Genomic DNA, 287,575 nt, shown 5'->3' on the forward strand with positions numbered 1-287,575 from the left:
CTTATCTCACTGCACCTTTTAAATCAGGATATATATCTACAATTTCTGCAAACATCTACAGCTTTCTGCTCAGTGTGACCTGTCCTACAAGACTAATCAGTGTGTGCATCCACAGTTCTGCAGAGTGAGAGAGTTAGTCATATTCTCTATGTGGATCTTTTCCCATTCAGAAGCAATACATAAAACTTGAACTCATTTTGCAGTCAATTTATTGAAAACTGTCCCTCAAGTCCCTGTTTTTACCCCTTCAAGAGATTCCAAGTCAGGTGTATTACAGCATACCGCAAAGGGATATTTTTATTCCATTTTATAGCTTGGAAGATGGTACAGGAACCAGCCAGCAGGTCCAAGAACTGCCAGTGAAAATGCAGAGAATCCAATGACCGTCTCCTAAATGAAAGGAAATATGGTTAAATAGAGCTAAATAAACCACAGTGCTTCCAGGATAAGCAGTCTATTGCCAACAAATTATGTGACATTATTGAACTTCTGCAGCTATATTTCCAGAGATGTGAAGATTCCTACAGAAAAATAATCCACAGAGGATTACTTCAAGTTTTGGACTAGAAGCATAGCAATCTGCATCAGCTAAAAAGAAATTGTTTTAGTCCACACCATGCACAAGCACACATAAATACAGCACATTTAAAAGCATTCAGAAGAGGTGGCAAATTTCTCATTTTCCTACAGAGTTAGTAGATCTTGTGCCTACTTATTAGTTTTTTTTATGTGCACTTTGCTTGGTAATTCCAGTAGCACATCTTTGTAACAGTCATAGATGAAAACTCCGAGCACCTACTAACACTAGGAGATCATACAGCAGGGCAGAGTTGCTGGTGAAGATTTAGTGATAAATTAAATGCCTTCTATAGTCTTAGAGTAGTTTTGCTGGGGAGTATAATCATGGCTTATAGAGAGAATCATAGAGTTTTAGTTGGAAAGTACCCTTAAAGGTCATCTAGTCCAACTCCTCTGCAATGAGCAGGAACATCTACAGCTAGAGAGCTGTAAATGAGCTCTCCACAGAGACAAGAGTTTTGTCACACGCCTCTGTAGGATGCTGTGAGAGCATCTCAGTTCTCCTAGGATGGAATTTGCTGTCCAGGAGGTGGTGAGAGAAGATATTCTGGGAGTGCAGAGAAGATTCTGGGAAGCTCCTGGTCTACTAGTAAGGATGTGGGGCAGGTCTAAAGAAAACACACATTGTCTACACAGAAAAGAGCAACAAGTGGAAACTTCAGAGAAGACTGAGCTTTAGCTCAAGCTAGGGGTGAGGAAAGAACTGGGGGCACAAGGAACTTACCACTGGTCCCACTTTCCCCTCTGGTGGGGAGCTGTGGATGCTGCAGCTGTTCCAGCGGGCAGGCCTGAGGCGGCAGAGCCGGGATGTGTGGTGCATTGCCCAGGCCATTGCTTTATCCCAGGGAGCAGAGAGAAGCGTGGGGAATCCTGAGCAGGAAGCAACTACTGCTGTGAGATGCTTTGCAGTCCTTTCCTGTTTTCTACTGCTCAAAGCCTGTAGGATGCTGAGTAGTGTTCGGTCCCACTTGAAAGTCAAGACTTTTTATTTTTAAGTTGAATGCATCAAGCACCAACTTAAGCAAGACTACAGTAGGTAGCAGCTACCTTGGGGTCAGGTCAGCAGCAGTGTGTGTGTGCTGCTAGGTGGGAGAGAAGCTCTACAGATCACGCAGGCACCTCCCAGTGCTCAGTTGATGGGGAGGTGCCTGCCTGCTGCAGCACAAAACAGGGAGAAATGTTGGTCTTCACATCCATGGGGAACTTAACATTCTCCCTTTCCCCATTATCACCCAAGCTATTCACACAGCAAACCACATGCTCCAAAATTCCCATGTGCCCACACTTGTCATTCATTTACCACCTTCATGGACAAAACAATTTGACCAAAGACCACTCCCAATCCCCTCTGCAGAGCACCTCACCTTCTTCCAAATCCTACCCAGAATGCTACTGATCCAGGTGCACTGAGCGGCTGTAGAACAGCCCGCTGGGCTTCCATGCTTTCACAGCAGGGAAAGGATCACCTACCTGCATGCAGCCACCTGCCCAGACCCAGTACCAGGGTAGTGTGCAAGACAGAGTAAGAAGCAGGAGAGGAACGATGCCATCAGCATGACACACAGGGGGACTTGCAGGGGACTGTTCGAGAAGATGCTGTGCAGGGACACATGCCCACTCTGCAATCAGAACAATGCTGGTGGTCCAAGCTGAGGAGCTGTTAGTTAGCCTGGGATTAGTTCTGTGCTAATTTGTCAACTCAGCTTGCAGCTAGGGCTGATGAATAAGTGGTCACCAGCAGCAATCAAATCACATCTGTGTAAAATGTGTTTCTTTTACACTCAGAGGTAGAGAGGCAGATAAGGAAATAACTCACCTCTCTGCTACAGCATACCATTTCCATTCAAAATATTTATTATAGATGAAATCCATCTCCTACATGCAGATATGAAAATGTTCACTCAGTTTAATGAGCATGCATTAGATTCTTTATTTATCTGACTAAACACATCTTATTTCTTCTGTGCTTTCTCTTGCCTTCAGTTACCAAAGCTTGCAGCTGACAAATATGTAATCCTTCTCCAGGTTTTCACCAAAATATGTAGTCTGAGCTGACCTCCAAGGCAGCCATCAGGAAAGGTGGTGGTGGGGAGTACCTCAGCTTGAGTTTTCGACCACACGCAGAATATGTTAGCAAGGTGTGAAGAACAAATTGATGGCAGTCCACACAAACAAACAATACTGGATCCCTGACTGAGCAGACAACTGGTGTGAATATTACCAGTTCCAGGGTTTTGTTATCTCAGTAAATTTACTCAGTTTTATGGAGGAAGGGACAAAAAGGATTTACTACAGTAAATCCTATTCATTCACTAAGCATCCTATCTGAGCATAACAAGTAGAGAAATTGTCCATAAATAAATATCTCAGAGGCATGCACAAAGTAATTAGGAAGCAAAAGACCAAAACCAAATTGCACTCAAGAGCTGTACTGATACCACATAAACATGCAATAAATAACCCAAATCAACCAAAACTCCTGAGCCATATCCTCTAAAATGCATAGGTTGTAGCGGGCATATAGTCTTGACACTTTTAGAACAGCAGTTGTCAGGTTCTTCTACTTGTTTACAGGTATTTATCTTTGGGGGTTCACACTTCCTACATGAACCTCACTTTTGTCTGTAGCTATGTTGATCAGAGGCTATATAAACTGAGATTGTCCTTCCATCTTCCAGCTATCTACCTGCACAAACTTCACCAGAAGTACTTGAACTTAGCAAGCTTGGCAATTGTTTTCCAGATCTCTACAGGTCCACTAGAAAATGAGACAATCATATTCCTCTAGCTAACCTTCAGACTACTCAATGAATCTTACCATTACTAAAGACCTCTGTTCACCATAGCACTGCGCCCTAGCAGCTAGGGACAGCCTGTGTGTTTTTACATAGGAGTGAATAGCATTTATCAGGCTTTCCCTAAAAAAGACTCAGCTGTTCTTGACTCAGCACTTTCTCTTTGCCTTCTCAATTGGTCTAGGTCTCATTGCCTGTGTAGTACTCCAGCCTCACCTGTAATCCTGCTTGCATTGTCCGAGCTCCGTATAGCACATACACATAGCTCCTGAACACTATTTTTGTCATATTATACTTAGGTTTAAAACATTTTTTGCCATTCCCAAGTTTGTAACTTCTACCTTCAGGACCAGGAGGACTCCTAGGCTATTCTGACTGGCACAGATTATCTAGCAGCCTTCTTCCCTACTACCTTAAAACTATAACTCTATTTTTTTGGTCCCATAGAACAGCTCCTCATTCCTTTCCTATTTATTTATTTGCTCTTTAGGCTGCGGCCATTGGAATCATTCAACTCTGATATACTGAGGTTCCTTATACATTCATTAAATAGGGCCATTTCTTGCCATGTAGCTGAGAGGTCAGATCACAGGTGGTACAATCCCCAACAGTGCACCAGCAAAGTGTTTTCACGAGACACCTGCAGTGCAGCACTAACCCTCTAGTGCTGTAGTTCATTTTCTCTCTTCTCTGCTCCCAAGGAAAGCTACAGATAACTGCATAAAGCTGTTTGAACAGTTTTACGTCAGCATGAAGCACAGTGTTTATTTTATTAAAAAAAACTGAAGCAGGTGTGCAGGAAGTTAATGCTCATCTGTATTTTCCACTGTACTCAGCTTCAGAATATCACTTGAGTGAAGAAAACCTGCTGCACAGAGAATCTTCAATTACCCTGGACATTGAAATCTATATTTTAAAAGAGAATTAAGATTTATTATTGCTTACAGGAAAGCAATATACACAGAAGAATCAACTAGATTCCCCAACCTTGGAGGAGAACCCTATGAGAGAGCCAGAAAATAGATCATCCTGAGTTAAACTCTGCACCAATGCCTTTCAGACTGTCCCTGCTGCTACTTTTATGGGCAATCACATCACTGTAACATGCAATCACTACATGTTTCTAGCCCTTTCAATAGGTGAAGTGATTTACTAGACCATGCAGAATTACAACTTTTGTTGATATTTAACTGAGAAAGTAGTCTTCAGGACTTCTTATCACCAATCTGCAGACCTGCGAGTTTTTCAGACCTTGCAGAATATAATGAGCAATGTCCTCATTGGAGAGGGATTTCTTAATTTTCTTTTAAATATTTTTTTCTGGTTTATCTATCTTTAGTAAGAGTCTCGCAAATAAAATCCTTCCTGCTGTATTTGAAAGTCTATTTCTGTCTTTGCTATTTCACAGATGAAAACACTGCAATTGCACTGAACTAGTTCCTGAACTATTGCTATGATAAAATATTAAAGATGCTTCAAAAAAATAGAGGAATCCAAAATAGTTGTTTTACAGCAATGTACATTTAGAACAGTTATATTGATGATGAGTGGTATTTAATCAGTAAAACTGATTAAACAATTTAAACACCCAGTCTTAAACTTCTGGATACCTATCTGTGCAACCTGGTCTAGGGAGCTGTTTTGGCCGGGGGGTTGGACTAGGTGATCTCTAGAGGTCCCATTCAACCCCTACAATTCTGTGATTCTGTCATTCTGTGATTCTGTGAAATAGAGAAATTGTAATTATGTTGGTGGGATTTTTTGGTGCTTTTTATTTGCTTGCTTTATTTTGTTTTTAAATACAGAGGAGTTGGTGTTGATTTTCTTCTTAGTTACCTCTTCAAATACAGAAAAAACACACGCTCCAATTTGCAAATAGAATCTATTCTGAAGTCTTTTTAGGCAAGATTTGGTCTAGATACATTTTAACATAATGTCATGATCTCTTCATTCTGAGATTTATTTGAAAGTCTTGTTAACTCTCAGAGGCTCTCAGAAGCAATTCTGGGAAAAATGCTGGAAGTGTTTTTATGAATGCAGCAATGTGACTTAGCCACACTGACTCCCAACCTACCTAAGCATAGAATCATAGGCTTACCAAGGTTGGAAAAAACCTCTAAGCTCATCCAGAGCAACTGTTTGCTTACCGACAATATTTCCCACTAAATCATGTCCCTCAGTACAACAGCTAAGTGTTTCTTGAATACCTCCAGGGATGGTGACTCCACCACCTCCCTGGGCAGCCCATTCCAGTGCCCGGCCACTCACTCAGAGAAGTATTTCTTAACATCCAACCTGAATCCCCCCGGCACAACTTGAGGCCACAGCTCCGCTACACATGGATCACTTGGATCTCTTCGAGCCACAACCTGGACTTTTCAGTGCCTATACTGCCACCTAGGGTCTGTAGAACTGAAGCCTATTCCAGTTTTTAACTAGAAGAGCTCATTAAATATGGTTCCTGAATTACAGGGACGTATGAAAGAAAGGAACCAGGTGCTGGAATCAGATGCTGAATAATACAAAATAGACTCATCAAGAGCATTTCCAAACTGAATTAAGTAATACTCAATCCATCATTACATTTGGAATTAAAAAAAAAAGTAAATCTATACATATCTATACACAGTGAGAAAATATGCCTTTGATTTTGTCATTGTATTATTGTGAAATGATGCAGGAATCACTGACATAAAGAAACAATGGCTCCAGTCACAGAGAGTTTTAAATGCTGGGGAGGAATGGAGATGAGGAGAGCTGTAAGGAAGGCAGGGAGAAACCTTGACATCAGAGCCCACTGCTTCCTATTCTCAAATGCATTTTATTTGAGGAATACAATTAATGGCATATGGAGAAGTCATTCTATGTCAGTGTCTCACAGAGACCACTGTCAAGAGTTTTCCCTTGGGTATTCAGGCACTACAGAAATTGTAAAGCTGCGCTTGCTATGATTCAGTCTGACCACCAAAATCTGTGTTTAGGATGACTTCACATCCAATTGCCAGAAATTAATTCTACATCCCAAATTGTACTCATGACATACAAAGGCTGAGGAGCAACTAGGAGCAACCCTCTCATTGTCAACCTATACAAAGGGAGAAAGAAGAAGTGAATGACTCAGTTCGTCATACAGAGAATAACTGCTTTCACAGAGCACAGTAGAGAAAAGGTAGTGGAGAGGAAATCAGCTTTGAGAGAACCTCCCTGATGGATATCCTAAGGGGAATAAAACGTCATACACTTTGATCAAAAGCAAAACATTTTAAAATGGGCAACATACTTTTGAGTTTTGAGTGAATGCACTAACAAGGAAAACTCCACAAATCTACCAGTGGCCTAGTTGTCTCTTCCTGGAGTCTAGGTAACCCCTAGTGATGATACCACAGAGCCAAAGAAAATTGTGTTGTTGCCTATACTTTATTTTAAAAGTGTACTTATTTCTGCTGGGAGAGTGCTGATTCTGTTCAAAATCACTGTGATAGTGCTCTGTTCTTGATTTTTGACAAAAGCAGAGTGGATGATATATCAATATTTCAGCTGTTGATGAGCAGAGTTCACACAGGATCAAGGCCTATAGTCTCATCTCTAAATAATGTCTCTTGGTGCTACATCCACACATCCCTTGAATACCTCCAGGGATGGCAACTCTACCACTTCCCTGGGCAGCCTGCTCCAGCGCAGGATCATCATCTAATTTTTCATCCTGCCTTTGTTTAGTCTTCCTAAGGTATTTCATTGCTTATACAGCTTTGTTTTCCCTGTAACTTAAATCTCTGATAGTTTCTGGTCTTCAAGACCCATTTTCCACTGTAGATGGCACTACATCATTGCACAACAAAAAGCAGACTCACCTAAATCTGAGTATGTAGCGACTTTGCTCTGTTATTCTCCCAAAGGATAAGAATTTTTTCCACCCTACTAAGTAGCTTGAAAAGCAACATAAACCTTCTTGCAACCAGTGATAAAAATATTCTTCACTACACTTTTTCCTGACACAATATACAACATTTTTTGTTCTGAGAGGTGAAATCATACAGTCCATCTGGAGGAAAAGCTGGAATACTGAGATTGCTTGATGTCTAGTAATCCTTCCACTGCCTTGACACACATGAATGCCAAAGTCACGATTCAAAGTCTTATTCTAGGAATGCTCTGGTGCTGTAAGACCTGGTCTCAAAGGCACTGAGCAGCTGGCAGGCAGTCTCACAGGTAGGACTGCAAATGTGGCTGCTGGGTCAGTGCAGAGGTAATTACAGCTGATGCTGCTCTCTGTTTGACTGTAGCTGTTTCAGTAAAAAGAAACTACTTCTGAGGAAGGCTGCATTTGGTAAGCTATTCTGGCAGATATTTCTGTATATACTAAGGACCCAAACTATCGTAAAGAGAAGTAGGAGGCCACAAAGTTAATCAATATATTGCTAAAACTGGTAGCAGCAATGAAATTCTTCAAAAGCACTGTAATATCACTGGGGAAGAAAAAAAGACTTTTAATAACAGACCTTTATTTCTATCTGGGCATTCATCCTATATCCACCAATCAGTGACAATGTTCCATTTGCTTTAGTGGAACAAAACCAATAAGGTTCTCATCATGAAAATGTCAAGATTTTATACATAATGTATTTGATTTTCATCTCCTATTTAAGTGAAGATGAGACTCCTCCACTTTCCTGTAGGGAGCTGTAAGTGAGCTAAATACTACTTATATTTTTCCCTTGGAATCTGATGAATAAGCAGATGATGGTCTGGAGCTTCGGCTGGTATGAGCTGACATTGTACAACTGAAGACAGTGGCACTGGGCCAACCCAGACAGAGGGAGGAGACAACCCATGGTATGATTGTTCAACAAATTGTATTTTGGACAAGAAAAACACTGATCCCTATGGCTGGTAGTCATTAGTCAGAGGCATTCTTGCAAAAGCAAGCAAAGCTTAATACTGTTATTTGCCCAATTTGGATAAAAGTGCTGTCCCTACTTTTAAAATCACTGCACATACTGTTTCTTTTTTCCAACAGATTCCCCACAACACGTAACTTTTTGGCTTATTCTTCTGTTGCAAATAGGCATCACAAAGTAATTGCCATGTTCAGTTCTGGAGACTGATGTTATTCTAAGGCCTAGTACAGAGCCAGGTCATTAGTTTCTCTAGGTGATATTTAACATTTTTTTCTTCTCCCTGTAATGCTTATTTTAATGTCCAAAATTTGGTCAAAGAATTACAGACTGAATTTTGCCCATAGGAATGTAAGGGCATGCCTCCTTTGTGCAGCAAAGAAATGTTGTGCCTAACCCTAGAGTAATCTCCCCAGAGAACAGGTTTAATTCATCAGGGCTTGAACTACCAATACATGTTATGTCACAGCACTACATGTTATCTATACAAACCAGTACATGAGCTACACTATAGTGTAAAGGAGTCAACTAAAGTAACTCTTTAGGAAAAAAAGAGAAAATAAGACAACAAAGGGGAAAACTATCAGAAGTTGACATTTCCTTTCTCTTCTCCAATAATTGGTGGAATCATTGTCCCAAGAAAGTCTGAGAGGCCTATATACATATCCTGAAACACCACTTGCAATAGCAGTTTCAAGAGAAAGACCAGCTCCAAGCAAAGCCAGTCTCATCAAGGTACTCACCTTTTGGCACGTCAGGATTTTTTTTTAATGGAAAGGTTGAGTCAAAAGTAAATGTACATGTTACTGGAAAACTGAGAAGGAACAAGGAAACTGTCACATGCAGTACAGCAAGCAGTAACAATGTACCATTGCTAAGATTCATAACAAAAGTTAATTTTAAGGAGGGATTTGAAAGATGTCTTTTACACAGATCTCCTCCCATGTACATGGGATTGCTCAGGGCAGAGGATGAAAGTGCTTGAGAGAAAAAGATCAGCATGCACTCAATGTTAACTTCAAATGCAAAAGTGAGGTGGAGCCAAAAGCTTGAAAAATAAGCAGAACCAGATTTTCAAGAAATTATTAACCTAAACTACTGTGAGGTTCTATCTATTTAAGTTTGATTCATTCAGGGTTGACTTCATCTGTTAGATCTGTACCATATATCCAAAAGCTCTTGAATTGTCAGTCAATAACAAACTACATCTGACACAATACTATTTAAAAGGGGCTTCCAAGGCAACAACCTCATTTAAGTAATTGCTGTAACTCCTGCCAACCTGAATGCTTTGCATAGGACATACGCATACTGTATATTCTATGTACACAAGCACATTAGTAACACAAATTCTAATCCATGATTCTGGCAATTTGGTGATACAGTCTATTATAGACAAGAATCACCCCATGAAGAAAATAGGACCCCACTGTATCATACAAAAGTTCATGTGACCTTCTCAGACCTCATCTTTATATTTAAAAGCTGCAACAAAATCAAGTATAAATTTGTGTAGTATTCTACTTTTTCTCCTTTTCTCTCCTAAGAGAAAACTTCGCTCCCACTTTTGATGTTATCTTAGATCCCACAGTAGGAGTCATCGGTTTTCATGAGCTGTTTATTAATAAAAAACTTAACATTGTTTATTCTTGAATTGTCTTGTTGCTCAGTGTGGAATTATACATCACCCTGGTAACATCAGCATCACTGTTGTCCTGAAACAAAACATCAGTCAGTACCAGTTGTGGGACAGTCACAGTTTGAGGTCCTCAGAAGCAAAAATCCTCAACCAATGTCTTCTTCCTTTCTTGCACAGTTTTGGAATACCTCAGGACATGAATTCCTAATTAATTTTTCTACTTCAGTTCTCCTTCTAAAATACAGCATACTGAGGAAAGCTGGCCAGTTGCAGTAGTCTGCAGAAACACCATCAGCTGGGGTGAATTAGCTGCTCTCCTAAGATGCCAGATGCTTTCTAGGTCAGAGAGCTAGGCCCTAGGGAGCAAGCAGGGATTTAGCACTGACAGTGAAGGAAGGAAAGCCACGTTCCTCAAAAGATGACAAAAATGACAACCAGAGAGGAAACAAAAAATTGCAGTGACTTCTCCTCCACTGGGCAGACTCACTGTCCTGTTCTGTCCTGCTCTCCTATGAGAAGTGCTTTCAAACTCCTGGAAAAAGAAGGCAGATTCTTGCCAGTTCACTGATTATTTTCTCATGTTCTTAAACCACATGAGTACCAAGAATAGTGCTATGAGACAATCTGAACAGATAGATGCAATTGCAAAGTGCAAAGAGAAGGATGAGGCAGTACGGGATTCAGCTTGTAGTCTTTTTTTCCAGTTATGAATTCAGGTCAAGGAAGTGAGATACACAGATATGTATTCACATGCATAAATTGCAGCTGCAGAAGGACCTTGGTTCTGAGAACTGGAACAATTTTCTACAAATTATTGGATAGGTGTTCTGTTGATCTTGGACAGATCTTGGGAAGCAGTGCCTTTGCTTTGGTTAAAGGATCAGAAGAAGGATGGTCCAAGTCAGTCAGTTCCCTGAACACCCTGAATATTCATACATTAACACAAGAAGCACAGGAAATAAATACAGTAACCCAGTTATAGCTCAATTAGCACAACTGAGAGTTACTGCGTTATCAGAATGCTAACATACAGGCAATGATCAAGGAGGAAAAATGCACAAGAGTGGTGTCACAGGAACACTAAGCAGGGAAGATCATGCAGACAAAGCTTTTTGAGAGCAACTAACAGAATCAGCCAATGCCCCACATTTGGAAATAACAGACTGCCATCTGCACACACAGACAAAAAAAGATACCAGATTGTCCAGCTAACTCTTGGAATGCATTAGTGATGTGTTTATTAAGAACACAGCTAAAAGGGAGCTCATTCTTCCATTTAATTCCAGGCAACAGGAAGCAATTAGCTGAGAAGGAAGCTCATTCTTCTATTTGATTCCAAGCAACGGGAAGGAACCAGTTGAGAATGTAGAGGGGAAAGGTGGGTGAGACTATGAAGTAAGTGCTCCTGTTTTTCATGAAGGAAAGGAAGAACAGTAAAATAAAGTCAATTAACTCTGCTTTCCTAAAGTTCTATCAACTCAGGGATCCTACAGAAAACATGCCTGAGAGCAGAAGGAATCTCAGGCAATTGACACCTTTTTAGAGAAGAAGTATGAATGACACAGTAGCAAAATAGAGCAAGACAGGGAGATACATATAACAAGAAGGTAACTTGCCTCAGTCACAATTCAGCATAAACAAGAAGTTCAGTCAAATAACAAGAGACAGAATATTCAGGATATTCCAATAGCTCAAAACACAAGATAAAGATTTGTATTTTGTAGAAGACAATGAGAGACGCACAAGAAACTAGTGATGGTCAACATTATGCTGCTGTAGAAAAAGGTATTTGGATATAAACACAAACACCATCTGTAAAGTACTCGAAGGAACCACCTCCAGTACATGGTACTGGTAACACCTGTGATACAGTGTGGCTTTCAGACTGGGACTCTACTTCAATAAAGGTATGAACTAATCAGAAAGACAACAAAATATGTGAGGGAAATGATCAAGAACTACAGAATATAGCTACAGTGAATGAATCCACCATCAGCACTGAAGAAATCAGGACTGTTTCATCTAAAAAAAGAACTGAGGCAAGTGACTGTCTTCTAAGACTTGTTCCATGAAAGCAGGTGCAAAGTCTGAGGAAAAAATCTGACTCCTGTGCCCACTGTTGACAGAACAAAGAACAGTAAATCTAAATTAGAGCAAGAGAGATTTAGATGTGGCATTAGAAAATTTCTGCTGATTGTGAGCAATCCTGCAGAGTGCTCAGCTCACGACTGCTCCTTTCAGGGCTGTCTCTCCTTCTGAGTACTAACTACTTTGCCTGTTGCTCTCTACTTGGTACACCAAGGCCTTTCAGCATCTGAAGGTGTTGTTAGCATTGCTCTTTCACTGACAACGACAGATTATCTCAATGGGTTTCTAACACTATATTTTTCAGAAACCAGACTTACTATGTCTTGTCCAAACAAAATACAGCTTGACACTACCTTCATGATCCAGGTTTTGTTGCTAAGACAGTAGAGAAAGCAGTAATAACTTTGCAACACTGGTCCATCATGATCAAATAACATCTCAGGAGGGCTATAATTGCATCAACTTCAGTCCAATGAACAGACTTTACATACATGTCATCATTCCTTCCATACTGTATCACATATTCTCACTGCTCAACAACTATCACCTTTCTAGCATGAATTTGTCAGTTAGTTTATCCATACATTAAGCACAAATTCCAGCCTGTGCTAAGTATTCAGCTGATGCTGCATAACTTCAAAAGCTGTACCCGGATTCCCATTAATATTTATTTTTAACATAGGTAACTGCACTATATGGCACCCAGATCTAACTGGGTCATAGCATGGTCTAACCAGACAGGTGGCTTAGAGGAGACATCTGTTCTGGGTATAAATCAGGTCTGTACATAAGAAAAAAATGTTGTCCACATGTTGACCTTTGCTCAGCATACTGCAAAACTTGGCAGGTGCAGGTGGCACAAGGCAAGAAGTCACAGGAGTAGAAAGAACTATCTCATAGCTAAGTACAGGTCTGGGAATCCAAACTTGCCTCTGCCAAAGGATTATATCAAAATAATGAAGTGATCACTTACACTTTCCATAAGTTGTGGTTAGCTGTTTGCTTCTCATGTTCAGAGTGCTTAATTTGAAATTTTGCTGCCAAATTTGGAGAAGGACAGACTTCACAGCTGCAAGTGAACTGAATGGGAAAAATTAACTGAACATAGCAAGTGCAACAATACTGGTAAGTACCTGTGAATCTTAGCCAGACCTTAACAATTTGCAGGTTCTCCACCTAAATAATTCTATGCCTCACCTTCCAGCCTACAGGGTGTACTCAATGAACTGTTTTTGGAAAATGCACTGGTGTATGTAAAGCATTTAGATTTCACAGAGAATAAGTTAGTAACTGAATTCAAAGCAGGGGTTGAAGAGTGTACAGTAAAGTTGGAATAGTCCCACACACTGAACATAGAGATCGATACGTTGAGTGACTGCTCAGTCAGTGTTCCTCTCACGTTGTGTGTACTGCTCACAAAAACGAGTCCTATTAAAAAGAAATGCCATCATTTGATAAAGTACAAAGTGACAGAAAAAGACCAGCCGTGCAGACATCTGCAGCCAAAGCAAGCAATTGAGTCCAGCAGCAGCAGTTTGGGTTTGGCATCTTTCTCTCCACTGACAAATTGCAAAGAGCATTACCAAGGAATGCAGCCACAGAGCAGCTGATTATACCCTCATCAAAAAGTCTGTGTCACAGTACCATTTGTTGTCACAGATGGTAAACATATTAAAAACATTTAAGGACCTAACTAAAAGTCAATTCAAATGGCACTTGAGTTACAAGAGAATAGTTCTCTAGGACATGCCTTTGTGATCAAAGAGTTGGAGATTTTCCCTGTGCATGGGCACAAGTTAGCTGCACAAAGGTCACAAAGACAAAACAGTTATTTTTGTGTGCTTTGAGATCTCAATTGTAGCTTCCAATATCAGTTTGTGTTTCATGCAGTGTAGCACAGCTCTTGTTGTGCATCCCTGACTGTAGAAATCCAGTTACTGTATGCTGCACATCAGCTCCAACCTTTCCTGTGAGGTGCTGTAGGATATCTCATGAGCAACATGTGTGAGTATGGTGAATACTCTTCTAGGAAATTTTGAAGTACATACTGATAAATGCTCAGATAGTAAGAAGGAAAACAGACAAAGAATAAAAAGTGTTGCTTACAGCAAAACAAAATTGTGTTCTCTAAGTAACACAGCTGGCAATATTTCTGTTAGGCAGCCAGCTATAACTTCTGCAATGTGGGGTGTGCCCCCAGCTCTCCCTGAAAACTATGCACATCCAGTTCTCCCAGTGGTTTGCAAGAGCATTTCTGTACACTGTATAATCATACTTTCCAGTTCATTTACAAATTCTCTAGAGCAAATTCTCTAGAGCATGTACTGGAATCTGAGTTTGGCCTGCCATCCAGTATTGTGAGACCCCAGGTTTGATTAGGGCATCCACACAACACAGCAATACAAATACATCATTAATAGTGATAATCACTAGACATGTACATTTGGAATGAAAAGAGAATGAAGCATACAGTGTCTATGAAATGAACCATGGGCAGAAAAATGAATCAGTGGAAATGAAGCATTCTTTTTTTGCCAACTGTTTCCTCTTCAATAAAATCTGACTAATATCCAGGGGGTATTTCAAAGCTTGAGCCTCCTAGTGCAAATGAAGAGTAAATGAACCACAACAGACATTTGGGTTGGTTTTATTTTTAACAAGTGGTGGCACATAATCAATTTTTCCAACTAGCATTCTTGATTTTGGAGATAAAATGTAATGTGTGCATACAGTATTTCACAGAAGACTTTGCAAAAAAATGAATAAAGTGTTACATCATCCTACACAAGCAGAGGGACTGAGAATTGTTGTGCAGTTCAGGCAGTATCTATATCTGTTTTGTTTGTTTAAAGAGAAAATGTCATTTTACAGCATTTAAGGCATACATGAGATTTGGCTTATTAGGACATCAAGAAGTTATATTAAATCAGTCAACATGAACATATCTCACTCATGCTGAAAATTAAAGATCAATTTATTTCTGAGCACTGAGTGAAGATTATAATTATGAGATCATAGAGGTGATGTGGGTGCAATATGCACATGCTCTGGAGGTGTTTGTCAGATGGTGCAAAACTCTTATGCTCTCATCTCAGAAAACATATTTACCTGAAAATAAAACCAACTATCTTCCATTTCCTACTCCTCCACAGCAAGATTTGAATCTCAGTGTTTTACAGAGAGATCTAGTCAGCTTACTTTTGGCCTGCTTCATAGCTGCCTACTGCAGGAGACCACACAGTCTTCCAGAGACAAAGACACTGCACTGCAGGCAAGGGGTAACCTCAGTGCTCTAAACAGTCTGAAGCAAAAGCAGAAGGTGGCCTTCCTCACTTTCAACCTGCCAGATGTCTCCCTAACTTGTTAATCAACACACCGTTTGTCACTGAGACATAAGCAAGGAGGCTTACTTAAGCAAGGATAACCACTGCAGAGCAAGATCTTGGCACTCCAGTCTAACAGCCATTTTGACTACACTCTCTTTTATTATATTAGAATAATAAAAATAAGCCAACAAAACAAGCATTCAGCCTGCAAGCCTTCATTTCTTTCCCTTCCCATTTTCATTAGTTGGGAGATTATAAGCCAGGCTTGCTATAGGGAAAAATAGATTTCCTTAATCTATTTCTACATTGTTGGCAACAAATCCTAACTAGTTCACATCACCTGAAAAACAAGCTGGCATACTGCATCCCCTCAGTCTAAAAGACTTGTGACCTGTTTTTTACTAACTTCAATTAGTTTTTTATTTCTGTGCTGATCTCAGTAAAGCAATATGAAAAATGTAACAGATATTATAGACAATGAATAATCTTCAGAAGCATTGTCTCACAGACACATTTAAGTTAGCAATTCCACATGCACTAAAACTACCACAGATTAGTTCCCTATAGATCTGTGTCTCTCAGTTGCTTGACTTCGATGGTTAAAACAAATAAAGCCTTTTTTGTAGCTACAATGTTTATAAGGACCCAAATAAGAAACTGATCAACAAGTACAAAAATTTATATGTACAAAAAGCCTATGATCACGTGCCACATTTCTAAAGGAATCCAACCAGTGCAGAACAGAAGCAAGCACAGCATAACACAGTATTCAGTGCTGTGGTACCTAACAGCAGGATATGGGAAAGTAGGTACAGGGTAAATAATACCCAAAGATGGTACTCAAAAACAGTACAAAAGATAGCACATTTCAGTAGATCTATATAGGTGGTACACAGATAGCAAACAAAAGAGGATAGCTCACCTTTAGGATGATAAAGGCTCACTGTGGACTCCACGCAGGAGGGAGCTCCAAGAAGAGATCCTTCCCTGGTGGTGGTCAGCCCTTAAATGGGGTTTGGGAGAGGTGCAGCCAGGCTCCACCCCTTCCAATCACACAGGTATATCACCTTCACCTGTGCCCCTGTGGCTGACTCGGTGCTCTCCTCAGGTGACCAATCAGTGGTTCAGGCTGTGATTCAGCAGTTCCCATACAGTGGGTTAGGGCAGGCTTAAGAAAAGGAGTCAGAAATTGAAGAGGAGAAGGCTTTAGGAGGTGATAGCTGGAAGAAACTGAGCCCTAGCTGCCAGTCAGTTTGATTAGCTCTTCAGACAATGATGGCAGTCACAGACACGCTGTACAGGATATATTCTCCTCTGAACATATACAAACATAACCTTGAGAGTGTGAGTTTTATCTAATTGGCAATACAAAAAATTCCCAACTCCCTTTGGTACTGTGAGGATAGAGAAGTCAAAATCCTTGTTTCTCAGTTACTAGTGTATTGGGCTACATATAATTAACTAAGATGATTAAACAAGCAAGGAAAGCAAGATAATATCCACCGACCCAACTAACTGTTTCTCCTCCACTTTTTGAACATAATTCAGTCCAAGAACAGTCTACAGCATAGCCAAATGTATCAGAAGGTGTATTTTTATTTAGCTTCTTGGTAAGCTGATTGGCAGTCTGGAATGTTATACAAAGTGGTAGTTAGGGAGGTCTGCTGATTACAGAGTGGTTGGAGGCCAGAGTGATGCCAAGTGAGAGGAAGGTTCCACTCCAGAATTGGAACGCCAGCAATGGCAGCGGGGCATGTAGTCAGAGCTTGCCCTTATCAAACAAGAACGATCACAGATGTGGCTTCCAGCTCGCTTAATATTGTCAGCCATGAGAATTAAGCAGATTTTTGACCTGTATGTGAAACTGTAATCTCAGACCCTCTCATATACAAACGTACAAAGTTACTTTAGAGAGCAAAAGTGGTTTGATTTACTTAAGTGGTTTCTTACTGTAATAAATCTTTGGCAAGTATCGGTAGTGACTCAGAAAACAGTGGTCTTACAGGCTGAGTGGTTGATATATGAGAGTGGCTGATATATTTCGAGCACCTTTATTTCAAGGAAAAGTAGGAGTGGAACCAGGTGTGCTGGAGGAAAGCTACAGACCCTTTCACTACTGACACTTACTTTCACTCAGGTGTGTGAAATACTAATTCACAACGCCAAGAGGGAGAAGGAAAGCAGTGCACGTTTATTTCCAGGTTATTATACACTTAAGCATGAACAACAGAACTGGAATCCGTGGCCTGTCCATAATGAGCTCACCGCAGTTGGGAAGCACAAGGAGCGAAGCTCACGCTCGATGACAAGCAGCTTAAGGAAATCTCGAGGATAAAGAACGTGAGCTGATAAACCACCTCCACTGGTGCACCTGGGTACAACCAACGCACGAAACCCATCACCCAGCCCAAGCTACCTCTGCACAGGCGGGTAAGGGCTGCCGCGGGAGACCAAAGGCGCCGCCCCACGTGGGGCTGCGCGCCCCCCCACCCCCAACCCCGCCCCTCCAGCGTTCCACGTGACCCCGGCTCCGCAGCACTGCCGCGCATGCGCCGTGCCCGCTCCCCCTGCCCGGCCGAGGCTGTGAATCAAAATGGCGGCGGCCGGAGCGGGGCCGGGAGGGAGCGGGCGGCGTTGAGCGGGGAGGATGGCGGTGGCGGACGGCTGCCGGAGGTGAGGCGGCACGGGGAGCCGCGCGGGGAGGGCTGGAGGGGCGGGGAGGTGAGCTCGGTGTCCGCGGGGCTCCGCTTGCAACAGGCCGCTCTTTCGTAGCGCTGTCGCCGCCGTGCGGGTTCGGGCTCGGGCTCCGCAGAGTGGGGGTGAGTTCCGGCAGCGCGGACGGGCGCTGATGTAGGATACAGCGGGAAGGCCGCGGAGTGCTTGTTGAGGCCGTGGTTTGCGCGTTCACTTTGTGTGAGAACGCAGCCCCGGGAACGCGACGTTGCTTGAGGTGTTGCTCCGAGCCGGTGTAATGTAATACGCGAAGCGTTTGGCAGATGCACCGCTGAGATGCGCTCAGCTCAGGTTCTGCCACATATTGCGTGCTCTGTTTTCTTTTGGAACTGAGGAAAATAAGAATAGAACCTAACGTGCGAAAATTTCAGTGTTTGTAACTTTGTTTTGAGGCTCTGAGCAGCTCAGGGACTTAAAGCTTCACTGGCATTGTCTGAAAGATGCTAAAGAGGAGTATTATTTTTCTGATTTTATTTATTGCTTCAGGTGTAGACCTCAAACCACCTTCTCCATTTCTCTGTTAGTATGCTGTTTTGTGTGTGTGTGTAGGGGGGAGGTGATCCCGTTTAGATCCCTCTCTACTTGAGCCTTTTGATTTAAGGAAGTGAGACAGACACTTCTTTTTTCTGCCCTCCTCTTGGCTAATAGTCCTGTGCCAACGTAACAAAATTAATTCTACAGAGACTCTTTCTGAGGATGTGGAACAAGTGTGTCTTATTTTGCAGACCCTGTTGACTGTATGGTTTAAAATGAAGAGTGTGTACTGTAAAGGCATGGCTTGTGTTGTGTTCCCTGTTCACAGAATAACTTAATGCTAAGTTGTCTCAGTTCATCTACTGCAATGTAAGTGATCCATGTAAGAACTTGCCACTTTGCTGCACCAAGTAACTTTTTATAAATGTTTGCATCAATTCATGCTTACATGTGAATCTCTGCCTTGGTGAATAAGGCTTGTGTCTTCAGTCTGTTTTTGTTCAGATTGATTAGACTTCTACAGCTGAACACAGTTCAGCTGATCTCAGAAATACAGGTAAATATTTCACATAGAATGTGCAGCCAGTATTTTTTTCTTTTTTTTTGCTTTTCTTCTTTAGAGACAAGGGGGAAGAAAAAGAAAGTATTGAATCCTTCTTGTTTTGGCTCATCTGTACTACCCATTGTTTTTCTTGCTTTCAGTCTTAGCCAGTATGTGAATGGGCTTGATTCTCTGATCTAATTTTGTGTGTTTAAGCGTACAAAGAGCACAGGCACAAGTCATCTTGGTTACCTGTTTGTGGCATTATTGTAACTGGTGGTTTCTTAAAATCCTTTTCTCCTAATAATGTGAGGGAATTTACCTCATATTTCCAGTTTCCCTTGCTGAGTCATAGATACAGTAGTGTTGTAATGCTTATAGTTGGCATTGACTTACTTGCGAAGAGTCATACATGAAACAATTATTTTTATAATTGTTCCTGGAGGACCTGCGTGGACATGTCATTGAGTTATTTATTTATTTTCCTGTTTTTTTAAGCTTGTCTGGGATGCTCAGAACTTTTCATTATGGAGGCATGTTGCTCATTCTTTAAATGTAGTAGAATATGCTGTCTTTGCAGCCAGCTGTTTGAATCTAATTCAGTGGAACTGTCAGAGCTTGATGAATAGAATAACAAAATAGGGAGCTTGGCTTTGAAAGAGCCTTTTCAAGTTGCTGCGTACATGGTATCAGGTTTACACTTGTCACTGATGGTAACTAAGCCAGAGGTTTGGACAACCATCTTCCTCTGTCCTCCTTTTCAGGTTGTATTGGTCCTGTGGTAGCTTGTATGTGGTCCTTAGTGTGGCTGTACCAGGACGATTGATGCTGGCTAACCCTGCTGACCTACTAGTCCTGATGTATTGGACCACATATAAAAAAAGCACGTGCTCTGATGCCCCCACAGTGATGACAGAGGTAGTTGTGGCTGCCTTCTAGAATCTAAAAAACGCAACGTCCTGTGGGCATCTCCTGTGGACTGCATGTAGTTCACGTTATTCTGTCTTCCAAAGAAATAAGTGCTCTTTTTACTAATAAAAATCTGACTGCTCTTGTGGCAGATCCTGATATAAAACTACTAGGTTCAGTCTTAATTTTTTCTTTTTGCATTTCTGAACACATTTACATTAATTTTTATATCTCTTACTAGATCGCTGACTTGTACCACTTTGTCAAACAGCAGGACTGGAAAACCTGTTGTGCAGTCTGGGAGTCCCTGCTCAGATCTAAGTTTCTAGTGACTCATATAATTACTATATTTCTGTTCATTACCCAAGCTCTTTCAAGAATGAGGCTTATCTGTATCTTTGAGTAGAAGTGACTATGGCTTTTTGGAGCATTATCTCTGTTGTTGCTTACCAATGTGCCTGAACTGTAGTATGCAGGTACTGTAGATGCAAAGTTTGCTCGTCTTAGTTTTTGTGTTTATTCAGTCTGCCCTGCACATATCCCAAGCAGGATGCCAATTGTAATGGTGCCTTCTGCATAATGAATAGGTGCTAGGAGGTCTGAAGCATGCCTTGAGTAGATGATGTTAACTCTGTCATGGTGAAAGTGGAAATGGGCAAGAAGAAAAAATTGATGGTAAAGAGCTGAATGCCAGTGGTGGTATGTGGAAGACATTTCATAGCTTACTGCCTCCAGTTCGGTGTAGCTTAAGAACGTGTTGAAAACGATGCTGACTTTCTGTCTTTTGGTTTGATTGTTGTTTCTTTTTCTTGTTTGTTTCCAGTGTTCTGGCATGAGGAGATCACATCAAAGATTTTTACCTGTGGCCAAGGTGATCTGAATGCTCTCGATTTCTTGTCCTTGGGACTAGAACTCAACATTCTCTTGCTTTATTGGGATGTATGTGAGGTTCTAGATGGAGTTTTAGCACAAACACTTGTCTGCAGACACATTTCCTGCTTCCTGCAGTCTCTTCAGCTGCATTGGTAAAGGTGTTTACATGGCTTCAATCTGGAACTGATGTTTGGAAACTGATGTCTGAAGGATAAGTGACTAAAACACAAAACAGCTTTAGATAAGGCCCTAGATCTGGAGCATCATATTTCTGTGGAAAGCTTGCTTACTTCCATGGTATAGAGGCAAGGCCAGATAGGTAATGTGGGAGTGTGCCTAAAGTGTGTTGGGTTGAAGTACGCATGTAATTAGATAATCAGTTAAATTTCAATCCGATTTGATTACTTCATTGTGTGCAAATGCTGTAGGAAGTTAAACCAAGAAGTACCAACTGTGTACTTTAACAACTTGTTGAACTTGTGAGCTTTTGGATGACTTTTCAGCCTGCTAGGGTTTTTCTGATGTCTGTAGATTTAAATTATTCCTCTAAATGGAAAATAAAAATTACAATGTTTTACCAGAGTGGTATAACATCCAAAATATTTTAACAGCAGTCAAACCTGATTAGGAAGAGAGAGTCTTTAGTATGAGGAGTGTGGATGGGGGAAATTGGATGGGTAACAGTTACAGGTAATGTTTTTCTAGATAGATTCCTTAAGTTTCAGAAGTATCTTCAGGGCATCTTGTTTTGTTTTTCAAGCTTGATATTGGAACACTAGCTGTTATCTGTGTGTCTGATGGGTTAAGTCCTGTTTGATCTTTGTGCACAAATACTGTCTTGGGTTCTCACTTTGTGTTCTGAATAGTGTTCAAACTTCACTGTTCAGTTGTTCCTGTATATAAAGGACGTGATATTTTATCTGTTCTTTGGTTTATTTGTTTATTTTTTATACCTGTAGTGGACTGACAACATGGAGTGAATTTATTTTTTAAAATCCCTTTCTATGTAGTGCTGCTGTTAGTACCAGACTTTAACTGCCCTCTTTGATATGGGATTATTTTAGAATACTGTCTTGGGACTTTTAAGGTGAATCTCCCCTTTCCGACGTTCTTTATTGTTTCATATCTTGACTGTCTTCCACTGGGGAGTGCTTTGGGCACAGATCAAGCTACTTCAGAGAGTTTGTGATCCCACTAACTTGCAAACCTCATCCAAAGTCTGTTAGAACTGTTGCACTGTGAAGCAGTTTCATTCTTCTACTGATGGGAACTATGGTGACACTGTAAAGGTTTGCTTGAAACAGTATGACAACTATTGCCTGATCTTTTTATTAGGTGTTTAGTGACTGTACTTGGAGCAGCTCTGTGTGATCAGTGGAGCTGCAGAATGTCTGTGTGCTTTTGAGTTGGTTTTATAACATTTATTCATAGAACTTAGTTTAAATCAGAGAAGACTCTTTTCTTACAGTCCGGTGCTGAGATATGAATTAAGGTTTGGAATACAGGGAGCAACAGTACTGATGTCTAGTGAAAGCATCATACTGTAGTAAAGTTGCACCTCTTCACATACAGGTCAGTGTTTTATGAATGAGTGCTTTGCAGCAGGGAGAAATTGGAATGCTGCTTTGCTTATCATGTGCTACCTAGAATGTCTGTACTGTAGTGAAATATGTAAAACACTTCAGTGATAGGTAGGCTATTCTAATTGCTTTTACAGTTATCAACATAATTAATTGAAGTTCCTTTTCATAACTTTTCCTGATGCTAAAATTGGAAATGCTGTTTTGGAGCTGAAGAAGAAACCATATAAAATAATAAACCAGCTAGATGCTGTTTTCTGGGCTTGGGCTACCTCATTCTTCATACTCTTTTGATTCTCTTCTGTTTTCTGTTTTTCATGGTGATTTCTGATGTGTATAGGTGAAAAAACTGGTTCCTTGACTGTTGGAACTAAAGAAGTAGGTTTGCTGTCTGTTTCATGCTCTTTGACTTTGTCAAAGAAGATGTAAACCCTCTTTGAAGCCTTCCTGCTGCTATGACTGTAGCACTCATCAGTGTAGATGCTGTAGTGTTTAACAGGAGTCTGTGCTGAAGTGCTTTGTACGATTGGAGGCATTTAGAGGATTTCTCATCTACCTAGATGTTTGCTTTCTTAAGTTATCTTGAAGGCTAACTACTTCAGAAGCTGCTTTTGATATTTGGCTGAATAACCAGTGCATTTTTGTCTTGGAGAAGGGAGGGATATAGACATAAACAAAGTGAAATTTTCTACTCTACATTAAAAAAAAATTCAGCCCAAGTGTACTAACCATCTCTCTCTTCTGTAGTTTATTTTCCTTGCATGATTTGGGTATTTAGCTTTTCTAAATCTTGGATAGGAATGTGTTTACTGCCTTAGCTGAGTTGGGATCTGAAATTCTAACTTCTATTTTAATCAAGGTGATATTTAATATGACAATTTTCTCTCTTTTAAAAATGTAATATGGTTTGGATCAGACAGTGTACCTGCTGCTTCTTGATTGTTAAATCTCTGTAGGTTTTAATTCTTTATTGAATGCTTTTGGAAGCACAGTGCATTTGGACTTGAAATACCAAAGTAACTTTTTAGTATACTAAGGCTGTTACACAGTACGAGATTATCCCTATTGTAATGGTGCTTTGTAGCTTAAGATGCAAAACTGAAGACTTGATATCTCTTGGTGAAGTGACTCATATATATATTACCACACTGGATCAAAACAGCTGCTTCTTTAAGTAATTGAATTTAAACTTAAAAACTAAATTAGATTTTGCTGTAGCCTGGACTCTTACTAAGTTGCTTTTCAGGCTTAAACTACAAGGTTTTCGAAAACAGTAATACTCAGAAGTGCAGTCCTAAATCAAATTTTCCAAAAGGCCTGTCCCTACTGCTTAGGGCTTTTCCATTTGAAGGAAAATGCTGTTTGTTTGGCCTCACTGCATATTTCTCAATATACTCTAGTTTCTTTGAGGATATCTAAAGTAATTATGTTACTGTGTAGTTACTCATTTCATTATTGGTTCAAAAATTACCAGTGTGGAGTAACATGCTTGTGGTGATGTACTTCTCTGTTGCCCTTAGGGATCTTTCCATTTCTGCTCTGCTTTCCTCCTCCTGTCATTCTGACTTTTCAGCTCCCAACTTTATTTTTCTGAAGAACTAATTTAGAAAATGGCACCTTATGACTAGGCTTTGCCTTCATCAAGGCTGAAGTGTATTAAGCCCTTGGTGATTCTCAACAGTCTCAAGAATGTTTATATAAACATCTTGTGTATGAGTTTCATCCAAATTTATTGGATGGAAATATAATGTATGTTTTCCTCTCTATATAGGTGTATCTGTGTGTGTATAAGATGCATGTACAGACAGCTAATTAGATAGAATGGTCATTTGATACAGATGGAAGACTGTTTTTTTTAATCCCCAGTAGCAGTATTGAATTTTCATACACTGAAGTCTTCAAATATGAGAAGAACTGGAGAAGTTTTGATAAGTGCAGCATGCACTGGCAAAGGCTCTTCTTGTATGTCTTAGTTTGAATGTGCAGGAATTGTAGTATCAAGGAAAGATGAGTGAATTTTGGCAAAAAAAAAAAATGAAGAGTAAAAGGTTGTTTTAATGAAATACTTCCTCTACTGAGTACAAGCTATCAGTTTTATTTTTACTCTTTAATTTTTAATTCATTTATTAGGAGAATCTTTTGTGATGTTCTAGAGCAGCTGAACTGTTTAGTCTTATGAAAGGAGAGAGAAGAGTTAAGGCGTATCTTCAGTCTGCTCAAAGGGCAGGTTTGCTTTAACAGATAGTTAAACAAAAAGCACACAACGAGCTCTTGTAACTGCCATCTTAATGTCTGTACGTGAGGTATATGAAACTATTGCTGAATTCGGTCAATAAAACTGAACGAATGGTGCATCAAGATATGCATCACTCCTTTGACTCTTCTGAAAAGCTGCACGTTCATGTCACAAAATAAAAAAAATGAATACTTTAGAGTTGCAGAGAGAGTCTGTGGGAAATCTGGATGACTTTACTTCCCCTTTTTGCCAAGAGGAAAATGTAAAGAAAGATCCAGCTTAATTGCCAGCTAACTACTAGACTGCTTTTCTGACCAAGCCTTTCCTTCTTCAGTTGATGGCTTTTATTGTAGTGCAAGTCTTTTCTGTTTTATTTGAAACAGATTTTTTTTCAATTTTTTTTAACATCTGGGGAGAACAAATGTTGAATTTTGAAGCATGTAGTTCTGGCTGTGGTGGTGTGGAATCGTGTAGGTACTAAAGGGGTGGGGTAACATTTTTTCTTGAGGATTTTGATACTTTGTGGATGTATCTGATGCTTCCGAGGAGAGACACTAGTGCTACTGTCTTACTGCCTGTGCTCTTATGTGTGTGTGCTACAATGTTTTCAGACAGCTGAAAACTTTGAAGTGTATGGCGTAGGAAAAATTCTTGGCATCAGATGTTATAATATAAATGTTAAAGTTAGCGTGGCTTTTAAAATTCTCCCTTGATAGAAAAGTCCAAAATCTTCTAAGCATGAAATCTTTTTAATAACTGTTTAAAATCTTCTATTCAGCAATAACTATATGTACAAACAGGTGTGAGATCGCCATGGAAGTTGTATTTTGGTACTTCAAATGTATCTAGGGAGAGGAAGGAGAAAAAGAAAGGAAAATAGCCTGTGTTTTTTGACCTGGAATATCAGACTTTCTCAAGGCATCGTTGATCTGTAAGCAGCTGTCAAACTCTCAGATGATCGCAGTATTTATGCAGTAATTGACTCATCTTTATATTGCTGTGTCCTCCAGTGTGTAGACCAGACCTGGAAGAGGCTGCCATGGGCTGTTAAGAAATGGGAGAAGAGGCAGCTTGCTAACACCAAAACCCGAGCCTTGGAAACAGCACAGGAGTGTTCAGACCCTGCAGCGGGGCCAGGCAAGTCACTTGTAGAGGCTGAGCCTGAGGTCAGAGAATTAAATCAATGACTGAGGACAAAGCGTTGCGTTGCTGTGAGGCAGCATAATAGCAATTGTCTGCTCCCTCTGTACTCTGGTTTCTGTTACATTTGTGGTTGACTATCAGACCTGCACTACTCTTTTTTCTGAGTTACCTGACACACCCCATGAGGTACTTGTGTGATGGATCACTTGTCTGAAATGGCTTGTTCTGGGATCTGTGTGTAGGGAAGCACAGTACTGGGGCAGAAGAATGAGGGAGGGTGTGGCACCTTCTTTGCTTGACTTTGGTGGTAGTGCTGGATCATCTGGGTATCAGGATCTGATGGGCAGGGGACCCTGCATATTGGCTTAGCTTTTCCCCAGCAGCAGAAGAATTTGCTGGATTGAGGAGAACATGAAAGTTTGTATTTGTATTCTTCATATGTGGCTAATACACAGGTGCATGTGTTCTGTTCAGATGTTAAATCTTCCAAGCCTTGAAAATAGCTGCCCTGGCTCCCTCAATAGGACATCTTCATCAATGGTAGCTACCTAACGACTATTAACCACAGTCTAGCTGAGAAGAACAAATTGTATGGGTACAGAGCAAGAGAAATACAAGCCAGTTCAGTTTTTGAAGGTTGCATCAATGGAATATTAGTCAAATCGGATGTTGTTTGGCTATGGGGAGCAGGAAGCCTTCTGATTACTTCTTGCTCTCCTTACCTCCTGTGACACACCTGTGATCGTTCAGAAAACTGACACAGGGAACTAGCCGTGCTGGGGAGGAAAACCCTGTGGAAGAGATTCTCCTTATTTGGTTGCTGACAAGACGGAGGAGCTTTATAAAGACGACATTAGTAGCTGAGATGAGTGCTGCTGAGGAAATGTGTATGGGACCACAACATCAGTGAACCAACTTTTTTTCTGTAGATCATCTTGTGTGTTTTGAATCAAGAATGGGACTGTTTTGGCTGGAGCAGGTACTTGTTGTGGCTTGTGACTGTTACTGTAGAAACTCTACTTAAGTTGCAGTTGAAATGGCTGCTTTACAACTGTGCATTAATCCTTTCCCAAACAAGGAAAAAAATCAATGTTATTTTTAATAAAATACCTGATGCATGCCATCAAATGGACTAGACTCAATTACTTCTTGAGTTGTTCATAGGATTTGTGTTCTACCTTTCAGCTTTTATAAGTAGGTGAATCCATTAGTCCCTAAAAGCATAAGAAGTGGTGTGTTAGCAATTAGTGCTACAAACCTCTTATATCAAAAAGCAAAGACCATGCAGGGAAAGCATGCTGCTGTGTAAGAACAAAAAGATATGCGGAAGGGATGGTTTTCAAAACAACATAATGAGAGTATATTAAGAACTGTGTAGATGAAATTGTTTTGAATGCGCTGCAGTACTGTCAGTAGCTTTTTTGGCCTCAGGAAGAAGACTTCCGTGGAAGTACTTGAGATCCATATTCTGTCACCAAGCATCTCATAGAGGCATGTGCAGGAAGGAATATGGTTATGCAGAAACACTGTTTATGGTTCTAAGCTGCAGAAATAGCACAGGATGAAATTGTAACTGGTTCGGTGGCACTGGCCGGTAGGATCATGTGCTGACTGCAGCCAAAATAAGGCTGTAGAGAGAACTTGTGAACTGGCTTAGGAATGGAGTCTACTCTCATAGGAAGGCTGACTGATATGTGGATCCTAGATTTTCTGTATGCTTTGATATTGTGATGCTGAAGTTATTGTTTGGCAAACCCCTGGTAGTGTCATCACCAGAGGCTTCTGTTCCTGTTAAGGATGTGGGATTTAGTGAGGGAACATAGACTGTAATCAAAAGAGTGCTGTTTTTGAAGGCAAAATGAAAATGACAAATTGTAAAAGACAGGTGCTGCTTGCTTGTTATATCAACGCAGGTAGGCACAGAACACATAGTGTTTCAGATGGCCTTATTAGTAACCTCATCGTACTCTCAGAGTTGTACTGAATGTGAACTGTGAGTTGGATTTATAGGCACTGTTGTGTACAGGAAGATCCCAGATGCTCATTCAGAGTGAATGACTGTTAAATAACTGGGCTTGGAATAGAGGGAAAACATCTCCAATAGGATGAGACTATAGGGTATATCCCACTGAGATGGTACTTGATGTGAGAGGCAGTAGTGCTAAAATCTGGAGACGGATCTTCCATATGGCTGGGGCTTGAGCCAAGATTTCCCTGTCTTAGTAGACTTGCTAATTTAAAACAGCATCTTGTGTTCTAAGTGGGTCACAGCTCGAGCAAGAGGAGGAATTCCTTTTCTGAATGAAGCAAGGGTCTTTATGTGGAAGTCTCAAAGAACAATAGAATAGAGCCACATAAATTGTGAGAACTGTACAGGTTACCTGCTGTTCCTCACGAAGAGCACCAATCCCAGTGACAGATGGGCTACTTGAATAAAAACACTTTGAAATAGAACAAGTAAGGATTTTTACCTTTGTTCCACTGCTGTCTTTTCTCTGGAGGAAGAAGTCTCTCCCAGAGTAGATGACTGAGGATACCTTTCACTGCTGCTGTACAGGATGGGCAGCTGGAAATTGCTGCCTGGCAAGATAGTTGAATGCCTTCCAGTACTTGGATAAATGTGATAAAGCTTCATCTGTTTACTTCCTTCTCCTGGAAAAAAAAAATTGTTCACAGTATGTATTTTGAAAATCTTTTTGATTCCTCAAAGTGTAACGTGATGTTATGTCAAAGTAACATGCAATTATTCTAGATGGGCTAAAATGTATTCTTCTAATTTTCTCTGTAAATAGGTGTGTTTATATCTAATTGCTCCATTCGGTTATGTTGATAAAAATCTGGATGAGATTTCTTTTTTTAACTTTATTCTGGTCTGAATCATGCTGATGTTCCTTTCAAGCAAATTTCTAAAAGTTGAAAGTCTGTTAAGAATACAAGCAATTATTTTACTTCAAGAGACTGAGTTCTTGCTGATCTTGCTAAAAGAAGTATTTGGAATTGAACTTACGGGACGTTAGGGAAGTCTGTGATGTGAGTATCATCAATTCATTAAATCATCAATTGTCAATGATTTAAGGCTACCTGCCTTTATACTTCGTTTGAATATAATTCTTCTAACTTGTGCTCCCATTCCCCAGAAGACATGCTGAAAAGTAGTGCGGGTTATATTATCATTTTTGAAGCTCAGTGCTGTGAGTCTGAATAGGTCTAGGAAAAAAAAGGCTAGGACTACTTCTCTTTACTGAGCATGCACAGTACTTTAAAGCACTTGATTTTTCATGAAATTTGTGGTCAACTTTATTAAAGGACTCTCATGGTAGCTGGAATGAGTGATTTGACAAAAAGGAGATGCAATGCAGTTGCTTTTGCAATCTGGTTGTATCTGTTTTTTCTTGTCCTTTAGTATTAACTGCTGATGTGACTTAAGTTCTGTTGTTTTGCTTACTGGATTTTTTTGTCATATCCACTAAAAAATATTTTCCTAGTCTCTAGTAATGAAGAACACTATCTGTTTCTTGCTTTTGTACAGTACTAAACCACGTTAGAATCTTTCAGATGTATTATTTACATCTTGCTATCATCTGTATGTTGGGTTTTTCTGTAACAATAAAGGTTGTTTGCTTGACTAGTTTGGGAAGAAATATCAAACAGGATTCTGTATGGGTTTGCATATGTGTCAGTCTGTGGTTAATTAGTCCTTCAAAATTTCCATTGCATTCAGCAGGTAAGGAGATTAAAGGCAGGAGTGGGACTAAGCTATGGAGCCGTAGGGCACAATATGCTTCTGAACTAGGAATTGTTCAAGATACAAAATGCTCTAGGGAAGTCTTCCAGTATCTGGGTGTCTGTGTATCAAACAGTGTATCAAACTGCTCTATTTCTTGGTTGTGTTCTTTACCCATCTTCTGAGGCATCCTTCTTGCCAGTGGAAGAAGTTTGAAGTTAATATCTTGCATCTTGAGACTTATTTGCATATATTATGTTTGGCAGTAAAAACAAACAAAAAACTTATTTCCTTTTTTATTTTCGACTCCTGGTGTCTTTACCATGTCAGGAGAAGTGTTAGTAGATATCTGATGGGCAAGTTATCACGTTGCAGATGGACACTGAAGTGGGAAGTAGAATGGCAGTGGCATTATTCCAGGATTCTGTCCAAATGAACCAAGTCCAGTTTTAGCTGAGAAAGGGGAAGCTGTTGGGCTATCTACCCAAGATACTGGCCCTTATTTGTAAGACTGTTGGAACTGGAACTGAAAGACTGATCCTATCTCCACAGCTTTTGCTAAATGCAACTAATTTCATATAGAAGTGGGTGTGAATTCTACACAGCAAAATCTGTGTGGGTATACAAATCAGGAAAGTTGTTGCTTAGATGAAGTCTATTTTCTGTGTGATTTTTTTTAAATCTTTGGAAATTTTCTTGTGTGGAGGTTGCATCCATATGAGTGTCATTATTCTAGAATAACAAGCTTATTTTTATACATAGGTGTGAGGGGAGAAAAGTACTGAATAAGACTGAACTGATCCAACAGCTTGTTTGCTGAGATTTGCTGATGTTGTTGCCCATTTTGTGTGTGTTCTGGTTCCAGTTTTATACTGATTAGTCTTACTATGCCAGCAGAAAGGCATTTTATTTTTCTTGACCCATGGCAAACTGAGTCTGCTTTGAGACAAGGCCAAGAGAAGAACCAGGTAATAAGCAATTGACACCTGACTGGATACAGGAGCTCCCACTTTTTGCTTTGGTGAGCCTGTGGCTGGGCTGCAGTTGTCAATGTGCAGTGCTGGTAGAACTGCTGTATTGTTGGAATTGTCTTCTGCCTTTGTGGAATTTGGATAGCAATAATGGGCTTTGTGAGGCAGACTTGGATTGTAAGCCTTTTCACAGTAGGGATTCTGTCCATGTGTCATGTCTAGTGTGCGGCATTGTGGTTCTGTCCTGAAAATACTTGCTGACCACAGAAATACCTCACAGCCTGCTCCTGGGAACTTTGTTCTTAGACAGCAGATGGAAATAATGCACCTTGTTGTAGTTGATAATACATCAGTCCTATGTTGATATCTCATCCAAACTCTTCTTCCTCATGTAAACAGCCCTCAACTCCCATGATGCTTGTTTTGACCTCACCCCGTGCTTACAGCAATCTACAGCTTCTTCTGGCCTCTCACTTTCTGTTCCTCACAGTCTTTTCTGCATACTGCATTTGTCTGAGATGCCAGGTGTGCCTCTAATTAGCATCATATCTCACTTCTCCAGCAGAACAAAAACTCCCACTTATGAGCTCATGCCAGAAGCAAATGAATTATTAAGGCAGGGAGAAGAGCACTGTGCTGTAACTTCCTTGAAACACTGCTCTTGCATGGAGTGTAGCTGTGTGGTTTGGCAAACTGGATAGTGTGCACATGTTCAAATGATTGAAAAGGTGCTCTACAGTTATAGTTTTCACTTCTATAGCATCAGTGTTTTACCACAGTAAATATGAGAAATTAGGAAGTGCTTGTTCGTATATGTGACACAAGTCCTTGTTCAAGTTACTTCAGCGTTGTCTTCCTACAATGTTTTCTAGTGCCTAATAGAAGAATAGTTAAAATTTAGGTAACGAGTAAATGGTTACTTTTTTTTTACTTCTATAAACTTACTTCTAGGCACAAGTTTTGACTTGAAAAGTAGGACTGAAAGAGAGATACGTGGCCAGTGTGAAATCTAAGTCCACCTGAATGCAGTACTGATGTTATGACTTTCTACAGATAGACGTGTTCCTCTTTTCCGGTCAGAAGACTTGAGCATTTTTTTATAGCAATGTATAAATGCTTCAGCATGCACAAAAAGCCTTTCTTGGTATAGTTAAAGGAGTAAATTCAGTCTAGACCATCTCCTGCTTTGAAGTCTTGTTAGCTAACAATCCTGTTGTTTGTTGTATTTTATCATGCTGAATTGTCAGTCATTTGGAAATTACAGAATTCAGAAGAAATGTATTTTTGAATTTAGCTTTTTTTAGGAAGGATTAAATAACATTTAAAATAAATCCTCATGTTTGTGTGCTGGAGTCTGAGTTTGTTTCATCTAGAATGTGTAATATTAAAACAAAGGAACTTCTTAATTTTGTTTTTCAGAAATGGAGGAAGAAAATGCTGGATCTGGGACTGAAGATTTATAAGGGATTATGGGCTTATACACTGAAGAGCCAGCAGGCGGAATGCCTGAGTGACTGAAGAAAATGGGTGCTAATGCATCTAACTACCCTCATTCATGTTCCCCAAGGGTAGGGGGAAATTCACAGGCACAACAGACATTCATAGGTAACTCTTCTTAGTTATTCTGTTGCTCGTGTGAATGGCTTGCTGGATTGTATGTGTACTGTATCTGAATTTCTTGTAGTGATACCATGCAGTTTTAATTATTTTAGGTCATCAGCTTGTATCTGCTCAAGCTCAGTAGTGCATGAAATTTGGTACTGTCCAATATCTGTTTGCCCTACGCAGGCAATAAGTTGATCTGCCAGTTGCTAGTAAACAGATGTCAGATTATTTATAAATCGGTGCTTTTTGATAATTCTGTCGTAAAGGGAAGACTAACATGTTCAGGGAACAGTTGCTGTCTGTTAGTACCTGCCATTTTGCATTCTTCCTCAGATTTTCTATGTAATATTCTCTGAGCACAGAACACTCCTGATCTTCAGTGTTTACTGTCAAGATGTGTAGTAGGAGAAGGGATTATTTATTGCCAGATAGGTTCCTCTTGTAATAAACCTGTTAAAGTAACTGGCAATCTTGAAGACAGCTTTTTTTTTTTGGCCCTTCTCCTGTTTCTGGAAGTTGGGTTGAAGAGAGGTGGTTTACTTAATTGTCCAAACTGCTTTGCTTACAGGGGAGGTTTTTGCTTAACTAGAAACTTCATGAAGTGTGCTCTTAAGAAATTATTTTCTCATCCCAGTCATAAGTGGGGCAGATACTAACTTTATATGCTGCTCAGTCTAGCGCAAAAAGACTTTGGTGTAGATCTAAGTACTGTCATGATATAAATAATAAATAGTTAAGTGATGAATCAAAACGAAGGCACTGTTTCAGAAGACATAATCTCTTTAAAAACAAAAACAAAAACTCACCCTGACAGCCTAAAGAATGATCTTTGCTGTAAATAACATAAATACTTTATAAACACTTTTCTCCTTTATGCCTTGCCTTGCGACTGTGAATCAGTTCTTAAAAATATGCAGTGATTCTTCTTAATCACCACTGAAAGATCAGTGACATCCTTAGCAGAAAGAAGTTTACTTGCTTTGTAATTTTTTTTCTCAGCTTTTGTGTTTTTTCTTTTCTAGAGATCTGAGTAGAGGACAGCACACAAGCTATTTTATATTTATTTTATATGAAGAGTGCTGCTCTGGGCAAAAAACTGCGTATGTGTGCTTGTGCTGTATCATGGAAAAACTTAAGGTTTTATGTATCTTCCGTGTATCTTAACCAAGAGTAGTAAAATATTTGTCCTGATTTGTACATGCATTCTTTCTAAAATCACAGCCAAGACTTTCACTGAAGTTCTGGTCTGCCTTTATACTGAAGAGAAAGCTCCTGCAGATCTGCAGGTCCAAACAACTCTTAAGAGGGTGGAGTTCCAAAGGCTTTATTAAATTCCATGGGAAATTTGTCCTTTTGTACATGGAAGCTTTTGGTAATTCTCCTCAGCGTTAAACCCCAAATAGAAACCTGTTATTTAGTACTTCTCAAATCTGTAGGTCTCATTACTGACTGAAAAACTGAAGTAGAGTCTTTTTTGATAAAGGTCTAAGAGCATGTATTTGTTTCCTCTTAGGCAGTGAAGTATTCTGATTTATTTAAAAATAAAAATTAATTCTTCATGGAAATCTTCTGACGCTATGGTGGCACTTCTGCAAGTGCACTAGTAGAGAAACTGTTCTTTATATAACATTGGCAGGTATCCCATTGTCCTGCTTTGTGGTCATTGGCTCTTTCTTGGCTCTTGTTTGAAAAGCTGGCTTGTTGTAGCTCTCAGTATGAAATAGTTTTGGACTAAAATTGATGGCTGAGATTTTAATCACTTGTCAGAAAACCATGCTTTTTCTCTATATGAGCTTTTTCAGATTATTCTACATGTAAAAGGCACTAGACCTGCTTACTGCCCAAAAGAAGAACTGGAAATATGAGGACTATTGTTGAAAGAGCTCCATAATGTGTATTAACTAGTTGCCTTAGTATCATAGAATCATACATTCACTAAGGTTGGAAAAGACCTCTAAGTTCATCCAGTCCAAACATCCACCTATCACCAATATTTCCCACTAAGCTGTGTCCCTCAGTACAGCATCTGAATGTTTCTTGAACACTTCCAGGGATGGTGGCACCACCATCTCCCTGGGCAGCCTGTTCCAGCACCTGACCGCTCTCTTGGACAAGTATTTCCTAACGTCCAACCTTAATCTCCCCTGGTGCAACTTAAGGCCATAATTATTTCTGGGAACTCTACTCTGGCCTGTGGGTTTGTTTGTTTTAGGTGTGCTGCTTTACCATTAAAGTTGCACTGTGCTGTAATATAAATGTAGGATGAACACTGAAAGCAGAGAAGTGATCTGACAGCATGGTGTTTTTATAAGATGACTTCCTAGGTTTGTTAAATGAATGCTAAATTTGCTTGCAGATTATGAAGAGGAGATGAATAAAAATAATGGAGCGCTCACAGTAAAAAGAAATACTTTTGTTTTAGCAAAAGCTTACTAGTTAATCTCTTGCTGTTTGTGTACAGCGTTCAGATCTCATACTATTTTCTAGGGCAGTACATCTGTTCAAGATGTTAAAAACTAATTATAGAGTTGAATTTAAAAATAAACGTGATGGCATGCGAAGGACTAGACCAATCTTGTTATTCATCAAATGCCCAAGGAGTTTCTCTTGGTAGTCATCTGTTTCTTGTAAGTATTAACTGTTCAAAACTAGGTATGATGTAGGGTGTTTTTTAATAACATTTAATAGATTGCTGCATTTTATTGTAGTAACAGGGAGTAAGTTTTTACTTCCTAATTCTAATGCTTCTGCCTTCTGAAGGAATACAGGTAGGCCAAAAAGGTTCAAAGCTTTCTTTGAGAGAGACCTAATCAGCAGCTATTGGAAAGCAGGAGAGACTGTGCTGATCTGATGCACCTCCTCTTCTGCTTCTGGCAAAATGCAGCTGTGTGACAGCTATATTAGCAGCAGTACTTTATCTAATTGTAGGAGTTAATAGTGCTGTTTGCAGTAACTCTGAAGTCAAATCCCGAGTGTATCCTGGCATATGCATAGGTTTGAATGGTATTCTAGCATCTTGTGGTGATTCAAGCACAAGTAATACTTGATGGCAGCCTTCAGGGAGGAGAAATTGAGACTTCTGGTGTCCTAGTTCTTGTTCTTCAGAACATAAGGGAATACTGTACATATTCAGGTTCACCGTTGGAATCCAGAATACTTAATAACGAGCTGCTTCTCAGAACAGAATCATTATAGAGTGTTCAAAGTGTAGTTACACTTCTATTGTGAAATGTAATCCAAACTTTAAGAGGAGCAGAAATTCTAGGCTCATTTCAACCAGAAACTGATACTACTCATTTCTATTGTAATATCTAATAAATCACATGGATAGAATGTTTATGGTGGATTTTGCAGTATGATTTCTTTGTCAAAGTAGTTCCAAGTTACTAGTATATTTATTTAGATTGATTTGAATGTCTTGAAATTTCCATATTTGTTGACATGTTGTTTGAGCAAAACTTAACATAACATGACTAAAATGGTCTTTCCTCAAAGTCATAAAGGCTTATTCCCCAAACATTCACTAATAAGTGAATTGTAAATCTATTACATTGGATGATCTGAGGGAATTTTACTTAAACTGATTTAAAAGCCAGTGTATAGCTTACTTAAAAATTATTGAGGCTTAAGAAAGAAGACAATCTACTGAAATCTTAAATTGCTAGATTTGCTATGTTCTCACATACAACTTTGAATTACTCTTAATTTTTTGAAGCTGGAATAAAACATCTGAAATAATGTGGTAACTAAGAGCACCATGTATACTTTAATAGATTGACCCATAGCATCACTGTCAAAGTAGCATCACATAGGTATGCCTGAAACAAATGGACCAGAGAGAAGTAGCTGAAACAAGATACAGAAGATCACACAAACTGTGTGGTGGTGAGACATGCTTTAATCTTAAAAACTTGAAAAAGAGAACAAATAGTAAAACTGTTCCAGTTTATTAGAGGAAAAAAAACCCCACAAAACTGTTAACTGTTCCCAATGGAAAATTCAGCAAATATATTTCAGATCAAAAGCAATTAGTGTTGTTTATACCATTTGCTAATGTCTTATTTTCTTACATTGTCTGGAAGTTGTTGGCTTGTATGTTTTTTTCCCTGACAAGTCTGAGTCTTCCACCATCTGGTTCAAGTGAAAATTCTGTAAATTAGACAAGAAAATAGCCCTTTAATATGAGTCATACTTCTATTTAAACTGCTGGGTTTTTTTACTACTTTAACAAAAAATCACGTATAACACATTTGTTATTAAAACTGTAGCTAGCATTGGAGAATCAGCAAAGGTTCTTCCAGCAGAACAGGTCAGATGTGCAAAGAAGATAATGTTGGGGGGATCTATTTTTCTTTTCTTGACATGTTTAGATTACAACATAACTTACACATATATGAACTGAGGAAGAGTAATTTATGTGCATTGTTTTAATTGCATAATGCTCCATTTAAAGCAAATCTTTGATAACAGTGAAGTTACAGAAACTGGCATCTGCTCTGTGAAAAGAAGCCTATTTTATATTTAATTTTCAGCATTAGTTGATAATAATACACAGGATTTCTATTTCCCTGTTAAAATTTGGACTGACATTTGGTTAATTGTATTTACTGTTCCTGACTGTTTTAGTGTTGTATTCTCTTGTTTGTTTTGTACTATTTTTTTCTTGTCACTGTGTTAAGTATCTGATGCCAAGCATGCTTTTCTTATTAAAATTATTCTTAATGCTAGAAGAACTGAATTTGGAAATTACTTTGAAAGATGGGGTGCTACTATTTCCTTAAGTTCATATAGGCTTTCAAGAAAGCTGTATTTTTTTTGCTTCTCCTGCAGCTAGTACAGTAAAACTTGTAATATTATGACCAGTTCTCTCTTCCTCCTTTGGTAAGTGTGTGTGTGCTATAGAACTACATCATTTGGTGCTGCCTGGCTCTTCTAATTTAGAACATGATAGTATAAGCTTTATATAATAGCTTACTTAGTAACTTTAATAATGAACATCAACTTTATTATAATAAATATAAACTCAGGAAAAACTGCATAACTTGCAGAGACCCTGATGTTCGGGTATGACAGTTTCATTTAGATTTAAGGAATAATATGTTTTCCTTACTTTGCTTTCAGGAACATCATCCTATTCTCATCAAGGTTATGGCTGTGAATCAAAGCTCTATAGCCTTGACCATGGCCATGAGAAACCTCAAGACAAGAAAAAGAAAACCTCTGGCCTTGCCACCCTCAAAAAGAAATTTATTAAGCGTCGGAAATCTAGCCGATCTGCTGATCATGCCAAGCAGATGAGAGAGCTCCTCTCGGGCTGGGATGTCAGAGATGTTAATGCATTAGTAGAAGAATATGAAGGGACATCAGCCTTAAAGGAACTTTACCTACAAGCTAATTTGGCAAGACCTGAAGCCAGGACGCTACAGAAAGACATGGCTGAACTTTATCAGTACAAATATTGTACTGACGTGGACTTAATATTTCAAGAAACTTGTTTTCCTGTGCACCGTGCGATATTAGCAGCTAGGTGTCCATTTTTCAAGACGCTGCTTTCTTCCTCACCAGAATATGGGGCAGAAATAATAATGGACATTAACACAGCTGGCATAGATATGCCTATGTTTTCAGCTTTGTTACACTACCTTTATACAGGAGAGTTTGGCATGGAGGATTCAAGATTCCAGAACGTTGATATTCTTGTGCAGCTTAGTGAAGAATTTGGGACACCAAATTCTTTGGATGTTGACATGCGTGCGCTGTTTGATTACATGTGCTATTATGATGTGGTTCTTAGCTTTTCCTCCAACTCCGACTTAGTTGAAACTTTTGGTGGAAGTCAGAACTGCCTAGAAGAGGAGCTCAGAGCTCATAAAGCTATTATTTCGTCACGATCGCCGTTTTTTCGTCACTTGCTGCAGAGGAGGATACGGACTGGTGAAGAAATAACAGACCGAACTCTACGAACTCCAACTAGAATTATATTGGATGAATCTATCATACCAAAAAAATATGCTAAGGTCATCTTGAACTGTATGTACACAGATGTGGTGGACCTCTCAGTTTTGCACTCAAGCCCTTCAGTGGGCAGCTTAAGTGAAGTTCAGGCTCTTGTTGCAGGAAAACTAAACATGACTAGGGCTGAAGAAGCTATGGAGCTTTACCACATAGCACTGTTCTTGGAGTTTAACATGCTTGCACAAGGTAGGTAGCACTGTTCTTTCTGTAGAATAAATGATCTTATTAGAACATTTTTTTTTGTCCTACAATTCACAGAATCATAGAGTGGTCTGGATCGGAAGGGACCTTAAAAATTGTCTTGTTCCAGTCTACTTGCTAAGGGCAAGGATGCCTTCCTCTAGAGTGGTTAATCATGATTAGCTTAAATGTTTAACTTCTTCAGTACTAAATTGCATCTTATTTTCTTTTAACATTGACAGCTTCCATGGTAGTCCAAACAGTAGCTTAAATAAGAAAGAAAGGGAAGAGTTGTTTTGTTGTTTTTTTTTGCCTCCTCTTGATCAAGTCGGTTTTTTCACTAGCCTTACCTACATAGCAGCCAGTAAACTGTCAGTGGCTAGTCTTTAGTCTTTTTCTTCATTTGCCTTCCAGTAATTCTGTCCCTATTTTAGGGGTAGAGGCAAGATGTGCTGTGGGTATTTCGCCTGTATACCTCCTGGCTTCAGAATGGGAAGGAAGTGAGAAGCACTTGCTTCGATCTCTGCACTGTTCCCATAGTTGGATAAAATAACCTTCTGCAATGGAACTTGGAGTTCTATTCACTCACATTTCTAGTGCCTCTTTTCAAAATGTAAATGTGTGATAGCTGTAGTCCTCTTTAATTAACATTTAAATACGGAAGTATAGATAGAAGCATTCTGTGGGATCCAGGGTTGTTTCTGACCTGAGTGCGAACGCACCTCTGTTAATGCGTTGCTTCCATACTGGAATTCCAGGTTAGCTAGCTTTATTGTGGAATGTGGAGAGGAAGCGTGCTGTTGCTGCAGGGTGGGAAGAGTTTAATTTATTTGAGCTTCTCCATTAACAGAATTAGATGTTTTCATTGAGTGGTTCTAATACTCTTCCTACAGTAGCTCACCCTGTAGCCTGATCAGCAGATGTATTTGTGTCATTTGTGATGTTTGTCTTCACAAAGAATTGAGAAGGCTTGAGCATGATTTGTAAGGTTTTGAAAAATGTTAGCTACTTAATCTGCAGCTTTTCAGTCTTTCATAGTGTGTATTCCTTTCTGAAAATAAGACCCTTTACTATATTCACGGTTTAAAAAAAATATAGAATCATCAGTTTTCTTTTTGAAAGCCATTAGTTTAAGTCTTTCATTCCAACTACTTTGCACTGTAAGTGTGCATAATGAGTCTCACTGTCAGTGGTTGGCAACATACTTGAAGAAAAGACATTTTTCCCATCTGTAAGTTGGAGATAATACATCTGTTTTTCAGGGATAGAAGAAATGCCACATGAGCGCTTTTACTGTATTGAGTGTCATTATTGAAACATGGTGTTTTTCAAATATATCTAACAAGTCTTGGTATTTCTGATCTTTATCAGCTTTTATTTACAGTTCCTTATCTGGGGCTGTGATGTGTGGGGCAGAGGATACAAGGGTCCTTGTTGAGAAAAGGAATTACTTAGTGTTGATGCCAGGTGATCTTGTATGTTGGCAAGCTACAAACTTGAGTTATTACTTCTGTAGTCTGTGTCAAAGGAGGCACACCAGACCTGCAGTCTTGCTGATTGAGGGTGATGTTATAACTGTACGAATAGTGTGGGACTCTCAGCTCTTGGTAAGTTGATTCCAGCACATAAGGGCTGGCAAGTTGCAGAGGCTGGAGAGCAGTGGCTGCTGAGCAAATGCCTCCTGTGGTTGCAGGAGCTTTACTCTTTCACCTGCTGGTGTTTAAGCAACTTAGTGGCTAAACTAAATGTAATGGGTTGTTGCATTTGCTTCTGACCTTGACCTTGGTGGTGAGGAATGGTAATTATACTTTTGAGGTGATAAACTGAGAATGCAATTCACTAAATCAACAGTGGGATTTGCTTAAGTTAGTTTTACACAAAAAAAAAAAACTTCTTACAGTATATCTGTACATCTGTAACTTCTGGCTATCAAATGGAATATTGTAAGCTATCAAACAGCCTTCAGTAAAAGAAAAAGCTTAAGGAGATGAACAGAAAAAAGCAGATATCAGCACTACAGAAAAAGATACGATTCTCTTACTTCAGCCTGTTAGTGGATTTTCTTAAGAGCTGTGTGAAACTGTGAGTGATAGAAGATATGGGGAAACTAATTGGTAACTGTTTATATTCCCTAGAGGCTGGTGTTAAGAAACTAATTTTCACATGGTGCTGAAAGTTGAAATAATCCTGCTGAAACAAAACTGTCATGAGGCAGGAGATTTGTTCTGAGGTACGCTGCCACAGGAATGAGAATGAGGTGTTCTTAAACTTGTTTTTGTTGTTGTTTGCCTAGAAGCTTAATGTTTAAGTTGAGTGCAGAAGTGTCAAAAAGTTTTACTGTAGTGGAAAGTGTTAGATTCATTCCTGTACAGCATATTAGTTCACACTACTTGAGAGCAGGATAATTCATAGATCAACTGAAAGCAAGAAAGGAAAATGAGTTGAAATGGAATGTGATGTAAATGTACAGTTTGTCAGCATCTGATTATTTTGGTGCATACACTCATACAAGTGCTAAAAGGATTAGTGTGCACAGAGAATACTTATGAGGGAATTAAACTGTGAATGAAACCTGCACTAAGATGCTGAATAGTTATGTACCGTTTCATAAATGAATAGGGTGTCATTTTTTTCCCCTTAGACTGGAAATCTAAACTGGAACAACTGAGGAATTTGAAGGTGCTCTGAAGAAGCAGTGTAATGTCTCTCAAAACGGATCAGTGTGTACTAAGTTAGCACTCTTCAGTATTGCAGAATAGGTCGGTGCTGCCTTAAAATATATAGTATGAGTCAGTGCTAACAAGGTGTTAACTTTTTTTAGTTGAAGGGTTTTTCCTTACTCTAGGGGATGTTAGTGCAGCTGCATTAGCACCCAGGTGGCTGGAACTTGGTAAATGTGTGACAGTAAGGGATGGGAGTGGAGAAGCACAGTAAAACTGGGGAAGGATCGAAATTTATTATGCAGCCTCAGTTTACATTTGCTACTGTTGCTTTCCCTACCTGTCCACCCCTACAGTCACTGAAATTCCTTTTATTTACTTGAACTAATTAGAATGTTACAGGTGAGTGCTGTGTTAGCTAGGTATGGGGAAAAAACAGTGAGCAGTTTTAGGAAATCTGTATGTGGCAGTGAAGTCAGTATCCAGTATTTTCATACTTAAATTGTTAAGTTCATGCTTAGATCACTGGTATTCTGCTGACAATAAAGAACTGCTATAATAGTCCTATAATTGGAATTAAAAGGAAGCTTATTTGATCAGAAAAACTGTATGGCTGCACTTGGCAAACAAATCACTGCTGATAGCAATTTTAAGCACTCCCTCCTTTCTTGTTTCAGTACATACTCTAGCACCTTGTCCTCCTCTAAGAGTAGTAATTCCTTAATGTGAGGTAGGTGAATCCTCATCTCAGTAGCATCCCTTTCATTTTCCCAGTTTCATAGCTAGCATACTTTGTGCTAGAAGCATGCAACTTCTAGACACTGCAAAGGATGATGCTAGAAGAGGCAAAACTGTGTTGTTAGTTGTTAAAGTCCATTGAGCAGGCAGTCCTCATGAAATCTTAGCTTGGTCCTCTGATAGTGCTTTTCTACTCTGAGCTGCAGGCACCCAGTTTGACCCCAGCTCTGTCACCAGTCTCACTGGTTGGCTTTTCCAGTAGCTAATTTAATAAGAAGTCTTAGTTTCTTCTTTAGATTTCTACATGCTCCCTTGCTCAGATTTTTTTATTTGACTCACTCGAGCTGGCCAATTCCAAGTGTGCTAAAGCTTGTCTCCCTGGTTTCATGGAAAATATTTGGGTCTTGATATATGCAAGTCTGGATGCTCTTTACAACTCATTTTACTTTTGGCTGGGTATTTGTAGTTGAGCATTAAGTGAAGTTGATGTATTTTTAAAAAAATAGTTGATCAGAAGTTTATTTTTTTTATTCTAAGTGATTTTAGTTTGATTTGTGTACAAAGCCCTTTGTAAGCATCCAGATGTTGGTTTTCATCAGTTTTAGCATATGGTTCAGCTTTGACTCTTTCTGTGAAATCTTCTTGCTCCAACACAGTGATAAAGCTGTGTTTTAATAGTTTCCTTGTGATTGTCAGTGATGATTTGGGTATGTGAGAGAATCTTTACTGTCCAAGTAAAGCAAGGCTGTTTAAAATTTACTTTGGCTTCAACTTGACTTAATGGTCAGCTTAAACAGATCATTTATCTTCTGAAAGAAACTGAACTGGCTTTTTGAATTAACTGATGTGATAAATGAACTAATCAGCAAGTATATTTCATCTATAGATCTGATCTTAGCAAAGCCCATTTGTACCTAATAATCCAGAAACTGTTATTAAAGGTTCTGTAGTATTTAACCATCAAGAAGTAAAGCTCCTTACTGCCTTTACAGAGGCTGTGAGCATTAGAGCCTTTTCCAGAATGCTCAGTCACATCCCTCAGGAGAATGTTGCTGCTCTGCCTGTTTTCTCTTTTCTTGCTACCTTGCTGCTCTCTAAGACTGTACTGGTGATTATTTCAATGTACTGGCTCATGAAATCAGGTGTAAAATCACTTATCCTTTCCTCTTAATAGCACTGTTATTAAAACCAGATCTGCTCCCTAATTCTGTTTGCTGTGCATGGTGAAAAAAATCTTCCCTTCTGGCTTTACTGTGCTGCCACATCCACTGCAGTTTCAGAGAAGTTTGACTCCAGTATCTTAATTGTTAGTTACCTTTACTGAATGTATACATTTTGGCCCTGTTGCTTACTATCATGAGTAGTCATGTTGAGGTGGTGGCACAGTGTCTCTTCTGTTGCAGGTTTTTGCCAACAGTCTTCTTGCCTGGGAATCAGGAGGTAGAATAAAATTCCAGAAAGTTTTCTAAATAAATACAAGGAAAAAAAGTAACAGGAATTCAGGCTTTCAACTGTGCATTTCCTTACTCTTCTTTTTAGGTATTTACTTTATCTTTGACAAGAGTGAGAATAAACTTTTAAAATAAAGTCATATATTTAGTAGCACAGTCTTTGATCTAGAGACAGATATCATCTGACATCAAAAGTACCCTTGATCTCAGCAGGACTGAAATGCTGGAGCACCAGGAAGCCCACAGTAACAGTATTAAATACACACAAATGTATTGTGGGAAGGTTAGAGCAAGTATGTCAGTTATCACAATGCAGTATGAATTCTCAAAGGATGTAGTCTAGCACTTCTAACTATAAAATAAATCGGGTATAATTAAGTAAATGTTAACATAAACCTGACCTGTTAAGGAAGTAACATAATTCACTTGTACTCAAGTCTGAAATTACTACTTAGGTTTTATGTTATGAAAATGAAGGTGGGAGAGATCAGGAAGTAGAAACAGTCTTTCTTATGGTATTGTTACGTGCTATGGCTATATGTAAAGATGAGGAATTCTACCAAGTTGTGCGATCAGAGTTGCAATTGGGCATGTAATTGTGATATTGCAAACAAAGTTTTGCAGAGAAACAGGTTTGATCACATGTTTTCTAGGAAGTATGCAGCTGAGATTCTGACTGTTGATGGCTGGTAGCAGCCCTGTTGAGTATCAGCTCTTTCTCCCTCTCCGTTCATTGTTCCCATGTTAAGTTCCTCCCTCTGTTTTATTGTGGCTAAGTTGGCAGCTCTTGCTTCTGACCCACGATTGTTTCCTGCTTAAGCTGGACCAGCTAAGCTGCCTGCTGCTGAATGTGCTGCTTAGGAATGCTGACGCTCAGTCGAGGGCCGTTATCAACTGCTGACTGTCAAAATGTAAATGCAGATTTCGGGTTCTTAAATCCATAGATTGTGCTTATGGTAGGAGCAGGAAAGTGTATTTATTTGTGTTGTTTGAGAGAGGAAACATTAGAAAACATTTTGCCACAAAATTTGAATGCCTTAAACGTGCAGCAGTTGTCTTAAATTTCTTGCTAATCTTGTAACTTCAAAAATCCTTTTGTTAATGTCTCAGTTTTGTTAATGTCTCAGATGACTTAACAGCTATATAGTTTAACAGCAATGTTATAAAATATTTTTAAATTACACAAGTCACATTGTTTTCATCTGCTCTTGCGTTTATTATTTTAAACAGCCAGATAATATGCTGTGTCAGAATCTACGTAATTTATTGTATTTTCTCAATGTAAAGATGGTTACTATGACACAAAATGCTGCCTAACCTTCTGTTCATGCTTTGTTACTGCTTTAATGATCTGAAGTGCTTTAAAGTCCTGCCGACTCCATATTTGGACTCAGCAAATAATGCTGTACGCATTAACAGATCTATAATGGGTGTACTTTGAATTCACCTTCTCAAAGATGGAAAACATGAATGTTTTAAATTCTTTTTTGTTTAGAAAAATCATTGGAAGGATTAAAGTAGCTTGGAAAATGTACTGCATAGACTTCAGAATTGACTGCTCGTGTCCTTAGACACCTTGATGTCCAGTGCTACTTCAGTTTTATCTTCTGCACAATGATTGTGGGGTTTTTTTTGCCTTTGAGAAGCTAAAACTTGTTTGTGTCTGAAAGTGTGAAGGGATAAAATGCACCTGTAAGGCATGGCATTGGTTAATATTCCCTCCTGGCAGCACTGGATTCTTTTGAAGGAATGCTAGAGGTTTCTTGCTACTTCAGATTTTAGTGCTCTGCTTCAAACTGAAAATTGTACGATGAGATGAAAGTAATCAACTGGTGAAGTCAACCTGTTGAAACGATCTTGTTTTGTAACTACTGGACTAAACAATGGGTCCACAATGCAATTGTGGTAAAGTACAGGTTGTTACGCTGCCTATGTGAAGCAATAGTACGGACAGGATACTACAAGTTTTTAGCCTAACTCTTCTGCTTTGCTCTTACTATTTCTGTAGGTGGTACTTGTATTGCTGTGTCTTGAGTTTTGAAGTTACTGAGATCTGAAACAGATGCAAACCCTTTTTGGCTGCCAAAAGGGTTTCTACTACTATGCTACACTCTTTGATCTCCTTGTTCCAGTTTTCTATGCTGGTAGTGGATCCCTGATTGCACAAACCCTAATGTGGAATCATATTAGACAGAAAGGAGTTGAGTAGTACACTGTGTGGCCACCTGAGTACTGCCATGACACAAGAGCAGGGGGTTTGAAGAGGAGAACAATCTTATCTAGTTCAGCTGTACAAGGAGGTTAACTTTTGTGACTATTTAAGCATCCTACAAATGTGAGCTTCCTTCTGAAGGCTTTTCTAAAAGTACAGGCCATATTTGCATCCTTGGGTTTGTAAGACACGTAAAGGAGGATAAACAAGTCTTTCTCCTTTTTCCCTTCTCTTTGCACTTGGGACTTGGTTAGAACAGTAAGGACACCTATGGATGAGAAATGCTTCTCTGCAGCTTTTAATTACATGGTATTCCAGACTCGCTGTAAATCATGACTTCAGACTGTTTTCTGTGTGCCAGCAGATTAAAAAACATGGATCCCTGATGCCAGCATAGTCTCTTCTAATGTGACAAAATTTAGAAGCTATTTAATAGCCTGTAGACTTTATTTCCTTGTCAAGATGAATTCTTAGTTCTATTTTTTATGGTGTGGTGGTATGCATGAGTTTAAGGGGAAAGATCTCCACCACAATACGACTTAAAATAAAGCTAACAGTTTTGTAGTCAAGATTTTGCTTTATCCTGCTTTTGAAACTGTTGAGGGCACTTTTTTTTTTTTTAAGTAGGTTTGTCAACTGCCTTGACACAATCCAGGCTGCTGGTTAGTATGGTGGATGTGGGCTCAAGCTGTTTCTGCTTGCAAGGGGTGTGGAACATTTGAGAGGGAACTGGAGAAACAGGATTTGTTTGTAGGTAGGACCTAAGGCCAATGGCATCCAGCATAAAGAGGACATGAAATAGATTCGTCTAAAATGAGATAAAGTGATCTTTAATTTCTCCAGACTCCAGGCAGGATCTTTGAAATATATTGATGGTCTCAGAAGTTTGTGGTAGAGCACTTGGGGATATTGCTAATAGATCTTGCAAGGGCAGTTGTTGCCTGAATATTATGAAACAGTACTCGTAGGAAAAAAAAACAGTCTATTCCACTGTAGGGAACAATGCTGGGGCTATTAGATGGCTTTTTTTTTTAACAAGTGACTGATTCTTAAAGCAAGAAAGCCTTTGGCTAAGGAAAAAGAAAGATTGTATTCCTTCCACAGCCAAAATAGAGTTGTCCTAATTTAATTAGATGTTCAGAAAAACACTTCTCTATTACCTCATACTTGCTTCAGAAGAAATACTTATAATGCCCACTGTTCTGACACATTGATAGAAGTACTTGGGAAAAGGATTGTTTCATTAACTAGCTATCCTAAATGAGCTTTTCATCTGATGTCATTCTGCTGGTAGTTGTACAATAAGACTTCTCAGAAGAACTGAGGCCAGACTGATACTCTGGTTCTATATATCAGTAGAAATATCAGTAGAACTTAGATATTCAGAACTGTATTTCCATGGATGTGTAGCTTTCTCTCTTTGCAACAGGAACAGCTATTCTAAAATAAATACTGAATAAAGAAATAGCATGAAAGACCTTGGGATAAGGCTATTTGTGCTTACAGTTTTTCTCATGTCTGACTTCAGTGAATGAATCTGCATATTGCCTTTGAAATGAAACGATCCTTAGATGTAATCATCAGAATTCAGGGGATGTAATCAGCTGCTGAAACCAGGTTGTATGCAAGCAGAATAATGAGAACGTACAGGAAGATAAGCTTTTAGCAGGTTGAGACACAAGTGGCCTTTCAAACAGCTGTATGCTTCTCATTTAGGAAGGTTGCTCCTATTTGCAGTGTACCTTAACTGGGCATCCCAGTGAACGTTGTTGGCCTTGGCAAGTTTGTTGTGAACTTAATGTTTTCCAATTTTTAGAGCCCCCAAAGGTTAGATAAGAGGGTTGGCTGTGGGGGAGGTGGAGACACAGTGCAATTCAGTGCAATGTCAGTCATTAATGGTGCAAGTAAGAATGCAAGTAGAAATGGATTCTGAAGTGGAAAGCTTCCAGACTTGATTTGCTCATATTTTTGAAGTGCTGAAGAATTTTGAGCTTATTTTCAAGGTAACTTTTTTGAACTCTAGTTTGCATTCTTCAACAGAATTTTTGAAGAATTCAGAATACAGTTAGCTCTCTAGGCTTCTAAAAGATTCCTACATTTGAGGAAGGCTGCTTCTCTGACTCGTACCAAAAAATGAGAAATGTATTTTGGAGGATTGTTCTGATCCCCTGTTCCCATCCAGGATGCTGCTGATTAGACTGATGCTCCAAGTTCCTTTAAACAGGTTGGGCTGCAAGTTCGCAGCTCACTGGAGGCTGGTTTTTGCTGTGCAGGTTAGAGGTCACTGCCTATAGTGAGGAATCTGCCCTCTTTTTCCTCATTCAAATGGTTATAAAATGGTTTTGGTTATAAACGTGGCTTAATTATTTTACTTTTGGGGGACAGCATTCCCATAAATTGACTTGGAAAATAAATAAAAACTCTTTGAAACTGTGTTTGTTCAGACATTCATGGGATTTGTTGTAAACATTCTCTGAGTATTGTTTACATGTACTGTAGTCACTGTATGTTTTGTACTTTTGTAATCACCATGCTGGCTGTTATAGTATGAAGTAGAATTGCACATACTTAATAGTACAGGCAAGTTTATGATCTTTTTGTTTCAACTGGTGCTTTCTGTTACCTTCTTTCCTTTACTACTTAAGCTTTCCATTTCAGTGACTGCTCTTTTCTGTGTCAGTTTTCCACAGCATGTTCACTCATTACTCCAGAATGACATCTCATTAGTGCTGTTGGTTGCAAGAGATACAGAGTTGACACTTAGTATGCTGACCTGTGTAGAGAAAGACATTCTTTTTACGCTATTAGTTGCTGGGTTTTTGTATGTATAACCAGTTAAAAATCTGTAGCATGAGGAGAGTCTTTGTGTTGACAAATGTTAATATTGCTACACTAAATGCTTTCTTCATCCAAGAGCTTGGCAAAGAAATACAGCTCTGTAAATAAGTCAGCTTTTTTTCTTGTCTGCTACAAGGATATTAAAAGTGATGCTGTATAAGAAGTAAAATAACTGCAGTGTAAGCATGCTGCTGTCAGCCATGCAGGGACCTCTCGTGGGCATGAGTACAGCTATAATTTTGTCTGTAGTGGCTTGAGACTGGAATGTATAATTGTACAGTAGAATTTCTCAAATTGCTATCTTTATAGTGCAAATAGAAGTCATTGTGTGAGTATGTAAGCCAGATGTAGAAATGAAATCAGCACTGTGGTGCAGTCTGTGAGCAGGGTAATCCCAGCCCTCTGGCACTGTCTCATCTCAGTCCTTCTGAGTCTAGCCCACCTCCTTTCACGATGGGAAAGTACCCTGTCTTTCTCCTCAGAAGACATACTTTGAAAAAGAGTAAAATCTAATGCAGCAGAAGCACAGAGAAGCTGTAGCAGACTTGGCTTGAGGCAGAGCGCCTGTTCCTCACACGCTTTCTCTCTTCTTCCATGTCAGAAAAGGTGCTCTCTGTTCTGGCACCCCTCTGGTCTTGCAGACTGGGATGATGGCCTAGAGCAGCTGCTCACTGCTTCCTTACTTTGCTGCCAGTCAGAAAACTATGCTTTGCTGCCCTCGTGCTGTGCTGAGGAGCTGAGGATCAACAGTACCTCACAGCTCTCATTTCTGATCCTCTACACAATCTGTCTCAGAGTCCACATGAAAACTGACACCAGCAAAAATCCCACCTGTGCTATGGCTTTTGTGCCTTTTCTGAATCTGCTGTAACTAGCAATTGCTGACATTGAAACCTGCAATTTTAAAATGAATTAAACACGTTATCTCTCTGTGTTAATCAAAGGGCGTTCTAGTGTGGCTGAAATAGCTTTCAATTGTTCACCTTGGCATGCCAGTAGAAATAACGTTTCATGTGGCTATAATAGGTGAATGACTTGAACAGTTAGAATCCTAACCTGTTTAAGTTTTGACTGAATTTTTACTTTGTTTGCAGATCTTAGTCTGTAGGACATTTCTGGTTTTATTCTCACTTTAACTGTGCTGGGAGTTGTATAATCCTTTATATTACGTGTTTTGACACTTCAGGGTCTATGTGCCTCTATAACTACTATATTGATTTGTTTTGTTTTGCTTTTGTTTCCCAGGCTGTGAAGATATTATTGCTGAGAGCATCTCTCTAGACACCTTAATTGCCATTTTGAAGTGGAGTTCTCAGCCATACGGTTCAAAGTGGGTTCACCGTCAAGCACTGCATTTCCTCTGTGAGGAGTTTACCCAGGTCATGACTTCAGATGTTTTCTATGAACTAAGCAAGGACCACCTGCTTACAGCTATTCAGTCTGACTATTTACAGGTAACCTGTAAATACTTTCAGAATATGGTGATACATCAGTAGCACTCCTTATAATATTTGGAGCAAGCACTACTAGCAGGCAAAATAACACTTATTTTGCTACGGTTGTTTCTTTTTAGCTATGAAAGGTGTGTATGTGTGTTGCTTAAACTAATCATATATGGATTGCTGACTCTCTCTTTCACTAGGCAAGTGAACAAGATATTCTTAAATATCTAATTAAATGGGGAGAGCACCAGTTGATGAAGAGAATAGCAGACCGAGGTGAGGATACTTCTACACACATGCTGTTAAACCAGATAAACCATAATGTTTCTTTGGCTTTTTTTCTGTGAAATCTGTAGTCTAAGAACTTTGAATCTAAGAAATCTCTGCTGCTCATAGTGTGGTCAAAACTAGATGAGCACTAGAATGTTTTGAAGAAGAAAAATGTTGTCTAGAGGGGAAAAAAGAAAACACTGACATTCTCAAAGAGCTGAGGTTGTTCAGCCTCAAGAAGAAAGGGCTTAGAGGGAATCTTAGCAATGTCTGAAATGTCTTATGACAGTAATGACACCATGGCATTAATTTCAGCTTTTTGGGTTTTGGTTTTACTATGAAATAGAGTCAGACAATGCAGCAGGTCCCCCAGGGAAGTTATGAGGTCTCCATCCTTGGAGATAATAAGAATGTGACTGACTACGAGCATTCTGTCCCACCATACCTGAGAAGGAGTGGGGAATAAGATGGTCATGACTTACCATGTTTTTGAAATCTTCCGTTACTGCTTGCAGTACAACTGTTTTGTCATGGATGTGTTGGAAGAATTGCAACAACAGTAAAAAAAAAAAAAAAAACAGTTAAAAGGTGTAATTTTTTTTAGTGACCTAGGTACCAGACTTCTGTTTTATGTTTGATTTATATGTGTTGGAACGTAATGGAGTCAGTTAAGCTCTAACAGAGCTGAAATGGTGGAGAAGCTGTTCATTTGGAGTAATAGTGCAGCTTTCTGATCTGTGGTGATCATCAAGTAAATAGCTCATTCTGTTTCCTGGGATCATTGGATAATGTGATGCACAAAAGCAGAAATAAAAGCTCTGCCAAGTTCTGTCAGACAGGGCCAAAATTTAGTCCCATAGTTTTGTCTAAATGTTAGATACTTGCAACAGTGATTATGTGGTGGTATCGGTCAGCTATTGGAAAGCAAAAAATGTGGCCTGGACTTGAGCTACCTGGACTGAATGGGGGATGTCTGACAAGTTTCCTCATAGGCTGAAGTTAGTCAAGTTCAGGTTGGGCACAGTAATTAAAATACAGGTGAAAGTAGGTAGTTACCTGGGAAAGGAAGATCCCAGAATGTCATATGGTGTAATTATATAGTCTTCAGGAAGATATTCCACTCCTGGCATAAATTGATGGCTAATGAACTCGAGAGCTATTTGAGTGGCTGTGACACAGCAGTTCCTAGAGTGTTTTTTCCTTTGAGGCTAGAGTAATTACACAGTCTCTTCAGGCCTTAATTTGTAGAAAATTGGTTTCTGAAAGCTGGTGGGGGAGAGAAAAGGAACTGCAGAAGAGAGTCACTAGGGGAGCTGCAAGGCACAAACATTTCTATATCATAGCTCTAGGTAAAGCTTTATGAATGTGGAACACAAACACTACTCTCGTGCATTTCTTCCTGGCTTACACTTTGAACATGACAGCTGTACAAATGGCCAGTGGTCATATAACCTGGTCCTGAGTCTGCTGATGTTTTGCATCAAATTGTAACATGTAAACTATTTTTGTGGAACAATACTGATAAACGCCACTTTTTCTAAATCTTCTGTAACTTCCTATGAGCCACATAACTTATGATTTCTTATCTGAACGTTTTTCTTGTATAAAATTACTATTTTTTTGCTCTTTTCTACAGAGCCTAATTTACTGAGTGGTACTGCTCACAGTGTGAACAAAAGAGGTGTGAAGAGGAGAGATCTTGACATTGAGGAGCTGAGAGAGATCCTCTCTCCACTTCTACCCTTTGTCCGCATAGAGCACATCTTACCCATGAGTAGTGAAGTACTGAGTGATGCAGTAAGTAGTTATCTCATACAAGCATTATCTCTGGTTTTGTATTTTGTATTCTACAGGAATCTATACGAGGTCACGTGGCTTTCTGCATTTTTTCTTTTTTACTTCAAATCTGTCAGGAAACTAAAAAGAAAACAAGTGGTGTAGGGATTCAGTGTAAGAAATACACTTCTTTCAAGTTCTTCTTGTATACTTATTTAGTAAAATGTTAAATTTTGTCTTCATTCTTCAAGATGAAGAGAGGCCTGATTAGTACTCCTCCTTCAGACATGCTACCAACATCAGAAGGTGGAAAGTCAAATGCCTGGCTGCGACAAAAAAATGCTGGAATATATGTGAGGCCGAGACTGTTCTCACCCTATGTGGAGGAGGCTAAGGTAATGGTCATTAACATTTGACTGTTGTTACGCTGAAGTCATATAGGGGGTTTCTGTAAACAGGGAAAAGTGTTGGTATGTTTTGTCTCTCTTTGCATGTACTGGCCTAAAATACTAACATTTTCAATTTAACAAGACTTACAAGTTTGATCATCAGGCTCAAGTCTCTAGAACTGATCAGAAAAATTTCAACAAAATTTTTTTTTGTCGAAATTGAAATGTTTGCGAGACAGATCTTGATGAAATTCCACCGGAAACAAAGCAGCGTTCTGAGGGAAACCTCCCTGGTTTCCAGCCAGTTTGCCGGCCCAGCTCCTCGGCAGCCCACCTGGCAGGCGGATGGCAAGGTGAGAGCCTGAGAGTCCCAGTCTGCAGCTATTCAGCAACCGTGGTGCCAGGTCTTTCAGGCTCCCCAGCTCACACTAGAGCTGGGTGGAGAACCTCTATTCCACTGGGCAGAGGACTCCGATAATTTATATTCTTGTTAGAATCCAAACCAGAATTCTTTCAGTCCTCTGCAGAGTGGAATAAATATCTTGTGTCCAACTTGACTACAGTCCTTCGTGTCCCATTCATACAGTAGTTTCCTTATTCAGTATCTTGTATGAGGACTTTAAAACTGAAGACCCCGTGCCATATACTGTTTGACAGAATGGGACCCTTATGGATGGCTAACTAATGACTTGAGGCAGTTCTGTCTTCGGCCATGGGTTTGTGAGTCCCAGCTGTGCAGGTGACTGGCAAGCAATAGGATAAGGTGAAGCTGTGCATATTCATATAGCCTGAAAACTCTGACTGCTTTCAGATTCAGATCTTTCACTCTGTACTTAAGACAGAAAATATTTTCTAAAGTCTGAGTGGTGACATCCTTTGTGAGGAGAGGGGAGAAAGAAAACTATTTTGCATTTTGAGCACAGATGAGAGCACCAGGTGGCACTAAAGGAACAAAGGAAAACTAGCCAGTTAAAAACTTAGCTTTGTACCTTGCACTGTTGAAACTAACAAAAACGTGTTAAGTGTATAATAAAAACGTTGACACTCAGTTTTCAAGTGTGTGTTATGGGAATGCTTTAGCAGTAATCTTAAAGTTCGTTCTACATGTTGTTTTTTGTCAGGAGTCCAATTTGTTTCTGTTAGTGTCATGTTTTGCTGTTATTAGAAGAAATGTCATTAGTTGTTTAACCTTAGGGGAGTTATTCTTGTTCAGTATCTGGTAACTATTACTTCAGATAAGTGACTTCTAATTTATTTCCCTCAGCCTTATTTTTGAAAAATAAGGGAGTTAGAATCTTAATCAAAGGTGTACATAAATCCCTTTGTCTTTTTTAAAAAGATCTGAGGGAAACACATCTCATTTTGAAGGTACTATCTTCTACTCAGTGGTACAGAGAGCTGAGAACCATAGGTTAAAGCTATTGTCTGAGGGAGCGTCTAGATTTGCCTTGAGAAGAATACTTTCAGTGTGACATATATGAAGTAAAACAAAGCAATTTTCCCAAACGTTATTCTTTGACTACTGCTGGCTTTCAAAGGCCAATGCTAATAATGTCTGGAAACTAGAGTAGAAGATGGTGTGGACGTGTCAAATGCTATTTGGGACCTGCTGTAGACTCTGTTAGAATTGCGGCCTTGGAGCTGTGCTTGCAGCAGCTCGTGGTGGCCTTGGGGCAGTGCTTACAGCAGGTCCTGGTGGATGTGTGCAGTGTCTTCATGAGGGCTCTAATGGCTGTCGTTGCAGTCAGTACTGGATGAGATGATGGTGGAACAAACCGATCTCGTTCGTTTGCGGATGGTCCGAATGTCCAATGTGCCAGATACCCTTTACATGGTAAACAACGCGGTGCCACAGTGCTGTCACATGATTACCCACCAGCAAGTTAGTACTAACCAGTCCAGTCCTCCTTCAGTCATAGCCAATGAAATTCCAGGTAAGGCAGCTAGATCAATGGTAACACTGCTTGTTGTCCTGTGAGTGACTGGGGGCTTTGGAGCAGGGGAAATGAATGTGTCACTGAATACTATGCTCTCCTCAGAGAGGAGTACTTTGTCGTTTGTTTCTTCCCATCCAGCAGTAGCATTTTCTGCTTTTATCTACTCTGTGATTATTTATTATGCCTTCCATATACAGTTATTAAGAAGGTGAGCTACTGGAAGGAGTAGTACTTCAGCCTGCTTTGGCTGAGCAATTTGAAAAACCTTGGACTTGTTAAACTTACTGTAGAATATTTGCTGGACCCTGTCTCTCTGTTCTCAGAAACAGTTGTTAATCAGATTTGTACCAGTCCTCCAAGACAGATAAGATCCAGAAGAGTGGAAAATGCAAACTGTCTTCTAAATATCTTCTAAAATCAAAAAGGCAGATGGAACATAACTTGTAGACAGTCAACTTGACTCAGTTTTCCTGAAAAAAATATTGAAGTAGGCACTCAGAACACATTTTCAATCTGTTTACCAAATCTATTTGAGCTTCGAAGTCAAACTAAGACAATTCCTTGCATAACAGAGTAAATTTTCTTAGGTGGAAGTAGGTACTTAAGTGCTGACACTCGTAGGGCAGCCGGAGAAATAGTCATTGTGATACATTGTCATTTACATATTTGGTCTTTCAGTGTCAAACTAAAAGAGAGTATCAAGTGGGATTGCGGAAGTATCTTTGTGTGTGTGGTTAGTAACTCAAAAAATATTTTCATCTGTGAGTTGCCAGTTGAACTGTGAGATGTGATTTGGACAACTTTTTTGCCAGATCTTGGTTTCTGGAGGAGTTGACAAAGGAAATGGATTCTCAAGGTCTCCAGCATTTTGCAGAGTTTCTCATAGTCGGAAAAAAAAGTCTGACTTTTGGGGCAGTGAGGCATTTTGGCCAATTGGAAATTCCACTGCAACTTGATTCTATACAATGTAATATTTAGGAATTATTGTCCACCCTTTGATTTGAGCGTTGATGTGAGCTGTGATCCCAGCCAGTAGCTGGAGCACAGGTACTGCACACATAACTGCCTGCTTTGCTTTGTTCTGTAGTTATGTGAAATATTGATTGTTTTGCCAGTTCCCTGAGGTAGGAAGGATAGATGAGAGCCAGTTTGAGGAGATTCAGGCAGTACCAGACCCTTATCTTATACAGGAGTCTGTCCTTGAAGCCCAGATGCTGCACAGGAGCTCCTGTAAGGAGAACCAGGCATTGTCAGCTGTGTGCCTCTTGGTCTGGGCCCTGGGACAGGAGCTTCTTTGTAGTTTAGGTATGCTCCACCTGTTGCTTGCATCTTGCTTGTACTGTTTCCAACTGACTTTATTTACATAAAGGACATTGACGGTGTCTTGGTACTCCTGTTGCAATTCTACTCTGAATTCAGCATCTGCTGAAAGTTCTGCATTTTCAGCATTTGTAAAGTGCTGAGTGTAACTGACATCTGATTGTCAAGCCAGGATTAAGAACAGTTGAAGTGTATGGAGCATAGAGTAAAAGACTTATTTCTGAGCCTTGAAGACTGGATAGGATAACATTTTTTTCCTAGTGCAGGAACTCAATTTGGAAGGGAAAAAGAAAATTTGCACTACTTAAGTTTATTACAGGCACCAATGCAAATAAATTTTGTGGAATTGGGAACAGTTGTAGTTTCACAGTGTTGGGTTTTTTCCTTCTATGTATTGCAAATGTCTTTTCACGCTGTTCTTGCTGCCTGATCTGCTTTGTTTTTGAGCTTTCACTATGGACATGTGGTCGTGGTACTATATAGCCCTTGTAAAGCTGGTAACAGATCAGATGCCAGGACTTGTATATTCAGAGATCTGGACTTGTATCCTCCCTCAATGGGCACATATTTTTCTGAGAACAGCAAGACCGCAAAGGAATATAATTCATCATCAAACGTCAGTGAAGAGTGGCATGTGAAAGCTTTGCAACAGCATAAATACCCCCCAAATTATATATAATTTCCTTTTGGGAAGGTTTTGTTTAATGCTTTCAATATGGCTGCATAAAACAACATCATTTAACGGGTTTATGTTGGCATAGTTTGTGTAATTTTTTTTGAACACTCTTTCTGTAGTTACATGCTGGTATTATGGTCTTCTGATTACAGAATTCCACTAGAAGTATAAGGTGTATGCCAAAAAACTCAGTGAGTTCTTGGCCTGCATTATTCATGAGGAAATGGCCAGTTGTTATTTAAGATATTCTGCCCCCACCTCAAATCATAAAATTCCTGCATTATAAAGGTTAAAAAAAAAAAAAGCTGTTTGTGGTTCACCCTAGCAGAAGCTGGAAAAAATGGAGTACAGCTTGTATGATGCATGTATATCCCATAATGAGGTTCCAAGGAACATGTGCATGTTGAACTGTGCCTTGCAGAATGTTTCTTTCTTTAAAAAGGAAAAAAAAAAAGACAATCATCCTAGCATTAGGTTTCCCATCACAATTAAATCTAAACACTGTCATTGAATTTGATGTCTCAAGTAATCTGTTATCCTTAATTCTGGTGTCTGCTGTCCCACCAGTTCCCAATCTGCTTGTTGTAAAAGAGATGATCAAACGGCTGCAGGAGCTTCGTCATACTGAGCAGGTGCAAAGAGCATATGCTCTTAATTGTGGAGAGGGTGCCACAGTCAGTTATGAGATTCAGATTCGTGTGCTGCGGGAATTTGGACTTTCTGATGCTGCTGCTGAACTTCTGCAGGTATGGAAAGTTGCTGTAATAAGATCAGAAATCATTTCATTCATGTTCTGTTCTGATTATGAGTTGACTTGAATGTGTAATCTGCAATGAGGGAGCTACTTTGTGCATGTGGACAACTTCTCTCAAATGACCTCATAACTGTGGAACCATCCAGATGCACATTACAGTGAGGCTGTTGCATTCATTGATGTGACTTCATAAATGTATAGGTGAACTGAATAAATATTTTTCCCAAATGTTGTCATTCAGGTTGTTTCTACTGCCACAGAGTTTGGAAACAAGGTCAAATTTCATATTTAAAGTAGACTGAGATTAAGGGGTTATTTTTCAGCAGTACAAAGCAGTATTAATATATGCTGCCTTGTTCTTCAATGAAGCACCAGGAGTACTTGGCTTTATTTCTTTCTTTTTAACTGAAGGCCCTGAAAAGCTATTTTCTAGGGAAGACTGACTTGACATTCTTCTCCTTGTTTGAAGCTAGGTGATGAAATGTTACAAAACATTAGTTTATTGCTCTGCTTCTAGGAACTTGGCAAATAGTTCCTGTATGTTAGGTTTAGCATGCAAGTGATGATGTTTGCATGCGAGTGACTCGCTGCTGCTTCCTTCTTGAAGTTCTGTATTTGTCACTGGTCTTTTGTGTTTGTAAACTTGAATCATTAATGTGTGGAAGAAATAAATTAAAAAAAATAAAAGGTATGGTTTAGCTGACTGTAAATGGTGCATAATCAGAGTGAACAATATGAACAGCTTAAATTCTTGCTAATCAAGAGGCAGTTCTTGAGACTAGTCAAAGCATGACTAGAAGACTGAATTGATCTCTCCTGGAATCAGGAGAAAACAGCTTAAGCAATTTGGTAGATCTGCACAGAACGTATCAGGACTGGGAAAATGCAAGTGCCACTTCTGTTTGTTGTTATTCAGCAAATTGCATTTGTTGGTCATCTTTTTTAATGTATTGAATCTGATGCCACTTGCCTTATTTAAAAGTAATAAATAATGCACTGAAGCTGTAATTGCCTTGAGCTTTGAGGTTTCCTATGGCAAAACTGCTTGGTACAGCACTAGTAGATTGAGTTCCTATGTATGTCAGTTCCAGATTTTTTTCTGGATGACTTCCTACTTTGTTTTATGGGTTATTTTTTTCCTTTGCAGAATCCTCACAAATTCTTTCCTGATGAGCGATTTGGGGATGAAAGCCCTCTCCTGACTATGAGGCAGTCTGGACGATGTCGTGTTAACAGTACTCCCACTGCAGAAACCCTGTTTACAGAACTGGATTCTTTTGTGGCCTTCCATCCACCATTGCCCCCTCCCCCACCTCCTTACCATCCACCAGCAACTCCTATTCACAATCAGTTCAAAGTGGGCTGGAAACAAAGGGTGCCAAGCCAGCATCCCTCCCGGTCCTTCTCTTACCCATGTAACCATTCACTATTCCACTCCCGAACAGCTCCTAAAGCTGCACCTCCTGTCTACTTGTCCAGTGTGAAAGCAGCCCCCCCCGATTGCACTAACACTACAGGTCTGGGGAGACAAACTGTGGCTGCAGCAGCGGCGGTGATGGCAGCTGAGAAGCAAGTAGTAAGTATTATATTTTTAACTCCCTATCTCTGCCAGTTCAAAGTAGCTTGTGGAGAGAGTTTGCACGATGTTGTCACTTGGCTTAGTCAAAACAGCAGCATCACTGCTGGTGAGGAGACTGTCAAAACCAGTCAAAGTCTTCTGTATCTGAAGGGCATAGTGTCATCTGTGGAAGACTGGATGCACCAAGGGCAGGAGTGATTCTGGAGGGGCAAGCAGGACTTGTGAAGCTTCTGAAATAACATAGTTTGCTCCATGTGAACTTCTTTGGTGTACTGTGTGCTGTAATTCAGAGGTAGAATTAGTAAGAGTATTTTGACTATTCACAGATAAGCAGCCTCAAACTAAACAGGTGTGCATAAAGGGAATCTGTGGAAACTGGGAAGGATTTAAGCAGAGAGGATTTTAAAATGAGTAGGCAAGCAGAAATTGGTAACTGCAGATGTGTGGGAGTTTGTTAGAACATAATTGCTAAACTGTAATACTGTGCAATAATAATACAGTGAAAACAGTTAACTATCTCAGATACTGAACTGAGAGCTTCGAAGTTGTAGGAGAAACTAAAAGGAATTTGTGAATTAGTTTCTTCAGTGAAAAAACAATTTCAGTGCACTGTTCTGTCATACCGAAAGCTTGTTCTCAGAATCCAGATTGGATGAGATGCTCTGAATAGAAGTGTGAATTTATTCTTTATAGTGATTGTGTTGAATATATTGCACCTCTGTATTTTAAGTTAAAATATTTTAACTTCAGCTTAGATTTGTTTGTCTGTTCAGGGGTTTGATTTGTTGTATAGGCATCTTTTTTTTTTCAGGGGGGCGGGGGGAGCGGAATACAGACTTAAAGGACGAAGCCATATAGTGATGTTGCTGTGAGAGCTGATTTAAGTTTGAGTATATTCATTGGTAGCTTAGAGGAGGAGGGAGTAAAAGAGGTTATCTTAAACTAGCAGAAGGGTGGAGTTTGGAAAACACATGTTCTTCAAACCTGCAGACTGATCAGTCTAGGCAGAGGTAGACCAAGGAAATGTAACTTTGAATTACAGGAACTGTCCCAACTAGTTTGTTTGGCTTTTGCTTCTTTGTTTTTGTGGACTGTTTTCTTTTTCTTTTCCAGTGCACTCAGCCCTTGCTGAACGAACTGATGCCAGATATTGCAATGGGGGTGTCAGCTATGTCTTTAAAAGACAGACGACTGCCAGAGCTTACTGTCGATACAGAGCTAAGCCAGACGGTTACAGAGGTGGGGCCTGGTCCACCCCAGCACATTTCATGTATTCAGAGCAGACACATGCCTACTTCTCGAAAGAAACATGCAATAGAGCAAAAAATAGATGCTCGAGAAAATCAGCAGGAATATCCTGACTTCTATGACTTCTCTAATGCTGCATGCAGACCTTCCACTCCAGCACTGAGCAGGCACAGTCCTTTGCCTTCGCAAAGCATATATTATGGCCCAGATTTGTATAGCCACAATAAGGCATCACCGAGTGGCTTAAAGCCAGCTTATCTACCTTCCCAGATATCTCCTAAGAAGCAAGAGGATTCTAGGAGGGAATACCTGATCTCCCAGGATGGGCATCAACACAGACAAAAGAATGAGCCAATACACCTCGATGTCTTAGAACAACCTCCCCAGCGACTGGACTTGGCATTGGCTACCCAGGAAATTGCTGGCAATGGCCCAGTTCACATCAGGGGAAGAACAAAAATGGAAACTGACTTAACCTATGGGCTAACCTCCAACAGACCTTCTCACTCTGCATACACCTCTGAAATGCAAGAAGAGAGACCTGGTAGGAGAGTGGCGGATGATGAGCCGTTGGAACATGGAGCACAGAGAAGTGCAGATTTGGAAAGGGAAGATGCAGTAAGCAGAGGAAGGAGGTCTCCAAACAAACCAGACTTCCTGTATAAAAAATCTGCCCTATGAAAGCAACCTCCACTGTTTCTCTGTGCCTAAGAGTTGTAAACTTCCCGTTCTTTGCAACTTTTGGCCTGACTTCTGTCAGACAAATTCATTCATGCCAGCAGATAAATTTAGCTTCATCCTTCTGTTTTGTACATACACTGCTTTGTTAGAGATAGCATGCTATCAGATTTTAATGCTGCTTCTGGTTTTATTTTGTGGAAAACCATCTTTTTTCTTAGCAAATTTAATTAAGCCTTTAAAAAAAAACAAACTACAAACTGGTACCTTTTTCTACAACCTGGTAGCCTTTTGCACCTGTACATCTATTTTAGTGTATTAGTTTTGTACTAATCTGTTAAACTTTATTGTCACATTTAAAGGACTGTATTTTCATACTTTTTGCATTTTCCTTTTCACCTGCCACTTCCCTATGTGCATTGGGTTGCACATTATGAAATGTATTTTCTTATGAGATAGCAACAACGTGTTTATTTTTTAATTATAGGAATTCCAAAGAACAGCACATCAAAACACTACATTTTTTAGTTCGATTTTTTTGTTTAGATCTGAAATCTTCCTGATTTTATGACTACAGCAAGAATCCAGTCTAATGTTTTGTTTGAAAGGTTCTGGCAGCTGGTCTTACTTACCTTATAACGAGCTCACCCCAAGAACTACATGAGATTTCAAGTATCCAAGGGGATATTTAGGAGTCCAAAGTCCAGTTAAATTTACCAGGATCTGTCTGATTCTGTTTGCTTTGTGCTTAACTGCAGGGAATTTGATGGTCACCCAAAAGCACTTATTAGCCAGACTAGAGTTGTTCATTTGACCATGCAGAAATGAATCTAGAAATACTGTAAGAAGGACTTGTACTTCCAGCTGCCCATACTGGGGGTGAGTGAAGAGAGGAGTTGAGGATTCACACTGCATCCTGGCGTGTCAGTAAGACAAGGCATTGTATCCTGTGCTGTTTCCTGAATGGTGACTCTCTAGTTGAGAGGGTTCTCTCTCCAGCAGAGGTGCTGAAGTGTCTGCTCATTGCCTTGCTTTCTCCCGCCTATGATTTTAAAAAAGGGCTTCACTCTTAGCAACGTTGTTCAGTGTTCCTTTATCTGATCTGAGAACACAATCAAAGTGAAGAGTAACTGCTCCAGCTTAAGTGTGTGAAGCTTTGGCACTTTTAAATTACATTTTTCATCCCCTTACCTTGCTTTTTTAAAGAATAGAAATGAGATTCATCTCATACTGTCATATAAAGAAGGAAGGATTTGGGGCTGGCTCTGTACTGCTGGGTTGAGATTCACTGATGCAGCTGTGTATCAGCTGTAATTGAGTGCATTCTCCTTAGTACTTGCTGTTTAGTTCTTACCACAGCTTCACTACATGTGGGGTGAGTGGTGCCACTGCAGTGTAGTGATTACTGGTGATCACCTGGTTGGTGTGGGCTTTTTTATTTTTTAATGCATCTTCTTTCATGAAGAATTTCCCATTAGCTGGAAGCATTAATCCTGGGTATGACCTAAGAACTGCATTAAGGTTAATCAAGGTTAGGCTGTTTCCTGCCTAACCAGCTCAAAATGTTTAATACTGCAGCAAGATTTCTCTGAATAGATCTGCTTTTAACTGATGGCAGTTTTCCTTACACATCTTGTTTTATTATAGCTTGAAAGGCTTGCCAGCCACAAAACAATTTCTCTGAAATATATTGAATACTGCATTCCAGAATTAACAGGTAGCTTCTAGAGAAGTGAAGATTTGGGGTTTTGAGCCAGTAAATCCTTATGTCTCCTCCTTACGTACGCCTTCTGCTGCTAGGAAGGCTCTGCAGATGCTCCTTCTGAGGTACAGCCCTGAAAGGCACAGTGGAGGGTTGGGAGAGAAACGTTGCTGAACTGTGCAGGTCATGTAAGTGTTTTGTGGGTGAGGAGAGATGTTTTTTTTTTCCTCCATTAGCCTCTTTAAAACCATTTTATTTTACCACAGTTGAAATGAGACCTGACCTTGTCACTGGTGCATGTTACTTCTGTGGGGCTGCAGTGTAGAATGCTGTCAGATGTGAGAAGGTGCTGGGGGGAGCAGTGCTCTCGTGGTTAAGGACTGAGGCTCCTTGGAGTTATGCTGAAGACTGAGCACGGTGCTGTCTTACCTTGTAGCTCTAACCACACACTCCAGTGTTGTACTCGTGAGCACTAGAAGCATTAACTTGCATCAGATGTAACTGAACCTGAAACTCACTGCATGTGCTTCATATATATGTTGGTAGCTTAACTGCTGAAGCATCGGAGTGGGTTTCTGAGGACAGCTGTCCTGAATGACATGTTTTATTTTTTTACCCAGAATTCATAAATACACTTTTGAAAGAAACTAATCTGTATTAGTTTGTGGCACTGTGTGCCTGGACTGAGATGGGGCTGAAATCTAACTCCTGAGCTTGAAACCTATGGGTGTGTGGCTGATACAGAGAAGTTTTGAGGTTATGATGTGAGGGAAGTAACAGGATAGTTTGGCTTTGGAATCAGCTGTGAGAAATGCCTTTCTGGAGTGGGAGACAGGTCTGCATTTTAGAATACAAAATTGTTTCTGAAGTCTCAGAAGCTGAGCAGTATTAAGGAGAGAATAGAGTATTGAAAAGTAGGTGCAGAATAAAAGCTGAGTCCTTTTGAGGCCACAAAGACAATCAGGCCATTCAGACAATCTGTTTTCACTTGTATATTTTGAGTTAGGAAGAAAATAGCAGCTAATGGTGGCTGTTCTTAAGTTGAAAAGAAGGCTTTATCCAATTAGTGGAATTGTGTTTCTGTAGTCTGGGGTGGGATTTCCTACTTAGTCGGTTGGGGGAGGGAGGAGAGCGAGACCATCTTTATTCTTCTTCATGGAAGCACCAATCAGAAGCTCATTTTGCTGCATTTTGCTTGCAGAACACACGTACCTATGCTACCTGCTACTTGCTGTTCTCTTTCTACTGAAACTTTGGTGCAAAAGCTCCTTGTTTACATGAAGCACTTTCTGATTAGGCTGGAAAGTAACATGTTTTCCTCCTACAGTCTGGTGGAGATATTGGATTAGTGACTACGTGTTGCTTTAGGATAGAGGTATGAACATTGAGCTTTCTTGGATGAGGATGATTCGTGCTCCTTATTCTCCTAAACGGAGAGCTCAGACTTTGATGTGGTGAGCAACATGCAAAAACTTTTTTTCCCCTTTCCCTGACCCCTTCCTCTTTTCCTTAAAGTATGGATGAATAACTTAATTCCTGAAACAGATTCTTCCTTTGAAATGTTTGATTGTTACTGTAGTTGCGTGTTAATAACTGCTGTGTTGATTAGCAGTTTCTTGTTATATTTTTCAGTTCCAGAAGCTAAGGCTGTGGCCACCCTTACTTGTAAGCCTTGGTTTTGGGTCCCAGAATGTTCCAGATGTTTGTCTTCATGGGTTTCTTTGGTTTGGGGTTTTCTGAAAGCATACGTGTGCTGTTTGAGGCACTGTTATTTCTTCTAATAATTATATGCTTCTATGGTAGAGGTGGTGCTGAGCTCTGCTAAAAGCAGGGAGCAGCTGAGATTCAACTGTAAAACCGTACGTGGGTTTTCTGTGATGGTGTGTATCCCAGGGGGCAGCCGTTGCCTTCCGCAGCGTCACCGTTCTGTTTCTCGTCCTCGTGTTGTTACTGGTATAAAGTCAAGTGCCTTCAATGCTAAAGGCTCAGAAAAACTTTCTTAAACTGACTTCGTGTCCTATGCAAGTGTTTTTTTCTACAACCTGCATAACCAGTACTTTGTAAAACTTGTTTACGCTTCAATTGTACATAGTGTTTTTTAAGGAAAAAAAAATAGTATTTTTATTTAGGTACCTCCAAACTTGAATTCTAGTCCTGTGTGATACATTGTAAAACAATACATTTCTCTTTTGAGTACCATTACAGTTGTAAAAAGGTTTTCACTGGTTCTATTTTTCTACTGTTGCTGAGAAGCATGTAACACTGACTTTATCCTACGTATAGTTGGCATTTCAAATAAATGGCTTGTATAGAATGTGCTCGTGTGGCTCCTTCATGCCAGGCATGCTGTGGCAGCAGGTGAGGCTGTGTGTTCTGTGGTTCTGGGCTCACACACTGCTCAGGTACGAGCCAGAAGGTGCCCTGCCACAGGAAAGGCTCTTAGGAAAAACAAGGTCTGGCAGTTCTTCTGGAAGAAAGTTGCCATTGAACAAGGATATAAACCACTGTAAAAATAGGAATTGAAAATGAGTGGCATCTTTCAATAGATGAAGAAAAGCACTTCACTGAGATTTCAGTGAGTTCTTGTGGCTTGACTGTGACTATTCTCTGTCCATGGTAATGGGGACTATTCAAAGGCAAGGCAGCGAGGCTGAGCCCTGGTTTTAGAAGGTATTTTCTCAGAGCCAAGGACTAATTAAATACTCAGCACTCACATTCTTCTCTTGAATTTTAGTTGTTCCTTGCCAGCTGGATCTTCCTTAAATCTGTTTCACAGGAACAACTGTTCTGCTCCTTCAAAGAGATGAAGTGTTTTAGAAGGGTGTCATCCAGCAGGTGGAAACGACTGCACTCCCACTCTGTACAACAGCAATGTACTGTGGGTTAAGTCCTGGCTGAAGAGGAGCAGGGGGACATGATGGAGGCAGGGAGGAAAGGTATGTGTGATCTCAAATACTAATTGACATCTTTCTCCCACTCTCCCCAGCTACAAAAATATGACTTTTAAGAGTAATGTTCTGAACCAGTATTGAATTGTTGCAGGCTTTGCTACAACAGCAGCTGAACTTCATGGAAGACCTTCGGGGCAGCCTTTGGGAAGAGCACACACCTGGATTTAAAGTCTGAAAGGGAAACTGTCTGCTTCTGCTGCATCCAGGTAGTTGATGATCACTTCAGGTAATCTACGCTCGCTTACCTTAGTGTAGGCTGCTGCCAAAAACAGGCAATTCATTGTGTGAAACTAGGGCTGTGCTACCTCATTGTTCTGGAACTTGCAAGTTCACAAGCTTTAACTGCACCATAGCTTTAATTTCTTGAGCGCAGTGAGTGCTGGGACTGGGTCTTGCTGCAGTATTACCTGTGCTGTGGCAGCTGTTGTTGTGTTTTGCTTTGAAATATATATGCTAGAGGGAGAATAGCAAATGGTTCAAAACGCATTCAAAATGTATTCTGGGTGATCTGAACTCAGAGATGGAACTGAGGACAGCACTTGCTTCTGTTCCCACTCCTGTTTAACGAGTTACATGTTGTAAGAGGTGAAGTTAACAAAATGCCAAATGGTATTGTTAGGTGATATATTTTATAGATGGTGTAATTAGCAAAACTATCGGGATGGAAAAGAGACGATCAGTATAAAGAGAAATGCTCATTTATCTCTGAGGATTGTGGTTCACAGGGGAAAACTCCACAGGGGAGGGATCTCCCACAAGAGATCCTTCCCCAGTGGTGGTCAGCCCTTAAATGGGGTCTGGGAGAGGTGGAGCCAGGCTCCAGCCCTTCCAGTCACACAGGTGATTGCCTTCACCTGTGCTCCTGCAGCTGACTCAGTGCTCACCTCAGGTGATCAATCAGTGGTTCAGGCTGTGATTCAACAGTTCCCATACACATGTAAAAAAACAGAGGATACAGATTTCACTGCTCTTTTCTCCTGCTTGAAAATGTACATCCCTGCGTGGCAAACTGGGTTGGACCTGGGAGCAAAGCTCTGAGAACATCAGGTTTGGCTCAGCCCAACCTGAATCAGCCTCCCATATGGTTGATATAACTACTGTAGTGGTGTTCCATGTTCATCTGTAACCCAACCAAACATTATAACTGCATTTCAAAAAACAAGACCCTGCAGACAGAACAGTTACTTAATTTTTACGTACTTTAATTAGATATGCAGTTAAAGTCCTGTAACAGTTGCTACAAAAAAGCACATACAATACTGAGTTAAATTTAAAAGCAACTATCGTCTTGCGTGGAACAAACTCATAAACTGAGCCTTTGTTAGAACTAGCTTATGTAAATGAAACGGTCAAAAAAAATAGGGAAAATGATAAATGCCTGATATTCTTCTAAAAAGCCTCATTAATGAGGAAGCAGAATAGTACCCCAAACAAGTCCTCCAACTACAGAAAGCAAGAGTTAAAAATTCCTAAAGCAGGATTTGGGTTTTGTGAGTATGGAAAATAAAACAAAAAAGCCCTACGTTAGGCTCAAAATAACTTAGGAAAAATCAAAACATAATTGCAGTTAAGTGTGGATTCTTGAAAAGTCAGTGAAACCTCCTGTTCCTTGATTATCACAGTGATTACAAAAAGATCATCCCCTTATACTGTACAAAACACCAGGATGCAGCAGTGTCTCCAGGAACAATTTGAAGTAGCAGTTTTTTAAAAAGCAAGCTTGTTAGAAGTGTTCTAACAACACCCCCCCTGCTCGTTTTGTCACTTAGTACCTCTTCCTCAATAGTTTAGCGAGTAGATAAAATCCACGTGACAAATTGCTGCGTGTAAAACATCACAGTACAATATTAGAAACAAGTTATTGAGTTTATAAAAATCTGCTGCATCAAGACTAACCCATGATTTCTCACTTTTCCCCTGCTTAGGGAGCACTCCCACAGCAGTTAGCGTGCAGTACAGCACTACCTAGTTTACATGACATGAACCAAGTTCTAGAATGCAGTTTCACCAACCGTGATTAAAACCAACAGACACTGTAATGTGCCTGCTTGACTGGACGAGGAGCCACTCCTCCCTGTGTGCAGGAAACACAAGCTTATTTTGCACAGGGAGCACCTGCAAGAATCACCACAACCAGAAGAGATGATACAGAACCAGAGCAGGAAAGCAACACACTCCAGTATTGAAGAACAGATTGCGTATGACACCCATGTTTTAGGATGCTGCAGAGCTATGGGCACTGAAAGTAAAATAGGTGAAAGGAGAAAGGGAATAAACTGCGGTACAATGTTCTTCCAACAAGCAATCTTCCTCCTCGAGGTGAGGCCAGCTTTCAAAGAACATCAGTGATGGTGGAGGCAGTTTCTTGAATAATTGGATTTTGATGAGAAGCTGAGTACTAAAACGGTCTCTTCTGTGACGAATACTGTTTTCCCAGTTGTCCTTTCAGCCTCTAACTACAGTAGTACTGCATCCTGTTGGTCCGTCGTCTTTTCCTTGACTGAAATTCTTCAAAGAAGTGCTGAATGTCTTCTCTTTTAACGACCTTGGGGAAACAACAGGAAACCCTGAGTTGTGGTACAGTATTTCACTTCAGCTGTCCTACTTCTTATGCCCGTTCCGTAGGTAGTGCACAAAGCATTTAGAAATAGTTTGAAATCTGATACAACTACAGCAAAGCAGCTTTCCTGTCTTACCAAAGGGAATGGTTAATGGCCAGATTTTACTGCAAGAGAATACAAAGAGGGAAATTAGTTTCCCAAACGTAAAACAAGCACAGGGAGCAAAGCTCTTCATGTTCTTAATGGTTTGCCTACTTGCTTTTATGATTAAAATAATTAACACAAAGCAAAAATTGACAAGCTCACTTCAGACACGCCGTAACTAAGTGGTGGTTTAACAAATCTGTGCCTTCATATGAGTTTTAAAATGCTTTTGTTAATAATGGCATACAACTTCCTCAAGGAAAACAACCTACAAGGTTTACTGTATCGTTATTGTCAGCAGTGTTACAGAAACAGGATTCTTGAATTCCAGTTGAATCGGGAACATCCAGGCTCTACTGCAGTAATGGCAATTCCATGAAACAGAAGTAAACCACTACAGTATAGCACAGCACTCTCTAAAACCCTTCAGCGATACTTTAAACCATTTCTAGCATCTAGGTTCTTCAAATCCTGCACGCTGCAGCTTACCGTTCCCTCGTCTGCAAATCTCCTGAGATAGTCAGTCAGTTCTGTCTTTAGGTCATTGTATTCTGGATGGAGAAGTGAAGGAAAGAAACGAAGAAGAAAACAAAACAGACTTAGTACACAACTTGGTTCAATAAGACAACCTGTTGCACTTCCTCTGTCCATTAGCTTTACTTGAGAAATCTAGACTTGAACTGGGTTTTAAGTTAAAGAAAAAACCAAGAATGAAACAAGTCTGGGTAAACAAGCGCTGCCTGATACTGATCTGCCTGGCCACGGAGGATCTGCTCAGGGGGCCTTCAGAGAAATGGGCTGTAATTCAGTGTGCTGTGCACAGCAGGTCCCAAAGACCAGCCTTCACCACAGCTTCACCACAATGGGCACCGCCCTGACACCGAGACACGGCCAAAACAGCAGAATGAGCAAGGGAAAAGAAGCCAGAAAACAGAACTGTAAACTAATGCTTAAATACTCATAGTGGAAGATGTTACCATCACTACCATGCTTGAGCTGGTTAACAGCAGAGTTTCCATGCCATCTAGTTTGTTAATGTAAGTTCTAACAACCAGCCCGAGAGGACAAACTTTTCCACAGTTACACTGACTGAGGTTTGCAGTCTGTCATAGTCTTCTACATGTTGATTTCACACTCATTTTGAAGTGCAAGATCTGGTACTGACCAGATTGTAAAAAATGAATGCTTTTATATTTACCACAGATGAGTTCTACTTGCTGGACTCTGTTCATGCTGTTAAGGGTGTCCATTAAAGGGTCTCTCCTGTCTGTTTCCTGATCGTTGGTGCCTTTGTTTTCGTAAGCCAAGACAGTGTCACATTCATCTGTCAGGAACTGGACTTCGAGCTCTGCATACATTTTCTGGAGAATAATGTAAAATTTACTTCAGCATTACAAAACTTCTCAGACATTAGCTGCTCTCCCCTACACCTTTTTGCGTTCACAAATTAAAATTTCTGTATTGTGTGTTTTGGGCACTTCCCCATGCTGACTTCCAAAACAAGACTGGCTTGGAGCTGCAAAGGAAATGCAGATGTTTAGGAGCTTGTCCGAGCTGCATTAGTTCCACAGGGTCTGGTGTGTTTATGTCACGTGGAGGGACTTTATGTGTTTATAATGCAGCATAAGGACATTCTCACAGTCTCCTATGTGTAAGTTTCTCTTCAGAGCTTCTTTGGGAGCCCCTTCCTGCCTCTCCCAACTTCAGTGACTACAGTGAAAGCAGAATACATACCAAGCAATCTTCACAAGTGCATAATTTGCTTCTCCAGTTTGATGGCCAAAAGGTGGCAGTATCTTTCTTTAAAACCTGCTTGCTTTGGAGCTCTTTCAGCTTGCAGCCTGATTCTTCACTCCTAACACCCACCTGAATTGAAAAAGATCACTCAGAGCTCTGCAATTCCAAACAACGCTGTTCCTTCCAGCACACCATTTTCCTTACACAAAATTTCTCTGACCCAGTTTTGTTCACATAAGGGTTCTGGTGTGGGTTAGAGATTTCCCCTGGAAGTACAACTGTTCTTTAGAAACTTACAGCACAACCCATAAATGTTAAAGAAATCTGAGCAGGCGTGTTGTGGAAATGCAGTTACAATGCATAGCAGCACTGTACCGTAACAAAGTCAGAGTTGCCTTGTGGTGAAGGCAGAAGGGCTGACCAGCTGGGATGCACCTGCTCTACACACAAACACATCTTGCACCATTATCTCCCCTGCTTTTACAGGCAAGTTCTGTAGCCTGGGCTGTGACCCACTGAGACCACGGCTGTAGTGTCAGCAACTGAAGAGGAACGTGGAAATTAGAAAGCATTCACCTACTCAGTGAACCTGAGAAGAGGTGAGTTTTGCTTCTTGCACCATGAGTACAAAGATGTACAAGACAGAAAGGGCAGCACAGTTTACCTCCGGACAAGCAGACCCAGAGCTGGTGGATGGTTCATTAATCTGTTCTGTTTGCTTTTCCTCCTTTATTTCTTGGTGTTCTGGTCTACTTTCCTTTTTTATTTCTTTCTTCTGCTCTTCGCTTTCCTCAACATTCAGGACAATCCCTTCATCTTCAAGAGAGTTTGCTTTGGTCAAAGCAGGAACTGGAAGACAAACAAGCACAGAAGTAAAAATAATACCATGCCAGAAAGTCACAATAGTTCTGTACTGAAATGCTTGTCCTTCTTAGCACTCCTGGCATGTTATCACAGGTTCAGTAGCTGTCACATACCTTTTGCTGACTTTGTGGTGGAGTCTCCCAGTTATTCTAGACAGAATTAAAAACAAAAAACCCACAACGAAAATGCATAACCTTTCTGAAGCATTCACAGACGTCTTTCAGCTCTATATATAGTTTTATAAGGTGTCTGTCTGAAGCTGGGGGATGAAAGGATTGAGTGCAGCCCTGCAGAAGGAGACCTGGGGGCACTGAGAGAGCTAGGGCTGTTCAGCCTGGAGGGGAGAAGGCTGTGAGGTGACCTGACAGCAGCCTTTCAGTATCTTAAGTGGGAAAGAAGGGGACAGACTCTTCAGCAGGGTTTGTTGCGACAGGACAAGGAGAAATGCTTACAGAGGGCAGATTTGGGTTAGATATATGGAAGTCTCCTACAGCGAGGGTGGTGATGCACTGGAACAGATTGCCCAGAGATGTGGTGGATGCCTGGAGACTTCCAAGGCGAGGCTGGATCAGGCTCCGGGCAACCTGCTCTAGCTGTGGATGTCTCTGTTCATTGTGGGTGAGTTGGGCTAGATGGCCTTTAAAGGTCCCTTCCAACTCTAATGATTCTATGACTCTATCTGACATAAACAGAACTCCGTGACAGATCAACTACCTTAACCACTTCCTTACATAAAACACGTTTATGTTTTGACGTCAGTTTGTGTTCTCAGTGACACAGCTCGTTACAAGAAGAAAACCCAAACATACAAAAAAACCAAACAAACTAACATACTGCACTGTGTTCCCATTCAAGCAAGCAGAAACTCAGGTAAGCCTGCCAGGAGTCCCTAAAAATTTCCACTGAAATTCCTGGCACATGACAGTTGCCATGAGCAACGCTGAGGAAACAAGGCTACATGAAGCCAGCTTTTTCCATTGGACTCAGCTCATCTCCCCTTCTGATCCCACAGGGAGCACATACCAGAGAGATGCCTGCTGTGACCAGAAGGAACACACGACCTGAGCAGAGCCCCGACTATTGGGATCAGCGTTTTACACGTTCCTATCGGGACACTTTTTCTGCTCAGAGCCTCTCAGACTCAGCTGTTTTCCCTTACAATGCCTCTTCAGATCCTGGATTCAGGTTAGTCCCTCAATACCAGTACTAAATATACATCCATATGTATGCTAGCAGTTCTGTGAGGAAATAAATAAAACAGTGAACTCTCTGAAATTAAGATTTAAAAGTGAAAACAGCTACCCCAACCCTGCACGTTCCACTGCCCAATACAAGTAGCATTTCTCCCACCACTTCAAGAGTATAATGTCATTAATCAACAAAGCAGGAGAAAGACATACTAATTCAGCACTGTCTCAATGCTATTAGTTTTGTTCACCTGCAAACTGCGAAGCATATGCCCACAGGAAATGGCAGTGTTTCATGCAGGCTTGGCACACCATTTCGTGGAAGTCTCCGCTGTCAGGGGGTACTGCACCAAGATGCTGTTGAAAAGAAACAGGCATGCAGCAGTTGAACGTTCACTGCAAATTAATAGGTTCAGCTCTAGCTTCAGATGAAGAAAACATCAACTGCCAACATATTTTCCACACGAGCATACTTTCCCGATAACTCTGTGACAAATATCAGTGTAACGAAGACTGGAAATAGTTTATATAATGTCAACATGTTTATATCTATATAAACAATTCTATCTTTGCTTAGTTTACAGTCCTCTGTGCCTTCTACTTACCCAGAAAGCTGAGTTCTGTCTCATTCCTAAACACTTTTTCTAAACGCTGCCCTAAACGTGGATTAATAAGATACCTACCACACACTTCAGGCACCTGAATAACTTTTTATGATTGCTTATGTGTGTGTACTCTAAGCCCTCCTATCATTTAAACACCGGAATTGAGAAGAACTACATCCCAAGCCTCTCTGTAAACCACCAAGAAATAGTGAAGCAATTAAAAGCACCACCTGCTTTCTTCTGCAAAACATTCATACAAAGCTCAGTGTGCAGCACAGTGTTCTTAACAGGCACATTTACAAAAAAATGCCATAGTCCAACATCTCCATGAACTATAACTGAAGCCAATCGTCCTTTTTTCTTCCTTGATCCTTCAACTTCAAACGTTTTACTTTCTAACTGCCCACTGTGGAACTTCCCTCGTTCCCCTGAAGGGAGAAGAGGCTGAAGCCCTAAGTGCTTGGCTGCTTCTGACAGATCTTCCTGAAGTTTCTAATCAGGAACCAACAGTGCCATTAGTTCCTTGCTACTTAAGGTAACTACGGTTTAAAAGCATTCTTCTGAATGAGCTACTGGGGGAGGTGATGGTGTGCCTCAGCAAGAATCTTCTTATCACCAATTCTAAGGATTAGATTTTCTAATTAAGGAGCCTGATACAGAAGTCATTGCTTTATTCTGCAGAAGGAACCTTGCAGTTGGTAGTGCTCATGCTAATGTTTTTGGACTGGAGGGAAGGACAGTGCAAGATTTAATATTCCCTTACATTAAACAAAAAGAAACACCCCAGAACGTACAGCAGAGCTTCCCGAGTACTAATTAACACATGGACTTACCTGATGCTAATTTATTTCTATGCCAATGGCAATTCTGCTACTTATAGTTTCCTTACCCTTCCGTGGAACCAGTCTTCACACACTATGCACTGGATCATTTCATCTGGGATCTGGAGGGACGGTCACATGATTAGCATTAGCCTTCAGGATCTTCCCCAAGCCTCACACTGCAGCCCTGTGCAGAGTGAACTGCACTTCCATCCCCACCCACCCCCCACCCACAGGAGCTGCCATTAATGAGCAGTTACAGTCAGCTCGCTTCCCTGAAGTTACACAGCATGTGCAATCTGTCATACTGACAAGCCCATGGAATTGCCAGTTACTGTCACAAAACTTGTTTCCCCAGTAGAGCAAGGCATTCTCACACACAGGAGTGGTTAACACAGTGTTGGTATCTTTCTTCCAGTGAGCAGAGAGGCACGAGCAGGCAGCTGAGCAAAAGATGCTGACAGGTGATGCAGCAACGCCACAGTCCTGACTTAGCCATCCGTGATACAGTGTAACTCAAACCACTTTGGTAAAGAACAGTTAATCCTGATTTCTTTAAAGGCACTTCATGGAGATGAGTTTAGATTATCCTTTTTCCTACTGAAGGAGACATACGCCTTCCTTACTGCTTAACTTCTCTGAGTGTCAACACAAGCGTGTGTATGCAAACCCAGTACTGTTTACACACCACACAGAGGAAGAGCTGTGGGTGCCACCAACACTGCTGCTATGGGACAGACTCCTCAGAGCAGAGCCCTGTCATAGCACTGCTGCAGGCAGGAGGGAGCAGATTCTGCTCTCCCTTAACATATCTGTTTGTTCCACACTTACAGTGGACAATGAAAAACGCATCCTCTAAGAGAGCTATGCAACTTTGTAAGGAGGAAGTAGAGACAGTTGAAGCAGCATTCCCTCCCAGTGCTGGTTTGCCTTCCTCGTCTGCCTTTAAGGCATAAACACGTTCTATCACTCATAATTCTGTCCTCATGGTTTTCTTTATACCACACATCACAACCAAAACTGATACGAACAGAAGGTTCTCAAAGTGGGGTCATCCTCAAAGTGCATCTCACGGGCCACCCCGTGCACATCCTGCATTACCAGCAGCTCTGCAGGGTCACTGCTGGGCTCTGTATTTCATACCTCATCTTCAGGATCCGGGTAAGGTCTTTTGCAAGTACAGTACAAGCCGTAGAAATTGTCATTGTACTTATTTCCTGAATTCACCTTGCCCTTTTCCTGCAAGGAAAGGAAAAAATGTTTCAGTATACAATGAGGTGAAAAATGGGACAGAACAGCTGCGGAGCGTGGAATAACACTGCACCTCTCTCCTGCTGCCTGCCAGAAAGGTCACAACTGCTGGACTACCTGCGGCCACCGCTGTGGAAGCACAGGGGAGCTCTTCACAGCCAGCCTAGGTTCAGTCACGATGGCTCACGTTTCTAGCTGCAGCCATGGGCGGAGGAGGGCAGGGAGATGTCCCCGCTGCTCTCTGCACAACGTTCAGCCCCAGGTTTCTGAGCAGCTCTCCCACTCAGCCAACGTGCTACCGCGGCCGGGGAGCACTGACCTCTGGGGGCCGCCGCTCCGTCCCTGCAAAACCAAACCTCCACACTCACCGGGAGCAACTTGCACTGCAGGTTTTTGAACTTGCTGTTTCCACAGTCACAGCGGAAGTTCCTGGAAAGAAAACAAAAGAAAAACAACCATAGAATCGTAGAAGGTTTGGGGTGGAAGGGACAGCAAAGCCCACCCGGTGCCGTGAGCTGGCTGCCCCCAGCAGAGCAGGGCCCAGCGCTGCGAGCTCCCCCAGGGATGGGGCAGCTCCGTGGGCAGCAGTGCCGGCAATGAGCGAAGAGCTCCCAGCTCACGCCCTACCTGCAGCTCCCCTTTTTAGTTTAAAACCACTCCCCTTTGTCCTATCACTACCAGACCGTGCAAAAAGTCGCTCCCCCTCCCCGCCTATCGGCTCCCCTCGGGTCCTGGAAGGGAAAAAAGAAACACACACACACGCACACGCTCGGCACAAACCCCGTGCCCGCCGGGCGCCGCCGCCCGCCCCGCCCATGCCCGGTACCTCTTGGTGTAGAGCTCGAGGAGGCGGTGCGAGCCGTGGCACTCGTAGCTGCACGCCAGGCAGATGCCGGCGGGCTCCGCGCCGGGCGGCGTGCAGGTGCTGCAGGCGTACAGCGCCTGGCGCTTCACCGCGCCCTGCGGGGACACAGCGCGGTAACGGACGGCCGCCGCCGGGACCCGGGGGGGAGGGGTGGGGGGGGGGTTGAGGAGGGGGTCCCGCTCCCGGCCCCGCCCGCACCTGGGAGTAGCTGCACCGCTCGTGGTCGCTGCCGCCCAGCACGGCCCGCGCCTCCTTCTCCAGCTCCTCGTTCTCCGCCAGCACCTCCGCCAGGGACACCACGGGCTCCTCCGCCGCCGCCGCCATGGCCGCGGACGGACGCGGAGGCGGGAAGCGCGCAGCCCGGGCGCCGGGCGGCGCCACAGCGGAAGCGGAACCGGGCGGCGGGAGCGCGCGTCACGGGCCTCAGGCGCGCGCCCGGCCGCCATGGAGCTGGTGGCGGAGCTGCGCGCGGGCGGCGGGCGGGCGCGGGAGGCGCGCGTGCGGTGCGAGGCGGAGGCGGGCGGGGAACTGCGAGCGCTGCAGCGCGGGCTGAGCGAGATGCAGGAGCGCGTGGCCGAGCTGTTGGCGCCCCTCGTGCTGGAGCAGCGGCGGCGCGGAGCGCACGGCGGCGGTGAGCGAGCGGCGCGGGCGGCGGCGCGGGGCCGCGGCGGCGCGGGGTGATGCTGAGCGCCGTGTGCCGGCAGGTGGAGGCCTGAACGAGGACGGGGAGGACGAGGAGGACGAGGAGGAGGAGGAGGAGGAGGAGGAGGAAGACGAGAAGGAGAACGGCGCGGGCGCGGCGCGGGCTGAGCTCCCCCCCGCGAAGCGGACGAAGGTGCAGCCGCCGTGCCACGAAGCGTCTGAATAAAACGAAGCACAACGCTGCCTGCAGTTATTTCAAATAGCGCGGAGGGTTGGAAAAGGGGTCCGGTGGACGTGCGCTGTACTTATATATTTATACGCAGCGTTGGAAGCGGTTTATCAGAACGGCAAAGGCAGCAGTGTGCTGGGCCTAGAGCAGGCACAGGGGTTTTGCCTTTAACAGTCATTTGCAGTCCTTATTGCAGCCACACAACTCTTGAGGAATGAAAAGGGCACGGGGGCTCCAGCAGCGCTAAGCTGTGAGCTCCTGACAGTGTAGCTCGTGTAACTGCTGGGCGCGGACCCACTGCTCAGAGCTGCTCCAATACACAAAGCCTGGCTGAGGTTTGTTTTCGTGTCAGTCTCCTCCACACTGCGATTCTGGAGCATGACACAGTCTGCTGTTACAGCTCTGAAGAACTGAATTTGTTGATTCAGACAGCTTTGAGACTAAATTCACTGCAGAGTGCGAGTGTTACGGGTTTAAAAAACAGTTTGAAAATACATGTGCTATTTATTGGGCACTCGTGTGGTTTTGTGAGGGAACAAAATAAAGCTCAGCTCTACTGTGCTGCCAGGAGAAACGTTCTCTGTAAAAAACAGACTTTATTGGAGCTCACTTGGAGGGCTGCAGCCATACCTCACTGCATCTGCTGTCCCCCTGGAAGAGGTGAAGTGGCTCAGCAGTAGTTACAGAATGCAGCAGAGGTTTTCCTGTGATGGGAAATTACTGTCAGGAGGCAAGGCAGTTAATGACACTGCCAGCCAGGCTGCCCGGGAGCAATGCTCGAGCAATCTGAAAAAGCTTGATCTTGTGACACAGTGGGAAAAAAAAAAAAAGCAGAACGAGTGGCACAGAGATAAATATTAAACCCTACAGCCACTCGCTTCCTCAGCAGGAAAAAATAAAAGCTCGGAGTAACTGCTAGGCCAACAGAGGTTAATTATGTTTCCTCACGACTCATTACTGCCTCTGTTTTCACAGCTCCTGCTTGAGAAAGCTGTTCAAAAGAGAAAGAAGTCTGAGCTAAATCTTTTTTAGTTAAGAAGAGCTTTCCCACCTCTAACTGAAGTTGCAGCAATTATTCTCCATCCACTTGGAACAAAGGTTGGTATGAAGAAAGGTTCTAGTATAGGCAAGTCACATCTTTTGGTAACATTAGCATTAACACTATCTAAAAAGCCTCACTGTAATCTGCTTTAATTTCACAGTCTCTTTCACAAGTAAAAGCAGTCTAATCGTTGCTGTCATTGTTTCTGCATGCTCTCTTAGGGAGACCTCACCTGTTTATGTTCCGCTGGTGCCAGAAATGCTGGAAGCACCAGTAGAGCTGACTGCCTTCTCCCAGCCCTCTCACCTGCTATTCCTATGCACTATCATAGTGTATACTGTTAATAGTTAATTTCTATTGCTGCTTCCCACCTCAAGCTGAGATCTTTACAGATGTAGCACTGGTTCACTCTGCAGTCACTCTGCAGTTAGCTGTAAAACCCATGCTTTCACACAGCTTTAATAAAAGCTTAGTGGAAAATTCTATTAACATGAACCACCCTCTGTAAGTCACGGCCGCAGACAGCACGTGCTCCTCGTCCAGGCCGCATGGTTCCCACTATCATTTTCCAGTTTTGGTGCTTCCTCTTATGCTCCTTCCTAAATAACTCATTGCAGCAACGACTCACTTAAAAAACAGCATCCAAATAAAATCCAGCCAGACATCTCTGGGTTATGCAGAAGCAGAGAAACTGCAAAGGAATCAGATTCCTCCAACCCAGCTGCAGCCAAAGGAGTCAGGACACAGAGAATAAAAAGACAGCACAAACAATCAACCACATCTGCACACAGAGGAGTGGAAAGGATAGCAATGAGCCACAGCTGCTGACTGCCAGCACTGCCAACTAAAAGCAAAGGGACACAATGAAACACCATTGATGTATCTCTGCATTAACAGACTTCTGTTTATAAACATTGAAAAGTTTTTATTTTATAGATAAATAAGATGGTGATTTTTAGAGTTAAGAAATAACAACTTAAAAGCTCTGACTCCAAAAGATAGGAGCAGTTAGAGATCATTCTTACTCCAGCATATTATGATGGCAGCTTCCTCCTTTTCATATTGCACTTTGAACATAAAACCTTCTTGTAAAGGCTACGTCGTGTTTTGAGGTCCTGGCACCCCTGCTGGGATCTGAAACCACAGTCCAGAAGTATCTCCAAATGCAAACAAAGCTGAAGGTGTTGTAACTACCACCCTTTATCACAGCAACACATTCTTTCCGAAGCAGGAAAATGATACAGTCCAAGGTTCCCTAAGAGTTGTCAGAAGTGGATTAGCATTTGTGATGATTTGGTACTGACAATTACATACAATCAAATAAAAAATGATAACTGAGAAGAAGTTCATCTCATAATTGTTTTGGGCCTACTGCCTCTGAGGTCCATACTTTGCAAAGTTTTCACATTCAGAAGGTTACTGCCACCATGGCTCAAAAAAAATTTTTTTTTCTTAAAGATTAACTAAAAATAAAAAAACAGGACAAAACAAGAGATTTGGCATCACTGAAAACACACAATCCAGTAGTTAGGAATAAATGCTATACCAAAATAGCACTGAAAACCAGAGGATGAAATTATGGCAAGAAATTTCAGCATGACTGAAGAAAACTGCATTTCTTTCAAGAACGGGAAGAATGGGACTTACTCCCATCTCTGGAAGAAACAGCACCCCCAGCTTGGTAAGAGCTACACAAATGTAACATCTTAACACATCAGTACTCACAGAACACGTTTTTATATCTCTGGAGCAAGGTTAAAATAGAAGAAAATTCCCATTTGTAATTTTACCAAAGGAGATTTCTAAAGGAAGAAGAGAACACACAGTTCTGTGCCTGCAATATCCCATCACCAGCACTAGCTGCTTTTGATATTGCAAGGAAGAAATTTAAAGCACCTCCAGGCCTGTGCCACTGCTCCCTGCTACGGCGTGGTATTCTACTGCATGGAGAAAATAAAAGTATGATACCTCAGAGAAGAAAAAAATCTTTCACTTTCCCTTCAACGATTTGCACATTCTTTATTCTTTGCTTCCTGCATTTCCTAAATCTGTATTTAAAAACTCATTAGAAACCAGCACTGATGTAGGTATGAATTAAAAAAAAAAAACTGTTCGAAGTGCAACTTTTATAATCAACTTCTGATCTTTTCCCTTTTACATTTATCACAGAATTATCCTTTCATTGATTTTACTCCAAAGAAAAACAAACCAACTCACTTTTTTGTGTGTTTGTTGTTTTTTGGGGTTTTTTTTGCACAGAGGAGTAAAGTCACAGACCAGAAACTTATTTCCCCAAAGAACATTTCAGATGGAGTGTAGCAGTTTTGCATCATTAAGGCAAAATAGGAATACTTCCATCACGTGTCACAGAGAACTCCCCCACTCACGTCATTTTGATAGACTGATACTTTAAAAACTTTTGGAATTATTATTTTTTTAATAGAAAACAGTCACTGTTCATTGCTTAACAGCTTGAAAGGAAAGGCTCTTTCCAGCCCTCACTCAGAACTTCAGTCTTGTGATTAGATCAGGCATATGCAGTTGCTTCAGCACAGCTACGGAAACTAGAAATCGAGTTAAGTGTCAATCAGCTGTAATCTACTGATCTGATTAGAGGCCTTCACAAATGTTTGGTGACGATTGCAAATAACAGCCAAGCAGATAGGAATGATGCAATAGCCAACAGTTTTGGGGTCAGCTCTTGTACAGGAATAGAGGAACAAGAACATCTGTAAATATGGTATTAAAAAGATTATAGTCCACAGCCAAAAAGGCAACGATAGCAGTCGTACTTTTAAGGAGTGTGTCCATGTGGTTCCTTCCTGTGGCTCCTTGGGGTGCTGCTGAACGTGCTCCAGTGCTAGTTTGTTGTAAGTCTCGTTGATTTCAAAGACATAATAAAAGGCTGCAGCACTCGCTAGCAAGTACAGCCCCACACCAATCCATCCCATCCTCTGGCGGAAGTTCATCATTCTCCATGCTCTGCACCTGTAACACGAGAAGTACAAATTCAGTACAGTTTGGAGAAAGGGGGCACAGCCGACGCTTGGTTTTCACAAACTAACATCTCATAACTTCCCGTGACACATGAGGAAAAGCAGTGCACACACCTATTTCTAAAAATCCAAGTTCCCTCTACAGCAGAGGAAAGCTGTATTCCTGTGACTCTGTAAACAGCACCGTCACAAGTTCTGAGCAGCTTAGGGCCAGCTACGAGGCTGAAGTCAAGCAGCGGGTTAACAAAACCGATGTCGTGGTTTGGGGAAGTCACTCACCCCATCTACCATCGGTGCCTCAGCCACAGGCTGAGACAATCCAATTCCCACAAGTTCGGAGACATCAGAGCACTTCTGAAAATTCTAAGAGCAATACACATGCAGCCAGCCAGCCCCACGAGCAGCATGGCTTGTCTGCAGCACACCAACACCCTGTTTTATCAAACTTTACCTACGTCTCCATCTAGGGATCACACTGAAAAAAAGATGTTTTCAGTTGATGCGTGGGAAGATGCACATTATGTGTGTGCTAGCATCTGTGAGCCTGCATGCCACGTGTAACTGAACTACACAAAAGTTTAACACAACTGACACCAAAATCATTACACCTTTTGAGATCCCCCTTCCCAAGACCGAACCACTGCATCTGGGCACTGATTATAGAAGAGTTTATGGTTTTTCATTCCTGATGGATATCCTCAACCCTGACCAGGGCAGCACTGGAGAAGTGTTCTGTCCTTGACACTGCTAAATGTAAGGTGGCCAATGCAGCCACGCACACAGGGGAAAACCAGAGAAAGCTGCTAGTTATGCCTGTGACTTTTGGTGTTTAAATTGTAACTTCTACACATCTTAGCAGTACGCTCCCGTTAAATACATTAAGTTAATACTTTTACCAAGACAGCATGGAAATATTTAAGAAACTGTTTGGGTAAGAATCTATCAGACAAACCTTAAGCATCAAAGTCCACACTTACCCCATAGTTGTTTGGGTTTTTTTGTTTGTTTGTTTGTTTTCCAAATCTGGACATATTAGAGAGTGCTAACAGTACTCAGAAACAAAGCCTTCAAAGGGAAGGCGCGCAGTAAACGCACAGGCACCGTTATAACAGCAGCTGAGCAGGAGCCGATTCCCTCCGCTCTTGCAACGCAGAAAGGCCTGACCCAGGCTGAAAGAGGCGCAGCCAACGCTCGGTTTCTCCCTCGTTTTCCCTGCCGTGCCCGCCTCCCCCCGCCCCCTCCCCCGCGATGCGGCCCGGACACATGAACCCTCACATGAAAAGACGGGGCGACAGCCCCCTCAGCACGCCGCTCGCTGTCCTTCCCCGCCCAGTCCCGGAGCCAACGCAACCCCTAACCTTCCTCCAGCGGAGAAGGAGGGAGCGGGAGGACGGCGGCAGGCGGCCCGCTCCCCTCAGCCCGCGCCCCGGCACCGGGAGGCGGAGAGACCCGCGCGCCCGCGCCGCCGCTGCCCGCCCGCTGCCATCGCCACCCCGGAACGGCGCCACTTCCGGCATCAGGGAGCCTCTTCCGGGTCTCAGCCGACTGCTTCCGGAACGCGGCGGGGTATGGCCATAATGGTGCGGTTGGCTGGCGGCCATCTTGGTGCGGGCCTACCCCCTTTGCGCTCTGACCTCGCCCGAAATGGCGGTGGAGGTTCGTGGTGGGGGCCCGCCTTTCTCTGTCGGCCCTCAGCTACCGCCCCGACGCCGAGGTTCACGTCTGTGGCGTTAGCCAGGTGCGGTGCGCTGAGGGGAGTGCCGAGTCGACTGCGAGTGGATTTCAGACCTGTCTGTTTTGTCACAGCTGTGACTGTTAGGCACAGTTCGTGTTGGGCATGGCTGACCCATGTCCACATGGCATATGCAGTTTGTCCTCGCATTAGTGATCCAAGTCATTCAGTGCAAAGGAAATAAGGAGATCTGAGAAATGTTAAAAAGGAGAGTTGTGGAGGAGCATAATGGCCACGGTTCATATGCACCCAGCTATAACTAGGAATACAACTACAGTATTTTAAGAGGGATATCAAGTGCAAGTAGCTAAAGCAATGTCTTTTTTCAGGAGTGTAAATTTATACACATAGGATTAGGGGGCAGAGTTAAGTGCTGGTGAGGCTGTATATAAAGCTACTGCAAAATTAAATTTAGTTTTTCACAGAATCACAGAATTGTAGGGGTGGGAAGGGACCTCTAGAAATCGAATCCAGCCCCCCTGCCAAAGCAGCTCCCTAGCCCAGGTTGCACAGGTAGGCATCCAGGTGGGTCTTGAATGTCTCCAGAGAAGGAGACTCCACCACCTCTCAGTGCAGCTGTGCCAGTGCTCCATCATTTGCACGGTGAAGAAGTTCCCATGCACGTTTGCACAGAACTCCCTATGCATCAGTTTGTGGCCACTTCCCCTCATCCTATCACCACACACTGCTGAGAAGAGTCCATGCTATTCTTGGTGTTTAAATGAAAAGTGCAAGAAACTAGCGTAGTGGATTATATGCAGCCCAGCTAATGACTAAAAGCACGGTGTTCAGTTGTCACTGAGAGAAAGAAAAAGACACCTGAGAACCCACAATAGTCAGAAAAGGTCTCAGGCGTGGAGCACTTGACTTCACGCGTTGTCCTCCGCTGTTCATTCAACGAAGCTCGCGGTCCATTTGTAGGGTCACTCTGAGGGCCACCAGGAGGCGCAGTACACCGCAGACAAAAGAGCCTTTCACTCCCGTGCTGACTCGCAATTCTGAAGAGTTTTTGTACTTAGGTTTATCTGAATGAGGATTTTCAACATCTTTAATGAAGTTTACAGTTATATACTATTAGTTTAGTTCTGATTAGTAATGTTGTAGGCATGAGTAACTACACACCATTGGGATGCTGTTTTTCATTAAATGCCATTCTTAACTTTCTTACAGGTAGTGATATCCCAGCTGATCCAGGATTAAACCTTCTGTTTATGCATTGATTTCTTCCTGCTACCTTACAGGTAACAACAGGAAATTGAATAGCTATGGCATAGAGCCTCTTTCCTTAAAAGTGCTGTTGATGAGGAGAACAATTCATATTCTCCATTTTAAAATGGGGACACATTCATATTGAGACTGACATGTTTAATATTCAGGCTGTAAACAAGAGAAGATAGAGGCCTGCTGAATCAAAAGGAATTAACTTTTAATGGTCAACTCCAGAATTTGAAAGTTTATTTATTTATTTATTTATTTATTTTTAAAGAGGATCTCAGTTTTTACAGTCTTGTCAATAGCTCTCATGCCAAAACAGGTATAGGAAAACTAAGTTTACTTTGAAAGTAAATAAAAAAGCATTGAGGGCTGGCCAGTTAATAAAAGTTGGAAGCCAGATATGATAACAAAGCCAATACATCAGGACCTCACTGCCAGCACACCTCAGCAAAGCAAGCAGAGCAGGTTAGCTTCAGCCAAGGGTCTGGGTCACCCAGCAAGCAATGAAGTGGGTCTGAGGTTAATCTGGGAAGGCGACCACTTGTTAGCCTCAGGTCAGCTGAGGATAACTGCAGTGGAACAGTAATTACCAGGCACATCCCTACTAATAAGAAAAAACAGAAGTTAAGTTTGAAAGTTAGGCTGTATGTCAAGGTCCTGATGAAGAGGGCCCCTGTCTAGGCACAGCCAGGCTAGCACAGAGACTAGTACTCCTCCAGCATGTCTCAGATATAAAGGCCCAGGGCTCAGCTTAAATGGGGCTCCCTGAGCTCATGGGTGGGGCAGGTGAGGCTTGTTGGGGTCTCTTAAGGCCTATTAGTTCACTCAGGACCCCCACAAATTATTGAGGACTGACAGAAAGAAAACTGAAGAGTTGGTTGTAATATTTGTATCAAAACAAGGTTTTCATACTTACAGTTAAATTAAGGTCTTCACTGGGTGTTCATAAGTAGGATAACATTTTTGAAAAGCAATCAAAAAGTGAGATGTTAATTACAGAAATGCTTTTTTTCTTAAGAAGTCATCTACTTTTTACTTTGTAGGACACTGACTTTTGATTTGTCAAGAACAGAGTCTAAACCAAATTTTTCATTAGAGATCTGTGATCTCTGTGGAATCTGGATATGTTGGGCACCCAAAGAGAAAAGTGGTATGAGCCTATGTGCTAGTCCTTTGGAGATGCTGCATAACCTCAGCCAAGAAGGTTAGGCTAGTTTTAGAGTAGGTCTAAGCTTCTGAGAAGTGAGGAATGAAGCACAGAGCTCCTTCCAAATGCATCCTTTTATGTTACAAAAAGACTTAGTACTGTGTTCATAAATACAGAACATAAAGGGCATTTTTTTAGTGATTTTTGAGTAATGTGTACACATAAAAATAAGGCTGTATTTTGGTGAAAGAGAAGGCTTTCAGTTGTGTTCTTTTTAATTCTCAAAACAGCGTTTCTTGTACTCACAAGAAGTTCTGTCAGTGGGTGAAGGAATGCCAAGTGTTTTTGCAGCTTGTAGAGTATTTGTTGTCTGTCCCATGTAGTTGTATTGAATTTCATAGTATCCTGTTGTGTTGCAATAAATTGTTTTGATCAGTTACACTATCATTTGTTGGGAGACAGAAATCGATTTATTTCAGCTTCAGTACCATGTGGTTTATTTCATGTTTTATGAACCTCTATTTTCTTAGTTTATAGCTTTTATATCTTTTGAAAGCATGACAGCCTTCTGATTCCTTTTATTATTATTATTAAGTCGTTATTTTGCCTTTCCTGTCGCCTTTCTTTGTACTTCTCTGTTGGAAACACATTTTCATATTGGGTGTATTGCATTCAGTATTTTGGAGGCATGGATGACTCTTGTGGATAATCTGGCAATTTTGTATTTTATTCTCATTTTGATTTCGAATATTAGATTTACTTGTTTTGGCTACATTGATTGTATGAAGCAGCGATCTTTAGTGAGCTATATATAATCCATGGTGATCCTTCCCTGCTCTCAGTTTCTTCCTCTACTTTGAAATGCTAGGACCTTCAATTACCTTGATTCTGTGTTCTGAAATTCTTTGTTTCCTTGCAGCAGACACATCTAAGTGAAGCTTCAAGCAAACCTGTTGTCCAGGTTTTCTGGAATACCAGACATACTTTGTTCTTGGTTTTTCTAACACTATTTAGAAATACTTACCTACAAACTCTGAAGTTTTGATATTTGCAAGTAGAATACCAGTATCATTTTCCTAATCATCCACAATAAACGTTAACCAAAGGTGGCACTAGAGACCATTATCCCTTGTCAGAATGTCTCCAAAGAATTGTGCCTTTTGGGAAGAAGTGCCTTTGCCTTTTAGATCTTTCAGAACTTTCAGACTTGATTATAGTGATAATCTCTGATATAATGTTTTCTTTTAACTTATATTTATAGCAGTACTGAAGTGTCTTCAAAGTTTAGCAAGAACTGACAAAACATAGGAAAACAATACCATCAGAGGTGGCTGGTGACTGAGTATTTATGGCAGTTACTCAAGCAGAGGACAAATACAGTTTATGCAGAAGCAACACAGGTGTAGGGAAGTAGGTCTCACATCTGCATCAGTATGATCTGGCCATGTAGTGATTAGTAGGAAAGAGAGCTAGCCTGAACAACTTTGAACAGTTCTCAGTTAGAAACTGCATTTCACCAAAACCATTACTCATTACAGCTTATTGATGTTAATTAAATCTCCACAAATATTACTCAGCAAAAAATCACTTCCAAGACTGCTATTAAACTGCTGAGAAATCAGAATCAGCCCTTCCATGGTTTCAGCTGGGATCCGTTCATGCTGCCAGAAAGGAACAGTTATTGAATTTCCATGCTGAGCTTGCTGCTGCCAACAGGTTTGTTCATGTAAACAAGTTAACTGAAATATCACTCAGGTTAGGAAGAAAAACATATTTAAAACCAGGAGTCTGGCAGACCAAAGCTGCCAGCCTCTGCCATTTGGCCTAAAAGAGTAACTTCTCAAATGTAATTGGAAAAAAAGTAGAAAAAATAATCATTTCCTCTAATGGTCACCCAGTAGAAGTATGCACTGTCCTTCCTCCTTTCTTCCATATACACATTCAAAGGTAAACATCTGACCACTTGAGGGAGTGACAGCTCTACACTTGTTAAAAGAGGTTGTGATTACACACTTTTTTCTTTTTTTTTTTCTTTTGTGCACATTTCTAATAATTATCCTTTTTTGTTTGTTTGTTTTTGTGCAGGGCGCCAATAATATAGCATGAGTATGAAGAGATTTAAGTTTTCTCTTCTGAGATTCCCAGTTCCCAGGCTGTGCTTGTCTTGCATAGACTGAACCATGTGCAGCATGTATCGAAATGTGGATTCTTGTGAAGCATAACTTTGGTTACTAAACTAACATCTCACAGGTCAGATTAGTCCTTTCCCACAATCAAATTCTGTTCGCAAGAATCCCAGCTGTTTTGCATAGATCAAGATATAAGTTTGGGGTGATAGAGAGGATATTCTTGCTGAATCTAAGCTTTCGTTTAAGAAAAAAATGTTTGTGTTTTGTGTGTTTGTGTTCTCTTAAAGAACTATTTCTATTTTCTAGAATCACCTGGCATCTAGCTACTTCATAACATTTTATTACAAGATTTTGTATATTGTTTTGTTTCTCAACAATTATTTTTATGGTTTATTTTTAAAATTGCTTTACATATTATTTGCTTATTCCTTAAGCCCAAACTTCAGGGCTTTTTGGGTATAAATAATGGAAATGATTGTATTGAGCACTTGAGAGTGACTGGTGCCTCAAAATGTTACAGTCTCATTTATTAATGCTGCTCTTTTAGTCTAACCCAAACTGATAGCTCTTCTAGTAACAAACTCTATGTGTCAGCTGCCTGATGAGCTCTTCCTGGTACAGCAGATGTCCTTTACAGTTCCTCTGTGATTTGGTCTCTTCAGTATTTGTTCATAGTCCTGGCAGAAAGAAAATCCTTATGTAGATCCTCATGCAAGACAGTTTTTAAGTTCTTACCTAGGCACTTAACTGGATTTGTCTTATAGTGAAGCATGTGTAGGAGGCCTGTACCAGAGATCCTGAGTCAGGCACAGAATGCCAGGTGAATGGAGGCATCAGCAACAGTTGGTGGTTACTCTCAAAGGGAGAATTTCGTTAATGTATTTGTTAGCAAATGTTTTTATTTCATTAAAAAAAAACATTCAGTGGTATTTGAAGATCTCTAAAGCAGAAAGGTATGATATATTTCTTCCTATTTTCCTTATTTGCAGAGTCTGTAAGCTGCCATTCCTATGCCTATTTGAAATTAGATTTCAGACTGCAATGTCTGCATCAGCTTCATTGTAAAGCTGCAGGTGAAATATTTAAATACGTTTGCACACATATTACAACATTTATGGGCATTCTTACAGAGGTAATGCATCTGTTTTTCCACACGAATGTGTGTTCTGTTTGCCTTATATCAAAGGAATGTAAACATAAGGGGTACAATATGAAGGTAATTACAAAGTTAAGAAATATGCTTGACGGAGACATTAGTATGTCTAACTGCAACCAAAGCAAGGCCTTCTCCACATTAAGAAGTATTTAGCTTCAGTTAATTATCTCACTGTATGTGTGCTTCTTCACTGCTTTGTGTAACAGAGTGCACAATACCTTCCTTGGAAAAGATGCCTCTACATAGCACAGAGCTTGTTTGTGTTATGTTCATAGTGCTCTGAGTAGCTGTTCCCAGCCAGAGGGTTTCACCAGTTCAGTAATGCAGCGCAGTGCAGTAATGATATTGTTTCAGTGCACTGTGATACAAACTGAAACCTATTCTAAATTGTATGTTGAAACAGAGTGCTTACAATCTTGATTTTTTTTCTCATTCTTTCTCTTGTCTCTTTTTCACTACCCAGTCAGCATGATGTTCAAGTTGTTCTGCTTTCACACACATTTTCAGAGTGCTCCTAATAATATTTCTGGAAAAGCAGTCTCACAAACAGTGGAAAATCTTCGGCCTGATAACCACCATGATAACATGTAGAGATGGAGGATGAGAGTAAAATCAAGCAGCCTGCTAATTTCAGTGGTTTCATATGGTGAACCTTGGTCAAGAAACACTGTGCTAGTGGGAGAGAACAGCCATGCTAACCTGGCTAATGAGAAAGGACAGCAGAGCATAGGTTATTGATGACATTTATCTGGAAATCTGCACAAATGTGACTCTGAGACACACACATTAGCCAAATACATGAGAGCTTTGTCACTGTAGAAATATCTGGTACCTGGAAGCTTTTCGTTCTGCAGCTATGTGATGAAAAATCAGTCCTTTGAGACTGTTGTCACCGAAGCAGTGATTAATAACAAACAAGATCTCAGCTTTGAATTCTTGTGAAATTGAGTATTCAGGATCCATTGACAGGGTCTGAACGCTTAGCTATCTCATTCTCTTTTACTTCATCCACATGTTGGCTTCATCATCTACAGAAGAGGTTGTGGGTGTAGAAATCATTGTCAGTCTGTCTGGCAGCTTCACAAACATTTTTGCAGAGTAGGCAAAAATTAACGTGAAACCACTACCAGTTTTACTCTGAAGAGATCTAAGTTAACTTTGTTTTCCTAAATTATGAAATTGTTTTTTAGAGAGAACTCTTTAGCCCACGTAGCTGTAAAATGACTCTAGCATATGTGTTCATGAAATTGTGAAAATATGGGAAGGCATTTTAGTGAAGGCTGAGGAAGAGGGCCAGGAAAGACTTTCAGGTTGTTTGGATTCTTTTTTTGACAAGACAAGATGCCTGCCTCTATGAAAATTTCCTGTTCACCAGGGATCCAGAATTGCAGAGCAGGACTGTGAGACAGGAAGCTACTTACTCACTCAGTGTACAATTATTTAAGTAATGCCTATGACATAAAGGGAGTACACATCTATGAATTTACACTATTATGCTTATGCTTTTAGGAAGAATTGTAGGCAACTCTTTAATAGAAAGTTTCCTCAGTCTTTGGAGGCCTAAGGATGAGGTTTAAGTGCAAGTGATGGTGTGGCTCTGCAGGCAACATCAGGCTTTATCTTTCCTGTATTCTCAGTTGTCGCAGTTTAGAAGGTTCGACCATATCCAGAAACAACTCAGGGAAGTGGAGGATCACTGAAATGAGAATATGTATTTTAGATCATCTGAACCAATGTGTTCTTAACTCAAGAAAGGGACAGATGCTTATGGAATAATAGTGGTAGGACATGTATGTTGTGGTCCCTCTATACCTATGAGTTCTATATCCATCCCGGTCTTATTTAAAAATTATTTATATTGTTCTAAAAAATAAAAACATTTCAGCAACATACATTATATGATTGATTGTTCTGCTGGAAAGACAAGACAAAGACCTCTAACTCTGGCAGAGAAAGCCTCAGTATAGCCCAAACCCTATCTGTGCCACTTCTAAGTCTAATGCACTGTCAAGATACCCAAATTCTTCAGAGATCAGTCTCAGGGATTAATTACACACATCGTTTGAATGATTTTGACTATCAGTTGAGTAAATCTCTCCATGTATTTGTAGCTGAAGAGTGAAAGAGTTTGCATAAGAATTATTTCCATGTAACTCTCTCCCATGTTAAAAGGCAAAAGGGCTTCAGCAGTGTGTGACAGCACAGTCAGTACCTACACTTGGGATTTGACTAACAAACATAAGTCAGTTCAAGAAGTCTACTCCAACTGATATAGTTGCAGTGGTACAGGACTTCTTCATCTTTTGCATCTTGGCTGCATGTTTTGTGGTTCCACATTCTTTTTTCACTGATGGTATGCTTTCCATAACTTATGATATCAAATACAAAGCCTGCATGCAAAGTGTTACAAGGGCAGTGACCAGGCTTTTGGCAGCCAGACCTTTTCTGTCTTCCCTTCAGAGCTCAAAATAGCCAAACTGTTGAGCTGTACATAAAGCAAGAGATATTGCTTGTAATGGGGGCTTTGTTGCAGTTTCAAAACAAGAATAACACCCCAACCCAAACACCACTGGTTCTTTTATCCTTATTGGAACATGAGAGCTTGCTGAGCTGCACTGTAACACTGTACAACCTCAGTAAGCAGCTTTCTGCTGAGCCTGCTTGGGAGTCACTGAGTGGCATTGCATTGGCCCAGTAGGACGGACAGGTCAACTCCCAGGCAACCTTTAATACTCTCTTTTATAATGTTTCTGAGCCCTTATTGCTGAACTCCCCCTTCTGTTGTTTCTACAAGATGCTAGAAATACTTAAGGATCTCAGACAGTTATCCTTTTTTTTTTTTTTTTTTTTTTTTTTGGGAAATGGAAGTACTGCAGTATAAACTGCATAGGTTGCATGGGGAGTGAGGGAGTAGTCATGTGGCTTTCACCATCCTCTTCTGCTATGGTAAGATGGGACTGCCACCAGGCAAGGCAACTGTGTGCTTCCTCTTCCTGGCCTCCTCCTTCCAGCCTCTTCACGCCTTTTACCAGCATAAGCGAGTAAGAAGCAGTTCAGTGAACTAGATGGGGGATCAGTTTTGCTTTGGGTTAACATCAAAATATTTTTTGCCTACTTTCTGAGTTTGTTCTAAACTAATCAGTTCCCAGCTCCCCACACCTCTGTTGTAAAGGAGGGAGCAGTAGAAGGTGAGAACAAGTGGCTCTTTCTGGAGGGACTGATTCTCTCAACAGCAACACCTGGTTTAGCTGGCTGTAAATTATAGTTAGATTTTCAGCAAGCCCAGCTCAACCTGAGCTGTTACTACACACAATGGGGCATTCAGAGAGGGCTGAAGCAGCCACTAGAGGGGCCTCCCTCCTCTGGCCAGCTGTAAAGGAACTCTGCAGAGACCGTCTGCAGTTTGTGTTGCTGGGAGTTAACTTGTGCGGTTTGAATACAAAAGTCAGAAGTGAGCCTTTATCCCTCAGTACTGACTTCATCTGGTTTGTCTTTTAAAAGCTGCTGGTCCAGAATTCTTTGGGAGTTTCCAGACAACAGCTGAGGTTCTCTAGTATTTTCCCCCAAGCTAGGCAAAAGAAAACCAGAAACTGGAGCAGCTCTACTTTCCTCTACTGAATCACTGCAATAAGAAGTCATACCTGGCCCTTTTGTGAATCTTGCAGTAATGAATCAGTGATACACATGACACAGACCTGAGGAAATGGTACCCCACCATGTTTCTAATTAATTTCTCTCCATCTCTGGTGGTGAGCAGTCCCGATGCTGAGCAGCACCAGGGCTCTCCTTTCAGCCTCTCAAAACCAGAGAAGCTGCAGCACGATGTGTGTGGGGGATTTTCGTGCTCCCCCCTCCCTACAGCCACATTCCAACGGTGCTGTGTTAGCACATGACCTGATCCAGCAGTGAAGACTGCAGAAAATGAAGGCCTGTCCTGGTAGGCTCAGTCCTTCCTCCTGACTGCACGCAGCAGTTGCATCTGTCCCGAGGAATAGAATGGCTTTTAAAAGATATATACATATATATATATATATAAACAACAGGCAGTTAAAATTATCTCCTTTCTACTTTTTGTGAAAAATCTTATCGTGACTTTTACCAGGTGAGGAGAAAATTACTCATAGTCATTCATTGAGGAAAATATATTTCAGTAGCTAATGTAATGAATGGAGATGCCTCATCTTATTACAAAACAAACTCCCATGAAATTTCAATATCTTATACTATGTGGCAACTGCATCTGGGTCCCTGTACTTGTTGGAAATAATAGGAGACAAGATGTGAGAGGCTCCACCTCGACAAGGTTAACAAACCTGCTTTGACCTGCAGCAGGAGTTGAGATGAAGAGGAAGATAGTTCTGACTGCTGGAGGGCTTAAGATCTCAATCAGCCCTCACCCCTTTAATTAGCACGAAGCAGCTCAGGAGTTGCAGCTTACAGCACTGGGCCATAGAAAATCACAGGAATAATCAGCCTGCAACTGATCAGGAATTGGGTAAACACTACCCTGGGGCTTCGTGTGGTCACAGATTTGGCACTGCCTAAACTGGCTCTGCAGTGTAAGCAGAAAAATGTAGTATTTGGCAACATCATGTGCAGCAAGATACAGTACAGTGGCTCACTAAGCTGAAATGTATTTCTCATATATGAGATTGTTAAAGGGTTAAGTTGAAAAACCATGTCTCAAAAGATGGGAATTTACAGTTCAATTTCCTAGGATTGAATCTTGTCTCCAATATATGTCATTCAGTTTTGCCTAAACTGGAGAAAAAAACATGCCTCCTTTGTAGCAAGTGTGTTTCATTGCTATAGGAGCCAGGAATGGCTCACACCTCTGGGAACCTTTTCCCCATACCTGGGCAGAAGTTCATAAATTCTTCTGTCTCTGCAGACTGTGCCTTCAGTTAGTCTGAAACGAGGACATTTATTAGAGAAAAAAGAAAAAAAAATCTGAAAGAAATCATTCCAGAAGAAGGCTTTGGTTGTGTCATGTGACAATATAACCACCATGATATAAATAAGTCCATAAATAAATCCAGTGAATTGATAGCTGAAGTAAAACATTGATATAAACAACATTAACAATCCAGATAAACCACTGCCAACAAAACAAAGCAACAAGAGAGTCAAGTTGTTGGGATTTTACTAGATTTTGATGGAGTTGGATTAACCCTTGTGTTTGGGCCTTTTTGTGTTACAAGTTCTCCTGAAGTTACCATGCTTCCTTGAGAAGGATAAATGTCAGAGAAACATTGTGCAGCAGAAACCATATACATTGATTTATTCTAATTACATTAGTTTATGAACTGTGAAAATGTGTGATTATAATTTGGATTTAAAAAAAATGTTCTGAAAAATAAAGGTGATAACGTATTAGTGGCAAATAATTTAAGAAATAGAAACTATTTAAGGAAAACAAACATATGTATTCCTGAAAGCCGCCACAAATGGACAAAAAGGACATTTCCAAAAACACAGCGATGGGCTGTTGCTGCCTGATTCCCCGTCCTGTATGCTTGCCAGGATATCTGGGGCTTGGGGTGACCTCACTGTTAATGTATGTAAGTCACTCTGAATGTAATGCTTCGTATTTATTTCCAAGGAAACTACAGCGGATACAAAGAGCACAGTAACACTATTTGACAGAGCAAATTCTCAGCTACAGTGCGCTATTTTTTGGCATAGTCAGCACCACGAGCTGTGCATTTCCACCAGCGATGAACAAGAGCCTGCATGCTGCGTTATAACAGTCTGCACCAGCAGAGCTGACCCACTGTCACTGTCACCACTGCAGAACCGCACCACCCACCGCCTCACAGTGCTCGCATCCACCGCTTGGTCTCCACGAACGTTCGGCAAGCATCAGCGGTGTCAGTGGGTGCCATTTTTTCCACATGGAAGAATGAATGGACACACCTTTGCTTCATCTGCCCTTCCATGGCAGACACCGTGCTGTCACGCTGCCCCTCTGCTGCCATCTGTCTCAGGGCAGCCAAATGGAACGGAATACTGGTGGGAAGGAATACTGGAGGCTCAGCCTCCACTGCCGTACCGCCAACATCCACGTCGTGGGCAAACGTAGTAACATGGGAGGCGTTACTTTCGGAGCAGCCATTGTAAACACCGAAAGGAAAGCAAAGCGTTCTCTGTACCCACTCCCTGGGTCAGTGACCCCTTCCTATTTCCTAAGGCTTCCTCGGCTTCCCCTTTCTCGGCCCCGAACAGATCCCCGTGCCGCCCTCCTGCCTCTTCTTTGGGGTTACGGAGCCGCCCCGTGAGTCAGCACAGCGCGGCTCAGCTCCGGGCGCATCACCCAAAGCGCTGCCCCTGAGCCGTGCCGCTCCGACGGGGTCAGCGCTACCGCAGTCAGAGAGAGGGGGAAGCGACAGAGCGAGGAGAGGACGCTGGGGCTGTGTGTTTTATACCCGAGTGGGAAACAAAGATGAGAAAGCGGTACCCGGGCGGTGAGACCCTCAGTAGTGCAGACGGGAGGTGTTCACCCGAGCCCAAGCCGAGGAGCCGCAACACCCGAAAAGGGAACGGGCGCTGCTGCTGCCGGCTGCTCCCTTCGGCGATAAAAAAAAGGAAGAGCTGCTGTCGAAACTTAGGTGCAAGTCCTTACAGACACTCGGAAGGAGCAAGACGCTTCGTTTCGGAGTGAAAACTTCCCGTTACTGGAGCACTTTTTTTTTTCTGCGAGAGATGCCCACCCACCTTTATCCCGACCAACCATTGCACGAGCTTTAACAGAACCGGCTTCCCCGGAACCCGCACCCCGCAGCTGCCGGAGCTCCCCGCACACTCCTGGCCCGAACCGACCCGAACTGAACCGCCGCGGGCCGGGGAAGAGGCGGTGCGGGAGGAGGAGGCAGTGCTGCGGGCGGGGCGGCCGCCGCGGGTGTGTCCTGTGCCGTGGGCCGGGCGGGCGGGGAGGAGGGGACGGGCCGGAGGAGGAGGAGGAGGAGGAAGCGGAGGCGGCCGCGGGTAGCGGGCAAATGGGGAGCTGAGCGGCTGCAGCAGTAGCGCGCAGCAGCAGCAGCAGCAGCAGCAGCAGCAGCAGGAGCAGCAGCAGCCGGCGACGGGTCCGTGCTGGCGGGGGCGCGGCGGGAGCTCGGCGGGAGCTCGGCGGGGGCCGGGCTGGGGCTGCGGGCTGGGCTGCGGCTGCGGGCAGCAGCTTCCCCGGCAGCACCGCGCTGCGCCCCGTGAGGCCGGGCCTGCCGGGCTGCGGCCGGCTCGGTGCGGCGGGGATCGCCGTCTCATTTCTTCTTTTATTTTTCGTTTCTAAAGCCGTCGCTCCGCGGACGCCGAGCGCGTACAGCAACCGAGCTGCCCCGGGCCGATCCGCCCCGCGAGCGGGCGCCCGCCGCCTCCCCGGAGCGGCACCATGCAGACCTTCCTCAAGGGGAAGCGGGTGGGCTACTGGCTGAGCGAGAAGAAGATCAGGAAGCTCAATTTCCAGGCCTTCGCCGAGCTGTGCCGGTAAGGAGGCGGCCGTGGCCTGCGCCCGCCCCGGCGCCGTGAGCTCCGCGCGGGGTTCCCGCAGCCCGGCGGGGCGGGGCCGCCGTCCGGGACCGATGCCCACGCGGGGCTCTCCCGGCCGTGCTGTGGGCGCACCTGGGCGGCGGGCGGGGTGGGTGTCTCGGTTGGGCGCCTGCTGAGGCTCGAGGCTGAGCGGGAGTAACTTGCCTTCGTGTCGTGCTGAATTACGTAAAGCAGCGCATCTGAACCCGGGAGGGGAGCCCGGGCTCCGAGGAGATGATGGAGACGCTTTCTGTGTTCTTTGCTCCCGGAGAGGTTTGATAGGCTGCCATTAGGTGTTATCTGGATAGTTCGGATTGTAAATGTGGTCTATTGCACGCTCAACTTTATTGCTTAATTGTAAACTTTATACAATGACACGTATGAGGCTGAGTAACAGCTCCCTATTTCTTGCTGTTAGTGCAGTAATACCTAGAATGTAAGAAACTTTGATAATGCTTGAACTTTGAAAGTATTGTAAATAATCATTGTTTCTGTGCAGCGTGTTCAGGCCTTACAGGACACATTTTATGAAACTTTAGATATGCTTTATTAAGTATGTCATACTGAAACCAACAGTGCCAGTGTACTGACGTCCCTGTTGGCAGCACTGAGAAAGGAGGCAGAAGAAGCAGAAAACTATTTGGATAAAGCAGCAGGGGATTTTACATCAGCTGGCATTCTTGACATTCTCTATCTGCTCTGTCAAGCTTCAGCAGAACTGCCAGTATCTTTTAAAGTATAGAAATGGCCCCAAGCTCTGGCTTAATTTCTTCTAAAATTTCATGTTGTTCTCAAGCAAAATACTTCAGGATGAATAATGCTAAGTTCTGAGTCTGCATAAGAGATTTTTATTTATTTATTTATTTATTGTGTGCATGTTGCCCAAAACGTAGGCTTTAATAACTGTAAGACTGATGTCATTTTTCAGGGCCCTGATATCTGATATAGTTTGGTTTTCATGAGCAGAATCTCAGGAGAATCATAGAAAATACATAACGAGTTTCTCCTTGTGATTTGTTTTTCATTTCTGGTATTGTATGCTGCACTTTACATTTAAGGATCTCCAAAGGTGACTTTATGCCCTCCACTGTTCTCACTTGTCTTCTGACTGTCTTATTAGCCTCATTTTCACTACTTCAGAGATGCCTTACACTTGTGTTTCACAACATCAATACACAATTTCTTTGTGTACTGTATATATTTATTAACAGTTCTAAATCCTGGTAGTGCTATGAAAATGGGCCCTGAAGTTTCTCTCTTGCTGTGTTTCCCTAATTGTCTAATGAAGAGTAGGCTGCCCGTCTCCCTCTGTACAAGTGAAGTTCACTTTGTATCCAACCTCTGCAAATGCTACTCATACATGTGTTCAGCCAGGCCTCAATTATTTTCTTTAAAAAGCATCTCATGTTAGCCTATTTGTAGAAGGGAGGTTTAAGCATCAGTGCAGCTCTGAAGTCTCGGACGCTCTGTTTCCCATCCCGGTAACTTCTGTTGATACTGATGGTAGGCTACATTTGTTTAGGCAAAGACTTCAAGTATTTAATGCATAATATCTACTAGATTGAGTTCATACTTCTATGATTTTGTTGCTGCAGGGAAAGTAGTGCCTAGCTCAACATACATCTTACCAGGAATATTGTGCACAGTAAGAAACAATGTGAGCGTACTCATTCCTGCACAGTGATTCATGTGTTAGAGTGGACTATGCGTCTGTCTGTCTACTGCATGCATTTTATGGTGGCTGTTACTTGGAATTTATTTGCCTGTTGCCTAGGGATATACTTTCTGGATGACTAAAAAGTTCAGTTTTGTTTGTATGGCTTTGCAGCAAAGCCATTATGTAACCCAGGAAAGTAACAGAAGACGCCTAGTGAACTCCTGAAGCGTGCTGGTTTTAGACCAAGAGTACTGCTTGGATAAGAAAAATCTTAAATTCTTTGCAGCTTGCCAGTGCAGCCAGTACCAGTGTAAGGCACCAGTGCCATAGAGGGATCAGGGACAGGCATTTCAGTTTGAACCATCCTTTGGGAGATAGATGGTCTGAGTGCTGAACTGCTTTCTTCAGAGTGGCTTCAGGCTTTGTCTCCAGCAGCATTCCAGAGCTGAGATGTCATCATTGTGCTGCTTGAAGTGAGATGAGAGAGTGAGTGGGACAGCAGTCAGGTACTGCTCTGGGGCACAGCAGTCCTGTCTTCAGGCCTGTGCAAGGCAGGTCCTATAAATACCATTCTTGTGTTTGTATCCAGTATTGGGGTGCAACTTAGGCTGAGTTTCAGTAGGTTTCCCTGTTAAATTTTGCCATCTGAATTGTTCCAAGCAGTTTTGTGGCTGTAGAAAGGATAGACACCTTTCTTTTTGTTTGAAAATTTTTGCTTGGTGTTATAAAGTTCTGGTAATTCGTGTGTCTGAATCAACTCCTGTCCTTCCTGAACAGAATTTGGGGCTTTTGCCTAAGTCTTGCATTCATGAGACCTTGTATCAAAGGCCTTCGAGCTCCCTTGTGTTGTGGTCCTCACTGTGGCACAGTGCAGTCCTGCCCTGAGGGATACAGCAGCTGCTCAGCTGTAGTCCAAGGAGGTGAGAGCACTGGCAGTGTGGTATCTACCTCCACATTCACAGCCCTAACAGTGATTCCTGAATTAAGTTATGTCCAACTGCAATGCAACTCTAAGGTGTGCACAGCCCCAGGGCTGTGCTCAGGGAGTGGCTGAGTGGAGGACAGAGTCCTTGCCTGCTGGGGGGCCTGGTGGGGTCCTTCCTTGGATTCTGGTTTCTGCTTCAGTGCATGTCCATGCAGAAAGGATCCTGTGTTCCTTGGCGCATGCCAGGAGGGAGGTTTCAGGAGGGAGCAGTATGCCCCTGTTGGTCTTGCTGATATGAAGATATTCCCCTGAGAGCTGCAGTATGGGACTAAGCTCCTATGTGTGGAGAGGGGCACTTGGATTAGGCTTCTTGTCCTCTTTCAGTTTGTTACTCGGGAGGTTTCTGAAGAAGCTGCTGCCACTGCCGAACTGACCTACGCTTTTGTGTGAGAGCTGTTGGGTCACCATGCCACATCTGGAGCTCAGTATCAACTGTGTGCTACTGCATATACTGTGGCTCTGTGACCAGAGCCTGCTCTGGGTATGCAGTGTGTGCTTTCCTTGGGGTTGTGGTGTTCAGCTCCTCCAAGGTGTGGCTTTAGGTAACTGCCATTGGTAAAGTGGTCTGCTGAATATCTGTGATCTTGCTAAAAAAAAGCCAGACAAGGTTTCTAGAGACTCCTTACTGTTAAGTGAATAACCCTATTTTCTCTCTGTAAAATATCCATAGATGTACTGCCAGGTCTCTTTGGGTGTTGGGAGCAAAGAGTTGTTTCTTCATGCAGTATGCTGAAGGACAGTGGTGGTGGTACAGAAAAATGCATCTATCATCTTAAAAAATGAGTTGCGTGTGTTAGGCACCATCTCAGATTAGCGAGGTGTGGCTGTTTACAAGTGGCTGTTGTCCCTCTAAAAGCCTCAATTTCCTTGATGATAGTTCTGGATGTCATCAGTTAATATTGCCTCTTCAGGAGCCACAAAGATGTGAGGCAGTAAGGTTATGGCTGAGCAAGTAAGTTGCAGTGATGAAAGGTGAAATACCCAAGAGGGAATAATTCAAAGTCATCCCATTATTCATAATCTACTTCTCAGTTGTATTGGGTAAAAAATCATTCACGTGTGCAACTGGTAAGTTTATGTGGTAGAGTGTTAGCTGTTCTGTGTAACTGTTTAGATACTGTGTCAGTTTATCCTTTTTATAGCATGCAGAAAATGTTGAGCAAAGGAATTGAAAAGTTGCCCGAGGTTGTAATTTGTCAAAATACATTCTGCAGTTTGACAGACAGCAAAACTGTGCTTGTTCATCTTAATGTCCACATTATTTATGGTCAGATTTTATTGCACTGTGTTTTTTCCACAAGAGATTGAAAGCCTGAGAGGAACAATTTCTCAGGGAAACCTAGAAATTCTGAGAAGCAAATTCTGCCCACCAGAGGAAGAAATGAAGGCAAAGTGATACAGAATGCCTTACAGTGAAGATTTGCTGCCTTGGTCTTTAGTGAACAAGCCCTGTTGTCATCCTTCCTTGAGAAACTGTCCGTGATAAACTTATTGCATTAACGCACATGAAAGTAAGGCTGCTTGGTCTGGTTTGGGTTCCTAGGTGATACCCATTGCTGAAATCTGCTCTGGAACTTGAGCGCAAATTCTTGAGCCACTGTCTGCATTAGTGCAGTGGTTCTTGTTTTTATGCAAAGAAATATACTTTCCTTTGTATATGTAACTCCTGTTAGAGCACGTGTTGTCTGTGCTGAAGACTGTGTGGGTATGTCTGGTCGCTATGGTTTTTCTGGTTTTTATTTTGCTGTTATGTTGAAATGACTTTGCAGCTACCTGATCATTCTGCTGAACCAATGAATTTTCAAGCCAATGTATTTTTCATGTCATAACATTAGTATGTGTAGTTTAAGTTTTTGTATGACTTGCACTTGTTTAGTTAATCAGTGCCATAAATGGGTAAATGCTTTGATCAGTACTGTAAGTCTCTGTGGTTCACTTTTTCTCCTCTAGACTCTGTAGTGTAGACCTTTGTATGCTGGGGTCTGTTCACGAGAACCTAAACACGAGTTTTAAGATAGTGCTAGTCTGAGGACTTTAAAGTTAAACCTGTTTCTTTATTGGAAGCCATGAATTATGTCTGGATATACATATATATATATTTTCTTCTCCCTGCCCCAGAATAACATAAGGGATTTTCTTTAATTCCAGTTTGCCACAACTACATGAATATGACTTCTGTTGAGTATCTGGCTTGTGCCAGTTAACTTTTACTTTTTATTTTATGACTTTTAAGTCTGTGTGTGCAGTGATCAATAGCTCTCATTGTTGGTTGTGTTAGTCTGAAATACTGTATCATGAGAAGTAACTGGGGCAGAGTGGATAAGAAAGTTCCTTTGACATCAGCTCTAACAAAAATCTGCAACAAATGAAATGGTACGAATGATAATAAGCCATGAAAGTGTGTTGAAGTCAGTAGCAAAAATATAAATATTTCTTGGAGAAAAAGTTAATGTTTTTCTGAGTTGCTGCTCCTTCATCCGATGCCCTTTAGGTGTGCATACTGCACATCCCAGGAGCGGATGCGTGTGTATTTGCTTGATCTCAGGAGCAATGACCATCAGGCATCCTTCTCACGAAACTGTACTGCACTGTGTGTGGGACCATTCCTTGGGAGCACGGAGCCCAGCCATGAGGCAGCTAAAGCAACTTGAACAATAATTTCACGGTGACTCTGTTCTGTGATCTGACAATCATTTACCTTGCGTTCAGGAAGTCTGTGTCCTCCCTGCAGAACATCCCTGTAGCACAGCCTGTTTGAGCTGATAGGCAGCAATGAACAATAGTAACCTTGGTCAAGTGGCAGCTCTTTAGGGAAAGATCTGGATTCTGCTGCCCATCACAGACTGAATGCGAACTGACGGTGTTGCCAAAAAATAAAAAGTGAGTGTCATGTTGGGTACATAAGCTGTAACATGGTCTGCCAGGCACATGGCCTATCCACTCTGTGCAGTGCAGATAAGGCTGCTGCTCACCCTGCTTTTGGTCTGGAGCACTGCATTTCAAGGGAAAGGCAGGTCAGCTGGTAAGTGACCGAAGGAAAGCAGTGGGAAGCAGCGGAGGTCTTGTAAATACAGTGTTATTGAACGCGAAGAACTGGATAAATCTTTGAGTAGTTTAGAAAGCTGTTTGGGGGAAAAAATTAGTAGATCTGTGATTGTCTAGGTAGCCAGTGGATTTTATTGCTCAAAACTTCTAAGAACAGCTAGACGGACATCCCAGGAATGACACATGCCTGTGGTCCCATTTCAAGGCTGAGTTGCTGTCCTCTCCTGATATCAGTGTTGCTTTGTTCAATCTAATAATTCAGAAGATGTCCAGGAAAGTTCTTTCTGTACATAAAAGTCTGAAGTCCCTTTAATGCTTCAGGAGTCCTGTCCTGGGAAGCCTAGACATAGTCTAAACATTTAGCTTTTTCAGATATGGGGACTCAACCTGAAGGGGTTTCAGAGCTGCCTTGTTTTGCTCTGCCTTTAGTGTACTGCATTTGCAAAGCATCAATTGACGGTGTCTCATGATATTGTCCAGATAATGCACTAATTATCTCAGCATTTGACACCTTTTCATGCAGTGACATTCCTGAGTGTGTTCCAAGGAAACAGGGCACGTGAAAGACACTAAAATAATAGATAAATATATAATAATAATAGATAAATATAGGTAATAGATAAAATAAGTACCTTTGTTGGGCACATCTCTGCTGTAGTGCTGTGGAAGAAACACTCTCCTGTATAGTTATCTTTTTTTTTCATTTTTGAATTCAGTGTCCAGTCCTTGAAACAATGACTTGTTTTGTACTGATGGAATTTAGCTCTCTTCAGAAGGAGTTGTGCCCTTTATGTGATCAAGAAGGAAACTGCTGAAGTTTCCATGCTGTTCCAACACTGCACAAATACTAGCTAGCATTCTGTTCCCTCTGCAGACAGAAATCACCACTGAAGGACAGCTGCATATTTTAAGAATGCCTTTCAAAATGATTGACTTCCATTTAAGGCAGTCCTTTAGTTCCAAGTAAAACTTATTTAGTTGTCTTTCTCTTCTCTCCTCTCTAGAATGCTTGGGCTGGCTATCTTACCTGAGGTAAATGGTCAGAGGGCTCCTAGGAAGCCTGTTCTTTCCTGTAGTCAGGTTGTGGTAGATGGCTTTGAGCTTACTGAGGTCACTGGAGGCTCCCAGGGGCCTACTCTGTTTGGAGGGAGAAGTTCATGTTTCTAGATCTAACTGCTTTTAGGAAAGCAATTAGCAGAGTCAGGCACCGGACTTGGAAGCAAATTCAGTTCACGTTGAGCTGTTTAATCTCATGCTCTTGGATGCTGGTTGGCAAAGGTTTATAATGTTATAATGCATCTTGTTTTGTTGTGTCACTGCTGAGTCATGCTTGCTTACTTGGAAGAGCTCGAAGCCTGTCCTTCCTCAAAAAACAAACAAAAACCCCCCCCAAAACTGGAATATATTTTTTTCTCTTCATCACACTCCTAGCAGGCTTTTTTTTTGCCCTGCCAACAAGCCATTTTCAGCCTTTTTCACTCTGTAATGTCTCAGTTCTGTGTATTCAGTTTGGGTCTCTGGGCATTGCCTCATGAAACTGGATTCTTCTAGGTGCAGCAGACAAAATACTTGAAGGAGACGTGTCTGTAGCAGGAGACGAAATGAAAAATCTTGAACTTTGAAGCTGGGATGCTCCTGGCAGTTTTTCTGAAGACCCATTTTTGCCTTGTACTACATTTCTGCAAGTACTTTGTGAGAATCTTTTCTGAAAACTGGTACTTGGAGTGGCCTGGCTCTCACTCAGTGTTTTAGCTGTGAGCAACATTGTTCTCCCTTTCTTCAACTTCCTGTAATTCCCCCCTCTGATGTCAGGTATGGATAGTACGTGTGCGGAAGGAAATAGTTCAGAGGGTTCTGCAACCGTAACCCTCTCTATAAGCACCACACCATGCACTGTTGTGTCCCACAGTGTATGGTGTGGTGCTTATAGAGACTTTCACTGCCTAGCCTTGATAAAGTTATCTGTGTATTGGGGTAACTGGTTAATAGCTGATAGAACAAATGATGTCTGGGGTGATTAATGGTGCTGGAAGGAGGTGATATCATACAGGTCCATTTGCGATGTGCCACTCCTTCCCCATCTGTGCTGGCGTGGCCCTCCTTTCTCCCCACCACTCCTAAATTACTTTTGTGGTTACAAGAACTGAGGTAATGACTAGGCATATTTTTATCTTGTCAGCTAAGTTTCATTACAAGGGCGGAAAGTGTCATCATTTCATAGAATGGCTTGGATTAGAGGGGACCTTAAAGTCCACCCACTTACAGCTCCCTGCTGTGTGCTGGCTGCCACCCACCAGACCAGGCTGCCCAGCACCCCATCCAACCTGGTCCTGAACACCCCTAGGGATGGGGTGTCCACTGCTTCTCTGGGCAGCCTGTGCCAGCGCCTTACTACCCTCTGAGTAAAAAACTTCTTCATATCTAATCTAAATTTACACTGTCAGTGTAAAGCTGTTATCCCTTGTCCTGTCATTACATAACTTAACAAAAAGTGCCTCTCTGGCTTTCTTCTAGGCCCCTTTTGTGTTCTGGAAGGGTACACTGAAGTATCCCTGGAGCTTTCTCTTCTCCAATCTGATCAAGGCCAGCTCTCTCAGCTGGTCTTCTCAGGCAAGGTGCTCCAGCACTCTGATCATCTTTGTGCCTTCTTCTGAACCTTGTCCAACAGCTCCACATTCTTCTTGTGTTGGGGGACCTGGGCTCCGACAGAGAACTCCATGTGGGGTGTGGGGCCTCGTGAGGGTAGAGCTGAGGGGGATAATCCCCTCCATGTCCCTGTGGCCAACTCCCCCCCTCCCCCTCCCCCAATTAATGCAAGCCAGGATGCAGTTGGTGTTGTGCGATGCAAGCACACACTGCTGGCTCATGTTGATGTTCTTGGTACCCAGCACCCCAAAGTCCTCCTCCGGGCTGCTCTCAGTCCACTCATTACTCAGCCTATATTTATGCTAGGGATGTCCCTGACTGGGTACAGGTCCTTGCACTTGTTGAACTTCATGAGGCATAGGAGGGCTGTGAAACATTGTCTCTTTTAGCAGTATACTGTGTTCTAATGAGTCAAGTTGTGAACACTTAAATCCAATGTATGTTAACTATTACACCTGTGTTGCAGTGAAAATCTTGTTACTTCCTCCTAGTTTAAAAAAACAAACATAGGGCAGAATACCACCAAAATTAAATACGGCTGAGCATTGGCCTCTTGCTCCATCTGCATGCTGTACAGCTGCACATAGATACTGCATTCTGGGCTGACCTCAGTCATTCCATCGTGTGACAAAACCCCCCTCAGAGTAGAGAGCCCTGTCCCTCTGCCTGCCTTTGCAGTGCCTGGCACAGCAGCCTGAAGCACTGGGGTTAGCAGAGGGCAATAGTGTGGCAGCTCTGGTGTGGGCTGGTCCCTGTGTCTGGTTGCACAGCAGACAGACCCACTGCGGAGGAAGAGCTAGAAGCTGGGCACAGCCTAGAGGCCAGCTTTTATCTTCATGTAGTGCATACTGTGACTTACAGCTGATGGCATAGGGTTTGGTGGAACCTGACAACCCCTTGCAGTTTGAAAAGTGTCTGTGTGTGCTGCTTGACCAGGTTGCAGTTAGCTTTCATGGGAGCACCCTCTGAAAGCGGGTGTGTTCTCTGGAGGAAGCAGCCCCACTTGCATGCTAATAATGTGCCATCTTGTGATGTTTCCATTGCTGTGGCTTTGCCACTAGTGACCTGTGTGAGATGCTTGGGGTGAGCCACGTCATCGGGGACTCTGATATGACAGAGCTGTGTGGAACCTGGCATATAGATGTGCTTGCTAGTTGGTGAGTGGGAAGAGTAGGACAGAGGGAGCTTGTTCTGAGGCTGCTTGTGGTGCTGCTCTTACATTGCCAACAAAGAGGGAGCTTAATTCACAGGAGTTGTCAACCTGGTAGTTTTCAAGCAATGAAAGAAAACTCCTTTAAAAGTGTACATAAGTGCATGGGAGGGAGGAAAGCAAAAAAGAAACTAAGAAAGTCTACTATTTTAATGAAAGGATGGTGACCAAAACAACAAAAAATAAAACAGTAGTACTTGTAGTTGTTGACCTGCACTGTATCTGTCAGGAGAGGGGAGAAGTATTATTGCCAGCACACAGGGTTGGAGCATCATGTGCTGTGCAAAGAGTATGTGGTGAAAAAGTATAAGATAAAACAGCACCCTTTGTCACTCACAGAGTTTTCCTTATACAAAACTTCTGTTACCATGTGCGACCTGGTGTAGGAAACCTGCTTTGGTAGGGGGGTTGGACTCGATGATCTCTTGAGGTCCCTTCCAACCCCTGTGATTCTATGGTTCTATGATTTAAAGTTGGTGGAGGGATACCTTTAGCTGGTCACGTGGCCTGCAAGAAGGATCTGAGGCTTCTGGAGGAAAAGAGGCCGTTTGCAGGTGCATAGGTACTGGGTGGGTTGTATTCTGATGTTAGGGTTTGACATCTTGCCGTTACTTTTCCTTCTATTCTAAGGCATAGATCAAAGTCTACGTTGGAGTGAATTTTAAAGAGATTAGGGTTTTTTTTTTTTTTATATTTTTCTTGGCCTCTGTAGGGCTAAAAGTCTAACATGCTTTGAGGGAGAGAAAGTACAGAGTTGTTGATAGAAGGCTCTGTTTTCTTTTTCTTTCTGGGACTGTTTTAGGCCCTCAGTTTTCAGAAGGTGAGATCACTTGTTCTTTAAATTTTGTTTTATTTTCAGTTGAGTAGAGAGAATTTTTGGTCACAGTCTTATCACCAAGCTTGAATTAGTTTTGTCTATGGCTAACTGTATTTCAAGAGCTCCAGCTTGTTCACCTTCTGATTCCTTTGGTAATGCAGCATGATCATAGCTCTGCTCTTCAGGTGCGCTCTGAGGCAGCGATGTTCCACACTTTGTTGCTTCTAAGCAGTGGACTGCTTGTTTGCAAACTGCACTTCACCTCAAGATAGAGGTGAATCAGAATTTGCCTTTGTGCATTGGTAACACTAAATGTTACTGTTGTCTGGTCAGCTGCTGCACTTTAATTGTGGGAGTTTTTGAAATACTGGTGGGATGTAAGTGCTTTTATGAGTCAGCTAAGAGTCTGCTCTTTGAAGTCCAAACTGATGCTGAAAGGAGCCAGAAGTGGTGAATGGAAGAACATAAGGCTATTTGGGGAGTTTGTCTTTTCCCTGAACTAAAATATCTTGGGTGCGTAGTACGGAATTTTTGTGTGCAGCTATTGCTTCCATGTGTACTGTGCAAACCACCAGGTTTTCTATAGTGAAACCTTTTTTCTCATTTTTGCACCGTTGTGTTACTGTGTTGGGCTGTTTCCTGACCAGCACAGTACTTCATCTTCGTTCACAGTAGGTATTATTAGGAGGCTGACACGGTGTGTTTGTACTGTGATACGATCTCTTTGAGTAATCTGTTAATATGTAACACTTAATCCCATTCCTTTTTGTCAGCTTTTTCCTCAAGAATTGTTACAACGGTAATAGAGCTGTAGCTCTAATTGCAAGAGATGTCTGAAGAAAGCCAATCTTTCGGGATGTTTCTTTTTCATCTCTGGCTATAAAGCACAGAATCTCTGGCCACATTGCAGGCAGGAGCCTGATCAGGTTGGACATCGCGTTAATAGAGCTTCCATGATTCTCCCTTGCTCCTTGAGTTTCTCTTCTTTTCCTTGTGATAGAAGAAGCCCGTAGAACCAAACAGCAAAGCTTTCTTCTAAAAATAATAATAAAAATTGTTTCAAAAACCACTGAACGTGTGTAGAGCATTTGCTTTACTTAACATTTGTAATCATTTTTAAAATGATTTTCCTTTCTTTGTCTGTCAGCTTTTGTACCAGTGGACTGGGAAAGTGTTCTTCATCCCTGCCCCCTTCTCCAAGTTACAGGAACTGCCATCAGCAGGCTTAATTAAAACGCTTGTTTAGGCTGATATGCCCAAAAAGTTCCTACTCCAGTTCTCCTAATTGCAGTGAGAGCTGAAGGTGTTTGCAGATCTTGGCGTAATCCAGCATCCCCTGGAAGCTGTTGGAAATCTCAGTAGTTGAATTCCCTGGGGACCGGATATACTTGATGTTTCGTTTATTTTCTTTGAAATGGAAAAAGTGGAGAGTTGGGGACTGAAATTGAAGTTCTTCACAGTGGCACAAGTTCAGAGTGAAACCTGCAATTAGCAGCATGTGGTCTTCTGCTGGTTTGTTGTTCCTTTGCAGAAGAAATACTGAGAGCTGGTGCTTAAGGAGTGTAATGACTTGAGAACAGTGATTGATGGCCAATAATCAAAAGTGTGGTAGGTAGCAATTAAAACATACTACTGTAGTGCCATTGGAAATGTGTTGAATACCTCCTTGATTCAGAAAGAACCTAGTAGAGTAATTTGAAATGTTTTTGGAGGACCTTTTCTTGCAGTGACTGATAAGTGAGTGTGAAAACTCCCTCTAAGAATAGATATTTAGCACGCTTGCTGCTGATGATACAGTGAAAGCTTAACACAAAATGTCTGTGGAAAATGCTTGAAGTCCTTATAAAATATCCTCGTTCCTTCTCATCTGCCCCTAAATCAAAGTAGATTGCCAATTTCTGGGAACTCATTCAAGCAAGATGGAGCAGACTAGCAGCACTGTGAAGGAAGGTTTGGGCTGGAGAATGTTTTTGGTATTATTTACTCTTTTAAGTGATAATGTTTGCATTGGAGTGTTTTCAGCAGTCACTTTGGCTTCAAGGAGATAACTATTGGAGCTGTCTAAAAATAAAAAAGGGGGGGTGAGAGTACCTCTTTAGTTAGACATGACCTGCTTTTGAAGAAATAAAAACCATTAAAGGGTTAACACCTCCACCACTGTCTTATACATGTTTTCAAATGCAAGATTTTTTTCCCTGGCTTTTTTCATTTCTTCCAATAACTTCAGGAAATCAAATAGTTTATTCAAATGTCTGATGTCTGTGTTAAATGGCTACCTTAGCTCAGGAGCTCGGACACATTCCTGTGAGGCAAATCCCAAAAACCTGAGTGGTAGCTCTTTTCCTGCTGTACTGTAAATTCATGGTTTGACTGCCAGAGGGTTTTGAAACATGCTGCCCAGGCAGCTTTGAAATATGAATGAAGTCTGACTTGTACATAGATGAGCTGCAAGTGAATTAAATATGTTTACATATTTGCTGCTGTCTTCCATGCATTCATTGGGACCTAGAATTGGAATGTGGGGGGGGTATTAAGGAAGTTTCCAAATCACAGAATTCTCTCTGATTCAACAGAGAGGAGAGTCTCTTGAACTGAGCATTGGTCTGGCAGTCACAGTAGGGTTTGTCTCTGAACTAGGCTCCATTTATAACTCAAACTAGTCAGTGAATTTCCCAATATCTTACTTTTCTACCTGTCAAATGCAGTTATAGTAAAAACTCATCACAATGTTGATGTCTATGAACTGGTAACAATTTGCTCTAGGATTGTTGGATCTCAAAGGGGATCTCAAAGGAAATCTGAAGTGTTTGTTTTGTCTTGATATTTACTAGCAGTTCTTCATTTGTTCCTATCTACTCCAAAGCACCCTTTAAAATAGTCTGAGGCATTAACATTTGACTGTTCCTCGTGTATGGTTTCTATAGGAGCAGCCTTGAGGACAGTTACTGGGGACTCCGTCATGGTTTAAAAATTTTAGCTCTTAATTGTTCTTATGTCTCAGACCTATTTAACTAGTAAGTACTTGTTCACCATTTACAGGTGAAGCGATTACTCAGCTTTTGCAAAGTCAAGATTTAGTCTTCTTGCACTGACTTTCCTAATCCAGTCATATGGTGAAAGTGTAGCACCATATACTTTGAAAAGCAGAGAGGAGTCCTGAGGCCATGTAGCAATCAATCCTCTTCCCAGACAATAGTGGTGCTGAGGGCTGTTTTCTTGCTGGACTTCTGTCTGGAGAAGAGAAGGTTCTGGGGGGGGACCTCATTACAGCTTTCCAGTACTTGAGGGCAGCTTAGAAAGAGGATGGGAAATGTGCAGTCACTGTCAGACCGTGGCAAAAGTTAAAGGGGAATAGTTTTAAACTAAAGGAAGAAGCAGCACGTGGCTGCTGTTTTCCAAGGATGTACAGAACCTCATGAAACAGGAAAAAATGAGAACTCTGAAAGTGAATGTGTGCCCAATACTAAATCTGCTCCAGCTAATAGGAGTTAATTTTCATGACAAAATGATTACCAAACACAGGAAGTTTGGAAAAAAAAATGCTTTTATGAAGTATGAGTCTTTAATAGCACCTTATCTTAAAAAGGTGCTATGTAACTTATTAATCTTGCTGGAAACTAAAAAAAAAAATAGCTTCTTGGAAGTGATTCATTTTCTTTCACATCTTCAGGGTTGTTTTCTGTGGCTAATTCTTCAAGAAGTTTTTTTCTTTGTTTCAAGTAAAACTGTATATAATAAACACAAACATCTGAAAGACTGGAATGATTGTCTGGCTGAAGCTTGTATTGGATGTGGGTAGCACCCTGGTTTTGTGCTTATTCAAAGATGAAAAGATGAGGTGCTTGGCAGCCTTTTTCTAGAGGAACTACCGTTCAGCATTGTACTGAGGAACTATTTTTTCCCCTCTAAATGAAGTGCAGAATCTCCTAGGAGATTTTAAGACTGCATATTTATTGTTTCAGAAATAGAATAGTTTGCTACATCTTTAAAAGTGATGCTTGAGCAGTAAGATAGTGTCTTTGGGAAGGGACTGGCAGGCAGCACTAGGAATAGCTGAGGCTGTGCAGGAGCAAGTGGCTCGCAGGGACCTATGGGAGTCCCAGCTGGATGCTCTCAGGTGAAAGCAAAGGAAGCTGTGTGTTTGCTTTAGGTGTAGCTTAGTATTTTAAGGTGGACTCAGCTTACGTGGGTCATCTCATCTACAGGGCTGAAAACAGTTTCCATAGGGACAGAGAGGGCTCTGCAGCTTCTGTTGTTTGGTGGTGGCAAAATTTTCTTGGAAAATCTGTTAAGCTAGTTATTCAAAAATACCTCAGAAAACCTCTCTGTGGCATCATTCCTGGGAAGTACCTGTCATCTGTGGCATGTTTACGTAAGGTGGTGTGTGGCAAGTGGAAGAGTCGATAGATATAATACCACTGCTAATAAGATCCTAATATGTGTGTGGGAGGAGCGGTTTCCTAGCAGGCTCTTTTCCAGGCAACTCTGGTTAATCTCTCTGTACAGGTATTACGTGATTTGCAGTTATTTTGCTTTCATTGTCATGGAATCAACAACAGAGAAGGATTGCCCTTATCCCGAAGTAAAGCAGCACTGCACTGGAATGGCTCTGCCTGACTGGCTGTTCTGATAAGGAACTGCAGTGAGAGATGGCAAAAATCAGAGGATTTAACATTTAATTCTTCCTCGTGGAAGTTGTTTGATTCCCATGGAATCAAAGCCTGCAGTGTTAATCCTAAAGCTGCCTAGTACATCTGCAGACTTGCGCCATGCATCTCAGGATAGCACCTTAAGGAAGAGCTTACACAGCAACTCTGCAAAACCCAAAACCAGAGCGAGACACACTGCGTGAAGTGTCTGTAAAATGTCCACAGCTTCTGTTGCCCATACTCTCCTAGCGTGTTCACCAGCAGTGCAGGGGTCTGGTGCTTGGCAGTGTGAGCATCCCATACCTGCTGCTAGAGAAGTGCCAGGTGAGTTTGGCTTAGTGCTGTTAATGCACAGCACAATGAATGTATTGCTGCAGGTGACTAAAGACACCAGATAATGCTTTGGGGAAATCTTTGTGCCCAGGCAGTAGAGGGGAAAAAGAAAAAAAAAAGAGGAAGAAGTGAGAAGAAATTTGATCTCTAATATTGTGTTCTCTGCGTAGTTCTTTCTCTTGTGCAAAGGTAGAGCTTAATGGCATGCTGAGCACACAGGTTGTCTTCAGAAGCACCCATACATGGTTTGTTGGAGCAGGATGCAAGGCTGTGTGAGTCACAGCCTTAGTTACAGTGAAATACTCTTCAGGCAAATGCTTGGAAAAAAAAAAGTTTCTGTTTTTAACAGTGTCAAAGCCTTAGTTGTTGGGTTTTTTTAATTTGTTTTACAAAAGGTTTCATTCTCAGTCATAGCCTTAAATAGCCAAAAAATGCAGTTTTAGATTTTCATTTCATTTCCTAATTGTTTGTGCACAGACTTTTTTTTTAGTTTATTTTTTTTTCCTTGGGGGAGAGAGAAGTAATTACTCACCGGAAAAAGTCTTCCTGAAAAATTCTGGTCATGGCCTTCCTTCCTAGCAGTTTTCAAAGGAGAACATCGCAGTGAGAAAACAGTGGTAGAAAATCACAAAGAAATTGTCAGTTGTCTTTCCAGCATTGGCTCTGACTGAACATTCCAAGTAAGAAAGAAGGTGATGTAAATGTGTAAATGCAGCTGAACTGCACCTCTGCAAGCAGGGTCTGTGGTTTTAAAGTGCTCAGGGGCAAAGAGCTTCTGTTGTAAACACCCTGAAACTGGTAATGGGAAGGGTTGCTGTTATGCCTCACCTAAAAGGCAGGCTGTGCTTACGAAGTTGGCCTTAGACTTACAGTGTGTAAACAAAATTTTTGTTGGTTCCAGAAGTTTGCACTTGAATGGTGCAGGAGAGGGTTCTGCTGCAGAGCAGAGGCTGGGGCCGTGCTGCTGGCGGGCTGCTGGTGAGCTGTGCCTTGAGGCTGCGGGTCTGGGGTCTGCAGCCCTGCAGATCTGAGAGCTGCCTGGGGACCCTTGGGGCCTGGGGTATGGGCACATGCAGGCTAGTGGAGAGGACATCCTTTGCACAGCGTGCTTGGTAATGTCAGCTAGGATTCAGGGGAGGAAAAGTATTGGTGACCAAATTATTCTTGGAAAGGAAAAAGCTACTGTGCTAGCAAATTTTTTGAGCTCTTCAGTAACTTAGTAGAGAAAATAATCAGGTGTGTAGTCCAAAGTTAACACCTGTTTATGGTCTCTTTGAGATAGTGCAACTTTCTCAAGATTTTTAGTTATCTTTTTTAACTGCCATGACTTTGTTTTTTGAGGACTGTGAAGGTTTTTAAGAGGAACATTCTATTGAAAGAGAATAGTTTCTGCTTTTCAGAAGGTGCCTGTGCACCTTGCAGCTTTCTGTGGCATCTTAGCCATGTGGTGGCCGAATGCAAAGCCCTGCAGGTCCAAGGGGCAGAGAGCATCAGCCCCACACCCATGTGCTGTCAGCAGGTGAACTGAGTGCATGAAGTCTGTACACGATGCTGGGTGTGGAGTGACTTGGTTCCTGGTGAAACACAGATGACTGGAAGGATAGCATGACTCCCTGTATATTAGTGTGCTGGAAGGGAAAGGCTTCCTGGAGCAAAGCATCCTGCTGCTTCAGGTGGATGTGCTGGTGAGGTCTAAGAACAGACACTTGAATAGGGATTTCCTTTTGCTTTCACAAATGGGAATTCTTGAAAACATTCTGACCAAATGATGTTTTTATTTGTTAAGAGACTGAGAGTCACATGTGCATTTTTCTCGGCAGAGAAGTCCTAATCTTATTATGTGGCTCAGTCATCCTCCTTACCTGTTACTTGATATGTCTTAAGTGAGAGCAAATGGGATGAATGAAAATCACTTTTCGCAGTAGATGTAGTCCTTCAAGGACCTATCTACGATTTTCAACATTGCCTGAAGATACCGCGTAACATGAACTTCATTTTTCTAAATTATATTTCTTCAAGTCCTTGTATACATCTCAGAATTACAGCAGTTTGAAAACTATAACCTTTCTACCAGTTCCTTTTATCTGCACTGACCGTGTCTCCCGTTAACCTATGAAGTACTTTGGCTGTACTTCTGTCTCTGAACTGGATCCTGTTGTCAAATGTCCAAGCCCTAGGAAGAGAAACCAGGCAGTTAGCTGTGCATACATGGTGGTGACATGTAGAAACTAACCAGCAGGAGGATGGGAATCATTGCTTTCTCCTTGCCTTGTGTCATACAGTCACCTCTTGTCTTGAAATCCCACTGTGTGGTATAGCATCATCTCTGGAGAGCCTTATCTTTCATGTCTACATGCTAAGGAAGTGAGCAATAGAAAATGAATAGACTTGTCCAAGGGAAATCTGTTCTGTGATCCTATTTAATCAAACATTTAATCAACAACTTGCATTTTTTCTTCTAATTAGTTGCTGCCAGTTATTGGGATTGAAGAGTGAGTTTCAGGGCGGAGCTGGACAGAAATAACCCAGAGGAAAATGACAGGCTGTTCTTCACCTTTGTCTGCCTGTGCAGCTCCTGCTCAGAGACTGCATCAGCTGTTAAGTGTCCACCTCCTTAGCAATGATAAGGACAATAGTAATTTGGTGGATTAGAATAGAAATTGAAAAAAGATATATAAATAAATATAAATATATCTATATTTATACATGTTTATGTATATATAAAGAGATTTTGATTCTTAAACTTATTGGCATCTTGTAATGGCACCTGCAATGGCAGATACTGGGGAGCCCAGATAACTCCATAAAGGGAAAAAATGTGAAAGATGCCACTGAACTGCTGGCCTCAGGCTGTCCTTCTGAAAGGGAGAATGATAGTGCAAGTAGCAGAGCTCCTGAAGTGTTTTGCTTGTTGAGGCAACTTCTGGAAGACCTGGGGAGGGCCAAGGCTTGTCTTATTCTCAGCTATGCAGGGCTTCCAGCGGAGTCAGGTCTGGGCTGCAGTGAAGTCCAGTTGGGACAGGTAATAGCATTATGGGGGTTGCATAGCAGTTCCTGTGTGCCCTGGCCAAACATGGGAAAGTTGCAGTCTTGGAACACTTAAGCTGATGAAAACAGTGGATTTGACAGCTGCTGTCTGGTTACAAAAACAAACAAACAAAAAAAACAAGGGCAGGATTAATTAGTGAGCTGTATCCGTGTGTTGTGTGGGGAGGGATCAGCAGCAAGAAGTGACATGGAAAGTGAAGTGCGGGGATGTGTGCTATGAGCAGTGTGCCTGAGCCCAAGGAAGGGTGCTGAAGGTGACCAGCTGGTAGAAGGGCTGAAGCTGGTTGGGAGGAATGGCTTGGTTCAGCTGGAGCAGTACTCTAAATTTCTTGTAAGCAAGCAGGATTTATGTTGGAGAACTCCCTTACTCCATAATTCTTCTTTTTTTTTTTGCATTATGGGTTAATATGTGTTGTCTAACAGCTTGGATCACAAGCGAGTAGTAGCTGTTTAAAGTGACTTATGGAAGTAGTAGTTTCCTCTTATTGCTCTGTAACCATTCCACTGAAGCAAATTAGAAAATGGGTGCTCTGGCAGAGCTGTGCTTACACTGCTGCTCAAAGTAAGAAGCCTATGGGCTGGAAGAAACAGGGAGAACTTTCATCTTAGTGTAGCAACAAAGTTCAGTGTAATGTAAAGCAGATAAAATGTCTGGCAAAATAGCTGCATATGCAGTGTGCCCACAGATGTGCATTTCTGAAGTGGTCTAGACACCACAATGGATTTTCTCCGGCTAGGGTGGAGATTTCTTGGAGATCCTGTTTTGTCTTTTTCAGGTGCAGGAACTATCTTGGGTGATAGAGACTTTGTCTTACTGTCTCATCTCTGCTCCAGCCTCAAATATGCTCTTTCTGACTTCAGCTGTTCTGTACAGAAGGAGCCTATATCCCTCACTGCACAAAGCTTTTGGTAGATTTCCATGAATCCTCTTGATCTAGAGGGCCTTGATATGAAAAGGTTGAGGGCAGTATGTTGTTCCATATGTTGGATTTCTTACTCCTGTCTAGAAAGACTAGCAGAAAACTATTTTTCCCTCCTAATGGGGAAGAAGCTATTTATTCCCACTTCAGCCATTAGTAGTTTTCTATATGTAATGCAGTTAAAATAATTCCTTAACTAGCCATCTCTCAGTTTAGATCCTTTTTCCCTGTGAGAAGAATCATGCTCAATTACTGCATGTTGCCCGCATTTTGATTTCCAGAATCATGTGTAATTTGTGTAGAGCGCTAAGATAATTTTCTGCAGTGCTGTCAAATGCTCCGTCCTATTTCTTCTCAGGGAATTTGGCTGCATGTCAATAAACAGAATGTTTTGAACAGCGTGGTCATCGCTTGTTGGTAGCCAAACTTTCGTTTTACTGCAAACCTTCCTAATGAAGCTTCCAAATAAAGTAAAATCATTTCTTTCATCTACGTAGATGTAAACTCAAGCGGAGGAGTAAGTTTCAAGGGAAGGAAATTCCATTTATTGGTACTGGCATTTGAGTATGTTGAAGTGGAAAAAAGCAATTCAGTTCACTTTTAACATGTACCGTGCTCTTTCTGCTGAGTACCTTTTTCTTCTCATAAAGGGAACTAGACAGCAGGGTTGCACTTTCTGCATTCCAGTTGGATTTCTGTGTGCTGCTGACATGGTTCCTACAGTATTTGGAGGGTACAGGATTGGGGGATGGTGCACAACAAAATAGGGGTGAACCCCAGTTTTGTATAATACTGAACTGGTGGAACTGCTTTTTAGCCAGTTAATAATTTTGAGCTAAAACAGTTCTCTTTAAAATAGTAGCTGTTTTCAGAAATACTCAAACAGAAGGCTCAGGCATGAAATGCATGTCAAAGGCAGCAAGCAAACCAGGAACTGAGTGGATGAGTTATGTGAGTCTGAACAGGTGCTGAGCTAAGGGTGGAAAGATTTCTAGGAGCATCTTTTGCATTAATTATTTTCTGTAAGCCCTCTCCCTTGATATGTTTCCAACCTGATGAACATCAAGATGATGGAAGTTCAGGTCAGTAGCAATGACAATAACTTCTGGGCATAGACTCCTCTTGTCAGCTATGGCCGAGTCAATGACATTGGTTCTATACACAAAGAATAAAATTTGTTTCTTATGTATATAAACAGAGATCACTTGGTAAATGTAGGAGATGAGAAATCACAAGTATTCTCAGAGCTAATGGCACTTGAGGAAGATGTGAGGTCTGAGTTGTTCTGTGCTAAAACATTGGGGCCATCCTTTATGCAAAAACAAAAAGTTGCAATCAGGTTTCTGTGCTGAGTAGACATGCTAACTGTCTTGTCTGTATATTGAAGTTTTGCATGCAGGAAAAAGCTCCAGGCATCTATATGTCTTACTTGAAGCCTTGCTGGAAATGAATATTTTTGCATGGCAAGTTGCAGAGTTTAAATTAGTCTGTAATTTCTGCCAAAAATACCCAGTCTCTTTCAGAGATCCAAGTGGAAAAAAAGCTTGCATTACACATTTCTCATGCATGTCTCACTGCATGTCTGGTCTCTGTAAAACTCCAAAAGGTTTATCCAGGGCCGTTTGCCAATGTCTTGGGAAGCTTCAGTGGAAGTTCAGAGTTGGGTTTCAGGGTTAATGGAATAAAAGCCGTTTCAGTATGAAAGCTTGCCTGGCAGAGACATACTCATCGCTCAGTGCCCCATGCCTGTATCAGGATGGGGACGCATTTGTTCTCCCTCACAGTATGTGGGGCCAGCAGGGCCTGGTCTTGCTGGCCACGCTTGGCTGACACTGTGTGGAGAGCATGGGAAGCTGCTTGGAATGCAAGCTCCAGCCCCAAGCTTCTGGAAGGCTAACAGGCTGCTTTTGTTCAGGTTGGAGTTAGAAATCCAGATAAGACTTGAGAAAGCTGGGAAGCAGTAGCATGCTAGAGAGAGGCGGAGAGCAGACGAGAAGGCTGTGTGGAAGCAGCCCCTTCTGGCTGAGGTACCAGTCTGCTCAAAGTACCTTCTTTTTTACCTTGATTTTAAGAAACTCATCAGTTCTGTGCCTTGATTAGTGTGTGAGAATTTAGCAGGCGTTCCTGTATGTTTTTTGTTTGTTTGTTTGTTTTTCCATGTAATACATGCCTTGTAGATAGGTGTTGTTAAGAGGATTTCCATACCTCACACCTGGATACTCTTAATTCAGAGGATTATGACAAAATTTCATCTTCAACTGCTGCACTATTAGAAAAGGTGACACCAATTGATGTTAATAGGCTGAGCATCAACTCTGTGGGAGAGCCATAAGCTCTCTGCAGACCTTTCAGGGCCTTGAGTGAGATACTGTGGTTGTGAATGGGCTTTTCTGGTGGGGCGGATTGGTGTAACAGTAGTAGCTCTCTGGGTTGATGGAGTTAGATGCTTTGCAAATGCACTGCCCAGAGGGATTCTGGTCTGTGTAGGACAAACTGTGGATAATGGTTCTAATAAATAAGTGTTCCTAATGCAGTTTTCCTCAATGAATTTGCCAGCTAGCTGTGTGCAGGCAAGCTTGTTAAAGATGACTGCGGCAGATGCCTAGAACTGAGAGTAGCCCTGAAAGGGTCAGACTGTCTCAGAGGACAATTACCAGATGCTTTCAGAATAGTCTGCTTACTGTAGGAAAAGACAGATGAGGCAGTCAAAATTGATATGTGACCTTGGAAAACCAAGCCAGTTCACCTTTTGTCTTTCTTTCTCTTCTGTTCTCTTTCTCCTTCTGAGGAAAAAAGAAAATAGACAACTGGTGTCTGTGGCAATGCCCCTTTTAGGTGAGCTTATCAGATGTGTTTCTTCAGTTTGATTTCCTTACCCAAATACAACAGGCAGTCAATTGGAAGATTTGTATGTAGGGCACAACATCAGTATATTTAATCTAAAGCTTTCTTTCTGCAGATAGGTTTAGTGAGATACATAGATAGTTGGGTGTATAGATAGACACAGATATATTTGCACTAAGAACTGTAATGCATATCAGTACAGATTTTAGCCTTACCCGATAGCTGGTAACAGTATGATATTTCTATTAAGGGTGAACCAATGATTCATGATTTGGGTAGCTATCTGCAACTATAGGGAATAATTGTGTTTGATGCCTAAATCTGATTGATGGTGCTTAAGTCTAAAACTGTTAATGAAACAACTTTGTGGGTGTCTTAATGTACATTATGACTGTGTATTGTCTAAATGCAAGGAAGTATGCATGCTGTCTCCATTTAAACCTCATCTTGCCTTATAAAAGCCCCAGAAGTGTTGAGTGTATTTGTTAACCAAAACATGGAAGACAGTTGTTTTAATAAGGAGACATTGACAGCTGTTAGAATTCTCAGAGAAAGCTGCTTATAAAATATGTATGTGGGTTTTACCAGCCTTGGTGTACATAAGTTAAAAATTAAAAACTATATTGAAAATAATTTTACATTGTGTCATACTGAACAGTGAGGCTGAAGCCTTAAGGAAGCCTCTGAATTAAAAACAAAAGAAGAAGCTTGCTTACATCTGCCTTAAATCTTTTTTTTTTTCTTAGAGCTGCTCTCCGCCTAGATGAAAATCGGTAAAAGCATCATAATTTTGTTAGCCTCCTAGAGAACAGGCCTTTCTACAGATGCCAAGGGAAGTTTTTTCCCCCATTCATTTTGACAGCCTTACCTATGCTGGAACAGAACTATGTATTCTTCTCTGCCCTTCTCATCTTATTTTACATTTCCAGTCAAAATGGACCTACAGTCCAGCCTAGCTTTTTCTGTAGTATAAGAAGAAATGTGTGAGGTAGTTTTCAAGTACGGGAAACTTCAGCAGTGAGAGATGGAGTACAAACTACATCCTCAGGTGAGCATTGTGGACTGCTGGAGTAAGATTGCCTGTAGCGATTGAACTATGGAGTTTAAGTAAAGGTAGGCAAGGCTTTGGTTTCTAGGTAGGTAGGCTGGAGTGCAGGTGCATGCCTTGATTCAACTTTATCTGCATTTCTCCAGCACTTGCTAACTCTTTATTCCTGTTGCAAAAGATGAGCTCTTTGAAAGGAGGCAGGCAGGAGGCTTGGTATCTTGCCTGATGCAGTTCAAAGATTTAGTGATAAAGCTGTGTTGGTGGTGCTCAGAAGCAGCTCAGGGGCCCATGTAAGTGCAGGTAGAGTTTGGAGGAGTCAGCTTGAGCTGACCGGATTTGATGGTATCAGACTGAGAGAACAGGCATTTGACACAATGCTTTTTGCCCGTTTTGTTTGAAAGGTGCCTGAGCATTAAGTTAGAAAGACCCATTCAAAGACAGGAATTTTACCTATCACTGGGGGCAAAGCATACTGAAGGGCATCACCATGCAGCTGGCATGCTGCATAAATGGAAAGCTATAGCCATCTGTCACTGTGGGATTTGTGAGCTGCTAGTTCTCCTGGCTGTGGCAAGGAAATTCCCAGAGTGGTGATGCTTTGTAAGGGGGAAACCTGCAGCCCAAATAGAGCCTGCAAGTCTGCACTTTCAAGCTCTTTTGTAGCTGAATGCACTGTTTGCATGTGTGTTCTCCTGGGGGAATTTTGCAGGAGAAATCTGCTTGCTGTAGGCACAGGAGCTTCACGGTGCTTCCTGAAAGCAAATATCTCTAGCTATAACTGCCAGCAGGGTTGCCAACTCTTTCTTTAAATTCAGCACTCTTTGTTTTGTTTTACAGTTTGTGACTGACCATCCTAACTTGTTCACATTCTTAAAGCAGAATTGTTCTGTCAACTCTTTTAAATCTCATTTTGCACAGTGGCTTAGCAGTACATTGTCCTTTTCCAGCACATAATGTGCGCTTTAACTTGCAATGAAAAATGTGATGGAATGGGTTTCTCAGAGTGGCCAGTGAAGGAGCAGTTTAATAATCTGTGTTGTCTGGGATGTGGAGCCATTGCTTTGAGTGGTGTGGCCTTGGTGAAGTTAATTATGGAAGGTCAACTCCTGTCACTTGGAAAACTGAAAAATTACTTGCTTATTGGATCCTCACCTGCTGCAAATGAGAAGTGGCAGGACCATTTACACTAGCCTTCAGTCTAGAGCACTGTTCAATCTAGTTCTAGCAGTGTTACCCAAACATGACGCTGATGAAGTCTTTGTCAACGTGAGTTTTCCTTTTGGCTTTACTGTAGGTGCCTTTTTCTGGCAAGCCTTTCAGAACGGTTTTAGTTTCTTACATTGCAATTTAGTACTAGGGAAGTTGAGGAGACACTAATGCCTGTCTTCCTATTCCAGTATAATAGCTGATAAGAAGTTTGAAATAGTTTTTCCTGCATTTTGACAGTGTCTGGAAATTCGGGTGTAAACAAACTGCCATTCAGCTAACCAATATGCCTTCTCAGTAGTTAGGGAATTGCCCTTGTTCTCTCAAGTTACATGACAAATCTCAGGTTATGTAGAGAAAATACACATATGTGATTTCAACAGCTCTAACGTCAGTGGAAAATGGAGTTTTTGGGATTCTTCTTGCTGCCTAATGACTTCCTGATACAAGAGAATAAGAAGCTATTAATTTTTAAATACTGACTTAACATCAGAGGAGAGTAGCTGAGAACGATAGAAAATGTAAATTTTTAGAAGCTTGAGAATGAAATAAGTCTTAAAGTGCTTTATAATTACAGTACCAAGCAGTTTTATCACGCACGTAGAAAACTTCTGCCTCAATGTATGCTGTATTAAGCTTGGCTCGTTGTGTTACAGATGTAACACTTAATTGTACCATATCATGGTGCTGCGGAGGAAATGTGCAATACCAAGTGTTTTTCAAAGCATAAACCTTTTGGTGTGAGGTCATTGCTCATTTCGTTTATAAAATGTGGATAGGTCTGTGTGTGTCTGGAAGCCTGTTACAGCTTCTGCACTGAGTTTATAATATATATCAAAGATAAATAGTGTGTCCGTACTCAGTAGCGATGCTGTCTTCTGCCTTGGGATTCTGTCTACTCTTTTCAAGTCTCTTTCAGTCATCACAGGTGCCTTGTGACCTTAGAAAGACTATTGAAAGGGATGGGTCAAGTGTTTGCTTTTTGCAGAGGGTCACATTAACACTAGGGTGACTGGGATCATGGAGAAACAAAGGGAGCCTGGCACAGGGAGGGCCTACGTGCTCTTTGCAGCGCTGAAGGAGTCAGGCAGTTTATTGAAGCCAAAGGGTGGTGCTGGAACAACTTAGTGTGCAAATGTGAAGGACTGTGACCTTTGGGAAATTATGTCTTGTAATGGAAGATACAATGCCAAGGCAGCTCGGTTTGAAGATGATTTTAATAAGTTTATAGAGAGAGCTTGTGGTGTGGCTGTTTGCCATAGGTGGAAACTGGATCTGATAAGGTCTGAAGGTCTTACTGGTGTTTGCGTGCCTATGGTTGAAAGCTAAACCCTGCATAATTGCTCATAATTGCCACCAGGTACTAAATATGCCTTTGAATGTCTGGTAGGATGAATAGTTCATTGTCTGAAATCATTTTTCTGTGCAGCTGTTAATCGTTCCTTCTTCCCATGATTGCACCTTTTTTTTTATTTTATTTATTTATTTTCCTCACTACTGTGGTTTTGTATCACTTCTGAGAAAACAGAGCATGGACTCTCAGAACCTGAGGTCACTTAAGTTCCAAGAACATCATGCTGAATAAGCACCACTGATGTGTCTTAAATGTCTACTTTAAAAAGAAAATAGAAGAAAACAGATGCTTTCAAGTTTGTATTACCGAAATGTAGGTTTAATATTTAGTGTCCTAAGGTACTTTATTCCCTGTGGTTACTGTTCAGAGTGTCTGGTTTTTCTTTTGTGGCTTTATCCTCCTTGCAGCTTCAACCACTGAAGTTTTGATATTGGATGCTTCAGTTTGTTGTTGGTCTGGAAGTGAGAGGGATTAGCTGGCTCTTTTCTGGAAGGTGTCAGGTTATATCTGCCTGTGTTGTGGTGGGAATTGGATGTGTGTGGAAGTATTGTGGTGCCTCAGGTAAATGCTAGTGATGCTGCTGCCTGCTCTGCCAAAAAGCTCTCCTATTTTCTAATCCATTTCCTGGCACCTTGTTCTAATACAGTTCTTGAAGGAGCAGTTTTATAGCTGTAGATGGGATGATATAATGCTTTGAAGATGTGGAGAAGATCAGATGGCTCTCCCAAATGTCACGTGGGATGGCTGCATGAAAACTGCTTGCCATGTTGTAGCATCAAATCTATGGAGTCTCCTATAGATAGGACTGTTCCCCATTTTAAAAAGAATGATGAAAAGCACGTATGTAGCTATCCTCCATGATTTTTTTTGTCTGTTTAAAAGGTCCTCAGTGGCAGTCAGAAGTCTGATTTTTTTCAGCATGTCTAAAGAACACTTATAACATTGCAGCATTATCTTTGCTACCTGTCTATGATGGTAGACTTGATGGCCCTTCTCCTTTGGATCTATGATGCTTTACAGAGATATAGAAAACCAAGGATTTCACCCGTCCCAAATACCAACTTCTGATTAATTTCAGTCATAAATCTTTCAAAAATACTGATGGAGGAAGAGGAAAACCTTCCTAAAAGGAACCAATAGCTGGATTTATATTAGCAAGATTACCTCTGATTAATTCCCTGCTTAATAGATTTGGGTGCAAAGCCAAAACAAACCACAAAAACAAAGTTCCTATGTTGCTTCCAAGTCTTGTAGATTTTCAGGTGCTTTCAGCTAACTTCAGTGTGAGTCTGCAGCTCCCAGCAGCATGCACTTCTGCGCTGGGGCTGCTGTCTGGGTGCTTCTCTGGTGGGCAATAAGGGATGTCTGTCAATGAGGAAAGGTAATAAAAGCACGGATCCTCAGAATATTCCCTGACAGAAATGCAGGGTGCCTTGCTGATGGAAAAACTTGTGCAAATTAGCTGAGCTGGTCTTTGTGCCTGGGGGATCAAAACAGGATGTCTGTGAGGCTGTGGATGGCTGGTGTTTGCTGATTTTTGCACTTTGCTTGGGTATTTTTTGCAGGGTGCTGTCCTCAGTGCCTGATAATTTCAGGTGGAAAATCTTACTGGCTGCTGTTTTTGCTCTGGTTCATTAATATTTATGCAACTCCCTTTAAAAACGAAAAATGTTTTTGTTTTATGTCAAAACAATATGTTATTATTTGCTGCTATTCTAAGTGGGACCTTCCAAAAGTGAAACATTCTCATGTCTGAGAAAATGAACTTTGCTGCATGCATTAATAACTGCTTAGGCTATTAAAGCAAATATCATAATTGCTTTTTAGTTCTCAGATTGTAAATTGATTGCCATTTTTCAATCTGTCACTCAGACCAGACAGCAAAAATACGCTACTTAATTTAACCCTGGCTGTAATATATGACATTATAGTAATTTTTTTTTTCTTTTTAACTGTCATTCAGTACAATATTTGAGTCGTGGAAGATGCATGGAATTGGTCTGAACTGTTTACTTTGTATGTTAAACCAAGCAAACAGCCAAAACAATTCCACCTAGTTTGAGGCTGTGGTAGAAGGTCAGTTCTAAAACTCCAGTTTATGGGATCATATTAACTTGGTACTAAACTCTTTCCTGAATCCATAGATAACTTCATAACTTCATAAAGTCAAGTAGCATGTTAACAACTTTAATCACTGCTGCACATGGTTGTAGAGTTGTCCATATGCTTCAGGTATAGGACTGAGTCATAATGGGCTTATAGGTTTTATTCAGTATGGGAGATAACTTCAACTTTTTTTTTTCTTGAAGTGTTGTAGTGTCTGATTAAATGATACCTCTGTGCTGAAGGAAGGAAGGATGTGCTAAAGCGCCAGTCAGAGATTTGTGATGCCAGTGGATAGGTTTCCATAGCTTTTGACAGACAGGACCAGTTGAAGACATTGAAGCTTTGGTGTAAATTAGGTGTTTAGGTTTACCACTTTCAACCACTTTTTTCCTTCTCTTTTTCCTCAGAGAATTTCTAGCATTTGCTACTGCTTTTTTTTCCAGGCTTATGAGTTGCAGTATAAGGTCTCAGTCTGGATATTCTTTAGTATGATACTTGCTTTAAAAATAGTGGCCTTTAGGAACGCTGTTTCAGAGTAACCATTTTTCAAGCCTTTGCTCAAGGAAGGCAGGCAGGCAGTCTTTATTTGATGTGTCACATCTTGGGAAGGAGAAGGGAAATAGAACTAATGAGGGTCATTCTCTCCTCAGAAGAAAAGGGTTGTCTTGCATAGCTTGATTTGGATCCCATGTAGGTACTTCCAGGAGGTGTCTAGACAAGCTAGGAGAAGCATCCTTCCTCAGGCAGGATGTGACTTGGATTCAGGCCACATGCTCACTCTGTCAAGCACGCTGATTTTGCAGCTACTCCACCCCACCTGCACACCCCTCATGGGCAGCCCCTTGCTGCTGAATTACTCATTGCCTGTAGTCTTCTTTGTTCTGCTTGTTGATCTTTTTTATTGGGGGGGTTGCTCCTAGACTTTCTCATGTGGGGGACCATCTTGCTTTCCATTCCTAAGCCCTTTCCCATGTTATGTGGAACAGCTGGTGAGGTGACATGGTGCTTTGTGCTTGGCTTTGGAGCACCCATCTTGGTTCCCTGTGCTCGTGGCTTGGTGGCACAGCCAGATGGTGATCTAACAGAGAGATGAGGCTGCTTGATCTCCTGGTTACCTATGGTTCTTTAAATTACTTAATTTCAGGGGAAAAAATAAAAAAAACTATTTTGGTAGAGGGTTTATTCCAAATTACCTATTCCACAAAACATGCATGCTTCTATGGTTTCTTGTCTCCTGAGGTTAAGTGTAAGTAGTTCTAATATTTCAGATAACCAAAGGGGAAATCCTACAATAGAGAAAGAGGAAGACCCAGTGCTGCAGGCCAACCTCGCTAATCGCTTCCTCCTTCTTGTAGCCACTGAGTATGTGACAGCATCTTCAGCACCAGGCACTTCTAGCTGTTTGTGTGCTAGCATAAACAAAAGTCGTAGGCTGGGTTCTACCTTCTGCTGGTGCAGTATAATCGGTTTCAGTAAATCCCAGTAATTTTGCAAAGTCCATTTTGGGGTGATTATAGAAAGCCTGTAGGCCAAGTTCTTTCTCAGGTAGCTTCAGCAACCAGCTTTCAAGTATTTTTCTTCTTTAAAGTAGGTCAAAACTTATTCAGTGTGTGTGTAGGCATGACAAAAAATGCAGCCTTTTCCATCAGATCTGTCCTTCAAGAAGCTCTGGAGTAGCCCTTGCTGAAGCCTGGTGTATTTTTATGGCAGTTTTGAGTTGTTCTGTTTATTCCAGGGCAGACACTGCAAAAATGTAGCTGGTTTGGTTATTTTAAGTCTTAGCTTACAGTACTTGGAATGCCTCCTGAGTGGGCTGCTGCACTCATTTACAAAAAAAAAAAAAAAAAAAAAAAACACTTCCTACCTAATATTTCTTGTTTATCTCGCTTAGCTGTGTGAAAGTTATTGTTTCAGCAATTTGGCTATTAACTCTTTCTCTACAAGAGTCTTTTTCTTCCCAGAGCATAATTGGAATGAATCTGGCTAGCCTAGCCTCAGGTGCTGTTCTGCAGCAATGCTTCCCACACTCGAATGGCAATACATCAATCACCCACCATTTACAGGCCGCTGTTATTTGCAAGAGGGCTTTGAAATTCTCTGTAAGAGGTGCTTAGTTTCATTTTCTTTTTAATTTCCTTGCTGAGCAACGATGAGCTCTGTTGTGGCTGTGCAGTGCATGCATGCTGCTTTTCAGCCAGAGAAATTCCGGGCTTGTGAAGTGCAAGAAGGGAGAAATTTATGTCATAGATGCTGACGGATTGCCTGTCCCTTTGGGCATCTTTGTAATGGCCTTCCAAAAGAAAGACGTACTGTATTTGGAAGAAAACTGGAGGAGCCATTGTGCATTCAGCAGCGTGCAACAGTTGTGACTGTGGACAGCAACACAGGCACTCATAGATAGAAGGGTGCTGGGGACAGTTGGGCAGCACTTCTCTGTGACCTCTCCAGCAAGGATCTTTGATTTTCACATTTGAGGTTAGTGGGAATGAGAAAAAGTGATTCCAGTCATGTCCTTGCTGAGGCTTTTGATTCTTAAATTATATTCCTTATGTCTTCAAAGTGAGTAGAAGTTCATAATGTATTTAAATAGCCCACATGTAGTGGGAAAGTGGCATGGAATAGGAATGACTGGGCTTTGTGCCAGATACTTAGTTCTGCTCTTCAGACTAAAGCAGAAATGGTTTGTTTTCCTTGATAACCTGTCAAATACAGTGACTGAACATTGCTGGGCTGCTTGTACCTGAATCTCAGTTCTCATGCTAGCAGAGTAGATTGGGCTGAACTGGCTCTACCAACTTCAGCTCTCAGTGTTTTGATATATGATGAGAATTGAGATGCACTCCCCCTCACATCACCCACTTCCCTCCTCTGCCCACTGGGCAGCTGCACTGGTCCTAGCAGGGCAGCTGCTCAATGCATGTCCTGTGTCCCTGCTGAGGCCACAGTGCAGAAACTGCCAAGTTGCTTCATAGGCAGAATAGAACTGAACAAATGCTTTCCTGAATTTGAATCAATGAGTGCAGATTGTGTTTTACTTTCTCATATGAAACAGTTTTTACTGTTAATGTTTGTTGTGCATTTTTCCTACATTACCAACAATAACCTTTTTTTTTTTTTCTTTTTCCAGGAAAAGAGGAGTAGAAGTAGTACAGGTGAGTAAAAACTACTCAATTATTTTTCTTTCTTTTCTATTCACTTCTCTGCTATCAGTACTGTTTTGGGGAAAAGAAATGGGTCCCCTTTTGTATGTATCAAGTATGTATCAAGACCAGCTAGTACAGGTATCTAACTGAAAGCAGAGATTAAGTTGGCTTTTCTTGTATCTGTTAATTAATAAAATTTGACAGTTGATAAGGTGATACTAGTCTGTGCTTATTTTATTTAAGAATAGTCAGACTTAGCAGAAGCTGGAAGTAGCCTTTCAACCTGAGCTGTGGTAGTAGTGTTTTTGCAACCTAGAGAGCAGAAAAGTGATACTGGAGTGCTCTGAGGTTTTAACTACAGTTAAGTATAAATGTTAGATATGTTTGCTTGTATCCCAAGTCTAAATAGTTGTATTTCACATAAGATGTTACTTAAAGGATGATGCCAACTTGGGAAAGGAGTTATGTTAGTGTGGCAGCTGTGTTGCTGTTCCTACTACCTCAGAGTGCTGTTCCTTCCTTCCGGCCTGTTTTGTGTACTTTGAAGAGCTGTGTATAATGAGTTTTACTCTTCCTGGTGCTTACCTGATGCTCGTTTTGTACTTTAAGGTATGCTTAGTGTGTTCCTCATGCATAGAATCATTAAGGCTGGGGAAGATGTCTAAGATCATCTAGACCAGCTGTCGACCCATCACTTCTGTGCCCACTAATCTATGTCCCTCAATGCCACGTCTCTGCATTTCTTGGACGCCTCCAGGGATGGTGACTCCACCTCCTCCTTGTGCAACCTGTTCCGATGTCTCACCACTCCTTTTGTGAATAAATTCTTCCTAATACCCAAACTGAACCTCCCCTGGTGCAACTTGAGGCTGTTCCCTCTTATATCCCAGTAGCAGTGATGAAATCCCCTCAATAGAGAGGAGAGCAGTGTTAGTCACTGATAGTTGATGTTGCACTTACTTCCTTGTGACTCAACACCGACAGGGAGTAGGGACACTTCAAAAACTTTATAAAAAAAAAAAAGTAATCCATCTGTAATGTCTTGTCAAAAAAAAAAAAAGGTGTTTAAAAAATTCCCCCTACTAGTTAACCTTGAGAATCTCTTTCTAGTAGTTGTGGTTAGCTGAGAACTGCATGGTATTATGAGTAACGAAGGCACGTGCTTTACTGGCTGAATTTAGACTTAATTCTAGTACTCTTTCACCATCACAGCAGCATCTTCCTGCTTTGTACTTCCTATTGCTCAGAGCTAAGAGCAGCTTCTTTTGTAAGTTCTGATAGAGCACCTCCAGGTTGATAAGTAGAGCCAACACGTGTGAAGTACGGCCTTAACAAGCACTACAAGGAGAAAGCTAGCCTGTGTTTGTGTTGTTTGTTTTACAATCCGATGTCTGCATTTGTTGTACTTGCCTAGTTCCTGCTCTATGCACTTAAACTGTGCCTGTATGAAATGAATTAAATGATCCTATGATAAACAGAGCAGATTCTGTTTTACCTCTTGGGCTAAAGTTGCCGTCCTCGAAGTGTTACTTGAGTGAGTCTTTGCTGTATCAATGTATGCAGGATGCACAAATGCATTTATTTAGACTTTTTTTTTGGCTGATGTTTATGTAACTTTGTGGCTATTCATTAGATAAACACAAAATAAGTGAAAAGAATTTCTGCCCAAATGCTCTTCCAGTAAATAAATATACAGGATTTTGTAGAAATACTTCAAATTTTACAGCATTGTCTAGATACCACACTAACTAGTACTGGGAATCTGTGCCCCAAAGACATACCTGGAATATCTATGCCTGATGCTCTGCTAGAGCAGGATGAATGACCATGTGTTATCACTGCTGGTTTGCATGCATGTTGCTTTGTACATCCTAATGCATGTACTTGTAATAGCAGGGGATGTGTCAGAAATCTGCTCTTTTTCCACTCAGTATTCGTAGAAAGCTTGGCTTTTGTCACCTCGCACTGACTGTTCCACTAGTGCTGCTTCTAGATGGAGAGTACCTTGGTACTGCTGAACAAAGTTTATCTGACAGGCAGAATGTTGCTTAGCTATGTTGAGCCACAGAGTTTCTTTGACTTTTTTTGCCCTTCTCCTTTAAAGAGCTAGCTCTGGTGTGAGCTGTCTCAAGAGAAGGCAGCTCTATGCATGGTAAAAGACAAGTAACTGAAAATGCAAAATGCTGCTTACCTGTTTTCCTCTTTACATAAATTCTTATTTATTTATTTATTTTTCCTGAATGCGTTCACACTTTCCAATTAAAAGTAGCAAGTCAGGAGATAAGGTTCTATTATTAGTTTCCAGGTACTATGATGGGCTGGTTTGTGTTGACTTCTGTGGACAGGTAACAGATTATTCTTTACCAACGATGTTGCACAAGAGCAGGAATGAGTTTCCTACTACAAAAGGAAAGTCTTCAAGTAAGCACATACATGACTTCTATTTCCTTCACGCCTTGACTAATCTGGGATTCTCTAATTTTGTTTACTTAGGGCTACTTCCACTGTACAGATTTTCTGTGAGCTGATGTTAGATAACAATCAAGATTCTGTGACTTGAATACAAGTTCTCTGTTTTGTCTTGTCTCAGACTTTGTTATTGCAGAAAGGGTAGTTCCAGCTTCCTGTTTTTATTGAGTTGGGAGACATGCACATCCTTCATAGAGAAATAGTAGAAGAGTAGGACTGGCTAATAAGAGTGGGATGCTAAGCAGGCATGCTCCTTTATTCAAGGGTAAGAAATTGTTGAAGTACCGTATTGAAAACAAAGTAATTCTCAACTCATGAGGTGATGAATGATTTTGTTTTCTTTGTTATTCTTTATAGAAATCCTGATTAAATTCTAACAGTGAGAATTCGCTGTTGGCTTATATGCATCGAGTTCAAATGCATTATGTTATTTAGTGTAACTGAGTAACTTCCATCAAGCTATCTAGCTTAAAAGGTAGTGCAGGAGGTGAATCAAATAAAAAGCTTTCAAAGTTACGAAGCTTCCAAAGACTGAGCTTTTCCAACATCTGAGCCTGCAACCAAACGTTTGGGAGCTTCAGTCTGAGTAAAGCATATTTTAGGTTTGGAGGTGTTTTGCACTTAGATTTGCTTCTTCAGGCTTAAATCCTAGTCAGTGGGGCAGCTTCAAACCATTATTATGTCATAAGGAAAACCAAACAGAAATCTCCCTGAATCAAGGACTGTACTCAGTCTCTTACCTTGTGGCAGGCTGTTTACTTGGTTTTTAAGTAGGCATCACCATCACCACATTAGGGTGCTTGTTCTGCTTGTACACAAAGAAATATGGAAATGCTGTTGTTCCATTTTTAAGATGAGAACTGGAGGGAAAGAAAAGAAAAAGACTGAAAGCTGTGTGCAAGCTGTACAGGAATGCTGTTGCTCTTCCAGCCCCAGTGGTGTTCTGGCAGCTGTGCTGGCAGGGCTGCATGGAACAGGGTACAGCTCAGATGTTTGGGGAGCTGTGAGTACTCAGACCCTGGGCTATTCCCTGTCATCCCCTGATTTTTTTCTCTTGCCAGTTCCCCCAGCCTCTTGCAGCTGGAGCCACTTGAGGAGGTAGCCAGCAGTGAGGTGGCAATGCCTACATGGTGACATGTCCCCAGAGTCCCAGTAGTGCCGTGGTCTGAAGGCCACTGGGCAGGCAGCAGCTTTGGTGCTGGCAGTAGGCTGCCAGGGCACTAAGTGCTTCAACAGTAGCCCTAATTTCTTTCATCACTGTTTCAAGGGCAAGGCTACTTCTGAAGTTATGCAGTGATTGGCTAATTAGGCATTAACAGTAATAAATAAATCTTTTCTGTTAATGGAATCTAGCAAATATGGGTTTTGAGAAGTTTCTAAAACACAAAGCTGTTCCAAACTTTTTTTTTAAAGCTTGGTTTTGTTCAATTTCACCCCTCAAAATTTATGTAGGGCCAAATTTAGAGTTGCATACTGTCAGCTTTTCTTCAGCCAGTAGAGTATTCTATTTCTTATGACTGTGCATTGGTGAGGAAAAGAAAGAACATCTCCATATACCTTGTTTTTCAGGAAAAAATCTGTTTGGCTTAGTTTGAAGAATGTAAGATTGAAAACATGTGCAGTGAAGTGGAAATCATCACAAGTACCTCAGATGGGGACATGCATTTATTTTTGTTTCACAAGCTATGCAAATCCAGAATAATTAGCTGCAGCCCTTTGGCTTCTGACAAATTGCCAGTTCTGTCTTTGTGTGACAAACTTTGGAGCCTTCGTATTTCTCGGGACTTCAAAGCCCTTTTGAGCCCTTCCACGCCCAAGCTTTCCTAGAGCTCTAGCTCATGTTTTTTCTTCTGCATTTTAAAATAGTTAAGATTTCCTATTTTCCATGTGTATATTTGGTTCTAATGAGCACTAATGCTCTTTTTTATCCTGGAGAGATGTTCTAGTTGGTTGGCTATAGAAGTGGGATTAGTCATTGTATTTCAAGCTGCACATTTTTTAATAGCAGTGGGATATGGAGGACAACATGTTTTTCAGCGTGGAACAGCTGATTGTAGTAGTTACAATGGTCTAGTCTGCTGTTTTGTTTTTCCTTTCTTTCCCTTCAGCCCTCTGGGAATTGAGATATTTGAAATCTTTTACTTTTGAGAAGAAAACTGTCCTTTGGGCTGTGGGTTTTACTGATGGCAGCAAAGGAGAATTGAAGGTCTCTTCCCCCCTTCCTAAATCTTCAATCGAAGTGAAATACCAATGGCAAGAGTTTCCACTAATTGTTGCCAGGGAACAGTTGTTTTCTTGAAATGCAGAGAGGTTTATTTTCACATGAAGTATTAATGGAATAAGCTTGGAACAGCAGCATTCTAACGAGAAGAGAGCTTGTAAAGCATATATCCAACAGCATGCACAGAAAGATGTGACTGGAAAGCGTCCAAAGCAAGCAGGTTTATTGAGATGTTGGAGAGCTGGCTCTGGAGTACAGGGAGAAGAAAGTTTTATTTTTACATGCATGCCAGCCCCTGTTCTCCTCAGTATGGCAGTCAGCTTTGTCTGTAATGCATTTTTGTAAAAGATGTTATGAAAGCCCTCCGACCCTCTTTATTCTGGGTTGTCTAGGTGCTTTGCAAGTGCTGAGAGACCTGAGCCTGTTCAGCCTTGCAAAAAGACGATTCATAGGGGATCTGATCTGTGTCTATAAATATCTAAGATGCAGGAGGCAAAGGGATGAGGCTGAATTCTTCTCAGCAGCGTTTGGTAGTAGGATGAGAGGAAATGAACACAAACTGAAGCAGAGGAAGTTCCGCACAAATGTGCATGGGAACTCCTTCACAGTGCAGTGACGGAGCAGTGGCACAGCCGCACAGAGAGGTGGTGGAGTCTCCTTTCTCTGGAGACATTCAAGACCTGCCTGGATACCTACCTGAGCTGCTTTGGCAGGGGGGTTGGACTAGATGATCTCTAGAGATCTCTTCCAACCCCTGCAATTCTATGATTCTGTGCTGGGAGGTGAGGGCAGCTGGTTAAAATCTTGAAAAGATTGTAACACAGAAGCATACAGTGATACTGCTTAGCATTTTGGGTGCCTCAGAGTGGGGTCTTCAAGCAATAAAAAGCTACAATAATAAACAAAAGTTGTAGCTTTGTCCGGGCGGGACTAACAACTGTGGAAAAACAAATTCTAGGCCTGCCTCTGATCCTTCTCAGAGTGGGAGGTCTTTCTATATGAGACCATCTTGGTACTTAAGGAGCAGCGGTGCCCAGCAGCAACGGAGAACAGGTTCCAGAACAGGGAGAGATGGCTTTGGCAGGTTGCTAGTGTTGCATCAGCAGGCTGGTCGCAGAGGTACATTATGGCCCTTTCTGGTCCAGTGGGGAAGAAGAATAAACACACGTCTACTGGGGCAGGAAAGGGAGGGAAAAAAAACAGAACGTTTCCATAATATGGATTAAACAGATTAAATAAATAGGCACTTACTTTGTCTAATTTTTAAGAGTTAAGTCAATCAAAATGCAGTTAGATCTTTATTCTTGGGAGTGAATGTGAGATCTGTGAGCAAGTATTTGTGGCTCAGAGATGTACAGACTCTTACCAGCTGGTTGCATTGCTTTCTTTTGACTTCGGATCCCACCAACTTTGAGTGAGGTGTGGGCTCTGAAGTCAGTTGACAGAATTTCTTGGCTGAGTGAAAACATTACTAAGATTTCTAAATCTGTAGTGAGTAGCCTTCAAGTTTGAGTTTGCTCTGCTTTGGTCCATGGAGCCAGCTCTGGTAAGCTCATTTGTCTTCTCCCATTTCCTGGATATGTCATGATGAGGCTGTGATGCCTGACAGTGCTAAAAGCTGGGAGCTGGGATGTCCTAGGTGGAAGTCCAGTCTCTCTCAGAGCTCTGCCAAAGGTTTATCTGACTGTAATGGGACTGAGATTGCAGTGGGGAGTTGCCCCACTTTTGCAGGCACTTTGAGCATTCTTAAAATAGTCTGCCTCCCCTTTCTAGTGAAGATATCTTTCCATTTGCTGGAATGCCATTTCAGTTGCTTTCAGCTATCTGAATTGAGCAGACGTAGAGTTAGATGAGCGTGTAAAGGAGAAGGGGAGTAATAATGGGTGCTGGTGGTTTCTGAAGGTGCTGTGTACGGTACTCTTTCAGCCATCAGCATGCATCTTCCCAGATACTTACGCAAATGGTAAAGTTTCATAAATCCATCCTCAGGAAACAGTACTGAAAAATGTAAGACCTTAATGGAAATGCTGTTTCTTATGCTTGGGAATAAAACTTCCTATCTGCTTGCTTTTGTCTAGGAATATTCTGAAGTGTAGCAAAATAGCATTGCACAAAGTGGCAGTTAAACACTCCTTTTATTAATCATGAGTACTGCATTGGTAATTCTTAGGTGGATCACCTAAGAAGAAATTTTAATGTTAGGCTGCATTAAACAATTGGATTATTTATCTCACTGGATGCAAGTGCTACGATATGGTATCAAACCAGGGCAAATGGAGTGTCTTTTAAAACCATCTTATGTCTCATGTGTGACTTGCTGACTTCAACTGTATTTGTTAAAAAACAAATATGCACGTGGATTCTTCAACATTTTTCTTCTGAAGTTTTTTTTTTCTTGGAGTAGAAGGGAAAGGGAACTGTTTTGATTCGCCAAAGGTGACTGTACCTCTGATCCTAATACTGATGTCTTCTCTCCACTGAATAATAATTCTGTGACAGTTTTAGGAGTGAAGTCATTTGGTTCTGCTCAAGCAGAGCTGCAAACTTACTCCTGTGATGGTATTTCAAACCTTGTCTTCAGTCTTGGGGTTTTGTTCCACAAGGACAGGGAACAAAACAAGGAAGTGTCTATCGTCTCCCACCATAGCTAAGACTTGCTTCAATCAAAAGCTTTATAGTAAGAATATCATCAAAAGAGTGAAGTGTGGGAAATTCTTTTGCTGTATGTTGTTGACTCTTTCTTTCCTCAGCTTGCAGAAATTACTTCTTTGATCTTAGCTGCGATCTGAGATGCTTGCATCTGGAGATCCATTTTATTGCATGCTTGTTCTGTCTTGTAGTGTTTCACAGTTAAATGAGAAGTTCATTTCTGTCACAAGATTGAATGATGAGCCAGTGAAACATGGTATTTAAAGGCATCAGGCCTAAAGTTTCTTAACTTCTTCTGTGTTCGATATTCAGCTTTGTTTTTAATCACTGTCATTAGCAAATATTCTCAAAAACTATAATGACCAAAAACAATGCAGTCAGTAGCTTAGAGTGGGAGTTTTTGAGTCTGAGGAGAAAGGAAGAGAGCCAATAGAAAGAGAAACTATACTTATCTTCATAAAATGGGGTGGAAGCGTATAATCCAAAATGTTTCATTGTAACATGAGGTCCCATTTATGGAAAAATGGAGATTATTTTTTTGTTGTTTTTTTCATCTCTCTTCTCCCATGCGACTTGTCAAAAAGGGTATGGCTGCTTCAGTTTCCTAGATAGATGAATATGGTTCTCTGTTGGCTATTCCAGGAGTGAGGGTGGTCCAGCGATGATTAGTAAATGGATTGATTCATTGGATACCTAAGGAGAGATCATCAGTCTTACGTGGCCCTCTTAGTAAGCAGTGGAAATAGGGCCCCTCCTTTTGAACAGCTCTTTTTGCAGAGTGGCTTCAGGTCTGGAGTTAAGTTTTCTTTCATAAACTACGGAGGGAGCCTAGAGACAGAAGCCTCCTTCTGTCAGGTTTGTAGTAATTTTGTATCTGTTGCTCAGATTCACATTGGGGATTACACTGTTAACATATCTGAAGATGCTGTGCTGCTGACAAAGTAGAGGGTCTGCGCTATTCCTGCTAACACTTCCATGAAGCTGTATAGTTTTCTTCCTAGGAGGCTTAGTTTTCACGTGCCTTCTGTGATTCAGCTGTCCAAGCCTGTGTTCAGTCTACAGAATAGATCCAGGATTTATCCTGTTATTTAGGATTCAAGCTGCCAGACCACTCCATTTCACTGATCGCAACTTTTCGACCTGAGGTTGCTTCAATAAATTACATTATTTTCATTTAGTTTCCCAAGAGGTATGCTTCCCTGAATCAACGGGGCTTTTTTGTCCAAGTTAAGGTCGCTTTTTGCATTAGCATACATGGATCTCGTGTCTTTGTTTGAGTGTTTATTCTTACATGGGTAATTACTTCAGTAGTTAGTGAAGAGTTTTTACTTTAAATAAAACTTCCCCTGCCCGAGTGCAAAAAAGTTTTAGAGTGTTTTGACAGAGTCATCTGGAGATGGGGACAAAAAAGATGCCACTAGGGCTGAGCTAAGAGACTGAGATGTAAGGGAAGCATCTGTTGCAGAGGAGTTTCTGGCTGAATTTGCAAACAGAAAAGAGTTTTTGAGATTTGTTTTCATAGTAAATTGTTGATTGGAGCCAACAGCTTCCTTTACTCAAAGGTCTAAGTGCATCTGAAAATGTTTTCTTGCACAAGAATCTTCATTGCACAACCCTGCTGTCCTATAGCCTTAGTAGCGCGGAGTTCCTGTGTTAGGATTGTTCACTGCCTTACTGATGGCAAAGATTGGAGGACAAGCTAACTGCAATCCATAGAGGATTTATGTTGATGGCAGAGAGATCGTTTTACTTTAGGCTAGGTTGGAAAATGTTCTTTCTTGTGACCTAGTTGAGCTTATCTTGTAATACCCCGTCCTTTATAGTAATGTCCTCAAGTGGTTGAAAAAAAAAACAAAAAAACAGCAGCTATAAAGAGGAAAGCAGAAGTTTTTTCTTTTGAGCTGTGAGTACAAAACAGTTTGAAATGGAGGCAAAGCAGATTACATGTTCCCTAAGCCTGCTGTGGTGAATTCATGCCATTCAAACCATTCAAGCGTAGTGGCTGACTTAGTGAACCAAGTGACCAAAAATGAGCTAGAGAAAGCATTGGCTCCCTTTTGGTGGCAGATCTACCCTTGTGCTTCTGCTTCTCTCAGCTGTAGCCAAAAGGGCAAGATGGAGCTCCAGCAGGTCCCAGCAGCAATGCTCCCATGCCAGCTGGAGGACCTGGTTGCTCTGTCCCATGCCGCTCCTGGCTCTTGCCATGCTAGAAGATCGGACTCAGCTCTGGGTCTGTCCCAGCTCAGAGCCCAAGTTCTCTTCCACTTGCTTTTGCTAGATACTGTGATTGCTTATCTTAGACATTATTGGTAGCTAGGTCTCTTCTCAACTAATTTAAGCTGCTCAAACAGTTAAATGAGTTCATCTGGATCTATTATGCATCTTTTTGACTGAGTCTGTAGAACTGCTGAATATACCCAGTTTTTAGGATGGTTTCTTTTATAACTGCAGTCAAATATTCTTATGGAGTCTTTACTCTGTTTACAGCATATGTATGTTGCAACTGATGCTGTACTGACTGTTTTGCTTTCTGTGTAAGGAATTGCAGGGTAATTGTTATGTATGAAAATGGTCTGTCCACAGAGATTTTGCCTTGAAGATATCCTTCAGTAATGCCCCCGCACATCTGTATGTAGCCAAGTTTTAATGCAGTATTACCATCACATTAATATTTAAAAGAAGAGCTAATAGAGAATTTACTTCAGTTCCAGTAGATAGGCTTATGAAGTATCACTGCAAGTGATTGTGAATTTGAATTTCTTCTGAATTTTCTTAAGGTGGTTTTCTTGGTACAACTTTTATTCATTGAATCTATTAGGGTTGTTTTTGCTTTTGCCTGAAGAATTTTGTGTGTTTGCAAAGGGTCATTTAGCAACCGTCTGTGGCACAGTGAAGTTGCCTCTGACTTGCTCACGTTAGTACGGTGAACTTTAAAACAAGAAGGGAACACACAGAAACAGCAAGTAAATAGTAATATACAGCAAAACACAGCAGCTAGTGAACTGAAGAGCTCCATGTTTCTGTGGGACCCTGTCTGTAGAATTCTTTACCTTTAGGTCATTGTTTATGCTGCTGTCACCCTGATTCAGTGATGGATCCTTGCTTCTACTGATGTTCATGTCAGTTATGCAGATGTTGTAATGGAGCATCTCCTGAGTATTTATGAAAGAAGCAACTCTTCAATATTAAAGCAACTCAAACTTTAATCTGTTAAATATTAACTAGTCCTTCACCAACTGATTGCTAAGGTGTAGAGGTTCCCAAGTCTTAATTTCCTTACATCGCTGGTCATTTATTATTGTATACTGATCCTGAAGAAACTCTACCATTTCTTGAGCCATTGAAGAAGAAGCCATACTGCAGTGTTTGCATTTATATCTAGTGTTACCTGAGTTTTATGAGTTTGGGTGTGAACGTAAGTTTTAATAGAGAAGATGAGTTTGGGTGGAATTCAGTTTGTTGATCACTACATTCCTTCAGTCACCTCAGGTTCTTATCTTCATGACCTTCGATTCAGCCTTTTCAAGGAAGAGAAAACAGTACGTTACTATTTGCCTTGAAAAAAAAATCTTATAAAATTCACTCTTGTAGCATAGAGGATATGAAGATATAGTGCTGAGCATGAACATGATGTTCTTTGCTAAAACAGGGTGGTGAACTTAACAAAGGACATCACTTTTCATTGATTGCTAATTTCTTCTGCTTAAGGTAACCATGTGAGTTGGAAAACCAGCAAGAGAGCAGTATGTGGAATTCTCTGTCGGTTTGCAAAACTGTAACATATTTAAGCATTGGGATCTGAGATCTGTGGGTGTAGCATACTTCGCTGTTTTGAAGGTTGTAATGCCACTCACTTACTTTGTTCGTATCGCTGCAGGTGTTGAAAATTGTGCTTCACTGGTCTGTCAAGGTTGTGGGTTTATCTAAGATAAACCAGCTTTAAGGAGCTGGGGCAAGCTATGCCTTTACACATGCCAGCTGTTTTGGGGAGGGTTATCACACAGTTTGTTTAACCTGGCAGCTGAGGTCAAACAAAACCTGTCTTGGTTGTCTTGTTCTGTTCATTGCAGAAGGGGACTGTCTAAAGTTGTGCTGACCTTTCTGCAGGTCTTTGAAGCAGCCAGTGATTTGAAGAACCTGTGTTTGATGGAAATGAGAAACTATAAGTTAAGTGGTTGTGGTTAGAGCTTTCACTTAAGTGCTCTTATTGCACTTGTTTACATACAGAAACATGTAACAGTGTGTTCCTGTGATTTCAGACTAGTTTTTGGAGCTCTTTAGCAGACACACCTCTCCTGTCTGACTTCTGTATTGATCAGTGGACCACTGTCTACTTGAACATCTATCACCTCATATGTTTATCATTTCATCTGTTTTAAGAGCTATGCATCTGATTTTAAAAAGTGTAAAAGGATAGATGCTGTACAAGCGAATTCTAAAACAAAAGACCATTAAAATAATCTTTGTGTATATGCTTTGTTAAGGTTAGCACTGAAAACACTGGATTACACTTGGTGTTATAGCTCTGGAATAAGATGCTCAAAATGTAGCAATAGAATGTCTACAGAAAAGTTCAAGCTTCTTGATCTCCGTATTGGAAGCATGTATTTACATCAAGGATACTTACAACTTGCTAGTCATTGCTTGCATATCGTCTTTTTTAGAGTCTTACTGGCTCATTTAAATTTTGAATATGGGACTTAGCTTCCTTTTGACTGAATGCTTCTGCAGCTTACAGAGGCAGGATAAGCCTTGGAGGAATTTCGAAGAGTAAATTTCAAACTTCAAATCACTCTTACCACTGGCTCTGCATTCATCTTTGTTCCCCTTCACAAATGTCTCTGCTGGGGTGTTCAGAACAAGCTGTACTGAAGGATATGTCTTTGGGGCCTGCCCTGTGCTTGTTGTTGAAGCTGGCTGGAAACAAGCCAGCTCTCCGTTTTGAGGTTGCAAAACCGTGCTGGTGTGGTAGGGGACAGGCTTTTGTTTCTCAGTGGGACTTGCAAGGCTCCTGAGCTTCCCATGCCACGCTGGAAAGCCACAGCATCCCTAGGAGAGCCAGATTACAGCTCTATTACAACAGATCAAGCATGTCACTGCTTGCATGTGACCACAAACCTACTCAAAAGCTGCTAATTCATGCAAGCATAGTTGTTGAATTGGAAAGGCTCCTCCAGCATGAGGAACTTTCTGTAGGGATCATCCTCTCCTGCTCCTTGCTGGCTGGGTTTCAGCTCATGCTGCTGTGTTTCTGTAGCACCTTGTTTCTTGTTCTGAGGCAGACAGAGTGCTCAGCACCTCATTTGTTCCCCGTTACCACATCCTGGGCTTGGAAGCTGGAGTGCTTGGTGGTAACAGACGGTGGAAGACTTGAGCGTGCTAATGTTTGTGGTAGTGTTGAAACCATCAGTCTCCTTATGGAATATTGAATGCTTAGCCAATACTGAATATCAGTGCTAAGAAGGACCTAAGATGTTTCTATATTCTGGATATGGCTGAGAGAGAAAGGTTGAAATACAAGATTTATGAGCATTGCAATGGAAATGATATATTCTAATCAGGGGAAAATAATCATTTAAAATGATTACTTAACCTCAAGTTAGCTTCCCAGTTAGCTGAAGCTAATCAACTTGAAATCTTTTTTAGTTTTTAATATTTCTACAAAGTTAAGTGTTTTGACAGTTCGCTGGTAATGATGGAGTTCTTGGTAAGGGGAGGTTCTATGGTTTGTGACATAGGATGGATCAGATGGTTATACTGGACTGTTACCTAATCTGAAATTGCAAATTAATGAGCCTGTATTTCAGAAGTGCTGACAGCTGCGTGGAAAATGCCAAATGCTCTAGTTGTTTCCTTTGGGTGTAAATATGAATGCAGAATCCACATGCCCATTCTGATCAATCTTGTGTGCAAGTCCTGTCATTTGTGTCATCCCCCCTAAATGTTAGTTGAAAATCTTTCTGAGTGAATTCCAAATACTGACTGCACTGCTTCTATTTGGATTGCTGTAGTATTTAATGATGTGAGCAGCTATGGGAGACTCCTGCTTCTGGGGCATGGGAAAGCATTACCACTCAGATCCCTGTGCTGAAGATATCCCATCGTGTCTTTCCCTGTGTAAGCATTTGGATAAAGTTGCAATACTTTTATTGCCACTTCTGGGGGACTTTTTCTATTTTGGTGGACTTTTTTAACTTGAGACCAAAATATCCTAAATTCCACATGCAGCAGCTTGTGTGCCATCAGCGGGCTTGCAGTCTCAAAGATTATTGTACAGTTATGCCCTACAAAACCATGTGATTTTGGTGTTTCTTTTTCATTTCTCTATTTATGAAAAAAATTGTGCTTGTAGATCTACTGCTTATTGGTAGTGTAGTGTAAGAAAGTTAAGTTTACAACTTTTTATTTGCAGAAGTTTTATTTATTTTCTAGTAGTTTTACAGAACAAAAAAAAATATGTTAATGCTTCAGTGACTCTACACCTTTTTCTCAGCATCACATTATTGCAGGGATTGGAAGGGACCTCCAGTGATAGAGTCCAAGCCCCCTGCCAAAGCAGCTCCCTAGCCCAGGTTGCACAGGTAGGAGTTCAGATGGGTCTTGAACGTATCAGGAGAAGGAGACTCCACCACCTCTCTGTGCGGCTGTGCCAGTGCTCTGTCACCTCACTGTGAAGAAGTTCCCATGCACGTTTGTGCAGAACTTCCCCTGCTTCAGTTTGTGTCCACTTCCCCTCATCCTATCACCACACACTGCAGAGAAGAGTCCAGCCTCATCCCTTTGCCTCCCACTCCTTAGATATTTATAGTTATGGATCAGATCCCCTCTGAGTCTTCTTTTTGCAAGGCTCAACAGACCCAGGTCTCTCAGCCTTTCCTCATAAACTCCAGGCTCTTTATCATCTTTGTGGCCCTCCTCTGGACTCTTTCAAGGAGATCCCTTCTTTTTTGTACTTTTTTTTCTTGTCAGTTAGCTCCATACAATATGCAAAAGGAACCTATGTGTTTAAAGTATGGACTAGCTATGTGGAGGGGATAGGAAAGAAGGCAAGTCATACAAATCTCTGGATTAGCTCTTTTTATGAAAGTTAAAAACAAAAACAAACAAACAAAAACAGTTTTACTCCAGATACTTAAAATATCTGGGGAGAGATTTTGGTTCTGTCGAAACAAGTCAAACTCAGCAGAGGCAAATTTGGAAACCAAGTTGTGAGATGACTTGCAGATACTCTGCCCCTCTAAAGAAAGTACCATTCAGGCAAGACGGTACTTTGCTGCTCTGTGTTGTAAAAAGTGCACTGTTAATGTGCTTTTTTCTTTTTGTTTTTGAAGGGATGAGAGCTTTTTTTTTTTCCTAACCATTTAGAGGTACATCTTGTATCAATGCACTTTTGCAAACAGGGTTGCAGCAGGATGTTTGTTGAGTCCGTACCAGGGCCTAGGAAAATTAGTAGGAAGGATCTTAAGGCAGTCCTCATTGTGAAGTCAGGTTTAACGTCTTCAGTCCCCCGTGTGGGTTGTTGCACAGTTTGGTTTTGCCTGCAATGACTGGGCCAATTGTGTAAGCAAGGCTGAGATGTCAGTGCTGATACCTGTGCAGATCAGTCTGCTGGCATGTACCACAGCTGGAAGAGGCAGCTTTGTGCAGGACCTGTGTGGGGTAGCTGGAAAGGTGGGAATGCATTGTTCACTCTGAGAGGTGTTAATAGTGGCATCTTTTCTACCCCAACTGCTCAGTCTGAAGGAGAGCATGAGATATACAATTATGGTGCTGATCTGGACCTAAGTCAGTGTAACCCTGTCCTTTTTGCTGCTGTTCATTTCCCTAGGAAGATTAAGGCTAACGTGTTTACAACATATCACTGTGTGTTGTAGACACAGCAGTCCCAGCCATGGCTGTGAGAATACCACACATTTTCTCCAAAACTCTGAGAACTTTCTGATTCTGAAATAGCAGCCTAAAATCACAAGCTTGGTATGTGTAACATAAAGAAAGACTGGGAAAGAAAAGTTTTATTACCAGGAAAACAGAGGTCACCCCTCCTGCAGGCACAGGATGAAGTGGAGAAACTTTTCTGTTCCCTGGTTAAAAATAAATAAATTAAAAAAAAAAAAAAAAAAAAGTTCCCTTACTGGTCATTCCAAAAGTGAAATCCAACCAAATCAAGGAGTCCAGAATAAGTCAAATGAATTGCTACTGTGCTGTCATCACCTTTGTGTAATAGATTGTTAACTTATGTATAGTCCTCTTAGGTCAATTAGAGATTGAAGTAAAAATGCAGTTTATAGGATGAGCTGGAAATGAATTGCTGTTGGGTCTCAGTTTTTCCCATCATGCTTGCTGGGAACTTCTCCCTAGAAGGAGACAGCTTAAAGGCACCAGTTTTTCATAAGCTATTTTTAATACTTGAAAGTTACTTGAAGCACTTATTTGAGACATTTATTTTAGGCAGAAAAGAAAACAACTGAATTCTTCTGTATATATTCTTAAGGTCTGGTGGGTGAATCTTCAATCTTTTTGCTCCTTAACAGGCTCCGTATTTCTGTCTCCCATTTGTCTTATGGAGAGTTAGGATTTGAGAACTTTACCAGAAAGAGAAGGCAGAATGTACTGTCATCTTTTCTACAGTTCTTACCTTTTGATCCATATCATAATGCCATTTTTTAAGTCAAACCAGGTTCAAATCAAACAGGAGAACATTAGAGCAAGTTGCCTTTTACAAGCTTTAGTTCATTAGTCTGCAAATGCAAGGCTAGGAGTGGAGGTGCCCCTTGCAGTGACTTGCATCCTGCTGGAGTGAAGTGAAGCACATGTTTGGGAAGTCAGGCCCTCAGTATGGCAGAGAGGTCACACACTCACACACACAGAATTATATGGGTTGGAAGGGACCTCTAGAGATCATCTAGTCCATCCCACCTACCAAAGCAGGCTTCCTAGACCAGATTGCAAAGGTAGTTGAACCAAAGATTAAAAGCAAATGACAGAGATGGAGAAGTTTTCTGGAGGTATCTATCCTCCTACCTCAGCTGTGGGTCCTGATGTTCTCTGAAAGCAGCAAACAGGTGGCTAAGGGCAGCAAAACAAAACCCAAGCTAAAGGTGTTTAAATTTGCTTGTGGTGAGTGTTCTGAGCAGTTATCATACTTGTTCCCATTCCCATGTGGGAAGCTTTGGGTAACTTGCATAATTCCTGTGGACCTTATTTTGGCCAACGGGTAGTATTGTTCTGGACTTCAATGGGGATTTAGGAGACTGGAACTGATCAAACGGGTTCTAAGGTTCTCAGTGTAGTAGGGTAGCACTTCTCCCAGCAGAACTGTTGCATAGTTATATTGTTCTGTGTTCTGTAGCTTGGCACATCCCTTTGCATGGTGAGAGCTTGTTTTCTCTGGTTGCTTCAGCATTCACCCATTGCTTCAATGAAGTTATGGGGGTAAGTTTCATGGGGCCAGTGTGTCAGCTGACCATGGGACAGCTTGGATGTGACCAGAAGGGAAAGGAGGATCTAATGTGGAAAGTAAACTACAGTGATGTGGGGATTAATGTTCATCTGTTTTCATTTGTGTTTGTTTTTTTTTTTTTGTTTTGTGTTGATTTTTGTTGACATCGAAAAGACAGTGAGAGATACCTTATGTGGGTACATATATTTTGTTAGGTTTAATCACGGAAGAAATTCCTGCTGTATGTTACTTGATAAATGTAGTCATACTCAGCATATTTCAGCTGTTCCTCAACTTTGCTTATGCAGGCAATAAAGCATTTGAAATTGCCACCGTTGGCAGGAAGGCCAAAGGTTGACCCTACCCATGGCACAGTGCTCATTACCAGTGCACAGAGGAGATGACTGGGCTGATGCTTTTCTGGTTTTATGATGTGTAAAGGAGGGAAGGGCAGGAAAGATTAGAAGTTTCAGTGAGGCTGAGGAGCCTTAAGGTCTGTCTGTCACTTACTCATTGTGGTAATAAATATGACAGAGCATCCCTTTCACGACAAACCTTTGTCTCTTGCAGCACCTTTATGAGATATGGGTGCGAGTGGTGCAGAAATGCAACATAAGATGTGCCATGAAAGTGCACATTCCTTACCCTGCTGCCTGCTGAGCCAGTGTCCCCTGTGTGCTCTTATCAGGCAGCAAATAACATTGGCTGTATTTGCACAGGGCGTTCCTCGCTGCACTGGGAGCCCATTCCGTGTCGAAGTGCACATGCCCTAGAGACTAGGAACTTGCCAGGAATTAGGCACTTCTTTAGGTTTCCGGGATGAAGAGAGAAACTCTGGTCCTTTCATGAAATGAACTGGACTTCTGAAAAGAAATCCAGTTTGTTGGTAGATGATACAAGGAAGTGCCTGAAACCACAACATACATTACACCACACAGCACTTCGCCAAAGTAGGTTTCATTTGGTACGTCCCTTTGTAAATAGCTGTAGGTCACAGCTAACAGCACAGCAGTTGCTGCAGGGCAGCTGTCTGAGCTCAGACTGCAGTGGATCTGCATGTGTTGCTGTGTTCAGATGTGCTGCCTTTGTACGTGCTGAGCTTTGGAAGCACTTGTTGCACCACAGTGCAGGTGGAATGTTCCTGTTCCAGTTAGAGTGACACACATCGGTATTAAGCAGTGTGTATCAATATCCCAAGATACTGGCTGTGCTCCTACCTTGCTTGTGGGCATGGCACTCTACAGAATGGCTTAAGTCATTTTCAGTGCAGGAGAGGACCTGGTTATGAAAAGGCCTGCATAGAGCTTTTCCAGTTGGTTGAACTGAGGCAGGGGCTCTTTAGGTGTGGAAAAACCGCCCCTACATTTCCCTAAAGTGCAGGATTCTGTCCTGTATCTTTTTTCTATTGTTCAGTGTATGGTTGTAGGGTTTTTTTGTTTGTTTGTTTGTTTTTGTTTTTTTGGTTGTTGTTTTAAAGTTCCTAAGATCTGTCTTTCTGCAGTTCCTTTGGGATTTTACTCCAGAATCTAAATGCTTTGCTGCCAAGAAGTCTTCCTGCTAACCAGCCCATTTGTTTCCTTTGTCCTTTTCATCACATAAGTCCTAATTAATCCTTCTTGTATGCTTCTCATCTCAGGCATTATCTCTTTCTAGGGCACAGCACCTTTCAGATGCCAGTGCTTCTTTCCATACCACAAGCTTACTGTGGGTAAAAGCAGGGTTAACCCACAGCTAGTTTGCCTCAGCATTGTTGATGGGCTGTAAATCCACAGACTTTATCTTATGGTAACTTGTTTGTATGGTTGTAAGCTGGCAGTTTTAAGCTAAGCACCCAGGACATGCTGGTAGCAACTAAACTTAGCTGTGACCTGGGAACTTGGAGCTGTATGTTGCCTTCCAGCTATGTTTGACTTTTCTTTTGTGGGAATTGAACCTTTTTTTTGTTGTTGGTCGCCATGTACCTTCCAGCATTGTGTTCTTTCTCCTGGCAGCACTGAAAAATGCAGAAGACATTGTTTCCATTCCATGTCATCAGGGTGATATCGTGTATTGATTTAGTGGTGCTTTAGGGGCTATAATTTGCTTTATATTAAGCCTGTTGTGATACTGAAGAAGTTTTTTACTTCCTTCCCTCCCATTTGCACTTTGAGAAGTGTTTTCTAGTTGAGCTTGCACACCTTGCAGCCAAAGAGCTTCCTCTATTGCTCCTTCTCCCTGCATGTTTGCACAGGGGTCTGTTTTTGAGACGCATGCACTTCTGCTCTTACGTAGTATATTATTGAAACAGTCATCTGATGAGTGAGCAGTGGTAAAAAAAATAAAAATAAAAATGCAGCACTTTGTGGCTTCCTGGAGTGTTTGTGCCTTGCAGGTTCCGTGTTGAAAAGAATTCTGTTTTTATTCCAACCTTATATTGTAGTACCTTTCCCCGAAACACAGATTTTGCTGCGGAGTAGTTTTACAGGTATTAGAAAATAATCAATTTTAGAGCAGGTATTGTGACAAAGCAAGATGATGAAAACTTCTAGCTGAGTTTTTGCTTTTTTCTGGCTATGTTGTATATGTATGGAATGCTTGAGACACTTTTCAAAATTGCCCTGCAGACTCTTAGTAGTATTTCAAAGGGTACACAGTCAGTCCTAGAAAAATAATAGTATTTCCACAAAATACCATTTTGGCAACTCTCTTGTTCTGGGTTCTGCCCTCAGGGGTTTCTTTGGAGGTTTTCCAGGCTGGTTCAGATGAAGCCTTTTGCATGTCAATTCATTTTCGCTCTCAAGTAAATTTAGGAAAACAGTGTTGGCAGGATTTTTGGCATCCTTAGTTTTCCTACTTCTATAGAACATTTGGCCCTCTCAAATAGCATTCATCTAACTTGTCATCTTTTATTCTTATGTATTATGTTACTCCTGGGAGTCATCCTCAAGCTGTAGTGCAGTGCTACTTTATCCCCCGAGTGGCATCCCCAGCTTCCACTTGCCTCTGGCAAAGAAGACAAATGCTTATTGTGTTTTGGAACTTGGCCAGGTCTTTTGCATCTCTACTAGGTCAGTATTATTGTGTTTTATGTGGAATATAGTGGAGTTTGAATAACGGTTTCATTTTAAGCCTTTCCGTCTCCTGCCTCCTCCCATCGATCTGTTGTTGAAGATGTGGTCCTGCTAAAGAGTCCAGTGTGCAGGTTGGTGACCCAAGGATGACATTCTCTGAGCTATTTTTCCTTCTCCACATTTGAGGCTTTATAGTAATTATAGGGACGATGTCTAAGCTTTCGTACAAATTCCTGAAATGAATTTTGTCTTTAGTTAAACTGTTAATATCAGAAGAACTTTAAAGACTTAAAACTGTTGCAGTCAAACTACACATAGAGCTCTGAGAATTAAATGTCTCAGATAGACTTCCGTATACACCCTTCGATATTTCTTTCAGATCACACATCTTATTAAAATCAATTGCTTTTCTGTTTTTTTTCTGTTCATCTTTAACACGTCTGCAATGCTGGCATCAGCTATGTGACTGCATAGGTCTGCCCTCCTCCCTGTGAAAGTCTTGCTGTCCCACAGTTGCACCTGTCACCTCCTTCCTTGCAGAGAACATGGGTGCCAGGTGCCAAGGGCCACGTGAGTCAAGAGTTTGCTGCCATGGGTCTCTGTAGTCAGCAGAGATGGTGTGTGAGTAACGACATGGCCAAGCAGGATAACCAGCTCATTTTGTTAGAAAATTGAAAATGCCCTTTAACCATTTCCTTAGCCATAAATTAGAAACTGTTTGGTGTCAGTGTCTGAAAGGGCGCATTCGGTCAGTGTATTTTAAATGTTACTTGGAGGATATGAAAACTTTTGAGCAGCTGAAATAACTGGAGGAAAAATATGTAATAGGGAGAAAATTGAATGTCAAAACTCAAGATCAATCAATACTGAAATGAGATTCCTTCTTAAAATACACAACTGAAAATGCCATGTTGCCATAGATATGCAAAATGTAGTTATAATTTTGTAGTTGCTTTGTCTTCCCAGCTCAGAAGAATGTCTGTGGATGACTGTATAGAGATGGGAACTTTTCAAAAGCACTTTGGTTACCTAAACAATAGGAATAACTGCCTCTACCAGCAGAATCTTTTAGAACATGTTTTCACTTCTGATTTTAACCTTGTAGCATTACTTTAAATCTGTGCTTTCACGATGGCTTGAGCTTAGATTTGAAAGATGGTCTGTACATCCATAGGGAGGCTGACCCCTGCCAGCAGCTAAAGCCCCTTATCTCCTCCTTTCCCCTAACAGCTTGCTTGCTCTCCTCTCACAGGAAAGGAAGGAGAATCAAAAAGGCAAAAGCGAGGAAAGAAATCTATGGGCTGAGATAAAAGCAGTTTAATGAGAGAAAGAAAAAAGGTTTAGAAAAAATACATAAAGATGTAAAAGGAATTGTGCACCACCAGCAGAGCAATGCCCAGCCTGTCTCTGAGCAATTTTGGAAAAAACTTCCCCACAGTTTTATCATGTAGCAGGACTTCAAATGGCAAGCAACATCCCCTCAGCAGTAGCTAAAGCATTGGTGCACTACCGGAGCTGCTTTGGTCAGCAGTTTTAGAAGACTCTGGAAGCTTAGAGCTGAAGGGCACTCCCAGTCCCTGCAGCCACAGCTTGGAGAACGCCTCCATTGTTCCTGATTTGTGTGTTTTTCTCAGGACTTGGCCTGGAGTTCAGCAATTCAGCACATGCATGTGGATCCGGCAGCACTTCCTGTTTTGTGGCAGTGTGATTTTCCTTACGGTGGAGGTCTTGTTCACATTAAAGCTTGCTTACAGCTGCACTTGTGCACCAGGTGACAGAGGCACAAGGGTAGGATACCTCTGCTGTGTGGGTCTCAGCCTGTTTCCACTACACCTCTCTGCCACTATGCAAGTAGAAGGAAATAGGGTAGAAAAGTGATGATAACTCACTATTTGCTCCTCAATCATGGGGGAAAAAAAATCCTTTATTAACGCAACATATGGATGAAGTTTCTTGACACAAGCAGATTTTTGATTCCTAGTCCTCCAGCATTCCCTGTTCCAGCTCAGAAAGTGGGTTATTTCCTCCCAGCAACAGATGCAGAGGAACAATGGGAGCCGTGGCAGTGTTCCTTCCACTGGGGCCAGCTGGGTCGCACGCCTCTGTGCTTCCTGCCCAGCAATGGAGGACCACGGTCATGGTTCTGGGGATGCAGTGGTACCCAACTGTCAGATGGATGGGAGAAACATAGGGTACTTGTAGGGAAGCGTGAAGCAGTCAAGAGGGCAGTGATGGTTGGAGGATGACTAATGCTTTTTTGGGTCTTCCTCTGGTGACTCAAATCAGGAGTTGGACAGCTCTCTGCTGCCGGCGAGCTGCGGGAATTGCTGGAGGGGCTCAGGAAGCAGACTGTCCCGTTTGCCTCCAAGCTCGTGCTGCAGTGCACTGGGCAAACTTCATCTGCAGGAGCTCCACTTGTTGGTCTGAAGTTGTGAAATTGGCTTTTCTGTGCTAGTGAATTGAATAGGTACAACGAAGCGGGGGATGTGATGAGTGTGAATTTTTGTTTGTTTTTCCCAGCATGGTCCATTAAAATCCTCATGAATTTCATCTTCCATGAAGTTTTATGAAGCAAATGCCCATGTAAATCTTAAATGAATCCATAAATAAATAAATCCATAAATGAAAATGGAAAGCTTGTTCACTTCTTTATTTTTAATAAGGAAAGTGTTAATTCATTTGGAAATTGAAGTTTGGCCTGGAGTTTCAAGCATACTTGTGCCCAAAAGGTTTCAGGGTATTTTGCATAGACTAGCAGCAGAGACCAAAGAGTCCTTCAGGAAACACAAGGAAAGATCTTGTCATAAGACAGGCTCTTTTTCAGTTAGATGTAAAGATGCCTAGGTGTACAAGTGGTGCCATAGGTGAAATGTGTGGTCTCCATTTTTCCTGCTCAGGCAACTGGGAGTTGACAGCTTGTGCCATGTGCTTGGCTTTTGTGCATGGGACGGGCACAGGAGGAGTTGCTGTTTGTGTTGTGGGCTGAAGGGCCGGTGTCTGAAAGCACTTCTGAGTATGAGGCTGTGTCTGTTAGCTGCACTGTAAGGTTTTCAGCTTCCCTTCCCTCCCCACAATGGAGATGTTTTCTAAAGGACTACATGGGTGGGAATAGGCCAGGGGGAATGCATGAAGCCCAGCTGAAGTTTTGAGTCTCAGAAAGTGGCAATGTGTGGACACTTCTTCTTTGGAGGCATATCGTAAGGGAAAGTTAGCCAGCTCAGAATGGAAGAAGAGAAAGAAAACATGTATGAATATGTGAAACGTTTATGTATATTTAATTTTTTTTATGAACAAATTTTTTCCTGAACAGATGTCTAATTTTAGGTGAGATGCCACTCTGCTCAACTGACCCCTGTTAATCTTACTCTGCTGTAGTAGTTTAGTCTCCTTGATGACCATCTGGAAGCTGTGTAGCACATTAATTTAGGTTCAGTGTTGCACCCATGTGTATTTCTCTGTGGGATTAATTAACCTTATTCCAAATATAAGGATGGCAGCAAACATTGAAGGCTTGAATTCTGTCAGGAGTGCAGAAGAACAACAGTTCATCTTATTATGTTGCCTGCGTGGAATCAACACTTGGTACATCTGGAGCTCAGGGGCCTTGCTGCCATTGCTGATGGACCTGGACTCCTGAATGCTTGTTTGTGGTGGGGCCAGCAGATGGAGTCAGGCAGCCCTCTGGAGAAATGGAATGGGAATGCAGGCTTGTAAGACCCAGTGCTTCAATGCTCTTGTGCTTTGGCAGCCAGACTGGTGGGTGCTTCACAAATGTGACAAGGGAAAAAAGCATCCCTGCAGAATTCAGTGTGAGACCAGGGATGGCAGATAGGTTCTGAAAGGTAAGGGGCTGACACATGACAGTCTTGGTTATTGTCACGAACCTTTTATTTTGGCTGTTTCTGAAACAGGGACTTGATGCAACTTCAGCAAAAGTTTTGTAGTCAGCATGGCAAGGCAGGAATTGGAAGAAAGAATACAAAGTCTAACAATGACAGAGCTCTGTAAATGCCTGTGAGGAACTTAAGAACTTCTCAGAAGTGGAAGTGTAGAGATGGAAGAAAATGCAAAGGCATTGATTGGATATTTGAAGTTGTGGTCAGTGGAAGTTAGCTCTCTGAATGAGAGGTGGGAGATAATAAGCTTGAGAACTGAGGAGTATTAAAGGTGAGCACAGGACAGCTTTCCTGTGATTGAGAAGAAGGGTTGCATTTTAAGAGACAAAAGATATCTGCAAGATCTGGTTTGGAAGAGGGGAAGGGCTTGAGAAAATTTGTCTTCTAAACTGTGGTCCTGGCAACTAGGTGATACTATTTAGAGAGTGACAAAAGGTGGGAACTTGCAGAGAGCTGGGACAGGAACAAAAGCAGAGGTGAGACAGAAGTAGAAAGCAGAAACTATTATTATGAGCTTAAGGTTCAACTACAATGAAAAGTGGAGCTGAGGTAAGAAAAACAAGTTAGCAGAGATGGGTATGTCTGAGAGTGAGATATCTGGGGGGAATGGGAGCAGGGATGAGCCCTGCCTGTTGGCTGCAGAATGGATCCTGCCTGGGGGAAAGCATGGAGAAGAGGAGCCAGGATAGCAGGAATGAGTCTGGAGCTTTGCCTGTGCAAAAGGGTGGAGAAGGGAAGAAAGTGAGAGCAAATAATCATCAGTTCTGATTGACTAGAGGGTGGTAGGAATCTGTTAGGGCATCCAGACATACACTTGGGTGGCCATCAAGATAAGTGGCTTAGGATCAGAGCTCAGGGAGGGAGTGCATGCTGTCTTGCTTTGAAAACTAAGTTATCAAAAGAGACGTTCTAGAATTTCTTCTGATTCTCTGTCATGAGGTTATAAGGTACAGACAGGCTTTTCATGCTCTAGCACTCTTCTTATATTTTAACTATTTTAACTACTTTCTTCTATATTCACCTGTTAAAAATTGCTAAGGCTTGGATTTAGCATCTGTTGAAGGCATACCAACAATTAATTGAATTTTCTGAGGATGTTTTACCTTGTGCTGTGACAGGAACATCTGAGATTCCTGTAAAAACAGTTGAGTGAAGAAGTACAATTTCAGCTGTTCTTCTTTAGCCCATTTAATTACCATTGCATTCACTATCTTCCCTGAATAGGAAGTCATTTTCCTGTTCATCTGAGCCTTTCAAACAGTGAAAGGGAAAAGAAAATGAATAGTAGGGGGCGGGCAATGTCATTTTAAAGCCTTGACAATTAGATGATAGGCTTGGTAGATGGCACCTGAAACTGTTATTAACTAATTAAAATTAATTTCTGACCTAATTTCATATGGTTGATTTACCTTTAAGTCAGGGCACCCGTTATAAGGAGAAAAAAAAGCACACCTGCAGCATTCTTGTAAGAAGTGCAGTGAGGCCTTCTCAATCTGCTGAGGAAGACTTCAAGATGGATGTGGAGAGAAATAGGGATTATGGAGGGGGACAGACTTCTTTTATGGCTAGATGACAAAGTACCTTTTCGCCTGCTTCCTCTGAATGATGGTTCTGATGGTCTTTTTTTTTCTCTCCTCTTGCTTATGTGCTACTCATTTAGCACTCCATTTATAATGTAAGTGAAATGTGAGGTTGAGTGAATAATTTGAAACTTGAGGCTTTTCCACTTATCTCCATTACTGCACCTCTTTCTCCTTTTGTTCCTAGAAGAATTTTTATGGAGCTTCTGAACCATTTGGGTTTCTGGGTGGCAGATTTCTTTGTCATATTGCATATCCCAGAACTCAAATGTAAATGCTGATCATCAATTTTATCCTTTAAGTGCAGGCATACTTTTTATGATCGGTAAGCATTTTCTTATCAGAAAGTCAGCAATGCTCTAAGAATCTGTATTAGCTCGAGTGCTCCTATGCAGTTTTTAAGTCCCATGATCATGGGTAAAAAGAGTGGAAGAAGTTTCTAGGTTACTGAGATGAGTTCGTCCCTCCTCAGCCCCCAAGAGACAAATATTGTACACACACGGCGCTCACATGTATATTCTAATGCTTGGTTGAATACTCAATCATTTAGTTTTGTTTTCAGTTTTTATGTCCATATGTGAATGACCTATTCTGGGTGCAGCTGTTCCATTTGGGGTCTCACTAATGCTTTATATTTCAACTTACCTTTTACAAAGCTCATCCAAAGTACATGTTTCTGGTCTTGGTGGCATTGGTTTTATCTTTGCCACAGACCTATTTCAGCAATGATGCTTGCCCTGAGAAAAGGGCAGATTGGTGTTTTTTTGTTTGTTTGTTTTTTTTTTTTCAATCATTAGCCCAGCAATGTGTAGCTTTTCATTTCGTATTTAGTCATGTACCATTTGTCCCATTTTTTTAATTCACCCTTCTGCATGATATTCCTTTCTGGGTGGTGGTGTCACTTACGCTTGTGGGTAATTATTAAGGTCTGTCAGTAATGTACTTACTGTGCTTAAGGTCACTAATGAAGGTATTAAATAAAATGATCACAAGACTAGTGCCCAAGGAATGCCAAGAGTGCATACCATTGCTACTGCTGCTTTTAGCATGCTAGCAGTTGTTGTCTTGTATTTAGCTCCCCTTTCACCTTCCTATTCTTCCTTTAGTCTGTATCTTTCTCTGGTTTGCCTAATGGCATGCTTCACTGAAGTCTGAGGGGTGAGCTTTGCTGAATTTTCTATGTCTAGAGGATCAGTGGTCATACAGTGAGAGAGCCCTGACCCATCTTTTGTAGATCTGTGTCATGTTACACCATGTTTGTTTGCTTATTTTTCTTTATTTACCTCTGGATACGTGATAATTTCCCAACATCTTCTAATGTGGTATAGTACTAGATCAGCTGCATTGTCCATAGCTGTTATTTTTCCCTCCTCCTCTTTCCTGGAGGAAACAGTTGGGAAGCATTCTGTAACGGAGACACAGTTATTTGGAACCCTGATATTGCCATCCTGTGATTTCATATGCTTTGATTAATTGGATTTTGTTTTCCAGGGTGTTTTTTTAGTTATTATTTGTAAGTGTCCAGTTACAGAAGAGGGATGCTTTCCCCTGACCTCAGCATGTTATGCTCTTCAGAGGCAGCTGACATCTGTGCTATTCAGCCAGGCTCCCTCTGGTCAGGTACATTTCAGGCACAATTCCTCTTGTCCTAGAATAGGAATCTAAAGCAAGCCAGATGAATTTAAAGCCTCAAGGTATTTGACCACTTTTAGAAGCCTATACTTAAAATGTAGTTATTGAATGTTTAAACTTAGGTGAGATGATCTCACTCCATGACTTGGGTTTTGACCTACTGTTATCTCTGTACCTGTCTTCACTGCCACCTTTGTTCCCAGTCAGTATCATTGTTCTTGCTGAAAATGGAAGCTAAAATTTGGTGCCATTCCTGTTTTTAATGTAAACCTTCACTTACTGGAACAGAGGTTCTGTATTTTTCTTCCTTTCTTTATATATTTCCTAAATTTCACTATTTCATATGTGCGTAGGAAATGTTAAGCCTCTTTTACATTCAAATCCTTGAGCCTTTCACAGCTCAGCTGTCTTTGCTAATTACTTCCCTTAACTTATAAATTCGTCATCCTGAGATTGTGAAAAATACTTGGCTATACACCCTTTTATCCTGTAATTTAAGCTTATCCAGCTTTACTGAGTATTTCTGTTAGTAAATTTCATATTAGTTATTCCTGCTTGGGACTACCCAGACCATGCTCTTGCAACTGGTGTTTGCTCTCTTGAGTCTTGTGAACAAATTTCTCTTAATTGTACAGTTTTGTTTCTGTTAATATCTGGCTATGGCTAAACAATACTGTGAGACTGCCCATCCTTCTTAGCACTGCAACAGCAAGACTTGTTATCACTCTTGTTTAATGGAAATTTGACCCCAAATGTTCTCTCTGTGCCTGTGGTTCTCCATACATTTTGGGCAGGTGCCATGTTGGAAGACAGTTCACCTGGAAAAGATATTGTGAGAAAGTAAAAGCAGAAAGGCCTAGCAGTTGCTGAGAAGCATGAACTCTTGGCCATTGACTACTGGGATCACATCCTCCATGCCATGGAGTTTGCTGAAGCAATGAGTATGCTTTGCTACCTTCTTCTTCCTCATGTTAGAGCCTTTTTGTATCCCAGCCACTTTCTCCTGACTCTGCCCTCTGCTCCTTTGTGCAGTATTTTCCTAGCACTGCAGTGGATAGGAAGGTGATCTATGATGGCTGTGATCTTCACCCATGCTCTTCTTCCTTGGTTTGAAAAATCTGAAGCTACTTTATCTTTGTGATCATATGATTACGTTCCTATCAAAATGCCATAAAATGAAGGACCTGTCCTTTCCAATGAAGAATTTAGTCTCACTGGGAGGCATGGTTTCAAGCGGAAGTAATATTTTGTCATTGAAAGGCAACTTCACTCTCCTGTAAATAATACTCTCTAAAACAGGATGGATGGAAATATTGCATTCTCTTCCCAGTATCTCTTATTTCTGTTCCTACAGCATAGGTATACGAGGTAGGTCAACCTAAGCATGGCTTCTCCTTGTTAAACATAGCCTTACCTTTTTTTATTTTCCCTTTAGGTGCTCTCTTAAAGCTGTTTTTTATCCCCGTTGTATTCGTATACTTCTTCCACCTCTCTTCTGTGCTGTTATGTGAACATTACTAGGCACACAGTACTCAGGAGCAATGCTCCAGAGTGTGTTTGGATGAAGGAGGACACTCTGCGTCATCCAGAGCCTCTTTAGTGTGCTAAATGCCCTCAGAAAACCAGGTGCTCTGGTTCTGGTTATTTGCAGAAGAGGCTGGCAGAGGCCAGGCTGTGCCTCATGCTCCCCAGCTGGGGCTTTGTTTAGAGAATTGTGGCAGACACTGGCGATCTCCCAGAGGTGCAGCCTTGCACCCAGGAGCACCTCCTGTCAGTGCTGGTTGACAAGGTGAGAAATTGTCCTGAGGTTGAGCCTGAGCCGTGTGGTACAAGTCCAGATCTGGGTTTCCTCAGCTCTAGGGATAAGGGATGGTAGCCACGCTTCCTGGTGTACATTTCTTTGCAGATCAGCTTTTCTACTTACTAATCCCACTGCCAAAAGGAGAGAAGTTACGCAGTGCTTGTTTACATGGGTCTAAGAGAAACATTCAGAAGTACACTTTTCCTTCATTTTAACTTTGTCTGTATCCAGTAGTTACTAAAAAAAAAAAAAAAATAAATATTTGCAGCAGTGTCCAGTCTTTGTTTTGAATGTTTATTCAGTGCTATAATTAAGCACTAAAAGCTTCAGAGAGCTGCCCCCACTGCCCTCCCCTTGCTTATTCAGACTGCTGCCCACAGGGCTGCAGTGTTTCTATGTTCTGGGTTAACTTGGGCATTCACTGAGGATGGCATTTCCCTTCCACTCCTTCTGCAGTGCCTGCTCTCCCACATGATTGATTAATAGAGCTGTCAGCTCAGTAATGGGACTAGAGCTGACCCAGTTCACTGAAGGAAACATTAAAAACCTTCCCTGTGAAGTCTTCCTGGTCTTTCTGGATCTCATTTGCCAGCTCAGAAGCTTTAAGTTTCAGAAGGGACCTAGACTTTTTCTGAATGACTATAATTTTCCCCCATACCTTCTTCTATTGGGATCTCCTATAGGGTCTTTTAATCAGCTGTATGTGAACAACAGTTTTTTGACAGGTACAGAAAAATAAAGCAAAGCAGTCTTAGCAGCGGGTTATGACTACTGTGAACTCTACTCAGGATCTTGTTTTTCTGTAACTTACTTTTCTCCTTCAGAGCACTAATCCCTCTGTGTCACACATTTTCTGTTCAACTTTTCTCCTCTGCTAATCTCTGGATTTGTTCTGCTGCCCTTCCTAATCCACAAGGGTATTTATGACCTCAGAAGAAACCCTTGGCAAGAGGCTTTTTTTGGATTTGAGTAACATTGATTATTCTTCCTGCAGTGCTGAAAATCAACAGTTGCCTTTCAGACCATCCGTAGACAGGGCTGAGCTGCTTACCCACTTGCTGCCTAAAGTCTGCTTACTGTACTTCTGCCCTAATGGGATGTGAGCTTGCTTGTGTGTAGTGTTGTGCTCAGAAACAGCTGTTTTTGCATCTTTGCAAGTTCTGGAAAGAACTTTCTGCAAGTGCCAAAATATTGTACCTAAAAGGAGGAGATAAGCCAAGCTGAGGTTTATTTTTCTTTCTTGATATTTTTTTCTTTGCAGGGCTCCAAATCAAAAACAGTAAAGTTACAAAGATATATTCTTGGTTATAAACAAAATGGGAAAAAAATACTTTTCTGGAAAGCAATTTTGTACTGAAAAGAGCTTTTTGCGTAGACCAAGCATGGTATTTCTTGTATTGTTAGAGGGTGAAGGGGTGAACATTGGTGCTAATGGGGACAAACATTGGTGCTAATAGGAGAGTAATGCTTAGCTGACATTTGAAGACCAGGGTCAGAACATTGAGGGGGAGAGAAAGGAGTCACTTTTCCCAGTGTTCTTCAGGCTGAAGAGGAGCCATGACTGTCACTTGCATTGCATGGCCCAGGGCAGCACTTGCTGGCTGCTTGCCCCTGCGGGAAGGATGCCAAGGAGGCTGCAGTGAGGAGATGGTGTTGTCCTGGTGAGCTGAGTGACTGCCTTGAATCACAGAATCATAGGATGCCTTGGGTTGAAAGAGACCTTAAAGGCTATTTAGTTCCAACCCTCTGGCATGGATATGGACATCTTGTGCTATATCAGGCGACCCAGGGTCCCAGCCAGGCTTGCCTTGGATGTGTGAGTACTGTTCATTTTACATAGTAGTTAGAGAACTCATCCATAAATGATGTCCATGTATATTATTAGTACTTGCTGCATAAAATAAAAAGTAATTAAAAAAAGAAAGCTCTGAGATTTCTCTGCCTCTCTTTATTTAGAGCGCAGCTTCTCTCTTCCCAAACTTCCCTGAGGTCATACCTGTCTCCAGGGCAGCGCCAGTGTCTGCCTCCTGGAAACATGCAGAGTGCTAGCACTCTGGCAACTTGTGCCAAATGCAAAGGAACTAGCTCTGGCATCAGTGACAGAAAATGCTGAGAAACCATCTGTTAAACCTGGAATCTTCTCCTCTGGTGTTATCATTTCAGTATTTGAGAAAATGGGAACCCAGCAGGGTTCATAGCTCACTCTGTGCTGCTCCTCACCTTCAGCTGCATCCTGCTGCTTGGGATAGAGCTGGCAGCTGAGGCTGTGCACAGTATGTCTCAGTGTGGGGGCTGCTGTCCTTTCCTTTTGGGGTACTCACAGAACTGAGCTGGGTAGAGTAGCAGCAGGCAGCCTGCAGAGTTAACATTCTACAGTGGCAGAAAGGTAAGCTCTGTAACAGGTCTTCAGCTTCCTTGATTCTGAGAAGACTAACAAAAAGGTGCAGTATTTTCAAGCTACATTTCCTTCCTACTTAGGAAAGTTCCACTCTGCCATGGCAGCTGCTGTTGGTACTGCTATGCTATCAGAGTGAGGGACAATAGGAGAGCTGGGGAAGTCTCGCTGTAGCATTTCTTGCCCAAAATTGCCACTGCATCACAATGCCGAGGCTCACAGCACTGGAGAGGTGACAGAGAAAGTAGATCCTGCTAGAGAGCTTTTGGCTTGTTCTCTGCAGCTTTTGTTGGCTGGGATTATTTGCCCTATGCAAAGGGCCAGAGATGGCAGTTCTTCCATAGAGGTTTGTGCTTGCTATTCTCTGGCCCCAGATGCAGCAGTGAGTGTTGTGCAGGGACAGCAGAGGTCATTTCCTTGTTTGGCCAGAGAGAGGAGGGAGGAACTCTTAAATATTTAAAAGTTTTAATATTTATTTAGTTTGAATATGTAAATATTTGAGGAGGTGCGGAAAGCCTGTATATCAGTGACAATACCTGTTCTTCATCTTCCAGATAACGCAGTGTCTTTCCTCGTGATATATGTGCTTTGTCACCTTCTATGGGCTTTGGTGTGGAGTCCCACAAGCCGGCTGTCTCTGCATGGCCACAGAGCGTGTAAGAGTGCCATCATGGCAGAGGGCCAGGGCCAGGGCAGCTCCCTGTGTCTGGGAGCAGAGAGCAGGCCTCCAGCTGGCTGCTGGGTTGCTGCCCCAGGTTGTGTCCACATCTCGTGTGGGTAGACACATGCAACCATTTTTCTAATTTCTATCCCAATGCTTTGCAAATGCAAGCACTTTAACTCCTGTAATTAGGCTATCCTGTGTATTTTTGCTGCTTTTACTTGTTACAAGGAAAAACAGTGAATGTGACGCTATTGACTTATGTTTCCAATCTTCCCTCTCCAGAACTCTTAAGATATTTTTAGAGGCTTTCATCTCTGAGCTTTTGGGGAAGAGAACAGCATACACCGACAGATCAGCTGTCAGTTTTCAAATTCCTGAAGACTTGGCTTTCTAACCCAGAGCTCATGACTGTTTTTGAGCCTGAATGTGCAGCACTGGTGTGCAGGAAAAGGAAAGAATGGGAGAATCTTAGGCTTTGTTTTACAAGTGTTTTGATATAAGCTATGTTAATACACAGGGTGGAAATTAACTTCAACATAAGAATGTGATTACTAGCCTGAATACGTACATTTGATGGATGCTGAATTAAGTTCGAAATAAATTCCACGTGTTTTGGGATCAGTGTAACCTTATCTGAATATTTGAATAGCCTGCTACAGAGGATGGTGTAGAAAACTCCATCTATGGCCTCAGTAGTCAGGGAGCAGAGAGGTCAAGTCAAGATAGTGCACTGTGTCTAGTTCGCAGGTAGCAGAATTCAGTGCCAGAAAATGGTTAGATAACCGCACAGTGACTTTTGAACTCTGATTTCTGAAAACACCTCACAGAAGGTTGATGGATCTCTATGAAAAGGGAGAGAAAATTCCATGAATTTTTACCTTTTGTTGCGTTTAATTAAACTTTCTAGCACTTGGGATGATGTCTGATTATTTGGTCTTCTGTCTGCCTACTGAGAAGGCTCAAATCAAACCCAGCATCTCTGGTGATTTTTTCTTATCTTCATTCACCTCCTTCAGGTGAAATTTCCACGAGATTTTTTTCTCCTCTGCAACAAAACAGGCTGCTACAGAGGAATACACATTCCTTTTCTAAGCAGGAGATCAAATAAAAACAAAACCAAAGCCAGAATTTAGTGCAGCATTCTAGTGAACACAGTTTGTTAGCTCTTTGGAGTCTGGAACAGAATGCTTAAAGAAGAGATTTTATTTTTCAGTAGAAATACATTAAGAGAATTAATGAAGATAAGTGGAAGTAGAGAAATGTGTTGTAAATTCCTCAGGGATGTAGCAGGGAACAGATCTTGTTTTCAGTTCTGAGAACAGGATGGTACTAAGACTTCATTTCATGTGAATGATAATGCAAAAATTATTTCTGCAAAAGAGCTTTAAAAAAGTTATCATGTGAGCCAGATTCTGAAATGCAGTTGATGGTAGCATGAACTGGAAACTCTGAGTCAAATAAAGAATGCTTGCTTATTTAAAATCATTTAGATAAATGTTTGTTTGGTTTTTGTGGGTTTTTTTGTGTTGCTTTTTTTTTTTCTAAATCCAACGTTTGCAGTGTGTTTGACAGTGAGTGAATACCCACCTTTTTTTTGCTTGGACCAAGTTTTATTTTTAAACCCTGCTTTTAGGAGTGCATGTGTGCAGGACTGCAGTTAGGACCACTGGAGAGCAGTGGTATGCTGTCAGGCATCTGTCCCATCTCCATAGTATAGGTGGCCTGCCAGTGTTCTGGAGAAAAACAACCCCATAGCTTTAAACAAATTATGCTTAATGGGAATAAACTTTTTTCTTTTTTTCTTTTTATTTTTTGCCTTGCTGTGTAATGGCTTGGGAAAATGTGTTGGCTGTGTGCTTGGAGTGGGTAGAGGAGGGCAGAGATGGAACTGTATGCTTGCTGGTGGGTGCTCTGGGGAGACTGTGGTGGGAGTGACTAAGGAGTTTCTATGGCATAGAGTGCTTTTTAACTCCCCACCAGCCTTTCTATTGGAAGGTGAGTTGTCTAATGATGAGAGCATTTATCTAGTGGTTTCTTTCTTCCCTATATGGATTTTTAAGATCTGGGAAGGCATACGCCTCGTATCTGGTATTTTCCAGAAATAATGTATAGCTTTAATACTGTCTTCCATGTCATTCACCTGATCTCTGCTGAGTTTTGGTGGTAAATACCAATGGCATGAAAGCAATACTCAGATTTTTTCCTAATTCTATTTTTTGAAGAAGCAGAGTAGGCAATACAGACCGTAGCATACTTCACAGAAGAAAGCACACCATGGCCGTGGTTTTTATTTCTGTTTTTTCAAACTGGTGCTGATAAATCTTTGCTCTCACTTCTGTTGCTATGGTGTTAGCTCAGTTCGAAAACAAACCTTTGGATAATCATGTCAAATGCGAAGATGTTTGGAGAAAGAGATGCTGAAAGAGAAGGGAAGTAGGAGGGCTCAAATTCCAGCTGATGATGAACAATGAATCAGTGTTTGTCTCAGCAGAGGGCAGGCAGAAATTTTGCGCTGTACTTTCACTGAGTTGTGATTGGGTCCGATACTCCACTTGAAAAGGCTCTTTTTTTCCCCTTCCAACCTTTTTTTTTTTTTTTCCCCTCTTTAACTTCTTTTTCCTTGGTATATAAAAGGAAAGTGGAATACTTCCAAATTCTGCATGGCTCAGAAATATTTGCTTTCCACAGTGAGGCCTAGAACACAGAGAACTTGTTCTTGCGAACAGTTTGATCCTCCAGTTCACAAAATGCAGGATCAAATTTTGTAGGTTCGTGTGGCTGAAATGTACCTGCTGCCCCTGCTGAGCCACTTAAGTACTCATTGCACAGCCCAGGAGCAGCTGCCCAAGCGTGCTGCTGTTCCTGGATTGTTTCATTCACAAAGCAGGAGGCAGAGCACTGTTGCAGGGCCCTTTTTAACACTTTCTGGTTTGGCTATGCATATCTTGTCAGGTGTGTTTTGTTGACATGCCCAGAATAATGTGACTGTTGGTTTTAGCTGACAACAGTTGTTGTGAGGAAGTTATGTTGCCCAGATGTCTTAAATTTCTGGAAAACACTGTGCTGAAAATGCCTGGATGTGCCTTGAAGGCCGCTTCTATCCTGGGTCAAGGCTGAAAGTGGGGACTGTTTTCTTGTTTTTTAATGTTTCTGTGCAGATTGATGTGCAACTGCTGTAAGAATGTGGTGGGGTAACCAAACACCAATACTTGCTTCTCACTGTTTTTCAAAATGGAAGTCCTGAAAATGGATTAATTCACTTTTCTCAGTTGCCAAGATAAGAAAAAGAAAAAGAAGAAAAAAAAAAACTTTCTGACCCAGTTAAATGGATCCCTTTTTTTATTGTTTCCTTCTAGATGTGATAAAAAAAAATCTTAGGAAATGAAGTTGGGTCATCTGACATTTCTCTTAAGGCTATTAACTAATTTTCTGGAACTTTTGCAGTAGATCCTCTCCTTCCCCATCCTTAGCTAAGCTGCATTTCACTTCATTTTGTCTTGATTCTGCAGACACTTATGTCTGCATTCAGTCTTCTTTCTGCACTGCTTGCAGGAATTGAAATATGGGTTCAGCACGGCCACCCTCCTGCAGACTGCTCACCCACAGCTCGTGGCCCACTGAGCAGCCCCACTGGCTCTGTTTGTCTTTGCCTATACATCACCTTTGCATACAGAGAGTTGCTGCTCACATGCAAGTGGAGTCTGCTGATCTCTTCTGAAATTGTGCCATATTTTCCAGTTGCACTGGGTTCTACATGAGTACTTCAGGGATGGTACCACAGCCTCCGCCTGTAGCTGTCTGCAGTAGTAGACTGTAACATGCAAGCAGAGAAGGGCTTTGTCATTATGTATTAGTTTGACTCCCATTTATTTTGCACAAGCCTAGCCCATATCAGAGCACCTATAGAAGAAAACCAGTTCATCTGCAGGGATCAGTGAGATTACCAACTAGCATATTATTATTATAAGGCTATGAAGTTTCTATTGCTTTAGTTTTACTGGTGCTTGAGCTTTGTCCATCCTGTCTCATTCATACCTTCCTTAAAGCATAGGATGGGAAACTATGTAAGATGAAATCCAAGGTGATGAGACAATGGAGGCCAAGCTTAATGCTCCTTGAAACCCTGTCTTGGTACTGGTGATCCAGCCCCTGTGACACATTACTACTAATGGTGTGCCAACCACGCTGCCTGGAGCCAACCCCGTCCTCAGTATGTGTTCCCTTACTTGGCATCCTGCTGAACCACATTGGCTGTGCTCAGGGAGCAGCACTCCTCCCTTCCAGCTGGGTAGCTCTCCCTGCAACAGAGGAATTTGCAGAGATCCTGAATTGTTTGATCTTGTGTTACCTGTATGACCATCCTGGGTGCTGTTCTGTGCAGGCTCAAAGGGCAGAGGGCACAGGAGGTGTTCCTTTTATTAGTGGTGATAATTTTTGTTGGCTCAATCTTTTTGGTTGTACATGTAAGTACAGGGAGGAGTGCAAAGAAGGAGGTACTGGCTCAAGGTGAAGAAGCACAAAAAGACCTTTGGAAGAAGGGTGCTTGGCAGCAATTTCACTGCCTTTTCATGGAATTAGATGTACACTGCTCAGAAATAAATATCTGAGTAAAGTTTCCTGGCAGCCAATGAAATGTCAGTTGTCAGGGATTTGGGTAACGTATCAAGATTAAGATAGCGTGTAAAGCAAGTGCCCTGTGTGATGGCTTCACATCTTCCATATATTGATAAAAGTTCTCTCTTATTGTTGTGGTTTTGTTGGTTTTTTTTTTCAGCTTGACCTCACCAAACCCATTGAAGACCAGGGCCCTTTGGATGTGATCATACATAAACTGACAGATGTCATCCTTGAAGCAGACCAGAATGACAGCCAGTCACTGGAGTTGGTACAGAGGTTCCAGGTATGTGGTTCTTCTGTAGCCCTTCTGCATTTCAAGCAAGAGGGTGATCTTGGTGAAGCAAATTCCATCTGTTGTCTATGCAGTTGATGATGTTTGGTGAAAAGAGGTCTCTGACACACTGTTGCTCAGCCCTAGAGCCCAGAAAACATCATTTTGTCAGTCTAAAATGAGCTTTCACCTCTGGATACATTTTACATTGTCTTTGTAAGTTTAGTAGTAATGGGTTTCCCACCAAATGTTTGAATGTTATTTCAAGAACACTGCTGTAGTCAACAAAGAACAGGTGTTTCCAGAGTCCTTTACATCTCTGTCTCTCTATGACAGAAGCTACTAAAGTAATTTGACCCAATCCTGTCTTCCCACTTATTGGAATGCTAAGTTCTGTAACATCAAGGATAGTATCAGTATTTTTGTCCTCTGATAGCATCCTGATTTGCTTTTTTTTTTTCTTTACAAGTTAACATTGTTAAGTCAGAAATATGCAGGGCAGTGGTACAGAGAACTGTTTTCCCAAAGAATTCCTATCATAGTCTGAATGTTGCATTTATCATTTTAAAAGGTGGCGTTTCTGATGGATAGTTTTGATCAAAGGCGTGAAATTTTCCAAAATTCATGAAATATGCTCATGCCAGGTAGAAGAACAGTTCAGACAGAGTCTGCAGTTTTCACAACTTTGCTGTCTTGGGAAATTATATACTGCTTCCTTATAACGCAGAAAATGTTCTTAGTGGAGAAAATATTCTCTTTGCTTTAGTTAGAAAACTTCTCTGCTTCCTCCCACCTACCTGTTATTCAAACTCACACAGGAGATACGGTTTAACTTGTGGGTCTGGCCCTCTGGTAGCTGAAATAACAGTTCTCTGAAGAATATATGACTGTTCATCACTGAGTACTATCGGCATCCACATTCCACAGCACTTGAAATTTCAGATGCCCAAAGTAGGATACAGAGAGATGGACTTCAGGGGCCTTCTGCTAAAGCTCACAGTCTTTCCTTCTTTCAGACATTAACTAATTTGCTTTGATAACAGACATGTTATGTTGATGGGAAAAAAATGATGCCCAAAGAGAGAAAAGGACACATGTTGAGGTGCTCACAGCTGTGTAAAACTCATGAGATTCCTGGTCCTTTGTTGATTGCATTTCTGAAGGTCTCTATTTGAGTGAGGCACAGAGAACTCATCTCTGTGTAATGCTGCAGTACCTCCTTTGTCCCTGGCAAAACATGCTGATAGGGAATTTGTGCAAGCATTGGAAAATAGAGTGTAGCAATACAATTAGTATCTAAAACATTTCTTTTATTCCTGAACGAGAACTCACAGAATTGTAGGGGTTAGAAGGGACCTCTAGAGATCATCAAATCCAGCTCCTCTGCAATGCAGGCCCCCACAAAAAGCTTATCAATGGGTATTGAATATTTTTAATAAAAATTTCAGCTAGTCAATTTACTGTATTTAATTACTGGAGATCATAAGCAGGTCCTTTTTCAAATGTCTAAGTGAGGTTTTTAAGAATCACTACTGAGTTTGGAGGATGTAATTTCCTTAATCTGCACTTAACCACCAGTATGAAGTTCAGTATGGAATAGGGCAGAGCACTTTGCAAGGAGAGCCCTGGCTTTGGCTAAGAACTTAATGGGCTCTTCTTGGTGTGACAGCTAATGCATGAGTAGAATGCTATTACAGGTAAAATGACCCACCAAAGCTAAATGCTTTGTCCTGATAAATTTCTTAAAGTAATCACAATGTACCTTGACATTATTCTATGCATCTTGGTTAATATTTAAATAAATTAGTCCATTATTTTTGTATAGGAAGCTTTGTTTTTAAACCTGCTTAAGTTAGAAAAAGTTTTCACTGAAATTTTCTATTTAATGAGTCTGTGGGATCAATTCTGAGATTGGTGAGAGATAAGTGCTGTATATTTATGTGTTTATTCTTTTGTTTGGGGAACTTACTTTTTGTATCTTTTTTGATAGCACTTGCAAAAGAGTAAGATCACCTGAATTCTCTTTCTTATAAAGAACATTGTCATTTTCCTGTAAATATCAGTATTTAGGCAAAAATAGTGCTGTGGTCTTATGAAGATAATTAGCAGTAGGCTTGTGGGAAGTTGAAAGCTTTTTATTCTGATAATACTGGAAATTTGGATTCTGCATCAAGTGTTGTAGAAAGTAAAGTTATACACAGCTGGGTCATATGCAATGTCTATATCAGAGCAACCTCAAATTGCCTACTTGCAATTTGGCATTGCTGAGCTTCCAATGGCAAGTTTTGGCCAGGAGTGCTCTGAACGGCTGCTGCAGGGATGCACTAAGAAACTTGTGTTGTTCTTACAAAATGCTCGGATACAGCTGGCCTTCAAGGGCTTCATAGTTAGCAATGTGAAATTTAACCACAAATGACAATAATAAAAAAGCCAAGAACGTTCGAGCAGAACTTGATGTTCCATCTTCTTTTTCTTTCTCTGTCATCAGTCCTTGGTTGTTCAGTAAACAGTTACCAATCATATCTATTTTTTGAGGATACCATCTTCTTGCAAAGAAGTGTAATGTAGTGCCTAGAGAATTAGAAAGAAATTCTGGGATGTATGTTCAGTCCACAGTTTCACTGCGTGATCTATACCATCCCATTTGCATCCCAAGCTGTAACTTAAGGGAAATGTTATTAACTCCTTTTTGAGATTAGTATGAGCTGATAGTGCAAATAGCTTGTTCCCTTATTGCTTATTAAATTGACCTGTGAGATTCTGATCAACTTCATCTGACTAAACAGTCCAAAATTCAGCATGCTAATTATCCTGCTACTGAATATGAATTTAACATTGAGATGAAGCCCGGCACTTGGCTTATTGGTGGCTCCATGGAGCAGTCTTCCAGGAAGCAGAGAGCCATAGAAGGAGGAACTGTTTGCCAGTCTGCATTTCTGACCTTTGGAAGAAAAACTTATTTCAGAGCTGTACTGTAGAAGCCTTGACCATCTCTTCTGCAAGAGCTGAGGAGGAAGCTGGGTCTGTGTACCTGCTCTCTGCAGACTGTAACAAATGCTTACAGTCTGGTGCCAAGCACTAGCTGGGAAGCCTCTTTGCATGTCATTTTTGTCTTGCTGTTTGATGACTGTTCTCAATTGCATCGTAAAAAAAAATATTGTTACAGCAGGCTCTCAAAATGGTGAGGAGGAGTTGCGTGCTGCTGGTGATCTTTTAACTGGAGAAGACCTTTGGGACTGAGCCTTCCAAGGTCTTTGTGCTATTTGGATGAGGACTGGATTACAGTTCCTCCAGAGAGCACTGGCAGATTTTAACTGTGCTCCACTGCCCTGAATATCAGTGCTGAGTGGTTAATGATCTTCTCCAAAGCCTAGATGAATACCATGTGCAACACCTAGTGATTTGCATGAAGGACAAACAGAGAAATTTTTCCATTTGCTTCACAAGATACTTCAACCTTTATTTTAGAGAATGTGGAGTCTCCCTTCCTACCCACAACAACGCTGGACTGAGCTGACTTGAATATAGTTTATTTGTCATACAGTAAAACCAACCAAACAAAAAACCATAAAACAGCACAACATTGAAGTCCTTGACGTTTCCTTCTTGACCAGGGTAACATGGGAGAGAAGTCAGGTGTGAACTGTACCCAAGGTACCATTTCACTTGCTGTTCCATTTCCTTTGTCTTGGTAAGAAAGAAAACCAAGCTACCCCAGTTCCTGACCTCCAAGTAAAGTTTCTGGCTTTGAAAATTGAATATGTTTTGGCCGCTGTAAGCCACTGCTGACTAGGAAAGTTTGTTAAGCTCTGGTTATAGCAAAATTCTCTCTGAATAGATGTCTGTTGTAGCTATGCAGGGGTTTGCATAGCTCTATTCATTGCAGCTCCTTTCTGTTGCATTCAAATTGATGGCCTTAAGGGATGGAAAATCAATAGGATTGCTAATTTGTCTTTCAGAGCTTTTGAGAACAGTTTCTCTTTGAATTAGCCTTCTTGAAAGGACATCACAAATAGTTTTATTCATAGGCCTGTGCTGTCAGGTTGATGAAAATTGAAAATGCTCCCTTACTCTGCTCTTTATCCTTCCCATCGCTGGCCATGTTTCCTACTTCTGACTTTCCTACTCTGAAGTTGTCTAGGATGAGCTCTGCTATTAGAAGGGCTTGGGACTGGGATGAAGGGAAATTAGGGAAATATTTCAGAAGGTGAGAAGTTAGGTTTTTGCTTGTGCTGCAGTAATCAATTTCATCAGGTATCTGTGGGTACTTATGGAGATGAGGAGATGATGCTGTGGATTTTTTGTGGTCTTTTTTGTATTTTTTTTCTTTTTAATGTACTAGTGCATTCTGTTCCTAGTTAACAGATTTATACTCTGAAAGTGGAAGAGCTTCCCAAGGATAGGTATTTGCAAGATAAAGCTGTGGGGAATTCTTGAAACCAAGAACTTAGAAATTTGCTTTCAGATGTGGAATGAATAGAAAAGGAACAGATAAGGTGTGTGCCCACTGCCCCATGCTGCCACCAGCATCCTTCCCAACTGCTGCAGGGGTCTCATAGGTTTAAAGAGACAGACAATTTTGGGATGGGTATTTGTTGAAGATCCACCTTGCCTATAGCTTTCCTTCTGGAAGGAGGTGTCCATGCACGGAATGCACCACAGCACGACACAACAGAAAGGAACTTCTGTGGTTGAAGTCTGAACCTGATTCAAGGTCACTAGATGAGTTTTGTTTCTGTCTCTACATGTTTTCCCCTTGGAAAGCATTTGTTTGTTGTTATAAGCAGTCATCTCCATGTTTCTGTACATAAGAAAGCACAAATCCAAACACTAGCATTGTTTCATTTGCTGACATTTTTATATGCAGTTTTTGTTTAATATTAAACAAAAGGTTACAGAAGTTTTATTACTTAGTAATAAAGTCAAGTCAATGAGTCAGTGAGTGTCTCTTATCATCTAATAACCTAATATTTGCAGTAGATACTGTATCAACTTTCTGTTAAAATATTAAAAATAAAAAATAAAAAAATTACCTTTTTGGGTAAAGGGACAATTATTTTCTCATCTGTATGTATGCTTCTCAAGAAGAGCTTTTAAAAAAGAAAAAAAATTTGGCGATATCTAGAGGTATTTAATAGGGAACATGAAATACTTTGTCTCTCTTTGATTTCAAGTTTCATTACTGGCCTTCTGCCAGTAGCAGGGCTGGTTCAGAGCATTACTGAATGCCAAGCCTGGAATAGAAACAAAGGAAGATCTGCTAAAAATCTTGTTTTTTTAAAAAATTTTTATTTATTTTATTATTTTGTTGTTGTTTGCATTTATTGTATCAAAGATTAGAAAGAGGAAAACATAAACATTGACTGGGTCAAGCTGAACTGTAGCCCAGGGACAGAGCCTTTTCAAAATACTGCTGGAAAGTCTAAATATGCAACAGATTGTTGTCTGGGTTGCTGGGAGTCTGAAGCAGGATACCAGTCTTTGGTAAATCCACCAAAGGAAAGCACAGAATTGTTTTGTTGGGATGACTAGAGAAGAATTGAATAGTAAAGGTTGATAGATTGTACTCTCCCGAAAGCTATCTTTTGGATTCAGTTATTCTCCTTCTGCAGCTGCTCCATTTTCAAGTTCATATTTGTAATAGTTCATCCTTTTTTTTTTTTTTCCTAATAAGGGAAGGTTGTATTCAGTCTCCTGTGTGTGTTTGAAGAGGTTGTCTTCTTACACTATTAAGTCCTCCAGGCTCTAAATGTCATCTGGGAAACAGCTCCGACACTTGGTGGTGGTTTCATGTTTGCCTTGCAGAGCTCTTGGAGTCTCATTAAGGGAGCAAGATGAGCAGTCAGTCACTGGAAAGTCAGCTGAGATGCTTACAGCTATTGAAGCATTGCTTGGTGTAGAGTTGCCTCAGGATCAGACCTTCATTCCTGTTAAAGCTTATTATGCTGTGTCAAGCTTAGTTCTTGGATCATCTTCTAATATCATTTAGAGCTATTACCATTATAAATGATGTGCCTTGAAGTTCCTTACAGAAAGCATTAAAAAAACAGAACTCTTTCTGGAGTTAATGTGAGCCAAACTACTGTGAAGTAATACCTGAGCACAGAACAGTGAGGACTGCCATTAATAGCAAGCCATCATCAGGAATATTTGCAAGCTGCGCAAGGAATGGAGATAGGGAAAAATAATTTCCTACTTGTGGGAGAGTAAAGGAGATGGAGGCCAAAGGGAGGAGGAATTTATGTGTTGGGGAAGCAGTCAATTATATACAGAGTGGGCTTAGATGGGCACTTGTGGAGCTTGAGCTCAACATGGAAGCAACGTGGTCAGTGTGGAGGGGCCATCACCACATTACCACCAGGAGAGACACTGCAGGATGAAAGTGTGGTACTTGCAGCTGCAAGCTGCAAATGTAAAATGGCTTTTGAAAGCAGGGTTTAAGAAAGACAGATGCTGGCTTTGAAAGTGTTTGTCCTAGTCTGAATGAGGTAAAATAGATTCTTGTTTCCCCATTTACTGTAATTCCAGCCCTTATCAACCAGCTCTTAGCACTGCATTTGCAACAGCTAGAGGACAGTTTTTAATAGCAGCATTAAGGAACCCAGGTGTAGTTCTGAGCTTAGCTCAAGCAGTTTCTGATGTTCTTGTGTAGTAATTCAGTGCAGGTCTGACCCTGAGATAGCAGTGTGTCATCTTTCTTCTCCTTAATTGCTTTTCTCTGCCCTGCTCGCAGCTGTTATGTGGCACTTTGCCACTGGCTCGTTTCTGAGTGCTGGAGTTGCAGCACAGGTTTCACTGCTGATGGTAGTCTACAGGAGGAATTTGCTATTCTGAAGCAGTTAGCTGTCACTTTTATTTTTGTTTCAAATGTCAGCATCAAGTCTGTCTTGTCACATCCTGCATTGCCAGTGTCTGTTTCTGTCCTGTAGAAGAGAGGTTGGATGTTGACTCAGGTTTTAAATTCTTTCTCTTTCCCATCTCACTATTTTCCACACTCTTCAGCCAACCTCATGCCTTTTTGTTTTCTTTTTTCCCTTCATATTTGTTTTGCAGGAGTATATTGATGCTCATCCAGAAACCATTATCCTGGACCCTCTTCCAGCTATTCGTACGCTTCTGGACCGATCCAAGTCTTATGAGCTCATTCGACAAATAGAGGCATACATGCAAGGTAGGCCAGTCACCTGCTGTCCCAGAAGACATTTTATTGTGATTTGTAGGGAAGGAAGCAACTGGCTTCTGGAGGTTGGCTGGGAGCTTTCCAGCAGTGGCTTTAGTCCCCTTTAATTATCTTGCACTCCCTGGGAGCGCAAACACTGAAGAATTCTGGTGATGTGGGATAGCACTCTGGACCCCAATGCTCTTCTCTTTCAAAGTATGTAAAGGAGGTTTGGATCTGATTAAAAATATGATGTGGGTTTAATGGGGAGCATATTTACTACAATGACTGCTCACAGAAATCTTCAGAAAAACATTTCCTTCTGTGGGTAAATTGACATGTCTCTAAAAACTTAACAGCTTGTCGTAAGAATCCTGAAGCTTCAATTTGGAAATTTATGAAAGAAAGAAATTTTTTGAAAGAACTGAAAAAAATTGTTAATAGAGCTAAGATCCTTGAGAAATGATGGAAATCTGTTGCACAAGTTAATTGCTAGGGATAAGTATAAGTGGTCTACTGTTGTTGGATAGCTACCTGACATACATTGTTGCCTTTAATTGGACTCAATTGGATTCATTCCTATATTAGGAAGTCACGTTTCTTAAACCTGAATAATTCTAGTGTCTTACCATCTTAGCTGTTAGGTTAAGTTAGTCTTTCATTCCCTTTCTACTTCTTTTACTGCCATTTTATTGAAATATTTATTTGATTTTCTGTTCAGTTTTACAGAAGCTCTGAAAGAAAGTGTTCCTTGTGCTAGATGACTAAATTTCGGGGAAATTGCATTTTTGAACTGTTTTCTATTGTGGCATTATTGCAGTTTTCTTTATGATTGCATTATTTCTATTTCATGGGCACAAAGGAAACTCATCAATTTGCATTTTTATAATTTGGGGTTTTATTGACATACTGTTTGTATCTGACTTGCCTGGCCCCAGTAGTTTAGAAACTCAGTAGTTTCTTTAGTAGTCTCTCAAATATGTAAAATGAAGACTAATAGCAACAGTCTGCCATGTGCTTTACGAGAAAATGTTCAATTACTTTAAAAGGATTTTGTTTTGAAGTGATTATTGCTGTATGTGAATGAATGCTGTATGGGAAAGAACTACTGAGGGAAATCTGTGCTCTGAAGATGGGACTGTTTTTTTTGTTGTTTTTTTTTCCCTAGCAACAGAGAGATTTGGGGGGAATTATTTATTTATTTATTTCCCCCTTACATTGTTATTGATATTATTATCCTTATTTCTCTACGGTAATATCATGCTCAGGAGAGCTTCCAGTTTTTGCATATATTTCAGCCTCTACTGGTCATACTGAGAGGAAAAAGAAAAAAAATAGAGAGGGAAAACTACTAAGGAAGAAAAAGGAAAAAGTCGATTTTTATTCACTTATAACTGACAGAGAAGCTGTTAATAAAATTTGGGAATGAGGCAAGAAAAAGCCTTACCTGTTTTCATAGGCTGTTCTAATATTAGGTGATCAGAGCTATGCCCCCAGGTCTCCCAGCCATAGCTCAGCTTGTTTTGTTTCATAATCAGAAGTGTTATGGCAGAGACCTTGAGCCACCTTTGTTTTCAGCAGGGGGAAATCTCAAGAGAGATGAGTAAGTGGCTGACTTCTTGTTCTGGCCCAAGCAGATCAGCCTCTGTATTTCCACAGTAGAGTAGAGGAGACCAAAATAGCTGTATCCCTCTAGACAGAGTGGTGGTTTTTTTCCCCTCCTAATTTTCACCTGCTAAACAGTGTTTTCTGCTCTACAGCTGTCACAGAATATCCCAAGGCACTTAGCACTTAGAAAGCTAATACAAGAAGTAATACATCTGTAAATAGCATAAGGTCTTTAAAGTCACATCTCTTTTTGTTCTGGAATTTAGAAAGGAAGTCACTACCAAGAATAACATCCTAGAATTTAGTAGTAACTAGAGAGCCCATTTTATCATAGGATACAGGTTGAATGTGGTGGGTTAAGCTTAGTGCAAGGGATTCTCTCTTCCAAAGGAATGCCGTACTCTTGGGACAGTTCGTTATTTGTGTGAGGAGAAATGCTCTGCTTTGAAAAACCATTCAGAGGGCAGTTTTGGATTCAGGTTATCTTTGCCTTTGAATTTTGTTTCAGAGGAACTACAAACAAAGTAAAGTCTTACTTATGATCTTCAGTTTGAATTTCATTTCAGGCTTGTTGAGAAGAATATAATCAAGGTTAATCGAGGTTTTTACCAGTTGAAGGGAGGATGAACACATGTTTTGGTCACTTGCCTACATCTTCAGAAACGTTGGATGTTGCTGGGGTGACCGTGTTCTGCAGCTGTAGGGCCTGGTGTTAGATGAACAGCTTGATGGTATAGGTAACTATCATTCAGATGTCCAGGTTGATGCCTTTTAGCAATGAATTCTCTATATGGCACAATAAAAGGAATCACTCACTGTATGAAGTGCCTAAAACTGGCACGTGGACGTTGTTAAGCTTTCTGAAAGTTCTGCAGGATGCTCTTTATGAAGCCAACCACGTGACAAAAAAGCATTTTGATCTAGCCTAACAAGAACAGGTTGGAATAGGCATTTTGTGGTACACACATTGTCTCTGCTATTGCAGTCTGTAGCTAGTAAAGAGATTGAGGTGGAGAAGAACTACAGTTAAGTAGGCAGGAGTTACTCATGCAGTTTGGTGTGAAGCGTAGAGTTAAACCTGAACTTTCTACATTGTAGACTGACACTGTAACCACTCAGTACTTGTGGGGTTCACAGACTCATGGCGGTTGGAAAGGACTGCTGAAGATTGCCTAATCCATCTACCTGCTCAGAGCAGGATCCTCAGGTTCCTCAGAGCCATGTCCATCTGGATGCTGTGTGTCTGCGCAGATGGAGGCTGCACGACCCCTCTGGGCAAACCTACTCCAGGATCACTTTGAACCAAGCCATGCTAGCATGTTGCTAACAGAGTAAAGTGACTTGCAGAAATCCAGTTGGTTTTTTTTTTTTTTCCCTTCAGTTAGTAGTATCTTCTTTGGAAGGAAATGGGGCACTCTTCTAAAAATATACATACATCTATGTAAAGCAATTTTAGCATTTATTTTAGTGGTTTCTTTTTTGGAAGAAATAGCCGGGTCAGGGCTGCGACTTCTTTTTTCCTGTTCTCTTTTATGTTGAGTGCAGGGTCAGAGAGAACTAGTCATTCTGAAACCTTCACTTCTAAGTCTTTTGAAAAAAGTTTGCATTCACTACTCATGTCCTACATAGCTGGCAGGTCTATCTTGAAATAAATCAGTGAAAAGACTGTTTTTGGTACGGCAGTTGAGTTCTTTTGGCAGTTACATTGCTTTGTTTACTTATCTGTGAAGAATGACTTCTGATATCAAAGTGCTCTAGAACAGATTCTGTAATGTTTGGTGAAAGATTAGGGACATTATTTAACAGAAGTTTCACTTTTGCAGAGTAGCATGTGGTTGGAGCTGGGTCAGCCTTTTTGAAGCTTCTGCCTCATGAAAGATAACTAGATTCTCTGATGCTGTGTTGGAAAGCTGTGATCTTACAGCCTCAGAGTTCAAGATCGGACTTTTTAAATTATGTTTAAGGTGATAGTAGATAATCACTGAGTTGGCTTGGCAATGAAGCCTTTTTATTTTGAAGATGAAAAGCTTTTAACATTTCTGAAACATATTACACATAATAATCTAAACAAAAAGAATTAAAATCAAAACTGTGACCAATGTGCTACACACTAAGTGTTCTTTCTAGTTAGTGCCTGCGTAGAAAACTCAGCTTTCTTTTCTGGCACCTGTACAGTTCCTTCAGTACTTGAACAGTGCTTGAACTTCAGATACTGTGGACCTTGGCGTTCATTCCTATAAACATTTCTACCTGTTGTTGGGTTTTTTTTCATCATTCTAAGAGAGTTGATGTGTGGACACAGTTGTGAGTCCTGAATTCCTCTTTCCTTGTTTGAAATAGAAGAACTATGCCCTAAGGGCAGACAAAACAATATAAAACCATTTAGATGTGATATTTTCATCAGCATGTATTTGAAATTGTTTTTTTGATTGCTTACTGTCACAGGAGGTGCTGTTGCTTTGTGTGCATGTCATTCTGATTGCTTGCAAAATTTTGGAACAGAACTCTGCACCATTCTCTCTCCGCTGCATTTCTTTTTGTTAGATTCTATCCCTGTCTTAGAAATACTTCTTGAACTGCGTATGTCATTTGGGCCTAGGAGTGTGGCTCATCATGATGTAGCGGATAAGGCACTTTACGTGTTACTCCTGGTTTTCTGCTGGTGTGACCTGAGGCACAGCACCCTTGTGCATCGCCTTCTCCTGACACATCTGCCTGTCTCACAATGCCACATTTTTCCAGGCAGAAACCTGTATTCCAAATAGATGTGCATATGACTCTTTTATACTAAGTGTCTGTTGCCAAGCAACATGTGATGCATTTTATCCAAAATCATAGTTCTGCTGATGAGTAGAAAACTGGGTTCTTGTAGACTAACAGCAAAGTAGTCTGCCTTTCCATTTTGGAAGTCATGGGGGATGTATACTCCTGGAGCGGTGCATACTCAGAACTTCTCAAAATTAGGCCACCCAGATAAAGTGCCTGAAAATAGCTTTGTGTACATAGTTCTTTATGTTCACCTTTGGAAACTGGTCACCGTGGTCTGTGGCCTACTTTAGTTAGCAATTTTGGTCAGATGGGAGGGAGAAGAATATTCACACAAGTCAACTTTAGGAACCTTCCTCCATATTTGATGCTCATGTCAAATTGAAAGGGAAAATTTGTTTTTAATTTAAAGGTGCTAAGTAATCCACCCGAGACTCTTTTGTGTAGAAGCATCACTAAATCCTCTGAATTGAGGGCTGATGTTAGCTACTGCAAGAACTGCATTAGTTTGGGAAGCAAAAATCTTTCTTGTTGATTTTCTCTCAAGAGCACATGCAAACTGACATGCATCACCTCACTCCAAGGGTGGTGCATGTTCATGCACTGTGTTTTAATTTGTCTGAAAATTAGAGTACAAGTATGGAGGGAAATAATTGGAATGAAATTAATATTCTCAAGTAGGACCTTGTCCAAAGAGCATCAGCACACAGCAGTGCTGTGTGTGTGACAGCACCGTGTACTCAGGCTGTCCAGCCCTACTTCACCAAACTGGAAGGATGCTGGGAATTCTGACCCAAGGTGATGCCATCTGACATCTTTGTCATAAGAGCTCATTGTTTCATGTAGGATGTGGTTGACAGAGGCGCATATTGGTGTTGAAATCAACAAGGCCTGGCTTTTTTAAAGTGGACTGCGGCTTCCAAGGAACTAATCCTATCCTGAGCTGAAGCAAAAAGAGAAAGGGAAACCACAAAAGGAATCTGAAATCTCTCTTGTACAGTTGCTTGCCATTGTCAAGGTAGAAAGAGCAAAAAGAGTGTTAGAGTCAGGAGGAAGAGTGGTAGTATTATAGGAGTATGTTGCATCCTGTTGTAGCCTGTTTGCTGGGCAGGGTGTACTTAGAACATGTCTCAGAACCAGTGGCATTTGTAGAGAAATAAGCAACATGTTCAATTGAAGCTCTGTACACCAGGAGTGAACCACTGCTTGTTAATCAGGATAAAATAATCAGAATAGTAGAAATTGTGTGTATCCCAAATGGCACGGTTTGTCTCTTCAAGTCATCTGATCTGCTGAAGACCTCTGAAGTTATCAGCTAAAGTTGGGCTTGGTGGATTCTGCATTTAGATAACTTTCCATAAAAAAAAAATCACTCCTTTGAGAGCTGATGTTAAGTAAACTGAAACATCAAGTGCAAGACAGAGACCAAAGACAGAGAGAGATAAGCAAACTGCTTCCAGTGTGGCAAGCCAAACATCCCATACCAGCACTGTTCCAGGGCATTTATTAACCACTCTGGAAAAGGCAGATGAACACAGGGCTGAACATTTTTCAGATAAATCCAAATTGCTTAGATTATTTTTTTTTAATGCAATGGGAGACAGGAATATCAAGTGGGCCTAACAAAATTTAAGTGGAGACTCGGTGTGATGGTAGATCAAATTTATTGTAGTCTCTTGGGCCCATAAAGAAATAATACGAAGCGTCACACATTGTTAATTTCTAAATTGACTCACTGCTCAGGAAAGACCTCGGCGTCAAAGTGGATAGCTCGCTGGAAACTTCTGCCCCCTCTGCCTCAGTGGTCAAAGAGAACGTGCCAGCAGAACCAAACAAAAATCTTACGGTGGCCAAAAATAGCATTAAAGATACTGAGCGTTCAGTTGTGGAAACAAAGTATTTTATCTCCCCAGAAGACTGTTTTCAGTTCTCCTTTCCTGAATTTAAAAGTATGTGTTAGAAATGATAAAAATGCTGGAGAAAAGAGGCATGGTAAGGGCCAAGAGACAGCCATGCAAGGGGAAGTGAGATGAAGCTGGGGCTGTCAGAGATGGAATAGAGCCCGAGCTAACAAACTATGAATAAATAAAGAAAGATAAATGTTGTCCTTTTTCCTGCCTTGTCAGGATAGGGTTCCACAGAGTATCTATGCAATTTCCATAAAACATCAAGTATGAGTGTAACTAGATTGAAAAAGATGGGAAATGTTTACTGTTGTGTTTAGAAGACTTACAAACTGTTGAGCATAGTCGTGACTGGTAGGTGCTAGGGAGAAATTTCATTTATGAACTCTGAATTCCATAACTTGAGATATTTTCAGAGCCAATATATTCATACATTTCCTCTAGTCTGAAGCTCACTGCTGAAGAACAGAAACTGAGGTTTCGTGGTCTCAGCTTGACCTGTTGTCTCATGTGGTTTGATAATTTCTGTCTTCTGCTTCTCACCTCCCATGAAATAGGAGTGCCTGAAACTATGGTGATGATTAAAAACAATTTTTAAGTTTGACATATGTTTTAAGCCTAGGATAAGTAGTAATATTTCAACAGTATTACTGTCTTGTGAATAAAGTCTTGAGATTTCATATTAATTAGTCTTGGGATTTTGTATAAATTATTATCTGCGCTTTTCATCTTAAGTGGGAAATTCAAGTACAGCCTTATGTGCTAAAGTGTTAACAGAAGTGCTTTTTCTTCCGTAGCCCACACTAAGCTGTGTGGAGTGTGGTAGGGTGCATGTGTGGAGGCAGAACTGTGACACAGCTGAGCAGATACTCATAATATACACCAGGACATTCCTGAACACACTTGAAGGAGTTTGTCAATTACCTCTTGTTTACTGGAGGATCAAATTGTTCTTCCTTCAAGTCACAGTTGTGCTTTGTCTGGGACAGAGCATTACTTACAACTCTGGGACCTTTCAGTGACTTTCAAAACTTTAAATGTTGTTTTATTTTTTCCCTTGTTGCCTAGCACAGTCACGAAGAAAATCGACAAGCTGCAAAATGCACCTCCCATGTAAATATGAAAATGAACAAACAGGATTGTTCCTGTTTGTGAGCCTTCACAAGGCTCACCCTCCTGGTTGCCTTAACAAGCCTGGTCCACCATTGGAATAGTTGCTGCTTTTGCCCATGCTGTGGCACAGCTGCCAGCTTATTTCTTGTCTCCTGGGCTAAGGAGGAAAGTGAGAATTCAGCTGTTAGTGAGCTTGTTAGCTTCAGATGCGGCATCGGGATTCCTGTGTGGGGGAGTGTTCATATTCCAGCTTCTTCTTTACCAGCTTGAGGATGCTATGGGGGTGTTTGCTCTGTCAGACTGAGTCTCAGTGAGCAGCCAGCAATGAAGTCTACCCTGCAGAGATGCCAAATGTCAGCGGCACAGACATCTACCCACCACTAATGAAGCTAACTGATAAATAGTTAGCTTTGTGGCAGCCTACATGCAGCATTGTCAGCAAGGCATGTATTAAGGGAATCTCTGAACCTGCCAGAACGTAGCATCGAAATTTTGGGAGTTGTAAACTAGTGAATGCAGTTTTGTTGCAGCCAAATCCGTGGGGATACCTGAGTTGTTTGAATGGTCCTGTTTGACTTGCACAATTTGATTTTTCTGAAGAAATGCCATGAATAGAGCCTGGGGGTTTGGAACCAGCCATTCTTGATCTCTGCTGTTGAGATTCAGGGCTTTGAATGCAATCCTATTTATTTTTTATCTCTAAAATGCCAAACTTCCTTGGTTGCCAACGGGTAGCTTCTCAGAGTTTAGACAGCACTTGGGGAACCTTTCAGTGCTCTATTTGAACACTGGGAGGAGAAGGTAAGCATGATAAGGGTTTTGATCACTAAACTATAGTGCTTGGACAAACTAATAGAGGAGCTGTGATTTGGGATGCCGTGAGGGAGCTGTAGTCTGTCTGCACCTGTTCATGTGGGCATGGTGCAGCAGGAGCAAATATTTCTTCCCTGGCAGAGAAATCTTTGGAATGAGTTTGTCACTTGCTTCACAAGGGTGAGGCAGTTGAGTGATGCATTCCTGAATCAGCAGGCTCCTCTTGCCCTGTAGCATTAGTTAGGCAACCACATATTAAATCTAAAGCTATAAATTGTATAATTTGCATAAGATATTAGGCAGAGCAGCACAATGGAAGAGCTGCTAATTGCTGATTTGGGAATTCTTAGAAGAATTTTCTAGGAGATAAACTGCAGTTACTTCAGAATTAGGCAGTTAGTATTGGTTTTCTAGGAGAAAAGTGTATCCTATCAACTAATTTCTTGTTCTTTATAATTCACTGATGCACTTGTTGCTCCTGGGGGCAGTGCTTTTATTCCCAATTAAGAAAATACATTTTTTAAAGAAATTAACAAAAACTACACATATGAGAAGAGAAGAAAAATGCCACCAGCAAAAAAAAATAAAAATAAAAATAAAAATAAATGAATTTTGGCAGAAAGCAGATACAGTTCAGGAGATGCACATTCAGTAAGTAAGCTAACCAGCAAATGAACAGTGCAGTGGCGGAGCAGTGGCACAGCTGCACAGAGAGGTGGTGGAGTCTCCTTCTCTGGAGACGTTCCAGACCCGCCTGGACACCTACCTGTGCAACCTGGGCTAGGGAGCTGCTTTGGCAGGGGGTTGGACTCGATGATCTCTAGAGGTCCCTTCCAACCCTACAGTTCTGTGATTCTGCAGGGAAATAAGTTCTATTACAAACTCTTTGCATTGTGTAGGTCTGGTCTAGGTTAATCTTGCAGTTAAGTTAGATTGCAGATGGGTTTTTGTTTGGGTATTTTTTGCTGCCTTTGCAGCATGATTAGAAAATTTTAGTGTTGCAATCATGAATTTTGACCAAGTATTTTCCAATCAATCCTTAGACTGCCACTTAGTTAAACTGTTAAATCTTGAAATGTGTTTATCTAGGTAGCATATGTGTTTAGGGACTGTAGAACTCTGCATTAGCTAGTTTTGCACCAAGTCTTGTGTCTTCCAACACCTTCCACAATGTTTGTATGCATTCTCATTTTAAGAGTTGTTTATAAAATACAGGAAGTTCTGCAAACTTGGTGCTTCCCCTCAAGGTCTTGTGCTGTGGGAAAGTGACTATCTTAGGTACCAGAGCTGATGGTGAGTGCTTCTGTTTTTTCAGAATTTCGAAATAATATAGTGTTATAAGAAAGAATATCTATTTCATTTTCACTGAAAAAAAATGCAAAAAAAACCCAAAACAAAACAACAAAAAAGACCTCATTTATAATTAACTAAGGAATAGTGATGGAAGGGGTCAGCATTTGTGAGATTTTAGAATTTGAAGAGGAAAAAGACCTCTATCTCGCTCCTTCTTCAATCTGTAACTCTGGCCAAAGAGTTCATAGGAGAATGATGATATGTTCTTTTGGACACCAATGAGGTGAGTGTAAAGGAGCTTTGCTTTATGCTTCATGGCAAAGCATTTTGCTTCAGAGCTATGATGAAAGTGTGAGCCCTATTGCAGGCATTTTGGCATGCCCTTTGTTTTGAACTTAGCCATTAAAGACTTACTATAGCTGTAATCTAGTTATATAGTTGGAGTTTTATGAAAGTCAGATTTAAAATGGTTTTGGCTACATTAGGTGTGTTGCTTTTCATTCCTGCCAGCAAATGACAGCTCTAATGTGGATGTTCTTACATAACTTCCTGCGTGGGAAGAGGGATAAACTGTGTTAGAATAAAGCACCCTTCCAATCTGTATAACATCAGTGCAGGTGTTGGTGTAGAGTAACCCTTCAGGTGGTAATTGCACCTCTGGCAGAGATTTCACTGTGGATGTAGTGCTCTGCAAGTGCATGCTTGTCCTGAGCCAAGATCACGCAGTGCATTGCCTCTTCCCTCCTGTCTTATCCTTAGACTGATTATTTTTAGAGATGCTCTGTGAATTAAAGACTCTGTCAAACAGGCTGAAGACATGTAGCCATTAAGAGGTTGGAGCTTTTAAAATTGTTTTTCTAACCAAGAAACTGAAACAATAGCACTGTCTGTGCCAAAATGGCATACGTTACTCCTTGAGGGCATGTGGGTGAGGAATCTTAGGTGGCTGGTTTGTGAAGATTTGTTTACCTGGGGTTGGCTTTGTGACCAGCTGCAGCAGCTGCCTAAACTATTTTTGCTTACACATGTCCCTACACGATGATATGCTACCAGCTCACACCAGCCAGCACAGACAGTTGATGGGCCAAGCAGTGGATTAGATCCATTTTTTAGTACTTGCCTGTGTCCCCCAGTCATTATTTTACTTTTATTCTGGGTTGATTCCCTGGTTTGTCTTCCAGCATGGCCCAACAAATGTATGTCCCATTACAACTTGGTGACGTTATGCCAGGGCTTGAAAGCAAGAACAAGCAAGTGGGGCTCCATGTTTGTGGAGTCGTTGAATGTAAGAACAAATACATGTGAAATTGTTGCTGACCCCTTCCTAATGTTAAAGCTAGAAGTCACAGAAAGGCCAGGGGAGCTGAGGGAAAGGAGTAAGAAGTAAATGAAACAGCTTACACAAGTGGTACGTATGTGCTGAGGAGGCTGCTTCCTTCCTTACAAAATACAAAGAGAAAACACCAAGACTTTATACATACCAAACTGTTCCTTTTTTCATTCTTCCTATAAGGAAATTGGACGTTCTGGATTAGTTCAGTATCCAGGCTTATCAACACTTATCAAGTCCCATCCTGCCTCTTGGAGGTAGTTCATTAGGCAGTCTATTTCAGAAACATGAAGGTGAGCCAGTGCAAAGAGCAGGCAGGTTCCCCTCCAACCTTATTTCTCTTTCAAGATGTCACAAGAGCCTGGATAGTGAAATAGCAGAGAATCTCTTCTAATTGTCCAAATTGATTCACAGTCAGTTTAACATACAAAAGTATCATTTTAAGAGCAAAAAGTTCATCTGCATTGGCCAGTGTACCTATTGTTGGAGCCCTGAATTTTAGCACAAAGAATAAAACAACTAATAGAGACAGAGCTGGGATTCAAAGTACATCAGGCAATTACTGAATGATAATAACGTCTAAACAGGCACATGCATCTCTGAATCTGGTAGCACTCGTCTTATCTTTGCTATATAACCTTTAGTTTACCAAAACAATTTTATCTTTAGAAGAAATGTTCATGGTTATCCCTAATCCTAAAATCACGTTCATTGTTTCCTTCAGTTTTAGGAGTTTGAATGAATTCTAAACCAAAATATATCCCTTAAACCTAAATATACCTATTTGTCTTTGTATTTCTTAACCGATTCTTGGTAAATTGCATTAAATCACTAGTGTTTGTTTAGTTACAGTGAAAGTAAAAGCTTGCCTGAAAACTGAAGAGTACAACTACATTTCAGGTTGAACTGAATGTGTTCAGTCACATGCAGCTGGTTTTGATCCATTTTCCTTCTGCACTCTCATGCACTCTTTGCTTTTCTTTCTGTGCAAAGATAATTTATTTTAATAACTTTCCATTCCTGGTTAGCCCTTACAGGAATTTTTTTTTTTTTTTGTACAGGTAAATCCACATGCACTGAATGTTTTTGGGCTTTATAGGAAAGCTTTCTCTTTTGATTATTTTTTTTTTAACTCAAACATTGTGGCCTTCCTCTTCTGTTGTTTATAAAACAACAAAAACAATAACAGTCAAAAAATGACAAAAGCCCACAGAGCAAACAAACAGTAGAGCCAAATCCTTTCAAAGCAGCATTTTCTGATGCAATCACATTGGTTTAGTGCTCCAGCATCATGTGGCTTTTGGATAGTGAATGCCATGCAGTGCTACTTCTAGATTAAAGTGCAAGGTTTTGATGCAGGCTGTAGGGCACACAGTGTGAATCTAGGAGTGAACCATCATTAGCTCCGTTACAGCAAGGGCAGCGTGTCAGGTAAGCAGGTTCCTAAAGATAAATCTGTAGAAGAATTCTGTGTTGGGACTTGCAAAGCTTGATCCTCTTCCGAGCCTTTCCAACACCATCTGAGTACATTTTCATCCCTTCGTTTCTTGGTTTCATACCTCTATCCTTCAGTAGTCCCATTTGTATAGTTTGAGGCTTCTGCAGCATAGGCATTGCCTCGTCATGGATTTTACACAGTCCTCAAAATATCCTACTGCAATACAAATAACCCTGTCATGTTAGAAGATAATAGGAGGCCTGCCACAGTGTCCACGTAGCTTTTAATTATTCCTGTGTACAGAGGAAACACTTTGAAACAGCACTTAGTGAAAGCTGAATTCTGCACTATGATCTGGTTTCTTTAAACATTCAGGTTTTGTCATTATTTTGAGGTCTGTTATATCTGATGCTAAAAATACACTGTGCTGAGCTTCCCACGTATAGGTAGTTATATAAATCTTTCCATAAATCATACTTGTTCACCAGATCATTATGAAAATGTCTCATGCAGTTTATAAGGGATTTGCTCAGAGCAAACCAAAACTGAGTAGAAAAACACAGATTAGAATATGAGAGTTCCTAGACCTATTTATATCCTTCCCTCTTTCATAGCATCATTTCAGTCCTTTTGCAGCCTGCTTTGCCCTTTCCCCAGTATACAGGCAGATCTAAAGAGAGCTATGGAGAATCCTCCTTCGTTCTTCAGTCAGCTGTGAAATGCTAAAGGGCTGCTGGTCCACCTTTAACATTGTTCTCCTAAGCTTCATATCTTACTTGTACTGTTAGCAGGAGCATAGAGTTGAGTATTTTAATCTTTCATGGTTTGGTTTTCACAGACATGATTATTGGATAAGTTTTGGGGAAAAATGTCTTTTATAACTGGGAGGGGAAAAGTAAATGTTTATAAGATGGAATTCCTTAGGACAGCAAGGTCTGTGCTGTATGTAATCTTTGAATCGAGGTATCTTGACTAAAACAAAACAATACTCAGGTGATACGTCCAGGTGTATTTGAATTAAAAAAAAAAAAGAGAGAGGTTAATGCAGAAGGGAGTTTTCTCTGAACATTGGGTAATTGTGAACAATAATTCAATAATTACTAGAATATGAAATCTTCTGTTTAGGTATTGAAAAAGTTGAAAAGCAGGATTGTACATCAGGAACTGCTGTGAATTTTGTCTGTGAAGAAGCAAAGCTGCTGTTTGTTGGAGTTGATACCAGTAGCCAAACTCCATAGAACCTAATGCAAATCTTCACATAAAACACAACAGTTAAGAAAACTACAGTGCACAGAACAGCAAAGCAGGAGTGCAGCTCCAGAGGAGTGAGAACCATCTCCCGTGTATGGTGGTAGGATTTAATGCTTTTAGGTCTTTTTGACCTCAAAAAGACCAGCTGATCTGCTTTCTGGGGCCCTTGCACAGCCCTAATTATGGTAAAATAGAAAGGGAAGGAATGTGTATTGATTTTTAGAAGCAAAATAATTGCAGCGTTCATTTTAAAAGTATCCCTTTTTCTTGGTGGTTCCTCAGTCTCACTCACTGGTGTGGGTGCAGTAAGAGGTAGTTCGCCTGTTTTACCAAAGGGAAATGAGACATGAATGGAGTTATTCAGGGCATCCTGTTTCACCCTCAGCAGTTCTCATCCGGCTGATTTGATCTTATGTAACATTTGTGGGTCAGCTCTGAGGGTTCATTGCTTTTTACTGTAGAATGGTGTTACAGAAGGATTTCAGATTTCTGACCTTTTGTTCTTTTTCTGACATTGTCTGCCTTTTTTTTTCTCATTCTGGGTACATCATTATGGAAGTGAGATTGAGCAGTGCCCCTTCAGAAGGGTATTTCCCTAAAAAAGGAAGTATGTAACATGAGTGAAAGAAGGCAGATTCAGAGGAATAGGAAATTCAGGATGCGTACTGGAGGTTGCATTAATAATGAGATTAGATTGCTGGTCGTAGAATCATCTAGGTTAGAACAGTCATAGTATTCATTTTTGAAAGGGACACAGTAGAAGAAGGCAGTAATTCCAATAAAAGCACTTTTAGGTTTTGTGAAGCTGTTTGAAACTTGGTTATTCAACAAATCATCTTATAGACCTCACTGTCAGTGATTATGAAATAGAGGGAGAACAGATATTTAAACATCAGTATTTTACTGTCGGAGTATAACTGTAGCACCTTTGTAGGAGAACAAAACAAGGAAAAAGATAGCAAATGAGGATGCTGTGTGTGGTTTCTCTGTCCATATGAAATAGCAAAATGCTGAAAGAAAACAGAGCAAATGAGCAGTTTTTGATTGTTTATTCTCAGCTTCAGGTATCAGCACTGCAGGAAGCAGCTTTTCTCACCCTGGTAAGAAGGAAAACATAATTACAGAACATCTGCCCTCATTCAACAAAGGCGAGCATCAAACAAGGTGATTTGTAAGAGAATCTGAGGCCTCCTGATTCCAGGTAGTACACATGTATAAGACTGGGGCATGAATTCCACTGAAGAGTGCTTATTCTTAGGAGAAAAAAAAATACAACATAAAATGTGCTATCTGAGTGCAGGTGCATTATGCATATGACAAACCTGGGGGCAGAGCCTGACAGACATTAATTGTCTTCTGAGTGTCTGGAAATTTGTGCACGTTCATGTCGCAAGTGAGCCTGAGTTTCTTGCTGTCTGTCACCACCTTTCCCATTGAGCCTGTGAAGGATGAAGTAAATGCAGTTTGTGTTCTTTTATGAAAAGTTCTTTAAAGATGGAGATCTGTGGGTGACAGTGGGACTGCTTCTCTGGGCTCTTCTGGGCACTTAGGCATCACCTGCACTAGGTGCTATGGCTGCCCCCATGTGAGGTTCTCTTGACAGATTTGTGTGTTGTCACCTAGATTACAACTAGGCTCTGAGTTAATGCAATGTACGTGTCCTTCTGTGTAGCAGTAGGTCAGTAGTAATGTGTTAAGCACAATGTCAAATGCCTAGTGTGCTGGTTTTTTTATCTGTTCATATAGTGATGTTTGTCTCACCGTTTCAGAATACTTGACAAGCACAGGCAAGAACAGCAATAGAAGGTACTATTTGGGCTTCAGCAGTGGTTTTTTCCCCTCTTCATCCATCTTCAATCTTCTTCTGGCCCGTTTTGGTCTCTAGGGAACTTCTTTATTCAGTCAGCCTGAAGCTAAATGAAAATCAGAGTGTTTTATGGGATGTAAATGCCATAGGAGACTTGGTAGGACCGTGGCTACCTCTCTAGCTCCACATCTGCTTCTTCAGTGTTAAATTAAGGCCAGTGTCAGTGCAGGGTTTTGTTGACGGTGGAAAGAGAGAGGAGGGGATGTAGATACTTAGTATGGGTTGCCATTCAAGCTATATTAAACATGTTTAATAAATGAGCCCTGGGGAGTGAGTGTGAAGAAATTTGCGCTGTGAACCACCTCTCTTACGCTCACTCTCCACACGAGCTCACTCTCCTTCTGCTTCACTAGCTAATCCCTCTAAGTATGTACTTGCTGGCTTTCAAGTTTGATCAGATTGTGAGGAGCAGCCTCTTGGAAGATGGGATCAGAGAAAGATTAGCAGTGCTGCAAACTTGGTGTTTATCACTCTGGCCATATGTGATTTAACTTTCTCCTTTATAATGGTTGTTATTGGGGTTAAATAAATGTAATAACTTTGAAAAATGGTCCAGAAGAAGAGAGAATGCTTTGTAGTTTGAAACAAAACATATCTTCAGGGCTGGTCAACATATCAAGAATTTAGATGGCATGATTATTACATTAAATTCTCATTAATTTTAATTATCTTTACCCTGTAGGAAAAATTGTTTGCACAAAGTGAAATGCTTCATACGTTCAAGTTGAAGTTTGATGTTGCAGAGGAAAAGTCTGTGGGCTGACAACATGTCACCAAATGTAATAAACCCGACAGTATATAAATATTTTAGTTATGTTTAATATGTGTGCCTGTGGAGAGCTGCAGCTAAACCTTGGTAGACTTGAGTTGACCAGAGAACTTTTACTTCTGAAATCTGATTTATCTGTTAATTTTCTATTTTGTTTACCCCCTGAGACCTCTGTGGCTGATGGCTGGCTAAGGTGATGTTGGGACAGATGTGCTATTTGTTCTAAGATTTACTGAAGTCTTTGTGATCTTTAATGGTGCGGAGGAATTATGCTTTTAGGAAAGATTTTTCTGTACTGAGGATATGTCCACATACAAATTCCCGCCATCATCCTGCAATGTTAATGAGGTTGGAAAAGACAGTTTGCTTTGATTTTCAGCTTCCTGAAGCATTACGCTTGATGCAGCAGGCAAAGCCTAAAGCAGGAGCAGCAGCTCTCTGTTTCCAGGATGCAGAGCTTGCTGTGTCACGTTGCAGGGGCAGGTTATTTCTGTGTCATGCTTAAATCTAGCCTTGAGCATTGCACGTTGCAGGAGAAACATTTTTTCTTCCAGGCCTTTTTCTTAGTAATGAGGTAGCTCTCATTGCCAGGCACGTGTTAGCTTAGAATCATAACAGCCTCTGAATTTACAGCTCCTTTTCAAGGTAAAAGAAAGAAGATAAGTTATGGAAGTGATTTAAGCAGATCTGGTTCATTTCACACTGCAGTGGGCTGGAGATGCCTGTGTAATCAGCTGAGCACATCTCCACTGAGAGAGGAGGGAGAAGGAGAAAGGAGGCTGTATGGGGTTGCTCTAGGATTCAAAACCAGCATCTGAGCAGCCTCCTGAGCCTCAAAGCAAACACATTTCTTGTTACAAAGCGAAGCCAACCAACAACAAAACAACCTAGCTACAGAATCTGGTTCTTAAGTTTAACTTAAATTAAATCTTACTTCTAGTTATATGTTATTTCCAATATTCCTAATTGGACTTTATGAGCAGGATAAGCATGGCACGGCATTTTCTTTCTTATTTTGTATGAACCAAGAGTTGTTTTTGTTTATTTGTTGGGGGGTGGGGAAGGGGGGAGCACAGGGTGCATTTAGAGATGGGATGAGTTAAGCAAACTGATTCGTGGCAGATACTGCACTCAAATGTTGTTCCCTGCATTTGAGAATTAAGTACAGTTGTGGATCAGTCTGAACAGCACTACCAAATGGAGCAGAACCTGCAGTAGTTTCTGGGAAAACATATCTTCTCCCTCCTTCTAAAACAAGGTGGGAGGATTTATAATCTGAGTTAACTGTGTAGGTGTTACAGAACACCTCTGATGGTGGTTTCTGACCTATTTTCTAAATTGCACAGAAGGAATGTAGTGTGTTTTATGCACTGTAGCTGTGTAAACACAGCTTCTCATCTTAGTTAAAACTGCTGAAAGGTGTTCCCTCCTGAACTAAGCAAATTTCAGTAAAGAACTCATGTCTGAGTATTTCATGATTTTTTTAGAGTGATCTTTAGTTCATAGTGACTAGGTCTGTTGTTTTAGTGTACTGAAGGTAGGAACTTTGTATAGGAGACATATATAAGATGACCTTCATCTACGAGCATAGCATTCTCTTGCACCTTTACAACTTTTCCCAAATGAATAGCTCTTGTTTTCTTTCAGACCATGGCTGTACTAGCCTTGAAAGGGCTATATAATTATAAATACAAGCTCCAGACTTGTTGAAGGAGCTGAGAGAGGGGTGCATTGCAGGTCTGTATGAATAAGGAGTAGCATGCTGACAATGAATGGGAACAGCAGTGTGTTGCTTCTTATCGTAAATGTGAAAGTGGTAGGTGGTAAACTTAAAAAGTAAAATGAAATTAATACCACGTAGCTAAACACAAACTCAGTGCCACAGGATGCTGTGAATGTTTATTTGGGTTGGTTAAAAAAAACCCAATTAGATCAGTGGCAGAAAAACAATGAACAGATAAGCCGTTTAATTTCCTAGAGTCCCTAAATGACAGCTGCAGTGGAGTATGATTTGGAAAATGTCATTCTAAGCTTTCTGTGTCTTTATGCTATTCCCTAGACACTTGCCACTAGCCTTTGTTTCTGCTGATGAAGCATCATAGAATGGTTTGGATTGTAAGGGACCTTAAAAATATTCTAGGTTCAACCTCCTGCTCTGGGCAGGATTGCCAACTGCTAGATCATCACCCTGATTCTGGTTTAAAATAAATAAGAATAATGTGAAAAAGATGTACAGAAGGTGCTGAAGATGTCCCTGACAAAGACTGAGGGTAAGAAAGTGGAAAAGTTAATAGAAAGGAAAAATGCAAAGAAACTAGTGAATGCAAGGAGTTGGTTCCTATGGTAGTGTGTGAACACGGACTCCACTACTATAGATTATACAGCTGAATTTCCTTCTTTTGGGAGCATCACAAGGCGCAGTATACATGGAATACAAAGGGTGAGCCTTGATGGAGGACCCCACTGTGTGCTGAGAAGCAGCTTTGAACTGGTCCTGAGCCGTATTCTGAAGAAGAGGTCTGAAATTTGGCTGACTGCAGTTTAACCCCAGATTTTGGCAGCTTTGTATAACATGGAACATAACAAACAGACTCGTGCCACAAATGTGAGCACTTTTGAAAACAGATGCAAGGGTTAAAAATAAAATGAAATTAAAACCCTAGGTGGTTGGGGTTTTTTTGCTTTTTTTGAGGGAAGGTGAATTAAAACGAGCATAGTGCCTTGTGCATGTGATGGTGACCTGTAATAAATGAAAATCCTTTAAAAATCCTGAGCTGGTTCTTAGAAAGATGCATTATTAAATGTGTGCACTGAGGCTTCTCTGGGATTTTCTGCTTAGTGGGAAAAACAGAAAGTGGAGAGCAAAGGGTAGGAGCTTTATTCATACCTGGTTCTCAAACTGCTGCAAGTGAAGTAAAGCTAACTGCCTGTTGGCGATGATGTCTCTGGAATGCTTTATATTTCAATCTGCTGTGTGAACATCTATCCCGCTATCTTTCATGTAGAAAATGAATCTCTCCTCATCTGTGGGAGACTTGTGAAGTATTTGTGGGGGGAGAGCTATAAAAATACACCAGTATTACAGAAAATAGCATCAGTGTGTTGGCCAGCTGACAGGAATATATTTATGGAATATTCTGTTACCCAGGCAGGCTTGAGAAACAGACATTGAGAGGAGGACATTCATTTCAATAATAGAACTTACCTATTGGCAAAAGAAGTGTAATTTCTGTTTCATGGTATAGAGAGTAGGGGTCATACTGCAGATTTGAAAGCAAATTCAAGTTAGCAGCTAGCTCAGCCTCAGGAAGAAAGGCCAAGAATGGAATATAGCACATGGAGTAGAGGAGGAGGTTGGATTTCGAAAGACAGTGCGTGTGGCTCTCAGCTATTATCAGTCTGGCTTAGAGGTGCCTTCAGCTTTGCATTTATCAGCAGCAGTCATAGCAGTGACATCGTTCTCAGGGTTGCACTTTGCTCCTATGATGCTGAGGTTGGATCTGTCTTATTAGATTTGGCATACCTGCTCTTTCCTTTGCAGTAAGATTCAGTACCCACAATGCAGGAGGATCAAGCCCTTGGCTCCTCCAGCGATTGAGCTGCATTGGATTCCCAAGCTGGTTGTCCCAGCAGTACACTCGTGTCCTGTCACGGATAGCTTACAGTTGAAGTAAGTGTGAATATCCCAGGTGTCCCCTGAGGACAGCACTTGCCATCTTCCTCTGCCTCATATCACCTCCGTAAAATGGTGGGTGAATGAGGAGGGCTTGCTGGGAAGGAAGGACAATTTCTGTTTGGGGGATATCTTCCGTGATGTGTCTTGGAGCCAATACTTACCTTCCTTTAGTCCCCTGGAAATACAAGCCTGTGTCCTTGTTCCCCAAGTAGGACTACAGAGGGAAATTAGAGTTCAGATCTACAGGGAACATTCAGTTGCTGCTGCCTCCAGTAATGATAGCAGTCAGTGCTCTAAGCTAAAAGGCATCTCTGTGAACTCTCATTTAGAGGGAGCAGCAGTGGGAGTCCTGTTAGCTTCATCTCTCTGCTCATACCTGCCTGCTCCCACCTGGGAGCTGAGCTGTTGCTCTCTGATGGATGAAGTACACAGGGTGCCTGCTCTGTACAGCGCTGTGAAAGCAGTCTGTGAAAGTAAATGTCATGAATGTGTGAAATGAAGTTGCAGCAGTGACAGATCTTTTGTGTGAATGAGGCAGGCTTACAGCTGCGTGCTCTTTGTTGGGGCCCTGATTCAGTGTTGCCTCAGATATGGCTGTGTGGCGTTTTCAGAAGCAGCGACAGAGCCTACGCACAGCCAGCACCTCAGTAGTGTCCTCTGCAGCATTGCTGAACCTGCAGTCTTCTTTTGTTCACAAAAAGCTTGGTATGTTCTCCACATCGAGTAAAACACCAAATCTCCTGCCCGATTCCTGCCTTTGTGCTCCTCTATAGGCCATGCAGACAATCCTCAGGAACCTAAGGAGACTGCTATTGAGAGCTTGATGGAAAAGACTGAAATGTTGATGTTACATGCCTGAAGACAGGAAAATATTGGCATCTGCCGTGATCCTCTCATTCTGCACTCCGATTTGTTTCTTCTTTCTCAGTTCAGCAGTGCAATCAATTTCTCTTCCTACAGACATGCGTGAGGAGAGCTTGCTGTGTTTCCTCCTGTTGTCGTGCCGGGACTCTGGGCTTCCCAAGGCTGCTTGTCAGGCTGCAGCTTCATACACTCATGCCTGGTGCCAAGTTTTATGGTCCCTCTGACTCCTATTATGTGTTGGAAACAGAATATTCCCCCTGCTCTCGGAGGGAGAATCCCCCCTCAAGCTGGTAGCACGTGTCATTTGGCACGGGGTGAATGAGTTTCTGGAATCGTCTGTACAAGTCTCATGTGTCCAACTACAGCGTTTGGCTGCTGTGGTCAGAGCATAAATGTGACTAATAGGCTTGCTGGAACCGAGCAGAGCCTGGTACTGCCCGGGTTTATGCCCCTGTAGGGTGCTAATGTGTCCTTGTTTAGAATACATAGAATTCCTTTCCTAGTGTTTTTCCATTTGTTCTGAGCTGAATTTAGCAGCACTGAAAAGCAGCAGCATCCTCCACATTAAGTTGCAGAGCGAAGCTGCTGATGTTGTGTTTTGAAGGCTGTTCCTTGTGAGGTAGAAATGCATTGGTGCTGCTTTTTAGTGCAGCATCGGCTTGTGCAGCATCCTGACTGCAGTAGCCTGATTCCTTCACGTGCCCTTTTCCCCAGTAATGGGAAGAGATGGTAATTAACTAGAAAAGCTGTATACATTTGGTTTTTCTGCTTCCCACATGGCACATGGGTTTTTGCTAACGAATGGCGCCAGTGCTGGCCTCAAGGAAGAGGAAGAAAAGCTGAGATGGTCTTGTCAGGGCAAATCTGTGGTCTCAGAAGTCTGGTGTTTGCATAATCTCATCTTCTCCAAATATGAGCTGAAGTCACAAAGAGCAGGCTCCCTGCTCCAGTGAAGTGATGTTTTGTACAGCACGTGTCAGGCTTGTTTCCGAAGTGCAGCTCCTTGTATCTGAGAATACAAGAACTGAGCGTGTTTATATGCCTGCATCATGCTGGTGACAGTTATAATTACGTAAATCATCTGTGTGCGCAAAGACCAAAAAGCTGCTGTGTAGTAATCACAGCAGTGCAAGAACATGAAGTGAAAACCTAACAAATGAGCATGGTTTGAGCTTCCAGAAATAGGAAAAACATCTTATATAAGGCATGCCGCAGTGATTCTTTGTTGGGTGTCTTTGCAAATGTTAGTATTATTCAGGATCACATTCTGCATTTTTTAATGAACTAATGTTTATTACATAAACTACTTATTCTATGTGCTGCTCATGGTTTTATAAACATCTTCACTGCACTTTTTTTACTTCAATCTTTGTTTCCTTTCTCTGCATTTAACTGCCTCAACAAATGCTGTTCAGCTGTTGCATTGTGAGCGACTGGTGGCTCAGGCCCAGGAGCTGAGAAGTTCTTGGTTCAGGTGCAGTCATACACAAAAGATGAGTTCCACCTGTCTTGAAATCTTCTTAGCATCTTGTCTCCTGTTTTGTGTCTGTGGAATGGAGTGGTGATGAGTAGTGCCTTTGTAAAAAGTGGAGAATCTCTCCGAATGAGAGGTGCTGTGTAAGAACTTGATGGAACTGCTGTTATATTCTGATCCTAACCTGATCCTGAATCCCTTTGCTACTCTGTTCAGCTTACTGAGTCTGGTTCAGTTTCCCTGATAGTAGCATGGAAGTCCTGTTGGATGGTCCGGGGATGTTGAGGGAATCTTTGATGCATATTAAACTTTTCCCATAATTTGAAATTTATATGAATGAAACATGCATCACTGTCAGAAGCCTGCATTTTCCATGAGTATTCTTGCATGTGCATTTTAGCTAGCTGAAATGTTTCATCTTAGTATTTTCTGTTGTTGCATTTCTAAAAAAAAAAAAAAAAAAAAGCATTGCAAATACAAGCCAATTCTTTTCATTTAATAGGAGTCAGATTAACAGAGTTTTGAATGAAAGACATGACTGCATCTCTCAGAAATCCACTAATTGCTGTGAAAGTATTTTGCTTTCCCAGAGCTACAGACATGTTCCACGTTTTGGAAATGCTGTTGCCACGAATGTCTCTCCTATCACCCCGACTTTATTCTAGTGTTCTCAGTCTGTCAGAAAGCAAAAGACTACCCAGATTCCTGAAGCCTGGAAAATGGTCATTAAATACATTAGACAAAAAGGAAATAGCATGTCTACTAAATCAAAGATGTTTTATATAAATCATGATGGGTCATGCTGAGAGATGTCTCATTTGTTGAACTTAGCAATGTTTCTCTCCTTGAAAATTAGCCAAGAATTTAGCTCTTTCCATAACTTTCTAATCCACCTCCTCAGCAGAGTTCAGATTCTATAACTGACATGTTGTAGAAATCCAGTATTTTTTGGACCGGATAGTCCTTAATGCTTGTTTGATTTCAACTTAATTTAGAATAGAGTTTGACCTGTGATTTTACTTATCCTGTTAGTAACTTGTAAATTCTTTTGTGCAGGATGCGATCATCCTGTGTAGAGCACAGAATTTCAACACTTTTTCTTGCCACCCACAAAAATGTAGGTGGGAAGACAGTCAACGAGTGTGAATGAATTCTTTGCTTCTCAGTGAGGTGTATTTCCTGAAGACAATGGACGTCTTTTCCTTTGGAAAAGAATTTGGTGAAAACCAGGAATTGACACTGAAAAGACGTGGAACTTTTCTCTTCACTGATCAGGTACTCTGATCATACAGTGGTGTTTCCTAACAATGTCAGCTTGGCTCAAGGGTTCTATTGGGTCCTTCTCTAGATCACTATCATGCATCCTGCCAGTGGGCATTGTGGAAGGAGAAACTCTTAGGGTTCCCAGCCCCCTTTGTAAGGATTAGTTAATCATTGAAGCATAGAATGGCTTGAGTTGGAAAGGACCTCAAAGATCATCTAGTTCCACCCCCAGACTTGAGCAGGATTACAACCGCTAGATCAAGTGCTAGATCAGGCTGCCCAGGGCCCCTTCCAGCCTGGCCTTGAACACCTCCAGCAACAGGGGTATCCACAACCTCTCTGAGCAGCCTGCTAATGGATGAATATGAGATAGGTTGTCCACCTTATTTCTGAGTGTAGGTGCAGAACTTCTAGGGAATTACGGATAGTTAGCCACAAATTCAAAAGCTTCCCACACTTACTCATCACCTTCAATGTTTTAACATTTCACTCTGTGACTATATTGTAGCTCAGTTTTCTTTGATTCCTTCCTGGTATTTAAGGCTTCTTCCTCTTGAGGTATTATTAATCGTTTTCATATATACTTCTTTGAGAAGGCTTGTGTACTTCAGACATTTCCTTACATCTTTCAAACTATTAGATAAAAGAGACGTGAAAGAGATCTACCTACACAGTTGGAAAGGGAAGAAAGTGGATGTGTAAGCCTGAGTTTTGACAAAGGGGGCTTGAGGAAACTTGGTTCTAGAGCAATCTCAGAGTTTATCCTTAAGGAAGTGCTTAAAAAGGTGGCAGCGTAGACAGGTAGGGAAGGATCAGAAATAATGTCAAGGGTATGAGCTGTCAGTCAGAAGAGCAGGTGAGATGCTGGAGTGAAGGGTGCTGGGACTGAGGGAGAGGGGGAAGGAGCTGGAGGTCCCCTATGAGGACAAGGCAGGTGCAGTGTGAGGACAGTTTATTTTACCAAAAGGAACCCTGGGTTGAGAGAGCTACATTTCTAACAGCAAGGAGGAGGATGAAAACAAAGAAGAGGCAAATATATGTATAAAACAGTACTTTTTAATAGTGTTGTAATCCTTAAGAAAGAGTACTTCCCATACACCTTGAATTCTGGCTTGAATTTGGTTTTTTGCATCACAGAGAGAGCTCTTATATCAAGCCTTAAATGGGTGAACCAGTTCCAAATATGTATATGCCTCAGTATGTTTGGTCCTTATGTCAGCAGATGGGAACTACTTGCTGAAGCTGGTATAACTCCTCCAGCCTAATGCTGTACAAAGATACACAGACAAAAAATGATTCCTACTGCTTCAGTCCCTACCAGTCAGTTATGCATGAGGTGTAATGCAGGATTAATATGTTACAAGCAAAAGATTCAATAAGCAGCAGCAAGCCTGTGCAGAAGAGCCTAAGATTGAAACCACAGAGACATACACTCAGATGGAACAGGGCAATATTTTCATTCTCTTTTAAACAAGTTAGATTGTACTAATAAGACTATTTGTAGCTAATCATTGCTGAAATGGAGAATGTGATTCAGGAGACTGTTTGTCCTGACTAGCATTGCTAGATATAAACTGAGCAAATCAGCCACAAGCTCTCTGTCATTCCTGGGCTTTATTTCAGGGTGTTTTTGTGTATGGATATCTCCTCCACTCTTGCTGTCATGATTCTTTGACAGAAGGTGATGGCAGGTTTTGTGAATTCTGGCTTTGTGTGGTAACAGACCAGATAAGAGTATGCATTTCTTTGTGTATTTAGAGTATACAGGGCAACATTGTTTAGTGCAAGACAGAAATACACGTTGCACTGTCTGCATTCTTCTTCAGTCTCTGGCAGAGATAGATATGACTGTGAGTGATTAATCTCAAGCTATTGAACATATAAGGTAAATAATAGTTCATGAAAACACAGTGGCTCCTGGGGTAGCCAAGGACTTTGATCTTTGCCTTCCAATAGCTTCACTTAGTTGCACAGTGTTTTGATCATCTGGGATGCAGTGAGGGAATGCTGCAATGTCTACCCAGAGTGTTTTGCAGTTATTTAGAAAAAGAAGAGTGCAGGGCCATCTGAGGATTTCTTAAGGGAAGAAATTAACACAGTGTAAACAGAGTGGTGTGTGTGCATTCTTTTGCTGTATAGTTATACTAACATAATTATAACAAAAAAACATACACCAACAAAACTTTCCCATGTAGAGAAGTCTTTGCTTTTTTTTCTTTCTGATGTTAAATAAAAATAGCCATAGCTTGTTTGTTTAAAGTTATTTCTTCTTGGTGGTTTCAAAGTGGGCCCTATCCACTCCACTTTGGAGAAGCCATCAAGTTTCATCTGTGCCTAGCAGCCTTTGGATGTGAGCCATGTTCAGCTGTGCCCATGGCAGGCAAGTGCAGCACAGGACCCTCTGAGATGAGAACCAGTGTTCTGTAAGGAAAATAATGTTTTTTGTTAAGTGTTTCAGAATTGCCTATGACCTTTTTTCAAATTTTTGAGATTCAAAAATACAAAATATTGATTTGGTTGTTCCTTCCACCCCACAGAGTGAACTATGAACGTTGTAGAAGGTAAACATTCCCCATATGTTTGCTAATCTGAGTAAAGATAGTGTTAGGACAGGAAGTTACGTTTTTGCATATGTAGATTTAGGGCTCGTGGTCATTTGCGTATGTTGTTGATTTGCTTGGGTTTCTCCATCCATGTTTAAGGATATATTTGTTTCAGACTAAACAGTTATATCCCCTGTTGTTTCTGAAATAGTATGTTGTTTTCTTTCATTTTACCATGCAGTGAGAAATCCATTGCTGGCACGCACTTTTGTTCTGGGAATCTGCTTTACGTAATGAAACTCAAATAAAAACAGTGGTCACCATGTCCCTGGAAAACCCTTTTGGCCTCACAGCCCCATGTTGTTAGATTTGAGCTAGACCCACAAAATGTCTGACTGGAGACACTCTGCTCAGTAGCTGCCAGTCATCACTGGTACAATGATGGTGATGTGCCTCTCCAAATAGGGATATCCCAAGGTCTTGATGCATTCTGTAGATCTGCATGTAAGCTCTTGCACTGCATGGTGTGCTCATACACACGTGAGATGGTGAGGCAGTAAGGACTAGGCAGTTGCTCACATTTTCACCTTTGCCAGTTGTGCAGCCTGGACTAGAAGCTGAGAGCCACGTTCTGCCTGCTTTGAGCTGAATCAGAGCTGCTGCAGTGAGTGTCTCTGATGTCTTCATCTGGCTAGTGGCTAGTACTCAGCATCGCCCAAGAAGACTCTGCCTTGGTGAAAGTTGTATCACTGGTTCACCAGCCTTGGGGCTCCTGCTTTGCCTCTGACCCAGCACATACCAATTGGAAATGATATTTACGGAAAGCATGGAACATACATTGTATAGTCTCTTACAGGATTTATCTTCCAAAAGCTCATTACACTGATCTGGTTGTAAAGGCCATCAGCCGTGTTAGATTAAAGCTATAAAGAACTCCTCTTGACTCTCTACTCTTCTGGATACTCTAATGTCTGCAAACGAACTCTGTCATGGACAAGAAAAAACTGCCTGTGTCATGGCTGGCATCATCCCCCCACCATGAATATTCTCAATGGTAGTTTTATTTTTTTGGTAGACAATGTAATTTGTGTAAGACATGGAGAGATTGATTCTGCAGCCAACTGAAAGTAACTCAATTAAGTCAGTAGAGTTACATGCAAATAAAATCAGTAAGGAATTCAGTGTAGGGCCTTCAAAGATCACCTTAGATCCCTGAGTGTGAATAGCAGCCCACTGCTGCTCTACTTTGAACCGGATTTTTTATTAGCATCAATCCACTGTGAGGTTCCTTGGTGCTATGTTATCTGTTCAAGCACATGAGGACCCTTGTGTTAATGCCCTTACTTCAAGTTCCAAAGTGTAACAATATATTTACACAAAATCTGGTGCTCCCTGGCCATGTTCTAGCAGTGAGTGGTTATACAGGTGAGTACAGACCACCATCTGCTGCTTTCACCCACCATCTAGGCCAGAGGGGTTCAGTCCAGCATCCCACCAGCTCCTGTCCTGAAAGTGTATAGTTCGAGGATGGGAATTTGGGTTGGAAATTGTTGCGTATTAGTCTTAAGTTTTTTGGCTCAGTATTTGGGCAGTGGAAGCTTGAAATAAGCTGCACTGAACTATCAATGCAAGAGGTATTTCAGAGGACAGAGCTGTAATTGGACACTAGCTCTTGGTTCTGAGACACATTTTTCATTCTGCATACTAAGGTAACATGTTGGTAAGAGTGCTAAACTTGGAGACTCCTGTTGCTTCAGAATGGGAGTCATTACTGTGACTAGGCTACATGGGTAAGTATGTGACATCACTGCTTAGAGGCAGCTGAGTTGCCTTTAACTGGGGTTCAGGTATTCAGATAGAACCTTACATTTACATTTTAAAATAGAGAAGGCTTACAGAGCAGATTTTGCATTGTCTCTCTTCCAGAAATCCCTTTAGGGTTTCACAGTTATCAGTACTTCCAAAGCTGGGGTTCTGAGTAGGACATTATTGGGATAAAAATGCAGATGAATTCTTCTTTGAGACTGCCAAGTAATCCTTTTGTGTTTTTTTTTCTTGTTGAGGAAAATGGCTTTCATGCTTCCCATATCACTGGAAACGTTCCAGCCTGTAAAATGATCCCCTGACTTTTTAGTACAGCTTAATCACTCCACAGAATAAATCTTATAGTTTTAACATAAGTGGGTAGTTCTAGCAATTTTTTCTAGGCTTTTTGATTTATCAGAAATCTTTGCTTAAGATTGTTCTTTACACAGCGCTTTAGAAGCACCAGAAGCTTATATTCTTCTTCTGGAAAGTGAATCCATTTCTCCCATTTTTGTGTAGCCAGGTATATCCAAGTGCCTCCCTGAGAGCCTCCACATGTGGTGCTACTGGGAAACCTAAAAAGAAGAAGGGGGATGAAGCCTGTAGGTAGTCTACTTCTGGTTAATCCTCCTACATTGCTGGAAACAGACTTTAATTCTGAAGTACAGTAAGCATATAGCATATCCAAAAATACTGCATTTTTCAAGCACCTGAAATAATGTATTTTAAAAATAGAGAGAAGAGAGTGGAAGTGGAAGTGTAGAAGAGTTGAACTTAAAGTTGAAGTTAAACTGCAAAGCTTTCTGTCCCTTGTGTTTGCATCGTGGTGGGTAACTGCTCTTACCCACTGAAAAGTTAGGTAATTTGATGATCGACACACATCTACAAGTTGTTCCTCTGATCTGTCTTCTGAATGGGATGAGATAATCTTTCACCTCTGAACTTGCTCCATTTCTGTGAGCTCACACTGTCGGCGAAGTCAATGAGCAAGTTTCACCACATGTCTGTTTTAACTTAAGGCAAGTCTGTAGCTGCACTCCAAATGTGCTTCCAAATACCCTTGAGGCTTAATCACAATGAGTAAGCTGAATGTTTGTTTGCAAACTGCTTCTTTCATCCTAACTGACCAAGAAAGGTGAATTCCTTTCCTGGGAATCAGGAAGGAGCACCCTTTTTAACGAGGAAAGTGGGCATAAGATGAAAATCTAGATATAAAATATTGGAGAGGACACTGTACAGACCATAGCTTTGTGAAATGGTTATCTGTGAAGAAGGATTGAGCAGGGGAACCTGGGAGAACATCCATCAGGCTGCCTTTACTTTGACTTTCTCCTTTATTTCTTAACTTCTATCGTTGCTTTTCAGTGTGAGCTGAATCCATTGTTTTCAGAAGCTTAACTAGTACTGCTGAACTGCATGTGAATGGCAGGTTCCTTGGGAGCTTTTGAATACTTATTTGTATTCAGTTATTAGATTTCCTCACTCACAGCCCAGCTGCTTCAAAATCACCAGTTTATTAGACATGAAGACTGTTGCTTCTGCAGATGTTCCATTTAGCATAGTCAGTGCACAATTCCTTGTATTTAAAGCACTGGCAAAGTTAGTATCATGCCCCAGAGCTAAGTTTCCTCTGCCCTCTTGTGTCTTTGGAATACACTGCTAAACACACCCCAAATACAGAAGTTTCATTATAAGAGCTGGAATTTTCTCCATCCAGACTTAAAAGTAAAAGGCTTAACCCATGCTTATTGAGCTATGATTTGAATCTTCAGTGATATGTATGGATCAACATATATTTGAGCTAAAACTGCTCTGCCAGTATTTCACACAAACATAAATTTCTGAGGGGAGGCATAAACAACTTGAGATTATTTTTAGTACAAGAATAAGCCTGATAAACACTATGAAATTTTGATTTTAATGAAATTTCAATTGAAAAATGAAGTACCAGAGAAAGCAGTGAGAAGGGGGTTATTTGAGCATAGAAGAAGGAACAGTTCAAAGCTCTAATAATTTTACAGAGATTAAAGACATTCAGAAGACTAAAAACAAAAACAAAAAACAAAAACAAAAAAACCAGTCATGTAGTGATTTAAATTAAAATACCTTTGAGTTCTTGGTTGTTTGTTGTTGTTGTTGAAAATGAATTTAGGAGATGGGTGAGCTGGAAGTTCGGATTTTCTCCCCTTATTGTATTAGGCAAAAAAGGTGTTGCACTGGCTGCACATTCTCCTTTACCCGCAGGACTAGAGTGCAGCAGTGCAAACTGGTGGAAGCTGCTGTGAAGCATGGCTTACTGAACATCTCCATTTATTTTTTTAGAGATTTAAGCATCTTCAAATCACAGAGCCAGCTGTTCTATTAAAGGATGGTTTTTCACACTAGAATAGGAAGTTCAGAGTTTGATATGGTCTGCTGTAGATCTTTTAAATAGCTTATAGCTTCACATTTGCTCTGTGAGCATTTGGTGGTGACTGATCTGAGCCAGTCCTGATTTTGACACAGGTATTGTTCTAGTTATCTTAATGAGTGTTTACAGCAAAGACCAGCACTTTTCAAGAGCAGCTTTGTCATTTCTTTGTAATTAGTTATGTGTGATATGGAGATTGTGCACCTCATTTCTTCAGAAACAAACCTGATAGCCTTTCCAGCCACAGAGAGAAACTCAAGAGTGCTCTATTTGTAATTGCTAAACAGAATTAAGGGTCATAGCTTTAAATGCTTCAGGACAAGTCTGTAACATACCCAGGGGACTCCAGGCCTTCCCTTGTGCTGTGTTAGCAAACTTCTATGTCCCTCCACCTGCTTCAGAAATTTATTGCAGCAACTCCTTTTACCCTTCGCTTCTTATCAGTGTGCTCCTGGTATCTCCTGGTTGTAAACAAAGATGTTGCTTCTAAAGTGCCTGAAGAGAAGAGAAGACATTCCTGAGTGAACGCCTTTTGTTTTTCCAGTAACTCTCTCAGAATTTTGGTTGCTGATGTTCAAACTGAAGCTTTGAACAGTAGTTAGTTCAGCTGATGCCTTGGTCGCATCAAAAGATTTTTTCCTTTAAACTCTCCTTAGTGTAACTTCAGGAATCATTCCAGCTCTGCAGAGAGGCAAAGTCTTCTCCTGCTTTGCAAATAGGGATTTTTGAGATGTGACTGGTGGTCATGGTCTCATGGCATAGAATTGGTGGTGTTGACAGTAAGTATCTGTTCTTCAGCAGGTGTCCCTACATTAGGTAGTGAAAGATGATGAATGACTGGGTAGGGATACATGTTGAGAGAATTACAAGGTAGCAACCAGAATTGAAACTGTAATTCTGAAGTTGAATAGGTAATAGCACCCTTAAGGTTTCAGTCCTAGCTATGAGTTTTGAGCTACTCTCACAGCCAATCTGTGAGCCTGAACTGTGTTGGGTTTTTTTTTTAACCTTTTTCTGAAGAAAAGGGAATGCATTTTTTTATTTATGAATACATAACATGGGATCTGCAATTTATTATTTGTTGTCTTAGATCTCCAAAGTTGTAAAGACAACAGAAATCTGAATAGGAAAATATTTTATGGTTTGTCTTGTTCTTGTGGTTTAGGCTTTTTTTTTTTTTTTTTTTTTTGCAGCTGCCCTATGTGTCAGTACTTCATAACCATCTATAGTGCAGGGACCATCGATCCTTATCGAATATCATCCGGGCCTGTCTTGTATGGTGCTGTCACAGTGGTTTCCATTTATTACCATATAAAGTTTGATTAAACAGAACATCCATGTTTTACTCTTATTCTTCCTTTATCTGATTTATCCACCTGCTGCATGGCAGTGTGTATTCAGTGCTGGACTTCTCATGCCTTCTTTCTTTCAGGGATTTGGGTACCTTTTAGTTGTTTTTCAGTTTGTATGCAGGTCACCAGTGGTGCACAGAGCCTGGGTGGGGGTCACTGCTCAACACCTCTTGTTAGAGCAAGCCCCAAGCATTAAGGTTTCAGCCAGTTCTCAAAGCCAGAAAACCTTATTCCCCAGCCAGTATTTACTCTGCATCTTCCACTCTTTATATCCCAGTCTCTCCTATTACCCTCATTGAGCTTCATCCAGAATAATGCCCTCGTTCCATGAGATTGGAGCACTGCTGTGGCAAAGTTCATGTCTGGTGCCCCAAATCTGCACAGCAGGAGGCCATTACTGCCTGGCCCAGCTATCACTCATGGCCTGGTGATGCCTGCTTCCCTGCTGGCTTCAGAGATCACCCGTTGCTCTGTGTTGGCAGTCAGCAAGATCGCAGCCATGGTCTCCATGTGAAGGTGAGGAAGGGGGGGGTTCAGTGTTGGTAGCAATAGAAGGACAGAAATGACAGTTAATAAACACAGAGAAGAAATTGGGATGGGACGAGATGGGAGAAAATGCAAAATGTTCACAAGAAAGGAAGGAAGAAGTAGGAAGCCACCTGAGCTTGTACAATCATGAATAAAAGAGAAGAATTTAAAGAATATGAAGAAAGCAAAACAGCACAAACTATATACCAAGACATGCTGTAAAGATAAGGACAAAGATAGCAGGAGGGATATAGTGATATTTTGACCTTACATTTGAATGTGATGTGTTGTTTCTAACAACAAAAAACGCTACAGATATTTTTGGTACTTGCCTGAACCAAGGGCTGAACCCTGCCAAGTCTGAACAGTCCTTATTGCTGTCAGGTTGGCAGCTCAGAGTTGACATGGCCTACCTCTAGGGCAGTTTCCAAGGGCAGGTCTCTGACAGACCACCAGACACTTAGAAAAAGTAAAGAAATACCACTTAGTAAATGCACTACAAAAATATGTAACCTCTTTTATCACTGCAGTCCTCTGACACATGGAGAGATTTTCCCTTCTGTGATATCTTTGTTCATTAAAGGCCGCTTGAGGATGGGGCTGATAACCATGGTTATCTACTGGTTGTGTGACTCAAAGCATGCGTGCACTGTGAGGAGGAAATGCCTGAGTTATGCTTTCTGACCCAAACTGGAGAGTATATAAATTGTGTTTCTAACAGTTTCCTGAGAACTAAGGACATTTGTGCATCGCCGAAGGTGGAAGATGAGGTAGCCTCTTCCAAACAGACTGTGTCAACACAGAGTCAGTGGTAGGGCCAGACTCCTGTCTCTCATTCTCACCTATAGACTGTTCATTTGTATGTTTCCTGTTTCCTTTTTAACAATGGTTCACCATGGTGACTGGTCACTACTGGCTTGGGAAGGGACAGCAGCAGTGGCCAAGCATTCTGCACCCAACTTGTAGGATTTTGCTATAGCTGCTAACTGTTGCAGGAGATGAGGGGAAAGTTACGTGTGCCTGTGGCTATTTGTTGCACCACATAGAGTATATGGTGTAATTTTGTGCTGATTAAACCCAGTTTTGAGACTGAGCCTCAGACATAGTATTGTATGTCTATCCTGGACCTCTGGGCAGAGAAGGTGTGCTTAGACTCCACTCACTTTGATAGTAGGAGCTCAGTGTTGAGTGAAAGCTTCAGAGTTTGTTTGCTGCCGTTGGAAGGAAGAAAGGATCATCACTAACAACTGGAGAACTTTTATAAACTGACAGCCACCTTCAAAATTGCAGTGTGTGCAGTTAAACTCCGAGCCGCACTTCTAGCTGTAGGCTGTACTGAAATCTTGGGTTGAGTGAGCATTTGTTTGGTTTTGGGTCTATCTGTGAATTAATGGTTTGTTCTAGCAGCTTTAGTGGGCTAGAATTGACTTATTGGTGGAGAAAATATCATTGCTGTGCTAAGTTCACAGGAGCACACTGAGATGGTAAGAGTCTTCTCTGATAATTTTTGTTTATCCAGGTGGTCTTTTCTACATACAAAGTGAAAGAGATTACTATTCACCCCTTCCTTCATCTCCCTATACAAGTGCAATATAATTAGCAGGAACACTGAAACTTTCCTGTCTCCAATTGCTGTTTGCAGGAGAGAGCAATGGAGGAAGGTGAGATGGAACCATAAGTCCCTCTTCATTTGCACTCTGAAGGCAAAGTTTTTTGTGAGCCTTAAGCATATGGGTGGGAGAGCTGCCAAGGCAAAGTTGCTCCCAAGTATCTGTAAACTAAATCTGATTCCTTAAATTCATCCAACTAAGGAACTTTCTTTCACTCTGGCAAAGGCTTGTAAATATTGCAGTACCTGTCACTTTTGGATGCCGCTTTCTGTTTTCGTAGCAGCAAACTGAAAACTTTGAAGTCTGGGATGTTTTGTTTAACTTTGTAAAGGCTGACCTCAAAGCGTCGATATTTCTGTTCCTTTTAGGAGGTATGAAGATACTCTTTTCAGAGAAAAATTCTTGTAGCAACAATATTGCTAATGGCTAGAGTTCTTAAATGATCTCAGAGCACTGAAGCAGCTATTGAGATCTGTATACCAAAGTATAAAAGTTTTGCCTCTCTTTTATTTTCAGTGTTGCTATTCCTCGTCTGTATAAGAGAAAATGCATAAATGTGTACTTAAAATGAATTGAAAAGCATTAATCCTGATAATGCTTTTAAGCAGCTTCTAAATATGCAGTACTCTGAGAGTGTATAGTTGATTTTAACTGGGGTTTTAGTTTACATGTTCTTCTTAATATCTGCATAGCATAGCCTCCACCTGTTTGGGTTCTCTGTACTTGCTGGAATGATGTGGGTGTTTGCAGGGCATGTTTTGCTTATTTTCAAGAAAAATTGTTAGCAAACTCAAGTCACAGGTTTGTATTAGCCAGGTATAGTTGTTCCCATCATGTATAACGGTTTCACGTGGTGTCCCTTGAAATAAATCTTATAAATGAGTTTTGGCAAACCCATTCTGAGCTATGGTTTCATATTGTCAGCTAACTTGAGTTATAATTCATGACTCCAAAGTCATTCTGGCCACAGTTAAAACATAGTGGACATGGTATTTTTAAGACTGTCCTCTTTGAGGAGTTTATTAAATGGTTACTCTTGTTTGTGTGATGTTCTTGATTTGATTTTGTTGATGTGTGTCTAGCTTTTGTCTGAAAATCTTTGGTCTCTAACCTGTTGCAGAGCTGTAGCTGAAGCCAAGGTCCTCTTTACACTTGAAGTTTCAACCCAACCCTCTTGAGAGATGGAGGTTTATGGCTGAACACTTTGAATCCTACTGTGCCTTCCCTACATTCCTGCTGCATGCCTAGGGGAGTTAAAGTTCTCCTACAGGGAACAGGACATAAGTCTTAGAGCACTTCAGTCTACTGAATCACTAAGAAGGCTCTTTTGACTTCAGCCATCCCACAACCTCATCTGAACAAGCACAACCTGAACAGCAACACCTTGGAGCAGATCTACTCTGTTAAATTTTACTAGGGTTTCTTTGTTTTCTTCTCTTTAATCGAAGTCCACTGAAGAGGCTTGCCAAGGTGTCTCCATGGAAAGCAGAGTTCTGTCTCTAGATTTGCTGGACCAGATGAGCACTGCTTTCATGGCAGAGATGTTTCAATGCACAGTGGGATATATTGTGTATCTCTCACCTTGTCTGAAGTGCATCCACACTGAAATCTGCTGCGTGAGTGGCCCTACAGTAATCCCTGCTTTGAGAGACTGCTTGCTCCCACCACACTTGCTACCATACAGGTTTCAGTAAAATGCTAAAAGCTAACATCCCAATGGCTTTTTGCTTCACAGGCTACAACTTATGAACTTATATATTTCTGAGCAATTTTTTTTGCCTACCTACTCGAGTAAACGTGCGACTTATATTTCCATTTTAGTGTGTCCAAAATTTAGCCTTTTGTCTTCTGAAATGTTTCCAGAATTGCAAATTCCTGTCTGGCTGATAGTCTTCCTGATGTTTTAGTATCAACTGGTAAAGTATTGCAGACTACCAAGAAGCAGTTGGTTTGAAGAGAGCTTGTTAAGATGCAGCTGAGAATTAAACCCCTGATCTTAATTTGGGCTCTTTTTGTCTTGTAGATGAGAGGATCTGTTCGCCACCCTTTATGGAGCTGACAAGTGCCTGTGGAGAAGATACCTTGCAGCTTATAGAGAAGAATGGTCTGGCATTCCCATTCAGTATGTATATCGTTTTTTAATTGGTACTTCAATTAGCTTTGGAATATTGCACCAAACCCCCCCAAGAACATCATGGCCAACATTGCAGGAGAGTGTATTTCATTGCCAAAGTGTGCAGGCTGTTAAAACCTTCAGATTCTCTGAAGCAATCTGATTGGAATGTGGAATAAAATCCCTCCCTGTCCGCTTTTGTTTTGCATTTTATTGATGTTCGTTACTTTAAACACCTCTACAGTAAATATGTGTTCCTGGGAAATGCTAATAGTTGTAACAAAGTTAGCCTCTTGCCCTGAACTTGTGCAAGAGATTTTTCCTGCCAGCTGCAGTCATTATTTTTCTTGAGAAAATCATTCCCTTGCTGACTGCCCATTTTTCCATCACCCCTCCCTTTCCATGGATCTGGCTGCAAATTATAATCTTAGAGAGTGAAAGAAAGTATAAAATATATATCACAGGCTCCAAAGGCCTACAGTCTCAAACAGCTGCTGTGATCTTTTTGTGCTTTTTAGTGGGTTTTGTTGTAGGGCTTGTGCTTTAATTTATTCCTTTATTTGATTTTTTCCAGTATTAAGTGAGTTGAATTGGTTAGTTGGTGTTTGTTCCCTTGGTGTTTGCCTCATCTGTTAGGTTCAGAGGTAAAGTTGCGTGGAAAAAACATGTTTTGCCCTTGCTGCCATCACTCTCCTAAAAGAGATAAGACCCCTAAAACTAGAAAGCAGAAATTTAGAGCCCACTGAGTGGCTTTGACACCCCTTCCTGATCCCATGTGCACTATGTTCTTGTCTCAGTACAGGCTGGCTAGTGCTGATCCTGTATTGTATCAAGCAGCATGGTCTATGTGTTTAGAAGGCCTGAGTCAGTTCCTCTCAATGATTATACAATAAAAAAAATAAAAAGAGTGACACGGTGGGAGTGCTTTTTCCTGATTCTTATATTTAATTTTTTTTCTAAATTCTCCTGCTTTCCAAAGCATGTATCTATGAGGCATCATGCACCACTTTCCAAAATGTCCAGTTACAACTTATTTTAGACTCTAGTGCAGGCCATCTACCTTTATTCTTTTAGCAGCCCCCAAAGAAGTCTTGTCCTGTCCACCTCCTCACTACATGCAAGTTTTTTATCTCCTCTGCGTAACATATAAGTAATATCTTCTTTGCACATTGTGTGGCTCCCAGGATCCTCAGCTCCTTCCTGGTTTCATAATGGCAGGAACATTTTTTTTATTCTTCCCTCCTGCCAGTTTAGAAATGGAAATGGGAACCATGTAGATATGCAGAGCAGATAAGGAGTATGGAGAAGAAAGAACTGCTGTGTTCTCTCGCTTTTTTGTTCTCATCCATGACTTCCTGTGAAAAATGTGCTGTACCTTAGTTTGGTTCAGACCGCTTGGTCTCCAGCCCTTCCTTAGGAACAGGGAAGCAGGAAAAGCAGTTGGTTTCCAATGTGTCCCAGCTCCCTTGTCTTCAGGACAGTGGTTTTTTTGTGCTACGTGTAAATCTCTTCTGCCACAGGCAAAACCACAAAGCTATGGAGAAGCCTCTGAGTGGGCAGGCTGGCAGTACCAGTGGTAGTACTGACTCTTGAGCTTTCCACCTCTGTCTCATTCCACAAGTGACCTCTGTTCACACCTCAGTTCCAGGGGTAGGTGGGAGGGCAGAGCTTAGAGCAAGCTAAGCTTTGCAGTGATTGAGGATGCTGTTAAAGCAGTGGCTGTCAGTGTTATCTGGTACAGTCAGTGCCTCCAGTGTTTGTAGGTGTGGGTGGGAATGGATTTGTCGATGTTTTGCGTGTCCTATCTCAGTGGTGCTTTTTTCTTTGTTTTTTTTTTTTTTTTTTAATTTAGTTTGTAAAACCAGAGTGGCCCATGGAACCAACTCTCATGAGGTGAGTTAAAAACTCTTGCAGCTCTACTTCCACTCCCCCTACGGCTGTTTGGTTGGTGCTTTCTGATCCATTAGGAAGTCAGAATGGGGGCTGTGCCCAAACCACTCACATTTTCCCACACATCTCATTGGTTTAATAACACCAGTATTTCTGGGGTTTATCTGAAAGACAGCCAAGTCTGTTGTTACCCTCCTGACATAAAGCTCATTGTAGCATTTTCGAGCTTCTATTATCTAATTTTCTTGCTTCCAACAGTTTGTAGTCAAGCTCTGTCTGCAAGGTGTCTCCCTCGTCAGGCTCTCTTCTGGTGGGAAGTTACACCAAGGGGTGGGGGTTTCTGCTCTACCATGCTTCCCCTCCAAAATTTATGTGGTGCTGGTGAGAAATGGTTTTTGCTGCAGATGAAGCAGATGTGAGTAAAGGCAGGCTGGTTCCTACTGGAGCCATAGGAATAGCAAATCGTGTCTGTTTCCAGGCATGTCCAGTTGTAGTAGTGTGGTTGAAGCTGTGGGAAAAAACAGATCTGGTAGCATTATCTGCTCTTCCTCATTCCCGTAAGGCAATTGCAGTTAAAACGGTTATGTATTCCTGGAAGGAGTGCATTCTCTATATGAGCTTAGCTTCCTCTAAATTTAGGCAAGTTGAGTCCTGATTTAATTCTTTTCCATTTGTGCTTCTTGCCTTCCTGCATACCACAGCTCAGTTTTGAGAATCCTGTCCTCCCTGCTGGCTCCAAGAATGCCTGGCTTCCTTTGTTCGCAACATGGTCACTGTTCCAGGTTTCCCAGCTGCTCCTGAAATGTGCAGTATGTTGCTGCAGCATCTCTGGGAAGCAAAGGCCCTAAAGTAAAGTGCCAGTCTAGATGAACAGAATGCCTACAGCTGAACTTCTGAATGGACAGCGCTTTTAAAAACACAGCTAGGTTTTTCATTAAGGCTTAGCTTGGATCACTTTACAGGCATGACAGACAGTTCTGTTAGTTTGCTGGAGCAGCTGCTATGAATTTTTGCTGTTATTCTTGAGAGCACTTGGGACTGCATTGTTAATGAATTTAAGACTCTGGTTCTCTGTTGATTTTTCTGTGTAGAGTTCCTCTGCAAGTGCAACCTGGAATGTATGAAGCTTTCAAGGCCTGTCCAATTACGCCTTGTCTTACATTTCCCTATTGAATATTTCCTTTATAAAGCACAGACATACCATTGCCTCTGCCAGAATTCCATTTTCTCAGCAAAAATTAGACTAAAATATAATTGTTAGCTGCATTTTATCACTTGAACTTAAGACTAGAGCCAAGAAGGGTCCCCTGAAAAGAAGCCCAAAGTCTAGCATGGCATTTTACATATTTAGTAGTAATAGTTACTTTTGAAATTGCTATGTTCTCAGGAGTGATCCAAAATTATATTTATAGATCCAAAATTATATTTCTAATCAGAGAGGAACTGTCTTGTAAATGTTATTTTATGGGTAGTAATGGCAAGGGAAGTGTAGAATAAATAGTCTGCTTACAGTACAGTCTGTCTAAAAGATAGTAGCTCTAGAAGAGAGAAATTGTTACTTGTTTTATTAATGGCTCCTCCTTTGGCTTTTGCTAAATTGCTTAATTCACTGTAGAGATATTCCCACTGCAAAGTTGACAACGAAACTAGAATGCAATCTGGTCACAAATCTGTTTTTCTTCATAAGATGACTATTCAAAAAGATCAAGTGCTGGCTAACAGGGCCAGCTGAAGGTACAGGCTTGAATTTGGGCTTGGTGCCAGCCTTGTCTGGCAGACTTCATATTTTGCTGTGAAAACATAAACTAGTTAGGTCAGGTGCTGTTAGTATTCGTGTCCCACGGTTCCACATGGCTTCTGCACTGCAAATTGCATCAGCCAGCTCAGCTCTTGAACCCTACTTTGCCAGCACCATTTCTGTTAGAAATGGAACACAGACGATGCCTAAAGGTTCTCCTTCCCTGCTGCTAGTAGGTCAGAACACAACTGTCCTTTGGTAAAGTTGCTCTAAGACATCAGTGGGACCCATGATGTGAAAAAAAACATGTCTAGAATGTGTCTTTTTTCTAAATACTGAGCAGACAGGAATAAAAAGCAGGGAACCATTGTGTTGGTTTTTTTCAGACTGAATTCCTTAAAGACATTGACATTAAAGTTTTTTGCTGCCAAATATTTTGTTTTGCCTTCAAAAGAGCTCTGCCTCTGTTACAAGGAATGCCATTTGGAAATTATGATATAAAATACAATTCCCATGTTACTGCCAGACACAGCAGGTCTGTGCTAGATGACAAAGGGCAAGTACACCCTGCAAGCAAATTCCTGGATCTGTATTCATGCATGCTAAAGGAATGAGACATCCCAGTGAACCAGCGTAACACAGCACCACGGGAGTTTTATGGGTTATATGCTAGTCCATGGGGCTGTCAGCACAGAGCAGAAGAAAAAATTCATGTGGTTTCTATGGTGGGTCAGTTCTGTGCTGAGAATATAAACTCCCTGAGTTTTCACACTTGCAAAAAAAAAAAAAAGTGATAAGTACCTGAAGGAGTGGTTTCCAGGAATTAATTAACTAATATTTGCAGAGAACACTTGAAGGACAGGAATAACATAGTTTTTGCCAGTATAATATTGTAGATATTATAAAGCCAACTGTCTGTGCACAAGGAGAAAAGAACAGTGGTTCTTGTTCTTGCCAACAGTGGAAGACAAATGAGTTGATGATATTGCTTTGATTCAGCCTGATGGACAATGCTGCTGGCTAGAGTAGGTTTCTTGCAGAGGTTATCACCAGTCACAAATTCAGCCTGTGTGTCAAACAACTGGCATCTGGTGTAGTAGAGACAGAATAAGAGCATCAGCTGCAAGTAGACACTGAATGCTTACACTGACTTAACTTAGAAAATGTTAATCTCCTGAGTCATCATGCTTATATACAGATGGTTCTGTGATACTATGTCATCTACCAGATAAGGTGCAAAGCAGAATGTTAAATAGGTAGAGAAAATACATGCTCAGACCTTTAAATGTGTAGTCACTACATCATTTATGATGCCCGTGTTTTTGATCAACGAACATCAGAACACTTCTCTGCACCTCTCAGCATCAAGTCCATCGTTTGAGGCAGCTGGTGTTCATCATTAAGGCCCTATAAATGACTTCCTTTTGGGCATATTTTTTACAGTTCCTTCAAGGGAACTGTACATTTGGAATAATGGGTGAAAACTGAAAATCACTGGCCCCAAATTCTCAGTAAGAGATACTGGGTGCTGGAAAAAGTTATTTGATGACGTAGGTGAAACCCCATTGCTTACAACACAGGAAATACAGCTTCAGAGACAAGCATATATTGATAGTACACAAAGACCTACACCTTCACACTTCTGTTATTCTCATGATACAAGCTTGTATTTGTTCAGACTGGTTGGCTGTATTGGTCAAGTATTTTATCATCTTTTTTTCTTCTAAAAACATGTGCTTCCAGTAGCATTCTTAATAGAATTGGGTAAATGAAATTGTGAAGGGCTGAGAATAAAATTTTCATTAAAAATGGAAGTTATGCTGCCAGTTGTATCTGAAGAGTTGTGTGCCAGTGAAATGTAATGAAGTAGGACTGGCTGCTGAGAAGGAATCCACCTTTGGTCAATAAATATCTACCAGTAGATGATCCCCCTCACTGGTTGTTGGTAAATACAAGATTACTGATGGATTTCTGTACAACTGTGTGTTTTCAGATGGCGATCATCTTCAACCAGGAGGGTCTGAAAGCTGTCCGTCCCCCTTGTGTCATTCAAAGCTTCATCAACCACAATGCTGTGCTGTATAAAGTGTTTGTAGTTGGGGAATCCTACACAGTGGTGAAAAGACCATCTTTAAAGAACTTCTCTGCTGGAATCTCAGGTACGTGATGCTGATTTAAAATGATGGTTCTTAGAGCCTTAGCAACAAACAGCTCACAGGAAGCTCAAAAGAATCTTTGAGAAGATTAATTAAATGAAGACATCTGGTTCTTATATGTTACTTCTTCTGTATTATTTCAGTAAGAAGGGAGATAACTCAAATGCTCTGGAATATATATGAATGACATCTATATAGTAAATATTTATGCAACAGTAAATAGAGTCTTACCTGTTAGAAACAGTGTTTTGTGTAATGTGGAAATGTGGAGAGAGAGAAATTCTCTGATTTCATAGTAAGGTCACATCATTTGTTCCGGAGTTTGTTTATAAATGTGCTTTGGAGAGGATTTCCTGGATTCCATCGCTTCAGAACTTCCTTTCCTTATTTTTACCTTGATTATATATGTGTGTGTTTAAATTAAAAATCACTTGTGCTTTCCCCTAAATATGAGGCCCATTGTTGTAAACCTTGGTGTAAGTGTCCTTTGTTTTGTGGATACCAGCTGTTTGAGAACAGGAGGAGTGGACTTGTCAGTAAGGACAGTGATCCTCCTGTATGTTATGAGATGGCAGTCGCATGAAAGGTTTTCATTAAAATATTGCTAGAATTTCCTGTGTGGAAAAATAATTCAGAGCTACATAACTCAGAGCTACATTCTGTGGGATATCAGAAGCAAGAAGGAATTAGGAGGGCTTGGATCTCCCTATCAGCTAGCAGAAATATGAATGGACAGGGTTCTTCTTAGGCAAAGGTATACGCTAAGTGTACGCAGGCTGTGAAGGTGCTTGGTTCTCCCTGGAGCTCACAGTGGACGGAGTCCTGCAGGTGGACAAATCTAGCAGGTAGCAGAAGGAGGGGAAGGGATCAAGTTGAAGGAGATGAACAAACAAGTTCCTATTTCTTGTAACTTTTCGTAGTGATTTCTGCTGATCTTAATATATCAATATGTGCTCGCGATCGCATTCCATGCGCAAGGATATTGTTAGTTTATGTGGAGTTCAGTAGGATCCTATGGTAAAAGACCTTGTCTGTAGGTATATGTGGCAATAGGTTGGATATATTTACTTGCAGGAGTGCTATGCATCCTGTTCAAACGAAATAGCCTGAACATATGGGTGTTCATATAAAACACTATGACGGGATGTGGTTTTGCTGGATGAGAATATGTTAAAGCATCTTTTTAAAAATGCCTTTGCTAACATCTCATCCATTAGTGTAAGACCTTAAAGTTGCCTGGAAGTTTATGTAAAATAAGTTGGGTAGGCAGATTAGGGTAAGTATCTGGCTTTCTTTCCCATATCAGTAGAATTCCAAGGGGGCCAGGCTACAAGGACCTCCTTAACCTACCTAGCAGGCCTGCTGGTGGTGCGGCACTCCCTGGAGCTGACCGAAAATACAGGGCCTTTCTAAATGGGAGGAAAAGCAAGAGCAGTACATGGTGGTCTCAGAGTTCAGAGTAGATTTAAGTTTGCTTTTCACAGTTCTCCCAACTTTATCATACATGGCCCTGCGGTTGCTCTTAAATGTCATGTCAGAGGCCAGCACGCCTTCTGATCTGAGCAGTCTTATTGAGTGTATCAAATTGGTAGAAATTAACTTCACTATTAGTTGATTTTGCTGGATGGATGAATCAAAACTAGTTTTTTTTATTAACTCCTCATAGTTAAAAACGTGGCCCAGGTGGGGCCACCTTGTATTGACCAGGACTGGATTCCGTGGGCTGCAGTGCCACCTGCTGTTCCTGGACTCATCCTTTGGAAATTAAAGTCCACTGTACAGTTATTTACAGCCTTCTTTTAATTCCAGACAGAGAATCGATATTTTTCAACAGCCACAATGTCTCAAAGCCAGAATCATCATCTGTCTTAACAGCGGTAAGTATGCTTGTTCTTTTCCCTCTAGTGGAACTGGAAGACTATCTAGTCCTTTCTTATCAAAGTGCTGGTAGCTAGCAGCTCTCCTCTGTTTATCTGCTTCCATGTTGCCAGCTGAGGTCTGTTTGGTATAATGAACCAGCATGGCTGTGTGTCCTTCTGGTATTCCTTACCAAGCTCTGGTGTGGAAGCACTGATCAGCAGGCCTGTCTGCTACACACCAAGCCTGAACTCCCCAAAGCCAGTGCAGACCGAGGGAAGAAGAAGAGTCTGAATGCAAGTATCTGCCCATTCTCTGTCCAGAGAGCTTCATAAGCATAAACCTTCCTCAGTTCTGTGAGGAAAGACAAATGTGGAAATTCAGAGAAGTTGCATTGGATAGGGCCATAGAGGATCAGTAGCAGGCTGCAGTGCAGGCTTTGCTGAGTGACAATCAAAGGACCATTTCTGGGGGTCTTCTGAGTTCAGCCGTGCAAGCAGGTGGCACAGATTAATGCCCACAGTAACAGGCCTTTTAATAACCTTTGTACATATGAATGCAAATAAGGCCTCGGGTACTCAACTACTGTGAAAGACACTTTGAAGGACTGAGTCTCCAGATTCTTCTCTGTTTCATGAGCTCTATTTGGGAATAGTTTTGTAGTCAGCAATTATTAATTTAAATTGCAGGCAAGACTGATGTGCATGTAAAATTTGAAGCTGTAATTGTGCTAGTCACAAATCCCTTTGTGGATAAATTTACTTTAAAGTTTATGTGGAGAATGTGCTCTTGTGGTTTACCTGCCACCTCTCTCATACACATACATGTTCCATGCACACTTCTGTAAGCATACTGGTGTGCTTCTGCTGCATAACCTCTTGCTTAAAACGTGAACAAATTACATCTTCCAGTCACAAGTAATCCAAATTATTCTTGATAATACACGCCTGTAGAATAACTTATAGATGAAAATTCACATGAAAGCTATCCCCTTTGAATTAACTGCTCTCTTGAAGATACCAGCAGAGTTGTGTTGTACAGTTCAGATGAAGCTAGCAGGCACAAGTCTGTCTTATCAGTCCTTTAACATAGGCAGGCCGTAATCTACATTGTAATAACAGAACTGTATCCAGAACAGCTTCAGCACAGGGCTAAACAAGCTGAGCTTGTTTTTCTAAGGTAAAGATTTAGTACTTAAAATAGTGATTCCCCATTTATTCCTCCACTGTCACACATTTTAAGGAACTGCACCAATGTGAAACAAAGAACTAGGTGCTTTAGAGTAGGGGAACTTCTGCTGTACATAGGATTTGAATTATGAAAGAAGTTTCTATTTGTTTCTCCTTCGTGTCACCAGTTCTCTGAAGTTTGGTGGACTTAGACCCAGAAATGACATTTTTTGCACTTACAAGACTGTTTCAGAGTCTGTTAGTAACGTGTCTTTTTCCTCTGTAGCTGGATAAAATCGAAGGAGTATTTGAGCGGCCAGATGACGACGTCATCCGGGAAATCTCTAAGGCACTGAGGCAAGCTCTGGGAGTTTCCCTCTTTGGAATCGATATCATCATTAACAATCAGACCGGGCAGCATGCAGTCATTGATATAAATGCATTCCCAGGTGAGAAAGGCATTTCTGCTCATACTATGGAGAAGCCGTGCAGTGTGTGCTCAGTGTGAAGTTTTGCTGCCAGTGTCTCATATAATTATTTCTCAAGTGAGGAAAGGGAGAGCAGCATGCAGAATTCTACCAAAATCAGACAGTGTTTAATCTAACAAGGACAAAAGCCTCATCTGGATATGGAATGTGCTGCTGAAACAGTAGTTTTTGGAGATACAGTCAAAGATTAGTGGCCAGCTGTAATGGAGGTTTCATGCTGTTGCTCAGTAACTGAATCACAGGGCTGCGTGCTGGGGCTTGAACTTTCTAGGTCTGTCTCTCATTCTGGAAATGAGGAGAGAAATAATGCATTCTATTTTAAGAGAGCCTCTAAGATTATTTTTCTCCAGACTCTGTACCATTTAAAGTGTTGAGGGGGCGGAAGTAGCAAACTGTTCCCTTGAAAATCTCTTCCTGTGCAAATTGATTCCCGCGCGGAAACATGTTTTGTGCAAAAGCAACACCAGGAATCTCAGGAAGATAATAAAACTGCACATGCAGAATTGCTGCTATGAAGTTTTAAATATCCTTGTGGGCTATCGTATGTGGATCCTGGAATAAAACAATAGAATGCACAGGTGAAAATTTGCCTATTTTTTTAGTGCACCGTATGCCTTGGAATCATCTAAACAAAATTCTTGACCACTGAAATTGTTAGAAGTTACAAGCATGTGTAACAGGAGCCAGTAATGCTTTGTCACTTATGCTAGATTTGGTAGCCTAACATAGGGAAAGATTATATAATCTCTGATGCTGTTTTACATGGAATTTTTCTCTTTGAAAATATCGTATCATTACCCAGACTGTCTTTGTTTATTTTCAGAGACATAGGCAGGCTGTTACATGGTTTGCTTAACCTGTCATCGAATTTTTAGTATGACTGAGGTATCTTTACATATAGAAGTCTTGCCCTAAATCACCGATCTTCTTTATCTTTCAATCCAAGTCCTCAATCCCAGTCCTCCCTATTGTGCCTCACCTGTCCGTGACTGGCTTCCTCTCAAAGCTCCAGGCCTGCTATTCACAGGTCACTTTGCTGCTTGGTTCTACCATGTGGTGTTGATGCAGTCTGCAAACTCATGAAAACAGTGTTCTGCCAAGAGCAGTGAAACAACCTAAATTAGGTGTCAGATGAAGCCAAATCAGTTTTATGAAAAGGTTTATATTTCAGTCACTGGATATTGAAATCAGTGGTGCAGGACATCTCTTTGCAATCATGCATTTTGCACTATTTTGCATCCTGTACTTTTAGGTGATTTTTTTATTCACAAATATTGTTTCAGATTTGGTGCTTTGCACAGACTGAACTACGTTTCTTCTGATTGAACTTCATTTCTTGAAACTTTTCATTAAGTCCAGACTAGGGGACAGCTCGTGGCAAATTTAGCAACTTACAGAGATATAATGTCTCCTTGTAGTGGCATCAGCTTGCAGAACTGCCTGCAGCCTTGTGCTCTGCAGTATGTCTATCCTAAAAGCAACAGTTTTTGATATTCAGTGCAAGTTCTGCATTTCAGTCTGCACAGTAATTGGCCTTTTAATAGACATCAACTTAATATTCCTTTCAAGATGCTTGAGAGCACAGGAAAGCTTCTTGTGCACAGTTCTACACTGTATTACACACAGGATTTTTTTTTTTATAGTGACCATGTGAGTAGTGAAGATAGCTACTGGCTTTATCACCATGGCACAGTGTGTTGAAAACTAGTTGGAGAAAGTCTAGAGGACAACAGCAGGGACAAGACGTATGGAAGAGAGAAGGCTCTCAGTAAACAAAGCAGTATTCAAATCTGTAAGAGGCAGCAGAACTGAGAGAGATGAGCTGCTCTTAAGGCTGCTGAGATCAGAGGTGATCTGTGAGGCTGCTGAGATCAGAGGAGAGGGAATGGAGTAAAATTTGGCAAAGTTTACATCTCACAGAGATGTATCCCTTTTGCTCAAAAGCACATTCAGCCCAGGCAGATGCATTTCCCTCTGTGGGCCAGTTTGATTCAAAGATGAGCAGCTGCAAGGACTGACTTCATCAATGGAGCCAGCTCTTTGTTAATGAGAAGCTGAAATTAAGCACTGCTCAAAGGATTCCCTGATGGGCTGTGTCAGCAGTGGGTTCAAACTGTGCAGTTCCTGGAAGGGCTTTCCACTTCTCTTCCACAAGTCATCCTGTCCTGGAAGGATTGCAGTAGAGCCAAATGGAAGCCAAGTTAGACGCTTTCGGGACCTGAAGTACTGCCACTTGGTGGTGTGGGAGAGGGAGAGGTGCCCTTTCAGGGGCATTTACATATTTACAGCCTCCTTCATGGAGCTCAGGCTGCATCTTGGGACCAGGCCTGACCAAAGTCTTGTCCAGCTGCCTTAGAGGCTTGGCTTCCTTTGTCTGTTCTCTTTCACGTCTAACCAGCTTGGAGCTCAATTGAACTCACCACTCTATGGATGTCATATTGAGATTAATTTAACATTAGAATTTAGAGCAGATGTACCTGGAGGAGGATGTTATTTGTTATCTTCATTTAGCATTAGTGACACTTTGGAAAGATGTTAACGATAAATGTCTAAAAGCCCTATTGTGTGTCCTGTTATATAGAAAACTGTCTGAGTTATATTTAGCTGTAGTTACCAGCTGAGATATTTAACTGTAGTTCTGTCATGTAGCATGTGAGTTTTATGCTTGTCTGACCTCAGGTAACAGAGAAGAGGCTCCATGCAGCCTTACTGTTGCATCACAGCAGCTGCTTGTAGCAGGCTATGAGCTATCCAATTCTCTTTGCCCAAGGGAAGATGCGGAAAACCAGGGTATGTGTCAGCTAAAAGTCAGGAGTGTAGCATCTGTAACACTAGCTTAAAAGGGTTTCTGGACACTTAGTGGCTCTGCAAAGCTCGGGTAGTCAGGGTGCTTGTTTTCAGTGGATTTTCTGGATGGACTTCCTTCTTATCCATGCTCTGACTGAGAACACTGGAGTATATTTTCATCATGGCAAAATAAAGACCTCACACAGACAGGTATTTCCATACTGATTTCAGAGGCTTATGCGAAGGTAGAGCTAGCAGCAGCATGGTCCATACAGCTTGTGTTTTAGGTGTGGAAAACTTGGGTCCCCTGATTCATGAGCCCCGACTTTGTTACCAGTGATTTCTGAAGCTATAATTTAAGTTACCCTTCTTGATGCCTTATTGCTACAGCACAGTGATGTCCCACAGTTGTTGTTTTGAAAGACGTGCAGCAGCAGCCAGGGAACAGGGTGAGCCAGTATCCACAGTTTGCAGCCATCTCCATCTTGTGGATCAGGAGCTGAGACACACTGGTCACTCATACTCCCTTCCCTGTATTTTTTATACTTTTTTTTTTTTTTTTTTTTTTTTTTTTTTCTGTATGAATTTTCTTCTCAGTGACCAAGCTGGCATAGAGGGAAGTTTGCCTGAAATGTATAGCTTCCTTACACTGTAACATCTGCTGATGCCAGGACCCTGTAACTGGCTGTCTTATTCCCATAAAATATTTAAAGCAACTTCTTTGTGAGTTTACCATGTGCCCTCAGAAAAGGCTGATTTGTTTTCAGCAAGCAGACATGAAGCCATCTAGGATCTATGGGTCTCCTCTCTGAATATTAAAGCTGTTTCTATGGAGATGGCTTATTCCCAGGGAGCCAGGAGCACTCTGAGTAGATTTCTAGGCTAATCCCATGCCTTTTACATAAGCAAGGAAGCATTACAAGCACCTCTGTCAGGGAGGTGAAGATCTTGTTCTGGCACCCATGGCCAACTGGAAGAGCCTCAGTGGTCCCCAGCTGATGGGTGGGTTATAGAGTGGGTCACTGGCCACTGGAAAGTTTTAAATGGCTAATTTAAGTTTGGTGAATTCGTGTAAGGGTTACAGGAAAACCAGGAGCTTATGTCGCACAGACCAGCAGGGATATCAGACCTGTTTGGGAGTACCTAAGAGAATTATGAGTGAGTGCAGTAAAATCCAAAGCGTTGTGGCAGCCTAAGTAAGAGTTAATTAGTTATGTGTGGGTTATAAATACCCCACAAAACCACCACATTTATCTCAAGGGTAAATTGTCCTCTTACCTTGTGTTTTTCAGGAAGCTGGTTTCTTATTGCCAAAGGAATTTGGCTTTCACAGGAGAAGGGAGATTCAAATTGAGTTATTTACAGCTCTTCTGCCATGAGCTCACATAACTTAATGTGTTCTAAAATGTGCATTTAGTCGTGGTCTGCAGTTCTGCTCTTGTGCTGATCTGTGTGAAGGTTTTCTATTCACATGGAACTTTTAAACTGCCATTTATTGCTTTATGTACTGCTCCTGTTTTAATATTAGGTCACCTTCAAAACACTTATGTAGACATTCAAAAACAGTTAACCTAGTCCATTTCATACACTAAATGTCGCATCAACTCTAAATACTAAATCAAATTGATACCAATTTCAGCTTATGCAATAGCAGCTGAGATCCATTCTAAGGCACTGTAGAGATGTGTCGCGTGTCTGATTCAGTTTTAAAATGAATGCAATAAAACCGTGTCTGTACCAGAGTGTTTAAAGTGAACCAAGAGCTCTGCGCTCCTGCCATCACGAAAAATGTAGTATGTCCTGGTATCTGACCATCTGTTTTAGCCAGGACAGTTGTTAAACCCTGCACCACGAATTGTCTGGAATCTCTTAACAAAGCCATGCAGAAAGGTGGTTTCAGTACTGCCCCCAAATCCTGCTGTTTCTACCCAGTGCTGTGTCACTGAAATATATTTAGTGTTCCTTGGCTGTTTTTTCAGACTTTGTTCATAGCAGGGGACATGTTTTAAGTGCCAAGTTAGGTTAGATTAGGCACACACTGTGTTGCTTCTTTCAGTCAGACTCTGCCTTTCTATAGGGGCAGGGCCTGCTGTGCTCCTCTTGTGGCTCCCCTAACTGAGAAGTTGCTGGGAAACTGTAAGAGATCTGAGCTTTAGAGCTAGTTTCTTGTTGCTGGCAGAGTGAGGACAGCCTAAGAGATAAAGTGGGAGAAGAACCATTCAGAGACCGTGCAGGAACTACTCAGCTGCATCGTCTTCCTCTTTGTTCTCCCCCTTTTCAGGTTACGAGGGCGTTTCCGAGTTTTTCACAGATCTCCTGAACCACATCGCCGCTGTCCTGCAGGGTCAGGCACCTGAGGTGACCCAGCTAAACCGCGGCAAGCTCCTGGCTGAGCAGAGCAGCGGGATCATGGACGAGCGGATATGCTGCGCGAGCACGGGCTGCCTCAGCGTCATGGGAAAAGACTCCTCCTGGATTGTGGAAAACGAGACCAACAGCTCAGTAAAACTGCAACACCAGAGACTAGGCTGCAACTCAGCAGTGTCCCCCAGCTTCCAGCAGCACTGTGTCGCCACGTTGGCCACTAAAGCTTCCTCCCAATAACTTGCCAATGCCATGGACTGAGGAAAAGCCACAGGGATACAAATCGTGGTCCCAGAACCAGAACCAGATCAGGCTCTAATAGTACAATTGCAAAAAAAAAAAAAAAAAAAAAAATTAAAAAAAACCACCCACCTTCCATTTGATTTAACCTGATTTGCTGATGAAATGGTCTGAAAAGGGGGGAGGGTGAGAAAGTGATTCAGATCCACTTCATCAGATTCCAATTACAAATCTGTAGTGAGTTTACACACGCGCGTGGGATTTAACACTAGACCTTTCATTGTGGGAGGGTTGCTCTTTTGTTTCTATTGTTCTTTGTAATCACTGGTGACCAGCATTTTAAAATCGGACCTCATGGTATCAAGGAGATAATAATGTCGAAGTGGAATGTATAAATGTAACAGTGCTAGAGATTTTTTGCCTAAAATATTCCCATTCCTTTTTCCAGGTAGGCCATTGCAAAAGAAAGCTCAGAATACTTCAGTATCGCTAAACCAAATCTCTTGCAGCACTGTCAGGGTGCTGACAGGGAGCTTGCTGTGAGCCACAGCACTTTGATGGGACCGAGCACGCCGGTTGTTAAGGGCTCAGTACGGAGCAGCTGCCCCACGTCCTGCTTCTCAGCTTCACCCCAGGCCTCCTTGCTTTAGTCACCAGCAGCTTCTGGCTGCACTCGCCAGCAGTGAAATGTGTCTGATCCAGGCAGTCTGGAGGCTGAAATAGGGGTGCGGGTAGTTAAGTTGTGTGATTTAGTTGATGAAATAACATTCTTTCCATCATCTTCCAGGAGAGCAGCTCATCTCTGAGCAGAGAATTTGGTTCTCCCTACATTGCACTTGTGAGGATTCTGGGACAGCTCTGCCAAAAGGTCCTCCAACCAGGGCCACACATTCTCCTTACAGCAGTACACCTGGTCTGGGTGTAACACAGTTGCTGCCTTCCACAGATCCAAGGTGCTGCATTTTTTTTTTCCTTTTGCAAATTGAATATAAGCAGATGAGTACCTTTGTGTGAGACAGCAGTATGCAGCAGTTCTATCTAGCGTACTGTGCTCCAGGCTGCCAGGTGAGGCTGTCAGAGTGCTTCATGCTATCTGTAAGCAGTAGCACAGCCACGTTCTGCCTCTGGAGATGTGCAGTAAACCTGCAGTGTTCACCTGCTGTTGCACCTCCTAGCATGGCAGCATCTTCTGCTGCTGAGCATTCCTGCAGCTTTTGCCAATTCTGAACACTAAACTGGAAGCACCCAACTCTATCAGTGCTGAGAACGTAGACACTATTTTGGTAGACTAAGTGGCCTTTTCTTCCCCATATAAGCCCTAAAATGCATTTAAGAGGGGTGGTGGTAAGAAAATGTCCTTAGTTCACCTCCTAGCTTTTAGGTGTGGTAGTCTCCAGCTTTCTACAGTGGGTATCTGTAAAGCACCCATCACTGCAGCATTTAATGCCAGTTTGTTGGTATCCTGCATTAGATCAAAAGGAAATGTGTTACCACTCAAAAGGAAATAATCTAGAGCTTAAAGCTTGGGCAGACCACGGAGAGAGCAGTGAACTGTGTAGAAAGTGTCACCATCCTAACCTGGTGGTATAGGTCCTGGAGGGGAAGGCATTCCGAAGAGCGTTGCATAGCAGTTATTTTACACAAGCTCATTTTAATCTGAGAGAGATTGGGTTTGTTCCCCAAGTGCCACCCCAGGGAGATTTCTGTAGCTGGGATTGCATTTCTGGGGACAGTCTACACAGGAGAGGAGGGCCTCTTGAGTGTGGTATCTGTAGAACTCCAGGGTGCACATAATACAGTATAAATAAATGCTCTTCTGTTCAGACCAGCCCCGAGCTGGGCTGTCTTGGCAATCCCTGTGTGCTTCGAGGCTGCTGAACCCCACACTGAGTGCAGCTTGCTGGCCTGGGTCGTAGCAGTGTGAGTGAGTGAGATGTTCATAGGTGTGGGTTTATACGAGTATTCACGATAGACCAAACCTTTCATAAAGCCGTGAATGAAACAGAATTGACATCTACAGTGTGAGGTTTGTTTTTGTTTGTTGAAAATAAAAGAAGTGTTTTTATGTTACGTGCGTAACAAAAGATACCCTCAGGAAGGAATTTGCCAGTGCTTATTTTTGTATGGTACTTTCTTGTAACCAGCTGGTGGAGTGTTTGTAGACTTGCCTTTTGCTCCCTTAATTATGGCTCGGGGTTGTTTTGTTTTGATTTATCTTGTTTTTAATTCGGTGTTGGGGAAGAAGCGATGGTGTTAAAACTGGGTTAGTTAACTCAAGACCTTTCAAACTAAGTATGTTTACATGAATCTGAGTGTCGGATCCAATTGAAATGTCTGTATGCTGTTTCCTAGTTAGAACATCAGATGAGAATTTTATTTTCCTGGCTGCCTTCTGAATTTTGGTTGGCCTATTTTGCACTGCTTTATTTCTCCAAAATAAACTACTGAAATATAATTGTGCATTTTAAACTTGTTTACAAATGATTGTTAAAAGTTTATTTTGTAATTCTCTGAAGGCTTACAGAAATGCTATATTTAAATATTACTCCAGACCTTGGCTGTAACTAGAGAAGAAGTTTAGGTCATTGGTGTGATCAGTGACATTTTTCCCATAGTCTGTAATTTATTTCTTATTTATCAAATGTGTCTGTATCACTTTAATTGACCAGGTGCAGATATGCAAGTACCTGTTGTGATGTGGCATTATGATTGAGTTTTCTCATAAATTACCATGCAATTGCTGTACTGCTATATTTCCTTGCAGAAATTATTGTTGTGGCTCGTGGATTAGAATGTTGCCCAGTCACACAGGCAAATCAGGAGACCAGTTTCTAAAAGCCAAAACTGTAAACTACCAAGTGTCCAGTCAAACATTACTGTGAAACATTCGAGCGCACGAACGCTATTAAGCCTGTGCTAAAGTGCTTTTCTGAATTGCTGCCTCATTTGATAAGTTTAAGATAGCTTTGATTTAAGATAAGCTTCACAGTAATTTAGTTCATGATCTATAGTTTATTTGTTTTTGTTTTTTAAAGTAAGGAAATGTAGTAATGTTAGACCATACCATAATACCCTCGCTCTTAAAATTGCAGACAATCTGAGGGAGATTTTCCATAATGTCTTGTTTGAATTCTCTTGTTGTGGATTAGAAAAGGTTTTGCTGTGTTTTCAGAGGCATAGCTATTGCTGCTGTGTTGATTGGAGCAATTAAGTTAAAATGATGTGGTCACCAGTTAGCTTTCTGTTCTGCTTCACTGTTACCGGTATCCACAAGATCTCCATTAGTTTGGCTGGAATGTCTCCAGGTTTACTGTCAGCGTGAGGGAGATTTGACTGTGATTTCCACTGTAATTATGTAGTTGACTTTGATAGATGAAGATATCCCCTATAGAAGAGAACTTAAATGGTATTATTCGTGCCCGTAATGCAGAGCTGTCACCATCATCCTCTCCCTGTAGCTGATATTGCCATGTTACATTGGGTTTGATGTGACTGTCTCAGGGCATTTGGGTCATGCAGAAAACCCAGTGCAGAAATGCAGCCTGACCACGTATGCCAGTGCTGACATGCTTAGCCTGCAGCTGTTCTGCCTTTGGTAACCACATGTCTGGCTCTTCCAGACCTATTCACACCACTGGAATGAGAAATTTGCTTAGAGATCCCCATTTGGAATGTGACAGTGTTTGTGCAGAGGAGTCTGCAACAGCTTATTCGGATGAGAACCATCAGCTTCATTTGCTGTCCTCCTGATGAGTACAAACCAAGAGCCGCATTCTGGGGCCCTGGGAGAGGAGGGAAGTCAGGAGGATGGCTCAAGCTGAGGGCTGATGCGGCACAGCACAGCCCAAGGGCAACTGAATGCAGGTGGCCAGAGGTGCTTGAATTGACCGACCAGAAAAAGAGCAAAACAAAGGAAAGTGGGAACTTTTGTTTCCGTCCAACAAATTCCAGGCTTAGCAGCTCTGAAGCTAATGCAGGTTTCCCAAAGTTTTGGTGCGGCAGCAGTGACCTTGGTCAGACTTCTTCTCGCTCACTTGGAGCCTTACCTTCCAGAGTGGTGCAGAACATCTTCGGGTTTGGTTTGTTAGTGCATAGAGTCTATTTTGAGTTTGTAGCCGTCTCCCCATGTGCACACTGCAGGAGTTCACTTGCATTACTCCACTAACTTTCATTTCCTCCCTCCTTCCGGTCAGAGATGTATTGATTTTTGTATTCAGTATACAATTACTTTATGGTGTTGCAACCGTGTGCTTCGTAATAGCAGGATGTGAAAATGCTTCGTGTAGATTAAAATATTTCCTTCAATATAATGTCCTCTGGCTCTCATGTGTGGCACAGGCGTTGATGATTTTATTTGTAATATTGCTTTAATACCTATTTCAGAGGAATGTAACCTCCAGAAAAGTACTTTCCATATCTTCACTACCTTTCCTTCCCCTGTTCACTCTGTGTGGACCCAGGCCACCAAAAGTTGAGCTTTCGACAGGGTGGGTCCCGCGTCCTCTGTGGATTCTGTCACGTTTACATGACCATGCTAATTGCTAAAGACTGTTGAAGTTTGAGAGGTTCCGGGTGCAGGTGAAAGTGTTAAGAGTGATAGTTCCTCAGCAACACAGGCACGATAGGATCTGTAACAAGCAAAGGCTCCAAAGTGTTCTTGCTGTGTGTGCCGGGGACTGCTGGGGTCTGGTCCATCCATTCTCTGTCAGTGCATTTTCCCTGTGGAAGAAAAAAGTTATCTTTTCTAAGAAAACATACTCTATGATGAAGAAGAAAGGTGAGAAGAGGTAGGTGGAGATTGGGGTTTAAGTCCTGGCCAGGGCACACTGCGATACCAATGGGCCAGGAGTTGGCTCCGTTATTCTTTCTAGCAACCTGGGGAGATGTTTTCTCTCCAATTTTCTCACCCTGGATCCACTGGGGCTGATGCCAGCAGTTGCCCACGGGCCGTGAGCTCAGTAGACACTGGCCTTGCCCAGCGTGCCTGGAGTTTGCAGAGGGCTCCCCGAGTGTTATGAAGTTCTGATTGATGGCCTGGAAACCTCTTGAAACTCAAGAAATAGCTGGAACAGTGAAGGGAGTTTGTGAAATCCGGGTCTTCCTCTTCTTTTTAAAGAAACCCACTTTTTATTTCCTCCTTCATTCTTTACACAGTAGTTTTTTAGATATAAATTATTTTAACATTTTTTTGTGTGAAAAGTCATATATACATATATAAATTTATTAAAAGGTTGAGCATATGTTGAGTATAAAATAGTGACTTCTTTGTTTCGGATGTTAGCAGCCCCTAAAAATAAGTTGTTTATCCTCTTGTAAAGTCAGTGCTGTAAAAAAATAAATAAATAAAAGCTGTATTAGATGTATCTTTTATTATTTATTTCTCATGCAGTATGTGATACGGCTTTGTGTATACCTTTGTGAGAACTAAAATGCAGTCGTTCTTAAAATCAAGTAACAGTAGTTCCTTGGGATCCCAGCAGTTCTGAAACAAGTGGCTCTTCACATGTGGATCGTGTTGGATATTCTCCTTCACTCGCCAGCTGTGCTCCCCACTTAAGCATGGCTGAAGCCTGGGGACCATTCTTCATCTGTGCCAGGTTTCACAAGTTCGTCAATATCCAGGTTCAAATCCAGCTGTACAGTGTTAACACGTGTGTCTTGTGATTTGCTTCAGCCCTCTTCACTATGATTTCTGAAACGTAATTCCATTTTGTACTTAAATTTGTCTAGAATGATTTAAAAATAAAACCCTTAAAAATAAAAATCATGGTTTACTGTAAAAAAAATAGAAGTATTTGCTGCTCGGCATCTTACTTCAATTGCATGACTGATCAGATCTGACAATGGAGATGGTGCTTTCATCTAACAGCAGTGATTTTGATGGTAATATATTGTGGGTTTTTTTTTCTTTTGCCAAGCACCTGTGATGGACAATGTTTTGGTTTTAACAGTAAAGCAATATGCAGTAGGTATTGTGGCATTCTCTCTGTACTTGTTTTGAAGACAGAACTGTCCCTTTCCAACACATAATGAAAATAAATGCCTTATAACAAGTTTTACTTCGCCTTCTCTTTATGAGTGGGTAGGGGAGTGGTGGGAGCAGCTCAGTATGGGAAGCTTACTCAGTGTCATTGTTTGCAGTTAGTTACTTTGGGCTTATACCAGCTCTAGTGATGAACACGGCTGGTTAGAATCATAGAATGGCTTGGGTTGGAGGGGACCTTAAAGATTATCCAGTTTCCACCCCCTGCCACGTGCTGGCTGCCCCCCACCAGACCAGGCTGTCCAGTGCCCCTTCCAACCTGGCCTTCAACACCTCCAGCGATGGGGTGTCCACAGCTCCTCTGGGCAGCCTGTGCCACTGCCTCACTGCCCTCTGCGTAAAGAATTTATTCAGAACATGTAACTTATGGCTCCCTTCTTATAGTTTAAAGCTGTTCCCCCTTATTCTATCAAGGTTTTGTTGGTTTGGCTTTGATTTCTAAGACTAGTGGGAAGGGAAGTAGGCTATTTATATAATGACTGCGCAGCACATCTAGATGTCACTGGGATTCAGGCTGTTGCTGTGCTCAAGGATTTATTCCTAGTGCTGCCTTCTGGGCTGATCCTGATGGGGATAGGCTGATAAATCAAAACCTAGTGGGGTCTTTAACCAGGATTGTGTTTTGTCTAGTGCAGGAGTGATAGATGCCTCACCCAGCAGTATTAAGTTTTGCTAAGCAACGGGCAGGTTCAGGAAGTGGCCCCATGAAAACACTGCCTGCAGAGCAGCACTCTGTGTCAGATCCAAGGACAGAGCTGCTGCTGCGACTGGCAGCAAGCATCTACCAGCTGGACAGGTGTCTTGCCCAGCCCTGAGCTCTGTCCTTCTCTTTGAAGAAAGTCTGTGGGTCCCAAACTTTTGCCTGGGCAGACAGTAAGGAGCCAATCATCCCAGCTCAAGTTCTCACCCAACACTTGGGCTCCTCAGCCCTGTGAGCCATGCAAGACTGTGCTGAAGCTGGGAGGGTCACCAGAGTGGGTGGTAGTGAGGGGATGCAGCCCACTGACACTGAAGTCGGCAAAGAAAGCAAGGAGCCCACCGTGATTTTATTTTTCCTTAGATAAATTTTTTTTATATAGAATATATTACAGTCAGAGTTCTCAGCTTTTAATCAAAAGGTAACAAGTTATTGCAGTTTTACCCAGCGAAACTACCGGTGGGAGGAGAGCTTCCTAGAGAGCCCTCCTGTATCTTAAAAAACAGAAGGGAGGGGGGGGAATAAAAATAAAAATAAAGAAAAGAAAGAGAGAAAATACAGGTGTAGGTCACACTTCTTGGCTACGGTGGCCCGGTGGGGCAGGTGGACATCCGTAGGGGACAGAGGAGCATGGGGGCAAGAAGCGGTGATGGGCACAACACTACTGCGAGGGAGGCGGGCCTGGCGCTGTGGGCCGACATCCGAGGCGCGCTGCTTCTGCTCATCGTACTCGGCATGAGACTGGGAATGGAGACCACGGTGGGGAGAGGCTGCAGCCAGCCCTCAGCCCCGCCTCAGCTCGTGCAGCTTGTGGGCCACTCGCTCCAGTTCAGCCTCGATGGCAGCCAGGCTCTCCAGCTCCTGGTCCTGCAATGAGAGCAGAAATGGAGCAACGGGGAGCAAGAGAGGTGGGAAAGGTGGCTTGGAGCCATGCCACCGATTTGGCAGCAATGGAAGTTATGGGTGCATTCCCTCCGACCCTGACAGTGCACGTGGAGGCATTTGGGACATCTGGACATCCTGACATTTTCAAGAGCAGCGGGATAGACCTGCTCCATACAACATTCACTGCTTTTGACCAAGAAGGATGAGGTGCTCCCAGAGCTGCTGTCAGCTCTTCAGGGTAGGAGGAAGCAGCCTTTTTTGGGGGAGAGGCCTAAAAACCCACTCTCCCACCACTGTTGTTCCTGGTTTGCCTCCTCAGGAGGTGTGACACTGCTTATCCTACACCTGAGGTTGGGACAGACTTGACTGTCCCACGACTTGAAGGGTTTTAGACCCAGGCTAGTTACTGCGTCCAGAGTGGGCCAGCACAGTGCTCCTGTCACATTTCTAAATCTCTCTAGGGCAAGGAATATTTTTGAGCTAATTACTAAATCTAGGAAAGAAACAAAGGCACAGGCAAGTGGAAACCTCAATAATACCTAAGTCTGAAAAACTAAAAGATCACCAAACATCTCCTTAATGTCACAGATAACCAATACGAGCTGCATAACACTAAGATATCACCCTTATCTCCCATTAACACAGTTTGGATTCCCAAATAATAACCAGACAGGACTTATTCTTAAGCCTGTGTACACCAACCTCTGTTCTCCTGTTAGCACTGCCTTCCTCATCCTTCTTTTCTTCAGGCATAGGAGCAAGCGGAAATCCTTCACTGCTGTCCTCCTTTGAGTGATGCTTCCACGACCTTCTCACATCTTCCTCTGGGCTACTGAAGTCGTACTTGTGAGACCTGAATGCCATTTTCATGGACCTGTCTGGGTCTTCTCCACTGTCATTTTCCTCCATGCGCTTCTTTGATGTCAGCTGCTTGGCCAGCTCATCCATTTTGTTCCACCTTTTGGAGTCTTCCCACTCCCTGGAGGATTCATCCTCCATCTCCTCGCTTTTGGCATCTCTGGACTGGAACGTGTCCTCCTCTGCCTGCATTCCCTCATCCTCCAGGTGATGCCTTCCTCGTCTCAGTACACGTGGCTGCTCTTCCTCCTCCTCAGAGCTCTGCTCATCCTTGCCAAATCCCAAAGCATCATCATTACCTGAAAGAGCATAATACACAGCGGTGAGCACAAGCTTTAACCTGGTTGAGCTCCACCTTTGAACCAAGACTTCAGAGGTGATGAAAGGTGACTTAGTCCCCATTTTCCCAGGATTCTGGGATATCCACTCTCAAATCACAGTCTCAGTAATGAGGACTGGAGTCAGCAATCAAAGTCACAGAGGATGTTCAAGGAAAGGCAAGGAATTGTCCCCAGGTGACAAGCGAGCAGAATGCAGCAAGGCAGCTGCAGTGTCCGTGCTACTCACATGCATATGCCCATGGTTCAGGTGCTCAGGGGTTCTGGGTAGCTGCCACTGAGGGTATTTCTGTAAACCTGATAAGCACCTGCCTGAACTTTTAGGGCCTAAAGCCTCTTATCAGCTTGTCTGAGCACCCTCAGCTCACCCTGGGTAGGTAACAGCACAACCATCTGAGATACATACCATCATCTTCCTGCATCTCCTCGGCCTCCCCGTCCTCCTCAGCTAAATCAAGTAACCTCTCTGCTTCGGTAGGATCCTCCTCTCCAGGGGCATCTTCACCATCATCCTCCTGCTCCACGTGCTCCTCCACTGCTGCCTCTTTGCTGTGCCTGGACGACTGCTCTCCCTCCTCTTCAAGCTCAAGGCTGTTCCTGGGTCCTCTGCGCTGCTCCTCTCCTTCCTCTTGCTGCTGCTGCTCATCCTCACCCAGATCTTTGTCAATATGGTTGTTCAAAGCTGCTTCTCCCTTGCCATCCTCTGCATCCTTGATGTCGTTGCTCTCTGCTTCCTCCTGGTCCTCCGTCTCACCAGGGCTGGCATCCTGCAGCCTAGGTTCCCTCACCTCCAGGCTATTTTTTCTTTCTTCTCTCACATCTTCCTTTTGCTGGGTTTTCTGTGCTGCCAGCTCAGCCAGGGACAGCTCAGCTGTGGGCTGCTCCTCCTCAGGGTGCTGTTGTGCCACATCTGCAGAGAAGAGCAAGAAGCAACACCTCTCTTAGCTCATTTCACAAACAGAGGTGAAAAACTATCGCACCCCTCATGGGCATCTCCTCCTCCCAACACAATGAGAGCAAGGTAACCCTTCCTCCTGCAGCACCACACACCTCCAGATGGGCCAAATGTGCAGGGACCATAACCTAACGTCTTACAAAGAAGGCTGTGAGACAGGCCCACATTGCTCTTGTATCTCTTTCAGGACAGGGATTCCCTGGCCATGACTCATCCTAAGTATGCAGCGAGGTGGAGGGAACCACTGTCAGGTTGGTAACTTGAACGTCACTGGTTACTGCACTACCGCTCAGAAATCCCATGCAAACACAGGATTGCTGGTACGTGTCACACCCAAGGAGGGAGGCCTGGATGAGGAGCAGATGGACACACCAAGGCTGGCAGAAAGAACATCTTCGTTTACAGCCTGCCTGGGTTCCCCGGGGGGAGGTTGACACTGACCTCTTTGCTTGTTCTCATCATTCTGGCTTTCAAGGACCTCAGAAAGTTCATCTTCAAAGCCACTGTTTTTCTTTTGCTGATGAGTTCTCTCATTGGCACCTGCGTCAGGTAACAAAAGGTAGCACCCTCTGTACTTTCAGCACATACAGATAGCAAAATAGCTGTGCTCTTTATAATTCTACGCAATAGACAAATCTGCCAAAGGGGAGCTGCAAGATGTGGGATGCATGAACCAACTGCGGTAACAAAGCCAGCATCAAAAACATTATCTGCAGGAATGAAAAGGTCTCTGTGAAAACAGAGAGGCAATGTTGCTAGGAAAACAGCAATACTGATGGAGAACTAGGGAATAGGAGATGCTGAACCGCAGCACAGAGCGGCCAACAAAACACTTATAGGAGTACAGAAGGGTAATAATTGCCTTCCTTCAGATGCTGCCCACGCACCTGAGGAGCCTCTGTGCCCTACCATGTGGTGATGGGACCCTTCTCCATCAGTGCTGGCTTCATGAAGGCATCTGAATGCAGCTCAAGCTCAAGGACAGAGCATGGGACCACTGCACAGTTGTCCTGGCAAGCAGTGCTCCCCAGGCAGCCCCATCCTAATGGGATCTGTGTACTCAGTAATCCATGCCTAACCAAGCTCACACCCTGCTTCTACAAATTAACTCAAAGGCCAGAGACAGTGCTGCTGGCTCAGCTATCTCTGACCTTACAGGGCCAGGGCTGCAGGGTGTGGACTCTTCAGGCTGATCAGGAACAGCTGAAGGCAGCACACAGGAGAGCGAGGAAAGGACCTTTGTTTCTCCCCCAGGTTCCCGCTCAGTCACTGATCAGTTAGTGAGAGCCCAGGTTACCTCATTACAAAATGGTGTGATGGGCTCAAGTCTAGGAAATAGAAGAGCAAGCAGGAGCTGTTGTGTTGCATACAGTGTGGATGGCAGTTGAACACACCCCACACAACCTGGTCTGCCTGGGCAGCAACCCAGTGCACAGAAGATGCTCGGATCTCTTTCTTCTGGATCATCAGAGCACCTCTGGAGCCCAGCTAGGTCACTGCCTGCTGTCCTCACACAGTAGGATTTAGGCAAGGACCAACCCATTGCTTTGGGAACTACATGGAGCTCTCTCCTAACCTTCACATGCATTTTCCCTCCAATTTCTCCCTGCTGCCTCTGTGGCTTCCCCACTCCAAAGGCAATCTGGTGGCAGTGACTCCCAGCCACCTCTGGCTGCTGTGTCACCAGGGAGCAGGGCACGAGGATGCCCTGGCACAAGGACCGCCAGCTGGGTAGCCCATGCAGAAGGAGAAGGCAGGCAGGCAGCTGCAGCCTCAGCTGGACCACCTGGCTGGGATCCTCACCAGCTTTGAATGTGCCTTGCCTGCAACCTGCAATCCGTGCTGGGGACCTGTGAATAGTTTTCTCCCACACCAAAAACGTGCATACTGTCTAGGAAAGCTCTATATGGCCACCAAGTTACACTGCAGGTGATTTAAGTCATGATACATACTGGAGTTACTGTAAGAAAAGTTTCCCTACACTTGCAGTGTCCACTGGAAATCCTGGAACTATGTTCCCTACGGCACATTTTTATCATGTTGAATTAACATAAAATAAAATTACAAGAATTGTATAAGGAACCACAACTGATGAAATCTATCTTCCCAAACAACTGTAGTAAAACTGTACCTTGAGCCGCAATTTCCTGAAGTTCCTTCAGTAAATTTTGGTGGCGAAGGATAGAAATGATCCGTTCATCTGCAACACGAGAGACTTGGTACAGAAAGTGATCAAAGACAAATTTCCACCACCCTTAGGAAATACAGAAGTACTCTGAATACCATCTCCATCCTCGTTTACTCCTTCCTGTCCCCTGGCCTGATTTGCTGCCTCATCTCTCGGCTCTGTGCCTGGAAGGAAGGAGGCTCAGTGGGGTGACCATGAGGATGGTGAAAGCGTTGGAGACTCCTTTCCAGTTGCCAGAGTATGCATCAGGCTGGGCCACGGAAGCAAGACCCTGCTTCTCTCTCTGCCTGATCCCCGCTTACTGATACCCAGAATTAAATTTACATCTTTACCTCCTCTGAGTGTCTCTAGGCATTCCTCACTGATCGGCAGTGGGTTTGGCTTTGATAAAGTGTCAGAGATGACCTCCACAATGCATTTCATAACCTAGAAAGAGACAAAATACAAACTAAAGCACTGCTTCTTTGATTACTTACTTTTCTTTCTTTTTCTTTTTTTCTTAAATCTATGTGTTATCTAGGCTGAAATGCAGCAGATGATGGCACAGATCCTTTTGCCTTCCTGGTGGAGTCAGAACAGAACGTTCGGTTCCCATTTTTCCTAACACAAGAACAGAAGGTGCTTCCCGAAACTGAGAATTGAGCAAATGACACATGGCAATACAAAGAGCTACTCTGACACAAGGTACACTTCATCTGAGGATCTCAGACTCCAGCCCGCCCCATAGGCTGCACACAAGGAGTGATGAAAGAGAAATTCAGTAGATGCATACTCAAACTCACTGTTTTTAAAGTCAGCGTGCCTCAACTTGCAACTCATAAAAGAACTCAGTGGGAGGCCATAGAGTGTAACAAGTGTTCATAGCTATTCAAGGACTGAGGAGGACATTCTGCTTAGGCTGAAGCCAGGCACAGAGAGTGAGGAAAAACAAATCATAATCCCAAATGCAATCGAGAAATGCTGCTCTAAAGGCCTAAAGAAGGGCAACCTACTCTGCAGAAGTTCTTGACATCCTGGATGAACTCATCTCATATAGACTGGAGGAACTGAACATGGGGTCAGGTCATCTAAAGGCAAGGAAGTTCCCACACATTTACTACTGCCTGAGGCAGCTTCCCAGTCTGGACAGATGCTGAGTCTGCCCTCTGCAGAGCCCTTTTCTTCAGCGTATAATGAGAAGGCATCATTTCTGTCATCCCCACTCTGGCCTAGCTCTTCATGCAGACAGCCACCCAGTGCTGCATGGCTGGGGAATCTGATGGTTTCTGCAGGCAGCCCTAAGGATCTTCACCTCCCTCACAAGGTGCCATTCTCAGGAGAGAAGAGCACTGTAGCTGCAGTAGAAATTAGACACCAGCCAGCAATTCCCAGTCAGCTACAGTGTCGCTCATTCAAGCAATCGGATATCTTTATTGACCAGCCAGAATGGGCAAATTTTCATCCTGTATAAGGACAGAATTCTGCTTTCTCAGGATACAGACAAAATCTTGAACTCTTTATCTATTTGGACATTTTGAGGGGATATATTGCTGAATTTAAAATGTTGCAGGAAAGATGTAATAAAAAGATAGTAGGATAATTTCTCTGGTATCATTCTCCTATACCACAAGAAGCCCATTAATATTGATTTTAGATGACCTAGTGACACTTCAATCTACCATTAAATAGAAGAAGAAGAAAAAACACAACAGATTCTGAGACTTCCTTTCTGCATTTCCCAATCTTAGGCAGTTGCTTGTCATTACAAATAAGAGCCTGGCCCAATGAAACACCCTGTACAAGATTCCTGAAGATTTCTAAAATTATTCCAGGTGTCATTGTCAAAGCACAAAGAAGTGCAACAACCACTACAGGTATATGGCAGCTCCACCAAGAAATAATATAACTTAATGAAATGAGGAACTCAGTCATCCCAACACTTTGCAGAACTTTTTGTAAGATCAAATCTTGCAGAGTAAGGTTTCACAAGGTCATGACAGAACAGCCTATACCAGGAAATGATGGAGAGCCTTTCCAAAATCATAGAATGGCTTAGCCTGGAGGGGATCTAAAAGATCATCTAGCTCCCACTCCCTGGCTGCCCCCCACCAAATCAGGCTCCCCAGGGCCCCATCCAACGTGGCCTTAAACACTTCCAGGAATATCGCACCAGTACTTCTCTGGGAAGCCTGTGCCAGGGCCTCACCACCCTCTGAGTAAAGAATTTCTACCTAACATCTAACCTACATCTCCCCTCTTTTAGTTTAAAGCAATTCCCCTTGTCCCATCAATGTCAGACTGAGTAAAACAAAACAAAACTCCATGCCAGTCCCCCTCTTGCCTGTAAGCTCCTTTAAAATTTAAAAGAATGAATTAACCCAGTAGAGAAATTCAGACTGAAATTTTCACATAATTGTCCTCTAACTGTGAGCATGTAACTAATCCTTAAGAGTTTGTCATGCCGTCCCTTCACAGAAATTTTCACAGGAACACAACTTTTCTAGAAAAGACTTCACATTTGAACTCTACTATGCTCAGGCCCTTTCTGAAATGTATGCCTACGACTGAGAAATACTGCCTTTTGAATGTAAGAGCAGGCATATGTCAGAGGTTCTGTAACTTCTGCAGTCATGTTCAACTCCCTTGGTGCAAGGAAAGCCTAGGTATTCTTTGAGTTTTCTCTCAGATCAAACCCACATCAGTGCAGCACCCAAGGAAAGGGCAGGCCTGGGACATAATCCTTCCTTGGGGGAAGATTTCCATGGAGTTGCATTAGTTTTTGTAAAAAGTAAATGTAGCTTACTGGGACTTGCCATGTTTTACAGATAAAGCATACTGAGGAATGGATTTCTCAAGGAAAATTCTGGAATTCACAGATTTTCCCACATAATGCCCAACAAGCATCCTGCTGTGCCCCAGCCCACTTTAAGGGGAAAGCATCTGCCTGAGCCTCCTTTCTCAGTGCTCGGCCTGAAGCAGGCACCCAATGGCTCAGCCCTAGGAAGGGCTAAGCAGGCTAAAGGTCTTAGCTGGCAACAGCTCTTCAGGCCCAGGTGCATCTGACAGGAGATGAGGGAGTTTCTCATGGCACTATGAAAATAACAGTGAGCAGAGACCATACTATAGAATGTGTGTCTGAGAGTGACATGAGTATGCTCTCTCCTAATTCTCCCTGCAGAAAATCCCTATGCAGATTGAAGATTTCAGGAAACAAAGAGGTTTGGGAAGCAGAGGAGAAAGGGCTGGTGTTTGCTTTCTGTACATTGGCTCCTGCAGGGGTCTTAATTTGGGCAGTAAAGAGATCAACTCATCTGAATAACTACAGGTATTATAACATCAGGAAGGAGATGGGAGGATTCTGCTGCATATCAACACAGGCAAACACACCTATCCAAGCATTCAGCTGCCAAAAGCCAGTTAGGAGTGCACATAGGTGTGAAGTACACCAGAGATATGCATGGATGTAGGCACAAAAAGAAGGCTGTAAAGGTCAGTCAAGTCACACACAGCTTGTATCCATTCAGACAGAACGAGTAGTAGCTGAGGACAGATCGGCACACTGAGAGTATCCAGTTGCCTATTTTTCAGGCATGTAGAGAAGTAACACGACATACATACAAAGGCAGGCAGATGTATACACGCCCCCAAACACACACAGTCCCATTCCTGAATCATATCTTCCCCCCTACTCTCCCCTGAGTCACCTCCTGTTGGAAGCTTTGAAAAGCTGGGAGTAGGAGGACCAGAAAGGGTCATACCCAACCTCCATGCCCAACCTCACCATGCCCAAGTACCCAAAAGTGGAATTGCAAAGGGTAAATCCTGGTAGGAAGGCAGTTGGGGAGGATGGATCCTGATATGGGGAATTCTCATTCAAATCCCCCCCAGCTGTCACTTCCTACAGGGTGTTTCAGTAGGAGCAGCCAGGTAAGTGAAGGTTAGACATCACATCCTTCAGCTTTGCTCCCCTATTCTACTACAGACTTAGTCTTACCTTAGTGTCCCCTTTATTCATTTCATTTGTCACAGGAAGGGAGATAGCTGCAAAATGAGGAGAGGGCAAAAAGAAAGAGCTCATTATTCCCTGCCTCTGGGAGACAAGCATAGAAATCCCATCCTGCTAAAAATGGGAGTGGTGCAGGAGGTGGGAATCTTCCCCTCATGGAAGTGGTCCCTGGGTGTGCACCTTGTGCCTCCCCCCTATGAGGGAAGGGAAGGGAAGGGAAGGGAAGGGAAGGGAAGGGAAGGGAAGGGAAGGGAAGGGAAGGGAAGGGAAGGGAAGGGAAGGGAAGGGAAGGGAAGGGAAGGGAAGGGAAGGGAAGGGAAGGGAAGGGAAGGGAGCCTGGTGACTGGCACAGGGGACAAGCAGGGCTCGGTGCGGCCCCCGGGCAGTGACCTTGCGGCAGCCGCTGTCCGCGGTGCTGAAGCGGCCTCGGCCGTCTCTGTCCGAGGTGCTCAGGGGCGTGCTGCAGGGATACGGAGCGGTGGGGGCGGCTCCGACCGCAGTGCTGTGGGGCCCCGGAGCGGGGGAGGGGGCGCGGAGCTCGCTCAGCCCCTCTTACCTGGCACGACCAGCAGCAGGACGGCGAGAAGTCTCGTGCTCATGGTGCTGGCGGGGTGCGGGGAAGAAGACGAACAGAGCCTTAGTCTGGCCCTTGAGAGTTAGGCGAGGTGCTGGAGGGAGACCAGCACTGTGTCTGCGCCAGTGTCCTGGCTAAAGATCCTAGACGGGCACTGCAGCAACCGGCTCCTATATATATGTCAGCCCCTCGGAAATGGCGTCAGGAGGAAGCCACCTCCTCCTTTCCCGCCTCCCCTCTCACACAGCCTGCCCATCAACTTCTACCACCTGCCGAGTATTGGATGAGCAGCCACACTCCAGGACCCTACACAGCTGCCCTGATTCCCCTGGCTGCCTGGGAAAAATGTTCCAGTAGCAAGATGTCAGGTTCCAGTTGCTCCATCTTCTTCACATGCAGCGGGAGCAGGATGATTATGAAGTGTATTTCCAAGAAAGTGATAAGGGTGAGATGCATCTCAGCCAACAATGGCCATTACAAGCAGCTCTAAATACGTTTTCCTTTTTGTACATACCAGTAGTCACATGTAAGAAAGGCATTCTGTTTATTCCAGCAAGCACAGCCAGCTGTAGATGGATTTGCCCATTTGTGGTGCCCTTGACTTCCACTGACCACAGAGAGAACCTAGATGAATAGCTTAGAATAGATGTTGACATTTTCAGATGGCTGATAGATGTCTCCACAAAAGATAGGTGTGCCCAGAAGACCGGACAGTAGCCAGAGAACTGGTCACCATAAAGCCAGTTTGCCAGTCGAGACAACATGTCCCAGCTAATTTATGAAAGTAGTAGAATAGCAAAGGGCTAATCAGCTGAAGTTGCTGAGGCTGTTGCTCAGCTACTGTGATTCTGTGAGCAAATTTTAATACACTGATATCCTTTGTTTAGTACTTAACAACAAACTCTAACATCACACTATACTCTCACTGAGCACTTGCAAAGTTGGATTAACCAAGATTACGTGATCACAGGACAAAGGAGGGAGAGGAAATAATGAATTGGACCATTCTCTTAGTCAGAAGCATTACTATACCCCTGGCAAAATGGCTGTTTATTCTTTGGATGTGACAACTATCAGAGCTGCCCTTTGAATCTCTTTTGAAAGTAACTTCAATGTTTCTTTAGGAAATGGTCAGAGGTTTATTCCCTCTAATGTGCACCCCTGACACTCAGTGTCAGGGGTTAACGTTATGCAAGGGATTATTATCCCTAGAGCAATTTCAGAGGTCAGAAAAGCCCAAAACTTTTATTAGAAAATCAAGTTCAGAAAAGTGCACTACCCCGTTACACTCACTGAAGAGCCCCACAGTCAAAGAGAAAGTGAGAACATACTTGTTCTAAGATGACAAAAACTGTTCTACAAGACCAGAGAGTACATGCATTTCCAGAATGTGCACGGAAATGTGTTCCCATATGAATGTTTAATGTCCTCTAATATCTGATCCATGACTCAAAAGGCAGATTTAGAATATAGAAGCCCACTCATATGTAACCAAAGTTCCCCTTAACTGTTGCAGTTTCTGTTTAACAGCAGAGAAAATGAATTGATCTTCTGAACAGAGTTTTGTGGATGACATTGACTGATGGTTATATGTTTATAAGACCATGAAATGAGCACCCATGACATTCTTTTTGTATGGGGAACTTGAATCCTCCAGGAACAACAGTCATCCTTTCTGTATGTGTGTGCATTTATTTACATACTTGGATTTATTAATTAATTTATTATTTATTGTCATATTCAAAGGCCTTACACTTCTTCGGGGTACACCAGAGCATTTTAGTCTCTGATTATAAAATACTGAACATTATTAAGCTCGTTAATTCCTATATATTTCTAACAGAGAAACAGATGGATCTGTTTATCAGGCTATATTTACCTAGTCAATATTTACTTATCCTTACACATAAATATTGATCTTATTAGGACTATAAATTATCTCAGTTCTAACCAAGTTGCTAATACAAAGCCTTTTTTTTCCCTGGGGCCCCTTTTTTGATAAATATAGTAGAATATGCATGTGACTATGACTATACATTTTCCTCTCCCAAGCTGCAGTCTTGTATCCTTTAAGCTTGCTGCAATGGAGAAACTAAATATTTTCCAGGTATGGCATGAGTTTTCCCACTGTAGTAGGAGGCTGGATATTAATTTTACTCTTTATTGCTCCAGGGTAATGGATATGAAACTGTTAATCCAGCAATCAGTACTTCTGCTATTGGAATTTGTCTCATTAGGCACAGCTATATTAGGAACAGTCAAAGTAATACATATCAGGGAAAGAATTATGTCAAAGAGCAAAAGTGATCAAATAAAAAGTTGGAAGGTATTCTGCCACTCAGAGAAATGCAATGCCAGACACACACTTCAAGAGAAGAGCAGGTTTGTGAATGTCTGAAGTAGTTGGTATTTTAGTATATGGAGAACAGGAGTAGGTCCTTAGTGGCTGGTAGTGATGATGGTAGGCATTTCTGACCAATTGCTGTCTTATATAAAAGGCTGTTTAAGTCTGTAGAGAGAAATAAGTATTTTCCTTGTAGCTGTCTGATTTCTGGTACACGATGTGTGGTGAGAATATGGAGAGCTATATGCCATTACCTGCCTACAGTCACTGGCATAGTATGTGCAGATAGGCAGGGTGATGAGTTATCATGATAGGAAAAGGATATTTACCCTGCCAGCCTGGAAGGTGATTTGAGAAGACAATGTCCGAATGGAGAGAAGTAGACAACCAGTGCTACAACATCATCCATGCTCTGGGCTGAGCGAACAAGAGGACAATCCAAAAAGCCATATTGGTATATGAACATCTTCATATGAAAAATATCATTTGGCACGAACACTGTTCTCAGTCAACACATAAGATCTGTCTCTTTACCTAGAATTTAAGAAATAAAGCCAAAGATCTGGGGCATGGCTCACTCTGAGAAGTTTTGAAAGCTTAGTTCTCTAATTTCTTGGCTGAAACTGGAGTAAGAATTCACCCTTCTCTGTTACTTGGAAGTACTGACACCACATTTCAGGCTGTGATTTTACAAATCTGGAAACTGAGGCAGTGAAACAGTAAAAAGTGTCATTTTGACAGAGTTTGAAGCCAAGGCAAAGCTATTACCTACACCTGGGCCAAACTTAGCAAAAAAATAACAATTACACTCTTGTATATGAAATCAATCGATAACAAAGTGAAAATCTGAATGGAATCTCACTGACAAATTAGTAGCAAGGCCTATTAAAAACTCCACATCACATCTGCCCTACATTAGTCAGCTATACTCACCTCTCACTTCCCTGATACAAGCCACCCTTGTCTGCCTGTAAATAGAAACAAGCTTCAAAGCTCAGATTGCTGTTGTGAGTATCCATATACACTGTTAAAAGGCAGTCCACTCTTTCCAGGTCAGAGGCAAACTAATGTAGATTTACTTTGTTCTTCTTCTAGGCTTTGATTGCACCAACCTGAAATTAATTAATTTTCCTGTTCAAAGTTTTACTTGCACACAATCAGCAAAGCCCAACACTGTGCTCAAAGCTAACAGTGGCTGCTGCTCTGCCTACCTGTTTCCATCCTTGCCTGGCATAAAGAGCTCTCACTGGTGCAGATGAATTATGTTCTCTATTGAGAGAAGAGACTTCTCCATAGCAATCAGAGAATACCATCTAGGCACTCTTAAAAAGAGCTTAGATTTCAATATAGTTTTTCTTAACAGCATTCAAACACCAGTACTTTGGTCAGTATTTCCAACACTTACAGCAAGACCTTACTTATTCCTGTAAGCCCAAGTGAATCAATAAGTCAAGCTGGAAATGGGGGTTCTCCCCATCCAAAATAATCTCCAATAGCCTCCTCAGGAAATTACTGATTATTCACATGGATATGATTTTATTTGACTTGTGACAGTGAAGTTTGTGTCACACTAATGTAAATATTAAGGAACTGAAAATGATTTTCTAGTTCTAGAATGGTTTTCTACAACTTTATGAGAAGACCATTGATATTACTTAATGTTTACTTATCTCCAGAGTAAGAGACAGATAGTCCTATTTACTGTCCTCAGGCACTGACAAGGTTTATGAGAATTAGTGATTCCAAAAAGGCATCAGAGTTAATTAGTTATAGGGTTTGATTTTCTATTTATTTGTCTGTTAACTTAAAATAGAAGGTAAAAACTGCTCCTTAAATGGAAAACATGGAATTATAGATTTGGAAATGAAAAATGAACATAGACTTAGCAAATTTTTTTCCCATTTTTAACCATAAAATCATATGAAAAAAATAATAAAACCAAACACAACAAACCACAGTGAGAGTGATTCAGGTCTTTGCACCTGCACTCCTATCCAGGGAGTCCATAAACTGACCATATTTTGCCACCACACTGCCTTCAGCTCACAGCTAAGATAATGGACCCACAGTCAGTACTGGCATCGTCCTAGACAACATACATTAAATGACTGTCTGGTATAATTTGTACTGATTAATCTTACGCCTTACCTTCTGCCTTTAAACATCTACTCCTTCATTCCTGAAGTTTCCCAGGCTGTTCATCTACTCCAGGTCAGTCACTCAGAGAACACCAGCAAGGCACAGGGGAATGTAGGTCCCATGGGTTACACTCTGATCAAACCAGGTGAGCATGGTTGCAGTGTTTCTGGGGTAGTAAATCATGCTAACTTTGCCAATCCACATAGATCAAGTGACAATCTGTAATTAAAAAACAATTATGATAAAAAGGACATTTCCCTGACAGCAGGTTTTAGGATTGTGAAACACTCATTCTAGGTGCTTTCTTTGATCTCTTAGGCTTACCTTGGAAATGCTGCGAGTGAGGAGATGAAACACAGCTTGCTTTCCTGCTGCTGCAGGAAAGAGGAAAGTAGTGGAGAACAGTCACCTGAGTTTCTGCTTCCTGCACCCCTCTGTCCCCCAAAAGTGCCACCTACAGAAGCCAGACAATCTCTTTATTCTTATTCTCTATATGGCTCCTTAAAACTGGGCTACTAGACAGTGAGTCCTACAGGCAAGTTACCTACAGCATGAGTAGCATAGTGAAGAGATGCAGCTGTGTCCTGCTTTCCTGGGCATTTTTAGCCTTCACTCACTTTTGCCAAAGAAACTCTGTAGGGGATGCCTGAAAGGCTTGTTTTCATTTCAGCAATCACTGCACACAGGTGCCTCAGGAGTCTATATGCCTTCAAGATATATTTATTCCCTTGTATAAAGACATCATGGAAAGACCAGGGAGGGATTCTGGCACTCAGATGTGCCAGCAGTAAGGCAGTAGCAGAGCATGGTCTCAGCCTGTATCATGCAACCTGATAGGCTGCATGTGGCAAGGAAAAGTTCCCACAGGTGCTCCATTCTCCTTGTTGGCCCCTTGGTCCCTGCTCTCCCTCTATCCATTCTGCTCAGCCTGAGAAGTGCTGTGAGCATCCTTTACAGCACAGATGGCTCTTCCCTCAGATGTTCTGTTGATAAGGCAGTTTTTGAACACCAAATTGCAAGTTAACGCCAGATAATGAATGTTCTCTCTACAGGCAAAGCAAACCTTTCCCTGATGTATTAAACAGAACAGGAGGAGGCAAACCTTCAGATATTAAATTGCCTGAAAGCATCAGCACAGAGCCTGAGGAACAGCCAGAGGATCTTAAATTACTGCTACTGAGCTTTTCCTCACCACACAGGAGCTCTGGTTTCCTTCCTCACCAACACTTTAGCTTCCTGGGGGTGCAATGTCTGTCCTTGGGGAGCAGTGACTGTCTTCCATAGAGCAATGGACAGCCACGTGCTGGGTTTGGGATTCTGCCACTGTCCTTGTGCAGATCCTCTTTCCCTTTGTGCTAAGCTGAGTTCAGACTCAGTTTTGCCTCTAATTGTTTATGTTTCAGGACAAACCACACTTTCTACTTCACTGGGAAGAAAAAGGGAGGAAGGAAGGAGATAAAAAGAAAATCTTGGTTATGCGATTCTCTGTTTGTAGTATTTTATTCTGTTTTGGTTTGCTGAAAAAAACGTCTGCTGACTTTTAACAGCTTTTTGTTTCATGGAAGCAGTGTGATAACCACAAACACAGCATAATCCTCATATGTATTTCATGCTGCGTAAGAAGCAACTGCTGTTGTGTAACCTCACCAGAGCAGAAATGGAAGACGGAGAAGATAAATGAGCATGCTTACTTTACATTTAAACCTGCAGGGAGTACATGACTTCCTGCGCTGAAGGGAATGTTGCAGCTGTGTTGCTTGATACAGGTTCATGCAGTGAGCCCCTGGGTGTGTAGGGAACATATTCACTATCTACATTTCTAAACAAATCATTAATTAAAAGCCTGAATCCAAACATACACAGGTCAATAGGAACACTCCTCCCCATTTCAGTGAGTGTGGGGCTGAGTCCTGCACCTGGCACTGGGGCTATTGCCCCTTGCAGGCAGTGCTGGCCTCATCACTGAGCACCTGAAGGTGTCAGGCAGCCTGAGTTCCTTCAAGGAGATGAGTTTGGGTAGCACATCCTAGAGGCAGGTCTGATTAAGGAGTATGACCTCCCAGAGCTTTCAGGCCACGACTCTACACATTTGCCTTTGGGAGACTGAAAACAAAGGATTATATGTATCAGTTATCAACAAATGAGCTTTCTTGTTGATGAATACTGCTGCTATGCCCACCTGGGAGGTTTTTCTTCCCTTCTCCCTTTACCTTTGTTGTAGAGCCCTTCTGTCACCAGATTTCTCCATGCATGGAAGTGGAGTATCTCTAAGCAGTTTTCACGAGAAAGGTGATTTCCTTCCACAGTTGCTTTTGTGTTAAGGATGTTCCTGCAATAATATAAATCTAAACTATAATTTATGGTGCCTAGAAATTTCCCTAGCCATGGCAAACATAAAACAGAAAGCCCTGAGAGATCTGAGTGTCCATCACAGAGGTGCCATTATTGACTTCTGCTCTGCTCCATACATAGGTGGTATCTACCGCAGCTCATGATCCCTTAAAAAGCCTCAACAAGAACCTCCTCCTTCTTGACAGAAACCATAGCAAAACAGCACACCTATCTGTGAATGCCTCCTTGATTTTGCAGATTTATTTTAGCTTACCACTGCTGTCCATGCCCATGCTGGCTGCTTTCTCTTTCCCCTGCTACTAGTGATGGGGATGATGTTCACTGTCCACTACAATGGCTTTGGAGCTCTGAAATACCAATCAGGTGATGCTAATAGCTGATATATTAGAAGTCAGAGCAGGGGGTACAACAATATACGTAAATAGGATCTGACTTGCTTCGAATTTCTTGACAAGTGTACATAAATAGCCACAAACTTAACATGGAAAAAGGACCAAGGGGGTTGCAGGATCACACCTCTGAAGAGAGACTCTGCTCCTTCCTTGAGAACTCACTGGCAGTCCATTTTACAGGACATTTGAACTGTGAGAATTGTTAATAATAATTTTTGTGATATTTTTAACAGATAACAGCAGAAGTGAAACTAAATCTTCTCTCAACTTAAAAAAGAAAATCTAAGAATGCATATTTCAAACCCTTTGATTTGAAAGCAACTTTGTCTATTCTGCTTTGCAGAAGCATTTTTCCATATTTTGATCAGCTCTATTTATAACTGTCCTGAAGTCCATTTTTATCACCATCAACTGGTATGTTTATAGCCACCTGGATCACAGGCTACTCATGTTTCTAACATGCTTATTGCATCTACTGATGGTTCATTAGTTCTTTATAAAGAGCAGGTATACAATCACGACAACAGCCACAGAGAAAAAACAGGTGTTCAGCCTTGACCTTCCCACCTTTGCTTACACAAACCTGAGTATCACAAAACCTTTCATTTTACTATTTTGTTTCATTTCGCTTATAATTTTTACATATAAATGCTCCAAATGATCAACATTCTGGAGTTTATTCCCTGATACAGAAGTTATTTTTAATATCCTGAGAGCATTTTCATTAATTGGAACTGTAGAGGGACCCCTTGGAAATCCACGCTGTAAAAGGGGAACCAAGGCACGGAACTGCTCCTGCTCTGCTCACAAGATACGATCAGGAAAACCAGCAGCCCTGATTGCCCTTGCAGTGGGCCCCAAGCACAGTGCAATTAGAACAGCTGCTTGCATTCTGTGGTTAAGGAAAGCTCCCAGGGGCCAGAATATTGCTGTTTGATTGGAAGAGCACTCAATTGCCTAATGAAGCTGTTATCTTCTATTTAGCCAGAGATGAGAAAAGGAAATCTTTATGTACCACTCCTGTGTAACAAAAAAAGGTAATCAGAGAAGTCTGACCCTCAAGGGTAAAATAAAACCACCATGGAACAAGGCAGTGGTGCAGTATCAGCGAGCAAGAGCCTTGGCTCAGCTACATCAGCTGCTGGGTTTGCCCAGTCCAGAGGCAGCAACATTCCTTCCCCACCCCACCCCCCCCGCCCCAAGTCCCTCTCTACCTATTCCTCAAGAAAAGGTATTTCCCCATCTGAAGGGTCTTGTTTTGTAATTTTCATTCCCCATATTAGAAGTATTGCCTTACCTCCAGAGATAACCTGAGAATGTACTTACCACTGCTGACAAGATCGTTGACTGAATAACTGCATGCTTTATGTTCCATATAGTTTTATTTTCTGTGAGACTCTCTGTTAGGACCTCACTTCCGCTCCTGAATTTCACAGGATTCACACAGACTTTGGAATCAGCTGGGCACGAACTCTTCACTCTGACAGGACCAATGAATGGCCTTTGATTCAAAGCCTTCAGATACATCATAGAATCACAGAAACACCAGGATGACCTTACCCAGAGTTCTTCTCCTCGCTGATGTCCTTTGGTGACATGGCCATTTTTCCCGTATGTATTAGTCTGAAACTTTCCTTTGGATCATTAGAGCTGAATGATGAGTTTGTACTCACAGGAATGTTTGTTCTGCTGTCGGTGAATGCTTGCGGTTTACGGTACCTGAGACAGTGATAAATGGATGTTTAAAATAAGGAACTTCCTAAGACAGACATTCATCCAGCAGCAAAGCCTCCATTTTACAAAGACTAAGTTTTATGAAGTATTTGTAAATTCCTCGGTATCAATCTCATTGTGCTTATCTTAATTTTCTACTTTCAATATACAACAATACTTCAGCTTTGAACTGAAATTGAGGAGGCACATTTCACAGGAGCAGTCTGTTGAGGTACGCAACAGGGTGGTCTGGCTGATGTTTCTCCTTGTGCTACGGGAGCTCATGCAGTATGCAGAGATGGTGCTGGGCGAGGATCACAGCACCCACGCACTGTGATGCTGGGCAGAACCACTCAAACCTCTCCGTTCCTTTCAGTAATGCCCATTGCCCATGTCTTCTTTTCTCCTCTCCAAAATATCCTAGCTGGCATCTTTATTTGCCTCATCCCTGCTATCCATCCGCTTTTCTCTAAAACCACTGACCCAATTCTTTAATTTTAATTCCAGAGGGCTTAATTGCATCCTGCATTTACCCTGCACACCATGTCTCCACAGCACTTCGCCAATACCAGACAAGATTCACCAGCTTGAAGTGTGCAGCTTTACCCACCTGTCTGCTCCAGCTATCTTTTCTCATTTACAGACAGGTGGGTACAGTTACTCAACTTGGCTTATCCAAGTCTTTGTAGGGGATTTGAATGTAACAGAGACCCAGATGAGGATTTCTTGAGTTGAAGATTCTTTGTCCTCTCCAGGAGAATCTCTGGAACTCTGCTGCCAGTCTATCATCCATTCTGTGAATATTCACCCCCTCTTTCCCTTGTGCTTTGGCAAAAAGGGAGATGTTTCAATAGACCTTGGTTTCCTGTTTAGTATATCATAGAATCACAGAATCATTAAGGTTAGAAAAGACTTTTAAGATCATCTAGTTATCACCTAGATCATCTTCCTATGCCTTCCTGCTTGAGCTGTTTGCAGTGAATCAAGGCCAGAGAGCAGGGCACATCTATGATTCTATGATCTTCCCAGTGCCAGTCCTTATCATCAAGAAGATTGCACACTGGAAATTTTGCCAGATACATTCCAAAGGTTCCCCATCTCCCATATTGTTCATGAGGCCTAATTCATTTTATGCAATTAAGTCTATATTTGCCACTAGTTACATTTCTTGAATTGCAAATGTTAAAGAAACCCAGAAGTCAGTCTGCTGTCCTACTTCCCTCTATGGCCTTTGAAATAGCTGCTGGCATCACTGGAGCTGTGCAGCAAAACAGAACAAAAGCTCTTTTTCCTAATGACAGCCAGGGATGGGGAGGACCTATTTAACTCCTCTCCCCATTGTGAGAAAATTGGCTTTGATTTCCTACTGAACCACAGTGCTCATTTTCCCCTTCCAGAAGGTACTTGGGCTCTTCCAGAAGTCGTCTGCCAGCCAGCAGCAGCAGCACTCACAGCCAGAAGAGGTACTGGGCTGCAGCAGGAGTAAATCTGTGTGTAGGGATCAGACAGCACATTGCACAGTTTGGCTCAAACCAGCACTAACTGTGCTGGCTGCAAGTCAGATAACAGGTGTGTCAAAGTGGGAAAGGTATTTCAGCTTGTGATAAAAAATTAGGGACCTGAATCCTACACTCAGCTTTGCTATTCCCTTCCAACAGCTAACAGCTCACAGTATTCCTTGGAATAAATGCTGGTGGTATATCAATGTCATTGGGGAGAGCTCTGAGATACAGGGATGCAAACCCCAAGAAAACACTGACTATTCATATTCCATAATGTTCCTATTTTAAATGGATTCCTCGTGCTGTGTTTTGGATGAGAGGGCACGCAAATACCTAAACAGCATCAGTGGTGATTTTGGCACAAGGAGCGATTCAGGGTTCAGCCAGGCAGGCTTGGTGCATGCCAGCACCCCTCTGCAATTAGAGGAGCTTTTCCTGCTAGGAACCAGCAGGAGCCAGCTCCTGTGGAGAAGAAAGAGGAACGCCTAAAATTTTAACTAACTGCTCCATCTCCTGCTGCTTGTGCAGCCTCACTGATCTAAGTACAACTCTGCATTCCAGAAGAATTCCAGCTCTGCTTGGGAAGCAGAAGCCCTGCGTACCCTGGGAATCATCCTGAGCTGCACTAGGTAGGCACAGCGCTCCTGGAACACAAGAAGTTCTGCTAGAGGACGGCAGGCAGGGATATAGCCCTCCAGCTCCCAGGCATGAGGATAGAGTCAGTGTAAAGGGAGCTTGGAGCACATTGGTACCTCACAGCTTCGCCACCTCAGTCAGCCATCTGCTCAGGGTTTATTAAAAGTGATGCACTCTGCTGGGAGGATCAGGAAGCATCTGCTGGTACATTTACATTTAAATCCTCACAGCAATCTCATCCTTTTTTAATTAATCAAACCCACTTTTTTTTTTTTTTTTTTTTGGTGAAATCACACAGATAAACACTTCTTCTGTAAATGGGAATGCATGTTATGCTAATGCCACTAAATAGCTAATATGCAGAAAAACAATTTAGTGCAAGTAGCAGCATCTATCTCAGGATTTAAGAAAGCTGTTCTGACAGAGATCATGCCTGTATAAATGGATCACCATCTAAACCTGGCTTACGCTATCGCAGTTTCGCTGCTGCAGAATTGCTAATCAGTGGCACAGAGGCAAGAGGGAGCCTGAAGCAAGGAGCTGAGGCACAGGTGTTGTCGTGCTGTGTGTGCATGGCTGCAAGGGCTGGAGGGTGGGGGGGGGACCCAAGATCCCCCTTCCCCAACAGAGTATTTGAATGATGCAGAGTGAGTGTAGGTCTTGTTTGGCTGGCAGGAGATCCACAAGCCACCACTGTATTACACAGCAGGTGGCGTTCACAGACCCCCCTTTGCAGATGAAGCTCCAGCTTTTCCCAGAGGACAGTGTATCCCCATCTTCACCAGTGGGTACAGCTCACTCTTCTCCCATGGTCTAGGGAGACATAAACAACCTCCAGCTTGTGGTTCAAGGGGCCAACCCATACTGCTGTCCTGTTTCTCCCATGACACATCCTTCTTTCTAGGCTGAGATCCATGGTGCTAAGAATTTGACTGCAGCCAGTATTCATAATGCCTTTCCAGACAGGCCCTCCAAGCAATCTAGGAGGTTTGCTGTGCAGCAAGAGCGATCGACCTTCCTCACAGCCCTACAGAAGGGATCAATAATGTCAATGGCAACACTGAAGGCAGTGAAAAAGCAAGGGGGTTCAGCAGTGAGAATAGCAGTCCTTGGGGCTGTTGGAGTGAATTAGTGCTCCTGAAAAACGTCCTTTCAAAACATGCAAATAGATGATTGGGACACACTCAGAATGGGGGGAGACGACCCAAATTTACCCTGCAACAAACAGAGACACCTACAGCTCAGTCAGGTTGCTCAGAGCCTGGTCCAGCCTGATCCTGAATGTCTGAAAGGACAAGGCATCGCTCATCTCTCTGAACCTGTTCCAGTGCTTCACTACTCTTATCATAAAAAAATGTTCTCCTTATATGCAGTCTAAATCTTGCCTCTAGTCAGGCTGTACACATGCAACCCAGCCCTCGCCTTCCATCAGCACGCAGTGCAGTTGGCTGAGCCAGTCTGCCACAGGCCCGCAGGGAGCTGTTTCTTGCTTTTCTTCTTCCTGTTATCGAGGCTGGCTATTTCTGTAGTTACATTCTTTAATTGCGAACACTGTTGACTAAACTGCAAGGCTGCAGTCCAGAGATTGAGCGAACAGCATCTGGGGAACTGGTGGCTGTTGGCCTGGTGGGGACTGTGGAACAATAAATATGTGCATGAAACAATGTTCAGCAATTACAGGGCTGGAAACAGAGTTAGTGGCAGAGATAGTGTTTTAATGAGCAATGGGTCCTGGAGGGTGCAGACCAGATAACAGAGATCTGCAGATAAGGACAACTGTCACACAGTGTCCTCCGTACCTCTCCAGAAGGGACTCATTGCCCACAGCCTGCTTTGGCTGCACAAATCGTGCTGTGAACAGCAGAGTTAACAATCCTGTGATCTCATAAATCCCTCCAACAGCCCCACCTCAGTGTCCAAAACTTGTTGGTGACAGGCCCCAGTGCTTCTAGCACTGTCAAGCTAAGCAGCAGCACAGAGAGAAAGGCTCACAGCCACCCAGCCCTGACCTGCCACCAGTAGCCAAAATGCTCAGAAAGAGCCAGAGTGGTGTTTGTGTGCTGAGGACCTTCCCAAAGGAGTTTTCTAGAATTGCTTTTTGTGGTATTTGTGTCTGCAATGTTGCAGCAAGCAGGGGGAAGCCCCCTTGGCACATCTAACTTGGTAAGGCTCACAGCACTGGGAAACACAAAGCCTGCTATACTCCTGCTTTTATTACCTTGTCTCTTTCATAATCCCCTTCTTGTGGTCATGCTTATTCTTGCTTTATTAAATAAACACAGGTTTCCTTTAGTCAGTACTATTTATTTGAGTTTCTCCAGCAGAGTGTATTTAAAGCCATTTATATATCAAAATAAGGTGGAAAGGATGGATTGCTTTTTGATCAAAGGGATTTGGCTTTGAGTTTCTTTGTAAACTCAGAAAAGGATGGAATTATCCAATAGTTATATTAAGCAAAAGCACTACAAGGCTAAATCCTTTGTCTGGAGGAAACTTCTTGGCTGATGTCTGGATTCCTTCTGTCTCCCTGATGATCCCTTCCTGAGGACTCTTCTTGCTGATAGCCACCACATTAAGCAAAAGAGCTGGGTGAAATGAATGAGGCACAAGAAATATAATGTTTTCACAGAAGGAGGCAGATGGTAAGAGCAGAAGTGCCTGAGAAAAGCCCCTCTGGTTATCCACACTGCCTGTCTTCACCAGAAAGGTCTGACTACAGGGGCCTTGTTCACTCCTCAAAGTCTAAGCAGCTCCGTTGCTCTCCTACCCTTTTCCCAAACCATTTTTATTTCTAAAAACCCCCACAGTTATTAGGGAAGAAGCAAAAATCCACCTGTGTTTGCACTGGTAGCTGCAGTGCCTGTGTGTGGACAATGCTGACAGACTATTTGGGATCTCCTGTGCAGGTGCTGAGCATTTGCTTGTGCATTTTTACCCTCATGGCACACTGAGGGGAAAAGGCAGGAGTGTCCTCCGCTTGCTGTGGCTATTGAACATACCTTCGATTAAAAGGCAGAAAACTTCAATTTCTTCCTAACAGAGGACATCTGCAGGAACTGGAACCTTCCTTCAAAGGCTGGGAGGAGATTAAGTGCTGCAGAATAAAAAATACAGTCTCTGTGTAACAGGAACATTCCCGAAGTACCAGGGACTTCAAAGTTGAGGGACAGTGCTGGCTTCACCTTCCAATTAATGACCTCTGAATAATTAGCAGAATAATCTTTTTAGAAATGCTCCAGTGGCAGTGCCCCTGATTGTCAGATAAACAACGTCCTGGAGAGGGAAAGCTGGCAGTGATGAACAATGGGCTGAGGGAGCAGCAAGGGCACGGGCAGTCATTAAGCCTGAGAACATTCATCAGCCCATTCAAAGCTCCAACAAGTCAGAGCTGTTTCACAGTGCAGATTAATTGAAGAAAAAAATTTATTAGGAAAGTGAACGGAGATCATTAAACACTGCAGTTTCAGTCTTGGAAATAATAGAACAACAGTTTTCCCTTGACAGTTGTTTACTGTTAAATCCTGGGTTCCTTCTCCCTTCCCCAACCTTCAGACTCTTTGTGGGAATTCATCTTCCCAGTGATGATGGTGTGCCCTCTCCCTCACACCCATCTCCTTTTCCCTGCCATTCCCTGCAGTGCCAGTCCTTACCCTTCAGGGACTGCTAACTGAAGAGATACTTGTAGGTACTGGGATTTTGAATATGGTCACCAAAGCAAGATTTCTTTAAGCTGTGTCTAAAAGAAAATAAGGAAAGTAGTAACACATCATTGTGGCCAGGGACGGAGAGCGTATGGGATTGTTACCACCTGTGCTGTCTGGTGTGTGAGCAAATTTTGAGACAATACCACCCAGTGCAGGTGTGGGGACTGGAGGAAGGTGAAAGATTCACCTTTAAGCTGACAGAGACCTCTTCAATTGGACTCAGGTTCATAGCACACAGTTGCAGCCTGCTTTTAGCACAGCTGACTCACAGAAGCATCAGGCTGAAGGGACGTCCTGAAGACCACAGAACCTGCCTGTGGTTTCAGAGTGGATTAGGCACCGTGGGATGTTCCCACTGGAGGAATATCCCTGCTGCCCCAGCAACCATGTGGCTAATGGACAGGTGAAGGTTTCACCTTGTGGTATTCTAAACTCAAAGGATCTTGCCTGAATGATTAGCTATCCTTGCTAAATTCCATTTCATTTTTTTTAGCTGAGGTTGTCCAACAGTGGGTTTAGAGAACAGCTGCTAACTCCCTGCTTTTCTACTCCCTCCTCTTTTCTATTCTAAATGAACAGAGGCTCTCCTTGAATTCACTTTTTTTCCCACCTTTTTCTCATTCATGTTGTTGTATCTTGTCCTAGATTGCTCTCCACCTCTTCTGTCTTCTACAAAGTGAGGTTCCTAAGGCTGAACACAGCAACTCCAGGTGAAGCCTCACAAGATCACTGTAGCCACCACTGTACCTTACAGAGAATCACATGGAAGATATCAGCAAGGAAGGTCCCAGCTCAGCCAGCCTGGCGGCCTGCAACCACCCCAGGTCCCTGCCTGAAACTGCTCATTTTCTTTCTGAACCAACTAAAGATTTTCTGATCTTTGCACATCTATTGAAAAGCCATTTCAGAATTTCATCCTATGATAACAGGGTGTTCTTCTAGTTTTCTAGTACTTTGATCTTATTACTTGATGTCATCTTGAGGATTTCAGAGCACTTTTCTCAGTCTTCAAGATCATTTTGAATGAGCCTCTCTTCCAAATATCTTGCAAGCCCTATTCACTTGCCTTTCTTCAGACGTCTCATAACTGCTCTCCCTTCTTCATCAACAAAGCTGTTCTTTCACAGCCTGGCCAGATGTGGGCTGAGCACACCTCCCCTGCATCTCACTGCTCTGCCCCAGCTTTCACTATTCCAGCTTAGCAGGTAGCCAGGCCCTGCTCTCATGGTGAAGCCAAGAACGTTTCCCTGATGGACAACTGCGCATGTTTTGTATGAAACTGCCCAAAGTCTTCCTAAAATTAAGTCTGTGTCCCTTAACCACTGGGACAAATAATTAATGGTTTGCTCTTGACCAAATCCTGCAGTGTATTTTGTATTGGCTGACTAAACTGTGGCCAACTATAGCTTGACATGGTAATGATTTGTTCCAGAAATCTTTCCATGAATCAGAGTTAGGTGTATTGATTTAAATTCCTTGGCTTTGCTTGCAAGACAGGTAATAAGTGTTCCCCTGTTCTTTCCCTCCTGCCTCTCTTATTCCTTAGCTACCCAAAAGCAATAATAGCTCAGGAAAGGCTTTCGATGGGTTCTTAAGACCTTACAGGTGAATTTTGTTTGATTCTGCAGGCTGGAACATGTCAGAACTATCTAAATATTCCTTAAGCTCTCCTTTCCTTATTCCGCTCCAGGTCTCCAATCCTCTTGTTATTCGTTTCAATTCTGTTCAACATCTGGTTATAATTATCCTTTCTAGGAAGTTTGAAGCAGAAAATGACAGCAAATATTTCAGCCTCTGCTGGATCATTACTTCTCCAGGATACAACTTTTTCCTCTGAGGTATTTTCTTTTCCTTAGCAGACCATAGAACCATTAACCCCTTCTTTACAGTCTCCTCAGATCTCCTTTCAGGTCTTAGGAAAGGTGAGATGTTAATGTTATTCAGTAGAAATCCCACTGTTATACGAATGCAACAAAGTCAGGAAAAAAACAAAAAGGTCTTAGGTTCTACCTGAGCTAATGTACCTCATCTCCACGTCCATAGTCATGGAGCTGCATGTAAACATTGTTTAGGCAAGGTTAGAGAAGCAGACAAGAAAAAGTGTCTGGAGCTACATTCGTGAAGACTATATCATTTACTTTCCTTCCATGCAAGGGCTATCTAGAGCATCAACAGCAATCTGGAGCCTGGGAGTGGAGGTAAGTACAATGAATGAGTCACTGGACATATACACTGCCACTTACAAGAACACTGGGTTCAGCAGGCAGGTCACACAAAGTTGAATGAATTTGTTTGAAAGGAATGGGGTAAGCATATAAATTCAGAGAAGCTCCTGCAGAGAGAGAAAGACTTAACATGCGACATTTGTGCTGGGAAGCTGGCAAGTGCTGGGTTGAAAAGCAGGATGAAGAGACAAAGGATCTGCTGCTATTTACTACTGTGCTAGGTATAAGCAAAGATTTGCAGTGGTTCATTCTGTGAAGACATTCCTCCCAGTGGTTCAGCTGATATCCCTCAAGCTCTTTCCTGGGTGACAGGCAGAAAGAAAACTTGATGTTACATCTTGTATTCCCAGGAAGCCACGACTTGTGCCCAACTTGTCACCGCAGCCTGCTGCTTCACCTTGTCTCTGATCATTACCAAAGATTTCACCTTCTTGAATGATTTTCAATGCCACTTTACCTTCCAGCTTGCCTACTGTAAAAGCAAAGCACATCACTTCTGTGGAGGTAACTCACCAGCACAGGTGAGTACAACAAACCTGCTCTCCCCTGGGACCCGCAGCCAGGGGCTCCCAAGCACATCTCTGTCAGCAGGGTCCCCGTGGGAGCTGCTGTGGTTGCTGGGCAGAGGCATGCCAGCAGTTCCCCTAGAGAGTCACAGCATTCAGCTTTGACTGGAGTTTCCAACTCTCCATTCATGCTTGAACATACGAGAGAAAGCTCCCTGCTTTAAAGCTGTAACTGAGAATGCTCCTCACTAGGAAGTGTGCATGGAATATTTATTGCACATTGTCTCTTTTATCCGGACCCTGCAGCTCTGATCACAGAGTGTGATGTGTGTGTCTGGGGGTAAAAGCAGTTATTCCAGGGAGCTGGGCAGGTGTGTGAGCAATCTTCCTGAAGCATACATGCACCAGAAATCTTTTTCAGTACACATCTACTTTCATTTTGTTCATTGCATAGGCAGTAATATCAGCAAACTAAAGGGACTATATAATAAAATATTTTGCTTTATGAGCATTTGTCTAATTAATTGGGGTGTGAAAAGATAGATACGAACTTCATTGGTTTTCAGAACACAGAGTCACTTGAATTAAGCCACCTTTTGCAGTTTGTACAGGGCACGTTAGTCCAAGAAGCCTTTCAAATCCAATTGCTGCTGTATGCTTACAGTCAAGCAAACATGTAAAATAATTTTGAGAAACTAGGGCAGAGCTGTAACTACAGTTTGATGCACACATCCCAGCCCATATCCAGTCACACTCCATTTGCCACAGCCAAAGCCCACAACAGCAGTGGCTGCAATGTGATTTGTGCCTCCTGGCTGACATGTAGGTGGCATTCCTGCCTGAGGAAGTCAACACCGGTGTAGGTGTTCCAGCACTAAAACTATGCTCTAGGAGGCAAACTGTTCCTCCTTGTGCCTTTCAGAGGAGGGGTTAAAACAGACCTACCTACAATTAAGACAGCTGGGTAATCAGAGCCACCACCAGCCCCTGTGGCACACCGCACTGACCTCCATGTTCTTATTCAAGATTCGCTGCATGTGAGCAGCTGCTCCAAACCTCCCACCAGCACTGTGCTCCTGCTCCGCAGAGGACACTCACACTTTGTTCTCCAGCAGCTGTTCTGTAACTATATCTGGCTGCAGCCCTCCCTGAGCCATGCTGCGTGTTGTAGGTGATACAGCAGCGAGAAGGAATCAGGTGTTTCAAAAAGCATATCCTAATTAATTTTTTAATGCTCCTTTTCCCTAGCACCAGCCTCATTAGGTCTGTGTGCATGAAATATTTGATCAGGTAGGTATTGTGCTGCTAATCATACACAGATGATGGGCTTGTTGCCTGGATACTTCAATCAAGCCACAGTGTCACGACTACAAACACAGAACTGAAAACCAAGTCACTCCTTAATCTTCCAGATTATCTTGGGGTGCTGATCCCTGCACTGCAGGGATCTGTATTTCCTGAGCAACACAGAAGGGCTTGCTACAAGTGATGTATCTGAATGAGAGATTCGGGTCATATTTTAAATTTATCATTCTGGAATTGTCTTTTCTAATTTCCCTGAAGTTTGAAATGTCTATTTGTCTCCTTGCTGCCTTTTGAAAAGGAAAAAGCTCTCCTACAGTAGTGGCATAATGAAGTAGGGTTCAGGCTGTTATCACAGCTTTGCACACAGCTGGGCAGCTTGCACAAGCTCCCCATGAAAGGAAGACCCTATGTCTGATCCCTGTCCTGCAGCTGCGGAAACAAAGAGAGGTTTCCATCCTAAACTGCGCCTCCATTGACCCTATTTCTACATCCAGACCCAACAGTTTTTAGCCACTATATGGGCTAAATGTGAATGGAATTAAATTAATGTGTGCTCAACAAGGAAAACCTCAGGCTACATGGTACCTTCATAGACATGACTTTGGAGGACAGGCTCCACACAGCCTGCACTGCGCTGTCCGTGGGACATTCAAATTCAAAATGTCAAATTCAACACTGTATTATTACTAGCTTCAGTGTACCTAGATACACATTTTCAGCAAGATGCTTTTCCTAAAAAGTGTTGTTTAGCTCCCAGGAGCAGAGTGATTTGAAAGCTGTGGGACAAGGAGAAGTTATCAGTGAAAGATCTAAATAGCCTTCATAGTCTAACTAATACTCTTCTACAAAGCCCTGCCATTTCTCTTTACAGATGTATGAAACTTTGCTGAAACCATTACACCTCTAATGGACTTGGTGCTTACAGCTGCTATAGTCATTTCTCCACAATTAAATGCTGTGGACAGTGATGGTCTTCATCTCCCTTAGGGGATCTTCCACAAATACGCACTTGAGTGCCCAGGGGAGGTGAGATCATTGCCTGCGTTGCTGTTTAGGAAGAGCTAGACAGTGGATAATATGGCAATAATGGGCAGCAAACTTGGAAACAGAGCATGTTGCTGCAGAAAATGGTTCTTTCAGGACAACATTAAGGGCTAATTTCTTGTGTAATCTTGGATTGGGTCAGAGATGGAGTTTTTCTAACTAAAATATAGATGCACTCTGGAAGGGAAAGGGCAGCAGCCATTCTTTGGGATTTGGGAAGCTCGATTTTTGATGTGTGCCTGACTCTTTGTTGCTTTGGAAGAGCAGACACTAGAAAAAGGAAGCACCTCGGGGAAAGCACTTATAATTTACATTCACAGACTGACCCTTGGATGGGGCCTCAGCTTCCCCATGTAGCCAACAGAGAATAACATCTCAGCTTTTCTCCTGACTCAGTTGCCAATTTGCAGAATGAGGCTGGGTAAGTAACTTAATTTCTCTTTATTTGTACCTGTATCTAGCACCCTACTGTGCTTCTGAATAAATGGATATGTCAATATACAGACATATATCTCCTGCATTTCCATATAATGCAGTTTAATATTTGATTTTTAAAATGTAATAGGATTCAGTGCTCGGTGTCCTTGCAGAACACTGGTGTCCTAATGCTTAATTCATGCTCACAGAATAAACCAAAGGCAGATGAGGAAAGATGAAAACTTCCAACCAATGAAGATTTCTGCTGAAGAGGCTCTGTAGTGGCCATGCTCTGCTGGGACAGCTCAGCTGCTGGGGACCCTGTGCCTGCAGGAGGGGAAGGTCCACATCCAGCTCCAGAGAGCTGAGAACCCCAGGGGCAACACCGACCATGACTGAGTATTTGGGGGAAGGACGAAGACAGAAGACTGACCCCATTGCTGGGTGAACTCTGTCCACAGCACAGGGTCTTCTTCTAGCAGGAACTAAGCTGATTCAGGCTTGATTTCAACAATGCAAAGCCAACACCCTTCTGATGAAACCTGGCTGCACACAGAATTAGCATTGGCCCTGGAGTAACATTAGAAGGACACAGCAAATGGGAGTGTGCTTAATTAAAGTTGACAGCCATAATGGCACTGCCTGTAATAGTATCAGGAGATTATCATTTACAGGACAGTGCTACAGGCTCTGTGACATCCCTGCCAGGGTGTCCCCCTTATGCCAGCTCTGTCAGGACAGATTTTAATTTCTGCTTATTAATGCTACACATCTCACGTTTACAGGGAAGCGAAAACAACTTTTCCTTCCTGGTCCCCATTTCCAGTTGCACACTGTTCTGTGCAAACAGCAATCATCAAGAGATCCAAGTTATGGTTTATCTGCTTGTTCTTTAATAACAAGTAAATGAACAAAGGTTAGAGGAGAAAGCTTAGCAGGGAGGACAAGGGATGTCTCTTCCCCACTTCTGACTTTTCAATTGAATTACTTAATTGAGGGGTGGTTTGCAGCAGCTCAGCTTAGAAAATGAAAGAAAACCCAGTGCTCATTAGAAAGTCTCCCTGAGAGACAGTGCTTCAAGACTTCAGCTGCTCCACACTGGGTTTCCCCCTGAAGTCAGCACTTCCGTTGACCTCTCTGGGTCTGGCTCCACACTTTTCTTCCTAGGAATCAATGATGTGTGCAGCACTGCTCATCTGCTTGACAGGAAAATCAAATGGAGCTGCTGCTGTTTTACAGGAGCTGAGAGCAGCTCTCCTTCATTTTACTTTGTTTCTCCTCCTTTTTTAAAAAAAGCCCTGGGATCTTAATTACAGCAACATTTTCTGCCATAATTAGAGCACTCTGATTGAATAGGGTAATGATGTGCACGAATTAACACTGACACGGACTTACACTGCCAGTCAATATCCTGATATCCCTTGAAGTAAGTACATTTTAACACTGATCCCAGTAGAGTTCGGTATATGTGCGTGCTGCAGCCAGATGGGTCCAAAACCTTCCCAAGCACGGGGAAATTGAGTGACAAAAAGAAAATTCAAGAGATTCTCAGAAAAAAAAAAAGGTAATAGCCATCAAACTGCACTAGGCACTTCCAAAGAAAAGCAAGCACAAGGAGCCTCTTCTTTCCTAGGTGACATTCAGGTTTCCCAAAATAAATGACTTAGGACATTGTGAGAAAAATCACAGTCCCAGTGATGAGCTAACAGAAAAGCCTTGGTAGCAACCACTATTGGGTGGAGGCTAATAACAAGTGTCACTCTAATAAAGGGCAGAGGATTAGGTAGGAGAAAGTGGCTCTACTCCACTTCAGACTGTGCACCCAGTAAACACTACCAAGAGTGAAGGAACAAACTGCAAAGAAGTCAAAAGTCTTGTAGGGAAACAATCTGAATGTCAGAACACTATATTAAAGAAAATAACTGGTAAAAGTAACTTGATTTTAACCAGGATCAAAATACCAGGATAAACTCCTTCCTGCCACAGGGAGTAAACATTGTACTTGAGATGAAATCATACCCACAAGAAAGGAGAGAGATCAGTCCAGTCTAGCAGGGACACTGGCTGTTTGTATGAATGCACTGATGATATCCCCAAATTATCCAAAGTATTGGCTGGTCTGTGGGATTCTTAAAACTCACATCACCTTTTTATATGCCTGTTTGGACGACACAAGCAACACAACTGCCTCTGACATGATCAGAGGGCTCAGAAAGACAAGCTGTGTGCACTGTAGGCTGCTGCAGTCTGTGCAGCAGCAGTGACAACACCTGCAGTGCTGCAGTTGAGCTCATTTCTGCAGCCTCAGCAGAGAGAAGGCAGAAAGGCTTCGTAGCATCAGGCAGGAGAGAGGTCCCTGGGCAGAGGGCTTCTTAGAAAGAGGCTGGGACCTCTCTGCTGGGAAAATTCCTGTCTTGTGCTTTGGACTTACTGATGCTGTGGGAGCAGGACCTGTGCATACTTGCAAAGCCAAAGGATGTGCCAAGAAATGCCCAGTTCTGTCCTCAGTTCCTTTCCTAACAGATCAACCAACATCTAAAAAGCTTTTTTTAATTTGCAAATAGCAGCTGGGATTCAGGACATCATTTGCCTGCAGGGACCACGCTCCTTTCTGACAGGGAGGGAAGCTGCTCAGTGAGATTAATAGTGCCTGGAGCCTGTTTTTAACTATCAGCCTTGATTCTGGGTGCCTCCCTTTCTAGACACTGTGTCCAGGATCCATTAGGTGTGAAGAGGAGCCACCAGGCCAGAGGAGGTGAGCAGTGAACCTGCACACCTCAAAAGTGGTAATACACTGTGCACTTCAGCTGGGAAAATTAACAAATTAACTTTGATTTATGTGTTTTCTCCAACAACATAGGCAACAAGCCTCTTGGTTCTTATTTTGAGCATGTTGCTGCAGAAGGAATTTCATTAGGGTGTTCTTCCTACCAGAGCTCCAGCACCTATGAAGCGAACAGCCACTTAAAATAGTCTGAAGTGCCCACAGAAGGGCTGCGCCCCATACCACTGTTCACATGCAGAGCTCAGACGGTCTCAGGGCTGCTGTTGGAACAGTGCTGTTTCAGAAAAGCTGCTGAGCTCATGCTCATCGAAGCCCACATTTTTAATCCCTTTGGCAGCTGTGTTAACTCAGTGAGGGACCCAATGCCTGGCAGTGCTGGTCAGTGTGAGGAACTGCAGTGCTTTTAATGGGCTGCCAGTCACTCAGGTCCCTTCAGAACTGTGCTGAGATCACTGCCCTCTGCATGGTGGAGATATTAACACTGAGCTACTAATGAGCTCATGCATATGGCAGTGGGTTTTCTTCTTTGCTTTACATTCCAGTTCTTGCTTCTGAAGATCAAAAGCGGATCCCCAGCCATATGACGCCATGCATTAGTGCTATGGTCTCCTGACAGCACAGCCGTATCCTTTGCCCACACCCTGCCATCATTTCCACTCCTACGGTGCTCTGGCTTTGTGCATTTACAGGATTGGCCACACAATGTTGCCAGGCCTGCAAGCATCTGTCATACAGGCTGCTCTCAACAAAGTGAGTAGGAAGTTTGGGAAAGAGAATGTCCTTTCAACTTTTGCATGCTCCTGCATAAGCCCCAGTGAAACCAGAAGCTGCCTGAGAGCCAGTGGGATGATTGGGGTAAAGGATTAAAAGTTCTGGGTTAAATGAGACCATTAAATGTGTCTCGGAGAAGCAGCTCTTCAAAAAATTATGTAGCTCCCCAAACTGGCTTGGGCAAACCATGATTATTCAGTTCAAAGCACCTGCCAGATTATATGGAGCACTTTAGAATTAATTTCAAGCCAGAATAGATAGTGGCAATCAGCACTAACATGTGCTTGACAGTCCTTCAGGATATTAAAACTCAGATACTCAGGAAAGCAGCGCTCCAGAACACCAGCTGCCACCACTGCACCCTTCAGAGAGAGCAAAGGAGAAGGTCTGAACTCTGTAAATGCATAACAAACTCATGATAATCAAGTACAAAGAAAGAAAACATCTTTTTAACTGGGGAATTTTGCATCAATGTGTCTACTAAAAGCATAGAAAGTCATGTCCCTTCTCTACCTCATTTGTATTGTCAAGACTCAGGTGCTGCAATACAGAAGATAATTCACTTTCCAGGTAAAGGTCATGATTAAAATTTTGAACGCTAGGAAATACTGGTTGGTTTCTTTCATCATCACCGTGAAGAAATAAAATTGAAATATTCATGTCAGTTAAGATATTTAAGAGACAGTCCTTGTCTATAAAAGCAAAGATGAGACAAGTATTGCTATTATCCAGGGATGAACTCAGCCTTCCCATTTCCAGGGTATATTGCTGGACTTTCACAGCCAACTCATACTTCCTTCTCCAAATCCTTTGCTCAGGCATTGCTGCTTCCTAAACACTGCAGATATTTTCAGGTAGAGGAGTGTGCCATAGCATTGCAAACACATGTGGCACACCTCCACGTGTTTGCAATGAACAAGCGCACACACCAGCAGAGCTTAGAATCGTAGAAACACAGAATGGCTTGGGTTGGAAGGGACCTTAAAGAAGATCCAGTTCCAACTGATTGTTGCAGGGTTCTGATCTTCCAAACTTCCACTTGGACCACGGATCCAGACTGAAAAGTACAGGACCCTAAAGACCTTCAGCATACATTACCATCCTCTCCCATGCCCTAAGTAATTTTTCTGTTATTTGACTATTGCTGTTGCTTTTTGGAAGACAGTCAGACTTTTCTTCCAAGTTTGCTTTTTCTGCCCAGCCCTGTGTAGACAATGACTAGAGGCTGCATGAATGGAGGAATTCATTTCTGATAGGGTCAGTCCTGCTTTCTCCTGTAAAGAAAATATTTTAATTTACCATGGTTTCTAGACCTCCAGGGGATAGATGTAATGAGAAAAGGCACTGATATTTCAGAAATGAGTTGTTGTTTCTTTCCATGTGACATTTAGACATTATTTTCTTTTAAGATGTTATACTTCAGGGGCCAGGGTTGAAGAAGTGAAGGACAAGTGTTCTGCCTGGTCACAGTGCCAAGGGCTGAGAAAGCCCCATCATCCTGGCATCAAGACAGCTCATGGATAATGCTAAAACAGTGCCAGGACATGGGGTGAGCAGCCCAGGAGTAATCCTTTCTGTAAGCTATGGGTAAATATGTTGGTAAATAAAAGCATCCTAGTTTTATTAGCTTTGTGAAATTACTGCTCTTAAGAGCTGCCCTTGGGATGGTGTGGGAGATCAGCAACGTGTTTGCTATAGTTGATCATGTTCCATCAATATACAGTCACACAACCAAGGCGCTATTTATGAAGGGAATGATCTTAAAGAGGCTCTCCAAAGGCTGAAACACAGGGGATGATTTGATTATCTACTATTTTATTTTATTCTATTTTTTATTTCTAAAAGCTGCAGACCCCAGGAGAACTTGAAAGGACCATTCAGCTTTCTAGCCATCACTGGGTCAGGTCACTCTGCTCTTTCTGGGCAGGCAGCCAGATCTGTCTAGCACCATTATATTCCTTTCTCTTTCTGATAATGAAATACAGAATCAATTTACCTAACTGTGAACACTTAACACTGAAGCTGAGCGGGAGGAGCTCAGATGAAGCAGTACTTCAAGATGTGGAAGGGACAATAGTCAGAAATCTGGGTTCATGGTCAGTACAGCAGAGGAGGTGGAAGGAACTGCCAGCTGCTCAGAACTGGCAGGCATTTGAGTTCAATGTTCATCTTGGGCCAAAGTTTCAAAGAGAAAACTATAGATACAGGGTGCAATACAAATGGTATCTATGGTTGACTTCGACTAGAGCTGAGTTGCCAAGCTAGAGGTGAGACACTTTCCTACCTCCTTCTCTTTAGCCCTCTGCAACACACATAATTTTCTTTGCTGGTAACTCATCATCCTCCCAAAGAATCTTTAATGCCAAGGCAATTTTGATTGTCTTATTAGTCACTATATTCAAAGAAACAGTCTGTTCTCAGGCACTAAACTGTTAAGAAAGGGGAAAAAATAACAAAACAGTAGCAGTTGGTAGTGCAAGCACCTACATTTCCTGTCTGTGTCTTGACAAAGCCGCAGATTGAGTCATGTTTCCTGACATATTAATAAAACGGTTCAGTGTGTGGGAAAGGGGGAGCTGGTGGTGTTTGTTCCTGCAGAGAAAAAACAGAGAAGAACCTTGGAGTCCACAGAATTTTCCAAGCCCATTCCTCTTTGCTTATTTAAGAGCTTTGTGTTTTTTGTTTGTTTTTTTTTTAAATAAAGGTGAGTTTACAGAGATAGGAAGACAATAAAAGCCACTGCTATTTCCTTGCTTGTTAGCCCTGCATCAAGGTGACATGCTAAACAAAATCACCCATATCCTCATAATATTCCTAGTTTGATTGCTTGCAAATAAAGTAGTTTAATAAAAGCTCAGATATACAAATGCCACATGGCCATATTGACAGGAGCAAGGGAAAGAACACAGTAATCATGTTAGCTCTATCCCTCAGATTAATTAGCTAGATAAAATGCGCATTTACCTCATTCTAGACAGAAAAAATATCATTTACCTACCAGCAATTTAGACAGGCACACTACTGCTAAAAGCCAGACCCAGCTGATCCTAATTCACTGGGAAAGATGAGCCCTGCAGCCTTGCAAAGGACAAGCTCCTCCTCCACAACACCAGGTCATCTTCGTTCATCTCCAGAGGTAAGGGAACTGCTTCAGGAGAACATGGATCCTGTAACTGTCCCTCACAGACCTAAGTATTTTTGCACAGGACTCAGCATACCTGCAGTTAAGAAAGTCCACAATCTGGGATATTTGGTTTGGTTTCACTGTACTTGCACAGCTTATGAAAGAGAGCATTGTTCAGAAGTTCCTTGAGTTTTGACATCTCCAGACACCTGGGAACGGGTGCCACATTCCCCCAGAGAGGTTAGGCATTGCATTGCTAACAGCTGTCCTGATCCCATCATGGAGAACTGAAATCAAACTTCTACGGGTAGATGCAAACACATTTTCATAGCTACGGAGGAGTTCAAAGGAAAAAAATACATGGAAATTGATACTTCTATATTGCTGCTGACCTGAACCCATCATCGATGAAAAATGAAGAGTCATGGAATCACAGAATCATTTGAGATGGAAGGGACCCTTAAAAAGTCACCTAGTCAAACACCTCTGCAATGAATGGGGACACCTACAGCTCAGTCAGGTAGTTCAGAGCCCTGTCCAGTCTGACCTTGAACATCCCTAAGGACAACCTTGTTGCTCTTTTACAGCCCCATGCAGGTTGTGCTCACACATCCCCAAACAAAGTGGCTTACTTTTATTAAACTATTTTTTTTTTTGCATAATTGATCTCTGTGTAAACCCTTGTGAAACAGCAGATGCAGGAAGTTCAATCCAATGCTTTCAATAACTTGGGATTAACGATAATCATGTATAACTGGTGCAAGAGATCACAGAGCTCCGTCTGCCTGTCTGAAATAATGGCTGAAGTTCCTGTGTGAGCAGCTTGTGGCCGGCTGAATGTGTTGCCAAGTTCAAAACCGTGTCCCACCAAGTCTGCAGGGCCCAGGGGAATCAAGGCTCTCAAAAACAAAACACAGACACTTCCCTTCAGTTGCACAAACAGGTGTTTAGGAGGTACTGCTTGGGAAGGCCTCAGTCTGCATATCCAACTTGGAGAAACCAATATGCAGTTCAAGTTAGGCTGGCCTTGTTGTACCAGGAGGTTCTGAACATCAGAATGAGCAGCTGGGAAAATACTCAGTTCTGCTGTTGGTTTCATCTGCTACATCTGTGCGGTGGGGAGAGGAGGAGAGGGAAAAAGCCTGTAGAGCTGCAACAGCAGGGGAAACACAAGGCTCCCTCCCAGGGATGCTGCCAGGAGATGCCATGCTGACAGGCAGGGGTCTCCAGCAGCACCCACATGCTGCTGTTTCCCTTAATTAGAAAATAGAGTATGTTTTCTAATTAAAAATTAAATATTAATTAGGAATTGTTATGCTTTCTTGCCACTAAAGATATGAAAGCAAACGCTTTCAACAAGCTTCTTAATTTTGTAAATAAAGTAATTCAGGATTTAATTATTGCTTGAATTTGCAAACAAATAATCTATATTCCAGATTTCTACGAGACACTGGTGTCGAGTTGATAACTTTCTTATAAGCTCTTAAGAAAACAAGTGCATTAGCATAAAACTGGAGAAGGTGCTGTCTGTGATAAGGTTCTTCTTTGGCATGAGTCCCAAACCAGACTTCTTTACCTCATGAAAACAAACCAAACTAAACCATAAAACCATCATGCATAATACCTCAGTCCTAAAAGCCCATATCTTTCCTGTATCACATCAAGTATTTTGCTGCAATTGATCAGTACCTAGGAAAAGAGAACATTTTCTTACCTTTGTCAAGCACAACTGCTTGGCTTTGCAGAACATCCGGTGCCCATCACCTGCTGTGACATTGTTCAGGCTCCTGCTTGCTTGTGTCCTCCTCCAGCTTCTCTTGAGTAAATGTAGACTCAAACTATAACTTGCCTGGTTTGACATGAACCTGCAAACAAAAAAAAATTGTATATGCAACATCTGTCTGAAGTGTTATATTTCACTATAGGTATGAGGAAGAGTGGATTTCAGAAGAAAATCTACCCACGTATGATTCCCTGATGAGAGAAGTCTTAAATCACATCTCAGAAATATCCTTCCTTCTCTATTTTTCCCACGTGAAGTATCTTACATGAGATTGGTCCTGTTAAAATTTCTAATCTCATTGTTAAGAGAGCTCATAAATCACAAACACAGTAGCTTTGTTTATCCTCCAGTTTGAGAAAGTGTCTCTGTGCTCCCAGCCCAAGCTTTTTCCTCAATTTGATTCACTTATGCCTTAGATCTGTTCAACAGACTGTGGTTTCCCACCTTCCTCAAGCTGCCCGTAGCGTTGCATGTGTTCTCTGAAGAGCTGGATAGCTTGCTTCTTGATGCGTATACATTTATTTCAAGCAGTACTGGCAGAAAACAAGTTTAGGCAGGGAGAGCTCCAAAGATCATTTGCAGTATTTGTGGAAGCCAGTGGAGGGTCTGGTTCTGTCAGTAGCCCAACTCCAGGTCCCTACAAGACACAGATTAAGCTGATGAGTGCACATATGGAGGAAATTGTATCTAAGAAGATGAGCTGTGTGAGTGCATGCACATAGAAGCTTGTCACCATCATCCAGGTAATTTTGTGAGCTACTATTTATCTGATATAATTTCTACAGAGTCACAGTGGGTTGAGTGCTCCATAGTGTGAGAGTCCCTAAATAAGGCTCAGTGCTTGGAATATCCTTCCTTCACTTAAGACGTGGGCTAACAGAAGCTCCTTGTTCATGCCAAAGCCATCTGTTGGGGCACGCAGCCTCCTGACACCATTAGAGAGCAGCTGCTGGCTGCTGGCCTTACGCTGCCTCTGACCCGGTGCCCCAGCACACTCAGCACAGCCAGCAGGTGACATCAGGGACAGGCTGCTAATCCCAGGCAGGAAGCACATCTTACCCTTCGACTTAAAATCTGACGTTTATAGGCTCCGTTACAGGGACTTGTATGCTCTTGTACTGCACCATGCGCATCTCGATAAAATGAACCATGGGGGAAAAAAACACTATTTAAAGAAAAACATCAAGGAATAGTCTTCTGTATTTCTTGTGTAACTCCGAAGCAGTTAACTCTACCATAAAGGCTTTTCATACACCTCAGTGAGTTAGAGTTTTGAAGGTATTTACTTACACAAGCGTAGCAGTGCAGGTGAGCTGTTTTCTCATCCCATGTAACCCTCCACACCGAGCAGCCCTTTGTCTGGAAAGGAATTCTGACCATCACCTGCCAACTTCCATCCTTCTCATGGGGTGGGAATGTCCGGACTCACAGTTGGATCACATCTCTTTGAAAAACAAAATATATTGGAGTACCGCCCTCAAAGTGCTATGCTCCTCTTTCATGATTTCAAAGATTGTTGTATGTAATTTTTGAAGGGGGAAAAAACAACCCACAAAAAAACACGCTTTTGCAGAAAAAGGTTTTACAAATGTCCATACCTGACTTGCTCCTACAGCAACCTGGCTCTTCCCAGGGCCCAGGAGTGGCTTTTGTGTCAGAACTGACAACGGGCAGCAGGGTTTGAGAGAAGTGCAGAGAATAACAGAGGGCAGGAACAGCTTTCTGGAAAATTCTCTCTTTTATTTCTTAAACCATCAAAACATTCCAGTTTCTCTGCAGGACCTGAATCAGGCACTTTTCCACTGTAACATTTTCACAGGAGACAGCATGACGGGCTCTGCGCGCAGGGCCAAGGCTTAGCGTGTTCAAGTCATGTGAGAGCTGAACTATACTCAGCAGTGACAAATCACTCATCCTCACATTACTCAGCTTTAGCACCACACAAGAAAAAAAGTGACCTTGTACTGTGGTACTATGGGATCAAGAATTGATAGTTAAAGATGCCTCTGCCTAAAAACAGAACTATTACAGGAGGTTTGGATTGAGCTTATGGGTTTTACGATAAGGATTCGAGGAGGTATGTTTATTATCACATTTGCTAAGTGTTTAGACTTGATAATCTTTTGACATCATACAAAAATCACGGAAATAGTTTAATTTAGGTATCTAAAGGTACAGAAAATAAATATTTCAGTGAATATAAGATCTGATTAAGACATAGAGCAATAAGAGGTATACAAGAAAATGCAGTTAAAATACATAAATCCCAAGTGGAAAAGGAAACACCATTTTTCCTGAAGAGTTCGAACCTTCCTTCTTCAAATCACTGTTCATCTCTCTCTGATAAAGCTCCAGTATCAACATTTAAACAGGCAGCCCCCACCATTCAGCTGACAGGAATACATCTGTTGCACTAGAAGTACAAAGCTAAGAAGAATGCATAATATTTTATTTTTCAATGTATTTACAAAAAGATATTGCACCGATCCAGTCATTTTTTTCAGTTTAACGAGTTAAGGAAAAGCCTACTATTTACAAAGTTAAAAACAGAAGTGCAAAGTAACACTGAAAGAAACCCAGAAAGAATAAAGTTTATTTAATTGCTAAGTACAGTCTGCTACCTGTCCATAGCCCACATCCTGCATTAGCTAAAACAGTTTGTACCTTGTCTATCTGTAACTCAGAAATCCTTGCATTTCTCTACAGATGCAAGCCAACCCTTCACACTAACTGTGAGAAGGTTTATGTCAAATGTAAAGGCTAAACTTAGCTTAATATCTTTATTTCACCAGTAAAGGGATGCTCTTTTAAGTAAAGTGGTAAAGCTACATAGTATTACGTGTGTATTTAAAAAGTAGTGATAAATCAGGCATGACGGTTTTCATTCTTTGTAAACACCATGAAGAAGTTTGCCAGTACATGTGGACTGATTATCCTAAATACACTGCCAGTCCCGATTACATTAGCACAGCGCATGGTCGTGTCTCAGTCTATCTGCCACTGGGACTATCGTGATGCATTTCTGGGGTGTAAGTAAGCAGAACCACCATGACCCAAAGATGAAGCAATGCCTGGGAAAAAAAGAAGTAAAAATTAAACTTAGCATGTACAGTCGTCGTTTATGGCAACATAAATGTGTCGGTGAAAGCAGGAAAAAAAGTGGATGAAAAATATTTAAGCTATATAATTCTACTATTTTTACTTCTAATAACGAATTCTTAGATGCTTAATGAAATGCCATGCAGAATACATTTCTCTGGGGTACAACAAGAGAAATAACTGATAATACCTAAGGCACATATCCTTAAAAAATAATAACCAAAACCTGAACGTTAAAATTACAGAAGTCACAGCCAAGATTCCAGCTGAAAAAGGCCCAACATAGGCCTCCTATGCAACCATTATTGAGTTGCTCAGGCACTAAAATTCTTCAGTGTCTCAGTACAAAGCATTTTATTCACATATTCTGAAGTCTTAGTCATGAGTAGGAAGAAAGAGTGAAGTCAGGAATTAAACATCCCTGATTCTTCCATTACTTAATAGGGTAGAAGAAGAAATTGCAGGGGAAACCTGTCATTTCCTTTATTTACATCCATCTCTCTGCTTTACTCACTGAAATAGTGACAGCTGTTCTCAGAGACTGTTCAGAAAAATCATTGTGTTCTCAAGCAACGTATTTTCTTTCATTTCAGACTCAGAGAATACTTTCAGTGAGGGCAGACTGCACACCTACCTTGCTACAGTTCATTTCCACTAACAGACATCTGCCCCCCAGTGGAAAAGGAAGGGAACTCATTTCTATGGATTGTATTTTCATAATTCTTTAATTTGATTAATTTTTATCACCTACTTTGGTAATATTGTATGATTTTAGTAAACAATTTATTTTTTCAACTAGTAGAGTAGCATGGTTATTAATTACCAAACAAAAACTGGAGGGTCAAGTATTAAGGAAACCCATTAAAGAAGTCAACTTTCCAAAATCAGAGCATGCAGGTCAATATTATTTTCAGTTCTCACTTCATTTTAAACGATCTTTTAAGTAGTAGTTACATAACTGTCCTTAAGAATTCCACACTAAATTCATTAGAGAAACTGAAAACTAGCAAGCAACATGATTCCAAAACGTTGTTTTGTAAGTACTATTTAGTCTACTAAAAAACACAAAAATTGAGTTGTTAATTACAGAGTACGTTTAAGATGTACTTCATAAACTAGCAATAGAAGTCTTGAATTATATTCTTACTTTAAAGAAACCTTGCTTACCATATAAATTATTACAAAGATTCTTGCTATAGGATACCGCCTTAAAAAGATTCCCAGCCGAATGCTATGCAAGAGAAAAAACAAAATGCACAAGTCAGCACTAAGCAGTGAGTTCTTCTTCCTCTCGTTCTAATAATCACAAACTCAAACTCCACATTTGTTTCTGACCACTTTATGTATTCCAGTAAGAAAATTCAGAATGCAGACCATTAAATATCCTCTCCTAATCCACAAGATGCATCCTCTTGTCATGCTCTTACCTAAACTGATCGATGCTACTAGCAGCTTTGCGAACTCTCCCATACATCCCTGCCACGTTGGTATCCACCTCACTGAAAAGGACAGGAACATTACGCATACGAGCACCTATGTGAAGGGAAGAGACAAAAAACCCCTCAGTCTAAAACCAGCTGGAGTTGTTGTCTAAGTATACAGTAAATTATGGTTGATAACAAATTTATATTAAAAAAACATAAAAATATAATAATACAATATAATACCATAACTGATTCACCTGATTTGTTATTGTTATTTTGCTGGAGGCAGGGAAGTATCAGTAATCTTCCCCTTACAACATAAACTTACAATTGACTCAAGCATCTCAACATAGTACATTCAAAAATTTGTTTAGTCAATTGAATGGACATCTTGGTATTGAATTCTACTAAGTAATAATAATGCTATTATTATGTGTACAAGACAATGGCTGTGTAAGACGGTGAGTTCTTCCTCTTTTATTTCTCACAGTAAAACTGACAGCACTCCTGATATTAACCTGTATGCTCCAAATATTTATGTTTTATTTACACTTATACTATGCATCAACTTTATTTAAGAAAGATTCTCAGACTGCTACCTTTGTACAACTAAAAACAAGCCAAAAGGAAATATATTTCAAATCTGCTCAAGCTCCTGACATATTAAATTCAAGGTCTGTCTTATACAATAAAATAAATTAAATTCTAGATCATCATTTTCTATCTCTTCTGCTGCTTTTCAAGAAAAACTGGAATAAAGGAAGAAATTTTGTTCAACTCTGAAAAAAGTGCCCAGGCTCTATTAGTACCATGGTATTAAGAATTAAATTGGCTTTATTAAGTTTATTTCTTTTACGGACTAAAAGGAGCTTTTATTGAAAAAAAAAAAAAGCCTCTGCTATAAGAACCATATTTTCAGACTTCTCTTTTTCCTTTATGAACTCAGACCTTCAGAGAAAAGCATTAGGAAATACAGAAACCTGCAACGCAGGAAGGAGATTTTTAAGTGTTATCATTCCTTATTTACCTTCAGTACCATCAATTCCTGCCATGTTAATGGAAGGCCCGTTAGTACTACTGCCTTGGAAAGCCTTCAGCTGATGCTCAAGACGTTCCAGTTGATAGACAAGTGAGTTTTTCTCTGTGCTCAGGCTCTCTAACATGGTCTGCTTCTGAATAAGCGTTTCTGTCAGCTGATGAAGGCGATTTTCTAATTCAGTTTGACTACTGCTACTTAGAGCCTTGTTTGTGAGCTAAAAACAAAGCAAAGGAAAAATCAGAACACGTTCAAAATCTGACCAATGTGACGTATCACAGAACTGATACACTCCCAAAAATCTAAGCCCCCAAGTACAAGTTATCACATTTGCAGGATTTTTATGGGATAATAATATCCAAACCATCACCAAAGAGCATAACGAAGAAGCAGCTCAATTTCAGCAGTTGTCAAAACAAGACTTTTCATGGAAAAAAAAGCTACTTAAAAACGTATTCATATGTTTTCCACTTCTAGTTCTACGAACATTTCTGTATGTTCATAAGTTTGATCACAAAAATCAATGCTATGACCTGAGTTACAATGCATGACGATCAAGATAATCAAGCTCATCATACTTACAGCTTCACAAAGCGAGCACATAAAATATTTTCAAACAAGGAAGGGGATGCTCAGTACCAACAAGGAGAATCTACACAGAGAGGCTGGTAACGACTGACACTATCACAATGTTCCAAAAGGGAGTAGACCAATTTAAGGGAAACAGTTCATAAACATGCACCAGAATTAGGTTCTCTAATTTGCCTAAGAAAATCACAGATGCTGAGAGAGTGCATGTGTCCAGTGTCCAGGCTCATACTGCCATTATTTAAGATAAAAACCTATCAGTGAGCAAGGTTGGTAATTACTTTGAAGGACATCTTAAGTTTCTATGACCAATTAAAAGAATCTCTGAAGAAACGGTCACAACCAAACACCAATGGCATTATTTAGTTTCCAGGAAGGAGCATTTATTCAGCACCACAACAGGTCTAGTTGGATCCCAGGTTACCCTCTGAAGACAGAAGCACATGTAATTGTAACATTAGACTATTTACTGTTCCTTGGTTCCTTTCCTGTTGACTTTGCACTTAAAATTCTACGCTCTATTGCAAACAAGCACATGCTAACTCAATAGTAGTCCCTATGTGTCTTTTGTACAGTTTAAGCAAAATTAATAATTTTCAGCATCATTTTCGTAAGTGAATATAATACTTATTTTCTACACAAATACAGTACCTGATTTCTGAGCTTCTGAATTTCTTCCTCTCTGTCTTTTATTCTGCTTTGCAAAGTATTCTTTGTTCTATATAATTCTTCCTCTGTGTAACGGAGTTCCTATGACATAAATCATAACCAAATATCTTACTTAAGTACTCTGAAAGACATTCTATTACCTAAAGTTACACATTAGGATAAGTAACGTAGTGTAATCAGATATAAACCAATATTAAATATAATCTAGAAGTGGCTAGCTAGTACTAGGAAAAAATAAGCTGAGTATGAAGACAGAATCTTAGAAGATCATAAAATCCTTTTGTGAAGACTTAACACAAATACTATCAATCATAAAACAAAATAGGTATTTTCAAATTTTAAAAAATCTTGGTATATCTGCCTTTGCCTTTATAAATGTCACAGACCGTGGTTAAAAGTTTAAGATAAAATAACATAACAGAAGGAAAAGCAGTATTAGCAAGAAATAACTTACTGAACAGCAAAACTAATGAAGTTTTCTTACCCCCGGGATTCAGTAGCTATGTGAACCCCGTCTTAAAAGATCTACCATACTTATCTATCCACTTACAACTGCCTTCAAAGTGCTGTGCCACTTCAGCTATTAGCTTTTACAGAAGACAGATGATTGTATTTTTCTTTTAAGTCACCAGACATACAATAAATGACCTCTACTTATTTTCCAACATCAGCCTCAGAAACTTTACAGCAATTCTCCAATAGAACAGGCCACTGTTCAATTATCAATCAAACTGTTCAAGTATCAATGCAAACGATTACTTTAAAAGCATATGTACATGTATGCCATCAAAGGGAATATTTTCTGTAACAACTGATAATGCTTTTTTTTTTTTAAAGGCTTCACCTCATTTTTTCCTATACATAGCATTAAATCAAAATATGCCTCTCAGAAGGGCAGCAGTAATGCGATACCATCTACCATCTGCTTTGATATAATAATCATCAACTATCTATCAAGAGCAGACATCAACTTCTGCCTTTTAATCAGTTCAAGCTGCTAGCACCTCATTCAAATATGACTTCTGAAAGGACAGATAATCCTATAAGATAAACTGTTCCCAGCAAATAGAGTACACTTCACCTGCTTTCCACGTTAATACTCTTTACATGAGCTTTTTTATTTTTAAAGGATTTTAATAGGCTGCAAAATGTTGGTCTGATCTACCTAATATTCTGCTTGTTCACACATAACACAAGAGTGAGTTTTTTTCCCCTCTTCCTAGCACAGAACTGCTTAAAAAGATGATACAAGCTGGCAAAATTCACTAGCACTATTTTATTAGCGATTCTGTCTTACACAGTATTTTGGAATCCTACAAAGAGCTTGATCACAGCAAACACAATTGTAATCTTCATTACTGTTTAAGTTTCTTGACATAAATACAAGTTACTGCTATACTTCTGTTGCTGGATTGTTACCCTGCTAAATAAAATTTATGATCATGATCAATTTTTTCACTCTCTCGTGCCTTGTTTATCCTTTAAAAAACAACTGAGATCTCTATGTAGTCAGGATAACTGCTTAGTACTGGTTGCCTTTTGGTCTTATGATGACACTCACTAAAATTTAGGAAATTTCCTTGGAATTCTAGAAGAAAAAAATAACCCAAATACCATATAAGCTACTCCCTCATTAAGCCAAATGCTTTACTCAAGACAACAAATTGGCCTAAAATAGGATCCATCAGCTTTCAAGCATTCTTTACCTGCTTCTGCCGCTCTAATTCAGCTTCTGCATCCTGCTTGGCCATTTTATGTGCTGTTATTTGCTCTTGTAGGTCTTGAAGCTGCTCTCTCACTGACTCAGCTTCACTTACCTGCTGAGTCTCCATATCCTGAAATGAACAGAAACGTTAGCATTTCGCTAACATTCACACAGAACTGTAATCTGTCATAGGAGACTGCAAAAAGTGTCACACCACCAACACTGCTTCCAAGCAATACAAAAAGGAGGGTCAATTAAAGAGGTTTGCTCATTTTATATTGACATAACAAAAAAAATCTATAAGATGAATGCATTTTGTAAACAGGAGAAGCCTTCAAATGATCACTTTTTCCCTTCTGCTGTCTAGAGGCTAAAACTGTGCAAAGCATGCTTGTGCACAGCTGCTCGGTTGAGCCAACTATGCCACAGCCAATTCAGATTACAGTTGCTTCAAGGACTAGTAGCAGCTCTTACAGAAAAGGATATAGGTGAAATCTACAGAAGTAACCAGGCTTGTTTAGAGAGAGTTACTTATTTCAAAATGAATGCATAGTAGAGTGGGAAAAGAAAATGGTATCAATACTACTCCTCCCCCCACCAGAAGAGAGAAAGTGAGAAGAAACTGGATACCTCTAAGCATTTACCCCACAGCTGAGCAAGAAGTGGGATTGGTTTCAATAGTTGTTCAAACAAATATTAGAAGTGACAGCCCTAAAGCACACAAGAACGCAGTTTTTTGTGCATGTCTAACTACACGTAGGTGTGCACATAACCACAGCTACCTGCAGCTCTGTTCTCATCTGCTGTATTTGTCCCATTAGCTTTTGTATTTCTTCTCTTTGAGTGTCACGCTCGTGCCTCAGCTCTTCTAGTTCCATTGTGCTTGCAGTCTGGCTATCCAGACCTTCAATACCAGAGCCTTCTTTTAGGCTGTTTATCAGCTTTTCTTTAGACTGAAATAATAAAGACAAAGGTTATTGATGGTATTATTTCACAAGTGCTCAAATAAAACCCATCAAAAATTGCTCTAAATTTCCTATGTAGATTTACAGTAGAACTGCTTTATCTGTACTTTCAGACAAGTTAAAAATAACTCTACACATTTTAAAATGGAAAATGCTTTCCTACTGATAATTTTTCTTATTTTCTGTATGTCACAAGACAGGATGAAAGTCTGTGTTATCAGAGGAAGAGTAGAGATTTTCTCTTTAGAATTGTATGGAATGTTAAATCTGTTGGAGATAAAAATTCTGCCTTCCCAGCTAACATAAGAGACAATACAGACACTGAAGACAAAGATTTAGTCCACCCTTTTTCCTGTCAACAAAGCTAAATAAGAACCCAAAACACCAACACCACTTCTGGGAAACAGAATAAATATTTTTATTCAAAATTAACCTGATGTTAGCTTGAAATTGATTTCTGATCTCGTGCTTCTTGCATTCATCAACATGATTCAAGTCATGGTCATCACACTAAATTTATTCTAAACAGGTAAGTTTCTCTTTAACAGTCTGCTAACTTCTATAAACAAAACTCAAATTGAAAAAGATCAGCATTGGCACTTTTAGTAACTTAAGAAGTAGGTAACTGCACAGAACATGTAATTGCTTACGTAGTGTTAATCACACACAGTTTTTCAGAATATATAAAAGTATTTTTTCTGGTTTACACAAGTATCCACCACACTTCATACTCAAACAGAATAAAGCAATCTTCCTGACACAAGAACATTGGGTACAGATAAATTGTAGCTTACATTTGTTTATCTATCTGTTTAAGATCAGACTCTGGGATGTGGAACACCATGACAGATGTTATAAAATAAGTGCAATGGTTCACTTGGATTTTTCTTTTAAGTTCAGGGCCTGAACTTCGATTTCATTATTTAACTCAATCCATCAACACACATTTTAGGAGCTACAAAAGACAGACTAGTAGCTGTTATAAATAGGTATCATTACTGACTCAGCCCAAAATATATTACAGATCACATGGAAAAAAACTGGATTAATTTGCTTGAGGAATAACATCCTGAAAAATCAAGCACACAAATCAAACTGAATGTCTTTAAAATAAATGCTTACTTGGAGTATGCGAGTAGCTTTTTGTTTATAGTCTGCCAGTTCCTGTTTTGCAGATTCTAGCTGGTTTTTAGTTACTTTAACTTGCTGCTGAAATTCATCAGCTCGCTTTTTCTCATCTAAATACTTTCTTTCTGCAACTGTTATCCCTTCTGCCAAATTCTGACGTTCTGCTTCCATTTTACTTAGACGTGCTGCAAACTCGTTCTATTAGGAATAAAAAAAAAAAAAAGATTTTGCATATCCCTCAACAAGAATAAATCAATTATAAAGATATTTTCATTTAAAGAAGAAAAAAAAACAGTAAAGATTGTAAAAAATGTTATTATACACAAAGGCCAAGCTAAATGCAGAATGCATTAAGTCTCTAGCAATATAAGCTGACATTTACCAAAGAAATTACCACCCAGTCTAATGTACTTAAGATTACATATTAAAATTGTGGGGGCAAGGTGGAACAACATTAAACTGACTTCTGATTTAAATGTCATCATAAAGCTTTCAAAATAGCAAAAGAGTAAACTAGCATCGCAAGGATATTTAGCGTAGTAGAAGGCATATGTTTCCCAGCGCTTAGTACCCTGAATAGGAAGGAGTCAAGGGTAAAAGAGAGCAGTTAGAACCTCACAGATTTGATCTCACAAGCAGTCAAACTCCTCCTTAGTCTTCCCATCTAACCTGCATTTGTTTGTAACTTTCTTGCTCTCGCTTCAGTGCAGAGTCTGCATCACGCAGCCTATCCTGAAGAGTCTGAAGGGCTTGATTTTGCAAACTGCTCCCTTCACTGAGGTCTTGTATTATTCTGAAAGAGTGATATACATATTAATTGAAATTAAAAAATCTAGTATGATTTTAAGGCAGAAATATGACTACCTTTTAGGAACAGCTTTGAAAATTTACCCAGTAAAAATTAGAGAACATGGCTGGCTAATAACATGCAGCCCCATTCTGGAGTATCCAACTGCAGATTCATGGCCCAGTAAAAAGACAAAGAAGTCTTAATATCAGATGATAAGCAAATGTATTTTTCAAGATAGAAACATTTCTTCAGATCTCTAACTTCAAGTCTCTGACAAAAACATAAATATATTGTATACAGTTTGTTTCAGTAATCAGGTGACAATTGCTGTTATTCATTGTTCAGTTTCTACTGCCAGCTATGATGTAACAAGCTCAGAGCAAATTCAGCGTTCATATTTCAAATTTGGATACCATCTCCCCATTCATTTTCTGTTACCCTTAAAGAGACTAAACTACCTACACTGAATTTTCAAGCTTACTACTATTTGCAAAGTTGTGAAAGCTGAAATCATTAAGTACCGTGATTTCTCACTCTGCAATGCTTCCAAAGCTTCTGTCCGAGAACTTAAGAACTGGTCAGCTTCCTGCAACCGTACTTTGAGCACAGCTAGCTGGGAATCCTTGGCACCAACAGCTTCTGTCAGGTCATCAACTCGAGCTTGAAGTTCTCTGACCATTCTGTCATTCTTTGAATGGTTGACATTCCACTTCTCTATTCTTTCCTGGGATTTGTTCAATTCTACAAAGTAAAATGTTTATTTGAAGTTTTTAAAAATAGATCATGACAAGGTTTTTTAAGTGGTCAGGACGTGCACGATACACTTCCCAAAGGAAGACACTAAATACAACCAAGGTAAAGCAATCCTGAAACTTTAGGAGCTACCAAAAAGTAACAAATGCCAGACTTTGGCTGTCAGATCACTACTTATTGAAAATAAATAAATAAACAAAACAAAATCACATGATCTCAAAACACGTTTGCACTCTTCAATGCAGCTAACAATCTGACTTTACCCTTGCAAGGAACAACTGCTGAATAGCCCTGTGTGAACATACCTTTGGAAACTACCATAAAAAGGATCTAATTCAATGCTAATGGCAATAAGACTAACTTAAGTAACAGCTGACAAATACATGTTAAAATGATACCTGAATATTTACTGAGACCTAGCTTTTAATCAAAGATAACAATAAATTTAAGTGGAGAACAAATTCTACAGCTTATACAACTACTTAAAAAAAAAAAATACAGTCCCTCAGTTGTGTGGCTAACAGTAGGAGTTTGCCAGGTATTTTATTATTTGTTTTTATATTGACACCTGTCATGTCATTTCACGTGGCTTTCAAAAAAAAAGATAGCACAGTCATACAAAAATACTAAATCTGAGATTTTTAATTATCAATTAACTACAGACTGAAAACAGATTTCAAGTATTTAAAAGAAATTTATTCATCACTATTTTGCAAGACACTTTAAAAGGCAGAAAAAAATAGTTTCACACTTAATCTTTGTTAGTAGTAAGATGTAAGTGTTGGAACTAACTCAACTACATCACTTTCATTAACATTTGTGTTATTTTTGCAGTTGAACAAGACTTCTAGTTTCTCTCAGCTCATTTAGAAAACCAAGAATCATCTTGCTTAAGTCATACGTGCAAATTTATCTATGAACACTTCATTATAAATATAAAACTCTAACATAGATTTAGCATTGCTTTCCAGTTTACTGGTATTTCCACAGTTTAGTATCCAAACTACAATACCTTCTTGCATTTCTTTGGATCTCTGAATTAACGAAGCCATTTCTTGATTTAAAGATTGCACTTCATTCCGCAACAGCTGATTCTCTAGACGAAGGTTGGATAGCTCGTGTGATTTTACATCATCATTAGCTGAAAGGCTAGGATTAGTTACTGCACTTGGTGATGAATCCTTCGCACCATCCACTTGTGTTCCCAGTCCAGAATCTGAGCTGCCAGGAGTTTCTGTACAGAGAGATGCAAGTTAGAAGTAATTTATCCATTTCTATGTTTGCATCAGTGGTTGAACGCACTTAATCTAATTACAAGAAAAATGAATGTAGAGTATGTAATATTTTGATGTCAAACCTAAATATTTAACTCAGCCACAGAGCTGTACATTTTAATTATCTTTATGTAAAAGAGCATTTTAAGAATCTTCAGTTGAAACATCATCTTACTGATAATTCTGCATCAGTAACAATCTCTCAAAACATGCTTTTAAAAAATCACTTTTATAAAGCAATATAGGAATTCCTGACTAGTCTGAACAAATGTCCCTTGCAGGCAAGGGGGAACCTATTGCCCTTCCACAGCACATACATTAGGTACCGGATTAGTGCTCTGAAATTAATGCAGCCACTCTGACAGTCTCGATTGCTATGTGCAGAAAGCTGGGAGACTTGAGCCAGTATTAACAGAAAGCAACACAGCATACAGTGAGCAACAAAGCAAACAATCCAAAAACATTACTTCTGAATTCAGTGTGGATAACTGCTGAAAATCCATGAGGACAGACTAAATCAAATTTAATACCAGACTGCAGTTTAGCTGTCACAATGTCATTCACATCACTGTGTGATTATCAACCTATCTGCTCCACCTTCCTAGTTACCACTGCAACAGGTCTCCTGAGTCAGAGCTCATCAAGGAATTCCTAGTCTGCCCCATCTCCTAACAGCATACCAACAATTAACCACAGCGACTGTAAGATTTGTTCCAGGCTTTCTCAAATCCCTTTCCTATTTAAACACTTAAGAAGTGTTGCTTCCTTCCTTTTAGTCCATTTACATAATTTTGAAATTATCAGACTATCTATCTTCATTCCTTTATCTGGAAAACTCAAGAGTCTAATGAAGCAAGAAATTAGCTATTTATAGCAGATAGTGATTTGCATCCATGGCAACATACATACTATAACATTACTTACTTTTGTCTGTAACTAATGGACCATAAATCCATTTCAGTAGTTGTTATTTGGACATTGAAATGACTGATACATACAATTGACTTTGAAACTAGTGTGCTCAAACTACATATTAATCATGTGCTTCCTCACTTGGTAGCTCCAAGATGCAAACTCCACACAAAAATCTTCAGAAAAAAAATCAATGGACCACACTGAGCAAAATAACTATGTTACCCAAGCATTAATTACCAAGGTGCAACATACCTTATACCTAAGTTTAACATATTTGACCTATTACTGTCAACGTTATTGAAAAGTTACAGACCCAAAAAACCACATCACTGGAAATGACCCCTTTTTACCTGTAAAAGTTTTCAGCGTACTTAATACAGTCAAGTCTTTTATAGTGAGGGTGATGAGGCACTGAAATAGGTTGCCCAGAGGTGTGATGAATGACCTGTGAACCCTAACCCTAACCCTGGATCAGTGGTTGAACGCAAGGTCAGGCTGGACCAAGCTCTGAGCAAGTGGATGTCCCTGTTCATTGCAGGGGAATGGGATGAGATGACCTTTAAAGGTCCCTTCCAACTCTGAGGACTCCATGATTCTTTAAGCCAAAAATTGGCACAGTGCTTTACAAGCACAAAGTACTGAAAAACAATATTCCAGCTACACTATTAGGAATACAACTATTTGCTTCAATTTAATAGAAGAGAGACTATAAATTGGAGAGCCAGACATAGAATAAAAGTTTCTAACAGGTCCATTCTCCTTAGTAGACATTTGAGTTTTGGCTTGGAAATTATTTCAGGTGCCTGCAGCAATGCACTACTTCTGGCAAAAAAAATAAGTTTTATCTATGTCACTCTCTCATGCAGCATACCCATCTTCACACTATCCAAGCCAAGCAAGTTTGACAGCTTCCCCATCTTCCACAGCAGAGCAGAGAGAAGCTCACCTCACATCAGGTGGAGCATTGGGCAACAGCCAGCACCAATTACCAGCTGTAGTGTAAGTCACTTGCTCACATATGAGGCATCACAACAGGTAACAACCCCCAGGCAGGGGAACAAATACAGAAGAACCAGAACCCATACTTCCAACTAGGGACGTACAGGTGCTGTGGCAGCATCAGGTCGTGTCTGGGGCAGGGTGAGGCGAGCAGTAGCAATGAAGCAGATAAAGAACACAAAGGATTTAAGTGTTATTTAACCTGCCAAATTACTGTAGTATCTAAGATTATTCCAGTGGTGAAGAATAGCAAGGCCCAGGCTGTACTGTACATCTGACATACCACTGTTCTAGATCTTTCATGAAGTGACAGAAAATCCATTACCTAGACTTACACCAGACATACAAGGGTTTAAAATATCTCTAGACTTAATATTGTTAAACTACCATTGCTTTGGCTCCTGATAGAATTATCTTCAGTAGTTTTTGCACTCTGCGTACTAGCAGACATTGAACTAATGCTTGAAGTTCGAGAGTGATTCTGAACAGGTGCCTTGCTCTTCTCTTTTTTAGAGTCCATCCTTCCATTAGGCTCTTTCTCAGAACTGTTTAGAAAATCAAACAGCAACTCATCATCAGGTTCAGACTTTTTTCTCCTCACAAAATGTGAGGAAGCTCTGGATGTGGAAACGCTTTCTACTGAAGAAGCAACTTCTGAATTTGTTCTGCGCGCTGGTTTAACATTTGCTGTTCCTGCTAAGATTGTAGCTTTTTGGTTTTTAATGTTATCAGCTGCTGAGGAGATGTAGGCTGCTTTGGATGACATCTGATATTTCAGTTCTCCTGTACGCTGGGACAATTCAGAATATTCATTGGCAGAGTCCAAATTCTTGTTATCATAAAACGCATTGCTTGCTGCATCTTTTTTGCTCAGAGCCGACGCAGCTCCTTGATCAACTCTGTTGAGAAGATCCTCCGCCTTTCCAGCCAGATCAGCAAGCCAAGACATGGTAAATGTCTGCTGATTGACTCTAGATCAAAATTACAGGAACATATGCTGCAAAAGACAGAATAATTTAAAATCAGACAGGCATTGAGAAGGCAAGAAGTGTGGGTTACTGAAAAACTGCTGCATTCATCTATTATTGCTGTAACTATCCTATTGCTGTAACTGTCCTACTAGCTTCAAATTGTTTTAGTAACTGATGGAAATAAAACAAAGTAGTTTCTTAAGAAAATATACTAAAGCACATGTCTGGCATCAAATCACATCTGTTCCAAGCATCAGCACCTGCTGATCCAGTCCGTCAGCCAGCGGTAACAGAAAATAAAGTCTACTTGCATCTGACAACATCCAAACCCAGGTGAAGGAGGAAAACATGTCCACATGTACATTGTAATAACATGAGACAACCATGCCTTGGATTCCTGACCCGCAGATTCCATCACCTAGGTCAAAGGGAGGAACTTCCCCCAGAACAAACCGCTGCCCCGAGGTAAACCTTACAGCAACAAGAGGACGAGAAACACCTCCCCGGCACTCCATGTCTGCGACAAGGCCCCTTCACCCGGGCCAACCCGGGGTCAGAATACCACCATGCCTGGCAGCACAGCGGCCGTGAGGAGCTGAGGTGGCCTACCTTGCTTAGGCCTGCCCCCAGCCCCCAGCCCCCTTACTCTCAGCCGGCAGCCCGCAGGAGCAGCGGAGGCCTCAGCACGGCGCAACCTCACCTCCTGCCAGCACGGGGATCCCAGCCCGGGCAGAACAGCGCGAGGAGGCGGCACACCGCACGCAGCAAAACCCGGCCCGGCGCCGCTCAACTTCCGGCAGACGTGGCCACCTTCCGGGCCGCGTCGCGCGCATGCGCAGTAGGCGAGAGGAGAGGCGGGATGCGGTGCGTCACTGAGAGCCCCGCCCCTCCGCGTAGGGGGCGTGGTCAGTAGGGAAGGGGAGGTGCGGGGGCGTGAGCGCCGGCCGGCATTTGGCCACGCCCCCCAGTGAAGGCGGGCTGCCTTGGTTGCACCTCGTGAGGGGAAAAGCGAGCTGGGGGAGCTCGGTCAAGGCGGGCAGAGCCCCGAGGTGTGCTTTCAGACATCTGACGCGTTGTGGTGGTAGGAGGCGCTGCAGTCCCGCTGTGCGAGGGCTCAGGCTCAGGCTGTTCCGTCTTGCTTTGCTTGGCGGAGTTAAGAATGATGCTATGCAGGAGGCTGCTCGACAGGTGGCATCCCCTGATACCCGGAGGCAGCTTAAAACACCGAAGAATGCGGAACCGACAGGGTATAAACCCCTCCACTCTGCCGGTGCAATAAATGCAGATAACTAGGTGTGTTCTGCCCTCTCGACTGCATGTAACTGCTGTCAGAAGCCTGATGCTCACCCTCATCCTCCTGCAGCAGTCCTTCCCACGCATTTGTCCTGCATGATAACACTCAGACGACCTTGTTTCTGCTGAAATTGCTGTGCAAGCAGTGCTGGCTCCTACTTGGATAACAGGCACAAGGTTGTCTTAAGTATTTTCTTTTAAGATAAAGTTTACATGGGATATTGTGACTAGGCTCAGTGGGGACATGAGGTCAGCCCAAGGGCTTCCCATCTGCCTGTTTCCACTCATAAGAGAATCCTGGGGCTCCCACTGGTAGATAATCAAAGCACTAAGTCCTTGTATTTTTCCAGTCTTCAGCTTCCTTTTCATTGAAACTCTTCAAGCTTTCTTAGGCTATTTCATGGGTGAGACGTGATCTTTTCTGATAAATTAAAGCAACCCATTTCCTATTTCAAAACACTGTAATTTGGAGATTTGCATGACAAGAATGGCTCTTGTGAATGCTTTAACCAAGAGATTTGATATAAAGAAGAACTTCAGAACTCTTTCAGTAGATCTGGTCTATTGAGCAAGTTTCACTTCCACTCAAAGGACGAAAAAGATTTAAAAAATGACTTTCATTGAATGTAAGCTGCTACCATCCTAGAACCAATAACATACTATTCCAACAGTGAGTGGAATATTATGAAATTTTGGAATATTTATTAACAAGTATACAAAAGGCATGTTCAGGAGAAAGGGATAATTCTGTCTTACCTTAAAATTAGGAGACTGTTGTGTCTGGCATTGAAGTAATTTTTAGATAGTTTCAGAAGAGGTTTTGTTGTTGCGTAAGTAAAAAAGCATGCTTATCCCACAATGTTGTTTCATTTGTCTGTAAGTTACTGCATTCATTAGCTAAAGGGGAAGTAAAGACCAAGGCACCTGTTCTGAGTGTTTAACACATGATGGTGAGCGAAGAGAATGAAAACTATTTTTTTTTTCTTGTAGAAAGCCAGATAATTGTTAGGTCAGTTAAGGCAAAGGTTGGAGAAGTCTATCTCAGAAATAGAGTTCATGACACATTCAGAAGAATAATAATGAATTTTCCTTCACAATTGCTCCAGACCTAAAAGCATGTGTATAATATGGCAAATTCACTGAACAAGATGAACTTCACATTTATTTACTTTTAACAAGTAGGCATGCTCTAAAAGATAGTTTTTATAGTAATTGTCAATTACGATATCAAGGTGAAACCTTTTTGTGGATGCCAGATTTATATACAAGATCCTTCATGTTCTTTTCCGTATACATTCTATTTAGACTCTCTCAGATGAAGAGATAACTTGATCATCAACTCCCACTTGTCACATTGCTCACTGGAGTAGTTGGTGACTAAAAGAAAGGCATCTAGCCCTAAAAGGAATATCTTTTTCCATCCTTTCTTCCTGCCAGGATGTGCAAGGCCTTGGAAAAACTAGCTGTTCTGTACTTACAGCTCCTGCTGTTTCAAATTCCTCTCCATTGAGGACCTGTTATTGTCCTGAGGTTCTGAGTATAATGCCGAATAAACAGCTGGTGGCTTACATTTACATTTCGCCAGAACTTTATATATTATCTTGTTAGATCACATCTTGCAAGTTTTTTCCTCAGTGTTATCAAGAACATCCTGTTCTACAGAAGTTTGCCTATATTTTATCTTGATAATCTTTCCATATGGAATCCACAATGTGTGGGAAGATTATGTAGCATTATGTAAGACAAAGGTACCAAAACATAGGTTCGTAGGTTCATAAGGTTGGAAAGGACCTACAAGATCATCTAGTCCAACCGTCCATTCATCTGCAGATATGAATTATCAATTTCATTGGGCTTCATTAGGAGTTAAGCCAAAGGAGGAGATATCTGCCCTGTTGCCTGTTCAAAATGCACAGAGTTGTTGTGTTGTGAGTTAATAGAAAATAAATTCTACCAGATTAAGCAACATACTGGAAGCAATAAAGCGAATCGGTTCACAACCTTTAGCTTGCACATCATGTGAATCAGTATGCTGAACATCACCATTTCAATGTAAAGTGCATTTACCATCTCCCCAGATACTACTTAGAAAAAAAGATTTCAGGATCCAGCAGAAGTCATGTTATCTTTAAGAAGGAAGGAACAAAAAGACTGTAAAGGATCTTCTGTTAATGTACTATTTAAAACTCTAAAAAACATTGCTTTTAACTGTTGACAACTGCTTCTAAACACCCTGCGCCGGCTGGGCTGAGTGACGAGAACGAATATTTCATTGTCACAGAGGGCATACAGTTTCATTAACTACTGCTGACAACTTTACAGTTTACAGGAGCCCTCCCCAGATTCCAGGCTCTGATCGGATGTGCCCTATTTGCTGCTACATAATTTGAAAAGTTCCGGCAGCACTCCTCTGTATACAACCATGAAAAGTAAGAGATTCACAACTAGAAATAGATGACAATGTTAGACTCACTATATAACGCCTTTACATCCCTTTTCCTATTCAAACAGGAAGTACTTTTTAGCAATAATTTCACTCACTTTTTTCCCTATTATAACTTCTGTTGTAATGAGATTTCAACAAGAAAGCTGAAAAAAATCTGCCAGACTAACTGTAACATCACAGCAAGATTGTTGCTTCCACAAAATTCATGGCAAGAAAATAATAAAGGCTTTCATTTTGGTTTTTCTGTTTTAGTGAAAAAAGACAACTGCTAATTTCTCTTTAAGAACTACTGTTCTCTACTTCAAGCAGATTTCCAGGTTTTTCATTGTTCAAGTGTCATGTAATCTTAATTGGCCATGTAATCTTAATTGGCCATGTAATCTTAATTCAGCCCTCTTTTGTGTATGCGTCCTGTTACATTATTAGACAGCTATCTATCTGGCATAGAGCTTTTGTTTCATTCTGGATATAGAAAGTACACCAAATATCAGGGTTTGGGGGAAAAAATGTGATAATCACTGCATGAGTTGCTATTCAACCTTTTGTTTATTCTCAGTGTGGCCGCAAGCTATTGTCCACTTAAAAAGCATCTTTGAATAAAATGTGATTAACATTCCCATAAGTCTATGTATAACTCATCTATGGATTTCCATGACTGTATGAGCAGAGAAATCAAATACCGCAGGAAGAGCTAAGGTGGAAAGTAACAGCTCCTTGTTGGCTTTATCTGCTCAAGCCCCCATGCTTTCTCTGCAGTAAATGAAGGCTCCTAACTCTCTTCAACTACCTTGAATGACCTCAGCTACCCCTTGAAATAAGAATGTTTTCACTCAAGTTGTCACACCAGCCTATGACATGTGGTTTGTGCACCCACAGAAATCTCTGAGGCAAACGGTGTTTTTATCTCCACACTCCAGATGGAGAATTAAAGTACAGCAAGGTGAAACTGAAGAGGAAGTCCTTTTCCACACCTGATTACAGCAAAGCAGATTCGGTCAGGTCAAAATGTACAAACGTGGAGGATGGGTCATCCTAAGTGCTAGTAAACTTCTCAGAGAATTTATCACCAGTCTTCAGCGTGCTTCTGCTGAGCATATGCAGCTTTGAGTTTTGAAGATAACTCGGTGAGACACAAGTGGCTTGCCACAAACCAGTTAGCAAAATACAGCAAAAAACCCTGGTACTGGATTGAACATAATGGTTCTCAGTTCTATTAGTGGAGGGAACTGTGCCAATCAAAGCACAGAGAACAGCCAGTCAGATCACAAATCCCTCCCTGAAAATCTTCAGTTGAGGGTGAAGAAGGAATTTATAAGAACAGGTCGGGAGATGCTGCTCAGTTACACTCTCCCTGAGATTTTGACTCAGGGACCTGCTGAGTGGTGGAGTCTTTGCATCTAATGATCCTTCCAAGATTTTTTATTTTAATTTATTCAGTAGCCAATATAACTTTTCAAGCTATACAGGTATGAGAATATCTCAGCTAAAGAACTTCTAAGTGGAGTCACAGTTCTGTTCCCTTTGCCTGAACACACATTTTGTTTTCCTTAAAATGGCTGAATGATTCACAAACAGAAAATGTTCAGAAATCTAACCTTTCATGAATATGTAGCAAGGAAAATGTTAGAGGAAAATGGCAGGGGCTTGGGAGGGGTATAGAGCTCTATTTTAACATGAAATTATGGAGATTCTTAACTCCATGTAATGACTGTAACTGTGAATGAATGAGTGTATATCAAGTGCTGGAGTGCAACGCATCAAACCCAGCCTATGTCAGGCAGCTACTGTCTTAGAGGCTGGCTCATGACTAGAATACTTCAAGTCATACTACTGCTCATTTGAGGCTGCTCTGTCTCCACTGTTGTGTTCTCAATTACATCAAAATGCAGTATACAAAACTAGAGTGTACTTGCATTCCTTCTCCCACACTATAAATTAACTGCATTATGTGCACATACACACACATACGTATTTTCCCAATCCTTCTATTACTGCTTTCTTTTTCTTTTGTTACTCCTCTTTCTTTTCCTGTAAAAAATCATGCTGAATCCTTTCCTTTGGTGTCCTCACTGTCTTATTTCCTTTTTTCTCCATATGCAAATGTCAGCACTAATTTATTATTCTTCAAACGAGAAATTAAGCCAGCCGTC

General features: G+C 41.7%; 7 protein-coding genes across 8 annotated transcripts; 3 read left to right on the top strand and 4 right to left on the bottom strand.

The window, feature by feature from the left end:
* Positions 1–17,882: 17,882 nt before the first annotated feature.
* Positions 17,883–61,362, top strand: BTBD7 (BTB domain containing 7). Of its 2 annotated transcripts, XM_065751001.1 has the most exons (12): positions 17,883–17,995; positions 31,926–32,111; positions 37,233–38,312; positions 49,451–49,659; positions 49,848–49,923; positions 51,554–51,714; positions 51,945–52,088; positions 52,322–52,435; positions 53,827–54,016; positions 56,583–56,761; positions 57,917–58,345; positions 59,462–61,362. In XM_065751001.1, the coding sequence occupies exons 2-12, from the start codon at positions 32,030–32,032 to the stop codon at positions 60,275–60,277; spliced, it is 3,480 nt and encodes a 1,159-aa protein (XP_065607073.1). In that variant the 5' UTR covers positions 17,883–17,995; positions 31,926–32,029; the 3' UTR covers positions 60,278–61,362. The 2 variants fall into 2 exon arrangements, with proteins under 2 accessions (XP_065607073.1, XP_065607082.1); XM_065751010.1 differs by lacking the exon at positions 52,322–52,435.
* Positions 61,363–67,279: 5,917 nt separating this feature from the next.
* On the bottom strand, positions 67,280–75,315 carry UBR7 (ubiquitin protein ligase E3 component n-recognin 7). Its single transcript, XM_065751328.1, has 11 exons — positions 75,161–75,315; positions 74,924–75,057; positions 74,466–74,526; positions 73,990–74,085; positions 72,915–72,968; positions 71,672–71,777; positions 70,034–70,218; positions 69,367–69,498; positions 68,831–68,993; positions 68,122–68,183; positions 67,280–67,472 (listed from the first exon to the last, which is right to left on the bottom strand). The coding sequence occupies exons 1-11, from the start codon at positions 75,284–75,286 to the stop codon at positions 67,380–67,382; spliced, it is 1,212 nt and encodes a 403-aa protein (XP_065607400.1). The 5' UTR covers positions 75,287–75,315; the 3' UTR covers positions 67,280–67,379.
* Positions 75,316–75,375: 60 nt separating this feature from the next.
* On the top strand, positions 75,376–75,868 carry LOC136058093 (sodium/potassium/calcium exchanger 1-like). The gene is made up of 3 exons (XM_065751359.1): positions 75,376–75,570; positions 75,603–75,639; positions 75,684–75,868. The coding sequence occupies exons 1-3, from the start codon at positions 75,407–75,409 to the stop codon at positions 75,828–75,830; spliced, it is 348 nt and encodes a 115-aa protein (XP_065607431.1). The 5' UTR covers positions 75,376–75,406; the 3' UTR covers positions 75,831–75,868.
* Positions 75,869–79,300: 3,432 nt separating this feature from the next.
* LYSET (lysosomal enzyme trafficking factor) lies at positions 79,301–81,383 on the bottom strand. The gene is made up of 2 exons (XM_065750819.1): positions 81,230–81,383; positions 79,301–79,863 (listed from the first exon to the last, which is right to left on the bottom strand). Exon 2 carries the CDS (start codon positions 79,845–79,847, stop codon positions 79,452–79,454), a length of 396 nt encoding a protein of 131 aa, XP_065606891.1. The 5' UTR covers positions 79,848–79,863; positions 81,230–81,383; the 3' UTR covers positions 79,301–79,451.
* A 13,159-nt stretch (positions 81,384–94,542) lies between these two features.
* ITPK1 (inositol-tetrakisphosphate 1-kinase) lies at positions 94,543–220,381 on the top strand. The gene is made up of 10 exons (XM_065751316.1): positions 94,543–94,729; positions 125,767–125,791; positions 162,353–162,478; positions 169,520–169,637; positions 205,327–205,425; positions 207,269–207,309; positions 211,038–211,203; positions 213,010–213,077; positions 214,513–214,675; positions 219,783–220,381. Exons 1-10 carry the CDS (start codon positions 94,635–94,637, stop codon positions 220,103–220,105), a joined length of 1,224 nt encoding a protein of 407 aa, XP_065607388.1. The 5' UTR covers positions 94,543–94,634; the 3' UTR covers positions 220,106–220,381.
* Positions 220,382–227,172: 6,791 nt separating this feature from the next.
* Positions 227,173–236,762, bottom strand: CHGA (chromogranin A). The gene is made up of 8 exons (XM_065750834.1): positions 236,611–236,762; positions 236,043–236,089; positions 232,402–232,495; positions 232,013–232,081; positions 230,323–230,421; positions 229,333–229,836; positions 228,433–228,887; positions 227,173–227,712 (listed from the first exon to the last, which is right to left on the bottom strand). Exons 1-8 carry the CDS (start codon positions 236,651–236,653, stop codon positions 227,629–227,631), a joined length of 1,395 nt encoding a protein of 464 aa, XP_065606906.1. The 5' UTR covers positions 236,654–236,762; the 3' UTR covers positions 227,173–227,628.
* Positions 236,763–267,945: 31,183 nt separating this feature from the next.
* Positions 267,946–282,496, bottom strand: GOLGA5 (golgin A5). Its single transcript, XM_065751082.1, has 13 exons — positions 282,387–282,496; positions 281,103–281,712; positions 278,540–278,761; positions 277,296–277,515; positions 276,654–276,777; positions 275,979–276,182; positions 274,674–274,844; positions 273,893–274,021; positions 272,169–272,267; positions 270,921–271,146; positions 269,897–270,002; positions 269,637–269,700; positions 267,946–268,441 (listed from the first exon to the last, which is right to left on the bottom strand). The coding sequence occupies exons 2-13, from the start codon at positions 281,662–281,664 to the stop codon at positions 268,361–268,363; spliced, it is 2,208 nt and encodes a 735-aa protein (XP_065607154.1). The 5' UTR covers positions 281,665–281,712; positions 282,387–282,496; the 3' UTR covers positions 267,946–268,360.
* Between the last annotated feature and the right edge of the window lie 5,079 nt (positions 282,497–287,575).

This window comes from Cyrtonyx montezumae, unplaced genomic scaffold, assembly GCF_038088225.1.
Source record: "Cyrtonyx montezumae isolate F1298 unplaced genomic scaffold, pur_monq_1.0 scaffold_10, whole genome shotgun sequence".
Lineage (NCBI taxonomy): Eukaryota > Metazoa > Chordata > Aves > Galliformes > Odontophoridae > Cyrtonyx > Cyrtonyx montezumae.

Excerpts from the sequence above, each read along its gene's own strand:
- LOC136058093 (XM_065751359.1), top strand. The coding sequence starts at position 75,407 with ATGGAGCTGGTGGCGGAGCTGCGCGCGGGCGGCGGGCGGGCGCGGGAG. Across the intron at positions 75,571-75,602 it reads CCCCTCGTGCTGGAGCAGCG|CGGCGCGGGCGGCGGCGCGG; the intron begins GCGGCGCGGAGC and ends GCGGTGAGCGAG. Across the intron at positions 75,640-75,683 it reads CGGGGCCGCGGCGGCGCGGG|GACGGGGAGGACGAGGAGGA; the intron begins GTGATGCTGAGC and ends GGCCTGAACGAG.
- GOLGA5 (XM_065751082.1), bottom strand. The coding sequence starts at position 281,664 with ATGTCTTGGCTTGCTGATCTGGCTGGAAAGGCGGAGGATCTTCTCAAC. Across the intron at positions 271,147-272,168 it reads TTCAGAAGCTCAGAAATCAG|CTCACAAACAAGGCTCTAAG; the intron begins GTACTGTATTTG and ends CTTTGTTTTTAG. Across the intron at positions 269,701-269,896 it reads AGTAGCATCGATCAGTTTAG|CATTCGGCTGGGAATCTTTT; the intron begins GTAAGAGCATGA and ends TCTCTTGCATAG.
- UBR7 (XM_065751328.1), bottom strand. The coding sequence starts at position 75,286 with ATGGCGGCGGCGGCGGAGGAGCCCGTGGTGTCCCTGGCGGAGGTGCTG. Across the intron at positions 75,058-75,160 it reads AGCGGTGCAGCTACTCCCAG|GGCGCGGTGAAGCGCCAGGC; the intron begins GTGCGGGCGGGG and ends GTGTCCCCGCAG. Across the intron at positions 71,778-72,914 it reads AAGACTGGTTCCACGGAAGG|CATCTTGGTGCAGTACCCCC; the intron begins GTAAGGAAACTA and ends TCTTTTCAACAG.
- CHGA (XM_065750834.1), bottom strand. The coding sequence starts at position 236,653 with ATGAGCACGAGACTTCTCGCCGTCCTGCTGCTGGTCGTGCCAG. Across the intron at positions 236,090-236,610 it reads CCTGCTGCTGGTCGTGCCAG|CTATCTCCCTTCCTGTGACA; the intron begins GTAAGAGGGGCT and ends CTCATTTTGCAG. Across the intron at positions 230,422-232,012 it reads TCAGGAAATTGCGGCTCAAG|GTGCCAATGAGAGAACTCAT; the intron begins GTACAGTTTTAC and ends TACCTGACGCAG.
- BTBD7 (XM_065751001.1), top strand. The coding sequence starts at position 32,030 with ATGGGTGCTAATGCATCTAACTACCCTCATTCATGTTCCCCAAGGGTA. Across the intron at positions 38,313-49,450 it reads GTTTAACATGCTTGCACAAG|GCTGTGAAGATATTATTGCT; the intron begins GTAGGTAGCACT and ends TTTGTTTCCCAG. Across the intron at positions 52,089-52,321 it reads CCTATGTGGAGGAGGCTAAG|ATCTTGATGAAATTCCACCG; the intron begins GTAATGGTCATT and ends TTTGCGAGACAG.
- LYSET (XM_065750819.1), bottom strand. The coding sequence starts at position 79,847 with ATGATGAACTTCCGCCAGAGGATGGGATGGATTGGTGTGGGGCTGTAC.
- ITPK1 (XM_065751316.1), top strand. The coding sequence starts at position 94,635 with ATGCAGACCTTCCTCAAGGGGAAGCGGGTGGGCTACTGGCTGAGCGAG. Across the intron at positions 162,479-169,519 it reads AGTTGGTACAGAGGTTCCAG|GAGTATATTGATGCTCATCC; the intron begins GTATGTGGTTCT and ends TTTGTTTTGCAG. Across the intron at positions 207,310-211,037 it reads ATGGAACCAACTCTCATGAG|ATGGCGATCATCTTCAACCA; the intron begins GTGAGTTAAAAA and ends GTGTGTTTTCAG.